Raw genomic sequence first — 288,358 nt, forward strand, 5'->3', positions numbered from 1 at the left:
AAGGAGGAATGAGATACCCCATCGGTAGGAAATGGAGCTTTCTGGGTTTTCTTAAAGAGTCTGAAAGGAAGCTTGGGTCATGGCTATATTTTACCATATGTGTTTATCTCAGAATGGTATTTCCCTGCTAGGAGATGCATTTCATGAAGGCATATTCTAGAAGCTTGCTGGTGGGATCCCAGTAGGATAGACACAGTGTGACCAAAGGGGACTGGTCACACTCTTCAATTACTGCAGAAATGAAGGCTATTGTCAAGGCCCATCTTTTCATGGAGTACCTCTGGGGTGCTGGGTGGGGCCACCTATCCTGAGAGTCCATAAAAGACCTCAGCAGGTCTTTGGTTTTCCTTGATAGGCCAAAGAGGAGAGTAAATGAGAAAAAACCCTGGTTTGTTTCCTTGGGTGTATCTGCTTCCCCTCCCCACCCACCCTGCATCTCACTATCCTTGAGAATAGCCCAGAATGGTCTCTTTTAAAGGGAAAGCAGCATGCTGATACCCCAGTGGCTGGGGATTCTTGCACCTTGGTCCCTGGCTCATTGGTTCACTTGTTCCCTTACTCACTAACTCGCTCAGCCACTCCCAGGTTCAGCTGAGTGATCGCCACGTGCAGCCTCCCAGAGCGCAGCCTCCTCGGGCACCACAGTGCTGATCTCCCTGCCTCCACCTGTGTGGCCAGCCTCTGACCCAGCTCAGCTTCTGTTTAGGGCCCCGTCTACCCCTCCACCTTGGCGGCTCCAGCAGCCAGACCAGTTGCCCGGGTTGCAGTGACATTCCTGGTGGTACCGCAGAGGACTCCACCTCAGCTGCTTTTGCCAGTTCCTGGGAGGGCCCGTGGCTTCCCAGTGTCCCAGACCCATTAGTCACCCATCCCTGGAGCATCAGGTCATTCCAAGCAACACCTACAAGTGCATGCAGGGAGAGCTACATGGGGACTCTATTTCCTTGGTAACGCCTTCTGGCCTCCAAACTCTGAGGGTCTCTCCCTCACTCTTCATTTCTGTACCCTTAATACCTGGATCTGGGGACCTACCATAGGCACTAGTTGACCCTGTGAACCAGGGCATTTGGGAAAGCACCTCGAGGAACATCCGGTTGAGCCTGGTCTTAAGGAGAGGTGGGAGTTTCCTAGGTGAATAAAGGTCTGTGCTGAGCCAAGCCAGGGGAAGTAGCTGAGAACTGGGGAGCAGTGGGGTATCCCACGTGACCACAGGTAAGACGAGGACAGTAAGTCAGAGAATCTAGGGATGGAGCCTGATTGGGGTCACGGGGCATTTTTAGAGAGGAAATGGGACCATTTTATTTAGGTCAGTTGCCATGGAGGTAAATAGAACATGGACTCAACTGGAGGGAGAACAGTAAACTAGGAGGATTTTAAGAGTGTCTAGAAGGCTGGCACAATCACCCCTTTAAAAATATGAATTTAATAAATCCCCAGATGGTGATGGAGGACCACCAAATCTATAGAGGTCATGTTGGAGAAAACAGTGGACTTTCAAATTATCCTGTGATTGACACAAAATCCAAGAGGCCACCTTCCCAGAGGACTGGTTTGAAATTCTTGTGGCAATACTCCTGTGTATTAAGCTCCACTTTTTTTTTTCTGTATCAAAATCATTTGATTTCTTCATGGTGTGTCCACAGAGCCATCAGAAGATAATTATTCAGAAAAAAATAGTTAGTCTCCTGGCCTTGCTTATTAGATTGGCACATCGGCTTTCCTGGGTACAGGAGACACGTGATTTTTTTGTAAGGTGAAGCTGTATAGGATATTTGTCACACAATGATGTGCACACGTTTAGCATACCTTAGGGGCTCCAATGTTCACCAGGCATTTTTATGCATGTTAGACATGTCACGCTTTCCCCCGGAGCTCTGATCTGCTCTGAAGGCAGTGAATACCGGAGTGACGTCTCTATGGTCTATATGTATTGTTGGCATCTGATGTGAGACATTATCAATCAAGTTAAGGACACTGCAAACACATGCGCTCTCTCTCCCCTCCCCCCCCCTCTCTCTCTCCCTCTCTCATACACACACACACACACACACACACACCCCACAGGGAATGAAACTGGCTGATAATTTGACCTGTAACATATTATTGCTGGGAAAGGTTTTGAAGTCACCTAGGCCACCCCTCATGTTCAAGATAAGGTGACTCATGAGGACCCAGACACGGGGAGGAACTTGCCTACTATTACTCAGCAAAGAAGAGGCCATGGGGGGCCTTGGACACACAGAGGCTCAATCCTATTCCAACAAGCACACAGCCAGAAAATCCCCTTGTAGTGAATGTGCCGCTAGGCTGTGCACGTCAGGAGGGCTGGGTTCTCTTCTGCAGGGTCCCAAGCTTAGCTGGGACCCTGGTGATGCTGGTGATGCTGCCTCTGCCACAATTCTTGTGTCATGAAAGGAGTGGGGCACATCCTCAGAATCATCTTTTATTTAGGCTGGCTTTCCTTCCGGTTCCTTTATTCCTAGTAGTTGGCAAAACGTGTGGAATGAAAGCAATCCTCGAGAGTCTCTGAACCTGAAGTTTCTGCTGGTTTAACACCCCTGTGGGTCTGATGGGTGCGATTTCCTGAAGTTTGGGTCTTTGAAATCTGTTCTCATTGAACTCCTAAACATAAGCCTCTCATCTTTCTCCTTCCTCCTGCTCAGGAGAGAAATTATCATTCTCTGTTGGTGTTTAACCAACAGGACATCACAGAACACCTGCCGCTCAGGTCCACCTGGGGTGAACAGCCGCTGGGAGGCCGAGAAACATAGGGTGGGCTTGACATGTGGTCAGCACTTGCTGACAAATGCCGTCAGTTCCTGGAAATCAAGAACTGCCTCTCACCATCCATTCATTTTCTAAACTACCAAGATGGCAGACAGTGCCATATCTCACATTGAAAGGCCACATTTTGTTTGCTTATGTCACAAGGTCACACTTTAACGCCTTTATGTGTAATAATTACATTAAGGTCTTTTTTGAGCATCCATGGAACTCTTATTATATAACAGACAAATGGTCCCACAGATACCTTCTTCTGAGTCCTGTCCTTGACTGTGTTCCTACATGTTCTGGCATGTTCTTTGTTTTGAGTTAGCCCAGGCAGCAATGACCGAGGTGAAGTCAAATAAACGGGCATCTGTACAGTCACCAGTGTCCTGGGTGTGTGTGTGACCTCATCCTTGATGCATTTGAGGGGCCACCCAAGGAGTAATATCAGTGGACTGGCCCTAGGGGGTGTGTGGGGAGGCCAGAGGCTAGGGCCACAGAGACCCCAGCAGAGCGTGTACACAGTGGTTAAAGTCGGGGAAATTTTGCCCCAGGGCACACTTGGGAAAGCCTCTAGATATTTCTAATTGTCATGACTGGTGGGCGCTGTTGGCATCTAGTGGGTAGAAAACAGGGATGCTACTCAACATTGTTCCAGGTACAGAACAGCCCTCACAACAAGGATTTGTCCAGCTCCTGATATGAACTGTGTCCAGCTTGAGAGACCCTGATGCAGAGAAGAGAGGAGATCCCCAAAGATGGAGCTCAGAGAAACAACGACATTTAGGGGAGCAGGAAGTTTAAATATCCCCTGTTCCAGGGCACTCTTCTGCTGTCCTGGAGAGGTCCTTTGATCCCGTGCTGAGAAAATTACAAACAGCGCTGTGAGGTATGGCAGCCCTCATTGTGTACACAGAAGGAGGCAATTGAGTGTGTTCTCTTGAAGGATTCAGGAAGCGAGGAACGTGCTTTGGATGGTTTACATGTGCATGTGTTCCTTCTTTGGGTAGTGATGCAGGGTGTCTGGGCCACCTGAACCCTGAGGTCACTGCCAGCCCCTTTGTACCCCTGAGCTCTCCTCCCACTTCCCATCGCCTCACTTCCCTGTCCCCTCGGGGCTGTGAGGGCTCATCCTGATTCCGGTGACCTTTGGTGCCTTTTCTCAGAACACACCCCAATTTATTGCCTATCTCATAAAAAGCAAAACTTGGGAGAGAGAAGATTGAGTTTGCTTCTCACAGAAGAATTTGATTTAGGGCCAAGAAGGTGGCAATTGCTGCAGAGTGGAGATCGGCTATTTTGGGAGTGCTGTGAATGATTTTTTCCCATCTCCAAATGACCTTACATATATTCTGTCTCTTGCCCGCCTCCCGGTCGGGATTGATGGGGGCTGCTGAGCCTGGGCTCTAGTGGGCCCTGATGCTGCTCCTAATAAATCCATCTGATGGACAGAGGAGCACAGTACTCGGCCATGGGAGCTGGAGGGGTGGCGGGAACCACATGGGGTTTGGGTGGGTTTCCAGCCCCCCAGTAGCCTCTGTGGTCACCAGTGCAATGCTAACGTGGTCAGATGGAGAATGTCCACTGTCCCAAAGGCTCTGCCTGATGGAGCAGGTAATGGGGTACCTTTGTCTGAGTGCATCAAGAGGCTGGCTCCTTCACTCTCCTAGCTCTTTGAATTCTTTTTCCCTACAGATGTCAACTCCTCAACTGTTCCCGAGGGCCACTGTCATCCCTGCCCCAGGACACTTGAAAGTGTCCCTGCTGGGGTTATCCAGATGCCCGGATAACCCATCCAAGAACTTGGGTTTGGATCTTGCAAAGTGGACCTCCCTAGGCAGATTTTTTTGCACCAAGTCTCAACTTTTTAATCTGTAAAAAGAGGGTGACGCTAGTATAATCCACCTTCTAGGATTAGTAAGAGACCTCTTATCTTCCTGCCTGGGTTAATGGGCTACAGCTCTGCCTGCAATCACAATCTCCCAGAATGGAGGACCAGGGGGTTTTGATAAGGGGAACATTTTGATTTGGCTATATCCAAGTCCCTACGCTACAATTAAAGTCGTTGAGCTTTATTTCCAGGTAGTGCGCCCATCTGACATCCCCACCCCCACCCCGGACTCTCCTGCACCCCTGTGTCTTCCCTCCTATTCTGATCTCATCCCTGAATTCTGTTCTCACCCTCTACTTGTCCCCACCCCAAGAGTAGGGCTCTGTGACTGCTGTAGCATAGGTGACAGAAGGAGGGGATTAGCAATGGTCATTCCATGCCTTACGTGGTGACTATGGCTCAGTGGTGGAGCACTTGCCTGCTATGTGTGAGGCACTGGGTTTGATTCTCAGCACCACATAAAAATTAAATAAATAAAATAAAGTTATTGTGCCTATCTGCAACTAAAATATTTTTAAAAAGAGAAATAGATGAATATCTCATGTTGGGTTTTTAGACTTTGCCAGAACATCTCCGCATCCACGTTTACATTGCAATATGGAATCGAAAGCGGTCACCAGTGACTGGGGTCTGCAGGGCTCCTGGGGATGAGGATGGTGCTGTAATGGAGGGAGGTTCTGTCTTTAGGCCTAGAAGCTGCTTCTGAGAGAGTCCTGCAGGCCTGGGGATCTTGCAGGCTAACCCTGGACCACAGTGGACAAGGAGGCTGTGGGGCAGGAGCTGGCTGGGGGACAGGAGAAGTTCAGCCTCTTGAATCAGCTCATTGCCCTCTACTCCCAGGATTGAATGGGAGTCCGAACCTAGGGGGGACAGGGACTTTCCTTGGGACCCTTCCCTAAAGCAAGTGGGCTGCAAGGCCCTCTTCCCTAAAACTGCTGGGCAGGAATTGAGGACAGACACTGAGAGAGCCACTGGGCTGGGAACAGTGGAGACAGATGGAGCCCAGACCCCTTCCTTACTCAACAACTCCCGCTTCTCACCACAGCACCCCTCCACCCACTGGGCAGAGCGTCTCTCTTGTCACACACAATATGTCAATGTTCACATTTAAAAAAAATCTTCATGCTGTGGCTCTTACGGGGAAAATGAAGGCCTTTCATATTAAGGAAGAGGGAGGAGGATGCAGCATTTATGGTGCACCTGCTGCATACCTGGGACCATGGAGAGTGTTTCCCATGATTTCTGATACAATTCTAATAACAAGCACATCTTCCCTGGATTCTACTAACAGATGCCGAAACCATGACTTTTAAAAAGCGAGTAGCTTGTCCAGGATCCCTCAGGAAGTGAGACAAATGGGATGGAAGATCCCTGTCCTCTGGGACAGTCCATGTTTTGGAAGGGAGACTACACAGGAGCCCCCTGCACAGTCCCTCCCTGGCCATTCCTTAGTTCATTCATTCAATCTGCAAATACTGGTTGAGCAGGTGTCTTAGCAGGCTGGGGCTCTAACAATGAACAATATAGGCTCAAATCTTCTTCATGATACTTAAATTTTAATGGAAGGTGGGCAGGGAGGTAGGGATGAGCAATATAAAAAAAAAAGGCTGAACTATATGAGCTTTCTAATACCCCACCATTCTGACATATAAAAATGGCCATTTCATACAATTGAATGTAATAAGTAAAGTATACAGACAGCGATGTTATGGAGAAAAAAATAGCTGGAAAGGAGTGGAATAGGGATTCGTGGGTTAGAAGGGTCTTTCTTGCATAATCATCTGACTGTACCACCTTTTCCTCCATCAAAAAGTCCTTGTGTTAATTTGGATGTAGTCATGCACATCTGTCATCCCAGTTACTCAGGAGGCTGAGGCAGGAGGATCTCAAGTTTGAGGGCAGCCTGAACAACTTAGTGAGACTCTGTCCAATAAATAAATAAATAAATAAATAAATAAGTAAATAAATAAATGTCAGTGTTGGGAAAGGAGCCCCACCTCCTTTCTGGGTCCTCAAGACTGCTCAGTATCTGGTCAGCTCCACCTCCGTCCCTCGGTCAGACCCAGAGCTCCAGGAACACAGCTGACTCCACTGACTCGGGCCTGATGCCATTGTCTGTGGCCCTTCAGGCCCAGCTGGAGTGGCCAACGCTCAGAAGGCCCGCCCGCCCTCTTGCAGACAGCTTTAATTGCTCCCTCCTCTGCACTCACCCGCCACTTCACTCCAGCACTCAGTGCGGCTCTGCTCTTCAGAAGATGCCGTGATTTATTCATGTGCCTTATTAGTGGCCCTATTCCCAGTGGCTGGTGCAGACCCTGGCAGGCACCAAGGCTCCAGGCAGGTTGAGAGGCTGAACAGAAGGCAGGAAGAGAGGCTGTACGGAAGGCCCAGGGAGTGAGTGGTCCAGAAGGTGGGGACATCAGGAGGAGGTGAGCAGAGGCAGGCCTTGAGGAGGGAGAATTGCCCCAGGGAGGGAGCCAGTGAGGCCCACACCCATCCTGCCTTACCTGCGCACACCTGCTCACACCTGCTCCTGCCTGCTCATGCCAGTCTATGCTCAGCCAGCCCTCACCTGCCCACACCTGCCCATGCTTGCCTAGGCCCATCCTGCTTCCACCTGTCTACACCTTCCTATGCCCACACCTGTCTGTGCCTGCCCATGCCTGCCTATGTCTGTCCTGCCCCCCTCTGCTCACACTTGCCCTCACCTGCCCAGGCCCACACCTGTCCATACCTGCACACACCTGCCTATGCTCCACCTCCTCCTACCCCTTTGGCACCACTTCCTGTCCTCCAGCCGCATGGGGCTTACTTTTCCTAATGCCTCAAAGAATTTTGTCTTCATTTCACTCCCTGCTTCCTCCCAGAGCTACCCTTCAGCCTCTTTGGGGAGGTGTGCCCTGGTGTCCTGATGGAGGAGCTTGCCCTGCAGCGAGCACCCTCGATGTCCAGATCTTCTCTTGCACTGCTCTTTACAGGTGTGAGGCTTGCGGGGCTGCTGTGAGCCGTGGATGAGTGAATGGATCGGACAGATCAGCTGGCAGTGACCTTGGGCAGGCTTCTCTCTCATCCTCAGTCATCTCCCCTGTAAAATGGGAATGGTAATTATCCTGGCCTCTTACAGGAACAGCACACGTGGTGGGTCAGCACAGAGTGGGGTAGCAATTGCTCAGTTAGGCTGGGCTCATTGCCATGGGTGTTCTTCCCTCCAGGGGGCTCCAGGAGCACAGCCCCCCCCCCCCCAGGGTCTGGTTCTCTGCCTGGCACACAGAGGAAGCCCAACGGCAGCTGTCAGCAAGCAGTTCCAGGAGGAAGCGGGGTGGGCAGAGACTTGCCGCAGGGGAAAGTGCAGAGAGGAGCCCGGTGTGACAGCAGCACGTGGGACAATGCAGATCTTGCCGGCTCGAGGGGCAGGGTGAGGCCTCTGTGAGCTGAAGACCAATCTCTACTCTGGACACGTTGATGAGCGACTCTCCGCCCATCAGGGAGCAAGGTTGCCGGAGAAACCAGAGAGGCCCGAGCCCACATTTGGCCTCTTGCCGAAGTGCTTTTCTCTGTGAGATTATATATTCTGGGCCACGTCCCTCCCATCGACACTTCCTCCCTCACTTTACTCCTTTTCTTACTCCTCCATCATAAAAGTCTCTAGAAACAGGTTTTGTTCAAAGTGAATGAGGCAATAAATTCTCTGTTTCTGACAGGCCGACAAGAGAGATAAATTCTGCAAAGGGAGCCGCAGCACTGCTCTCTTGCCCTGTGGAGTTTCAGCTGATGTTAAGGTCTGTCCAGGGAAGAGGGGACTCTGTGAGGGAGGAAGAAGAGGAGACAACGTGGAGATCCTGAGGCCACCTGGGGAACTTTCTTTCAGGTGGCCAGTTACCACGCCCAGGGGACCTCAGGTCTATCTATTGCTACAGCTTTGGCTGGGTGATATGGCTCCTTAACTAACTGAGAGGCTGGGTGGGATGGGCTTCATTCATTCATTCATTCATTCATTCATTCGATCACCCATCCTCAGCAGTTTCCTAGCATGCGGGAGAGGAATCTAAATCCCCTCAAGTATTACCTTCTTTAAGAGGCCTTCTCACAAAGGGCCGAGAACACTTGCAATTCGAGTCATAGCAAAAGATTGATTTCCCTGGTAAATCAAGAGCTCCTACAAATCATTAGGAAAAATAAACAACCTAATAGGAAATCCGACCAAAGGATGTGGACAAGCAGCTCACAAAAGGGAATACCAATGGCACAACGGCCAGGTACCTGGAAAGGAAGACTCCTGCTTACACCTGATGAGTGCTGAGGGTGGAAATGTCACGATTTGCAGTCCCCCACTCCACCCCCAGAAAATCCAAGACTTCTGGGGAAGGTGGGACACATGCACCTTGCTAGAGATGTGCAGAGGAACAAACGCTATGGACAGCAATCCGAACCAGTGCCCCAGCAGGTGCTTTGGCAATATCTCAGCACTATGTGTGTACCCGGCCTGCACCCAGCAGACCCACCTCTGGAAATTATTCTCACCTCTGTGTGTACCAGATTATTGCACATGTACAAGACTTTTCAGTGAAGCATTTTCTATATCACTGAAGGAAGGAATTAAGGCTAAATGTCTATAACTAGGGAGTTGGTTAAATTATTTACTGTATTTGGCTAAATAATTCACATAGTACTCAGTACACTACAATTTTTTTTTTTTTTGAGAATTTCAATATTTATTTTTTACTTCTTGGCGGACACAACATCTTTGTTTGTATGTGGTGCTGAGGATCGAACCTGGGCCGCACGCATGTCATGCGAGCGCGCTACCGCTTGAGCCACATCCCCAGCCCCCACTACAATTTTTTTTTAAAGAGTAGCAGGATGTATCTTTAGGCACCAAGATGGGCTGAGCTTCAAGATGCACTTTTTTTGTGTGTGCAAACAGCAAGACACAGAACAGAAAGGAATGTGAACGATGCTGCTATTTGTACAAAGGTGAAGAAAGTGAATCCGTGCACACTCACAGGCATAGATGTGCATTGGCTTCTCTAACTTTCCCTCTGGAAGGACAAAGATCTGTAGACAATGGCTGCTTGGGGAGCCGCGCCAAGACCTGGAGCTGGAGGCGTGAGTAGGGAGGGGGACTTTTTACTCTATATAGCCCTTTGTGCATCTTGGATTTTGGCTTGTGTGAATGTGTTTATTACCGATTCAAAAAAATAAATATCATTCACATTTTTTTAAGAGAGAGAATCCAAGGAGGGTGACTGAGAACTGGGGAATGAGGAGGTGAGGGATAGAAGAAAAGCAAGTATCTGCAGGGGCCAGCACCCTGAGAGATTGGGGCACAATCTGGGGACCCTGGATGAGGTACAGTTGGAGTGTAGCTTTGGGGAGTCTTGGGAAGATGGCTGGTGAGGAACAAGGGGAGGGGTGAAGATGGATTTGTGTATGTTAAAGACTTTGGATTTCACTACAGGGACCAGGGAGGGCTTTAAGTACAAACAGCACAGGGTAGGGCTATACTTTAGGAAAACCCCTGGAAGTGATATGGGAATGCTCTGGGGAGAGCAAATGTAATGCGTGCCTGTTGTCTGTCCTGCTTTCTTGTCATATGCTCATGTCATCTTTAGTAATTCCAAAAGAAAGCCGAAACTAACTCTATAACACAAGGGAAACTAAGGCTCGGGAAAGTTAAGTAACCGGTCTAAGCTCTTGCAACCTGGGGACTAGGCTTCAAACTCAAGTCTGTGTGTCTTCAGAACCTGGGCTCTGAAGATAGCCCCATGGTGGACGGACTTTTAGTTACAGGGCTGTGTGCCCCGTGTGTGCTTATAGTCTGGGAATCTTAACTGATGTGGCCAAGCACCGAGTCATCCCTCCAATAGCAAGAGTATGGTCTGTAGGTTGATGGGTGCAAGTGCATCTGGTCTTGGCAACTAGCTTCCACCAACTTCTGCCCTTCTGCCCTCTGCAAACTTCTGCCCTCCCCCTCCGCCCCGGTGGGCTAGCGTCATGGGATACATAAGCCCCTGATCTTAGCCTTTGGGGAAAAAAAAACAGCCAACTTTTTTATGGCCCCGTTTTCCTCTTTAAGGACATATGGAAGGTCAGAGGCAGGCTTCCTACAGGAGGTGACAGGAAGGGTCAGAGGAGGTTTCCTCTGGAAAGGGTCTGGGGGAGATACATTTGGCTCTAATTACACCAGGGCTTCTAAATTTCCTGGTCATTTGGTTTACATTTTCCTGCCGTCTCTTTGCATGCATTTTTCTACAACTCTCATTTTTAAACTGTGCTATGGGAGAGACTCCAACAGGCCCCGATTCACCTCAGGCCACCTGGATTGTCAAAGACAGAATCAGCTCTCACACCCTTGCCTTGGATTCCAGATATTTCCACGACAGCATGCTCTCTTCCTTACCATGTCAGTATGGGTGTATCTGATTTCTCATGAACACCCATACATGGCTTCTGATTTCTCCACAGTCATTTAACAATCTGGCTCTGCGTGTTACGATTCTGGCCCTCCCTGCTTGTGTACTGGTGTTGGACCTTCAGATACTGGCCCTGGAGTCATGGGGGACTTCTACGGGTTGGACCCCAATAGCCAGGGCATGATTCGGCCACTGCTGTGAAGGATGATCACAGGCTAGTTTAATGAAGAACTGGCGGCGGGTGACCGAGAGAAGAGGGGTGCAGAGTCTATGGGACGCTGATGAGGTTGGTTGAGGAATCTGGGCCTCTGGGGAAGACTCAGGCTCTCAGTATGAGTGGTCTGTGCAGGACACTGGTAGGGGACTTGGTGAGGCGGGACTGAGTTCCAGATTGGCTGTCTCCTCAAATGATCATGGGACTATCCTTGGCAAGGGATAGAAGGGTTTAAGTCTCCCTCTAGACTCCTGGGGCTCATTCCTGACTTTTCCTAGTGTGTCACCATGGATCACAGCTCAGTTCTGCCACTAACTTATTCTGTGACCTTGGGCAAGTCACATGAACTTTGTGGGCCTGAAGTTTTTCACGTGCACAATGGAAATAAATAATGGTTGTTTTCCCCAACTTCATAGCATTTTGGGGAGGAGCAAATTGATAAATGGATGAGATACAGTTTGGAAATTGTAAAGCACCCTACAAGGACTGGAAATGACACTGATGATCAGAGCCACCCCTGTGATGGACACCACCTTCAACAGCATGGCTGCACCCAACCACTCTCTGCCTCCCTTTTTTAATGATAATAGTAAGGTCCTCTCCCATGTTTTAAACCCTTTAGCTGAAAATCCCTTATTGCTCCTCAAATTCTAGTTAATTGTTTGGTAATTAATTTGCAGTGCTGGGTGTTGAGCTCAGGGTCTCCTGTCTGCCAGGCCAACCCTCTACCATTGAGCTACACCCCAGCTATTTTTTTCTAATTCTAAAAGTTCTTTGTAAAATGTTCAAGAAATATTTTACTTAAAAGAAAAAAAATATTAAATATTTCTGGCTTTGACATTGTTATCATATGATTTTGGGAAGTTCCATTTTTCATCTCTGTGTTCTCTGACCCCCCAACCCCGTAGCATCTAGGTCAAGGCCAGTGAATGTCTAAGAGAGACTACCTCTGTTCCACCTGGTGGGCCTCACTGGGGGAATCCAACAATCCTTCCTGCTGAGCTCCCTTTAGAATCCTTCTCAACACAGCCTCCAGAAGACTCTTTGTATTTGGGACAGGACAGGGTGAGTACCGACGGACATTCTCTGGCTCCTCAGAGGAGAGGTGCCAAGGGCTCAGGAGAGCTTGGAGAGCCCCTCAACCCATCCCAGTGCCTAGGGAATTCCCTTTCTTCTCCTCCTAGGATCTCAAGTCCTGTAAGGCAGATGTGGCTTCCACGGGGAGTTCTCAGAACATTTCGAGAAATTAAAAAAAAAAAAAATTAAAAGGAATGAATCTTGCAAAGTCAATGGAATGTGAGCAAGTGACTTAATAAAATCACACCCACACAAATGCTTGTGCTCCTTTTTCATCTCAACATGAAACTGGGTGGGGCTGAATATTTCCGAGGCTCCGGCTTCCAAAGAACATACAGGGAGCCGACTGGGTCAGCGACCCACTCTACTTTCTCATGTCCCCGGAATGCGAATTAGCATGGTTCTCCATTTTACCGATGAGAAAACTGAGACCTAGAGGAAGGAAGTCAGCTGTCTGAGGTCATTTGGCCTGTGACAAAGCAAGGACCTCGGTTTGGTTCTGAGGTTCCCACTTTCCTGGTCAACTTACATGACATGTCAATTGAAGGTCCCCACAATTTGGAATCTTTCTATGAAGTGAAGAAGGGATTTGAGGTTGGGAAAAGGTCTCAGTGCTGTTGCGCTTGCCACCATCCCTGTGTCCCTTTCTGGGTTAGACACGAGAACTTTTCCTCGGCTGTGAAAGGAAGAGCCGGGCAGGGAGCCAGGAGATCGGATTCTGGTCCAGCTAGGAACTTCTGCCCCCTGAACTTAGGTTCCTTCATAGAGCTTTGAGAGGACCCTGTTGGCAGCCCAATCACAGAGATCAGAGTTTGGCTTGGGGGGCTGGGGAGGTGGCTCAGTGGTACAGCGCTTGCATAGCATGGCTCAGGTCCTGGGTTCAATGCCCAGCACTGGAAAAAAAAAAGACAAACCAGAGGGTGGCTTCTAGAGCCATCTGCCTGGGTTCTTTCCCTAACATTGCCACCTATAGCTGTGAAGCCTTTAACTTCTCTGTGCCTCCTGGTTAACGGAGGTAATAATACTTCATATTTCATAGAGTTGCTTTGAGCATTGAATGAAGAACCACAGGAGTGCCAGTTTGAATGCTCAGTAAGTTTGAGTTGATGGTGGAATTGACCCTGAATCTCAGGGTTTGGGGCTATGCCGTGAGAAGTTAGGGGGTGATGGGCATGATGGCCTCTGTAGATTTCATTGTGATGCACCTAGCTGGGGTTTACGCTGGGTCCTCTTCTTTGAAGAAGTGGCTCACCTTCCAATGTCTAGTCCAAGTTCAGCAACTTCAACTCCTCTTCCAGGAAGCCCTCCTGGATGGGTGGACAGGCCAGCATGCTCCTGGCTGCCGGCTCCCAGCCCCCACTGCCATGCCACCCTTTGGCCTCAGACAAAGCGGGCACCAGCAGCGGCAGCAGCCGGGCCAGCTCGGTGGCTTTCACGAGGCTGGGGCTCCCGGGAGCCTGGGCTGGGCTGGTCTGCTTTGAATGCTATTTGCATTGCAATAGGCGAGCCTGGCCTTCAATACAGGCCCCTTCTCTTTTGACAGAACAGCCTCACAATCGCCTATTGACCGGGCACCTGTTCCTGCCCCAGACATTATGCAAATGCCGGCCAGGAGCGAAGCCGCCAGCCCCCCGGGCCATTGTGCATTGAACCCTGATGGCGCCCTGCCAGCTCCCAGCCGGCCTTTGTTCCCGGCTGCACTGCGCCACCCCCCGCCACTGCCTCCCGCCCGCCCGCCCGAGGTGCCCCGCCGAGGAGCCACCCGCTCCCAGCTACTTGGGTCCTTGCACCTGAAGAAAGGCCTGGCGAGCCGGAGGCTGGGCCCAGCTGAGGCAGAGCTGGGGGCCTGGAGGAGGCAGCCAGCACCGGCCTGTGCCCTGCACGGCCCGTCCCGGGGGACCAATGAGAGGGGCCTGGCAGGCGGAGGAGGGGGCAGCCGAACCACCGTGCCACCTGGGGGAGGGGAGATTATAATAATCACTCTCACATCTGCTGAGGGCCTTCCAGCGCAAAGCCCTCTCATGGCGGGTCTCCCTGCGAGCCACACCTGCCCCTCGAGGAGGTGGGCCGGCTGGATTGTCGCCTTTCACACAGGGGGGATTTTGGCCTCCTGGGGGGAGCTGGCTGATGGGGGGGGAGTCAGGGCCACTCCAACCCAGGGCTGTGGACATCTCTGCCTCCCCGCTTTTTGCGCACAGAGCTTCCTATAGCCCACCTGTCCTTCCGTGTGGCTGTGACTCCTCTGAGTCACCATATCATGCCCTGCACTGGGTGGCTCCGCCCTGCCAGGTTTTCAGAACCTGATCCCAGCATCGGCTGCATCAACATCACCTGGCACCTGTCCAAGTGCCAGCCCCTGGGCCCCAGGCAGACCTGTCCAACCAGCAGGTCCAGGATGGCCCCCTCTCCCTAACTGGACCAGCTTCCAGGTGTTCTGAGGCTCAGTCCAGGGTGAGGACCACCAGTCCTGGCCTCCATTTCCACTCCCCCACCCAATGCCTGGCTGACACTGTTTCAGCCCCCATAGCTGGGTTCCTCCTCCCATTGGACCCCTGTCCCCACCCTGCTTTTGTTGAGGGTAGTAAACTTTATTAAGCACCTGCCTGGTTCTAGGCTTAGGGCATCCAATAAATGAGACCCACTTTGGAGCAACTCGGTGTAGGTAATTTTTCATTTGACTATTTCAAAGCAGGATGCTAAGGCTTGGACAGAGCTGAGTGAGGATGGTGTGGGGAAGATGCACCAAGAAGGGGTACTTAAGACAGTTTGGGGGACTCCAGGATGGGGCCTGCCTCGGGTGTGAAAGAAGAGCATGAACAGACATTGAGGAGAAACTCAAATAATTTCAGAATAAAAGGCTATCGCCACTGTGGGCTCAGGAACCCAGAGAAGGCCCCTGCTCTATGTGTTATAGGCAAGTTTAGGTCCGGTGGTAAAGAAGGAAGGAGGAGAAGTGACATCGAGGTCACCAGCGTGGTCCAGAGGGCTTGTCATGATTTTTACTCCAACTGGTTAAATGTAGAATCCACTGGCTGCTTTGGATCAAGAAGAAAGCAAGTGGGAGGCTGAGGCAGGAAGACTGAGGGTTCAAAAACCTGCCTTGGCTGCTTAGTGAGGCCCTAAGTAACTTAGTGAGATCCTAACTCTAAATAATAATAAAAAACCCATATAATCAATATATATATGGGCTGGGGATGTGGCCCAATGGTCAAGTGTCCCTGGATTCAATCCTTGGTACCACCCCCCCCAAAAAAAAACAAAAAAATAAGGAAGGCAAAACTAGGAGGGACCATCCGGTTTCCCTCTGTGTGGCTGGTAGAGCAGCCCAAGGCCAGCTGGAGGGTGCTGTTAAGACATCTGTGAAGTCTGCTTTGGCAGGGGCACAGTTCAGAGGCTCCCTAAGAAGGAGCCTTCTTGCTCCTGTGGCCCCAACCTGCAGCTGTCACCCCTTGAACCTAGCCCAGGCACCTCTGCCTCACGGTCTTGCTACAAAGCAGCCACCAGGATGGGGCATCAGAGAAAGAGTAAAGCAAGTCCCCGGCATGACCCTGGGCGCCATCCAAGGTGCCCCTCGCCAGGCCTTTGGCCCTGGCAATCTTTCACCCGTTGCCAAAGTGCTTTAAAGAGTTTGGCCCAAAGCAGGGAAATCTGATCTCATGAGGGGCCAGGGCGAGGTTTCCCGAGCCAAGTGTTGTCTGTCTCACGATTTGTCTTCCTCAAGGGCTGTCAGGGTGCCGTTCGCCTAAAAGACAAAACGGAAAGAAAAGTCAATAAAGTCAGTCGCCTCCCCAGCCACACTCCTTAGCGTGGCATTCAAGGCCCTCTGGGGTCTGGCCTCAGAGGCCTCTCCTGCATGCCCTGTCCTGGTCTCACCACTTTGTCCTCCTGCCACACCTTTGAGGTTCTGTGGGGCAGGTCCCTCTGCCTGGAGGACATTACCATTTGAACTCTCCTTCCCTCTGGGCTCATTGGATGAACTTCTCCTCAAGCTCATAGACTCCCCCTGTGTGTCCCTTCCACTGCGGTGACTACTTTTTTTTTTTTTTTGGCGGGGGGACTATTGGTGATTGGACTCAGGGGCACTCGACCCCTGAGCCACATCCCCAGCCCTATTTTGTATTTTTATTAGAAAAGGGTCTCCCTGAGTTGCTTAGTGCATTGCTTTTCCTGAGGCTGCCTTTGAACTTGCAATCTTCCTGCCTCAGCCTCCTGAATGGCTGGGATGACAGGTGTGCGCCACTGCGCCCTGCTCTGGTGACTTCTTATTCTACTCTAGTAGAGAAGTATGTAGTGAGTACCTGCCTGGGACCAGTGTCAGGCTCTGGGGGTCAGGTGATGTGCCCCTCTCCCAACGAACTTCCAGTCCAGGGACCGAAACAGTAATATGTAATGGGCCTGCATGAGGGTCCAGGTGGGTGTGGGGTGGAGGATGGAATTTAGGGTGTAGAGTGGACACCACTGGCAGGTGGTTCAGCTGGGAGGGGCATAAAGGAGGGAGGAACTAGGAGGGACCATCAGGTTTCCCCTGTGTGGCTGGTAGAGTAGCTCCTGAGAAGGGGGACGTAGAGAATCGTGATGGGACCATATGGTAAGAGGAGGAGTCAGGTGCTGGCTGGAGGTCACATTGTCCTGTTGCCCTGGCTCAGGTAGAAAGTGGTGCCCACCAGAAGATCTGAGAGGTCTGTGTTCAGGGAGGGTCTGAGCTGACACCTCCAATGAGCGCCTGTGTCCTGAGTTGGGGTCTCCTGCGCCCTGGATGGAGGCATGGGCAGCACTGCTCTGCCTCTGATGTCACCATCACCCCTCCTCTCTGTCCTCATGGCACTGGTCTGACAGCTCCACCAGCATCAGGAACAATGGAGGCGGGGGAGGAGGTGGCCACCTCCTAGTTCCTGGGTGTGGTGACTTAAGACTCCTCTGCAGCCTCAGCTTGTGTGGCTCACGTCTCTGCTGGTGTCTCTGACGAAATGTCTAAGCAGCACCTTTGGGGACATAAATGGCCTGTGAAGGAGCCACCAGCTGCCAGCACCGAGATCTCCAGTGAATCCAGAACTGCCCTGGCAGGAGGCATTGCTGACCCCCTTCCTCAATTTCAGAGGAGGAAACCGAGGCTCAGGAAGGAGCAGTGGTGTGTTCTGATCATGTCTTGATGTTGTCACTGGCGAAGAGGTGACTCTGTAAGAGGGTGCCTAGGAGTCCCCAAGAAAGGGGCTAACTTCACTCAGGAGTTTTTGACGTATATGATGGAAAAGAATTTCAGCACATGTCAGTAGTGGCACCGACAGAGATTTATTTACAAAAGCAGATGCACACGTCGGCCATCTCAAGAGAGGCACATTTTGGGGTTCCGGGCTCCTCCTTTAAAGGACACTTGATGAGGAGTAGGCATGGGAACATATGTAGGAATGATGTCAGTCTGGTGATCTCAAGATGGTTTATGGTGGTCTGGTCATTCTCAGGATCCCTAGGTTGACATGGTCTTCATTATCTGATCAATAGATAGCTCTGGAAAATGCCCTACATTATAGGTTCCTTCAAATATGCTGTCTCTTTTTGCTGAATCTGTTTATTGTTGGGCTAACTAATAGTGCACAGGGTAATTATCATGCGAGTGAATTTATAGTTAACTTTAAGATTTACAAATTTCCCAGAAACCTGAGAGTGATAGCCTTGGAAAAGGTGGACCCTTAAAGTAAGAGTGCATTTCCTTCTCTCGGTGTCTCCTTTCTACCTATTTCTCTTTTTTCTTCTTTCCTTTCTCAATATTAGAGCATCAGGGACACATTAAGAGGGTGAAAGACAAAGACCTAATGTAGTCGAGAGGGGAAGGGGATGCATCCCAGGTAGGAAGTAACTCACCTGGGCTTGCACAGTGGACACCTGGGTCAGTGCCTGTTCTGTTGCTTGGTCCTTTCCTCTGGGAGCACGTAGGTCCCTGGCGTGCACAGACTTCTGACCATCAGGAGAAAGGGCTCAGTCGGGCCTTGGCAGATGCCAGGCCCAGACATCCCATCTGCCTGAGCACTTGAGAGAATGTTCTAGTCTCTCCAGTTTGTTGACCCACATGGCCAAGTGCCTGCTGGAGGCCAGTTTGGAATGTGCTCTGGGGCAAGTTATCCTGGTGAATTCTCCTCCACTTTATTTCTCTACCACTGAGCCTAGTTCCTAATATACCCACCAAATAGAGAGTGGCCCTGGCTTTGATGCCTCAGGGGCTCAGGGTGCTCTCCTGCCACACCTAGCTTTGGGAAGCAGGGTGCTAGGATCTCCTCCATCCTCAGATTTGCTTCCCCTGCCCCCCTGCGGGGTCTCCCTGTTGAATTTACTTCCACCTGGCCTAGTGAGTGGGCCAAGCCAGCCCTAGGTTGGTTGACCTCCAACTAAGACTTGGTCCTACCACCATGTCACCAAGAGACCCTGCCCAGTGGCGTGACATTATATATATTCTCAACAGTTGCTGTTAGCTGTAGACGCCCCTCCTCCTGCCTCCCGCCGTCCACGGCTGTAGAAAACGACTTTCTCTTCGTGGCTTTGTGAAAGGTTCCTTGGGAATTGTGATCCAGGCTTTCCTGTCCCGGGTCATCAGCCCCTGATTTACAATCTAGAGAAATTGTGTTTTCTTTGTGAATCAAGAGTGGGTTGAGGATAATGCAGCTGGAGCCCCTTCCTCAGCTGTCACAGGATAAAACCACAGGGCTGAATGGGCTCTCCTAAGACTCTTGGAAGGTGGCTTACAGCCAACAGGGAACCTGTGGGCCCGCAGCCTCGCTGGCCTTTGTCCCTCGAGGGCTTCTCCCCTCCTCTTCCAAGGCTCTCGGTTTTCTAAGGGCCCCTGCTGCTTTCCTCCCCTCTGGATGGCTGGTCCGCCCTCCTGCCTGCTCTGAAGCCTCCAAGGACCCTCAGGGTATCTTTGCTTTCTCACCCAGACTAAGCTCTTTAATGAAGGGCCACTCTGTGCTGGGCCAAGGCATTTTAATGCTTTTCTCTCTCTCTCTCCCTCTTTTGAATTTTTTTTTCTACCCCCGTCTTAACCTCTTGGTTTTATCATCCCATTTTACGAAAGAACAAACTGAGGCGCTGTTGTGAAGTGACCAGTCCGGGGCTATGAGTCGGTGACGATGGAGCTGCAGCCAGGACCAGGTCTTCTGCTCTCTGATCTTGTCTCTCTTTAATCTCCTCAAAATCTTTTATTCCATTCTACAGTCTCAAACAAGGGCCCCAGAATGGCTGGCACAGCTGTGTCTGATGCACTTCTATTTCTTTTCCGCCACGAGTGTCTGAAATGTTTTCTCTCAGTTCTCAGCACGGAAGAAGGGGGTGGAGGCACGGGGGGCTGGTGGGGAAAGCCATTCCTGCTGAGCACAAACTGGACAGATTGTCCCATGTAACGGACTCCACATTGGGTGGTGCCCTCTAGTCTGGCTGCAGTGCTCAGGGAATATTCTGGAAGCAGTAAAGTCTGAGTGCAGCCCGGGTTTGAATTCTGGCCCTACATATATAGCTTTGGCGCTCTGGGCAAATTTCAAAATCTCTCTGTGCCTCGGTTTTCTCATCTATCGGATAGCAATACTTCTAGAAGCTCTGCCGTTGCGGACTGAGTCAGTTTACCCATGTCGAAGGCACGGACCTGGTTCTGGAGAGGCTTTGATTAGTGGCAGTAGCATGGCATGCACTGGGCCTGAGGAGGGGACGGGGTGGTCCTTCTGGCCTTCTTTGTATTGCTCCTACCATGAGGCTCAGGGCCTGGGACCCAGATGGGCAGCTGTGGCCTTGGGAATCCCGTCTCTCCCATCCTGCCCTGCCCTGCATGGCTGCCACAGTGGGTACACGGGAGCCTCTTTCTGTGCCTTTGATTCCTGGGAACCAGATGAGGAATACACACGAGGCTCTGAAAATTCTGAGATAATGTTAGCCAGACCCAGGCTCGAGGCTGTCCTTGCTGCAATGGATTCCAAGTGGGACGCAGAGCCCAGTGCTTAGGAGTAGCCAAGCCGTGTGTGTGGAAATGTGACTGGAGCCAACATGAAACACGGCCTGAGATGCTCAAGACGCAGGGTCCAGGTTGGTGCTTGAGGGGAGGAGGAGGAAGAGGAGGAGGAGGAGGGGGATGGGAGGCCGGGGAGGATGGGAATGGGGAGTCAGTAGCAGGTACTTCTGCCTACCTGGATGTCCCCCGCAGGTGTGGGTGGTTTAGGTACCCTGGAGGCCATCAGGCCCAGGTAGGAAGGGACTTTGCAGCCACAGCCGGGAGCGGGTTTGTGGTAGGTGCTGGAGTGAACTTCTTCCTGTTCTGGGAGCTCATTCTAGCTTTCTTTCAGGAAGCCATGGGGGGGAGGAGGAAGACTAGGGGCAGGAAGCATCCCCAAGCTGCTGTCACCACCCAGGCAGGAGGGGACAGCAGCTTGGGCCAGGGTGTTGGCTGTGTGGATGGAAGGGGACAGACACATTTAAGAATCATTTTGCGCTTTGTGATGGAGTGAACATGTCAGCGATGGAAAGGAAGAGAGAGGGCTCGAGGGTAACACCTTTCTCTAATGTTCTTGCCCAGGGGTGCGCAAGCCCTTCTCATACACCTCCCTGATGGGGAGCTCACCACTGGGTTGTTTAGGAAGGGGACAAAATGGACATCCCCATTCTCAGAGTCCAAAGTCTGAGATGTTCCAAAACCTGACACATTTTGAGTGCTGATGTGGCATCTCAGAGGAATATTCCACACCCGACCTCGTAAAAGCTCACAGTGAGAACACTCGTGCAGGCCGGGCAGGGTGGCAACCAGGCCTGTGATCTGCCTCTTGGGAGGCTGGGGCAGAGGTTTGAAAGTTTGAGGCCAGCCTCAGTGACTTAGCAAGAGCCTGCCTCAAAATGACATTCAAAGAAAGAGAGGGAAGGAAGGAGGGAAGGAAGGAAGGGAGGGAGGAAGGGAGGGAGGAAAGGCTGGGATGTAGCTCAGTGGTGGAGCACTTACCTAACACGTGCGAGGCCCTGATTCAGTCTCTAGTGCCACACAAACAAACACACACCCCCAACCCCCCAAACAAACAAACAGAACACAGGTGCACTAAAAATATTGTATAAAATCACCTCCAGATTGTGTGTTTAAAGAATGTTTGAGAAACCTAAATGAACTTCATGTATAGACTTGGGTCTCGTCCCCAAGACATCTCAATATTTATACGCAAACATTCCCAAATCTGAAAAAAAAAATCGGTAACCTGGAACATGTCTGGGCGCAAGGGTTTTGGGTACGGGCTACTGAGCTTGTACTTACTGTGGTTTCAGTCTGTCTGCATGTGGTCCATGGGTGCACACGCCACCACAGACCTCACCCAGGAGCAGCCACCCAGCTCAGAGGCAGTGTGGCCTTCTATGCTCTCTTTTCACTGTCTCCACACTTTGTTGTCTTGGTGTCACGTGGGGGTCCTCGGACTTCTCCGTCTACTTTGGACATTCCATCCCCCTGTATTCTATCTTTGGTGAATAAGAATACCCGATAATGCATTTGCAAAAGAGAGTCACAACCGTCGCATTGAGTGCGGTAGCCCCATGGCCCTGCACAGCCTATTGTCCTCTGGGAGAGAGTAAGAGGAAGTCAAGTTATAATTTAGAAAGTCTCTAAGCTCACCAGTGTCAAGATGCTCAGGAAGGGAGTCATTTGTCCATGGTGGCACATTCATAGAAATGTGCCCGCGGAGACTGAGCTGCTCCTAAGCACCAGTGGACAGAGGAGGCGGCCAGTGTGGCAATCCAGAGCCTGTAGGTCACGATTGAGGAGATGAGGGTCAGGTCAGGGCTGGGGAAAGTGGCTTTCCTGGGATTTGGTCCAGAGCCTGGTTGAGGGGTGAGGGGTCTTGAGGAGACATTGATGTGCCCAGGTTGCTGGCGGCAGGGGCTGGTGGGCAGGGTACTTTGTTCTTGAGGGGCATCCAGGAGGGAGAGTGGGTTACAGGTGGGTGGCAGGAGCAGATGCTGATCTCAGGTGGGACATGGGGTGCTGGAAGTGCCTGTGGGACCTCTGAGGAGCCACCCAGCAGGCAGCACTGCCTCCCTGTGATCTTGGCACGCAGATCCCTCCTGGTGCTCGGCAGCTGGCTGTGCTCCAGGCCCAGGACAAAGGCTCCGCCTCGCACTCTGGCCCAGGAGGCTCTGCAGAGGGAGTGGGGCACTTCTCAGTACAGCTGAGCTGCTGAGGTCCTCATGCAGCACCCTGAGCCACTGTGCAGGGCCAGGAGACATTCCCTAGAGATTTGCTTCCAGGAACCAGCACTCCTTGGCTGACTGGCACATCTGGGAACTGCAGTGTCGTCTCTCTGTAGTCAGGTTGGCTGATTTGGAAGAGTCTGGGTCAGACCAAGCCCAGAGAAGTTCAGGGTTGAGACAGCTCAGTGCAGGGACACAAGGAGGCCATTGAGCAGCCCTGGCACTGTGTGAACTGGGGACCCATGGGCACAGAAGTCCATGGAATCGGTATCTACTGATGCATCCGATGCCTGCAGGCTGTGTGACCTTAGGCAGTCTCATGAGCTCTCTGAACCTCTCTCTTTCCCCTGTGCAGAGAGAATAACACTTCTTGCCATTTTTCTCCACCACCTTCTTCCCAGAGTTGTCAATAATACACAAAGTCATGGATGAAAGTGAGCTCTCAAGGGCACTGGCAACAGTGTGAGAGGTGAACACACCCAGAGGTGAACAAAAACACTGAGGGACAAGGTGGGCAGCTGGGGGGGGCCCCTCCTTCTCCAGGCTCTGTATTTGAGGCTCCCACACCGGAGCTGGCTGGGGTCAGCTGGGGCAGGAGAGGGACAGGACTTGGAGGAAGAGAGAGAAAGGGGAAGTCTAGAGAGAGAGAGAGAGCACACACCCACAACAAATACACACACACACCGCACAACGCACAACACACACACAACACCCACCATACACATTACACACACCCAGAAGGAGAGCTACAGGCACAGAGAGGGAGAGAGACACAGAGCCACACACCCAGCAGGATAGAGAAAGAGGCAGAGAGATGGAGGTAGAGATGGACGACAGAGAGAGACAAAGAGGTAGAGTGAGAAGGAAGTGGAGGGAGACAGAGACATGGAGGAGAGAGCGACAGACCCAGGTCAGGCAGGCAGCCAACACAGAGGACAGGGTGCTAAGGAGACAGGGAAGCTGAGACTGAGAGAAGAGATTTGGGGACAGGAGGGAGAGGGAGAGGGGAAGTCAGCAGGTGAGGGGGCACCAGGGTGTGTGAGCAGAGTGGGGTGGAGGGGGTGCTGCAGACAGGTGGGGCGCCGTGAGGGAGGATGGGGCCCGACAGAGCACCCTGCCCCTGTGGGCAAGGCCCTAGACCCACCTGCTGGGAGTTCTCTGCCTGCAGAGCCAGGTGACCATGCCACGTCCAGGTGATGAGGTCTACTGGAGCCCCTCAGCCTGCTGTGGTTGGTGTGGACACGCCCAGGCCTGCCCTCCAGAGAGGCGAGGGGAGGATCAGGGGTTCACAGTAGAAAGCCGGGCACTGGTCGGCCCTGCTCAGAGTGCATTTGAGAGCAGCCTGCCTGGGTCTTGTCACTCCTGAGGTCCCCGAGGGGCAGTACTCTGTTGTAAGGGTCTGGATTCCAGGCCCCAACACAGTTAAATGTTTGTTGTCTAGGATCCAAAGTTCTGGAAAGAGGAGTTTTTTTATGTTTAAAGAAGAGGCCTCTGCTTAATAGAGAATCCACGTCAACCCCCAGTGGGCTGGCACTCTGCAGGGGAGGGCATGGAACCATGGGCCAGGTGAAAGTCACAGGGCCCTGTCCTCCCCAACTGGAGCACCCTCCCTGCTCAGGACTGTGGCAGATCCCTGTAAGCAACTGCAGAGATGGGTTACTCTTTCTCCAGGGCCCCTGGAACATGGCAGTCAGTAGCATCTCTGGATGGAGGGATCTGGGCCCCTCGGGGTAGGATCGGAGCTACCTGTTCAGCTTTGGAGGAGGGACGGTGTCCAATGCCACCCTTCTTTGATGGAGAGGACAAGGGTTACAGGGGTTAGCATCCCACGATCATGTTGCAAAGTGGTGTCTTCTCTAGCCAGGGCAAACCTGTTGGTCTTCTGATTTGAGAAGGCTGGGGACAGTGGCTCCAAGCTCTGCTTCAGCTCCGGAGGAGTAAGTTCTTAGAGCAGAGTGGAGGCGGCGGGAGGGGGGGGGTGTCCAGGTGGGAAATGGTGACCCTGTTCTTCACCCCAAATCCAGCTTTAGAGAGCAAGATGAGCCTGAGTAGGAAAGGAGCCCAGTACTTAGTAGCTACACAGTAAGTGTCTGTGAGGAAGGGAGTGGAAGAAGTCACCCTCTGTCCCGAGAGTCTGGACATGGTGCCAAAGGTTGGAGCTCAGACAAGCTGAACAATGACTTGGGCCTCAGGTCCCAAGACTTCTCCGCTATCTCCCCAGCATGGCCTGGGGGGGGGGCGCGGTGGGTTGAGTAGGAGTCCAGGGGATGAGAGATCTTCCTTCTTCATGGAATGAGCTCCAAGGTTTCTCTCATCCTCTGGAGTTGGCCTATGTGGATGTGGGCTGGGCTCTGGGTAGAGGATTCGGGGCCTCTTACTGATGCAGTTAGAGAAGAATTCCTTCCTTACTTCCTGTGCCTCCATTCTTGCCAATTTCCTTACCATTCCTTATTTATCCAACTCTCTTTAGGCTTCTTTCCTGTGCCAGGGATGGTGATAAGGTGGATATCAAGGACAGAAGGGCCACCAGGGCTCACCATCCAGTGGGGGATTAACGGGATCATTGGATTGTCACGTGGACATGACTGGGTACCCGGGTGGGAGTAGGGAACCCATGTAGGGAGACTGTCACTTTCTTTGCAGAGGCAGAACATGGCCCTGGGCCTGGAGGGATTATCAGTAGGATTCAGGAGTTCAGACAAGGGGATGGAGATCTCAGGCTGAGGGAAGAGCATGGACTGAGACAGGCAGACGGATGTGATCCATTCATGAGAGTGGGGGGACTGTGCTGTTGGGTCCCAGGCAGGTCTGGGAGGGAGCTGGAGCTGGAACACTGCCCTGGACTCAGGTTGCAGGTGGTCAAGGGCTACGCCATCATTAGAACGTCATTCTGCGAGCCCTGGGACTGTAAAGCATGATGATCACGGTCGAATCTGTGATTCAGGTCCAGCGTCTATTCTAGAGGACTGGTCACCAAGGGCACATCTAGAGGATGGGAGGCCTGGGAAGGCCCAGGGGTAACGATGGAATTGACCATACTAGTGAGGATGGGGGTGATGCTGACGCTGCCGGCTTAAAGGAATTTGATGACAGGACAGATCTGGGTGGGGGAGGGGGGAGAGAGCGGGATGACCAGAGTTTCTGCTTTGGATGTTACAGTGGCCGATGAGGTGCCTGGGGTCTTCTATGGGAGGTGACAGGTGGACAGTGGGCACTCAGGTGTGGAACTCTGCAAGACAGAGATCTGAAAGTCCTTGGCACAACATGGAGTCTCTGTGACATGAGGCAAAGACCCTAGGAGGGTGGAAGGAGGAGCCAGGGTCCTCTGTCCCCACGGTCCTAGTGACTGCTGGTACCAAAAGGAAACAGAACAGGAACTCGGAAGCCAACCGTCCAAGGAAGTCCCCAAGGGATGCCTGGGGCTGGGATGGGCCTTGGGATGAGGCTTCTGTTTGTCATCTTGTCTCTGCAGAAGAGTCAGCCTGGGTTTGTGCCACCTGCCAGGTTCTAAGCCCAGTGACATTGGAAAATAGACATCTGTACTCAGAAATCCCTTCCTGATAGGAATGGAGGAACTGAGGCCCAGCGAGGAGGAGAAGGGACTTGCATCTGTGACCCATCCTCAGGTGGATTCAGGCCCTGGCACCGGCCGGCCCTGTGTTCTGCTAGCGAATCAGGCTGCATCCTATATTCTTAGGGAGAGGGACTGGGGGTTAGGGAAACCTTGCCTTAGGGGCTTCCTTCCCTCCTCTCCTTCAACAAGCCCCACATGGCTCCCAGGACTGTCCAGAGCCAGGCCTGGGGTGAGGGTACCCCAAGGTGTGTATGCAGAAGGGGGCATGGGGCAGAGCCCTGACACCCACCATTGCTTAGACCTCGGCAGCTGCCCAGCCCAGATGTGGACCCAGTGATCACACGGCTGCATCACGGGGCCTGGACTTGGCTGCAAACAGCAGACTGGCCTTTCCTGCCCTCTCCCGCTGCAGGCCCGCACACCAGGCTGGAATGTCCTCAGGAAGCTGGTTACCTCTCTCCAGGGGGTGCTTCTGAATTCCCATCTGTAGCTGCAGCCAGAATGTTTTGCAATAAGTGTAGAGAAAGCATTCATTCCGGGAAGAACTGGGGAGTGGAGCGTTCCTCGCCAGCAGGGGTCTGGGTGAGAGGGCGCAGGACTGCCTGCTGCCCTACCAGCCCATTCCTCAGCCCCTCGGGGACTTTGGCCTCTAAGCTGTTTATCTGTCTGTCTGCCTGTCCATCTGGATTAGAGAAGCCCGCTGGCTCACACCAGTTCCCCACACCGTCTGCCCACTGCAAGGCAGCTTGGGCTTTGTTTTGTGCTTTATTTTTGAATGTGACTCAAAAGTGATTATTACACAAAAAGGTCCACCCACCCACAGCCCCGCTTCTTCTGCCCATGCCCCCTTGGCACCATGGGTCCACCGTTTTTTGTTTATTCATCTAGTGTCATAAGTGGAAATATAAGCAGCGACACGTCTACATTTGGGTGTCCTCATTCTTACTTGGAGAAAACATTCTCTACGCACTGCCCTCACCTCGATATTTTCCCACTGGGCAATTTTACATGGGGATCTCCATGCTGGCCACATGGTGGTCTGCAGTCCTCTCTGCTGGAAGGCTCTGCCATGGTTATATTAGGTGTTTGAGTTTTTAAACCCAGGCACCTGCAGATACCATGCAGATTTCCCCAAAGGTTTGCTTTTAGGGACCCCAACCACAGGAGCAAGACCCTTCCTGTCTTTTGTACAGACTCCTGCAGGCCATTTCCTTCCCATGGCCTGATCCACTCCTTCCCCTTCCTATGTGGTTGGCATCACGGTGCACATTTCCCAGGGAAGAAAATGTGGCATTGAGAAATCAAGAAGCACATCTAAAAGGATAAAACCATGGTGAGTGATGAAGTCCAGGTACTTGAACCCAGGAAGTCTGGGTCTAAAAGTCTTCCTCCTTGCATCTGTCACATTGCTGGGGAATATAGACCAACTTAGTCCTATGTTTTCAGAAGCCAGATGGAGCTTCTAAGCCCTCAGAGGGCTGGTGACTTGGTCAAGGTCACACAGCCACACAGCAGCAGCAGCTCCCAGAGGGAAAGCATCACTTCTCCTTCAGGCCTGACACTAGAGCTGTCCTGTATGCACAAGGGGGCTGACTGGGTCCCTGAACTCCTGGACAGAGGGCTTGGAGCCCACTGTGACTCCTCTGCTCACAGGCCAGACACACTCACCGAGGAGAGCCACTAAACGATAGAACACATGCGTTTTACAGATAGACACAGTGAGACGGACACAAAGGGGAGACCCACCCAGGGCAGCTGCCGCAGAAGCGGGGGCAGACTGAGCGCCCGGCCCAGGCCCCGGCACACCCCACCCAGCATCCACCCCCTGGCAGCTCCTGGGCTTCCCCGTGTCCTCACTTTGTATTCCTCGCCCGCAGTCTTCCTCCTGCCTTCTAACAAGAGGGCCACTTCTAGGATCCTCTCAGCCTTGTCCATGAGCCAGGGCCCTATTTCCGTAGTGTTAATTGACTACGGCTGGGCTCCGCCAGCGGGGGGAGCGAGGCGGCTTGTGTACGGAATCCTGGCAAAGTCTGCAGCTGCAATAACACTCTGGTCAGTGTGCAGCACAAGGGCCGCGTGTGTGTGTGTGTGTGTGTGTGTGTGTGTGTGGCTCAGGCACAGGAGCCACGGCCCTCACTCCTGGATCTCTTGATGGTCACTTACCTGCCTGCCTCGAGCTTTCATTCTAGAAGCCACGTGTCCTGGGTGGGCTGAGATTTTCTCGGGGCATAAAGGCAGGGGATGGCCTGAGGTGGTCCAGCCGACTCTGCCGACGGCCCAGTAAAGACCTAGGCCCCATAAGACTCGTATCACACCCATGCTAAGCCACCTGTGTGAGGGTGAGGTCTTGGAGACATCACTTCCTCTCCCTGGCCTCAGTTTTTCTCTCCCACAAAGTGGGGATGGGTGTCTCTGCAGTTTTACTCTCCGGAGTGTGGTGAGGACACAGTGGGTTGTTCCCTGGAAAATATAAGGAGCTTTTCCCAATTCTGAGATTTCTCAGATTTTTGTTTGTGTTTGGTACCGGGGATGGAGCCCAGGGGCGTTTTACCACTGACTGACGTCCCCAGTCCTTTTTATTTTTTGAGACAGTGCCTTTGAACTTGCCATCCTTCTGCCTCAATCTCCCAAGTAGTTGGTATTACGGATGTGTACAGCACCCAGCCCCAGCATCAAGTTTGGCAGACAAATCAATCTCACTAGATATTGTCATGTGCATGAATATATAGATACACACACACACATATATACTTATGTACATGTGTGAACCTGGAGTTAGTTTGTCCTAAGAGTGTTTGGGGACTAGGATCAACTGCTTGAGAACGTGGGTGCTGATGCATGCTAATTAGAACTTAAACATAATGGCGTCCCCTCAACACCTGGCATCAGTCCTCCTGTGTGACTCCATTCCACTGCTCTCGCGCTCTGGGTCGACAGGAACAAGCTGCATAATGTCGTGACTCACTGTCTTCATCTGAGAACAGGGCTGACGGGGTGTGCCCGCCCCCGGGCACTTGTGGAGATTGGACGCATCCAGCACATGGGCTCTGGGCCCAGCCTGAGCCTCCCGAGTCGCACTTGAGCGGTTCTTAGCCCTTATGTCATCGCGTTCACTTCCAGCAGAGCTGGAATGAGATGGTGTGAATGCCGCCACCTCTAATGGGGATTAGGATGAGAAAGTGAGCCCCCACCACCCGCCTCCTACCTCCCGATCCTTTTCCTGTGCCAGGTGCCTGGCTCCGGTGGTCTTAGTTAGCGACTTGGTGCTTCCGTGGGTCTTTCAGTAGAAGACAAGAGTCCTTGGAGAAAGTGGTGGGGGAGAGATTTTTTTCGGAGGGACTCAGATGTATGTTTTGTAGAGGACACTCCTTCAGAGGCTGCGACCAGACAATTGCCTCTGTCCTAAGGTCTCACCCACTGTCTGTCGTAGCACTCTCTAAACTGCCCATTGATTTGATGGGAGTCTGCAGTGGAACATCAATAGGCGTTCCTTCATCCCGTGAGTTTGGGAAAACCTCAGACTGTACCTCCCTCACGGACATCAAAAATGCTTATTATTATTATTATTAATATTAAAGATGCTGTCAAAGCTGCAGTAAACAGATAATATTAATTTTGTTTAACCCAGTGTTTCCCGAACGTCCTCTTCTTCTGCATAACCCCCGCTACAAGGCTCTGTGGAATGCACCGTGACAAGCACAGATCTGCAGAATCAATAGTAGGGACATCAGCAAAACCGTGTGTCTCCGGTCACCCTCAGGGACAGGAAAATGATGTCATAAAGCAGTGCTGCTCAAACGCAGTGCACATACACATTCCCTGGGGAGCTTGTGCGAATGCAGGTTCTGCATGGGCAGGTCTGGGTGGGGCCAGCTCCTGGGGATGCCACGGCTGCTGTCCAGGAGCATATTTTGCATAGTAAGATTATAAAGAACCCTCCGCTACAACGTGATGTCTCCTGTGCCCGCGTTTGCAACAGCATTTGGAAATCAGTGGCCACCTACGGTCATGTCTGATCAGGCCATCAGACCCAGCAGCAGGGAGGTGATCCTGTGTCTCCAAGCTGGGCAAGTAGCTCTGGCGGGGGGGAGGAGCCAGGCTGGGTTAGCAGCTGCAGCTCATGTGAACATTGTGGTTTGGGCTCTGCAAGGTCCTTCAGGGCTCTGCCATGTTGGCGGAGTCCGCCTGAGAAGATGACAATCCCTCGTACTTCTGTCACCTTCCTTGTCTCTGCAAATAAGGTTTGGGTTGTTAGTGTTCTAATTTATTTATTTATTAATTTTTAAAGAGACATTTCCCCTTTCTTTCCTCGGGTCTGGAGTCATTAAACAGGGATTAGCTGGATAAATAGAGGAAGTGATTTTTAAACTGTTTGCAAACTTAATGTGAAGAGCCCAGCCTTGCAAATTATCACGTCTAATCAGAGGCCCTCGCTCCACTGCTCCAGTAATTGTACTGGTATTAGTCAAATTCTTGTTGTCTCCTCATTAGCCGTGAAAAGGAGACTCAAGACGTACTTCATTAGAGTGTCCTGGAAATATATTGCTAATGTGGAGATGGAGGCGGAGGCATGGAGGGAGGGTGGTGTGTGGGGACGGGACAAGGGCATGTGGCATCTACCTCAACCCTGTCGACTTCCTGTCTCTCTCAGCTCTGTCTCACGGGAGCCTCCACTTACCTAAGGAGCAGCAGGTGGCCCGAGAAGACCCAGAGACCAATGCTCCCAGGCTCTCTCCTTTGTGGCCTCCCGGGACCACCCTTTCCTTCTCTGGGCTCAGTGTGATTGATGGGGCGAGAAGGCTGGGCACCCTGGGATCTGAGGCCCTCTGTCTGAGGTTCTTGGCATGTGACTCTAAGCTTTGAGGTTTTGGAGGATGATGACCACTTGCTCTTCTCTCAGTTCCTTGAGCTGAGACTCTCCTGGGGACTTTGCTTGAATGTCAGCCAATGCCCATCTGTGGCTGTCCTTGCTCTTGTTGGATAGACAAAGTACTATGTGGGCTCACTCTGTGGAGTCCAACAGGGTTGAGCTGAGAGGACAGCAGTGGTTACCAGAGGCTGGGAGCGGGAGGGGAGGATGGGGAGAGGGTGGCCAAAGGGTACAGTGCCATGGTTAGATAGGAGGAATAAGTTCTGCTGTTCTATTGCATGGCAGGGTGAGTAGTTATCAGTTATGATAAATGTTTAAGGTGATGGATGTGCGAATTACCCTGATTTGACCATTTTGGAATGTGTGCCTGGATCAAAACATCACACTGTATCCCATAACGTACGGTGTTTTCAGTGCCAGGTATGGAACCCAGGGCCTCGTGCTTGCTAGACAAGTGTTCTACCACTGAGCTACACCCCCAGCCTGATAGTGTACAACTCCTGTCAATCAAAAAGGAAGGAGTCATTATAACAACTTCTTCTCCCTACTTCCCCCCACTCCCTTCTTTATTTCCTTCCTTCCTATTTATGAAGTATCAAGTACTAAAGTTATTGAAGCTTAAATTAATTGAAATCAAATTAAAAGTCAGTTTCTCCATGGCACCAACCACATTTCAAGTGGTTGAAAATAGTGACAGGTGGGCTAGAGGATCCTGAATTGAATGGAGAGTGCAGGAAATTCCACTGACCGCTCTGGCCTAGCCCCCTTCTGCTCCACCCTGTGCTAATCAGCAGGAGTGAGAGAGATTCAGGCTGAGAAGGAGAACCCTCGCCTACAGATGCTCACAGTCAGGTGGGGAGGAGATCACAGTCCCCCGATCCAGGTAGTTAAAACTAGGGCCAAGCAACAGACAACAGGTGCACCCCTGAACTTCCTGGAGGGTAAACTTGAACCTCTTGAGCCAGCCTGCTGAGCTGGAGAGATCCAGCAATGCTTCCTGATCAGCAGGGACTTTTTCAAGATTGAGGCCTGTCTATGCTTATTTTGAGGCAAGACTGGCATATCAGTGCCAGTGAGCTGCTGCGCTCACTGCTGAGCTCCGGGGAACCTTACCACCTATGGGTGAGCACACACACTAATACCCTTCACTCCCAGCCACTGGAGAGATCCATCAAAGGCATGCACTTGACCACGTCACCCCTGCTGGAAGATGGTAACCCCCACTCTCAGCCTGTGTTCCGCATCCCTGCCTGCCTCTGCCTCCTCTCCTTGTCCTTCATCCCAGAGAGCTCTACACAGCCAGGGCTTGCTTTATCCCCTGAAAGCTTTGGTGTGGTCTACACTGGGTTGCACATACAGTTCCCTGCCCAGACACTCTTTCCCTCCTGCATCTGCCATCCAGAGAAGCCCTCTGCATCCCTGACACCAGTGCACACAGCAGTCCCTCCTGACCTCTGGGTCAGATCTGGCCTCCCTGCCTGCTGCTCCCGAGCCCAGGCAGCAGCCTGTGACTTTTTCTCTGTCCCCTTCTAGGCTGTGAGTGCCAGGAAGACACAACCCTGGGGTCTTTTTTTTTTTTTTTAAAGAGAGAGTCCAGAGAGAGAGAGAGAGAATTTTTAATATTCATCTTTTTTAGTCTTCGGCGGACACAACATCCCTGTCTGTATGTGGTGCTGAGGATCGAACCCGGGCCGCACGCATGCCAGGCAAGCGCCCTACCACCTGAGCCACATACCCCACCCAACCCTGGGGTCTTGACTGAGTGTATTGTGAGTACAGAAGGACACATTTGGGGCAAAAGAGCTAATTCCATGTGGGGAGAGGGGTCAGCAGGCAGGTGGGAGGGACCTAAGACCTGTTCGTGCTTATTGGCCAGGGTATGGGGTGGCATATTCCAAGGGGATAGACCAGCAGGGAGTAGGGACTGGACACCAGCCCCTGGGGAACAGCAGAAAGGCTGACAGCAATGTTGTCTCAGAGAAGCCCAGAGACTACATGCAGAGGGCAAGGATATAGACTTGGACTTAATGGACAGGATTTTGAAGTCCATCTCTGGCACTTTCTAGCAGTGTGGACTTGTGCTGGCCTTGGTTTATAAGAATAACACCTACTTCAAAAAGACGCACTGAGGATTGAGCGAGATGGGGTATGTTAGCTGCACAGCTCAGTGGCCGAGGCGGGGCAAAACTCATCATGTGGAGTCATCACAGGTGATGATGATTTTAGGAGTGAGACCCAGGAGATGTTGACCTCTACCTACAGAGGATCGATTTTGGAGATTATTTTGAGCTGAGAATCAGGTGTCACTGGGGGTGGAATGAGCAGTTCCACCCACCCGGAGTTCCCTGGTCTCAGAAGTGTGCAAATTGGTCTGGTATTCCCACACCTCTTTGTGTAATTTTAAATCCCAGATCTTTCTCAACTGCTGATATATATATCTTCTAGATTTGAATTAAGACAAATGTCCACAAATAAATCATTCCTCACCTAAACTGTCCCAAACAAGGGTCCGTTGCTTACATTCTCTGCAGGGACCAGGTGTTCCTGGGCTCAGGGTCTGGGCAGTCTTAGCTGGATGTCTGGGATCCATCCCCAACCATGGCACTGCCAGGTGGGACCAGGCAATGGTCCCGGGGGCTCACCATGGCACCCCTCTTTCCTCCTTGCAGGCTTTTCTTGGTAGCACACCCCGAGGCACGGCAGGGGCAGAGGGAGTGAATTACCTTTATGTCAGATACACCCAAATCTGAATTTGCCTAAGTGTTCCTTGCTACTGAAGCCATTCATGGCCTGAGCCTCAGTTATGACAACTGTAAAATGGGGACAATAATGGCCACCTTGAAACTTGCTGCTGGGATAAATGACATGAAGCTGAGAACAATCAATCCTCCCTCTCTCCCTCCCTCTTTGTGTCCTTTTCCTGGGTCCTTCCCTGCTCTAGAAGGTACCTGGATTGCCTACCACTTCTACAGCAGCCCTGTATCTCTCAGGCCTCCGAATGCAGATCTGCCATGCTCTGAGCCTTGGAATCCAATTTCTCTACCTCCTCGAGGACAGTGGCTGAGTCAGCTCCCTGGGGATTCACTCTTGAGGTTCCACGGAGTCTGGGTGCCACAGCGCCAGCACTCAGGCTGCTAATGGAGTCTGAATGGATTCTGGGCTGACGACACAGTCCTGAAGTGTGGAGTTCACTGGAGAAGCCACAATATATATATATATTTTAAATAACTTCCATACAATAGGTTTCCTTTTAATCAGGAACTGGTTGTGTGCATTTCTAGCTTCTGGTAACTTCCTCTCTGGCCCTATAAAGCCCATAAGAGGATCAATTAGATGTCCCTGGTGCTGAGGGTTGGAAAGGGGCCAAAGAGGTGGCCATGTGTCCCCTCCCCACTGTCCTGAGTGGCATGGAAGGCATCAACCCTGGAGGAAAATCCTCCTGATTGGGCTTCCAGATGCTCTGGCATATGGGAGGGTCCTGGCTCTCTGGATGCAGGTACAGAATCAGAGGTGGAAACGAGGGTGAGAGCTTTGGGCCAGATGACCTGGTGGCCCCGGGAGGTTAATTGACCTGCCAAGGGTCATGTAAGCTGGTCAAGGCACTTAGGCCAGGCTTTGCTTCCCTGAGTCCTTTTCACACTTGACCCTCAATCAATCAATTCACCCACCGTTGCCACCACCCACCACTTGTGAGACACGGGGGAGCTCACACACTGTGTATTTCATCATATCAGCTACGGTTTCTGGGAGAAGCACTTTGTTCCCACCAGGCAGCTGCGTTTCCAACCAGATTGGAAGCACAGGGTAAACGGGCAAGATCTGAACTCCCGAGGCCTCAGTAAAGCTGTACCTTCTTCTTCTAAAAATGGAGTGTGCCTATGGCACCATCTTTGGTACGTGGCAGAAAGGAGGTGCCACCTCATGGTCAGTGAACTCCTTCCTGGAAATTACTGTCCTCTGGGGGAAAAGTTTCTCATTCCCTGTAAGTTCTGCAGAATCTGATGGGCTAGACTCTAGGTTGTCAAACTACTGTCCTCAGGGCAGCAACAACAGCAGCTGAGAACTTGTGAAAAATTAAATTTCATTTTAATTTTTTGGTACTGGGTACTGAACCCAGGGCCACTTAATCACTGAGCCACATCCTACGTCCTTTTAAAATATTTTATTTAGAGACAGGATCTCTTAGGGCCTCACAAAATTGCTGAGGCTGGCTTTGAACTCCTGATCCTCCTGCCTCAGCCTCCTGAGCCACTGGGATTACAGGTGTTACCACCATGCCAAGCCACAATCTATTTTTTGATAAGCCCTTCAGATGTCCCTCAGGCCTCTTAAGTTTGAGAATCCCTGGGCTAGACATTCCCTTTCTATGGGCCCAGAGTGTGGGAGAACCATCGTGGACTGAGATGTGTGGCTAGGGAAGGTTTCTCCCGGTTGGTGGTAACAGAAATGGGCATTTGGAGGCCAAGTAGGAATTTGGTCCTGGAGTCATTTGAGTGTGTGAGGAATGATCCATGGGAGAAGGCATGCTGAAGACACTTTTGCCAAAGCCTGTCCTGCTCCCGCCAACACACAATACCCAGAATGACCAACAATGGCTAGGTTAGAATTTAGATTTGAACTCGATTGTGTTATCACAAATGCTATACCTTTATTGAGTCGCAGTGGAAAATCAGGGTCAGATGCCCATCCATCCATCCATCCATCCATCCATCCATCCATCCATTCTTCCGTCCATCCATCTCTCCATTCTTTCTTTCAACCAAAATTTATTGAGCCTTTACTTAGTGCCAAACACTTAGCTATGTTCCTTGTTTGTAGAGATGATACAACTAGAGATATCAATTGTGTGCTTTGATAAACTATATATTTGAGTGATTGAAAATCTACTGTAAATAAAACAGCTTTCCACCAAGCATCACCATCTAAAATATTAAATTAAATATTTCTATGTGGCATGAAATAGGAACAATATTTAACTTCAGGGTCTGATTCTGTCTTATGATGCTCACAAGTCTGAGTAGAGGAATTATATGTGTTTAGAGTAGAACTTCAACTAGGGAGGGCTCACGAATAACTGCACTCATTTGTTTGACTCTTAGATATTCTGGCCTTTCCTTCTTATCCATTTTCTGGTTTAATTCTGCCAACAATACTGTGAAGTCTGAGGAAATCCAAACTCAGAATTTAAATGACTTGCCCCAAGACACAAAGGAAATGAGCTACAGGACCCTGAAGAAATCTGAATCTTTGGATTCCCCCAAGTCCTGAGCTCAGCCATGCTGACTTCCATTCATAACAGAGAAATATCAGGCATGGGATAGTTGTTCCTCTTTTGGGATGTCCAGGATGCCCACTTTACTCATGTGAAAGGATAAAGGTGAAGCCATGTCTAACCTAGGAGGCTACTCAAGAAACTCCAAGATCCATTTCCAAAAAACATCATCCAATTTTTAGCATGGGCCATTGGAGGGAACTCAGAGACATTGGCCTCACCACCAAGTATGGCTACTCTGCAACAGAATAAGAAATCACCCAGCCTCCTAATATCAGGTGATTTCATGAATTTAGCATCTCACTCATGCCACCAGGTCACTATGGGGAAAAAAAATCAAAACATATACTGGTAGTAGGTACGGGGCTCTTTGAACAATATTAAAACGGCAGCAGCGACCTTTCATATAGAATTAATTAACATAAAACCCAGCATCCTCATTGCTGCAGAACCCTAAAGTGGTTGCCAGAATTTAATTAGACTTAACCTTTTTTCCTACACCAGTACCACTTTATAATAACTGCAAATCATTATTAATTCCTTTGGTGTTCACTGTAATAACATTAATCATGATGAACTTCTTTCTGTAGTAATGTGTATGTAATATGTAATTCTATAGCAATTTAGTATTAGTTAAGGCTAAATTGAAATTAATTTCACAAAAAGATACTATTTGTTATCGGATTCTGTGTATTCATAAAACAATATTTTAGGGCAATTTATATGAAGGTGGTCAGATTAGGAGGCATTTGGTAAACTGCTAAAAGTTCACAGACAGAACTATTTGCTGCTGATTACTGGAGCATACCTGATTGCCAGCATCTCATATCCCAAGGTACTTGAAATATCAAACCAGAAAATGGGGAGGCTATTATGGGATGGTCCTTGGAGATACAGCACTTTATCGATCTGATGGTGCCGCCTTGGACAAACTTTGGAGCAGTTTCCAGAGCCCAGGCCTTGGATTGATTAGACCAAATCTCAGGGTTCAAGGTCGCTCTCCTGACTCTCCCAGGCTCAGTCTTCTCTTCTGTAAAATGGTTCCATTATTCCCTTATTGCGCTCTTCAGGCATACCCCAAATTTGATGGCTTAGAGAGAGATTTGCACCATAGGAATAGCTGAGAACACACAGGATACCGGGAAGAAGAGAAGCCGTGGTATGCATTTTCTATTGTCATGTGTATTACTGTGATGGATGTTTGGAAGTGGAGGCAATTTTTAGATATTTAGGTGTACATGACTCTGATTTTTAGAAGTCACTGAAGGCCGTGTCCTTTACCAGGACTCTCTGGACACCCAGAACTGTAGGGGACACAGTATTCACCCATCTATTTAGCTCCCAGTGCAGGATTGGGACGCAGGAAGATCTAATTCTGTCTGCTGGAAGTTAGAGGTCTAGGAGACAATGGCTGTGAGTAGAGGATTAAGGTGTATTCCAATAAGGGTAATAGAAGTGGGCTCGGATCGGGAGGAATAAGGAAAGTAAGTGATGGCCTATCAGGCACAGGCCTGGCCAGTCGGCGTGTCGGAGGGCATGTGGGTGTGCGTTGGCTGGAGGCCAGCTGGCTCAGAGCATAATGGGATCCCTGAAGAGAGTCCTCTAACCTGGTGTGCAGGAAGGCAGTATTCAGGGAGGCCTTCCTAGAAAAGGAGAGAGTCTTTGGCCAAGAGCAGGAAATAGTGAGGCAAAGCTCAGAGACGACAGGATGTGTATGCGATGGGAGGTACCAGCAGTTTGCCATGGAGGACTGAGGGTCCCCGGGAGTGGGGTACCACATGCACCAGGGCCTAGTACCATAGGGAGGGCTCCCAGCACTGGGAACATGGACTTCAAAGGCTGAGCATGGCGCGGGCAGTGCAGTGGAGCAAGAGCGTTGCTCCTGTCTCGTCTTGATGGTCTTGAGCATTTTCTTTTTTTTCTTTTTAAATGACCTCACTGATATATAAAAAGTGATACATGTCAGAAAAAAATTAAGCTTTTATGCATTTATGTCTGGAAATAGATACCATAAACAAAGTCCAAAGACATATGATAGATGTTACAAGAAAAGAGTTAGAACATATATTACAAAAATTGATATCCCTTATCTAGAAGGAGCTTTTTACAAATTGATAAGAAAAAGACAAATAACCTAAGAGATAAATGGACCAGGGAAAGCCTCAAAGCTCCAATAACTTAGGGGAAGCACAAGCTCATCCTAACAAGGAGTTAAGGAAAAGAAAATTAAAAGAATAACAAAATATCAGTTATTTAATCAAACTGGCAACATCTAAAAATGTAGCTAGAATTCATTATTGGAGGAGGAAATGGGACTCTCACACTTAAAGGTGGAAGGAAAATTAAGGCATGTTCTTTTGACTCTTTAAGGTTTAAAATGTGCACATTATTTTAATTAGAAATCACATTTTTGGAAATCAAGGCCACACACACAAAAATCATGATGCAAGAAGGTGATATTTTTAAAAATGGAATGCTGATGTATGAGGAAATGTTTAAATAAAGGACATTCATGCTATAGAAGACCAGTGAGTAACTTAGAGGGATTTCCTGGGTAATTATTTAGGTGAATATGGCAAAATATATATTATAAATACAGTGATGTTAAGAACCTAATATATACTCATCATAAAGCATTCAAGAAACTAAGAAAACATCTGAAAAAATGATGATCACTCCCCAGAAATGTAATCCCCAATGATCAACACATATGGGTTTCTTGGTAGAAGTCTGTTTAGACAGGAATATAACATGGAGTCATAAGACCCAAGCCACTTGTCTCCAAAACAGGGTTAAATTAAATTTTAGTTTGGTTTAAAAGAAGAAAAAGAAACTAAAGTAAAATGGAAGAAATTGCTTTATTTAGATAAACATTTCTTCAGCCCAAGGAGTTATTATTTTCTAACAGCCTCCCTCTGAGAAATTATAGAACACGTTGGGAGGCTGGAGACAGTTTTAAATGACGTATTTTAAATTTACACTCTATTGATTGACTTTCTGCTCCAATAGATGAGGAGATCAGCATGCTTATACGTCTCCTCCTCTCACTACCTGATGTTGTTGTTGGGTACATCATTATTTTCATATTTTAAACTGCATAACATCTCTTTCTATTTCTTAGGCATAAGGACGTCAGTTTTTAAGTCTTAGGGATAATTTCAATGTGTTCTGTATAAAATTTGTATTTTTACCTACAGCTTTGCCAGACTCAAATCCTCTATTTTGATTGTTCTGTTAGTTGACAGACGTATTGGTCAGAATTTGGTTCCATTGCATAAAACAACAAAAAAATGGTGGCTTACACAAAATGAAAGTTTTACTTCTTTTTCATGTAAACTAAGTCTGGAGCCAGCAAGCTGGGGAAGGTTTGGAAGATCTGCAAAGTTATCACTCAGGTCAGCCCCTCCTAGTTGACATCCGAATCACCATTCCGGTTCCTTTTGTCCTCAGGGGTTAAGATGGGGAGTGCTCCAGACTTCACCCCTCCCATCTCCCTTTCAGGCAGCATGGATGAAGGCTGAAGACACACATCTTCCTTCTGTTTAACTAGACTTCGGAGAAGTTGCACAAACTCAGGGCTTGACCTGGTGGAAACTCAGGGCTTGACTGTAGCTAGCTGTGACGGAGGCTGAGGAAGATGGAGCCGTGGGTGAGTGACAATGTCCCTGAGAAAATTAGAATTCTTTATAACTTGTAAATTATACTGAAGGAGGAGGAAACAGACATTGGAAGGTAATAGTCTCCACACTGCATTTCCACCACTGCCTGCTCAATGCCATTATCAAATAGCTTTTCAACAACGGGTCACGGTTACCGCAATGACTTCAATTCTTTCACATTTGGAGATGTGTTCTAAGGATCTTCATTCTTGAATGACATTCTTGACTGGATGTCACAATCTTGTCTTACATTTTTTTCCATCAAAATTTGGAATGTGTTTCTCTATTGTCTATTCTAGAGTTAATATACATGGTTCCAAAGACTCAGGCTAGCCTGGTTTAGGGTAACTTATTAATAACTTTTCTACCTTGACTCCTTAAGAATTCTTCCTTGCCTTGAACGTTAACATTGCCACATTGTCTGGATGTTGATTTTTCTGTCATCTCCCTACTTTTTTACCCCAATATCCTTGATAATAATGTGTGTGTGTGTGTGTGTGTGTGTGTGTGTTCAGCAAATTCCATTATTTCTCTTGTCAGAGGTTTGTGGTATTTCTACTTCATTTCTTAGGCTTTCTACTATGGGAGCGTCAGTTATTCTAGTGGAATATCCACTTTGTTTTCTGAACCCATGAAACTTCCCCCTGCATCCTGCGATTCTGTGCTTTTCCTCTGTTCTCTCTGTGGCTGTCTCTAGCGGGTGTGGATGGGCCACAGAGCAGCGAGCTGCAGAGCTCTGGCGTGTGCCCCAGGTACCTCCTGGGCTCTGGGGTGTGCAGGGGGACCCCTGGGCTTGTACAGCTGTGAGGCACATTGCGCTTACCTGGTATCAGGCATTGACTTCTCATCTTCCCATCTGCATTTGTTCTGTTCTTAATTTTCATAACTGACTGGTTCCTGAATATTTTTATGTTCTGTTGGCTTTGACGTCGTTTCATTGGCTCTGCGGCTCCCTTGACATGTTATTCTATTGCTTCTTTAAACAGCCGAGTAGAGGTACCCTTGATGTACAGTGAACTGTGCACATTGAAAGTGACAATTGGATAAGCTTCGACACATGAAAGTACATGAAAATGAGGACATAATTAACACAGTGAGCATGTACCACACCCCCAAAGTCTCCTGGTGCCTCTTGGTAACCCCTCCTTCTTGATCTGTCCTGCCAGGGGCCCTGCCTTCAGGCAAACATTGATCTGATTTATTTACTTGTAGAATTGAATGTTAGGCTGGGGATGTAGCTCAGTGATAGAAAACTTGACTAGAATTGAATGTTATAGAAATGAAATCATAATCTCTCTCTTGCGCTCTCTCTCTCTCTCTATATATATACACACACACACACACACATACATATATATACATATATATACACAAATATATAAGATTCATACTTTATATGTACATATGTATGCATGTGTGTGTGTGTGTATATATATATATATATATATATATATATATATATATTTATGAAATACAGAAACTATACAGTATATAGGGGCAGGAGGCCTGACTTCTTTCACTAAGAATAATTACTTTGAGATTCATCTCTTTTGTTGATGGTTTCAATAGTATACCCCTTTTTATTGTTAAGTAGTATTCCATTGTAAGGATATACCACAATGTTTGTGCATTCACCTGTTGATAGACTTTTGGACTGCTTCTACGATTGCTTTATTACAAATAAGCTACTATGAACAGTCACATACAAATATTTTTATGGGCGTAAACTTTGGCTTTGTTTGGGTAAATACCTAGGAAGTGGAATGGCTGGATCATATAGTAGATGTATTTTTAACTTTCTTAAGAAACTACTAACACTCACTACTAACTACTAACTAACTACTGGCTGGATCATATAGTAGATATATTTTTAACTTTCTTAAGAAACTACTAACACTCACTACTAACTACTAACACTCATTCTGGTTCCTTTTGAGATTTCCAGTTAGTGCTTAGTCTTGTCAATGTTGGTATAGTCAATCTTTTAAGTTCTAATTTTTAGTTCTAATAGGTGTGGAGCTATAACTCATTCTGGTTTTTATTTGAGTTTCCCTAAATACTAATGATGCTAAGAATCTTTTCATGTGTATATTAGCCCCTCATATATATTCTTTGGTAAAGGGTCTTTCTCCATATATTTTTTTCTTTTGATTTCTCTTAGCAGTGCTTTGTAGCTTTTAGTTTTTATGCTCAGAACATGTTTTGTAAGATTTTTCTGTAAATATTGAATCCTTTTGTTACTATCTTTTCAAATTTCAATTTTTATGTTCATTGCTAATAAACAGAAATACCAATGATTTTTTAAAATATTAAGTAATATCTTATAACTTGACTAACCCTACTTACTATTTATAGTAGTTATTTTGTAGATTTTAACATATTTTCTACATAGGCCATTAATCATCTGCAAATACAGGCAGTTTTTTTCTTACTTTCCAATCTAGATATCTTCTGTTATTTTTTCTTGCCTTATTATCTTGACAAGAATCTCTAGGACAATGTGGTATCAGTGATATCACATAAAAGTGATATCAGAAAACTTTGACTTATTTCTATTTTGAAGGGAAAGTATTAATTTTTCACTGCTAAGTATAATGTTAGCAGTAAGTTTTTGGTTGATGCTCTTTGTTAGATTGAAGAAATTCCCTTCTATTCCTTATTTGCTAAATTTTTTTTGAATCAAGTATTGATCTTGCACTTAGTCAAATCCCTTTTCTGCATCTACTTTTTAATTATATTTATTTTTTAATTTGTTCTGCTTAGTTGTACATGACAGCAGAATGCATTTCAATTCATCATACACAAATGGAGTGCAACTTTTCGATTCTCGGGTCATACATGGTGTAGAAACATACTATTCATGCAATCATACATGTACCTAGGGTAATGATGTCCATCTCATTCCACCATCTTTCCTATCCTCATAATCTCTCCCCACCCTACCCTTTGCCCAATCAAAAGATTCTCCATTCTTACCATGTTTTTTCTTTTTTAATCCGTCAGACTGGTGATTTTTTTTTTTTTTAATATGAAACCAACTTTTCATTCCTGGGATAAACCCATGATATGGAATCTTTTTTGCATATTGTTGGAGTCAATTTTCAGATTTTTTGCACACATGTTCACAAGGTATAGATTTATGTATAATGATGTATAGATTTCTTTTCTAATAATATTTATTTTGGGTTCTTGACCTCATAGAATGAGTTAAGAAGGACTATCTCTTCAACTTTCTAGAAAAGTTTGTGCAGAATGGTATAATATTTTTCCTTAAATGTTGAATTCACCCATGAAGCGATTTTGATTTGGAGTTTTTCTTCTGGGAAAATTTAAATATAAATTTGAAAATCAATAGGGGATACTCAAGCTATTGATTTCTTTCTGAGTGGGGTTTGATGATTTTGTCCAAATCATCTAAGACATAGAAATGACCATCATACAGTGCTTTTATAAACCTTTAACGTCTGTTGAATCTGTAGTGATGTCATATCTCTCTGTCCTGATATGGATAATGTGTTCTCTCTTGTTTTTCCTAATTAATTTTGATAGATGTTCATTCACTTTATTAATCTTCTTTTTTGCTTGGTTGATTTTTAATCTATATTTTTCTATTTAATTTTTTTTTCTGTTCTGTATTATTCTGTTCTGATGATTCCCTTCTCATATTTTCACTTTAATTTGTTCTTCTTTTTTTGATTTTTTTAGTCTGAAAGTAGAAGTAATTGACTTGCAGCTCCTCTTTTTTTTTATTTTTTATTATAGACATGCAGGGCTATAAGTGTTCCCCTAAATACTGCATTAGTTGCATCCCATACCTTTTTACAGGTTATATTTTTAGTCTCATTTCACTCAAGATATTTTTAATATTACTTCTGAATTGTTATTTGCCAATGAGTCAGTTAACAGTGTATTATTTAATTTCTACATATTGGGGGATTTTTCAGCTCTTTCTTATTTACTGACTCATTTAATTCCAGTGTTAGCAGAAAACACAATTTAAGTTCTTTAAAATATATATGTAGATTTGTTTTTTAATCCTAAATAGGTTCTATCTTGATAAATGTTTTATAGGCACTTGAAAAAGATGGGTATTCTACCTTTGGTGGTGAAGTATTTTATAAATGTCAATTAAATCAAAATGGTTAATGCTGTTAACAATATTTTCCCCATGCTTTTTTTCTCACTTTTCTGTATTGAAAGGTAATATTATTTATAACTATAATTGTAGATTTGTTCATGTCTCCTTGAAGTTCTATCAGTCTGTTTCATAAATTTTAAGTTCTGTTATTATTTGTATAACTTGAGATATTTGTATCATTTTAATTAACTGTTCTTGTTGTCTTAATAACATGACCCTCTTTTTCTCTGATTTTTTAATATAGTCACTTCTGATTTTTTAATATAGTCATAATATAGTCACTTCAACTTTCTTACAGTTATGTTTATGTGATATATCTTTTCCTACCCTTTTATTTTTACTCTATTTGTCTTTATATTTAAGTGAATTTTTTTTGTAGGTAGCCATACAGTTGAATCTTACTTTTTCCCTCTCAAATATGATGATCTCTGTTTTTATTTAGAGAGTTTAGACCATTTATCCTTAATATGATTATGGATAAGGTTAGGTTTGAATTAACCATCTTGATGTTTATATTTTCCTCATCCATCTATTAATTGTTCCTCTTTTCTTCTTTTTTAATAATTTCCATTTTGAAATCACTATAGGTACACAGAATAGTTGCCAAGAATAACCAGTGCTCCTCAATGTTAATATCTTCAATAATAGTAGGATAATATTAAAACCAGGAAACTGATATTGCTGTAACCCATACAGCTGATTCACATTTACAATTTATACATACACTCATTTGTGGCATGCATAGCTCCATGTAAACATCACCATGATCAACAATCAAGATGTGTAACTGTGTCATGACTACAAATCTCCCTTATGCTGCTTCCCTAAAACTATGCATTCTCCTTGTGATTTCCCCACATTCTCATTAACATTTGGTGTTATCACTAGTTGTTTCTTAAATTTTATCCTTTGGAATGAGTGGTATATTTTATGGTTTTAATTTACATTTACACTGTTGAATATTTTTAATATATACTGTAACTATTTGTATATCATATTCAACAAAATGTCTGATCATGCTCCTTGGTAATTAGGTTTTCCAAAAATATTGAATTCTGAGGTTTCTTTATATATTATAGATTAAAATTCTTTGTTGTCTAATTTGTGATATGCAAATATTTATCTCAGTCTTTAATTTGTATTCTCATCATCTTTACAGTGCCTTTCACCAAGTTTTGAAATTTTGGTAAAGTCCAACTTTATCAATATATTCTTTGTATGAATTGTGATTGTGGTGTCAAGTCTAAGGACACATTGCTTAATACTATGGCCTGTGTATGTCCTCCTGTTTTGTATATTTTCCCTAAAATTTTACTCTTTTATGTTTTACATTTAAATCTATCACCCACTTTGTGTTAATTTTTGTATGAGATGTGAGATTCAAGTTCAGGTTTTTAAAAATTATTATTATTTGGGGTCTGGTCTCCTAATGGCCAGCAGCATTTGTTGAAAAGGCTGTTTCCCCTCCTTTGCACCTTGATTTTGCACCTTTGTCAAAAATTAATTGGACATCTCCGTGTGGGTCAGTTTCTGGTTTCTCTAATATACTCTTTCTATTTATGTGCACCTCTCCCTGCTAACACGTTGTCTTAATTAGCGTAACTATAACAAACTACAAGATATGAATATATTCTTTCTCAAATTTTCATCTGCCCCTTTTGGAATTGAGTATTTTTATGATTTCATTTTATCTCTGCTTGCTCATTAACTGTACCTGTTCTTTTTATTTTCTGTTTTTTAGTCCAGATTTATTCTTTCTTTTTAGGTTTTGTAATAAACATCTGTAACTTCACTTGATAAGCTATAAGAAACATTAAACAATATAATTCCATTTTACTCTCCAGGCCTTGGTGCTATTACCGTTATGTATTTTACTTCTCCCTCTGTGATAAGTCTTGCAATACTTTGTGAGCAGTTTTATTTTAAATAGCCAATCCTCTCTTAAGTGGATTTAAATAGGGAGATAACACCTTTGGTACTTGATTATCATTTCCAGTGCTTCTTATTTCTTTGTGCAGATCCCAATTTCCTCCTGGTATCATTTGCCTTGCACTTGGATGATTTTCTTTCTTATTTCACTGTAGGATATGTCCAGTTGTGATGGATCCCTTCAGTTTTCATCTGTCTGAAACCGTCCTTACTTTGACCTCAGTTTTGAAGGGTATTTTGGTTGGGTATAGAATGATAGGTTGGCAGTTCTTTCACTACTTTGAAGATGTTGCTACATCTCTTCTTACTCTCTGAATTTCTGATAAGAAATCTTTTGTTACAATTTTTCCTCTATACATAATGTGCTGTTGCCTTTGGCTGCTTTTTGAATCTATTTTTGTCATTGATTTTCAGCAATTTTACTATCATCTGGCTTAGTGTACTAAAGATTGAACCCAGAGGTGCTTTACTGCCGAGCTGTATGCCCATATACCCATTCCTCTTTATTTTTAAATTTTGAAATAGGGTCTCATTAAGTTGCCAAGGTTGTCTTCAAACTTGTGATCCTCCTGCCTCTGCCTCCTTAGTATTTGGGCTTATGCGGTGTGCCATCATGCCCAGTAAATTTTAAAAGGTTTTTAGCCATTATTCAATCTTCAAATATTCCTTCCCATTTATGTATCAGATTTCACTTACACATATATGGGTTGCTTGAGCTTGTTTCACAGCTTAGTCATGCTTGCGTTATTTTTCAGTTTTTCTTATTAACATTTCAGTTTGGATAGTTTCCGTTGCTATGCCTTAAGGTTTATGAAACTTTCTTCCCTGTGTGATGAATTATCTGCCATTCATCTCATCTCTAGAAGTTTGACTTACATCTTTCTGAAATCTCTTTGTTTCCTTTTCTTGAACACATGGAATACAGTTATAACTAAGGCTTTAGTGTTCTTGTGTATGAATTCTTTTATCGGTATCATTTTTAGTCAATTTGATTAGTCAGACTGATTAAAATTTATCCTGGTTATGGATTGCTTTTTCCTTCTTCATATATGTGTGTGTGTGTATACATATATATATATATATATATATATATATATATAGAGAGAGAGAGAGAGAGAGAGAGAGAGAGAGATATCAGCAATCCAGCAATCCACTATCAGGATAAACTTTACTGTGTAAGGATAAATACTAAACTATGTATAGTATATAATATACATACATTATATATATATATATATATATATATATATATATATATAATTTTACTAATTTCTATACATTTTGAATTTCATTTTATTGGGTGTTGGCTAATTTTATATTCACATATACATTATTGGGTGCTATTTTGGGACTCAGATAAGTTTCTTAGAAGTATAAATCTTTCGTGTCTTGCTTCTAAGACTTGTTAAGCATGACCAGAGCAACATTTAGTCTTAAGCTAATTTTTCCCAATCACTGAAGCAAAACCACTTAAAATGCAGTAGTCTTCCTTTATTTACAGATTTGATTTCCATTGTTTCAGTTCCCCATCAAATGTGGCCCAAAATTATTAAATGGAGTATTCTAGAAATGAGCAATTTGAAATTTTCGAATATCGCACTGCTTTGAGTAGATGATGAAATCTCATGCTGTCTTCCTCTGCCCTTCCTGAGATGTGAATCATCCCTTCTTCCAGTGTACTCATGTTGTATATGCTACCCTCCTGTGGGTAACCTAGTAGTTCTTTTTATCAAAAAATATGGTTTCAACATTGTAGTGTTTTTGGTCAACTAACCCCACATAGTAACCTAATGTTACATCACAGTGCTTGTATCCTTCACCTTACTTGATCTTATCACATAAGGCATTGTGTCCTCTCATATCATTACCCAAAAGGGCAAGTATACTATCTTAAAATATTTTGAGAGAGAAACAACATTCACATGACTTTTATTGGAGCATGTAATTAAAATTGTTCTATCTTATTAGTGACTGCTATTAATCTCTTACTATGTCTCATTTATAAATTAAACTTTATCATAGGTATGTATTATAAGAAAAAAATGGTATATTTAGGGTTCAGGGTTCTCCATAATTTTGGCATCCACTGAGGGCCTTGGACCCCTGTGGATGAGGTGAACCTCTGTACTGTTTCTAATGCCTTGAGAAGTCCATCCTGGTGACAGGGGCTGCTCCCAGGCCTGCAAGAGCACTTGAAGGTGCCCCAGGCTAGTCCCCCCCAGGCAGGGTGTGGGGGTGACAGGGCTCTTTAGTCTCCCTTCCTTTAGGACTCCTTGTCCTTAGTTGTCTGTCCTGTGACTTGAAAACTATTGTTTCATGTATTTTGCCTGGTTACTTGGGCAAAGTTTTCTGTCTTACTTTATTTTGGTTGAAAGTAGAGACTTTTTTTTTTTTTAATTGCTTTATCATCTGTTCTTTAGACTCTTATTTTGATAAATTTATTTTTATTAAGTTTTATCATAACAGAGAAGTGTTCCCTATTATTTGGATTTTATTTGTTTTTCCAGACTGAGTTCTTTATCTGATTCATTCGTTACTTTTGTTCCCGAACAATATTTGCATAGTTGCCATGCCAGTTATTTTAATCTTGTTTATACCTTGCATAGAGACTGTTGTTCAGTTTTTGGCTGTGAAATAGTCAGTGGATTGTCTTAACAATTTTCCCACTTTGTCTGAAACATATTTATCTTTCCCTCTGAACTGCATTTTAAGGGTTAGGTGTTTTATTGTATCAACCATGCTCTACTTGGGAGTGCAAAGGGAGGAGGGCCGATTTAAGGAAGAAAAATCTTTATATCTCTGGCCCTTAAAAATGTGGTGGGCACATAGGAGAGTCTGCAGAAGAAGGATTTGAAGAAATGAGTGCATTGCACACTTTGACTCTCTGTTCCACTCCATCTTCCCGCCTCCAGAAGGTTCAACCCTCTTGAGCAATAAGGGGGCAGATGGGCCATGTCAGCACCAAACTAATGGGAGAAATCAGTCAGACTGATACTGGTTCTTTGGACCAAGTTCTTCTGGGCAGTGACACCAATCAACAGAACAGGCAGGACAGTGTGAAAGCAAGACCTTATGACTTGTGATTTAGGCTGATTTCAATGCAAGATAGTGGGAGAAACCATGGTGAAGATTCCATTTGAGCTATGTAGCTCGCCAATGCTTTCCCTTCAACATCTTTTCTTTGTCCACAGCACAACCATTTTCCAAACTCCTTCTTACACCTTCTTCTAAGTAAGACTAATTAGGTCACAATTTGGACCACAGCTCAGTTTTTTTTTTCCATACTGAGGAGTGAATGCAGTTAAACCCCACCATGGTAGGCAAGTGCTCTATCCCTGAGTTACACCCCAGTCCTTTTTATTTTATTTTGAGCCGTGATCTAAGTTGCCCAAGCAGGCACTGAACTTGTTCTCCTCCTATCTCAGCCTCTTGAGTGGATGGGATTACAGACATGCACCATCTCACCTGGCTCATATCCTGGTTTTAATAACTGCATTTATGGGTAGCTGTTCTCATCCGATAGATTATTATAAATGGGGAAATCAGGGGGTGCATGTACAGACCAGTGTCTATTGGAATTCCTGCTTCCAAAGGGTTCTCAACTCATTTAAGTCTTAAGATGACAAGAATGTATACTGCGCAGAGCGATTCCCTCCTCATGGTCCTAGGAACCTGGTCTATTTTTCTTAAGGTTCATGGACTTCTTTGAGCAGCCTGAGTTTATTAACTATTGTCATGTTTGACCCACACCCCAACATATTTCATTTCCTTTTGATCACTTTGCCCATGAACCAACTTTTCTTTGAACCATAAATATTACAAAGCCTCATGACTCCAGGGCAGTGTTTGCTCCAACATATTGAAGTCCCTTAGCCTCTTGCAGGGGTGAGGGCAGAGAGTGGCCATCGGTGCCATTTTTCAGTCATGGCTCTGAGGCTCCTGGAGATCTCCTGGCAATGGGAAAGACGATGAAGAAGGAAGGGCTGGAGTGGCAGTGTCCTAGGAGACTCCCAGTTAATCACATGGATTCGATCCTGACTGCTTTCTTGGGGTGCCTGCCAAAAGTCATGAGGGGGTCAAGATAATTGGCTGGGGAGGCCTCAGTGTGAAGGCAGAAGGCAATAGGCAGGTCTCTAATGAGACGTATCCGGGAAAAGTGCTGTGAGTTCCAAGCCTGCCAATATCTGAAACCCGGGGAGAGTGACAGGATGTTCACAGAGAGCAATAAAAATGATTGAGCCTCCAGAGAGACTGATTTATGACAAAGGCTCTCAGAGCTCAGTACATTTTACTGTGGCCCAGCAGAGCAGGGAGGGAAGGAGCAGGTGGGGATTCTCTATAGGGGACAGAGCAGGGATAGAGGTGGACCTTGAAGAGTGGGAAAGGATTGGGGAAATGTGGAGAAGAAACCTGGAGGACAGGGAAGACATAGAAAAGAAGAAGAATTTTGGGGGAAATCTATGAGAATGTATCTGCAAGGGCCCTTGGAATTGAGGGGCAGCTGGGGAAGACTTGAGGTTGCCAGGGTTGCTTATGCCATTCAAATGCTCATCCTCCTCCATCAGACTTGGAGTCTTTTCCGTAGTTCCTTCCCGATTGCCTATCCTGGGGATTTCAGTGTCTCTCTCCACTTCCAGGGACCACCACTGGCTGGAGGCACCAACTCCCCCAGACAGTGAGCATCCTGGGAATCCAGTACCCAGCACAGGACTGTGCATTGAGCTAGGTACTCCAGGAAGACTATTATTTCAAATCACTAGGTTTGGGCTAGAAAGGGCCATTACAGAAGAGGGTCATTTAGAAATGGTTAAATGCTCCTCAGGAAGCCCCTGCCTTAGACCTCCCTTTATTCCCATCCAAGAAGGCCTCTGGCTGCAGAAAGCTCTTTATGTTGCATTTAATAGAAGCAATATGCCCGTGGGGAATGCTGCTCTGAGATCCAGGACTGAGCCTTAGAGTAGTATGAGGTTGAACTGTTGGAGAGGTGTCTCCAATTCCACTTCCAAAATTACAGTGTAAAGCTCTTCAAAGAAGAGATGAAATAAGGATAATCATAATAGTCATGGTGAGGTCCCACATTTCTGTACCACTTACAGGTCACAGAAAGCTTTCACAGCCATTAACCATTTGCCCTCGTAGCATCCTTGCCTATCTCAGTGGGTTGTCAGGAAAATCAAAGGTTTCCCCCAGGAACTGAGACTACAGGCATGCCCCACTTTAAGCAAATCCTGCTGTGAGCATTTAGGTAAAGAAAGACTACTTCACAGAGGAATTTAACGGGGTTATTTGAAATGGCAGGGTTCCCCCAGCATGCAAAGTAATAAGAGGCAATTTACTAGAATGCTTGATTGATTGACACATATCTTGTTCATGACCAGCTGTATGCCTGTAGCATCTAATGTGTGCTGATCATGGCTATTTGTGCTTGGAAAATGAATCAGATGTGGTCTATGCCTAAGGGAGTAGGACTCTTTGCACCTCTTTGTTCATTTTCCAATCCCCGCCCCCCACTTCACATCCGGTTATCACAGGAAATGGCTTATGTACCTAGGATGGCCAGGATTGCATTAGATCATCCCTTAACCCCTAAACTGAATGGAGTGCTTCTCTGACACCTTGGTTTAAGAGCTAACAGAGAGAAGCCATTCCTTTGCAGGGAACAGTGCTGCAAGATCGAACACTCAGGAGAGGCCAGTGGCCACACTTACTGCCCTGTGGAGAGGGCTGGTCTTCACTGTGGTAGCATGACCCATGCACAGAGACACCTAGTATGATCTGGGACCCTACTCCCACTTTCTGTGGTCTTCCTGATCCAGTCACTGAGCCCCCACCCCCACCGCCTTTACCTTAAGCAGATTCAAGTCAGGTGTCCTTCACTTGCAGTCAAAAGAATTGTTAACAGAATTTTTGCTAAAGAGACACAAGGTACATATGCATAACTCCTTTGGTATTTGCAAAGGCAGTTCAATGTGGTGGTTGAGAGTTGGACTTCAAATATCTGAAACAACAAAGATTTGAAATACTCAAACGTTGATCCAAAGGAGATCAGTTAAATAAATATTGGTATGTATCCATACAAGGAAATACGATTCAACTGCCAAAAAAAACGAGTAGCTTTCTATTCTGATAACGCTCCAAGCTGTTTTGCTGAGTTGAAAAGATAAAGTGCTCGTTGAGCTATGTGACTGCAACTACTAGCATGGGTTAAAATGTTTCTGACTAAGCCACTTGCTGGTGAAGATATAGAGCAACAGGAACTGTCATGCTTTTCTGGTGGAATGAAACATAGAACATTCTGGAACATAACCTGACAGTTTCTTATAAAAGTTAAACATGCATGTACCATGTGACCTATGCATTGTACTCCAGGGCACTCCAAGGTAAATGAAAAGTGATGCTCATATAAAATCCTGTACACAAATATTCTGTACACAAATATATAATAGCTTACTTTTAATAGTCAAAACATGAAAACAACTCAGAGATCTTCCAACAGAAGAATGGACAAGCTGTTCTGCACTCCTACAAAGGATAGGACTCAGCAATAAAAGATCTATTTATTTCTATTTTTTTTTTAGTTGTTGATGGACAACTTTACTTTATTCATTTATTTATATGCAGTGCTGAGAATCAAACCCAGTGCCTCATACATTCTAGGGAAGCACTCTACCACTGAGCTACAACTCCAGTTCTGGAAAGAACTACAGATACACACAACATATTGGGTGGATCTCAAGAGCATGGTGCTGATTGAGAAAAGCTTTTCTCAAAATTGCATATGATTCCTCTTATATGACATTTAAAAAATTTTTTTTGTGGCACTAGGGATTGAACCCAGGGGTGCTTTATCACTGAGGTACATCCCCAGCCCTTTTTACTTTTTATTTTGAGACCGGGTCCTGCTAAGTTGCTGAGGCTGACCTCAAACTTTCAATCCTCCTGCCTCAGCCTCCTAGTAGCTGGGATTATAGGCACATGCCACCATGTATTTTATAATATTCTTGAAGTGAAAAAAATTATGATGATGTAGAATAGAATATTGGTGGATTAAGGTTGGGAAAAGGGTATGACTAAAGGGTGGTATGTCAGATTTCCTCTGTGGCAATAAGACAGTTCTATATCTTGATGGAGGTGGTGATGACACAAGTTTATACATGTCAATAACTTCCTAGAGCGATTTACCAAACCCCCTCAAATTAGTGCAATTAAAACCTTGTAAAATCTGAGTAAGGTTCATTGTTAATTGCACCATACTTTGTCAATTTCCTGGTTTTGGTCACTCTGCTATGCTTGTTAAAGATACAATCCTTGGCGCGTTCCCAGGGGCTCACAGGAATTCTCTATACTGTTTTTGTAACTTCAGAGTCTAAAATCATGTTAAAATTAAAAATAAATGTAGTGCAGGACAATATATATAATATCTGAACTTTTGAATAAGAAATAGTGAAATAAAGCATGTTTACTTATGCAGAATGCAGGATGACATTGAGGAGGACCCTTGGCTCCCTGTTCTTTCCGGGTTTTGAATCATGTTTATTGTGTCTTAATTTTCTTGAAAAATTCTGAAGATGAGCATGCACTCTGGAGTTCTATGTAGCTCTTCTGAACCTCTGCTTCAGTGTTTTCCAGCTGTTTTACTTTGTAGAAGCCAATTCACCCATCTGTGCCTGTTTCCTATCTGTAAAATGGAGCCTCTAATAATCGTACGTATCTCACAGGGTTGTTAGGAGGATTAAGCAATCCAAATGAAGGTGCTCAGCACTCTTTCTACCTGGAAATAGAACAGTTCATATTCTTTGCACATCTCTTGGAAGAATGGAAATGGAAACAGGGACGGCTGGGCCAGTAGAAGGTCACTCATTAGAAACATGGGAACTTGAACTCGAATCTGTCTTATGCCAAAGCCTGTGCTCTTGACCTCTACCTTCCCCTGCCTCCATTTCCCACCTGGAGGCCCCTTTCCCATTTCCAGCTTGGACCTGAAAGGAGGAAAGGAAGGCGTCAACACTCAGTACAAATGTCCTATTCCCTTCAGTCTCTTCTTTGTGTCCAGATAAAGGGCCAAATGGGAAGGCATGGGCCATGGCCCTGGCCTTGGTCAGGGACTGGGCTGCATGGGTCAGTGTGCCCAGGGTGGGCCCCACCGCCAGGACTCAGTAACTGAGACCGAGCAGCCACAGGGCCTGCTGCCAGAACATGTTTTAATAAAACAAATTCATTTCACATTCTAAATCGTAATTTCTGTTAAACTAATAGCTTTCTTAGGACATCTTGAACCGTGGGCTAGTTGGGGTGATGGTGGCTCTCAGGCCTCCTTCTGGAGAAATAGGACGTGGAGAGTTCGTGTGGCTGGAGCCTTCTTCCTGGGATGGGGCTGGTGAGAGACTGGGCCCCCAGAGAGTGGGCCAGTTCTCTGAGAGTGGGAAGGACGTGGGGCAAGCGTGGTCCCATGGAGGAGTGAGGGCTTCTGCCTGGTGCAGGTTCATGGTTTGAGCCTGTGGAATTGATTTTTCCTTCTAGTCTCTGGATTCCTGGTTGGAACAATGGCTAGCACAGACTCTCTCTCCCTGCTTCCAGCCCTCCATGGCTCTGACAGTTTTAACACCTGGAAATATGGTAAAAGGAATAGAGAGGACACTGGCTTGGTCCGGACGCCTTTCTGTTCAGATTTTGTGGGTTGAATCTCCCTGGTTTTTTTTTTTTTGAGGCACTGGAGATTGAACCCAAAGACTCACAAAGGTTAGGTGAGTACTGACCACTAAGCTATATCTCCAGGACTGGATGCAGGATTTGCTTGTTTGTTGGTTGGCTGGTACTGGTGGATTGAAACCAGGGGTGCTCAACCAGAGTCACATCCCCAGCCCTTTTTCATATTTTATTTAGAGACAGGGTCTCGCTGAGTGCTAAGGGCATCACAGTTGCTGAGGCTAGCTTTGAACTCACAATCCTCCTGCCTCAGCCTCCCAAGCTGCTGGGTTCAATGGCATGCATCCCTGTGCCCAGAGGATCCATGATTTAAGGATAGACAAAGTAGAAGGAAGAATGAGTGACGGCAGAGCGGTTTAAATGTGTAAAGATTTTTGTTCCTTCAACAGCCAGTGTATAAGATTCTCTTTCTTAGTAGACATTTTCTCAGTTGCTTCAGACACAAGGGCATGCAATCCCGGCCTGTCGAGGGTCTCGAAGTTTACTAAGGGAACAGATGGAAAGATACGGAAAATACCTGTGGCCAGAATGCAGAGGGATCGAGTGTGGGAGTGAAGAACCCCACCATCCATCTGAGGGAAGAAACACTTTGTTTTCTAATGTAAGGGTTTCAAAAAATTCCTGCACAAATGCATTTTATTTGGCTTATATAGTATGTTAAAAATCATATGCATCCAATTATAAAAATAGAGGGATTTTAGGCAAAACCTGGAATCCTGCTCTTGATGATGGAGAAGTGTGGGCCACATTCCCACAGGGACAGGCTGGAGCTTAGTAGAGCCTGTGCTCCCCAGGTCCCTCGTCCCCACCGTGCCCTCTCCATGATTCCTCCTGAAAGTCCCATGTGTTTTCTTCACCTTTTTGACCCCACTGATATCTGAGTTTGTTGTCGAGGGTCTTGTTGGTCCTGCGATGGGTCACCTGCATGGTGACTGGGCCCATTCTGAACTGGGTGGGTGAAGGTCTGCTGCACACCTGCAGACCCCTGGGGACCACTGGTGCTTCTGAGCATCATGAACAGAGAGATGGGAAGCATCTTCCAAGCCCCAGGGGCCCCTTGGCAGGTGCAGATTCCAATTCGAATAGTTTTCCTTTTTGCATTTACTCATCTGAAAAGTCCTCCCAGACCCTCCTGCTTATTAACAACCTGCACACCACGCTGTGCTTAAAGTTCAGAGCGCCATAGGATACGGAGTCGTAATTAATCTCAGTCCCTGAGTTCTAGAACACTGAGAGCAATTATAATTTACTGTCGGAAAACCAATTTGGGGAAGCGGTGGTGTTCGCGCCCCTGATCAGGGCGCCACCAAATGCCACTTCCCGTCCACGTGCTGCCTGCTGGGAGAGCAAGACCTTTAGTTTCTACACCTCTGGGAGGTGTCAGATGGAGAAGGCAGGCAGAGAGAAGAGAGGGCGGGTGTGGGTCTGCAGGACACTGCTGGGTGTGGCCTCTGAGACCTGTCAACATCCTGCTGTAGCCACATCTAATCTTTCCGTCCAATCCAGTTTCACAACCACCCTCCATGCCTCTTCCGGGTCCCCAAAATTCCCTGACTCCAGCAGATGTCAGGCAGTTTCTTGTTCTCTGCCCCCGCCCCTTGCCCAGTCATACCCTGCATCCTGGGGCCAGGCTCGAGTGTCCAGCTCTGCCCACAGCAGTCCTCTTTTCACCCTTTATTTCTATTCTGGTCAAGTTCTAATTGTCCAAATATCCAACTGACTCTGAGAGGACGGTCCTGGGGCCTTTCCAGTTATGGTTCAGGGGGACAGGAGCGAAACGCCATAGCTCAAATGAACATGCTCCCAGCCACGTGGTCAGGGACAGAGACCAGCTTCCGGCTGTCACAATGGGGTCACAAGCTGCTGGATGTCTGTGGGCCATCTTCTCTGCTGCCCTGTGCTGTTCCCTGGTCCAGCAGGACGGTGGGCAGGTGATGAGTGCCTGCAGGATGACAAACCTGACAAAAACACATATGCACACCAGTGGGCACAAATACCAACCCCCACAGAGGAACACGCTGATGATGGAGTCCATTCATTCATTCATTCATTCATTCACTCATCCCATGTTGACAGGTACCTGTACCTGTCCTGTTCCCATTCTTAGAGAGACTGGAATAAATATATCTTTGTTTCTGATCCCAGCTTAAAAGTACCCATAATCCAGTGTGATCAGAGCTCCGTTAGAGCCATTTAGGGCTCATGGAGCACACAGGAGGGGCCCTCTACTCTAGTGCTGGGAAAGCACCTGGGAGAGGTGATCTTTGAGCAAGGCCTGGATGTCTCTGATCTCCAGCATTGCACTTCAGAGTGGTTCTAAGTTTATACAAGTGTGTGTGTGTGTGTTTTCTTTTAAAAAGGAGATCCTGTCATCGTAGCCACCCTTGGATATCTTGCCTTGGGCAGTGCCCAACATGTAGGGAAACGTGTCTGGTACCTGTACATTGGATGAAGAAATGAACAAATGAGGGTTTTCCAGACAAGGACTGTGGACAAGGCAGGTTAGGTGGGGGCAGCCTGGACAGGCGGAGGAATGCAGGGTCTGGGGAGGCCTCCGTGGTGCCTGGAGAGCGGGGAGAGGAAATGTGGGGGGTACCAGGGGCGAACAAAGACCAGCTCCCGGCCGTCACAGTGGGGTCACAAACTCTGCCACCTCCAGGGAGGACACAGACAATGGAACTTAGGGAAGGAGACAGGAGTGGGGCCACAGGAATTGGGGGGACCCATTGAGAACTGTAGACTACCAGATCCACCAACACCACTGGAATGTGACTTTGAAATGGTGCTCTGAGCCAAACCAAATCCCTGGGCCCCAGGTCACAAGAGTGCGCAACCTCCTGTTCCCTCTGCCCAGTCCTATGCCATGGGCTGTGTGGCACTTGGGAAAAGCCCTGCCTTGGGTTTCCAGGGGAACAGGAGCAACCCCCAGCTCTGCCACGGCTTCGCCAGCTTGCCAAGAGTGTGCCCGGAGCTCCTCCCCCTCCAGCCTCTGTTTGTCATCTGCCCTTCCACCCGCCCTGCCCACCTGCTGGTGTGCCTCCAGTGTGCTGGGTGCTCTACAGAGGTGAAAGCAGAGGTCCTGAGGGGGCAGAGGTTTGGGGCTCCCCTGGAATGAGGGGCGTGGTAGAAGGCAGCCTCAGGCAGTCTGACTACCTCGGAGGAGGCCGGATTCTGGGCATTGCCCCGTCAGGTGAGCCGGCTATGGAGGCACTGCCAGGATTGGAGGGAGGGGCGACTACAGGACAAGCTAACCCTTGGGATGCGGCACAGCAGCCTGGGTGCGGCGCCCCCTGGAGCCCGGCCCACCCACACTCTCCAGCTGCGGAGATGAAGATGGATCGAGGGGACTGCAAAGAAAGAATCTGGACTTGCACTTTTATAATCTGTTTTTAAAATAATAAACTTTTAAACCTAAAAAGAAAAGAAGCAGCCCAGGCCCTGGCTGGCCTCAGAGGAAGGGAGGCCTCAGGAGGACACTGAGGCATGTGCTGGGCACAACGGGAATAGCACGTGGGGTCCACTGTGACCCAGTCCTTGAGGCGGGACCAGAGGAGCCACCGGGAGTGGAACAGTCCGGGAAGCTCTCTGCATCTCCCCAGGACCTGGGAAGGACCCCGGGGGCCCAGGCAGGGCCTCAGTTAGCTTGGAGTGGGATGGGGGCTTGGTCTGACCGGTGGTGGGGATGGGCCTCTGGGTCCTTGGATGCCACATCTGTGAGTGGAAACAAGATGTGTTCTGCAGGAGGACAGTGAGGACAATGGGCGTCTCTCTGAGCACGCTGTGTTGAGACCTCCTGACGGGGGTGTTGGACAGCCTGGCTGGGCTTATGGGGAGGTGGTGACAGCTGATTTTGTGGCATTGGCTCCATACTCACCTCCATGAATGAAAAAGGCAGAAGGCAAGGGAAGGGGTCTTTGAGAGCAGTGGGGGGCACTGGGCTTCCTGCCTCATCCAAGAGGGCTTGACAAGAGTGCCCTACGTTTTGGGAGACAGTGACAGGTGTCTGCTCCATGCCCAGGAAGTCGGAGTTGGAATAGCTGAGGTGGCAGAGGGCCCAATGAGAGATGCAGGGAGGGTGGGCACCTTTCCTTACCAGCAAGGGGGCAGGTGAGGCCTGTGTCCTGCAGGCCAGCTAAGGGACTCCCCGGAGGGAGCAGCCCCCAGAGGCGGCGTGGAGACAGTTGGGCCCCTGGATGCTCAGAAATTGTGACGAGTCTGGAGGCCAGCAGCTGGAGCTGAGATGAGGGACACAGAGTCACCAAAGGACCTGAGAAGGAGCCGACCGTGTCCACCAGCGGCAGAGAGGACAGAGACAGGTCCTGCTGCCCTGCCAACGGAGGCTCCCCCTCCTGGCCTTCAGAATCCAGAGTATGGAAGGAGGAGGTCAGAAGTCAGGAGAGGGGGGCCGGGCTGCTCCTCTCCCTCGAGGCCAGCGGCATCCTGACCCAACGTGGTGGAGGGACAGGCTGGAAAGAGGACGGGAGTGTGTGTCAACTGGACTGGGCATTTTACTGGGTGAAATGAGATTATTTTCAGTTACTCAAGTAGACAGGTGACTTTTCATTACACAAAAGTCACAGGAGAAAGGTCCGGGAAGCGTGGAGGTTTCATTCAGCTCAGGGAAAGACCCAGACCCACCAGCAGGTTGAAATTTGGCCATTGTGCATCATGGACTTTTGGCATGACATTAAAATGTTACTCGTTTTGATTCATGAGATTTTTGAGTAGTTTCTTAACTTTTGCTCGCAAGGCAAGGAACTTCCTTGCCTCACCCCAGTCCCTGTCCTGGTGGGAGGGAGATTGCTGGTCCTCTCCAGTGTGTACCCTGTCCAGTTGAGCACATTAAACGCTTCACTTACCAAGGGCAAAGTCTGATCTGCTGTGTGGTGATGTCGTGGTAGTAATGACGACGATGGCTTGGTCGGCACCGGGTACTGTTCTGTTAACATCACGTGGTCCTCATGCGGACCCTAGGTGGAAGATGTCACCATCATCTCCATTTCCCAGAAATGAAACGTGAGGCTGAGAGAAGCTGCGCAACCTGTCCGTGTCACAGAGCAGGCAAGTGACAGAGCTGGGATTTGAACCGGGGCAGTCTGGCTCCAGCGTCCATGTGCTTTCCTATCTGCTACACGCAGTGGCGGGACACAGGCCTCACCTGCCTCCTTGCTGCCAAGGGAAGGCACCCACCCTCCCTGCATCCCAGACAGTGACACTATGACATCCTCCAGATTGTGTCTGTGCTTGAAGTCTGAGCTGATGGCTCTGGCGTGGCTGTTTCCTCCATGTGTTCTCTTTGGAAGTCAGTGGGGGGCCTAGAGCTGAGCAGGGCCCTGCACCTTCTGTGTGCATGCCGTGTGACTTGGAGGCACATGGTGCCCCTGGTCTGGGTTCTCCCTCCTCAGCATGCAGAGGCTCAACCCGGGAGCTGGGGACCCGGGCAGCGGCGCCGGCGGGAGAGAGTGATGTCCGAGGCGTGCTGATTTGCAGATGGAAATTTACATACATAATGTAATTTGGGCCAATTGAATTGTCGATTAAGACGGAGTCACTTGACAAGCCACACACACTCTGGCGGGTGACCGAGGAGACGAGAGGCTCTTGAGATGCCTGTAGTGAAAACACACTTTTGTTTTTGAAGGAGATGGCCATTTCCAAATTCCTCGTTTGAACAACCTCCTCTCCTCAGTTCCCTTCCCTCCAGGTCACAGCTGGGAACTGTTGAGATGAAAAAGCTGGATGGGCAATTAGCATATAAATCCAAGGTGATGTGAGCATGCTCAGGGTGCAGCTGGAGAGGCCAGGCCAGGACACCTCCTCCAACCGGACAGGCAGCTGGGAGTGCGGGCCTGGGCTTTGGTAGGTAGCCATATAACCCCACACCTACAGCAACGAAGGCAGTGACCATGGGCATGTCAGGGCCAGACAGAGGAGAGCAAGAGACTTCCTTGGGGCCAAATCCAGACACACTTACTTCCCGGCGGCATGACCTATGCATGAGGTCTTTGAGCCTCAATTTTTTTCATTCATAAAATGGATAGAATGTTCCACCCTTCCTTCCCTGTGGTGACTGTGGTGGGGAAGAAATGGGCTAAACTAAGGGTCTCTAAACTGCTCATGCAGTTAATGCCAGCCATGAGGAGTAACTGAAGCACAGCTTCTATGCCCAGGATTCTTCATCTTACTCAATATTTTCAGAACTGAAAGTACTAAACTTCTCGCTGCCCCAGGACAGTTGAAGAGGTTGTGTACTCTGAAATTTGATCTCTTCTCTTTGTACTTCCTTTGCATAGGGGAGCCCTCCTCTTTTCTCAAACATCAGCCTGAATTCACCCTCCCAGGATTCCTCTCTCTCCATCCACAGCCCCACCCAAGATGCCTAGTTTGTGTTCTCAACGTCCTGGACCTTTCCTTCCTAGAGTTTGAATTCAAAGCTGCTGTAATTATTCATATCACGTCAGCCTCCATGCCCTGCTCTAAGCTCTGTTGAGGTAAGAACTGCGTTTGCCTTGCTGGCTGCTGACCTCGGGTACCTGGAGCAAAGTAGGCATTCAACGGTAGGCATTGTGTATTTGCACTCTCCCCGTCTCTTCACCTGGCTAGTTCCCATAGTCCTTTAGGCTTCAGAGTACACGTCTCTCCTCCAGGAAGCCTTCTTGCTGTGTCTGGCCGTGGCCCCTGGATGGTGGCTGTTCATTTACTGCTCTCTGTCCCTCACTAGACAGACCTTTCCAAGGTCAGGCTGGTGTCTTGTTCACTGAGGCGTCCCCAGTGCTAGCCAGAGCCTGCCTGCAGCTGCTCATGGAATAAATAAATAATAGAGCATCTAGTCTGGGCATAGAGAGCAGAGTGTGGAGGGAGATCTGACCGAGGGGCTGAGAGAAAGGCAGGGTGATGCTGCCCAGAGGTGGGCCAGGCCCTCCGAGCTTGCGTGGGGCCTCTCGGCCTGGTGGCTAAGCATGGGAAAGACCCGTGCCAGAGGAGTCAGGCTGCCCAGGACCAGAGCGGGCAGGGGGCTGGGGTCCATGCAGCTTGCTGGTGGAGGCTGAGGTGTGGGCTGGGGTGGGTGGCACTTTGGGGGCCCATCTGTAAGCTGCAGAGTGGGTCTTGGCACCTACAGGTTAGGGAGGCTTTTGGGGTGTTGCTGGGAGTCCTTCATACCACGCTGAAGATTGGTGGTCCTGGGTATACATCTGGGGTCCTTGTCTCGGGGTCACTAGGCCGGCATACTTTTGGGTTGTCTTTAAGGTGAGGGGCGGTGACTGGAGATGGTGGCAGCCCCCCTCCCTTTCTTGTTTCCCAGGCTGGCAGCTCAGCCGGCTCAGTTCCTGGATCAGCTCTCAGCAGCTGGCACCTGGAGTCACTCCACCATGTTGGGTTAACAGGGCTCACAGGAAACGAATGCACCAGCTTAATGCAGCAAGCTTCACATCCCGTCTTGCTTCTTTTGCTCCTGCACTGGGTCCCAAGCGCGGCTGTGTGGAGCCCTGTGTCCCATCAGGCCTGGCTGGCTCTAGAATTCTTTGGTCTCCAGCTGTAGTTCCTGGTCGGGGCTTGCCTCAGTGGCCCCGGGGCACGTTCTCCTCCTTGAGCAAAAGAGTCTCCACGATCCCAGATCCCAGTGGATGGGAGAGTCTTGCTCCTAGTAGGAACTTAACGAATGCTTCTTAAGCTCTGTTGGGAAGCCTGAAGCAGACATTTCTTCCTCTTGCTTCTCCCTCTCCATCAAATTGGATCAGCATAGACCTATGAACCCTGGGCGAACCTAATAAAAGATGTCAGTGGCCAACGATAGAAAAGAGCGCCCTGTGACACTCCTTACAAGTTCCCACGAGTCAAGGTTCTGCAGAGTTTGGGAGCTTCGAACATTATTGGATAATCAATTTTGCCCAACTATGTCTCCACAGAGCCCATATATTTCTGCCGTTTCCAGAATCAAGTGTGGGGAAGTGTGACAACAGTTCTTAGGAAATCGTTGGGTCCTGTTGATTTTTTTTTTTTCCTCTCTGGGAGCCACCTGCTGCCTTCTAAGCGCCCCTGTGAAGGGCTTTCCTGGAGCAAATCTTAAGTGCTGCTGACCTCCATGGAGACAGGGTGCGTACAGGTGTGAGGCAGACCCTCACCTGTTTCCAGAGGTGCAGTGGGTGGAGGGAAGGCCGCTAGTTGTTCTGGCCCGGCTGCCTCTCACGCTGTTCCTGCTGCCCACCCCATGCTGGCTCCCCTTCTTCCCGTCCCCCCAGGCTCCTCTCCCGAGGCTGCAGGTTCTCCCCATCCAACAGGGCAATCTGTGGATTAGCCATCTACCAACCTGCATTTCCAAGAGAGCAGCCACATGGCTCCCTGTGGACCTGGAGGAGAAATGTCCCTTCTACTCTCTGGGCCTCAGTCCTATGATATAAAACAAAATGCTCTAGAGGGGCTGACACCTAAAGGGGTGTGCAGGTTTTACGTCTCTGAGCCTCAGCCCAGCTCAGTCACAAGCAGCGGGGACCTCAGGAAAGTCCCCTGTTCTCTGGACTGGAAGGTCCTCCACTCTCAAATCGTGGGTGGGAGGGAGGGGGATCGGGTGTAATAAGCTCCAAGGACTCTTCCTACTGTTCTTCTTTATGGTTCTATGAATTCTAATACCCATGACTTGAAAAAAAAAAAAAGAACTATTTAAAGAAAAATCCCTGAAAATCACTGAGCTGCAAGCTTTGATTTCTCAGAACTGATCAGGGAGGGAGAGAACAGGACGCCTCAAGGTGGTGGGTGTGTGTTCTTCTTCTTTTTTTTTTCTTTTTTTACACTCCAGTGAATCAATCTTTCCAGAGAGTATGAAATGAGAATCTGCCACCTTGCAGTAAAATTAGAGCTGGCATCGCGGTCTTTAAAAGAAAGAAAGAAAGAAAAGGCAGTCCTGGAAAAATTATGACCAGCTGCCTGCTGGATTCGCCCTGCTGAGGAGGCGCCTTGTGACACAGTTTACGACCCCGAGGATTACTGTGGTCTCGATGCTATCATCTTAATTGCAAGAGCAGGGCTGCAGCCAGCGGGTCCCCGGGTCTCTGCGCTGGCGACTTGACGTGCCTAGCTCTCAACCTGACAAATTCCTTTCTCTCGCTCGACCTGTTCCAAATTACTTTGTGGAGGCTGCCGGCTTCCTGGGGACTACTGACTGGCTTTTCCTTTCCCTTCCTTCCTAAGATGGGGTTGTGGAAGTCCACAAAGGAGGTGGCAGGAGGGGAGCAGGACAATGGGTTCTCTGCTTCAGTCCTCTTCCCAGGTGGCAGGGGAGGCTGGGAGAGGAGGCCCTGTCTTTCTGGGCCAGGAGCTGATGAAAAACCACACTGGGGTCTGAGCACACATTGTTGGCAGAGCTGGGTTTGGACCTCAGGTTTGGGACGAAGGAGCTCCAGCATCTCAAGAGCCCAGCATCCCTGGGCTGGGGGTAGTGTATGCTGGAGGGCTTGGCTTGGAGAGGAATTGTAGAGAACGGGAAGCCGGGCAATGTGGGTCTTGAACCAGACTTCTAAGTCCCATCCCCATCACCACAACTTACTTGTGCTGCAACCGTCTGTGGGAAAGTAACCTTCCCGTTTGGGGCCTCAGTTTCCCAGTTGTAAAAAAAATCTGGATTTGGGGTTAGAACTGAAGTTGCAAACTAGTAGCCCCTGAGGTCTGGCTTATCCAAGATGTCTTGTTTGGCCCGAATGGTGCTTTCTAACCAGGACATTTCATAGTGAAACAGAAAAAAGAAAAGAAAAGAAAAAAATTGTCTTTTTTTCTTGAAAAAATCAGGAGACATGAAAAATAGGTCCATTTGACAAAAGGTGGCCATTGGAAATTGATCACTGATCCTATAATTCACCTGGTTCAAGAGACTCTGAATAGACAAGGCAGTCTTGAAGGGAAATGGTGTCAGAGAATGCACACTTCCTGGTTTCAAAAGTTGCTACAAAGGTACAGCCATTAGAACAGGGTGGCACTGTCAAGGAGGGACATCAGTCAATGTCAGTAGTTTCATTGACATATAATTCACATACCATAGAACTTGAGGGTCCACAAATAACCTTCACTTACATGATCAAGGGCACCATTTTCAACCAGGATGCCAGCAAAACAAAATGGGGGCAAAATCTCTATTTAACAAATAGAGATGGGCAACTTCAATGGGTACCTAACTTACACCACATACCACGTTAACACAAAGTCCACCAAAGACCTAAGTGTAAGAGCTAAAACCTTAACACTCTTAGAAAAAAACATACATGTTTTCCTTGTAAGCTTAAATCTGGCAAAATTTCTTAGATATGACAGAACACCAAAGTAACAAAAGTAAAACTGGACTTAATTAAAATGAAACACTTATTTTTTGTGTGTGTTGGGAATGATACCATTAAGAAAGAAAAGCGACCACAAGAGAATGGTAAAGAATATTCGTAAATCTCATGTTTGATAAGGGGCTCATCTTTAGAATATATAAAGAAGTCTTTTAGTTCAATAATAAAAGAATAACCTAGTGGAAAAATAAGCAAAAGATCCAAGTGGATATTTCACCAAAGAAGACACACCAATGGCCAATAGACACGGTAAAGGTCTCTCCACATCTTTGGTCGTTAAGAAAATGCAAATCGGAACCACAATGAGATGCCACTTCTTGCCCCCTGGGATGGCTAAAATAAAAATGACAGGTGTTAACAGAAGCGGAGAAACTAGAACTCTCCACCTCATCACTTTGGAAAACAGGCAATTCCTCAAAGAGTTCCATGCAGAGCTACGCCTGGGTATATCAGCAAGAGAAACGAAGCCAGGTCCACACAACACCTGACGCACAAATGACCAGGGCAGCCTTTCACAAGAGGCAGGAAGAGAAAACAAGGCAAAGAATCCACCAACTAATGAGTGCAAGAATAAGATGTAGGATGTCCACCCCATCGAATGTTATCTGATGATAAATGTGAATGATGTTCTGACTCCTGCTACCATGTGGATGAAACTTCAAAACATTATGGGAAGTCCAAGGAGCCAGCCACCATTTATTCAGTGATCTTACTGAAGTGAAGTGAGCAGAACAGGCAAATGTACAGAGACAGAAGATGGTTTGGGGTTGCCTTTGGCTGGCGACTGTGGTTGGAGGGAATGCAGAGTGACTGCTAACGAGCATAAGGTTTCTTTTTGGGGCGACAAATATGTTCTAAAATTAGATTGTGGTGATTACTACACACATCTGTTAATTTGCTAAAAAAAAATTCAATTGAAAGCTTTAGATGGGTGAGTTCTATGGTCTGTGAATTATATGTCAATAAAACTACTGCCAAAAAATAGTACTAATAAGTGGACTGAATGAAGCAGGGGCATCTTTCTTTAGGTGGGACAAGTGCTCCTGGGGGTCATGGAAGTCTTCCCCCTGGCGGTTCACCTACTTCAGTTACCTGCCCGGCCCTTGTCCGCATCTGAGGACACTGCCTGGTCCTCTTTCCCTGAGATCTATAGGAGTTGTTTTCCTTCCTAGACGCACTCTCCTGGCTGCTGCGACCCTGCTGGATGGCCCTGGACTCCCTTCTCTGAGCTTCAGTTTCCCTATGGGTGTGGGGAGATGCTTGGACGTGCCGGTCACTCAGAGACTGTGGCCCTGGCCTTCTGCCCCGGGTACTCACCACCTCCTCTACCCCTTCTTAACTGACAGCCCCCGTGGGCTCTGGAGGGTACCCAGGGGTGGGAAGGGCCTGGGTGTGGGGGATAGCATGCTGCCTGCAAAGCCAGCTGGGTGACTGCAGGCCATCCTGAGGGTGCCACCAGCACACACACAGAGCAGAGCCTGCTGGGGAGCTGACCAGTTTCTCCCTGGCCACATGGCCAGGCTGGCCCTGCTCCCCAGGCAGGCCTCGTCACAAGATGGGACACAGATGCGAGGCCACTGCAGTGGCCAGCTGGGGCTTCTTGGAGCAGAGACACAGGAGGGGCTTCAGGGAGCTGAGCCCTCACCGTGCAGGGAAGGGAGGGTGGCCTCTCCCCCACCACGTTTCCCAGGAAAGTGAGAATCCAGTGGGGGTGAAGGGAACAGGGGTGAGGTAGGGAGGTGGGGGGACCTTGCAGTGCCTGAAGAAGCCCTCCCTGTCCTCCCTGCCGGCAGCCACCATTTGGACCCCTTCCCCTGTTCCCTAACCACACGAGGGGACGGACTGTCAGGGTGGCTGCTGCTTTGTTGTCTTCCCCACTTTAGAGGGGGGCAGAGAAGTCACTCACCATGGCCCAGGGCCTTCGGCTGAGAGCAGCCGCCCTGGATCTAGAGCCACGGGCTTCACGGCGCCATAGACGGAGGGGTCTGTATGAAATCGTCAAACTCCCTTTTCACTATCCGCTGCTCTCAGAGGCCCGGACAGTGGACAGCCAGGGGTGGGTTCATCTTCCAGTGGACCTCCCCCAGGAGGTTGGTGCGTGACGGAGACCCTCCGAAGGCTTTGTTTCCTAGTGACGCTGAGCCCCTGTCCCCTCGGCTCCATGGGTGTGCCCACTCTTGGGGAGTGTCCCGGAGGCTGGACCCAGGTGGTGCCAGCCTTGGGCAGGCTGCTTTGCCCTTCTGACCTGGGGCTTCCTTGTTGTGGCACTGAGTGTTCAACACAACACCTGCAAACCCCACCCCACCCTGGGCCCAGTGGACAGAAAGTCCTCGAGGAAGGCAGGAACGAGGGCTGCAGTTGACAGTTCCCTGGGTGGAGCCGTCACCGTGCCTGTGCTCGGGGTGGCACAGGAGCAGGGGGAGGAGGCCGAGTGGACTGGCCTGCTGCTCAAGTTCAGCCGGAGCAGGGGATCTGCCCACCCCACCTCGTCCCGTCCCCCGCTGCCTCTTGGCTCCTGCAGCATGGGTGTGTTCCTGGGTTGCACGCTCCTTCCCGTCTCCACACCCATGTTTATGTGGTCATCCCCTCCTTCCCCAGACTCTTCCAATGCGTGTGTGGTGGGGGAGGGGTAAATGAGAGGCGCAGCCATGGGACAGAGGACTGATCTGATTGAGGAACAAAGAAAGTCTCTCAAGGCTTTCTCTAGGCTCCAACCCCAAATACATGAAGGGGCCAGGCAAGGCTTTGTCATCGGTGAGGCTGGGAGAATGTGGTACACATTAGGGTAGAGTGGGGTCTGTGGCAAACCAGAAGACACAGGCCCTGTTTTATGGGGGCAGATGCTACTATTCCTCCCAAATGATCCCTTGTGAAAAAGTGCCTCCAGAAGATTTGATATTTTAATTAATGTTTTAATTTGAAGTTATTTTTTTTTTCCGGGAGAAACTGGAAATCTGTATTTGTGCATAAAGGGTACGGATTTTTTTTTTTTTCGTAATTTCATAGGTCAAATAGAGCTGATAGTGCTTTTAAAATTTTTACACGCAGGTCTAGGCGGTGGAGCACCAGGTTGAGGCCTCTTTTCCAGGTGGGAGCCACTGGGCCCAGGAAGCTCTAAGAGGAAGTGGTCAAACCCACAAGCATCAGGTGCCAGTCTGGGCACCATCTGGGCTTCCCTTTTGTATCTTCTCTGAGGAGGAGTGGAGGGTGACCAGGGAGGGTGAGTAGGAGGGAGACGAGGAGAAAATGCTAGATGTCGTATGTTTTGAGAGAGAGAAAGAGAAGGAGATGGAGGAAACATTAACATGGAGTGGAATGAAGTGATGTTGATCCTGGTAGGAAGAGCATGGAACGAGGAATCAAGGGCCCAGAGCCCTCCCACGGGTTGAAACCAAGGTTTGGGGGCAGGTGGGTCAGCCACACTTCCTGTCCTACACAAGTGTGAGAGAAGCAGCCTTGGAAAAAACACCCCTGCCTTGATACCTCTGCAGCGTCCCAGGTACCACGCTGCGTTCCAGAGACGCCCACCATCCTTGGGGGCCCCTGGTTTGCCTGCAGCCTGGACAGGGAGAAGTCTCCCCAGGGAGGAAGGAGGGGGGATGTTGAGCTGGGTATAAAATAACTGCCAGGAGGCCGTCATCTAGATGAAGGGGAGTAGGGAGGTATTTAGGCCTCCAGCTGTTGAGGCATGAGAGCAGGGTCTTCTGGAGTGGGGGTGGGCTTTGTCCAGAGCTCGTGTAGTCCGTGGCATGGTGGCAAGAGTGGAGTGAATATTGGTGGGAAAGGAGTCTAGAAAGAGGCATGGATCCCATCATGACTGGCTTCGATTCTGAGTGAGGGGCTTGCCAATAAGATCATGGTGGGTGGGTGAAGGGAAGCTGTCACAGGCTCTGAAGGCAGAAAAGGCCATGACATATTTGTTCACCCACTCATTCATTCATTCATTTATTCATTCATTCATTCATTCATAGAGTACATATCAAATGCTTAGCCCCCAGCAGTGAGCAAGACACATCCACTCCTGCACCTATGTGCTACCGTCTGGGGCAGGGAGGGCAGAATTAATGAAGGAATCATGCCAGCCCCCTGCTGTGAGCACAGTAGTGACAAAAGAGGCCCGTGTGCTGGCCGAGAGGAGGACAGCGACTCGGAGGAGACTGGAGGAGACTTGGGGACCCTGATGTGCGAGCGAGCGTGGATTTCATCCCAGGTATCCCCGGGCCTTTGCACTGCTTCCGTCAGGCCCCACCAGCCACTGCTCTGCTGCCCACTGTGAGTACAGCCTGCTGCCTTCTTAGGACTGGGTTTCCCCTCCATACAGTGAATAGGCAGGCCAAGGCCCCCCCCACCCCAAGACCCTGTGCAGCTCGTCTTCCTGACACCTCAAGCCCCCTCTGGCCTCCTAGCCGCCTTTGCCCTTCACCAGTCAAGGCTGGAGGGGGTGGAAGGCCAACTCTGAGGCGCTATCCCTGAGGAAGACCCCCTTGTGGGTTGAGGGGAGCCTGAGGATTTGGGTGCTCTAATTTGGATCTTGAATGTCTCCCAAAGACTCACAGGCTCAGGGCTTGGCCCCCACCCTGTGGCACTATCAGGAGGTGGAGGAACTTTTTGGAGGTTTGGTTTAGTGGAAGGAAGTTAGGTCACTGGGCATGTGCACTTAAAGGGATATTGGGACCCCACCCCTTCCTCTCTCCCTTTGTTTCTTGGCCCCCACGAGGCGGACAGACCTCCTTTGTCATGTGCTCTACCACTTTGTACTGTGCTACCACAGGCCTAAAACTCAAGGCAACCATGAACAGAAACCTCTGAAATTGTGAACCAACATAAACCTTTCCTTCAAGTTGATTATCTCAGGTATTCGGTCTCAGTAACAGAAAGCTGATTAGCACAGGGGCTTAGGGAAGCTTGATCCTGGGACCCTTGCCCAGGATCAAGGGTCAAAGTGCTGAAACTGACAAATGTGGGCCGCCCAGTGACCTCTCACGTGGACATTCCATCCTTAACTTGCCATGTGGCAGCAGGCAAGAAGTCACACCCATCTCATCTGGGCCTCAGTTTCCTCACTTGTAAGATGGAATCATTCCAGAGAAGTCTTTTCATTAATACTATGGAGCTCTCTTTTTTCCAAAGGAAATCTTATATGTGATCCTGATGTACAACCCAGATAAAATCAGCGTGGCTCAGCTCATTGCGGTGGGCAAGGGGTCGGGATGCACCTGCTCCATGGGTCTGCCCCCCGGGAGCCCAGGAGTGGATGAACTGGACGGATGATCTCAAGGTCCCAGGACAAACTGCAACACTGGTGCTGGGAGACATTTCTATGACTGTTTCAGGGCTGGGAATGATGGGACCCCACACCCCAGCTGGATGGGGGGGCCTGGAGACCCAGGGAAGGGAACAGTCTGTCCTGGTACCCACTGGCAGCTGCCTCTCCTGCTCGCAGTGCAGAGGACGCAGGCTGGAGGGGCCTCTGGGAATAAAAAAATAGAAGGCTCTATTCACCCACATGTCCCTGCGGCTCTGGGGGGAACGTTCTGTCCTGTTTGGACTCAGTGCTCCTCACTGATCGTCCATGGAGGGGTGTTTTGGTGCTCAGAGGCCTCAAGACGCTGCTACCCACCCCACTCTCCATGGAATGCAGGAGGGGAGGGGACGGCCGAGGAGCCCAGAGCAGGCCTGACCGAGGCAACATCTTGAATTATTTTGCAAACATGCTGGGTCCACCCAAGCCCAGCACACATCTTGTCCCCAGCACCGTCTCCCGGGCTGTGTGGGCCCCTGTGTTCCCGGGCAAACGCGCTCCGTCTGCGCGGGCTGCATTTGCAATTAGCTCATCAGGATGCTGTTCTCTAACAGCCCTTTGATGTCACGAGCCTCCTAAGCCGTCCCTTTGAAGCAGGACACCGTGTTTTGCCAGAAGTCAATGAGACGCCCTGGTAGAACAGAACGGTTTAATTCCCCCTCAGATACAGGCTGAGGAAGTTCCAACAGGCGGCCTCCCACGCCTGCTGTCCCAACCGGCCTGGGAGATGCCCGCCGCAGAGGCCTGGTCAGGGACCGGCCTGGGGGCTGGGACTGCGGTGGGAGCTCTGACCCCCTCCATCAGGCACTGCCTCTGCCCACCCCTGCATCCTTGGCCTCCTTTGCTGACTGCATTTCGATTGGCCTGTGACCCTGATTCCTGGGCTGGCTCTCACCCTGCCTGGCCGTGCCCTCTGTCTGGGACCTGGCGTCAGGCTCCAGCCCAGCCCAGCTTCCCCCTCCACCTCTGTGGCTTGGACAGCTGGGTTTGGCTCACTGTGGACAGCCTGGTGGCCTTGCCAGCTCATGGCAACTCCATCCCTTATATGTCCAGGAACCATTGCCCCAAGGCTGACCGGCGCCCCTACAGTGAGCCGACCCTCCCTGGGCTCCTGTCCGGCTGCTGAGTCTCCCCGCAGGTCAGCTCCTGCACCTGCCTGCTGATGCGGCTGCCTCTAGAGCCTGGCACACTCCCCTGCCCTTGGGGACTTGGAAAGAGGGTGGCTCCCTCATGTGTCCTCAGGACAGCTGTCTTTGTGGTTCACCAGGGCTGCTCCCCAAGGTGACACTGGGGAGTCCTGGTGGCACCAGCATCCGCTACCTGGGGTCAGACCAGTCCAAGCGCTGCCCTCACTGACCTGCCCTCACTGCTGCTGGGAGCTGACCTTGGAGTCCTGGCTGACAGCCAGTCGTCCCATCATGCATGTGAGGACCAGAGCAGAGTGGTTTAGACCCAGCCTCGGACCCCGAGAGAAACCTCTGATAGTCCTCGTGCTATCGGGTGGCACGTGCTCCTTGAATCCAAGTCACGTTGCCCTGCAGGTGGAGACGTCCACAGCGCGGTTCTCTGGGTCCCCTGAATTCTGCATCCGTTGGTTCGTGCACCCAGCGAGACTTCAGGAGCCCCCAGGAAGTGCTGGGCGTGCGGAGACCAGCGGGCCCAGCTCCCCACTCTCCGCTCGGGTGGAAGGGACACCATTGGATATGAACCACAGGGAACCACCCAGGAGAGACCAGAGCTAGCATGAAGACAGAACAGGGTGACAGGACAGGAAGCCACCTGGGGCCAGTGTAGGTGAGTGGTCCAGTACAGCTTTTCTGAGGATGTGGCATTTAAGCTGAGGCTTGGGAGAGGAGGAAGAGCCAGCCACGGAGAGCTGTGGAGGGAGAGCATTCCAGCAGCAGAGAGCAGCAACGTGGAGGCTGGGGCTGAGGAGGCGACTGGAGGTCAATGACCAGGAAAGGGTCTGGTGGGCTGGAGTGAGGTGAGGGAGGAGGGAGCGAGGCAGGAGATGCTGGGGAAGCAGAGGTCGGAGGAGGGCCTCCTGCGCCAAGCCCACAGGTTGGGATTTATCCTGTGTGGGAAGGAATCCAACGTGGGGCTCAGGAAGTGGGGGGACATGGTGTGGCCTATGCTTTTAGAAGGTCACACCAGTTGCCATGAGGCAGGGGCAATATAGGGGGTGGCGAGGGAGGGCATTGTGACAGGAGAGACTGGGGTCAGATACAAGCTGGACAAGTCACCTGACTTCTCATCAGGTCAACAGAGACACCAGCACCTGGGCTGGAGTCACAGCAAGAGAGAACAGAAGCAGTAAACTAGATGGTGCGGGTGGGGTGTGGCCAGGGGCAGCGCTTGCTTGGCAGATGCAGGGCCCTGGGCTCAATGCTCAGCGTGGCCAAAAACTCAGACAAAATAAAAACGGAACAAAACAAGAAAACCCCCAAGCAAACCCAAACCCAAACCCAAAGCCAAACCAACTATATGTGAACCATGTGCTGAGAAGAGCGGGGGCACGGAGGCAGCCCGGCTTTGACAGCTGCCAGGAAGCCAGGGTGCACGCAGCAGGGGGCCTGCCCGGGGAACCACTGTCCTGCCGGGCGACTGTTTCCAAGCTCCAGACTCGGGAAGGCGCTGCCCAGGAAGGCTCGGGTGCTCTGTCCCCTGTTTAGCTCCTCATTCTGAGGCTCATGAGAGATCCTGGCCACTGGCCAAGACGGGCAAGCCTTGAGGACTGGCAGACTCTGGAGGGGACAGAAAGGACTCGGGCTTAGTGCAGTTGGTGACTCCGGCTTTACTGTAAACTGCAGTGACATTTTTTTTGGGCGGGGCCGGGTTACCAGGGATTGAACTCAGGGACCCTTGACCACTGAGCCACATCCCCAGCCCTAGTTTGCATTTTATTTAGAGACAGGGTCTCACTGAGTTGCTTAGTGCCTCACTTTTGCTGAAGCTGGCTTTGAACTCACAATCCTCCTGCCTCAGCCTGGGATTACAGGTGTGCACCATGGATCCCAGCTTTTAAACTGCAGTTTTACCTGTAGATCTGGAAGACCTGCCAGTCAGCTGCTCCCCCACCCCACAGCTTCATCCGCCTGGTGAGGCTTGGCAAAAGGGCCCAGTGGTGATTTGGGGTGGCTGGACTGAACCTGCACCTAGGGACAGGCACTGACTACAATTTTCTTCCTTTGGATTTTCTTATTGTCACTCATGCATTGCAAACAATTCACACACTGCTTATAGGGACAGATTGTCTGATAATGTCAGAGGGGCCCTGGGGTAGGAGCCTCACTCCCACTTTGGTTTTCCTGATGGTGAGGGTACGATCGGGGGCAAGTCTCGCTCTCCTCTGAGCCGCAAAGGGCTCAGCACGTCCTTCTTCTGACTCAGGAGTGTGGCTGCAGCAGCAGAACCACAGCCAAACTCTGAGCTAGGGATGTAGCGCCTGTGGGCTCCATGGATCATCGATGGTGGATTCAGCCTGGGGCTTGGGGAGGCAGGTGACTTTCGAGCACGTTGGCCAGCCACTTGTAAAAGTTAATGGCTTCCAGGGAGCTCTGGGCACAGCGTTCCTGTCCTCCCAGGGGAAACTGAGGCTTCCAATGCAGGGAGGTTATGTGGCCGGGGCTGAGATCCCACTGAGGCAGACAGGCAATTGACTTCTCCCCAGCCCTGGACAGAGAGCACCGTGCCTGGTGCACAGCACCTGCTTGAGGGAGCTGAACATTCAGAATCAAGTGCATTTACCTCTGGGCCACAATGGTGTAGTCCAGGCCTGGCTTGGCCCTCCAAAAACAAACAAGTCAAGTGCACAGATACACCTGGACAATTGCAGATTCATGCTGATTGCTCGGTCCACTTTTTACTGAATCCACTGCTTAGATTTTGTCTTTAGCCTTCACAGTCCCTCAACACACTTGCCACACAAGATCAGACAGCAGTATGACAATGATGAAGAGCCCTATTGAGGTGCCCAGGGTCTGATCCTAGCTCTAGCACTTGATGGGCTGTGTGACCCTGGGCGATTTACCTAACCTCTCTAATCACCATCTGAAAAATAGATATAAACATAACACAAAAAACTATCATTGCTGAGTAGCGTGTAAAACACTCCATGCAGCACCTGGCACATGGAAAGTCTTCAATTAACGTTGGCTATTTATTCCACAAGGTTCCACACATGTATTTCTACAACAGCACTCAAAGTAAAGCAATTCAACATGCAACTAAGTACTTGGGGTCTTTTTTCTTGGTGAGACCCTGAGACTGGGAACAAGCAGGGTCCTGGGACTGGCGTTTGGGAGGCTGAGCTGGCTGGCGTTGGGTCTTTGTCTGAGGCGGGGGTGGTTAAGGGTGTGGCCTCAGGGGACAGGGCTGGCAAGGTACAGTGAAAGGTCCCTGGGTGTCAAGAACTGGCTCAGCGCCCACAGCAGACCCTTACCCTCTTGTCAGGCTGCAGAGGGACCAGAGCGGCTGGCTTTTGTCTCTCTCCAGTGGTCTTTTATATGGAGAGATAACGAAGGACAATTAACAGAGCAATTGGGAGCAACCTTTGATGCCCCTGGTAATTTCTTTGCCTTATAATTATGGCACAATCAGGGTTTTTCAAGCTCCCAATTATATCACGGTCAGACCCGGACACAGTCGGAAAGTGGACACTGTCACCAAGGCCAAGGGGACCCAAGGAAGGCAACAATCTGTGACCCCATGGAAACCCGGGGTGGGGTAGGGCAGAAGGAAAGGTCCTGGTTGGAGGGTGAGCCCCACGCTGGGCAGCAGCCGGGCCAGCCTCAGAGCACGCCAGATGCCACTGCTGGTAGAGGTGCCTGGGATGAGCATCTGGCCCAGCGCCGGCCCCTCCTGGAGGAGCAGGCTTGGCAGGCCTGCCCTCCCCACTTGGCACTCCCTGGACCAGAGCCCGCCCTGAGCTCCATCTGGGGGACCAGCGTCAGCCGGGCTGCTCCCTGCCTGCACCATCGCTAAGTCACCAAGGACCAGAGACAAAGCCTGGCTCCTCCGGGGCCTCTGCCCCCCGTGGACCAGCCCCCCCCACCTCAGGATCCTATGAGATCAAACTCGCCATGATTCATACTTGAGTAGCGTTAGGGAGGGAGAGCCAGTGCCCCTTGAAGGTCAGGCCCTGGCCCACAGTGGCCAGCATGATGGTCCTCTCCAGGGGCTGTGCTGTGTAAGCAGCCAGCCGCGCAGGTTCTGGGCTCATCGGCCCTGGGTCCAGGCCCCGCCTTGCAAGTCTCCTGCTCCTCCACCACTGGCCTGGCCGTCACCACGGGCCCTGCGGAGGGCATGAATGTTCATGCTTGGGTTTCTGAATTCTTCCCTCTTGAAACAGTCCCAGGTGTATTCTTTGCAAATTGGGGGTGAGTGACATTCATTGCTGTGGGGGTTAAGGGCACTGGGCCACCGCTGGGGGTGGGGTGCATGTCGCAGGTCCACGGGTGGCCGTCGAAGGTGCTTTATTCCCATGTATGACTCTCCGTCACCGCCTTGCGCAGGGGGAAGGAAGGTAATAAGCAAGTCGCTCTATTTGGCCCCCGAGGGCGCCTCCCGACGAGGGGAGCCATTGATTTTTAACACCAGACACATAAACTCGAAGCTATTCCCTGTGTTCTTCCATTCCCGCAGTGCGCTGGCGGGAAAGCCAGCCATTTCGGTCACCAGACGCGCATGCAGACAAACTAGGTGGTAATAAAGTGGCCTCCACGGGCCGCACACCCTCTGCCCTCCCTGCGTGGTGACCACGGCCACGGCCCTCCCACCTAGTGGGAAGGAGGCTGCTGAGCAATGGAGGAGTGAGGACCAGGTTGGGGCAGAGGGCTCTGGTTGGGGAGCCTGAGTGCGGGGCGCAGCAGCCCAAGGGCCGGGGTCCAGCACCCGCCCTCCTGTGTGAGCCTGGCCGTCCTTGATTGGAGGGATCTGTCCAGGGGGGCCCCTCACCCTGAGCACCCCTGATCCGCCCGGCCAGTGGGGCCCCCCTCGGGTGCAATCTGACCGGCTCATTTTACAGTTGGGAAAGCTGAGGCCCAGGGAAGGCCGCTGGCTAGGACCCTTCCGTTCCCTGACCACGTTCCCACCAGCCCACCCCACTTCCGCTTCCTTCTTCAAAACCTCAGCCCTCAGATCAAACACCCTGAATGTTTTCTTCTATTTTATTATCTGTGCTTTCTAAGTAATCTAAAGATATTTTTCATTTTAGAAATAGAAAAAGACAAAATTGTTACAATTACGCCAATTGCATGCTTGAAGGAATTCTCTGATTCCTTGAATTCATGGAATGAAAAAAGGAAAATCCATTGCCACTCTTCTTCCTTTTAAGAAGGTGCAGAAGGCTAGATGTCCCGAGGACATTTGAAGAACATGAATTTCAGAAATATCACCCGCATCATTTTAAAGTCACTTTAGCGACCTGTCCTCTTGCCTGCGGAAGAAACACAGACTCCTCCACAAGTCTCCGGCCTGCTCCTGCCTGTCCCTGGCCTCCCATCTCCCCAGCCCCCTGTACTTACTGCGGCTCTGCTCATGGCAGCCCCTGCCCATGCCCTCCCCAGTGGCCTGATGCCCACACCTCTTCACTCTGTCTCTTTCCTCCTTCACTTAAAAGTCCTTTTTGGATAGAAACCCAGTTGTTCTCAGCAGTGCAACCATTTCCTCCCTTCACTGCAGAGGTCTGTAGGTGAGCAGGGCTCTGAGGATGGTGTGGACAGCCAGCCTCTTTCTGCTCCAACATCCTCAGCTAGGAGCCGCCTATGACCTCCTACTTGTTCCTTCATGGTCACCTAACGGCTGCCACAGCCCCATGCATCTGGCTCTGTGTTCAAGCAAGAAGATGAGGGGGCAGCACCAGGAAATATCTCTCATTAGAAAAGGAAAGCGTGCCCTTTCTGAGACATCTCATTGGCCAGAACACATCAGGTGACCACTTTTAGTGGAAAGGCAAGTTGGGAAAATAACTATCACCAGAAGCAAATAAGACACTTGATGGACCTGGGCAAATCATTTCAGTCCTAGGGGTGGGTCACCCTGTCATACCAAATACCGCTGAGGTTTTGTCAAAAAAGAAGGGGAAAGTGGTTTGGGGAAGGTATGTTCTGGGGACTTCCTGGGTGCTGTGGTTTGTGACAGAGAGTGTCTCTGTTCTTGATTACACCCACGTCCATGTGGGTAATCCTGTCCATTAACTCCATCAACGGACCACGACACACCAGTGCCTCTTACCTCTTCCCAGCTCCAACAGCCTGCACCCAGCCCCTGCCCCTGCTGCTGTGGCCTTGGCCTGCAGCACAGGTGACCTGCAGACCCCTCCTCTCCACTCCTCTAGCTTTGATTCTAACTGTCCACCCTCCAGGCCCAGCACCCCCCTCTGGGTGTCCTTTGCTGTTTGTTGGTTTTTGCCCTGTCCAACCCTCCCGTCATCTAGTTTCACTGGTACACATATCATAAGCAGTGGCAGGATTTGTGGCTATGTGGTCGTACGCGATGGGAGGTGACAGTATGATTTTGTCAGTCTCACCGCCCAGCACCCCTCCCTTCTCCCCCAGGTCCCTTTCTCTCCTCTCCTGGTCTCCTTTGATTTTCCCCTTTAGCTTCCACACACGGGAGCCCAGGGTCATACACTTCTCAAAGGGCCACACAGTGAATGTGTCGGGCACTGCCAGCCACATGCCCTCTGCTGCAGTGGCTCACGGCTGCCCTTCCCACACAGGGGCAGGCGCGGATGATACGGGGGGCGGGACATGGTGTGCCGAAGGAAACGACTTACCAAGCAAGCATCGGGCTGGATTTGGCCTAAGGCCCTGCCTTGCTGACCCCTGCCCACCGCTCCCTGCCTTCTCGTGGCTAGCCCAGGCAGATCCTCAGACCACACCACCGCAGCCCCATGCCAGGATGGAGGTGCCACCAGCCTTCAGCCAGAACATCCCGAACGAGGGCCAGAGCTAAAAGGTGGTGATCCCATTTTGCAGATGGTATCCAGAAGGGTTAAGTAAATCTCACTGAGGGCCTCCCCCAGGCTCTTTCTGACAGAGCCCACCCCAGCCAGACACTCCCTGCACCTGTCCCCCCAGGGTGCTCCCCCGCTGCCAGACCAGAACCCGCTTGGCTTCTTCCTTTCTCCTTTTCTTTCTTCTGAATAAATTTAGCTGTATGTATATATGTACCTATGTACATATGAATGGTTGGGATTTTTTTTTTAGACCCAGATTGACTAAGTAAAGCAGATTTGACATTCTGGGGAGACACGGCCATCTCAGAGGGACACACAGCAGCCCCTGGGTGTGGGGCGTTCATATTTATGGAGGGCAGTGGCTGGCTTTCCTGCTCTCTGCCTCCTCCTTTTCTGTGCAGGTCCCCCTTCCTCAGAGGAGGCTTCCCGGCCAGTCTCACGCCCCCCCATGTCAGGAGCCCACCTTGGCCTGCTTCCTTGGGGGTCTTGCTTCATTAATCGTCTCTCATTTTTCTGGAGACCCTTTGCCACTGTCTAGAGCCCTGTCCCATCTCTCTCCCTTAAGCCACAAAACAGACATCAAGCAGCTTCCCTCCGGACACTCTCCCTCCTCTCTGCCTTTCATAGCTGAGCGTCAGGCCAGGAGCCAGAGCCGACCGCCGGCCTCCACTCTGGCCTCCACTAAACCTCAGCCCAGTGAAGTCATGTGCTGGTCCTCACCGCGGCCCTGGAACTGCTCTCCCTGAGGTCACAGAATGACCTCCTAATTGCTGAGTGCCAGGGGCTTTTCAGTGCTCCAGTGCCTGGCCTTTCTGTGGCATTTGACCTTGCAGACCATTTCCTGCTCCTTGAAGCGGCCTCCTCTCTGCCCTCCCCCAGCCCCCGCTCCCTCCCGTCCCTCTGAGCTCATCTCTGTGTCCTGAGGTTCTGGCCACGCCTCCTCATGGCTGGCACCTGAGTTACCTTGGCATCCAGCATCGCCCACCGCTGGCTCTCTCCCAGATGGATCTCTCCAGGTAGGTCTCCCTGGTGAGTGCCAGACCTAGCTGTCTAGAAACTTCTAGAAATTTCCACCCGGACCTGGATGGCCAATGCTGAACTTGGGATCCTCTCCCCGCAACTCTTAGGAATCTCATTTCCTCAGGGTCCCCAACCTCCACTAGTCACGTAGCTGAGGACTGAGAGTCCTCTGAAACCTGTCGCTTACCCAGTCCCCACGCACATGGACCACCAGATTCCACACATTCCACCTTTTCACCTCTCCTATCCGGCCCTTCTTCAGTTCTTCATTTTGGTCTTTGGAGAATAAACTTGTTATCCTTATACCCAGGCTGATGGCAAATATCCTCCATCCCTCGACCGTGCTGGGCACAGGCTGCAACAGGATGTCGGTCAGGACTTCCTCCTTCGTGGGTAGTCCACCAGCTCCTCCCTTTTCCCCAAACCTCTGACCCCAACACCAGATTCTCTCCGGGAGGCCGATCTGCCTGGAGCCCTGGAGGCTCTTCCACTACGGGTCTCCAATCCCATGGGAAAACCCAAGGCTCCCTCCAGACCAGCCCCCACTTTCCTTTTGGGGCCTTAATTATTCTGATATTGAATATATCATCTCACACGGTGAATGACTCAAAAATTATGATGTAAGTGGACACATGCTCTTCTCACCGGAGACCTCTCATATTCCACTTTCCCTTGGCAGGGCAATGGCTGTCACCAGTTTCTCTGTTCTGTTCAGAATGCCACTTGTACGTAGGCACAAACGTATTTTCCTTCCTGTATTACCTGACACTGTAGCCACGGGTGGCTGTTTACCTTTAAATTGATGTTAGTTAAAATCAAAATTAGAAATTTTATTCTTCACTCAGACTAGCCACACTTTCAACCCAACAACCACCCATGGCTGGGGGCTACCATATTGGGCAGTGGAGACCCAGAACATGATAGTCATCACAGATCTAATGGTCAGGGTCTAGTTGAGAGTGTTCAGTACCTCGAGCTTTTAAACAACTGCTTTCTATTAGAGATAATTCCTCAGGACTGGGTCTCCCTGGTTTTTAACCAACCCCCCACTGATGAGCACTGGCTATCCCCATGAACAATTATCTACAGGATAAATTTCTAGAAGTTCTAGTTCAACTGGTATATGAATTTTTACAATATTAACTGGAAAATTTTCCTCACACACCTATTGTTCCACTAACAGTGACACACCCACTTTCCTAGGATCTCTTCAACCCGTCACCAGACTTTTCATTCTTTATCACATTGAAACATGATACCACACTGTTTGTCTTATTTTTCATATTTGAAAGTGTGAGGGATGCCAAGTCACGTCTGTTTTTGCAAAATGTTATTTGATGTCCTTGCTCTTTCTTTATGTTGGATTTTGGTTTTCGTGTTCGTTTATAAAACCTTGCATGCTTCGGCCCATTGCCATCTGGGTTTGCAGTTACGTCCTCCTGGTTTGCCTTCTCTCCCTTTGTTCACCAGGATGAGAGGTTTCCTGTCAGCATAATCAACTCTGTACTCATTAGAGTGGCTTCTGAACATTGTTTCTTACTCTGAAGAGCCTCCTCAATTCCATTAGTGCTCAATGTTCCCTTGCATTTTCTTTTAGATCTTTCATTATTTATTTTTTTTCTTTCCAATATTATCTATGTGGAATTGACTCCAGTGTAAGGAGTGAGGCAGAGATCCACATTATTTTCCCAAATGGCTACCTAGCTTCAAGTTATTGAATGATGCTTCTTTCTCAAATGTCAACTTAATTACATATGAATTGCAGAAAACTCTTTGTACCTTGGTTTCCACATCTGTAAAATGGGAAGGGTAACTTAGGACTGTTGTAAGGACTAATGAGATAATTGTAAGTCTGCAGAACTGTGCCTGGCACATAGTACGAGCTCAATAAACGTTAACTATCATTACTATTATTGCTTCCAGATGTACATAATCTATTCGTGGTCCTTCTAGCCCATTCACTTAGCAGGTGTATCAGTCAGCACTTGAAGTTGCAAATGAGAAAAGCGACTCTGCCAAATGAAGCAGAAAAGGAATTTAGCAAAGTTAATGGGGTGGCCCAGGGGATCGTGAGGAATGCCTGAGAACCAGATGCAGCTGGGGAGGCTGCAGTCACCTTCCTGGCGACTCTGGAGAGGACTCCACAGCTGCTCTCCCTGCTGTCCCTGGGGAGTGGGCACCAGAGCTCCATCACCAAGAGCCTGATGTCCCTGCCACTTCCCTCGTTAAGCTCATATCATGACCAGCACCTACTGTCCCTATTACCCTTTCCTGAATCTCATGGGGGAAGGGGTGGTGGGAGGGCTGGTTGGCAGAGCCCAGGTCACATGCCTGTTGCAGTAGCGACTGACAAAGCAAGTCCTGGCCTCTGTTTGGGGAGGTAGATTCATGGTGACCAAAAAACTCTAAATATAGCAAGCGTTCAAAGGACACAAACGTGACAAACATCTATTATAAACTCTGTCTATTCACACGCACGACTTTCCAACTAGTAAAATGACACTGTTTGAATATCGAGATATAATTGGCTTCTTCTTTTCAGAAATCTCTCCTTTCCTCTTATATATAGGATCAACAGGCTTAGTCAAAAAATCCTGCTTGTATTTTTGGATCACACTAATATAGATTAACGTAGAGAGAATTGGAATCTGTACAACATGACTCTTCCAATCCAAGAACAGGGTGTTTCTTTTTATTTATTGAAGTCTTATTTTATGCCCTCTGGCAGAGTTGGATTTTTTTTTTCCTGTAGATCTGGCACATTTTATGTTAAATATATTTCTAGGTATTTTATCTTTTTTATTATTACTGTAAGTGGAATTTTTTCTTTTAATTGGTTATTGTTTTATGTAGGAAACTATTGATTTTGATATAAATTAATTTTTACTAAACTCTTCTAGTGTTTTTAGATTGGGGTTTTCTCTTGTGTTCTCCAAGTGTGCAATCAGATGATGAATACGTGATATTTTCCCATTCTGGTTTTAATGTCACACCTCCCAATGTGTTCTCTTGTTTAGTTGCATTGGTGAGTAGGTCAAACCCAATGTTTAATAATATTCCTTACACTGGGTATTATTGTCATAGAGGGCTGCACAACAATCGCCCAAAGTTGTGATCACAGCTATCCTTTGTCTTGGTTTGTGTGTCTGCAGGTCATCGAGGGCTGGCTGACTGGGCTGGCTCTGACTGGCCTTGGCTCCAAGCCCTCGGTGGGCTCCAGGTCTACTTCTGCCTGGATGATGTGTCAGGGCCTCTCGTGCTCATGCAGTGGTGGAAATTCAAGAGCAGTGGCCAGAAACACGGGATTCTTCTCAGATCTCGGCTCCGATTGGCACTCTGTCACTTCTGCCCACTTTCCACCTGCTACGAGTCACAGGGCCCAGCTTAACACCAGCAGGGTTGGAAAGATACTCTGGCTTGAGGAGAGAGACCGCCCTCACAAGAGGATTGACAAGGACATGGGGAGGGGCGACGGCTTGCGTGATGACGCAGATTCCAAGCGTGAGCATCCTCAGCTTGGCCCTGATTCTCAGGGTTTGCCATTAGAAATGACTCCGAGAGCTTTGGCTTGAGCGACGGAGCTGCGAATTTCAATGGACACGGTCGTATTTCATGAAAAGTTTTTAATCAGGAAGCAAAGTTGGATCTTCATCAACTAATCTTTTAGTCTTTATGGAGAATCGTATGGCTTTCTTTAATATGATGGATTTTATTAATTGATTCCTTCATAAAGAACTCTCCTCCATTTCTGGACTAAACTCCCTGCGGCCAGCATGTTACCCCTTTAAAATATATTGTGTTCTACTTGCTCGTGTTTGACTTAGGATGTTTGCATTTATATTATCTTTAGAGGGGTTGGAGGGCAAGGGAGGGGCATGGGGTCATTAATGATGGTGGAATGTTATGGTCATTATTATCCAAAGTACAGGTATGAAGACACGAATCGGTGTGAATATACTGTGTATACAACCAGAGATCTGAAAAATTGTGCTGTATATATGTAATAAGAATTTTAATGCATTCTGCTGTCATATATAAATAAAAAAGATAATACCATCTCTAACTTCCAGTGGTTAGTTGGTGATTTTTTGACTTCACGATGTTGTGAAAGTGATCTGCATTTAGTAGAAACAGTAGTGTGTGTTCTGGATATTTGTCTTTTTCCTGGACTAGTGATATGCTGTACCTTTCTCTCTGCAGATGATGGACAGTGTCAGCAGGCTGAGTCCCCAGCTGGCCCTAGGATCACTAGGGGCAAGATATGGGAGACAGTGACCCTCTCCAGTGTGCTGTGCTGATAAACCAGGAGGCTCAGTTGGTGAGGTGTATTCCGCGTGCTTTCCACTGACAGTATCTCCAACCTGTGATGGACGGATCGCGACACAGCCCCATTGTAAGGAGAGGAGCACACCTGTACCCTTGTCTTTTCTTTTGAGTTTCCTCTTCTCGGTTTTGCTGTGTTCTTAGACACAGGCTCTCCACCCATGCCCTCCCACCTTCAGGGTCAGTTTAAACAACACTAAAGTCACCTGCTTCCTAAAAAAACGGGACGGATTGTCACCTGTGAGCCCGTGTTCTTTCATGGAGTGTGGCTCTTCGACGACGTTCTCCGTTTCTTCCCTGGTAATTGGACGGCTTAGATTCCCCATCTTTTCTGGGGTTTGTTTGCATCACTGATGTTTTTCCTTGAAAATCACCCATCTTGTCCATGTGTTCAGATTTATTTCAAAGCATTGAGCTGAGTAATCTATTATAATTCTTTCAATTTCCTCTATATGTGGATATTTCCCCATTCTCATTTCTAATTATGTGTGTTTGTGCTTTTTCTGTCTTGATGAGTTTAGTGAGTGGCGCATCTATTTTATTTCTTGAATTTTCGCCCTGCTCCTAAAAGCCTTCATCCGTGAACACCCACCCCACTCCTCTCCTCCCAGCCGTCCCAAGAAATCTGCTCCAGGCTCCACCTTATCTTGTCCAGTCCTCCCCGTGCTTCTTGCCATCAGCTTCTTGGCATTTCTCAGCTGCTTTGCCTTGCAGACCTCCTGCAGGTGGCCGGGAGCTTTGTTTCCCAGCGTGTCCTGGGAGTGCTTTCCCAGGATCCACTCCCCAGAGTCATCTTCTCTCACCTTCCAGACTCCACTGGGAGGTGCTGTGATCTGCCTTTCTAAGTCCTAGGTGCTCCCCTGTGCTCACCTCTCCTGACTTCCCAGGACATTTGCAATGTCACTCATCGATCCTTCCTGAGATTCCCTCTGCCCTCATCTCCCTAACACCTCCATTCCCCAACCCAAATCTCCCAAGCTGCTGCTTCTTCCCAGGTCCTTTGAAGAAGGGTCCCTTCTGCTCACCCGATGCACATCCCACTTTGAGCCATCCTTGGTGATCTCCTCCACATGTGGCTTCTGTGACCTTCCATATGCTGATGGCTCCCAAAGCTTCATTGCATGTCCTCCAGGCACCTAAGTTATGGGCTTTACTACCCCTCCCTTGACACCTGAATACCCCTCTCCCAAGTCTCCCTGCTCTGAGGCAGCCTGTTCCAGTGCCTCCTCCCAGGGAACATTCTGGACCACAGGCGGCTGTCCCACCTCTCTGCTCAACAACTTCAACGGCGTTTAGGGTCAAGATCGACCACCCTGGCTTTCCCCGTGACCTCTATGCCTGGATCTTGCTAGCCTCTCCAAGCATCCTCTCCCAGATGTCCTGAATCTGTGCTCATATAGGTCACACTGAGAAGTGACTTAACCCTTGAAGATTCAGAACACATCAGCTTGGACACTCAGGAAACAGGTTGTGAGAATTTGAAATTTGTTTTTACTGGGCAAGAAGGAAGGGTCCAGAGTTCAGCCTTCAGGCTTATCTCTTTCCCTCCAGGGTCTATTGTACTGTCCCTGGGAAAGGATTTATTTGGGGAAGGATCAATGTTTTGACTTCTTCCCAGAGACTGTCATTTTAGGCTTGATGGATATCTCCTTCTCAGGGGTTGTCTTGTCACTGGGAAAGGATGCATTGGGAAAGGATCAATGTTATCAATGTTTCACTTGCTTCCTCACTCTCTCTTCCCAGGCCACTGTTTGGGGGTGGTCATTTCTATATCCTTCAGTTTCCATTTGTTAGAATTGCTTTTCCAACCTTCCTCCCTGCTTTTTGAACAATCAGCTTAACACTATCCCACTTTGGGAAGACATTTTACCCTCAACCCCAGGTCTGGTTTTGATGCCTGTCTTGAGGGAAGTTCCAATCCCAGGACACACTCGGGGTCAGTGGTAGAGACCGCTGTCCTTAGCATGCACGAGGCCCTGGGTTTGATTCCCAGCACTAAAACAGAACACAAACCCATAAAATAAAGGTCCCTGTTGCCTTCCAGAAGAATGTCATCTCTGGGGATAAGAGAGTGGGCTCAAGTCAGAGAGAGACGAGAAAAGGCAGGGGCTTTGGGGTCGCACAGACCAGCCAGGGCTTTGCTTGCCACATGATCCCAGACCTTCCTGAGCCAATTTCCTCAATTGTAAGGCAGGGCAAAGAGAGCAATCATCGTGCACTGTTGCTAGGAATAAATGAGGCTTTGCACAGCGATATGTCTTGCACACAAAATTAACGTCTCACAATGAATCTGTTTCTTTCACTGTCCTGAGTGTTTTCACTCCACTGGGGAACAGAGGATTTCTTCAAAGGTGGCCTAGACCACAGTTCTTGAGGGAATTGAGAAGCCAAGAAGTAACCACCACACCAAGTGGTGGTGAGAGGGTGGAGAAGTGGGGACTCCTACACACTGGTGGTGGGGACCTCCAGGGGCCCAACCACAGTGGGAAACAGTCTGGCAACTTAAAAGAAAAAGTTAGACATGCCTGTCATAGGATCTTCTAGTTAACTTCCAAATCACCCAAGGGGAAAGAAAGCACACTTCCATGTGGAGACTGGTGGTCATAGCAGCTTTATTTGAAATAGGTGCCAATGCAAGTGTCAATCAACGGGTGCATGCGTACACAAATTGGGGTGCAGCCATACAATGAAGTACTATTCAGCAATGAAAAAGAATTAGTGCTGGAGATTACACACCAAGACACGGATGAGTCTCCACATAATTGTACTAAATGAGAAAAGCCACACAGAGCAGCTCCTGCCACGTGATTCTGTGGTTGATCTGCTATAGAAAGGGAAGCCGATCTTCTGTGATGGAAAGCATGCCATTGATTTCTTGGGGCTGGGGTTGAAGGGCAAGAGGGAAGAATTAAAAAGGGTCACCAGGAAGGACTGCTTTTTTCTTGATTGACATCATGGGTTATGTATATATTAAAGCATATCAAACTGTATGATATATATTTTATTGTGTGCTGATTAAACTCAATAAAAAAGAGTTTGTTATTGATAAGATGGACTGCAGTCGGCTTTTCCAATATTTCTTCCCCCTTTTTTTAGCTAAAGTGAACACCAGATTTGTTTGGGGTGGATCCTAGTTAGGACAGACCACTCATGATAATTTCATGACGACTCTCTGTGCTTCATTGGGAGTAGCTGTATAAGCCAGGTTTGAAGAGACAAAGCTGAGTTGAGTCTGCTGGTGAAGGATCTGGAAAAACTTTTCCTCTCCCGTATATAAGGGGCTTAATGTGACTGGTGAAACTTTTCTCCTCTGCTTGGAATTAGAAAATGACGTCTGGGGCTGCAACCGCTATCTTGGCACCTTTAGGAAAAAGCCAAGGGAACTTCAAATATGCTGGCCTTGACTTCATGGTGCCTTGAGCATCCTCCTCTTGTTGTGCAAGAAAATCAACCCCTTTCTGCTTGCTTAATCCACCATTGTTGGGTTTTCCATTATTTGTAGCTGAATACGTTCCAGCTGTTGGACTGGCTGGTGTTTCCCTTGCTCATGGTGGTGTAATAAACTGTGACATGAAACCACAGCCATTTTTAAATTTTCATGGTGCCTTGGGTCAGGAGTGCTGCCTGGGCACAGCAGGGACACCCTATCTCTCCTCCATGACGTCTGAGATGGCTGCAAGGACGTGACTCAAGCCAGGTGTCTGGGGCCTCTGTGAGGTTGGCAGGGGTTGGGGTGTCCAAGGTGGCTCTTTCATTTGCAGGTTTGGTGCTTGGTTTGAGGCTGCTGGGGCTCTGCCTGCAGGAAGCCTCTGGGTGGCCAACTTGGCTTCCTCATAGCAGGGCCATCTCAGCTGATTATAGGGCTGGACGGTTGTCCCCAGAGCAAGTGCCCCAAGAAGATGAGCCAAAGCCTCCAGGTCTCTTACAGGCTCAGCCTAGATCGGCATAGCTTCACTTCCATTGAACGCCATTGGTCACTGAAGCCACAGGCTGCCCAGATTCAATGGCTGGAAGGATGCCACCTCTGTCCAGGGATGGCCTGCATACTAATGGCACAGAGATGTGATGGCTGCCATCTCAGAGACTAGACGAGAGGCAGTCATCAAGCAGATGTGTAGGTTCAAGTTTTCCTTCTGGCTTTGACTTCCTTTGTGACCAACTGTGCCCACTACCCACATGAAATTTTGGGGGCAACGTCCAGACTCCTGACCTCAGCACATAGAACCCTTCTTCTGGCCTCAACTCGGGCCTACTTAATCCCCTACAAAGCCCTCAGTACCCCAATGCTCTTTTCAGCCCACAGATTGTTGGAAACACTGTTTCTGCTGCCTGATATACCTTCCAGTCCCTTCCTCAGCCTCCGCAAACTCCTACTCATCCCTCAACACCCATCTGCACCACCCCTTTTCCTACTGACTTCCCTGACCAGCCCAGTCTTGGTTGGGTGCCCCTCGCCGACTCCGAGTTCTCACACCAGCCTGGCCAACTTCTCCCGATTCCTCTGCACAGGTCTGCTGGCCAGTCTGACTAAATGTAGAAACTTTGAGAGGTGAGGCCCACAGCTTCCACCTTTGTACCCCTGTTCCCAGCACAGGGTCCAGAGCGGGCGGGCAGGTGGTGTTTGTGGAAGAAAGGCGAGCAGGCTCTCACACTCTGGGGCAGACTCCAGGGGCTTCTCAGAGGGGCTTTTCCCTGAGAACGTCCTTCCTGCTTCCAGCCTCCCAGGCTGAACCCCGGGCTGTGAGACTTAGACTGGAGTTGTACTGAAATGCCCCGTGGCACTGGAACAGCAGGCTCAGCGCGGGCCGGGAGCTGTCAGCAGCCCTGCCTTCCTCTGCCCTGGTGCCGGGGCGCGCCTGTCAGATCCAGCTCTCCTGCTGGGCCCCGACAAGCAGAGCCCTGCTGGAGGCTGTGCTGCTCTTCCCTGATGGACCCCTGGAGCTGTTGCATTTCCTGATTGTCCATGAAATCTAACACATATTTTTAAAACACCTGTTTTGAGCCCAGCTCTCTGCAGGGTAGTGAGGGGACAGTAGGGAAGCAGATAGTGAGCAATGCAAGGGGCGGGGGGGGGGGGAAGTTGGCGAGAGACTGGGCTGGCAGGCAGGCAGGACGCAGCTGGCCTGGGACCCTTGCTCCAGCTGGGCTGCGCATAGCCTGGCCTTTGAGATAGTCTCCCTGGCATCCCGTAAGCTGAGTGGGTGCCCAGGCCTCCCTGATGGCTTGATATCGTGAATGCTGCTCCTTCCCTCCAAACCACAGAAGGGAAATTGGGTTCTTAGCCTAAAAGCATTGGGTGCAGCGGTGCAAACCACTAACCCCAGTGACTTGGGAAACAGAGGCAGGAGGATCGAATATTGGAGGCCAGGCTCAGCAGGGGAGAAACAAAGTTGGGTCCTTTGCAGGGAGTGAGATAATCCTGTTGGGTTTGAACAAGTCATCCAGGAGGCTGATGGGAGGGGTTAGGGGAGGAGGGAGGCTGCTCAAGACCCCAGGGTTGGAGGATGGTGGCCTGCAGTGGGGGTCAGAGTGGGCTGCATGTGTGTGGGAAGAAGTGGAGGGGCTCCAGAGGGTCAGGGAAGTGCACTTCCCTGGACTGCTCCTGGGGTTGGGGGTGGGGGAGGAGAGGGAGGGGGCTGGAGACTCAGGTGTGCTGCTGACCCGCACAGGATGCCACAGTAAAGATGAGGCCATCTCCACAGAAACTTGCTTGCCTTGCTTTCTCCAAAATCTACAGCGACTGAACCCATGGTTGTGTCCCTTGGCACCGAGGCAAGTAAAGGGGAATCTCTCCAGTGTCTGTGATGTGAATGACCTTTCCTCTACACGGGTCCCCTGTGAGCACACAACCTGAATTCACTTTGTGCTGGGACCTGATATGCAGGCACAGGCCTGGGTTAGGGAGCATCCTCCCTCCCAATGACCTCATTAGCAAACACCCTGGGCATCATGCTTGGTACTATATATATATAATATATATATATATATATATATTGGGGTGGGATGGGGAAGGGTTAGAGGGGGTAGCATACTGAGGGCAGAAAGGCCTATAGAGGACTGCGTGGAATGGGGCTGGAGAACCAGGAGAGGTGGAAGGGGGACAGTTGGGAATGAGGACAGAAAAGAAGTTGCACTTGGGTCATTAAGGGCTGAAAGTGTCATGCTGCAGAGGTAGAGCTCTCTACCTTATAGCACAGAGGTGACTGATAGTTTTCACTTTCAAAGTTATCTTTGTTGTGCTGATGGTGGTTGCCCAGGGTGTGTGTTAAGAAGGTTCTGAGGTGGAGTTGGGGCAAAAGCGACCTGATTACTTAGTGATGTCTGTTGTGATCGCAGGGATGGAGCTTGGCAGTCCTGGCACTGGGGACTTGCTGTCTCTGCTATGACAGAAGAAGAACCACCCATAGGCAGTTGAGAATGGGGGTGCTCAAGGATCCCTGTTTTAAAAGATCAACTGGAAGCTCTGAGAATCGGAGGCAGGCAAGACTCAGGCCATGTTGCCCACGAGCCAGGACTGAGTTTAAAAACATCCGAGGCAGGAATGAGCTACTGAGGGGGTCGCCAAGGAGAAGGTAGATGTTTCTGAAAGCGCTTCTGTAATGAGGATGCGCAGGAGAAAGAAAGAATTTCAGTGCGGGTCTCCCTCTTCCCTTTAGCAAAAACAACAAGGGTCAGAAAAATAGCACAGCACACGCATGCCTGTGTGCACGCATACACGCGCACGCACGCACACGCATGCGCTTCCACACGGCCGTGACCCCACGGAGGGCACGCCTCCCTTCTCTGCTCCTGGTGAAGTCAGTGCGTAATTACCGGAAAGCATTTTTGACTGAATTTTAGATGAGCATTTTGACAAAATATAATATTGGAAACAATCTTTATCAAACATTCATGTGTAGTGTGAGAGATAAAGCCTGGAATCCATAATTCATACGGCGTGTGTGTCACCAAGTGTGCACGACAAGCTGCATTTCAATGAGGCCGCTCGAACAATATTTCCTGGCAGACACGGGCTTTCATCATCTACATTATTCACTAGGTTTTCCAGAACAGTAAATCTTAAATATATATTTGTGTTGGGAAAAGCTCGCGTGCGTGTCTGTATACACACAGAGGGACGCGCACCCGTTTGGGCGCAGCACAGGCGGATGCGCGTTCCAGCTGGAGGGGCAGGCGGTGACAGCAGGAAACCTTGGCGGAGGACGCACAGGGCTCCTTCTGGAGGACAGCCCACGTCACTATGGACGCCACAGCTCGACGCACAGGCGTTAAATCCACCCACCCTGCGGTCTCTGTCTTCATCCACCAGCGTGGCGCTTGGAACCCTAAGACGAAATAGGACCCAGAGTAAGGCTATGGCCACAGATGCTTCAGAGCACAGCTGCTCAAAGTTCATCCTTTGAGCTGTCCAGGCAGGAATCGCCCAGAATCTCCAAAGGTCCAGATTGAAAGGAGACATTCATGAAGATCCCTGAAGCTAGTCTCATCCTGGTAACAGCCCCGGCAGCGGGTGGGGTAGTCTCTGCTGTTGTCTATCACAACAGGTGCTCAGCCCCTCCTAAGAGCCCGTCTGCTCAATGGTGTCTTGGGACTGAGGTGAGATTTGTCTTCAGTTTTCACCCGTGAGGTTCCCCGGGGCCAGCCTTCCTGGAGCCCAGGGCCTGAGTGACATGATTACTTAGTGATGTCTGTTGTGACCGCAGGGATAGAGCTCCAAGCACTGTATCACAGCCCGCCAGTCTTCCTTCCTTCCAGGGCTTTCTTCCTCCAGCTTCTCCTCCCATGCCTATGCAGTGGGTGCTGAGGGTCACCACTCTGACTCTCTTTAGGACCCAGGAGCGCCTTCTGCTGCCCAGGGTCTTTCATGCTGCCACTCAAGACTGAGTCCTGCTTTAGTCACTTCCCTGAGCAGAAGGCATGGGGCTCTCCTGCCCAGGGTCTGCTGTTCCCCATGTATAGGTGGACAAGCCCGAGTCAGTGAGGCAGATGCACCTCTGAAGTCAAGTTCAATCTGGCCCTCTGCCCAGCCCTGCAGCTCTCCCTCCCATGGGCACTGATGCCCTTGACTCTGCAACAAGCTTTCTGCAGCAAGATCTCACTGTGGTCTCAGGGAACATGAACCAAAGTGATCGGGTCCAGGAGTGGCCCAAGGAAGCTGATTCTAAGTGGGAGTATGGAGCCAGCTCATCTGCTGACCAGTGAGTCCTGGAGATACCGTCCCTGGTGGTGGGGAGGGCTGAGAGCCAGAGCCCGAGGAGACAGGAGGGTACCATTGTTAAGACTTTGTCCTGGTGGGGAAACTGGGATGGAAGGGAAAGTAGGGCAGTCTGCATATTTCAGGAGTTAGGGAGGACCAGGTAAATTAGTAATTATAAGGACAATGAAATCGTAGGGCTCTTGCTGAATGCAATCGATGGATCGGGAAAAACAATAAAAGGCTGTAGGTGATTAATTGCCAATTTAAGGCAAAGTGTGAAGTCACAGACTTCTCAGGCTACATATGTAGAGTTTCTTCCCCCCAGCAGCTGGAGAGAGGAGAAAGCCCAGGTTCAGAAGCCAGACTTAGTAAAAAGAAGGGAGTTCCAGAGAACATGGTGTTCTGTATTCTTGACTTGGGGGAGTCTCCTAAGCCAAGGTCATGGCCCTTCGAGACTTGGCAGGGGGATATCTGGGTCAGTGACCTTGAGCACTTTGAAGTCCAGGTCCCTAAATCCCCCTGGGCCTGATGAAGCGGGCTGTTCTTTGTTGTGAAAGGTCAGCACTGTGCCTCGGCCTGGATGGTGCAGGACCCCTCAGGCATGCACCCCAGGAGCTACCCCAAGCTCCCTTCCTGGACACTATGACTCATGCCAGCCAGGCAAGTGCATGGCCTGTGGGGGAAGGAGAAGAAATGGGTATGAGGGAGCCATCAGAACCATCACTGTAGGTGCCAGGAGAGGATGCCTGGCACACCCAGTTGTTGAATCGGGGTGATGGATTCCAACCAGCATGAGGGAGCTTCTCCATGGATAGAGGGTTTCACACTCTGACAAGGACCCTGGGAGAGGATGCTGACACACTACTCAGGTGGTTCTCAGAAGCTTTGAAGAGTACATGGCCTACACTGTGAATGCCAGAATTACCACGGCAGATGGCACAAGGAACCTGAACATCTCAAAGCAGTGGGCATGCTGGAGAGGATGACCTATGGAAAGCCAGAAATCCTAGTCACTGACTATATTCCACAGCAGGGTCCCCAACACATGCCATTCATCAAAGCAGCCCAAGTTCCAGAACCAAGGAAGAGTGTGGTGGCAGGAGCCTTTGTGGACCAGGCTGGGTTGGGGGAGGCAACACTATGGAGATGGCCTCCCTGATAGCAGTCGTGATCCCAAGAAAGAACAGGAGCCAGGGCTGGGCTTGCCTGTCAAAGTTGGTGGATTCAGTGACTGTAATGAGCAGGAAGAAGAGGGCAGTGGGCAGTGGGCAGCAGGCCTGGCCTGCAGATGGATGGCTATGGCTCCTAGAGCATGACGTCCCTAGAGCAGGGTGGCTGCTGTGTCAGGGTATCCAGGACTTGGGACTCAGTGCTAAAACCAAGAAAGTCCTGAGCAAACTGGGCGGAGTCAGTCCCACTATCCTTGGAGCAGCTGGTAAGGAAATTGTTTTGAGTTCTTTAAAAAAAAAAATGTCAAAGGTGGATGATCAAGGGACTTGGGGGATGGAGAAGAGGAAAAAACACAATCCCTTGCCCAGTTTCTGGATCCGAGCCAGCCCACTGACAGAAGGACCCCCAGTCACCACGGCGACTGTGGACAGCGATGAGTCCCCCAGTCCCCTCAGGGCTCGCAGAGTGAAGAGTGGCAAACACTCAGAGATGACATGGGTCAACAGGGACCAGTGCTGCCAAGGCCGGGGCTGTTACGGGCACATGTGAGTCAGGTAATGCCACAATCCTGGCACCGCCCTGACTTCCGTGGTCTTTGGCATCCACGGAGCCACTCCAGGGTCACTCCTGCACACCTGAGTGTGAACTGTCATGGACGTGCCTGTTCTCCCTCACATTGGTTCCTTGGACGGTGATGAATGAGATATCCTAATGGAAAAGGCCAAGTGGGAGCCTCTGAAACCCCCTTGTTCCCTCCCCAAACAAGAAGGAACCTGAAAACCGGTCCTGTATTCCAAGTGGGAAATGGCAGAGCTCTGGGCCACCTTTAAAGTCCTGAAGAATGCAGGGGTAGGCGTCCTTGTCCTTTTCCCCTTAATTCACTAGATGGAGCCTCCCAGAAGGTGATGGACCCAGGAGGGTGAGAGGGGGTGTCCACGATGCCACTGCATGGTGGCCCTGCTGAACGCTGGGCTTTTGCTAGTGCAGATCCTCAGAGCTTCAGCCACAGCGTTTGATGATTGTTCTCTGTTGGGAAGGCATGTTGGAGCAGGGCTCGTCCTCACGGGGAGGAAAACTGAATACCTTCCAGGGCCCTCAGTGGTACTAGTAGCACTCCAGTGTCCTGTGTCTATATAGTCTAAAAAATCTAGAACTGTCCAGACAATTGACAAGACAGTGGTCTGTGGAGTTGGTGACATTGTGTCAATAAAAGAGGACGAGCAAGAAGAGGCCAGTATGTTGGAGGTCACCAGCAGGGATGCGTGTGCTCTGGGAGTGGGAGATAAACCTCCAGAGATTTAGTGGGGCCACCAAATTGGTGAAGTCTTTACAGGTTAGGCATGTCAGGATGTCCCCTCCAAAGAAGGGACAAATGATTGCATTTCCGGCCTCCCACCACCAAGAAGGAGGTGCAGCGTGGGTCTCGTGTTAGTTTGCTTGTGATGTATAGCACAGACAGGCCAGTTAATAATGAACCAAATGTGTTTCTCACAGCTCAGGAGGCTGGGAAGTCCAAGACCGAGGGACCAGCATCTGGGCAAAGCCTTCTTGCTGTGTCAGCACAGGGTGGAAGGCTGAGAGAAACAAAGAGAGAAAGAGGGAAGAAGAAGGAGGAGGAGGAAGAGGAGGAAAAGGAGGTGAAGGGGAAAAAGAGGAAGAGGAGAAGGAGAAGGAAGAGGAGGGGAGAAAGAGGAGGAGGAGGAGGAGAGAGGTGAATCCTGTCTTTATAAATAACTCACTTCTGTGATAACTGGATTAATCCATCCTGAAGGCAGAACCCCATGGCCTCATGGCCTCTCAGCAGGCTCCACCTCCCAACAGTATTCCATTAGGGATTAGGTTTTCAACATAGGCTTTTGGGGGACATATTTAAGCTGCTGAAGGACCCCTTTGGGTTCTAGAAGCAGGTACTCAGGACTTGGGAAGACTGTTCTAAGCCATTTATCGAGTAACACGGAGCCTGCTCTCTGTGCAAGAAGGAGCCCAGCAGCAGGCGCAGGTTGATATGCAAAGGGTCCTGCTGTGTGGGCACATGTCCAGGAAGACTCCATGGGATTGTAGATGTCTGTGGTAGGAATAGAGACGATGTGGAGTTTGCAGCAAGCTCTAAAAGAAAATCACTGCATAGAGCTAGAGTTCCAGAACAAACCACGCCATTTGCAGCAGATGTTTACACACTATTAAAACATAGATCTTAGCATGGTCCTGGACCCCAAGGAGGCAGAGCCATTGGCTGCAAGACATCAAGTGACCTCAGTGACATCCAAACTGTCCAGCATGAGCTGGATTCATACAGAACCACCAAGTTGTAAAATGGGGGTGATCCCAGGAGTAACTCAGAAGAAGTACACTTGAGATCAGCCATCACCTGAGCAGATGGCACTAGGAAGATGTCTTAAGAAGGAGGCCTGAAGCCCCTGTCATCTGCCACAGTGTCATGGGTGGAGTCCCTTAAGATTAGCCGACAGAGTAGTGAAAATCCATGCTCTGGTCATGAGTATGTTCACCTGGTTCTAGGGAAGAGTTGGAAATGAGCTTCAGCTATACATAGTCCCCTTCAGGGGTGGCCTGACACCAGCAGAGGAGGGACAAACCCCAGTGCATGGCAGGCAGTACAGCTGGTCATCAGTTATGTGGACAAGGAGAGAGTCCACATGTGGGCCCAACAGCATGGGTCCCCTACTCATCAAAGTTAACCCAGCTACTGCCATTTCTGAATGCCACCTTGCCCACAAGAGACTAATGCTAAGACACCAATATTACCATCCTTCAAGGACACCTGATGACCACTTGGTGGCAATTGATGACATTGAACTCCCTTTTCTCTGAAAGAGGAATTAATTAATTTTGATTGTAATGGCCGCAGATTCTATGTATGGGTTTACCTCTCCTGCCTGCTGGGCCAAAACCTGTCGGAAGACAGTGGAATACTTGATCCAGCCATCCTGGCCCCCAGAGGACGCTGCGTCAGACCAAGCGAGTCACTTCACAGCACAGGAGGCAGGGCAGTGGGCGTCCGATCTTAGGATTCTGTGCCACCAGACACTGCTGACCTGAGAGTGACAACACGGTGTCCAGGGCCACGCCTCCTCTCTGGGAGCAGCCTGAGAGGATGGGACATCTTCGAGCAGGATGTAGCATGTGCCTGGAATCAATGACCATAATATGGTGCCAGGTCCCCAGTAGGTAGAATGCATGATCCTGGGGAACGTGGGGTACAAGCAGGAGTACAGGATTGCCCTGAGCAGCATGGCTCCCAGGAACCCACTTTGGGACTCGGTGCTTCCTGTCTCCACGACACCAGCTGTGCGGCGTTGAGGTCCTGTTTTCTGGGTGGGGTGTGAGCTTCCACCAGGAGACACAGGGTCTGTCCCATTAAACTCTAGGCTGTGGTACCCCTTTGTCTCTCTAGGCTGCTTGTGTTGAGAGGTCAGTAAGCAAGGAATCAAGGTGACTACCCTGGCAGTGTTAAGGGGCCTTGGTTGTCAGGATAAAGTAGGGCTGTTGCTACAAAGAAAAGAGCAGGGGGTGGGGGGGGTATGTTTGGCACGAAATCATACACTGGAAAGACTCCTTCCTCTCTCTCTCTCTCTCTCTCTCTTTCTTTGGTGCTGGGGGTTGAACCCAGGGCCTTGTGCATTTGAGGCAAGCACTCTACCCACTGAGATCTGTCCCAGCCCCCTTTCGTTTCTTTTTTGATGATAATTTGAGCAGCACAGACACCTGTGAAGTAAAGCACTGGGACATAGAGAAGCTTAAGGAGGGGATAATAGCAGGGATTCAGAGCAACCTGGGATGAGGGTCTGCTCCTGATGGTAGATGAGCCTCGGACATCAGCCTGCACTCAGTGCCACTGAAGAGCGTCTAGAACAGGCAGCAGAGGAGAGAGAGGAGTGTCACCTGCAGCAGTGGTGGCTGTAGTTTGTTGTAAGGTTCCTCTTTTCCCCAGGGAAGGAGATGATCAGGATCCTGAAGACAGAACAAGCTGCTCCCAGAGCCGACTTAGAACAAGAGCATGTGACCGGGAGAGGCGTGGACAGTGGTAGACACTGAGAGGCACTATCCTGACCGTCCCTCAGGACTGAACACTCATCCCTGCAAGGTAAGTCCCTCCCCAGGAACTGTACTTGGCCAAAGGAGCTGCCTTGTCCAAGGCCACTCCTCCTCTCTGGGAGCACTGACTGGGTGATACGAGGCACAGAGGTCCGTCCCTCTCACCTGGAACGACTTGGAGGGGCCAGGCCAGCTTCAGACCTCCCTGAGTGGGGTGAGGCCTCTGGGGCAGCTGCAGCAGAGTCCCACGTCTTCCTGTGTCCCCACCTGCCTCCTTCACTGTTCCCTGGGGGTCGCTCCTGAGAGCGCCCCCTAATGTCCTCCCAGAGCAGAACTCGCCCCCTCACAGTCTGTTTCCTGAGGAGCCACCCTGCAACCCACAGTTCTGAGGTCCCTGGCACCTGTTTCCTGCTACTATTTCGTTGAGTCAGTTTTCTGTACCCCTCCCTCTTTCTTCTCCTCAGGTATTCCCCGACTTTCAGTACTTATGTGTTTAATGGTGTCCCAAAGGTCTCAGAGACGGTCTTCATTCAATATTTCCACCACCCCTGGATTTGACTGGGATATTTCAAAGGACCTGTCTTCCAGTTCGGATATGTTTTCTTCTGCTTGATTTAGCTGTATTTTTTGTTCCACTTTTGAGCTCTTCCTTTCCGAGATTCCCATTGGATTCCTTTTCAAGATGGCTGTCTCCTTGCTGACTCTCTCATTCAGGTTATCCATCGCTTTCCTAATTCCATTCAGCGGCCTGTCGGTATCCTCCTGAATCGCGTTGAGGTTCCTTGTAATCATTCCTTGAAATTCTGTATCAGGCATTCCGTCAACATCATTTCCTGTGGGTTCTGTTGCTGGAGAGTCACGGTGTTCTTTGGGGGTGTCGTGTTACCTTGTGTTTCCATGTTTCTTGTGCTTCTACATTGAGATGTGTGCATCTGATAGATCAATAGATCTCTACTACTTTTATAGGGCGGCTTCCATGGTAGATGGTTTCTTCCTGGAGATGTGTCTTGGGGTGTTAGTTTGCTACACAGTGTTGTCTTGTTTCCACCTGGGTAGCATCCTGTAGTCTCTTTGGCTGTAACTAATGCTTTGGGCACAATATGTGTCATGGTGGGGTGAAGAGTCCCACCATCCCTGGGGACCATGCAGGGGTGGGGGGATTCTAGAAGCCCAGGAAGCTGTGGGACGTGCCTCAGTGGATGCGGTGTTTACTGTGTGACCTCTCCCCAAACAGCAATGGGTGTCTTTCCCCGGGAACCCTAAGGATTCCTCTGCTGCTGGTGAGGACCCATGGCATCGGCAGCCCCCTGCAGCAGTGGGGTCTGAAGCACCTTCCCTTAGTCCCGTGCCATTGCCTGGGGGGGAGGTGGCAGCAGGAATGGTGTGGGTGCTGCCTGCTTGTGTCCTCTGTGTTAGCTGAGTCTGTCCTGGCCGCATGGCTGGGTCCCCCGAGGACCAGTGCCTGACCTCCGTTCTTGACCACGGCACCCTCTGTTATTTTCAGCACTGACAATACCCGTGTCCTATATCGCCGGGCACCAAGTGGGCTTGGGTGCTGAGCACCCCGTTGCTCTGCTGGGTTAAGCTGGCTTCCTAGGGTCCACCCTGCTGTTCGGGTGGGTGGATCTCAACAGGGACAACATGAGATCCTTCTCCAGGGACAAGTTACTGTGCGAACTCCAGGCTTCTTCCCTCACTGGGCTGAAACCGGTGATGTGCGTGGAACTCCCCCGTTGTCAGACTCACTGGCGTGCGGAGTTTGCTGGTGTCTCCTCTTCAGCCTCTCCCTGGAGTGGAGAGGTTTCCCACCCCCAGCTGGGACACCAGAATGGCGGCCGTCAGAGAGCTCTGTTTCTCTGGCCATTCTGCCATCCCAGGCCTCCTAGTCTTGCAAGTCTCTGGTGTCTTCCTTGATGAACTTTCATGTCCACTGACCTCCAAATGCAGCTCTCCACCTGTTACCCTCGTTCTTCTTTGTGGAGGAAGAGATGAGTCCTGAGTATCTCTACGTGGCCCTCTTGGAATCCCCTATTTCTCCTGGCATCTGTCTCCTGATCATGTTCTAGGATATCCACATCTCTTTTGACAAATGATTTCCAAAAATAGAGAGAGAGCTCTGATTTTTCACCTTCATTTTTGTAGACCCAATGCATTTATTAATGTGACCCCAGAGAGCAGTAATTCTTTTGAGCCCATGCTATACAACTGACTTTTCTAAGCTCACTCTTGAAGAGAGGTGGGAGGGAAAAGGAGGGAGCAGGGGAATTGCACGGAAGATGGAAGGAGACCCTCATCGTTATACAGAATACATGTATGATGATGTGAGGAGAAAAAAAAAGTGTGTCACATTAGATTGGATAGAGAGAAGTGATGGGAGGGGAGGGGAGGGGAAGGGGGATAGGAAGGGCAGCAGAATAGAATAGACATTATTATGGCTGTATGTATATAGGTGACTGTATGACCAATGTGATTCTGCAACCTGTACAATCAGAAAAATGAGAAGTTATACCCCATCTGATTCAAATGTATGAATCGTCAAGATCATTGTACTGTCATGTGTAGCTAATAAAAAAAAAACTTTCCAAGTCTTGCTTGCTGTTAAACCATGTGTGCCTTATCAAGCACGCTGCAGTCAGTGTTGAGGGATCGAGCTCAGGACTTAGATTCTTCTGTTCAGTGTCATCTGCTTGGCTACCATTTGTCACCCCGCCTTGTTGAAAGATTTTTGGGTCAGACTTTCAATTCATTTATCTTTCCATTCAAATTCATATCTGCCTCAGATTTGAGAAGCCCGCCTTGCCTGTCCTTATTCAGGTCATTGGTGAAGATGCTCATTGGAGTGCTCCAGGCCTTTCCAGGCATGGAATGTCCCCTTCCTGGAGTAGGACAGAGAGCTTGATGGTGTGCAAAGACACTCACCTCCTGTCCTCTCCTGTGGTCTCCTTAGGAGCTTATGATCATCACCTTTTCTGTGAGCCACATCCTACGCACTCAAGTTCATTCTTTGCTTAGTCCTCCCAACAGCCCTGTGCAGCACCCCAGAGTGGTTAATAACTGACCTCCGGCCACACAGCAATTAAGTGGCAGACCCTGGACCCGCCTCTGTCTTGGTTGACGGCAGAGCAAGCTGATCGGCACCTCTTCCAGGAAGTGACTCCGGAGGCTGGCTCCTTCCTGCTGCAGAGTGTCAACGGCGTGCAGAGATGGGCAACCTGGGTCAGGTCGGAAAACAAGGTAGAGAGGTGGGCCCTGGAGAGGCAAAGACCTGTGGTACTTCCACTCCTTGGGGAGAAGAAAGGCTCTGGAGGATGAGAGCCGAGGGAGGAGTTCAGTGCCTTTGGTGCATACAACACTGAGCAAAACCACCGATTTCTCCAAACTCAAATTGTCTCCCCAACACCCCTAAGAATGATCTGTGGCACAGAGAAGTTAGGACACTTGTCCTGAGTCACAGAGCTGGTTGGAGTATGAACCAGTGTCCTCTTGAGAAAGCTCTAGTCTCTTTGCCTGTTTGCCCATGAGTCAGTTGAAGTCCAGAAGAGGGACAAAGACACCTGCAAGTCACATGGTAAGCTGGTGGCCAAGTCCTCACAACAATTCTATTGATTCTGCACACTGTGTTCTGACTTTCAACCAACATTTTAAAAAAATAAGCCCCATGAAGGCAGGAGCAATTGGCTCTTCTGTCTCCTGAGGTAGGTTGTGTCCCCAACTCCATTGACAGTGCCTGGCAGAGAGCGGGTGGGAGCTTGATGTGTTATTTAAAAAAATAAGACGGTGATCTCTTAATATCTACCAGGCACCCAACAGCCATGTGACACGGTGGAACTGGTTGTGCCCATGCACCCAGGGTGACCGAGGGCAAGTGCGTTGCCCGGGTCTCCTCCAATGGTGAGGGCACTGATGGGTCCTGGGCTGCTGTCCACTCTCAGCTGCTCTTTGCTGAAGTGAGGTCTGGGTGAGGCTCAGGAAGGAGTATGGGAGGCCACGATGTTCTGGGGCAGGTCTTGAGCTCACCGCCAGCTCCTCCACTCCCACCGGGCCCAGGCCCCAGACGACAGCCCACTGAGGAGGGCCCTGCAGCCCTGTGCCAGGGACAGCTGGCATTTTTGCTAGATAGGATATATTATTACTAAGATTGATTTTTGTTTTCTTTTTTCTCCTTTTTTATTCCCACAGAATAAAAATAGGAAACATGACGCTCCTCACACAGCACCAAGGATCTGTCTTAACAAGTCCTTCTGTGCATTAATAGTAAATATTGCAAGAAACCCAGCGCGGGTTTAATCATGCACGGCTTCCAGCCTGCAGGGAGGGACAGGAGGGGGCCGGCTCCCCCAAAACCTCCTCCCTGGGCCATGGAGAAGGGGGGACGCCTGTGGACTCTCAGGGCTCGCCGTCTGAGCCACCGCTCGGTTGAGGACAGATGCGGAATATACTGAAGACAACTAAATGCTGATTCTGAGTTCTCCCTCAATAACAAAGATGACGTTGGCCGGAAGATGTTCTGAATCATCCTGTCGCCGTTTGCTTTCCTCTGCCTCCAGGTGCAGAGACGGTGGCCTTGCCCCTCACCAAGTGGCCCGTGGAGAGGCAGCAGTCACTGGCTCCATGGCACCCACGGTGGCAGTGAGCTCCTCCTGGCTCCCCTGCCCCGGCCTTCCCATCTCACAAAGGGCCCAGGGATCCCAGGGGGCCACCATCCACAGGTCTCCCGGCTCCACCTATCACATCCCTTCATTTAGTATGCTCTGCACGGAAGCCCTTTATGTTCCTAGTCGGGTTAGGGGGGCCCTAGTACCTTGCAAATGACCCCCTCCTGCTAAATGCTCCATGTCCTTTTAAAGGGACCTGTGGGCTGAAGGCCACTAAGAGGCAAGTCGTCTTTACATAGGGAGGAAACGGAAGTACAGAGATTTCCAAGATCACGCGCATAGGAGGTGGCAGAGGGTTCCTGGGCCCTCACCCACTGAGTTGTGCTGAATTGCTCTTCTGAGGCTGCCCCAGCAAAGTGCCATAAACCTGCGGCTTTGACAATGGAATTTAGCTCTGGAGGCTACAAGTCCAAATCAAGGTGTTGGCAGGGGTGGTTCCATTCAAGGGTTGTGACGAAGAATCCATTTCATGCCTTTCTGCCAGTCTCTGATGGCTGGCGGGCCTTTGGGGACATTTCTTGGCTTGTAGTCTGTGACCTCACCTTCACACGGCGGGCACCCTTTCGCCCTGTCTGTGTCCAAATGTCTCCTTTCAATAAAGACACCAGGCATTCGTTAGATGCCACCCTACTCCAGCAGGTGCCCACTATAACCAGCCACATGTACCATGACCCTTTTTCCAAATAAGGTCACATTCTCGGGGCCAGGAGTTAGAACTTCTGTGTATAAATTTGGGGGTGGGGGGTGTACAATTCAGCCCACCACCAACCTCTGCCTTCGAACTCACACATCATCCTCTTCTTTCCAGAACAACTTTTCATTGAACAAATGAGAATCAAGTGGAATAAAAGATGGGGTTCTCAACTGCCCAGAAGGAATTAATAGGGCTTTAAATAAATTGAAGAATGCGACACCGTGACTCTGAGACACCTCTGTGCAGATTGGTGTGACCAGCTGTGCTCAGTGGTGTAGAGGGATGGTGGCAGAAGGGTCCAGAGAGGGCAAGGGAGGGTGGGCACCTAGAGCCCTGTGCTGACTTTATGTAGGAGGGGGTTTATTTCCATTGTCCTCCTCCATGGTAGGGTGTCAGTTCCGTGAGGGCAGAATCGGAGATGCTTGATGGACACCAGAGGGGACTGTGAAGTGGGGTTCAGAGAGGCCCCTCCTTAGCGGTGGAGATGAGGCTGGAACCCTGGTCAATGCCGATGTCCACTGAAAGCATCCACACTTGTCCCTCACCTTGACTGTTAGCCTGAGGAAGGCAGAGGTCCCCTGCCCCTCTGTCCCCACTTGGAAGCCCCTGGGTGCTGGGTTTGCTCTCATCACACCCATGGATTCAGCCTTGGAGAACAGGCACCTCAGGGACACCCTCCTGCGTCCCCTCTGCTCCGTGCCTTTGCTTTGGGAACTCCAGGCTTCAGTGTGGCCTCTCACCCCTGGTCCCTCTGTTCCCTGCACCTGCAGCTCCCCCACGTCTCCTTGTGTAATTAAAGGGAAAATGTTCTGCATTCATTTACCTTATACTTTATCAAATAGCAGAGAGATGAATTAAGAGGTCCATATTCCTATTTCAAGGTTCATGTGCTTTCACAAACTGCGCAAGTTGTGCTCTTAAAACCTGCCGCATCAGCAGGAAGTCTCTGCTCCAAACATGGCCACCTCTCCCCCTTCCTCTTTTCATTCCCCAGCGCAATTTCTAAATAGATGCGATGGCTGGGAATTCTGCAGAGATGATTGTGAAATAATGCTCAGAGCCACCGGGGTTCTCTATCTCCCTCCCCCCTCCTGTTTTCCTCCTCTTCTTCTTCTCTTCTTCCCTCCCTCCCCACTCCACCCTTTCCTCCCCCCTTCTCCCTCCCCCTCCCCCACTTACTTACTGCTGCCTAAGGATCCTTCTTGCTGGAGGGATGCCAGGCTCTGGGCTTAACCAGCTTGGTTGTCACAGACATTTATTCAGCACCTACCAGGTACGGAGCAGTCTGGTGAGGGCCACTGGGCACAGAAAGTGTTAATACTTTCCATCTCTGTAGTTGTGTCTAGTTAACAAAACACTTCCACGTTCATGACTCCTTTGAATCCTGGCAAGAGCCCTCTGACATGGATGACTGTATTGTTAGCTATTGTTTTCCTCTGAAGCGAGGAAAGTGACGCTCAGGTAGATGTGATCACCAGGGCTACTCTGCCTTGGGTGGGTCAAGGACTTCCATAGTAGACCAGTGAAACCTATGGACACCATCTAAGAAAATAGTGGCTTTAAATGCACAGAATGAAATACACAGGGTCACAGAGGCAACTAATATATGGAAATGCAAAAAAAAAAAAAAAAAGCCTGACATAGTAATATATGTGCTTCTATATTAATGCATTAAATAACATTCTAAAAACCACTAGAATACTGAAGTAATGACTTGCTCTGTCAAGAATCAGCAAACTAGGATCTGGATTGCTGCCTGTTTTTGTAAATAAAGTTCTATTGGATCACATGTACATAGACCTAGATTTGGTGGTAGAGCAGAGAAGTTCCAGAGACCCAGTGCCTCAAATCCGGACTATCTGGACCTTTGTAGAAAAAAGTTTGCGGACCTCTGTTGTAGTCAATATTTTGAGATATCTACAAAAATGTTGATGGGATAGGAAAATGATTGTGATTCTATGGGTATCATAAATCTTGAGTATTGCCAATCTGCTGTGGTTTGTTGATTGAAGAATGAAGTTCCATCCAAGTGCGTGAACACCATGGCATTGGTGGACGTGGAATTTGAACCCAGGTGGGTCTGGTGGGTCAGCAGTGTTTGTTCTGACCCCTTGGTCTCCACTGTTTAGAATCTCACAGTTCAGCGCACCACACAGGGACATGCACACATGTGCACACACATAGCAGTCCCTGCCTCGTTCCACCACAAGGAGAAAGAGTGACTCAGAGGAGGGGATGGTGCCCAGTCGCTTGACTTTCTGGACTCTGAAAAGCCTGGGGTCACCAGGAGCAGTTGTACAGGGCACTGAGCCTGTTTATGTTGAGAGGATTCAGTAGCTTTCTCAAGTTGTCACAAAGATGCTACGTGGGCTGGAGACCACTGGGAAAACCTTCCCTTGAGTCGCCCAGATGGCCGTATGTCTGGGCTTAGATTCAGTGGGTTCTCCTCCCTGTGTGGTCAGCTCTTTCAGAAGTTAACAATTACAGGACCACTGAAGAATGGGCCCTTGGCTGGATGGTAACGAAGAAGCAATGTCTTCATCCTATTGAGGGTTTTTAAAGGCCTCATTCTGTAAATTTCTCACTCGCTCCTCCATATATTCCCTTCTTCTTTTCTTCGTCTTTAAACAATGTTCAGTAATTACCTGTTATAAGCCAACCCTTTGGCCGGGTACTTCGCTGATGCCCCCAAGACCAGAGAACTTTAGAGCCGGCCCTGTGATCTTCTGGCTCTGTGACTTTGGGGAGCTTCTACTCTCTGATCTCCATTAACCCACCCATAAAGTGGGAGCCATAAATACACCTGTCACCCACCTTACTGATTGGAGGCCAGTCCGAGGAGATAATAGATGGAAAAGAGTGATGGGGAAGACTCATTTCAGAAACGGAAAGAAGAGATCTCTGTAGTGCAGGTCGTTCCGACAGATTTATAGCAGAAACGGCCTTGAGGGAGGCCGGGAAAGATGAGCAGGATTTGAGGAGGCCATCAGTTAGCCGGACCCACTAGAGACATCAGCGCGGCAGTAGGGGTGAGGGCTGGCAGGGCGAGGAGGGCCTGGGCGGCTGTGCTGTTTCCCAGAGGATCCTCGACACTCAGCGCACTCCCCGCTGAGATTTCAGAGCCAGCCGGGAGCCATTGTTAGGAGAATATGTTTATTATTATCATCCTCATCAACATTATTATCATTATTAATAACACGATATTTGGAGCATTTATGCACATTAATTTTAAACAAGCATGGTGCTGTGGCAAGATTTGATGCTGCTACCAATAAACAGCCATCGTGTGGATCTTTAATTTACATGAAATCATTTATGCTAATTTAATTAGTCCTTTGTTTACAACTGAGGCTCGCTCACCACTGGATTAGGAGATGTGCTCCAAGGCAGGCAGGCAGCGCACTGCAGAGCCGGTAGCCAGGGGCTCAGTGCTGCCGGCTCCACCTCCCACCAAGAGGGATGCTCCTCCCACCCAGAAGGAAGCCTCACCTGTTCTTTTGTGGGAGGACACATACAGATTCAGGAAGTTCTGATGTCCAACTTGCTCCCTTTAAGGGGCCGTGCCAGGGGCTGGCCTGTCACTAACTCAGAGAAGCTTCACACCTGACCCAATGTCAGAGAGCCATCAAGCAGCAAGGCTAGAGATGTTTCCAGTTCTCGGCCTTTCTGTACCTTTCAGCAACCCTTAAATAGGAAGACCTAACTTGTCTTGGCCCATAGCATGCCAGCAACAACCACTGAATGAATGAACGGCACCCTTCAGTTAAAGGCACTTCCTGGTGGGCTGTCTCCCTGTTCCCTGACAGTAGCCCTGAGAGATGGGTCTGCAGAGAAAGCTGAACAGGTGGGATAATGGGAGAGCCTTGTACTGTGAGCTTGGAGTTTGTCCTGTGACCGTGTCACTGATTTGCAGCATGACCTTGGCCCAACCTTGACCTTGGTCTGAGTGCTTCTCCCACGCCTGTTTCTCCATTTCCACATTGGTGAGACAGAAAGAAGAATCCCTTGTCCTTCTAATCTGATGGGCAGAAATAAAAAAAAAAAATGAGATTGTGGAGGGAACGTGCAGGGTGCCGGGGAATTATAAGGTGGTATTTGTCAGACTTGCCTTGGGAAACCTTGAAAAATTGAATGGAAACCACTGGGCTCATTCATCTCCTTTTAACAGCCCCATGTCATCCAGCCTGGTCTTTTCCATTCCTGCTCTGTCCAATCCTGACAACATAATTTAGTTCCAGGGAACTTGAATAGAACACAGTGGACTGATATTTCCACATGCTCGGGTCTTGATTAATGCCGTCAGGGCAGCCGCTGCGAGGACAGGGAGCCAGGAGCACTCCACCTCCTGAGCTCAGGTCTCTCTCCCTACGTGGGGGCGCTTTGCTCCCTGGGCCCTGCAGGGCCCTGTGCACCCCTTCTCTGCTCCAGCCCAGACTCTGCTCCTAGCCTCTTCCCTGGAGTGTGTATTCTTCCAGCTGTCCAGCCATCCATCGAGCAAATAGAGCGAGTGTTGGCCGGGAATGGGGCCACAGGGCTAAGTAAGGCCAGCTCCTGCCCTTGACAAACTCAGTCCCAGGAAAATGAAATCCAGGGGCCATGCCAGCAGAAACTGTCCAAGGAATGAAGCCGCAGGACGGAGGCTGAGTGGAGTGGAAGGAGGGTGGAGAGGGCTTTACAAAGGAGACACGTTGACTGGGTGTCTCAGGAGGTGCACTGGAGATTGAAGAGCCTTGGGCTCCCGCTGTGTGCCGTGCAGGGGGGTGGCAAGGGCTCTGGGCAGCTGGGCGTGTGGGGGTGATGAGGTGGGATTGGAAAGGCAGAAGAACCAAACAGCCTCTCTCCGAGGCAGGTAACTGCGAGTTTGCCTCAGCTCTGGTTTCAGAGGCAAGCGTCTCCAGGAGAGAGAGAGAACAAGACCGTGAAGGCTTGGTGAGTGGAGAGTTGGAAGGCAGATCAGGGGAAATTCCATCCACATCCTAGCTCCGGCAGAGCGAAGGCAAATCTCAAATAGCAGCAGACTGAGGGGAGCAGGTCAAGGGGAAGGGTGGAAGGCAGGAAGTGTCCTTGCATTTATGTGAAGAGGAGAGCAGAAATGGCACATTCTGGCACTTCTCTGAAGACAGGATTTTCTTCTCTCTCTCTCTTTTTTTTATTCCCCTGGGCTTTTTATTTTTCCTCCTAAACATTCACCCTCCCAGAACTTTCCAGAAATAGCCAGACACATTTGGTCCCCCTTCTCCATTTTCCACACAAGAATGCCTTTAATAGGTCACAGAGGAGGCACCATTCCCTTGTCATGAAGTCGCCCCCAGCCCTGCCTAACAACCCCTGCATCGATGGCTTCTTTCCATGGATATCAGGATTTATTGTTCCTCCGAATCAAATATTGACCTTGGCTTTTTGTTCATCGATATACGACCTTTCAAGTCAATGAACCTGGATATGCTAGTCAATGGTTACTTATTATTTCTCCTGCCCTGAACTGGAAATCTCAGACCCCAGGGTGTGGGTTTGGACCACAGAGATGATCTGTTTATCACCCCCTGCACTTGGCACTTGTGACTGATGTGTTCCTGGGTGACAGGCATCGTCTCTGAGGAGCGCTTTCCCTCTTGTGGCTTGAGAAACCACACAGGATGGGTTTTGCCCTCCCCTGGCATCAAGTGTTCCTCATGGGGAAACACTTCAGTCTGTTGAGTTCTCATTCTAAAGCTCTGGGATGGTCCCAGGCCCCTGGGAAGCACGGTGCTCCTCTCCCCACCCACCTTGTGCCAAGAGGCTGAGAATGCCTTTCTGGGGTTGGTCAAGCACAATTGCAATGGGCTGTCCATCTATGAAGTTCAGCTTCACCAATGACCTCTATGGGTCTGGGAGGAGATGGAGGGAGGGTAAGCTCCCAGACCTTCAGGGTTGAAATGGTTGCTCTTCTAGCACTGACTGTGTGACTTTGGGTAGCCTCTTTCTGCTCGTTCTCTCTATGCCTCAGTTTCCTTATTTGTAACATAGATTGTTGTAGAGTCAGTGAAATAAAACACATGAAGTGCATAGTCAATACCTGGCAGAAGGTCAGTGCTCGGGTACATGTGACAAGTGTTCTCACCATCCAGCCACAGGGGAAGCAGCACTTCCAGTCCCGTCCCCTCCCTGAGTTCAGGCTGGTGAAATTTGAGCAGAAGGGACAAGTGTCACTTCTGAGGTGAAAAGAAATGATGAACTTGAGTGGCCGAAGGGAGGCCTGGATAGCTGGTAAAACATCTCTCCTGGATGTGTCGGTGAGGGTGTTTCCAGAAGAGATTGGCATTTGAATCAGTTGACTGAGTAAAAGATCTGCCCTCACCAATGTGGGTGGGCATCATTCAACCCACTGAGGTTCCAGATAGAACAGAAACGCTGAAGAACAGGACGTTTCTTCTCTCTTCTTGAGCTGGATCATTGTCTTCTGCCCTTAGACACTAGAGTTCCTGGTTCCCAGAATCATAGCACTGTCTTCTCTAGTTCTCCAGCTCGCAGACAGCAGATCTTGGACACATATTCTCAGTCTCCATAATTGCATGAGTCAATTCCCATAATAAATCTCTTTTTATATGCCTCTCTAGCTAAATCCTAATGGCTCTGTTTCTCTGACTACGGCAGGTAGTGAAAAGCCTGTGCATCATTCTCCCGTCTCTCTTTCCTGCTGCAACCACTGAGAAGCTTTGCATATGTTGCAGCTTTGGCTGACAGAGGAGAGGCTGAGTCACTGTATGGTTGAACACTCATCTAGAGACGGGGCAGGATCTGCAATGGATATTGAATGAGCAAGAAACAAATCTTCATTGTGTTAAGCCACTGAGGTTTGGGAACTGCTTATTTCTGCAGCAGAGCTGGGACTCTCCTGACTAATGTGGTGCCCAATAAACATTAGTGATTTTTACTGGCAGTATGGTTACTATTGCAGATAAGCAGAATGTTCTGGTGAAACTGCCTCTTTCAGATCCTTGACCTCTTGACCATGACCATGAGCAGCTCTTACTTGATAGCTCTAAGGATTCCAGTTTAGCTTAACTATGGATTCTGTCCTGATCTTCTATCTTATTGGGTCTGATGACCTGACTTCTGCCTTCCTATGTGATGTGTCTTGGTCTCTACAGGTCTTCCAACCCTGTGGGACTCTACTTAGATATTTTCACTTTATAAAATGGCCATTTTCTTGATTTTCAAGTCCAATTACCTGGTGTAGTTCAGATGCCACAGTGTGCCACGAATCCAAGGTTCAGATGCCACCTTGGTCTCTTCCTGAGCTCTTGTTGTGTCTGGGAAGAGGCCCATGGCAATGGTCACCCTGGGAAGTGGCCTGGGCACTTTCCTCCCCTGGCCTGGAAGGCCTCTGGGCAGAGGCCTCTCTGGTTCCTCCATGCCTGGCTCCTACTGTGATGTAGAATAACTCAGAAAGGGGACAATCATGGAAAGAAGAGCTCTTGGTGATCACACCCTCCAACCCAGCCCTGATTTGGGGTAGTTTCGTGTCATCAAAGTCAGCTCTCTTGTAGGTGACATTCCATTCTCTTTCATCCCTGTCTGCAGAGAAAAGGTGACTCTGAGTAGGCTCTGAGGACAGTGACAGAGTCAGGGTGCAGGGCCTTAGCCTATGGCATGAGTATTCACATCGCCCAAGCTTGGATCCTGAGTCGACCATGAATTAGCTCTGTAACCTCACTTAGGTGACAAGTTACTGACCCATTTGAGCCTTAGCTTCCTTCATCTGTGAAATGTGACTGATGATGGACTCAGAGGCAGGCCTCCTGTTGGTATATGACATAACACATAGATGGCACCAAGTGCCCTGTGGGGACCACAGGCAGGCCTCAGGGATGCCACAAGCCAGTTTCCCACCCTCTGCAAACCCATGGGGCTCATGTGAATTCTGTGAAGAGCAGCTGTCAAATCAATCATCTTTACTTACTTCCGGAAAGATCTATCACAGGGAGATGAGCAAGCCCTGGCATGCAGAACCCAGACCAGGAAGTGCTCATGGTCTTTCTTTTAACCTGGCAGGTCCTGCCACAACTCCAGGTTCCAGGAGAATGGTCACCTCCTCTGAGAAGCCCTCCCTGACTCTTTGCATGATTATAGAAACATTTTCCCTGTTCCTCAGGCCATACTGCAGTGAAACAAACAATTACAAGGAGTTACATTTGTCTGTTTAACATTGATCTTTTCTTATGAAGACAAAGGACTGAGTCTGTCTGGTGTCACCAGCATTGAACACACAGTGCCCGGAACACAGTAGAAGCTCAGTATTTGTTGACTGAATTAATAAATAACATCAGGAATTATTACTTTTTGGACAACACAGGCCAGATATGATTCTAAGTGAGTCACAGGCATGTCCTACGATTACATGTGAAAGATTTGCAGGTTGCCTTTCTCCAGAGAGGACTCCTAGAGTATCATAAAGCAAAACTATGAGCATAGAGTGAGCTCTAGGGAGGGTTAGTAACTAGCTAACCATCATCCAGCTGGCTAGCTGTGAAGCCCAGCTCCATCCCAGTTCTGCGGAACTGTAAAATCTGAACTCTTTCCCTTTTATACCACTACATTTCCAGTAGACTCCAAGCTTGCTGGACTCCATGCTCAATGCTTCTGTTTTAGCAGGTCTGGAGGCAGGGCTACCCCCAGGGTGTCCACAGCCTCAAGCCTAGTACATTTTATTTTATATTTTGGCAGGGAAGGCTGTCTATATAAACAGTTTGAGCAACTCAAAATCACGTGAGCCTCATTCTGCTGGCTCAGTCGCATGTGATCCTGTGACAGGAATACTTTCCTGCCCAGTGGGAGCCATCTACTCACAGGGCTGCCTGTTACAGGGCCACCGTGAGGCCCTGCCACGATCCCCATGGAGAAGTCTGTGGAGCTTTCTGGGTGTCCCGTCCACTGTGGAAAGCACTGGACAGGGGGAGAGGGCATAGACAGTCTCTGAGGAAGAGAAATAAATGGACACTCGTGCTCACACAGGACCAGGTCTAGGTGTGGGGTTGGGGGATGGCAGAAGGACACAAGGAATTCCCTCAGGGGAGCCCCCTGAGGTGTGGGCACCACAGCAGGAGTCTCCTTCACCTGGCTCTCAGGGCAGCACTCAGGGAGATGCTGGGCAATCTGAATGTACACCTGGGGTCCCGGATGAAGGGGTGCCGCAGCTCTCACTTTGAGAAACGCTGCTCTAGGAGCCTAGGATCCCCGTAAGGTAGGAGAGCTTTGTGAGAGCAGAAACTGGTCAGGGACGGAGGGCTGCCTGGGTCTGCCCAGCCCGGAGGCTGTCACCCCTTCAGGTCTCTGAACAGAGGGGTGGCAGGCGGTGGATGACAGCGTGAGCCCCGTGGGCTTTCTGATCAGATGGGCCCTTGGCAGCCTCCTCCTTCGCCTCCCCTTGCAGTGCCAGTACCAGCGTTCTGATGCAGAGGGACCCCGGTAATGAGTTTCTATTAAAAGAGCTGAGTCCCGACTCTCGGAACTCAATGTTCAGAATAAACAATGGGGCAGAATCCTATTAAAAAAGGCTTCCAACACGGACAAATTAAGCCCTTGGGAATGCTGTACAAAGAATACATTTTTCCAGTGTCGAACCAAGATCAATAGAGAAAAACAAATAATTTCAAGTGGGAGTCATCATAATGACACCCAGGTACAGGCAGGGGTTGGGCACGTCATTTTGGCCCGAGGACACCCCGACAAAGATAATGAGGGAGCAGAGGTGGAGCTCGTCATGGGCGGGAGAGGTGTCTGGGGCTCCCAGGCGGCTGAGCCAGGGCGATGTCATGTCTCATTTGTCTCTGTCGATGCTCCCTGCTTCTCAGAGGGATGGGTAAACCCACAGAGCTGTGTGCAGGTGCAGCCCGCTGCGGACTCGGCAAGCCTGGGGCGGGGGGCAGAAGCCCTGGGCTTTGTTCAGAGAACTGGATCTCCTTCCTGCTCAGGGTGGGCAGGGCAGCGTTCTCTGCTCATCCCCAAGCCGAGGTGAGATCTGGACACCTGCACAGGTGCCTCGTCTCACACCGGAGCTTCGCCCCTCCCCTGCTCGCTCTACATGAGACTGTGAATCTCTCTCTTGCAGGGCCCAATTTTTTCCTCTGGAGCTGAGTAAAATCTTACCTGTCATTTCAGGTAGATCTCGAGTCCCTTTTTCTTCTGAAACCTTTTCTAAGTCCCATTCCCCCACCCTGCTCAGCTTTCTCAGATTCCCAGTGGTCTGAGGACGTTCTGAGGATGTCCCCAAGTGTTTCCCAAGTGCCAGGTAGACTTCTCACCTAGCATATTCCCTTCCTCGCCTTCTAGGAGCCTGCCCCAGTGCTGCTAAGTCCTGTTGATTCATTAACTGGGGTCCCTCCTTCCAGGGACCCCCTTCACCAGCCCAGCTCCTCCCACACCTGCTGAGCACGTGCCCCTCTGAGCAGGCCACTTCTATGCTGAGCCCTGTGAGGGCCAATGGACCCAGGGTCAGGCTGAGGTTCCTTGAAGGCAGGAACTCGCCTAACCCTCCAGTTTGGTCATCTGTCCCCATTAACAGATGCAGAGGACAAGAGTAAGGAGGTGTGATGCCATACAGAGAGGGAGCCATGGAGTCAGGACACTCTGCTGCCTTCTGCCGTGCAGGTGTCTTGAGGTCTTGCTCCATGCAGAGCTCGTTCTTCTTGCTGTAGATGTACTCATGTTTTAAGCTGCACCTTAGCATCCCAAGTAGGTCCTGTACTTTCCCATTTTACAGATAGAGGAAACTGGCTGGGAGAGGTGAAGGAACTGGCCCAAGGCCTTCCACCTCGAGGGTGAGGCCAAGTCTTCCGCCTCTCAGCCAGTTCTTACCCCTCTGGTGCAGCCAGGGGGCTATGGACGTGGGCCGCAGTGCAGGTCAGCCTGGGAGGGGGGAAGGGGTGCATGAAGGGCCTGGGAGATGGGAGGAGAAGCAGCTGGAGCTTCTCGCATCCCTGGCTGGCCGGGAGCACACACCTGCTGCAAAGATTTGAATGTGGTTGGTCCCCTCAATCAACTTGTTGAGTTAACCCCCACGTGAGATAGTAGAGGGTGGAGACTCAGTGGTGCCACAGTGTTTGGAGGGGGAGGGCTTTGGGAGGTAATCAGGGTTAATGTCATTGGAGTAGAGCCCTGGGGCCTGATACTGTGATCTTATAAGCAGATGAAGAGAGCCCAGGACACACACACACACACACACACACACACCACACACACACGCGCGCGCACGCGTATGCACGTCTCGGTCTCTCACCCTATGATTCCCAGCATGGCCTTAAGATTCTGCCAGCAAGAGAGCCATCACTAGATGCAGCCCATAACCTTGGACCAGAACTGTGAGCTGAAAGAAACCTCTCTTCTTTATAATGCACCCAGGCTGTGGTACTGTGTTATCAGCAACAGAAACACATTGTCTGACATGGGAAACTAGTGGGGGTGCTCCCCTGCGGCTCCTCCTGCCTTCTTTGGAGGTTGCAGTTTTACCTTTGCTCTTTCATTAAAGGCCCTGAGAAGTCCTGAAGTAACTTGGCTTTGCCCAATGTCTGCCAGGCTTATCAGACAGTGGGTGCCCTTTCTTGTCACCTTCAGAATGCTTCTTAACATCTTGTGCCACTTCTCTTGGGAAAGTCACCTGGGGGCCTGACAGAGTAAGGAGTTTGTGACAGAGACATAAGCTGCGCAAGGGCAGAATCAACCGTGTGGGTTTTTCTGGATGCCAAGGGAGGGCAGGTTTGGAAGGTGTAGAGGAGATCTGCCTCAGAGGTGCCGAGGAGGGTGAGGTCTGAGACAGCCCTGGGTTTGCTGAGGAGGAGTCTGATGTATAAATCATAGACAGACACCCACATTGATTGTTGGTAGGCATGCGGATAAATGAAGTGGCTTTGGTGAGGTGGGGGTTGGCTTCACTATTAAAATTCCAAATGCACATACCTTACGCTGCAAGAATTTCACTCCTATTTACCTAAAAGAAACAGGCATTAGTCGGCTCATGGAGGTCTGTGAAAGGTTGTTATCGCAGCCTTGTTCGAAAGGGTCAAAAATAGACACGACCTTAATGGCCATCGGTAGGAAAATCTGAAAGCCCCATGGTGTGTCTGTCCCTCAGCAGGTAGAAAGAACGAGAAGATGCTAATGCACAGATACAGAAAGGTTTCCGGGAGAGCCCGGGATGCACAAAGCAAGGTGCAAATGACTTGCACACTATGATATCCCTCAGGGGAAATAAATGTGCTTGCCTGTAAACTTGCACCCATGCAAAAGCAGGCACACACCCCATATATGCAGACACACATGCACATGCTTCCTATGCCCCTACCCTGAACACTGACACATGGCAGTCAGGAAAATAAACTCTCAATCCAGAATTTCTTGGAATTCCAGCTCTCCCAGTTACTAGATTTGTAAGTTAGGGTAAATCGTCTTACCGATCACTCCTCAGTTGTTTCAACTGCAAAAATAGATAGATGCTTATATTTCAGCATCAAGAAATTATCAAGGGGATTAATGACGGATTGAGTTAACACGAGCTAAGTATTTGCCCTAGTGATGGGCCCGCTGTAGGGGCTGAATAAGTCAGTCGTTGCTGTGACCATATTTCCTCTCTTCCAATACATCTCTTTCACACCTCAAACCAGCCATCGAGATGTGGTTTACAATTGACAGGTCTCAATGTCGGGTCATGGTCTAACTGGCAACGCTTTTCCTTCCTGGGTAGCACACATGTAGTAATGGCGTGTCTTAAAAGGGAAGACTCTTAGGTCCAAGGGAATAAAATATGATTTCTAGATGATGCTTCCTAGGGCTCCATGCTTGGGCTGAAGCCTGACAAGTAGTCCTGGGACACACGTCCAGCTCATAGCAGGGAAGAATGCTGGGGGAGGGGACTCGGGCGTCCTGCAGCCTTATCGAGACTGTCTTAGTGTTTTACAAGCAGCATGTACCCGTGTTTACATGTGGTTTCACTTAGCGTTGCTTGGTTGCAGCCGGCAGACACTAACACTGGTTAACTTCAGCAAAAAGGAATTTATTGGCAGGATGTCGGGAGCTCACAGAAGTGACAGGAGCCCTGAGAAGCAGACCCCAGGAGGGCGGGAGTCCAGGCCTCTCCGAAAGGCCTGGATTGGGATTCACAGCCACCACCTTGTAGCAGAAAACATCTGCTGCCCGGCTGAGACGAGTGACCTCCAACTTTGTCCTCTGTCTTTGAGTCCAGTGCCTTTTGTCACTCTTCGTGCTTGTCTGTCATCGGATGACCCCTCCTTTCGAGGCTGGAAAAAATTCCCCTGCCTTAAATGTTGAGGGGAAAGCTGTAGAGTCCTGTTCCTCCCCTGGCCTGAGCAGCAGATCCACACAGTCCCAGCATCCTCTGGGGCTTGGGCACAGACACAGGCTCAGGTGGGTCCGTCACCATTTCCATCCCCGAACAATGAGTATGGAGCAGGCAGTGCCAAGCAACAGGGACAAGGCGCATCTGTCCTGGCAGCAGGAGGTTGGGAGACGCAGCTGCAGCAGCAGTAGTGCCCACTCCTGGGGGCAATGTTGTCAGGACCTCTGTGCCCGCACCCTCCTGCACAACAGCGTTCCCAGGGCTGGCTTCCCGGAGGACTCTCTGGCTGTGCTCCCAGGCCAAGGAGGCCCAGCCTGCCTTGCTCCTGCCCCTTTCCCAGTCCTCCCAGGGAATCTGGGATCTATCTCACCACCTATGGAATAAATCCCCCTTTCTGCTTTAATTGGACCAAGTTGGATCGCGTTGCTGGCAACCAAGAAACTTGGCTGACATCTTGTGTGACCTGCTGCAGATGTAAACTCTTAGAAGAGAGGTCGGGGCATGTGCCTGCTCCACGGGGGTTGGGGATGGGGTCAGGGGACATGGGGAGCTGGGCACAGCCTTTTAGTTTTTGTAATAGGAGGCAGAAGCCTAGAATTCCCCTCCACCAAGACCACACACCGTTGGGAAGAGGCAGGTTCCAGAAGGAAAACAGTCTGCTGGGAGGGAGGGGGTGTGGGAGTGGACATAGCAAGACGTGACCCATGTGCACCAGCCTTGTTTAATCAAAATACATAGAATTGGTGCCCCACCAGGAGGAAACGGACTCATTCATTCATTCAACAAACAGACTGCAGGTCCAGTGTGTACTGACATGGTCAAACACTGGAGGTATACCAATGACAGTCTTGCAGGAGCCCAAGCCTGATGCTGATGCCAGATAAGAAAAGGAACAAGAAAGGCAGTGGACCTAGGGCTTCAAAATCAGCTAGTCTGGGTGCTGTGGCCTAGGGAGGAGGCAATCAGGGAAGGCTCCACAGAGGAGGTGCCAATGAGCTGAACTTTGGAAGATTGCCAGGTGGAGGGGGTGGGGGTGCAGAGGACAGGAGCAAGGAGAAGGCATGACACTGGCTCAGGATCATGCAGGGCACCTGACGTGGTCTCTGGGAAAAGGTGGGGTGGGATGGGGTAGCAGAGCCCCCCAGAAGGTGGAAGCCATAGAAGATGAGCTTGAGGGTCCAGCTGGGGTTACAGGTATGGGCCCTGAGTCAGAACAAGTGTTTCAAATGGGAGAGACTCATCTTTAGATCAGTCTTCGAGAAGGACCTTTTGTGTGGATCACTGAGAGAGGTTAACAGTGGGTAGGAGACTAGAACATAGAGCACGGTGGGTACCGAGCAGGGCTGCAGCTGGGTAACCGTGGTGACGATCTGGGCTGGAGCCGGTGAAGCCTTCGTGAAGGGTTTGCTGGAGGGAGGAATGAGGGTCAGCATGGCTTCAATCTCAGGGCCTGTGGTTTAGGGGAGTCAGGAACCTTGAGCAACTGTACCCCGACTGTCACTCCCAGCTGCACGCCAGCTTACTGGCTGACTGGCATGCCACTTTCTTTCTGGGCCGCAGTGACTCCCAACAGGGTTCTGTGAAATCCCTGGGGCTTCTGCAGAGCAGTCCCACCAGGTCTGTCTGACACATAGGGGTCCCATCTAAGAGGTTTGCCCTAAAAAAAAAAAGGTTCTACTTCTAAAAGGCCCACCAAAACCCACCAAGTTCCTGGGTGGTTCTGACACCCTTGGGACTAACAGGTCCTGGTTTACCACAGATATTCCTGTTGTAACTAGGCCAATCCTGTGTTGAAACTCCTCAGTCCTAGGCAAACCTGAAGGTTGGCACCCTACATCCTGACACCCCGATCCTTAAAAGATGGACTTTCACCATGGATAGGATGTTGGATGTAGGGCCAAACTTTAGGGCTGGAGGCCACAGATGGGGTGGAGGAAAATTCAAGGTGGGCAGTGGCTAAATGAAGCCCATGGTCCTCCCATGGGTCAAGATGGCGGCCTCACATCCATGTTTCTGGAAGCCGTGGATATGGTAGGCAGGAAGGAGCAGGGTTCATAGAAGGAAAGCCAAGCTGTCAGACATCTTTCCAGATACCTGCTGCTTCTCGTTGGCCAGGCCCATGTAGCGCTTCCCTGGTTGAAAGGGAGGCTGGGAAATGGAGTGTCCCAGGTAATTTCAGCAAGACAGAAAAGGGGAGGGATCTTGTGACTACATCTTACTGAGTCGCAGAGGGACCTTATAGGTTTTGAAATACCTGGGGTTGTCCTGTTTCCCCACCACAGGATGCTAGTCCCTTCCCTCCTGCCAGGCTCAGCGTGATCTGCAGCACCTCTGGGGTAGAAGGAACTGGCTGCTCCTCTCTCCTCCTCCCAACAAAGCCAGATGGCAGGCGGTGTGGCTGGATCTCCTGGCAAGGTCCTGGGGACTTTGCCCCCTCCCTTCCTGGAAAGCTGTGTCCCCCTCCTGATGCTCTTCCTGTGGCCCGGAGCCCAGCCTCACTCCAAAATGTGATTTGTCCTTCCTCCTCCAGTGCTGGGCCCTGAGCGAGCCGGCCCATCTGGTCCTGTTTCACTCCATGTTACTCATCACGGTATGTTTGCCAGGAGTTATTTGATGTTCAGGAAGAATTCTGAAGCTCTCAGAAAGAGGTAAATACAATTTTAAAGGGTCATGATATTGAGTTTTGCTGAGGAGATGGCGGGTACCTGGGAGGATGGGTCTGAGTGCCATTCCTGGGGAGGCTTACCCATCTGCTGGGGCCTGAGGGTCACAAGACAGGGGATGCCACCTTTCCCTGAGCTACTTGAACAAATGGCAACAAAGACCACTGGGTGGGAGATGGCGGAGGGGCACTGGCCGCTCTCCCCAGGCCCTACCTTAGGGCAAGGGTCCTCTTCCACCCGGGACCATCCTCAGCCTGGAATCTTCCCACCTCCTCCCTTCCTGCCCTGAGGCAAGGCTGGAATTGTCCAGAATCTTAGAGGAAAGCCCAATGGACATTCCTTAGCAAGTGCTAGACGCTCAGGTTCTTTTGGCCCCTGGGGTCCTCTGCCCTCCACCGAGTGGGGTCCTGGCACCCAGTTTTCTTAGAGCCTTCTGCTGAAGGAATGCATGTCAGAGGATGGGGTTGCACTCTCTGTCTCCTGATGTGCCCCACCTCAGTGACCAGGCATTGGGGTGTGGGTTCACGCCCTGCACCCCTCCACCTACCTGTTCTCCCTGCTCACATGGGGCCTCCAGTGGGGTCTCCCCAGCTGTGGCAGAGCAAAGCCAGCAGCACACGTGGGAACCTCGAGCATCCCTCCTGACAGCTTACAACCCCGACTATTAAACATTGATCACTCAAAATTTAACATCCCGTTTTCCCTTTGATACCCTCAACTGCTCTCTGCATAAGACAACAAGGCGGCTTTCTGCAGCTCAGTGTGAGGGAAGACTTCAAAGTCGCCTTCCCCACTCCCATGCTCTCAGCAGCTCTGGTATCCTGCCAGCCAGGCTATCAAGTCGAGGGGGCGGGGAGCCCTCCTAGCCTTACTCTTTGGAACCCAAACCAGCAGAGAAACCTCCAGGATTTAAGCCCTAGAGGAAGATTCTGGGGTGACACAAAGCCCAGTCTGGACTCAAGGGCACCTTGACCTTCTCTAGAAGCAGCCACGGATAATTGGAAGGGATTCGGATGGAGAGGAAGTGGAACTGGTTCACCTCCCTGGGCTGCCTCCTTGACAGCTCCGGAGCCTTGGGAGAGGTGCTGGGTCCTCACCAGTTAGATGGGTGGAAGGCCCAGGGAGAGGCTCGACAGAGAGGCTGAGAGAGACAGGGGTTGGCCCACTGCAGGCAATCGGAAGATGTCATTCTGTGTCCCTCTGAAGATGAGCAGGTGCTGCCATACAGTGTGAGCACATTCCTAAGAAAGATGCTTGGGTGACCTGGGGAGGCAGGTGATTTTGAACTCTCCAGAATGTAGCCACTTGCATAGTGACTGTGGAGAGTCTGATCATAAATCACGGCAATTCCTTCACTCAATGGGTTCCCCGGGGGCCTGTATTTTATTTAAACTATATTAATTAGAACAGCTACCACTTATGAAACACACCCCATGGACCAGGCCCTGGGCAAAGTGATTTACCTGTGTCACCTCGCATCAGTCCCGCATCCACCTGTAAGGAAAGATGTCTCACAGGACCTATTTCTAAATGAGAGTCTTGGAGGGCACAGAGGGCACATCTCCAACAAACAGCAGCAGGGGACTTTAAACCAGGTCAACAGGACGCTGAAGTCCAAGGTCTCGTCTGTCTGCAAATCACACTGGCCTGGTCCTAAGGTGCTCCGAGCTGTGTGCACTTGATGTTAATGAACTGCTCGGATTCTGTCAGTGAGCCTGTGCATGTGTCTGTGCAGATGGGTGACAGCACAGACCCATACACACGTGTGAGGGCTGTGTGCTCCCTCCAGGCTAGAGAGCATGGCACCTGGCCTCCGGCAGGCTTCTCACGTGCGAGGGAAACTCACTGTAGGAGGTGGTCTTGGGTTTGCATTAGAAGTCCTCAGAGGCCTGGTGGGGAGAAGTTCAGCACCACTAAGGCAATCCTAGTCCATTTCAAACCACACTTTAAGACACCATTGGTTCAGTGTGGTGCCAGGCCTGAAATCACAAGGTCACCACACCTCCTCTCTTTTCCCCAACCCTTGGGAACAAGTCATGGCACGGCTTTACTCCAGAGCCTGCTGTGCCCTCCACCTTCCATAACAGCACGCTCCAGGCTGCTGGATCCCACAGGGGACCTATTACCACCCCTGTGCTGGGGACTTCCCTGGGGAGAAGGAGGCCAGCTGCAGTGGAGTCGTCTCCAAGCTGTGGGGGACAAAAAGCTCCTCCTTTCCTGCCACAGCCCCCCCCCCCACATTCCAGAATCTTGACCTGGTAGCACCAGGGCTGCCTTCCAGGTCACTCAGAACCTGTCTGGCCCTTAGTCAGAGATCCCATAGCAGTGCTATGCCCTGGGTCTTATGTTTTGTAGGGCAAATGTCTCTGTCCCTTCTTCAAAAATCTCCCATGCTGTGTGGCTTTTCATTCTGTAACTTTGCAGAGGAAAGTGGCAGAAAAGGAGGCTGGGAGAGAAGCAAGAGATGGCCTTGACCTTCCAGGAGGGATGCTGGAGGCCAGAACAAGGCATGTGCAGGGCTGAAGAGGACCGGGCTGGGGCAGCCAGAAACCATCGGCACAGCTTCCCCTCCCCAAGCCCGTTCCTACATGCTCAGGGACTCCTTTCCACGTCCCTTAGAGGGACACGGCAGCAGCATCCTTCCCAATCTGAACTAAGAATGGGTGGCCATTGCTTTGTTTGGGAGCTTACCCACTGCCATGGGGGACAAAGTCCCCCTAAAAGGGTAGGGCTGGGCTTAGGACTGTATAAATAACCTTTCCTAAGGTGTCATCTGCACTTGTCAAGGTTGACCGCCATGTTTTTTCCTGGAGAAGAGCTCTTTTATCAAGATGGTTCAGTCTTCTGAGCAACGGTCAAACTCCCCAACATGGCCAGTCCAGACAGGAGTGACCCCACAGTAGCACCCTCCCTGGGCTGGATAGCAGACAGTGTCGGACATGGCACCAGTCAGAACCTCCCAGGCCCTTCTACCATGCCCTTGACAAATATTTACTTTGTCACCCTGCAGCTCTTTCTTCCTTGGTGTACAATCAGGAAAGGGAGAGGAATGAGGTAGAAGGGGAATTGGTTTTGGAGTCCAGATTAGAATTTACGTCATCTTCCCTGTGATTTGGGGCAATTTAGTTATCATCTCCTAAATTCAATCCTTGGTTTGGGAAATGAGGTTAACAATGCATGACTCACAAGGTCTCTGGAAGGACTGAATGAAATGGTATTTGGAAAAGTGCCAAGGATCATCAGTATAAAGTAGGTGCTCAATAAATGTTAATGGCAACTGTATCAGCTTCCAGATGTGGAGAAGACTGAACATCTGGATGTTAAATTGATATCAACTTGTGAATGATCCGTTAGCCAGAGATAGGAGCTGGGAGCTAGGGAAGAAGGCTGAGTTTTTCTCAAAGGGAAGTGAGCATGTTCTCTGGGCTGGGAGGCCCCCGCATCTATTCTAGATTCTCCAGCCCTGCGCTCACTATCCAGCTATTCATGTTAACGTACCTAGGATAGCTGCATGGAGAGACAACAGAAAGAAGACAGCACCTGGTTCCCTCAGAGATGGATCACCACTGAGTACCCATCCTGCCCGCCAACGCCCACCCTTGTCAGAGTCTGAGCAAAGCCATTAAAGATCTGACTGCAGGTTCAACTCTAAATTTGACCCTAGGAGATGTAACAAATTAACCCACTCTCCCCCATTAAGGCTCTAGTGTGGGCCTTCATTTGTCATAACAAGCTGCTGTGTTGGAGAGGTGAGAACAGGAAATAGGACCCCCGCGAGGGCTCATGGTCTTGTTCCTGAGCCTGCGTCTTCACAAGAAGGGAGCAGTCACCTGCTGGCTGTGCCTGCCACAACTAGGTACTCTGTGCCATCTCATTTAACACCACAAACCTGCCTGGGAATCAGATGGCATCATGGCCATGTAGCAACAATGGAGCTTCACAGCAAAGGAGATAGCTGGCTTGAGGTCACATTGTTCATCACTGTCATTTTGGAACTGAAACTTGAGTGTGACTCCAAAGCCTTGTAACTCTCGTCTGGAGGTGGCTACACGGGGGTTCTAGGCAAACCACTACACAGCCATTGCTTCATTTAAGCCTCAACAACTTTACCAGTACATATTATGATGTTCTCCACTCCTGAGGACAACGAACCTCAGCTTTCTCAAAGGGGCTTGTTCAAGGTCGCACATGCAACACCTTATGGGATAGACTTTGAGCTTAAGCTTGCTCATCTTCAGAGCCCCCAATAGTCATCATTATGTTAGATTTCCTGCTTACAATTCACTCATCTGCAAAACTTTTCTTACAGCTGTCATGGGCAAGGGTTAGACACTAAAGGGTGACACAGACAGCTATGCCAGGTGACCTGGGAAGTCTCTGTTGGGAGAACACCCAGCTAGGATGTCTCTTATCTTTTTCTTTTCTGAGTTCACCTGTGTCCATCACTGACTGCTGTCCAAGGACAGCTGAGGAGACAGGAAGCACAGACACGTGGGAACTATGCCCACAGAGGGAATGGGGAGCCAGGACTCCTGTTCCTGCCTCGTGCATCTTCTCCTTGCTCCCTGCTCTGTCTGCCACTCCACTGGCATCTCCTGTCCCTCAGTGGAACTGAATCAGACAGAAGAGGCGAGGTTGTGCTGTGACAATAATCAGCTTCAAAATCTCAGTGGCTGACATCAAGGAGGGACCTCCCCCCCAACATACTCAATAGTGGTAGGGAAGGAGCTCAGGTCCCAGAGTGGCCCAGAAACTGGAGCCCCCTGGTAACTACTCCACCACCCAGAGGGTTGGGGAGGGGGCCGCGCTGTCCTAAACCACAGCTTGGCTTTTAGAGACATCTGCCTGGAAGTGACACATGTCACCTCTGCTCATCTTCCATTGGCCAGAGCAAATCACCTGGCTTGATTACATTCAAAGTGGGCTGGAGGTGTCCTCACCCTCCAAGCCCAGAAAAAAGTATTTGTGAATAGCCTCAGTGACCACCAGGACAGGTGACCACAAAAGGTACATTGAAACAAAAGCTGGGTTATTAAATTCTTGTCTTTGAGGATTCTAAGCCTGACACCTCCTCTCCTTGTTCACAAGGAAGAGTGGCACGTTTCAGAGGTGTGTTCAAGACCAATTGGCTCCGACTGAACCTTTTTACTTTGTTTATCACGTCTAACAAATACTTATTGAGAGTCTTTCAAGTCCCAGTCGCTCCTGAGGACTTAAGAGGTGACCAGGAACAGGACTGGCTCCTTGTTTTGGGCTTGTTGAATTAAATATTTCTCTACTTTTGAGTTTGCCATACTGTTTTCGAATTTGGAGTGTGTGTGTGTGTGTGTGTGTGTGAAGTGTGGACAAGACAGACCTCTATCACATGGGAAGCTGGTGTCCTCTGTTAGGGCTGGTGACAGAGTTAAGAAGGTGCTACCTCCAGGGACAGTGTGGAGAAGTGGGTCTCTAGGTTGAAACACACTCTTGAACTCAATTATTCGGCCTCTGGAAGGGATGAACTTTCGCATGTGCTCAAAGGCATGAGTACTGGGATGCAGTGTGGTTTATATTATAAATAGCATTAAAGGCTGAAACAATCAACTGCTCAATGTAGAAGATTGTTTCAATAAGTGATGGTCCCTTTGTGTGGTGGAATGCCACTCAAACATTGCAATGGGGACTTCAAGCTGTCCTGGAGCTCAGGATGGTTGTTGTGGAGCATTTTGTGGCATGTGTGGCCAGTTGTGCAAAAGCATGTGTGCCCGTGTATTACAAACAGGTGATTATCAGGTATAGACTATTCCCAGCGAAATAGATAAGAAGCTGTCGATGGCCCTTCCGGAGAAGAATGGTAGGGAACTAGGGGTTTCTCCCGCCTCTCTACATCTTCATGTCTGGCTTCAATATTTTTCCACATGCCTGTGTTATATTTACTGCTGGTAGTTGTCGGGACCCTTCCAGGGCTCTGCACACAAACCTATTTAGTCCACATGACCATGGAACAGTCTTTAGTACCATTTCCATTTTACAGATGGTAAACTGAGAAGTGCAGAGGTTCAGCAACTCGCCCCAGATCACAGAGCTGGTAAGTGGTGGACGGATTTTCCACATGACCATCTGGCTCCAGGACCTGAGCCCTTAACCTCCATCTATTGGAAACCTCCATCTATTTCCTCTTATAAGGAAAGCCAGCGAGCCCTGGAGATGGGCCCAGCCCTCCTCCCATCCTCCTGATCCTCCCCTCTTCAGCCAGAGCCCTTTCCCAGGCCTCCACCCTTCTCTTCTGGCTTCGTGCCTGCTTCTCTGCTATGTCCAGAGCTTCAGCCTGAAAATGAACCAAATCCTCCTAAAGTCTTGAAAGCTTGGTGTGGCCGAGACACTGCTGTGTGCTCAAGAAGCCACTTCTTGTACAGAAGGCCCAACAATGCGTGTCCCAGCCCTTGTGCCCCCAGGAGCAGTCCCATGCCTCAGGCTCATGGGTGGAAGGTGAGCAGGAGTGAGGTGTCCCTTCTGGCCCAAGGCAATGGGGGCAGGCAGGCCTTCTCCACACCTTGTCCTGTGTGTGCAGCTGGAGGCCAAGGTCGCTGGGATGAAGGCGTTGCTGGGTGCAGGCAGCCTGGGTCCCTGAGCCACCACTTGTAGGAGGACCATGCACAACAGCTGCAAGACCTTTGTCACTCCATGATGGCAGCCAGGTGGGCCTCTGCTGGGTGAAGCCGCTGAGACTTGGGGGCTCTCCGTTGCATCGTCCAGCACGCGCCACCCTCTCTTTGGAGCCGAGGCCTGGTTGCTCTCTGTTCTTTTTGCTGTTACATTCTTGAAGAAGATACACATCCCGGAAATGTCGACTTGGAAGCTGCTCTTCGTTCATTGCTACGGGTCCTGCCCACACCTCTCCGGCTCACTCATCCACCGTGACATGCCAGGCAATCGGGGGCCCTTCATTGTCAAGGTCCCTCCAATCTTCTTGACCTTTAGGACACTTAGTTTGGGAGGCCTTGGCCATTGCTAATCCTCTTCCCCCTTTGCAAGGACATGATCTCAGTGGCCTTCACTATCGAGAGGCATGGACGCAGCCTTGATGTGTGGACAAGTCACCGATTCCTTTACTGAGCCTCCGGATTCCATCCCCAGGGTCACTGAGGGCTGGGGCCGTGATTCAGAGGGCTGAGGTGAGCAATGGCTTGAGGTAGCATTCAGGGGGAAGCTTCTCTCTCTGAAGGTTTCAATGGTCAGATCTGGGACTTTTGCTAATGTTTTATGGGTAAAGAGGGGCTGGGAAGAATTTCAAATGGACTTTTAAGAACAGGCAGGTCTGTGTTTAAAAAAATGAAAAAACAAAATGGGAACAAACTTCCAAAGTGTCCCTCTATGGAGATTGAGTAAAAATAATGACCCATCATCAGCAGAACTTCAAATAGCCATTAAAAACAATGAGATGGTCTCTCTGTGCTCATGTGGGATTATTCCTAAGATCGGTTGTTAAGGTTAAGTAATCAAGGTACCATGTAGTGTTTGCACTATTGGAAAGATGTGTGTGACCGTGCATGGGCCTGTCCCTCCGCCTATCCCCAATTTCCACATAGTATGCAAAAAAAAAAAAAAAACTACTACCAATGCTTGATTCTAAGGACAATCAAGAGAATGTATTGAGAGGGAGATGAAGTTTTCACTATAAACTTTATATATTGATTGGATTTTTAAAAACATGTGCATGTATTATTTTCCCAATGTATTAAATAAATATGTATTAAAAATTGCATTCTGCTTGAAATGTCAATGATGGATTGGAGAGAGGGGAGATGCGGGCCAGAGTGAGCTCTTCCCCGCCTACATTCTCTTGATTAATAGCATCATCATCCATCCAGTTATTCAGTCTCAAACCCCGGAGTCCTCTTTAACTCCTCCCCATGTCTAATCGGTTATCAAGTCCTGCCTGCTCTACCCCAGAAATCTCTCTCCTTTCAGCCCAGAATAGACAGAGAGATAGATAGGGCTGAACTGCAAGCCAGAGACAGACTGGAGTATGTATAAATATTTAGTATGTGATAATGGTGACATTTCAAGTCCTTGTGGAAAGGATGGATTATTCGATAAATGATGTTGGAAAAAAAATTAACTCTGATTCTTAGCCCAGTTATCAACTAAAATAAATTCCTGGTGAATTCAAGGTATGTATATAAAAATAAAGTCACGAAGCTACTAGAAAGAAATGTAGGTCAGACTTTATAAAATGGGGAGGCTCTTTTCAAGGAAGCTGTTGAAAGAAGATATTATGAAGACAGATCTGATAAATGAGACTGTATAAAATTATTACTGATATATGCCTCAGCCCTCATAAAAAATCAAAACCCAGTGTAAAAGTGGGAAAAATACTTCCAAAAGATGTGGCATTTTAAAAAGCGTTAATAAGCTTAATTTATAAAGAGAGCTTACAAAACAATGAGAAAAAGATTAATACTCCAATAGGCAAATAGGAAGAAGTAATTAACAGAAGAGAAAAACAAACCGTCAGTAAATACATGAAAAAAATGTTCGATGTACTATGTTTTTTAAAGCACATTTAAATAGCAGTAAGATCTCATGTTTCACTACACATTTTTACTAAGAGTTAATGTCCTTGACTGGTCAGGGTTCTGGCAAACAGGTTCATACGTCACAGGAGGGTGACTAAACCGGGTTCAACTCCATGGGACAATTCACCAGCTTCTACTGAAAATCTCAACAATGTGCACATCCTTGACAGACTGATTTCACTTCTAAGAACTTAGCTTGAGGCAATTATTAAGGGCATCACAATGATGTTCATCACGGTGTGGTAAATAACTTCAAAAATCTAGAAAATGAAACCCCAAATTCCCTTTAATGAATGAAGGATAGAGCAAGCTATAGTATATTCAAATGATGTAGTAGTGGCAGGTGGCTGTGAAAGTATCTTGGTTTAAAATTACATTCGATGGTGCACGCCTGTAATCCCAATGACTGGGGAGACTGAGGCAGAAGGATTGTGAGTTCAGAGCCAGCCTCAGCAAAAAGTGAGATGCTAAGCAACTCAGTGAGACCCTGTCTCTAAATAAGTACAACATAGGGCTGGGGATGTGGCTCAGTGGCTGAGTGCCCCTGAGTTCAATCCTTGGTACAAGAAAAAAAATTATACTTGCATATTGTATGTATGTAGAAGAAACTATACACAATGTAACCACTGTTGTGTTTACATGAACATCCCCCATCCATGACTAAATACAGTGGAAAGTCTAATATTGTCAATAGTAGTTGTCTCTGGGTGGAAAAATTTGGGAAGATTTTTCATTTTCTTAAAAATCATTCTCTCTCCACATATATATTTTAAATTAATTAATACACTATAGATGTAGATAGATTGATTAGTGGAAAGACAATGAAAACAATTTTAAAAGCCTTCACTTGATTCCAGAAAGCATAAAAATGCATGATAAAGAAATAATTAAAGAAGGAAAAAGAATGATATCTTGAGGTATTCATCACAGCATTTCAAACAATGATGAAAATTGGGAACAACCTGATTGTCCAAAACGAGAGAGTATTTAAGTAAATGATGGATGGATACAGGGAGTGCTAGGTAATCATAAAAATTGAGTTAGAGCAGAACTCTTGTTAAAATGTAAAATATATTCACAGGAATAGGAGAAGACAAAACAAGCTATGAACCCACATGTACAAATATATGCCCTTCTTTGAGAGAAACAGAAAATACCAGAAAATGACACGGAAGTATTAGTGTGGTTATTTTAGAGTGGATAAGTTATGAGCAAGCGCTTTGGGTTGACATATATTTTTAAGTGTTCCGTATTCCACATGTACTCCACATTTTGCTTTTTAAAAAAAATTCAGGAAACTATTAAAATACTATAAATAAAATTAAAATACAAACAAGAAAATTAGGAAAATGCCACAACATATGTTACATTCAAAGTTTTTTCATATACTTAATCTTTAAGGGGCTTTTATAAGTCAAGGAGAAAAACATGAGCATCTTAATAGAAAGATTTGCGTGGGATCTATAAAGACCATTAAGAAAAGAAATACAGCCATTCAGTTAGCATATGAATAAAGATTGAATATTGCTAGTAATACTCAGAAAGAGATGGGAAAATTTTCTCTTTAAATTGGAATCCATTTTCCAACTCTGCTAATAGCCAGGTTGCTGTTTCTTGCAAGGTGGGGGGCTGGTATGGGGACGGGGATGCCCCCTTTTATCAGGGATGCTGGGAATTTAAAGTGTTCTGTTCTTCTGGAGAGCCTTTTGTCAGATAGATGGAAAACCTTGAAAATGTTAAATCTCTACAACCCAGGGGCTCAATTTCTAGGAATACCTTTGGAGGAATATGCCACAGATGTGCAAAAAAAAAAAAAAAAGTGGTGGTTAAGATCGGTCTTTGCAACCTTACCTTTAATGGCAAAAATTGGGAGTGATTCAAATAGACAGCAATGGAGGTTTGGTTGGGTTGGAAACCACAGCACAAGTCCCCAACATGAGGTGCACCATTCCAAAGTCTACAAAGCAATTATAGCTAACAAATTTGTGTGAAGTTTGCTGCAAAGTTATTGGCACTGGTCAGAAGGAAGGTTTTTTTTTGTTTCGTCTTATTTTGTTTTGGATTTTTTTGTACCAAAGATTGAACCCAGGGGCACTTAACCACTGAGCCACATTCCCAGCCTTTCTAGTTTTTTAAAAATTTGATTCAGGGTCTTTCTAAGTTGCCTAGGTCTTCGATCAGTTGCTGAGACTGACTTTGAACTTTTGATCCTCCTGCCTCAGCCTCCAGAGCCATGGCGCTTGGCTAGAAAGAAGGCTTTTTTAATAGCCATTGTTCATCTTAGGGTGAATATTCAAATATTTTCTTATCCAAATACTGTGTTTGATTCTAGGCTATTTTTGAGGTGCTATTGCGAGTGCTCTGTGATGTAGCATTTTTACCTAGTCTTATCTTTTCAAAACCCAGAGAATTCTGAACTCTCAAATATCTGGTACCAAAGCTTTCAGACACTACTCAAATAATGGAATCCTATGATGTCACATAAATTCATATTCTGAGGGAGTATTTTCAGATATTTTGGTTTGTTGTATCTTTTTTTCTAGTCGTTAAAAGCAAAAATAAGAGAATATAAAATCATGCATATTATATATTTTGTTTTTTTTAAAGAGTAATGTATCTGCACATTCTTTTAATAGACTGAAGAGACTTGAGTGATATGTTGAAATCTTAATAGTGGTTACTGATAGATGATAAAATTATGGGCGATTTAAATTTTCTTGTATACATTTTTATATCCTCCAATTTCACTCTAGTGAACTTACGTGATCTTTAACAAATATATGCATTTCAAAAACCAAGCTAAATCTAGGTGATTTTCCATCACATAGAAACAGAAGTGAAACCTGCTTAGAATGAAATGTGAAAGACGTATATTAGGGTGCAAACTCAGTTCTCTGACTCCAATTCCTTGTTCTTTTTCCTCTCATGTGTGCAGTGTTTTGGAAAAAGGTCCACCAGACTCTTCATGAATGCTGCTACAGTTTGAATCTCAAGTGTCCCTGCAAAGGGCATGTGTTCAAGGCTTGGTCCCCAGGGTGGTACTGTTAGAAGGTGGTGGAACTTTTAAGTGGTGGAACCTAGTGCAAGGTCTTTAGGTCATTGGGGATATGCTACATGATTGTGGATCCCCGGGCACTTTCCTTTTTTCTCTCTTTCCAACCAAGAGGTAAGTGGTTTTGCTCAGCCATGCACTTCTGCCGTGATGAGCTGCCTGGCCACAAGCCCAAGCAATGGGTCAATTGGTCATGGATTAAAACCGTCAAAATTGTGAACCACAAATAAACCTTTTCTCTCTTTAAGCTGTTCATATTGGGTATTTGTTTTAGTAACGAAAAGCTGACTAACACAAAAGCTGCATGCAAACAGGTTTCTAGGACAAACACATATTGCAGCTACAGAACACGGGTCTTTCAGCAGAACCTCTCAGGGCTTCCACATTTCTAAGACATGGTATGATTCCACAGGGGAGATATAATATTCTGAGTTCCTCTGATACATGTGATCATACATCTCTTCCAATTTATTTTATTTGTGTCTAAGTTCAGGTTATCTTGTGGAAAATCTAGAACATCTTGAGAATGTGTTTCACATAAAAACTCTTTGGAAATGGGAATCCAGTGGAAAATTTTATTCTTAAAACTGAGGAAAGCTGTTGAAGAACCATCTGCAGGGTGTTGACAGTTTCCTATGGGGATGCTGACCCTTCACAGTTCTGAGCCATTCTCTTTAAAGAGTGATCTCCATAAACATGTAAAAGGCCATGTTGCTGGGAGGGAGCCTTATGTCCTTCAGGGAGGCCCTTTGTGTCCTAATGTGATCTGTAGAGATCCACAGCCCGAAGCCCAAACGCTGCTGGGAAGTCCACAAGCTAGAAAACCTGAACTCCCCGATGCCATTCTCTGGATCCTTGCTGGGAGTTTGGGAACTGCAGAACATCTCACTTCCTTGATGCTCAGAACACAGGGACTTTAGAGAAACTCCCCAGCCTGTGCTTAGCAAGGCCGGGAGGGGACTTATTTGTGCAGATATTGTGGGCAACCTTTGTTAGCTGCCTCTTCTCTCTGAATTTCAGTGACTTCATACGTGAAATGAAGGGGTTGATTTGGGCAAAAGGTCAACTTTTTACATCTTACTTGCCACTTCTAGTCAATGGGTAGGAGCAGTGCGTAGCCTGGAGGCTGCATCCCTGCTCAGTGAGAAAGGGCACCATGACTGGTTGATGTCATCTGCCCACGTGGAGGTAGGCGGAGTGGTATCCTTTCTGCCCTTTCTTTGCCACCTCAGAGTTGAGGAGCATCTAAATACTCTCAAGGGGACACAGGGGAGTCAACCCTTCCATCTAGCTTTGTTTCCCAAACTCCAGTGACCTTTGACCTTACTCCCCCCACTTTTTTTTTTTTTAAAGTTAGCATTGTATTCTCTTTCATCTGTGCAGGTTCTAAACTCTTGGCTTTTGGTCTCTGTATTACCCAAGTAATGGTTTTCTATAGCAATCTTTTTATACTCCCTTTCTTTCACTCTCTTGCCAGGGATGAAACTGTTTCTACTAAAAGGGAAAAAAAGAAAAAAAAATACATATGTAAAAATCACACGTCTCCACCATGTGCAAAAATCATGTGTTTGGCAGCGAGAACATCTTTCTGAGGCCAAATGGCATTTTTCTTCTCTTGCAAAACGAGCAGGAAAGAAAAAAGAGGAAAAAAAAAAGCCCTACTTTTCCAGAAAGTGGTATTGAATTATTGGCCCTTGTCAGTGGCTGCCACTAAGGGGCCTCTTGTGCTGTAAACCTGTGAGGCCGGGAGACCCGAAGTCCTGGGGGAATCTGGCAGTGGCTGCCTCTCCTTCTGCATAGGTACAATAACATGCAAACCCGTGGCTGGCAGAGCCACCGTCCCGGACACTAGGGTGAGCTCGATATGGGAGACAGATCAGAGTGTCTGTAACTTCTCTATCACATGGCTTCACTTCTCTGAGCCTCAGGCTGCTCGTCATCAAAGGTGACCTAGTCCCGGGATCCCTGGGCTCACCCCATCACTGTGTGCCAGAAAACTCCAGAGAACCAAAGGGGCAAAAATCCCTGTACTTGGGAGCGGATAGTGTAGACGGGGAGGGCAGCCTGGGCCTGCGAGGTAGGAAAGACGGACGATAAACCTATTAATACACAAGCTAGTATCAGACGGTGCTAAAAACTTGACCGGGCAGGGGAGTATGAAAGGCCAGGGTTGGGATGCCCTTTCAGGTAAGATGTCCAGGGAAGGACCAAGAAGAGGGCAGACCAGGAGGAGGTGAAGGAATGGACCGTGTTTCTCCCTTTTGAGGGAGGGTGAAAACAGAACTCCAAACAGAGAAACTGCAAGTGCCAAGTCCTCAGGCAGAAACAAGTCAGATGCCTCGGAACAGGAAGGAAGCCACAGTCCTGCTGGGAGAGCATGAGTAAGGCAGAGAGGAGCAGGAAACCAGAGAGACAGGTGTGAGATGGCTGCCAGGGAGGACCTTGTTAAACAGTGGCTTTTGCTCCAGGGAGAAAGGCAGCCAAGGGTGATGTGATTTCATTTGCATTTGGGACATTTGACCCTGTGTTAAGACAGAGGGTCTGGGAGTATCTCTGCTCCAGGTGAGACAGTGATGGCTGAACCAAAGGAAGTCAGGAAGGCCATGGGAAGGGGGGAATCTGGGCACATTTTGAAAGCCCAGCTGACTAGGGCTTTGGGGGAACGTGTGGATCAATGGGAGAAAAGCCCCAGTTGGGTGCACAGAATGTGGCAGGTGCTCAGTTAGGGTTGGGTCACCCTCACCAATCATTCAGCCAGTTGTACTTGTCCTTAGGGAGAGGAAGAAGAGGACTGGGGGCGCCCCCGAGGGTGCCCCACTCATTGGAATATTTTGCCTGTGTCCCAGTTCCTTCATGCTACTATACCAAAATACTTGATTCTGGGTAATTTAGAAAGAAAAGACAAGTTTTCTCACAGTTCTGGGGGCTGGACTGTCCAAGGGCAAATCACCGGCAGATCTGGTTCCCGGTGAGAGCTGTTCTCTGCCTCCAAGGTGACACTGCTTACTGTGTCTCACATGTGGGAGGGGCAGAGAGCTCCCTTGCACCTCTTTTATATTATAATAATAATAACTATAATTTCATTCATTAATAATTCCACAGAATAACAGAGTTCCATTCATGAGGCTCGGCTCCTGTGACTTAATTCTCTCCTAAAGTCCCCACTTCTTCATGATGTCTCATTGGCTACTAAGTTTCACCATATGAATTTGAGGGGGGGGGACACACCATGGTGACCAGTACATTGCCCTTGCTCAGCAGCAGGATTGGAGAGGAGATGGTAGCACGATTCAACGGGTCAGGGACTCCCCCTGACTGGAGTGGGGTCTGGAAGACAGACGCAGTGGAAGGAGGGGGACAGTTGCTCAGGGAATTTTGTGTGGAGTGAGGAATGAAAGCTTGGTACGGGGACACAGAAGGAATCTAGTTGGTGGAGAGAATTCCAAAGTACCATTTCAGTCACTCTAGAGAATCCATCTGGAGTGGAACTACGGGGTGAAATGGGAGAGCTTGAGAGAGATTTTTGTAGAAGGCAAACTGTATGCCCATGCAGACTCAGGCTGGCACGGAACCACGGCAGGAAGAAACCCAGGGCTGCCTCCCACCGCCCAAAGGCTGTCCCCTGGCTCCCCACGTGGTGACCAATGGCGTGCCTCCCATGGTTGAACTTGGCTGGTGTCAAAGTCACTCCTGAGGAGGAGCAGTGGGCAGAGGGCTTGGCGAGGTGGTGGCCCAGAGAGGAGCAGGGCAGTGTTGAGCTGGACCTGGGCTCCCCAGGTGAGCAAGGTGATTTGAGCTACTCGGGAAGTGGTTTCCCACAGTGTAATAGATAACTATTTCAGGGTTCTAAAAAAAATGCTAGTTTCCCTTTTGTGACAGTGATATCAAATGCACTTTTAAAATACATTCATATACACTTAAAAAATCTGTCAACTTATGGATCAAGGGATGAGAAAATGTGGCATATATACATATGGCATATTGCTTAGCCATAAAGAAGCACGGAATCCTGTCGTTTGCAGGGAAATGGATGAAACCGGAAGACATCATGCTAAGAGAAATATGCCAGACGCAGAAAGACAAGCATCTTATGTTTTTTATCATATGTGGAAATAGAAGGAGGTGCAGGCAGAAGGGGGAGGACTTGGAAGGGGTTGGGGAGAGAACAGTGGAGGGGGTGTGCATGATCAGTGCGTGGTATGTCCATGGAGGGAAAACCACAGCAAAGCCCATCCACTTGGACAATTAATACGTGCTCATAATTATAATAAAAAGTGACATACACAAAAAAGTTGATGTAAGGAACATCCGTCTGTCCACAGTGGCGCAGGTGGTGAAAGGTCAGCCCTCGCCGGGGTCCGTGAAATGTGGTGCAGGCTGGCCCACAGTGGACTCCCTGGGAAACTTGTGGAAAACCATTTGCCACTGGATTCAGAAGAAATGTCAGCTGGGAAGGCCCTGGTGAGTCTGTTGTCACAGCTGGACACACAGGGTCCCACGTTTCTGCCCCTTTCCAGATACTTCAACTGGCAGGAGAGAAAGTCCCAGGACACCTGTCTACTCAAGAATGCCAGGCCCTCCTCTAGGATGTCCAGATGTGACTTCCTTTCAAAGTGTCCTTTCTGCCTGGGGTTAGGGAGAGAGGCCTTCACAGAGAGTGCAGCTGGCCCCACCCCAGCCTCTGCCCACTGGCAGGCCTGAGAAGCCAGAGTCCCCATGCTGGTGTGTCCCGGATGTCCCAGGCAGAGTGGGGACCTCAGAAACAAGTCCCTCCGTGGCTGCTTTTCTTTGCACTGCCTGATTTGGTCGTGCTCTGGGGCCCGTGACTGCTCCGTAGAACTGATGCTGCTCTCAGACACCTGTGACTATGGGGCCCTCACCTGCATAGCTGTGGCCTGGAGGACAGTCCCCAGAAGGTCACATCATATATTGCAAGGTTGAGTGCATGGAGTCCCAGCCGTCTCTGGACACCCCAGTCGATGTCCCCTGGCTCCCTGATGCCCGGCAGCCCAGAGCTCCCCACCCTGGCCTTGTGGGGGCCCAGGCTCCATTATGGGGAGGACATAATGAAGATCTATTGATATATGTATTGATCACCAGTTGGAAAAGTACTCAGACCGCAGTGCACAGGTCTGGCAGGGGCTGTGCTCCACGAGTCACCATCTGTGCCCACACGGCCAGCTATTGTCCCTTAAGGTGCCTCTGCTGCCTCAGCTGTGAGGGAGCCATGCCAGCCCCTCCCACACAGGGTTGCTAGGAGGACCGGAAGAGGTCAGCGTGTACCGGGTTTGGGACAGTGCCTGGCACATGATCAGACTCATGATGCTACCCTCGTCATTATCATTGTCACTTGTCTTGGTTCCTATAACAGCTGGCAGTGGTCCTTCCTGCCACTGAACAGGGTACACAGTGCCCTCTGGCTTGGGTGCAGCTGGCAGGACCAGCTTTGGAGCCCACACCCATCTCACTCCAAAGCTCAGACTCTGCTCCCAGTGCCACACACATCCCGGTGACCTCAAGAAACTCTCACAGGTCAAGCACCAACACCGTGAGTCCAGACCCAACAGCTGCCCTCATGGGGAACTCAGGATGGGGGCTTCCTGGTTTTTTATTTATTTATTTTTTCTGTCTTGGGACGTTTCTTGAAGGACGGAGCTTTGGCAGCCCTGCCCTACCCGGCATTCTGCAGGATCTTCTAGTGGAGGGCCCTGGGATGCGCTGATCTCTGCAGTCTCAGATCCTCTTCCTCAAACCCTGCCAAGCTCTTACAGGTGCCGGGCTCTGTGCTGAATGCTACATGCTGCATGCCAAGTGCTGAGTGCTGAGTACTGCTTGCTGCATGCTGTATACTGAGTGCTGAGTGTCAACTACTGTCTGCTGAATGCTACATTCTGAGTGCTGAGTGCCAAGACACACAGAGTGAGCTGTAGGTGCTGCCCTGACCTGGGATGAGGTGCCAGGGTGGGCAGGGCCAGCTCTCAGCCAGTGCTGCCTGATAGACGGATCCTTCCTACTCTCCTCAGGAGCATGCTGTGTGCTCGGGCATCTGGCGGTCTCTGTGCATTGTTTGGGGTCAGCTGTGTGACCTCAGGCTGGTTTCCTTCCCTCTCTGGGCCTCAGTGTCCTCTCTGAGCAGAGAATAGGTACTTTCTGAGACTTCCCACTTTGGACCGTCCAGGTTGCCTAGGTGCAGAGTCAAGGCAGCTCATCTGGACAGGAGCAGAAGGCTCTGGCTCTTTCCTGAGCTCTCCCTGGTTCAGGTGACTAGCCAGGTTGCTAATAGTCAGACTAGCAGGTGACCAAGGTCTGCAGGTCAGAAGTTAATCATTTCCTCCAAACGCCGGCAAGCCCACCCCCATTTCCACTTTCACCTGTGTCCCGTGGGATAATAAAATCACATGCCCAAGGCAAGGCTCAGGGGGCAGTTTTTTTGAACTTGATTGGCCCCAATTAGCTGGGTGACCTTAGCAGTTTTCCTTTCCCTGTGACCTCACTTGCTCATCTGTAAAATGAGTTTGGGGTTCAGAGGGGCAAGCATACCAGGGAGTCACGGAAGGCACTGTTCCTTGCTGGATCAGTGGTCTGGGGCCAGGCTCCCTCTTGTTCCATGTCCTCCCCTCTGACATCATCTTTTAACCCACTTTCTCAGGAAGTGCCCAGGGCTTTCCGCGCCCTGCTGTTTGCCCTGGTTAGGTGCTGTGTCTTGCAGCTCTGACTTGAAACCCACTGACCCTATCAGCTCACAGAGGGCTCACACTTCCTTCTCAGGGAGGGAAGACTTTGCTCCTTGTGCTGAAACCTCCACCCTCTGTCCTTGAACCATGGGTGACAGCGAAGGTCCGTCTGTTCCCAGCCTATGCAACTGAAGAGTGACGAGCCAGGCCGGGCCTGGAAGTTCCCTGCTTCCACAGGAGTTATGTGCTTCCTTAGGGCAGAGCCAGGTCCCAGCAGGGGACCAACACAGTCCCAGGTGTGCCTGAGTGGGCACAGGTTGCTCATCAGGGGCACACTTCAGGGGGGCTAGGCAGAGCCCGGTGTCCCGGGAGATCCCCAGCCTTACAGGCCGGTGCCAGATGGGTTTGCGAACACATGGAAACCTGATTCCAGAGGTAACTGAGCCCACGATTGCAAGGCGGCTGTGATTAGATACCAGACTCCTCATCGAGAGAAACATCCATCATCGATGAGCGCACACACGAGCCTCTGGTGGAGAGCGAGGGCCTAGCCCTGGCTCTGCCATGGGCCCTCGGGGTGAGCCGTGAGGCCACCTGAACGCCACCCCAAGGCCACATCCAATGCTCGCCTCTGGCACTGTGGCCAGCACCCTCCTAGCCGCCTCGGTGCTTGTTCGGAATGGACACATCGGCACCGGGCTGGTCTCTTCACCTGACCCTCAAGGTCCACCTTGGTTCTCTGAGGCTTGCTGGGTGGAGAGCCCCAGAGACTGCTGCTTCCCTGCCTGCCACAAGCCCAGCTGTCCTGCTTCCAGAAAATGAATCCGGAGCTCATTCCCACCAGCAGCTCTTCTTATTATTGTAGCCCCAGGGTGAGTGGCAGAAGGAGGGAATGTTCCATTTTACAAAGCAGGAGAAGAAAGCTTCTGGGGGAGGCCGGCCACCTTGGCCTTCCCTTTCCTCCGAGTGGGGCTGGGATGAGGGGAGGGAGGTGCGGTGCTGGCTAAGCCCACTGCTGCAGGCAGGGCCTGGCCTGGTGTCCGTCCCGGGGCTCTGCCTCTTTAAGAGAACCCCGGGGCCAAGATTTATTGGCTGCGGTGGCCCTGCAGCGTGTGTGGCTTCGGTGTTTACAGGCCTGGAGAAGGCTGAGGTCTCCTGTCCCAGGCTGCACAGCGGTGGCGAGCAGGAGAATAGCTGCCATTCATGGTGGAGTTTGCAAGGGGACGTGGTGTGCCGCCCCGGGGAGCGGGGCCTTGTATTTGTAAAAGCCCAGTCCCGGGTGGAAATCCCCCCCTGCTGGGTTCAGATGGGGCTGGGGAGGACTTCTCCTCCCTACTGTGCCTGGGCACCCATGCCAGGGCCAGCTGGCAGGCAAGTGGGAGCTGCTGACCGTCTGTGCTGGGTGTGCAGGCGCTAGATACGCTGCGGGAGTGGGGCAGGATCTGAGACGGGATGAGACACGGGATGCCCGAAGGCCACTGCGGCGCAATGAGGGTGTGGGAGGGGCGCTCAGAGGGGCTGCCTATGCATTCTGGGGACACCTCTGCCAAGGTGTTTCAGCTCGGGGTCTTCATTTGCTCATCTGGAAAGTGGGAACAAGGGTCCAGCTCGTGATATCATGGACATTCAGTGCTATCATGGAGGCAGAAGGCCTGACCCAGGAAATGCATACTCAGTCATGGCTCTTCCTTCTGCTCTTGCCCTTATTGCTGACTAATTGTCTTATAAAGCAAACTAACGCTGCTTTTCCAGCCCCGTGGTGGCAAGTGGGCTGAGCACTATGGAAACCTCACTTCAAATCTTGTCCTCGAGCCTCTGATATGAGGAACACAGGGCCGGCGTGTCGCTGCGGGATGGAGGACTCCACTGTGGGTGCCTGTCCTGCCAGCCACAGCTCATGATCAGATCCTGCTCCAAAGAACCCGAGTTACAGCTTAACGGGCACCGCCGACCACCCGGGAGCCGGGCCAGGTGGGCGTACTCCTGCTTCATCACGACTGCAATTTATTATTGTTAACCTTTTATTGTGGAAATGTTCAAATGTAGGTAAAAATAGAATAGGGATGGACCTCCTGTGTCCGTCCCCAATTTTAGTGTTGACGGACATTGCTGTGTTTTCACCATCCTCCCTTCTTTCTTTCGTCTTCTTCTTCCTCCTTCTCTGTCTTCTTCCCTCTCTCCCTCTCAGCTGGAATATCTAAAGCCAACCCCAGACACTGTGTCATTTCACCTGTAAATACTTCACTATGTCTTACTTCTGGTCAAAAAAATGATCTACTATCATACCTAAAAAATTAAACAATCCTTTTAATACCCCTACAACCAGTCTGCACATTATCTCATTTAATCCTCCTTTGGAATTAAAAATATCATCGCTCTCATCTTTCAGGTGAGAATCAGAGTGAAGGAGGTACTAAGTAACTTCTTGCATACACGCCCCCAGCTCAAACCATAGCCAGCCACGCCTGCCTCTAAGCCTCTTTCATTTCTTTACACCTTTGGCAAATATTTATTCTGAGGCTACTTGGCTCACGCACTGTTGGAGGTAGAAGCATCCAGCAATGAACCAAACAGCCTTCGCTGCCTTGGAGTTTATGGGCTACGCCCTTGCTCTTCAAAGTCTGGTTCAAGGGCAGGCAGATTGGGCATTGCCTGAGAACTGGTTAGAAAAGCAGAAGCACAGCCCTGCTGAATTGGAATGTATATTTTAATAAGATCCAAGAGATTGACTCCTAGGCACATGGAAGTTTGAGAAGCATTGCTTAAGTCCCCACTTCTCATCCCTGGCTGCTCATTCGAATGCCCTGGGGACATTTACGGAGTACTATGCCAGCGGCCCACCCAGAACAATGAAACCAGATCCCCTGACCATGTTTACAAGTTCTCTGTGCAGACTGGATTGGGAGCTGCTGTTTGATTGTCTAAAGGATAAAGGAGCTAACTGAGATGAAATCTCTACCTGGACACTGTAGGTGCTAAATTAATGTTACATATTTGTATCCCTTTGCTGTCTCTATCTTGTTCCTAGGACCCCCCAAGGAGTCGTGCACGTGGGTGGCTTATTGCCTTTCCCTGGTCCAAAGACATTCTTTGACCCGCAGGAGCTTCCAACTGCAGTGTTGCTCTGTGCTGGGAAACCCCAGAACTGGAAACCGGGGGTTTTTCCGTGAGAAGCTGGGCTGCGAGAGACAGGAGCTTCCTCCCCTCAAGACCTAGGTTTGCCGAGTTGGCCTGAGAGCTGCACATAAAAATAAATAAATAAGGGAAGAAGGCTCAGCCATGTGTGCACAAAGCTTTTTCTTTCACCACGGCCGGATCCCTGTCCAGACGTTATCTCATCTGGCTTTCTCCAGCCAGGTGACGCAGCATGGGCAGGTGCCACCAGTGAGGCTTATGGGGCAGGACTGCAGGTTGAGTCACCAGGCAGGTGGGGGAAGGCCCTGACCCTGAGCCCTGGGCAGAGCAGCCTGGACCCTGCCGACCGCAATCCTGTAGCCTCAGGGGCAGGAATGTTTTCCTGCTGGTTTGGGGGTTGGCCGGATCCCACGATGGTGGTGGTGGTCCTGGCAGTAGGGGAGGGCTGGTCTGAGGTCCAGCTCCCCTCCCGTTGGCAGGCCACCAGGATCCTCGGCATGGGGCTGTTTACAGGCCTCTAAATGAGCCACAGCCCATGGGGGATTCTGGAGAGGGGTCAGAGGCCCTTCTACAAGAACCAGCAGGGATCAGGCCTCTGGAGGCCAGCCCTTCATGTCCCTTTCCAGCTGGCTGTGGGTTCACTGGCAGGCAGCACTTGGTAAGTGGGGAGACGGAGGTCTGGAGGTGAGGAGGAACGTCCTCGGGTCACCCAGCTGCTCTGGAACTGGCAAGACCTGAGGTCTCACTGAGATCGGAGATGTGGGGTCCAAAAATGCTCTGGGAAATGTCCACGCATGGGAAGGGCTACCCCCGTGTCCCCAGCCCTGGCTATTCTCAGGGTGGGAGGATGAGGCCAGCAGTCAAAGCACAGGGAAGGGACCCAGGCAAAACTGGACCCCGGCTCTACCTTTGGTGCTGGCTGGGGACTGAAGGCAAGTCGTCTTCTGTCTGTGCCTCTGATCTTCTCACCTCTCATATGGTCATGCTCGGGAGTCTGGGTAAGACACTGGCTTATGAAGAGCTGCTACAAGAGACCTCTGCTCTCCTCATCTGTCTACTCACCCCTCCCTGCTGGGCCCGGGACAGACATCACTAATCCATCCCAGCACTGCCAACTGCTGACTGTGGACATTCCCAGGAACCTTCTGAGTTCAGGTGCTCCGGGCAGCCACTTCCCATCCAGCAGAACTTGAACCTGAGTGGCGATCTGCCTTCCATCCTCCACTGTGTACCGAGAAACGGCTGCTGTGGAACCCAGCGTCTCTGGGAAGATTGTGTGGAAATGAAGCGGGAAGGCTGGGGGGGGAGTGGTGGAGGGGACCTGGGCCAGGCAAAGGGGTCCTGGTTCTGAATGGAACACGCACAGTGTCTGCAGCACTTCAAATGCTCCAGCTGTGCACCGGGTGCCCAAAAGGATATTCAGGAGGAGCGGTGAGCAGGAGGGGAGCCCTTCCTGCCTGGGCCGCTGTCTGGCGTCAGGAATCTTCTCTGCATCTCACTCCATGCGCACAGCAGTTCTGAAGGGTCAGAGTCATTATTAGCTCTACGCTGGGAAAAGTTGGAGCTAAGAGGCTGCAGAGCTGGTTTGGGCACCCAGGTTTGCCAGATCTTAAAGCCTGCACTCCCCATTCAGGCTCCCAGACAGCATGGCCTGTGCCTTGGGCCCCTCTCCTGGACAGGGCTGGCAGTAGACCCTGACCTGTCCCAGTCCCAGCACTCAGGGGCAGGAGGGCCAGGCTCCTGTCACGGGCTGCATTTGAGGCAGCCTGGAGCAGAACCTGGCAGGAGGCAGAGGTGGGGGGATAGCCCTTCTGGCACTTCCAGGATGGGCAAAGATGGGGGCTTGCAGGGGTTCCCCAGGGCTCCCCAACTTGCTAATAGAGTCTATTTCACCAGCAGAGAATTTGCAACTTGTTTCAGAATAATCATCAAATTTTAAAAAACTTAGAGCTATGTAAAATGCTGTAAATTCAGCGTCTCTTGAGAAACCCAATGTGTGGCCACCCCTGGGCCTGTAGGTTCCTGTAGGGTCTGGGCACCAGCAGCAGGAGCTGACGTGGACTGCCCAGCCGCCTCCTTGGTCCTCTGCTTCTCTAGCATCTGGAACGTTTGTCTGAGGATTTCAGAACAGAGGAGGGAGCTGTGGGTGGGTGTGGCTCTCTGCCACTCCCTGACGCCCTCTCAGGATTGGACCTCTTGGAACTCCTGCCCCTTCCATTTACCTATGGATGCCTGGCACATGAACTCAGGGGACTTTGTGACTTGAGCTTGGATCTGCACAACACCCCACTGGCCTCACCTGGAGCTTGTTGGGAAGGCCCCTTCTCAGGCCCTGGATCATGGTCATCGAGGAGGCGGTACCCGGCAGGAGTACGGCCTGGATTGTCTGGACACTCCCGACAAGGGTGGTCTCTGATTCACCAAGTCAGCCCTTGAGGCCAAAGCCTGACCTTGAAACTCAGCCTGGTTGTTCCAGCCAAGAAGGACGCTCAGGGCCTGCCAGGCCACTGTCAGGGATGAAGGGGTCCTGGGTTGGCCAAGGGAGCACCTGCCAGCCTGGTGGAGCTCCCAGGCACACACACACACACAGTAGGTGTGGGTAGACGGGGGACAGAGTGGAGAGTCAGGGTGGGCCTGGGGGCAACTCCTTCCTCCCCAGGGCTGGGCTGGGGTTAGGCCAAGGTCTAGCCAATGTCGATGTGGTCTCTAGGTCCCATTCTGGGCAGGGTGGGGGGCACCATTAAGTTTAAGTGCTCCCCCATTCTCCCATAAGCACCAGCTTTTTCCATCCCCTTTATGGATTTCTGAGGAATGATAAAAAGCAGCTGTTTTGGTTCCAGAGCCAATGAAAGTATAAAAGGTGGCCCTCGTCTTCTCCAGGGGAGTCAGACGCCCATTTATTATTCTGCCTCCAGGATGTCTATCCAGGTCTGAGGATGTAGAAATAGCTCCCAGACCTGTCCCTCCATGGTCCCGGCCCTCACCTCAACTCATTTTTGATGACTTCTTTGAGGACACTCTGAAGTCTTCTAGCAACTTGCCCCTGGTCACTTTTGGGCTTCTCTTTCTCTTCTGAAAATAATGGGTGTCCCAACTCCCATGCCATGCAGGACCTGTGGCAGAGGGAAATGAGGCCCTGGAGACCACAGACCTGGCACGACACCTGGCACTCACCAGGGCCACTTGCCTGCCTTTCAGGTTTTCTGCAGGTTAAAGGCTTCATATAAAGCAAACTACCTGGCTGCTATCCTCCTCCTCCTCCTCCTCCTCCTCCTCCTCCTCCTCCTCCTCCTCCTCCTCCTCCTCCTTTTGGTATCGTGGATTGAACCCAGGGGTGTTTAACAACTGAGCCACATCCCCAGTCCCTTTTTATGTCTTATTTTGAGACAGGGTCTCACTAAATTGCTCAGGGCCTTGATAAGTTGTGGAGGCCGGCTTCGAATTCACAATCCTCCTGTCTCAGCCTCCAGACCTGCTGGATTATAGGCGTGTGCCACTGTGCCTGGCCTGGCTGCTGTCCTTGTGCTGTTTCCTTTAACATGAGATAGGCTTGGCCTTTTCAGGTTCAGGGATGCGAGGGCTTGGAGGTCCACGGAGATCTCACTGTAATCTTGATACAGGTAGCAACAGAGTCAGGGCATCACCATAGAGATGATGCCCAGAGACTGGAGGCTGTCCCTCAAGGCCACTCTTTAAGTGTAGGATAGTGTATGGTTTCGAAATCGGGATCTGGGACTCGGGTTGGGCCCTCGCCCCTGTGTTACCCATCTCCCGGAGAATTGTGCTTCCGAGGACCTGGATGGCCCTGCTCAGTTGCTTCCTGAGCCAGTGTTCGTTGCACCAGGATGTGTGCTTCCGTGTCAAACATTTCAGACAGTGTCCTCAGGGTCTCGGAGAGCGGAGGCAGCCTTGACCACACACCACACCCCCACTTCTCCCTGACAGCTTCGCCACTACCCCAGCTCCCTCAGAAGCCCCAACACACAGGGCGATTCCCTGCTGCAGTTCCAGCCCACCCGAGACCACAGGATGCCCCAGCACTAGGTGTACAAGGTGACCTTTAACCCAGGCCAACAAGCTGCTTTTGAGCTTTGAGTGTGTCTGGCACTGTAATTGCGCATAGCGGGCTGAATTGTGTTCCCTGGAAAGATCCATCTGAGTCCTGCCTCCTAGTACCTGTGCATGGGAAATAGTCCCTTCTTTGGAAATAGGACTCCTGCAGATGCACTGTAGTTAAGGATCTTGAGATGAGATCATCCTGCAGCTAGGATGGGCCCTAAATCCAACGACTGATGCCCTTATAAGGAAAGGGAACTTTGAGACACCAGAAAGATGCAGGGAAAAGATGGAGGAGGGATTGAAGGGATGCCGCTACAAGCCAAAGATGGCCAAGGGTGGCCAGTGATGACCGGAAGATGGAAGAGGAAAGCAGAGATGGTCCCCAGAGCCTCTGGAGGGAGTGCAGCCCACGCTGGATTTCAACACCTTGACTTTGACCTTCTGGTCTCCAGAACCATGAGAGTTTATGCCACTATGGTTTTGGCAATTTGTTTCAATAGACGTAGAAAACAAATATACGCATGAAGAAGTTTCAAATAAAGTTTCCTTGCGTTTGAGATGTTTGCAGTGTGTGGGGGTGAAGTGCCCCCCGACTGAGCAGGAGAGCCCCAGGGTGCCTTGTGGCACAATGGAGGGGTGGGACAGAGGCCAACAGGGTGCAGTTGGCAATGCAGCCCAGGGCATAGCTTGCTCTTGAGGTGGAGGATGCTGAGTGGGTGGAGGCCGGGGCTTCTCAGCCATGTTGGGGTTGGAAGTGGCTTCGGAGGCGCTCCCTGCGTGCGTGTGCGTGCTGGAGTCAAAGAGCAGAAAAGAGAGCAGCTGTCAGGGAGCCGTGGAAACCAAGTCACCCAGCTCACCTGTGAAACCAGAGGGCCTCTAGAGATCGGTTCCCATTCAAGGGCAGGTCCTACGGAGAGGACCGCTCCCACAGGGGCCTGGAGAGTTGGGAGCTGAGTTATGCCTGTTCCGGCCAAAGGGAGAGCAGAGTCAGGGTGTGGACACCTCCAGTCCAAGGAATACCAGTCAGGGCACCTCGTAGGCAGGACAGAAAGGACATCAAGGAAGGAGTTGGAAGTCAGCCAGGGAGACTTCCTGGCAGAGGTGGGTTGACTTGGCTTCACGGGGTCAGAAATAGGGAGCCCTAGATGGTCCCTGAGCCAGTGAGTGGTGAGAGATTTCATCAAAAGTGGTGTGAGCAGGGACCTGTGCAGAACTGGGGCAGTGGGGACCAGGAAGAGTGGTGGGATGGGAGGGCCAGGACGGAGCTGGGCTGGACACCATGGTGGCCAGGTGCCCTGGAGGAGGGAGATGGAGCTGTAGGGCCAGTCCCAGCTCGTGTGTAACTGACGGGAGGGAGGGTGGGCTACCGCTCATGCCAAGGAGCCGGAGGGGACCCACGTGTGGCTTGAGGGTAGTGACTCTCGTGGGGTTGAAGGCAAGGCTTGGCCTGCCAGGACTCTATTTTAGCCCAAATGATGCTCGGATGCCCCCACAACAGCCCACACACACACCAGCCACAAGTATATTGAGGAATGTGTACATCCAGGTCCAGAGGCCCACACAGACACCACAAGGAGGCCAATATAGCCAGGAGCACACACGTGTGTACCTACACACACACACTCACACACACGCCAGCCCCCCAGTCCTCTCCTTCCACCCCCACTGTCTTTTTTCCTACTCTAACATTTTCCCCGCAGTCAGCTCGTTCTAGTTCGCTCGGTTCCCTTCTAACAGGGAGGGCAGGACCCAGCCTGGCCAGGGCGGTAGGGAAGTCAAGACATAACTCAGAGACCTGGAGAGAGCGGTCCTTCCCAGGCAGAGCAGGGCTGGACCCAGACACTCAGCAACATGGGCCCAGGAGCCGGGAGACACCGAGCCCGGGAGGCTGCAAGGATCACAGGCTGCAGAGCCCCAGGGTGACAGAGAAAGCAGAGATACTCCCTGAGCACAGACACAGGCACACATGGACAGACCCACGGACACACTGATCCACCCCGTGCACACAGTGTGCACACACATGTGCAAGTCACACACGTCACAGACACAAAGAGACACCCACATCCACCTGGCATGCAGATAGACGCACGTACACACCCCAACAGAAAAGGGATCCGCACAACAGGAGATGCTGCGACAGGCAGACACACACACACAGGCACACAGATCCAGCCAGGTCGACGCGGAGGGACAGCCAGGGAGACAAAGAGGCTTTGAGCGCGGCCAGCTGCCCCCAGAACCCAGACATCCTGGCTTTGCAGTCCCCCAGGAGCCTCCAAAACGCCAGAAGAAATTCCTGGGATATTAGCTAAATTTCAGACACAAACATTCCCGTCTCCCTCTCCAGATGTGACGCTCGTGAAAGGCTGCACGGCCCTCCCTCAGCTGCCACTCAAGGCCCCCCAGCCCCCCGGCCCGGCTCCTAGGAATGTTGCCTGTCAGCTCAAGGAAGGGGGTGGTCCAGAGGAGCCGAGGGGGAGCACAAGCAGGGAACGTGGGGCCACGCTGAGGCTCGGGGGCTCTGCCCACTGGGGGGCTCCTGCAAGATGGGAAGGATCAGGCAGAGTGGGCTTCTTGTTGTAAGGTGGGGACACTGCCCAGAGTCAGGGCTGACCAGGCCCTGGGGTGAAACCTGTCTCTGCTCAACTCCATGCCAGAAGGGATGGTTTAGGGTAGGGGTCCTTGCAAAGGTGGGGTCCTTGCTCATCTCCCTGCAGCCACACTAGCCAGCACGAGGACTAGGACAGTGTGGTACCCTTCTGCCTCAGGGCCTTTGCACACTCTCTTCTTTTTGCTGGGAACCTCTTCCTGTGACTCTGCCACATTATGAGGGTAAATGCTACTTCCTTGGACCAGGTCCTCATCCACACAGGCCTTGGAGGATTTCCTCTACTGTTCCCCTTTATTGAGTTTGTATTTGCTTCTTTGGTTTTTATGGTTACTATCTTAATCTCTTCCTCCCTTGAGTTAGATCAGAAATTCCAGGAGGACAGAGATCTGTCTATTAGAGTCAAAGTCTGGTGTGTAGCAAGTACCCAGCAAGTGTGGTCCTATGTGGGCCAGATGTGCCATGTAAAAATCATCTAGACCTCAGTTTCCTAATCTATAAAATGGGTGGAAATGGTGTTTCTCTTGCAAGATTCCTATGAGAAGGAAACAGATGACAAATGTGTAAAGGACTTTGGCAAACCTCCTCTGGCCTCACATGAGGCTTCATGGTTTTTCTTTCTTCAACTCCTGATGAAGCCCCAGGACGACTCAGATCTAGATCAGAAAGGGTCCTGCCTGTGTGGGCCTGGAAATGCAGGGTTGTCAAAGGAGTCCATTTGGGGAGTGCTATGGAGTATCTGGACCCTGTGCTGAAATACCTGAGACCCCAGTAGTCATTTGAATCTGTGTCCTCTGCAGTCCTAGTAAAGAGGCGGCCTCCAGATCTTTCTCTGAGATGCAAACATCCCTGAAATCAGGGCGTCTTCAAATCCGATCAGCTAATGTCCATGTGCCTCAGCAAGCAGTTCACCAGGGGCACGGCGGGGGGCCAGCCCTGCGGAGACCCCAGGACAAGCCCACTCTCCTGCTCCTCACCCATGGAAACCCTCGGCCGCTGGTCACCTGTCCACGGGGAGAGTTGGCTTTCCGCTCTGTCCCCGTGGCCTAGCCTGTGGTGCAGGGGTCAGCTGCAGCAAGGGCTTTCCGTCTCTGAGCCCCTGCTTCCCCACCTGTCCCCCACCCACGCCTCTTCCTTGAGAAGAAAGGGCTTGGCCATCGTGTCAGCTCCTGAGGGTGTCCCTGGCCGTCGTAGGCACTGGGTCAACGCTGCCTTCGATGTGGATGGTCCCCGTGGTGCCTTGAAGCCCCAGGAGCTCCCTGGATGATGATGCGAAGGGACCTGGTTGCCCCCGGCAGGTCCGTGGGCCTGAGGCGCGGGCCGGCCTGCCTCCCGCCCGGACAGTGCCTGCCTGGCAAGAGGCAGCTCGTTAGGCTGAAGATCTATGTCCTGTCGTGAAGTGTTTAATATTTTAGCTCCTAATTGCATTACCAGAGACAGACAGCTGTTTATCCTCATCACTCTCCCGTCGCTGTCTCTGGCAGGACCCACCCGGCTGCTCCAGGTGTTCCCTTGCTCTCTCTCGGGGCTCCTCCAGGCTGTTTGGTGTGGCAAGGCTGCACCTCGGGGGTTCAAGGTGACCTGCATTCTGTCCCCTCCTCCCGGCCACCCACAGCAGCCCTCCTGTTCACAAAGCATGGTGCCAGCCATTGGCTCAGCTGATCTTGTCAGCCTGACAAGATGGGAACGGTTTTGATTGACACTGTGGAGGAAACCTGGTGATAGATTTGCATTTCATCCGTCTGTCTGTCCATCCGTCCATCCACCTATCCCTCCATGCTGCAGGTAGCAGCAGCACTATGGAAGCTACTTAGGGACATCGAAATGAACAAGACCCCCCTGTGTCCTCAGGGACCACGTAGTCCCACACAGATGAAAGAGATGGTGGCATGGCCACGCTCAGGGGTATCTGCCCAGCTTGTAGGGCTCGCTGCTGGCAGGGGACAGTTCTGAAGTGTAAATCAGCCTCAGGTCCAGAACTCAAGGGGGAACTGCCCTTATTTAAGCCCTAGACTCGATCGCTCTTCTCTGATCCTGCCTTGCCTCCTGCCATTCCTCACCCCATAGAGCCCCAGGGAACCTCACTTCCGGCACTCAACCCAATGTGTATGACAGTGCTCCTCTTTACCCACCCAGCAGTCACTCCCCTGCCTCCAACCACCTGCTGCTCTGCTGCTAGAACCCTGACATTTGGGTACTGCGTAGAAGACTCCAGTAACAGGATTCCCCCAGCCCCAGATAAACCAGTGGTGTTAATCCTAATCCCATTTGTTGGGCACCTCCCCAGCTTGCCTTACAATGGGAGTGACCAGGCCAAGGACTGAGTCAGTGAAAATCAGAGGACATTCTTGGGGATTTTGGAACAGAACTGGGAAGAGAGTTTCCATGAGTCCCCGGTATGCCCCTCTTCCTGCCTTGAATCAGGTGGTGCATGGATGGGATGTTTGGAGCTGCAGCAGCCATCTTTTGACCACATGGCAATAAACAAAGGGCAAAAAGTCAGAAGTTGGAGGGAGGCCGAGCAGAAACGTGAGTGCTTCGGGTCTCTGCAGGCACTGATGGGCCTCCCTGTGCTGCCCTGGTGTGCCTGTGAGGTAGGGAGGATGTGCCCTCTGGCTCATGCTGTTGCTGGCTCTGGTGGCATCCTCAGGGACACCAAGCCCCGTCCTTCATCTCCTTGCCTGCAATACCTGCTTCCCTGGTTCGTCTTTATAAAGGGCACCTCATTTTTAAAGACTGAACCAAGGGTCCTCTCTGAGACTTCTCCTTCGTCTCCTCCTCTCCCTGCCATGACCACAGGGTTGATCGCCCCTCACCACAGCGATCTATCATCCATTTTCCCTGCCTGTCTGTGGACAGAACTGGAGGCTCCTGCCCGGGAGGAGCCCATCAAGGTTCGAGCGGAAGCTGCAGCAGACAGAGTCAGGTGCCATCCTCAGTGGGCAAGGGCCCACTGTGGGCCCTCCCATCCTCGGGTCCGTCCAGCAAACTCCGAACCATGATGGAGTCTCTGAGTCAGAGAGGACAGGCGAGGCCCCACACGCGATCCGGCCATCTCAGAAGGAAGGCCCCTGTCCCACGGGTCTGATCCGGCCACTGCCCTGTCTGGCTGCTGGCCCCACGGGCTTCTTCCCGCTGTGACCGAGGCCACCCAACCTTGGGCGGTTCAGGGCCATGGGTGGCATGGCCAGGTGCTTAACCCGAGGCAGCAAACAGACCTTGCTTGTCCTGGCACAGCCACCCTGGGGACGGGTTCAGAGGCCATTTTCTCCATGCAGCTGGGGCCGGGGCCCTTTCAAAAAATATGACCCAAGCAGGGGCGGCTGGGGATGAAGTCATGTGGAAAAACACTCAAGTCAGAACAAAACTGTCTTTCTGCAGAAGACTTGGTTCTGTTGCCAGCAGCCCTGCATCACCCGCCGCCCGGCCCTCCAGCCCGCCCACACGACAGCAGCGGGGAAGACCAGGTCCTCGGCTCCGGTTACATCACTTAGGCAAAATAAGTGTTACAGAGACCCACCCGCGAGATGCTGGGAGCTGGTGCCCTGTCCCCCTGCTCGGCCCGAGCTTCCTGTGGCCTGCCGGGTTGGGCGGGCTTTGAGACGGTACCTGGACCTTCTCCAGCTCTGTGTGTCCAGGGTCCGGCTCCACTGGCCTCTGTCAGACACTGGAAAAAAGGATGAAATAAATAACATAAAATAGTGCAAAATAGAGTAGCATAAAATAAATCAAACTACCAGGGGAATGCAAGTGTCCATGCCTGTGATAAATGCCTAACTGAGCAGGGATTCTATCCTTCTAGGAGGTACTGGGCTGGTTTGGGGGTGATGCTTACAGGAAAAGAATACCAAAGAGGGAAGGAGGGAAGGAGTAGATGACAGGGCACAGTAGAGCAGGATAGTCCAGGGGAAGGGTTGAGAAAGCTGAGTTCTGCTTCCTATTCCAACAATCCGTTTCTTTTCTTTTCGGTACCGGGAATTGAACTCGGTGGCACTCGAACCCTGAGCCCCATCCCCAGCCCTGTGTTGTATTTTATTTAGAGACAGTGTCTCCCTGAGTGCTTAGCACCTCGTTGTTGCTGAGGCTGGCTTTGAACTCAGGATCCTCCTGCCTCAGCCTGCTCAGCTGCTGGGATTTCCGGCATGTGCCCCCGCACCCGGCTCCAGCAATGTACTTCCCCTGAGTGGTTTCCCCCCACAGAGGCTGCACTCCTGGCCACAGGGTGGGCACCTAGGATCCTGGAAACGGTCCCAGCACTCTGGCCTGGATGGTTCTGCATGGGAGACAGTCACCTCGGTGACTCAGGTTACCTGCCAGAATGGAGGTGTGGACAGGAGGGCTGGGGCAGGAAGGAGGGAGTGCCGGGCCGGCTGGCCACGGAGGTGGATCTTGAAGAACGAGCACACCAGCCGACCAAGGAGGTGGTGGGGAAGCTTTGGGGGCTGCAGGAGACTGGGAAAGAGCTTGGTGCCTGTAAAGCAAGCTGCGATAGAGAGCGGGGGCTGGGGCTGCAGGCAGGGCCAGACCACGGGGAGAGAACTTCACTTTGGAGGGGGAAAAAGCCATTGAGGGCAGGTGAGGCAGAGCGCTGAGCCAGGTGTGCCCATCAGAAAAGCTGCTCTGGACTCAAGGGCAGGAGGTCATAACAGGGATCTCCTGGGAGGCCCCTGGGTGGCTCCGAGACAAGGGGAAGAGAACAGGAGCAAAGGGCTGGGAAGAGGAGGAAGAATAGCCAGGAATGCTCATCCCTGACGGGCCCAGGAAACAGAAGGGATGGGGGAAAGTGGGGTTTATGGATGCTCTGTTCACCAAGGTGACTAGCTAAACTGGTTATTCTAAAGTAATGGGGGAAAAAACCCTCACAATAATAGTGGTCTAAAGACAGAAGTCCAGATACACAGTCCCAGGTGGGTGAGGGTGGCTCCTTAAATGCCAGAGACCCAGATTCCTTCCATCTTATTGTTCTGACATTTTCAACACCCAGCCTTGACTGCATGGTCCAAAATGGTTGCTCCAAGTCCCACCGTCACATCGGTATCCCAACTACTGGGAAAAGAAACAAGAATAAGGCGGGTAGCAGGTATATCTTTCCAAAGCTACGACTTAGATTTCCATACCTCCCATTGGCAGAACTTAGAGGCGTACTGGAAGGGAGTCCAGGCTCAGCGAACACGCCTTTCAGGGACGGGAGTGTAGCTCATGAGTAGAGCACTTGTCCACCAAGTGTTTTGTTTTCCATAGTGGAAGAAGGGGAGAATGGATCTTCGGAGGGAGAACTGGAGATTATACAAGCCCGTGGGCTTCTCTGAGCTTGGTGTTCCTCATTTGCAAACTATATTCTGTGAATGGTTATATTTATTTTTAACCAAATAAATGCTAAATATGATTAATTCCGGGCTGGGGATGTGGCTCAAGCGGTAGCGTGCTCGCCTGGCATGCACGGGGTGCTGGGTTCGATCCTCAGCACCACATAAAAATAAATTAAAGATGTTGTGTCCACCAAAAATTAAAAAATAAATATTAAAAAAATTCTCTCTCTCTCTCTCTCTCTTTAAAAAAATATATGAATAATTCCCTGCCAACAACACCCTGTGTTATCCTGGGCAAGCCTGAGCCCCCTGTTTGGACTTCGTTTTCCGAGCAATTGAAGATGTTGGAAACTAATCTTATCGGGACCCTCTGAGACCAGCTGCGTGGACTTCAGGGTTGGTGACTCCCCTGTACCTCTACGCTCAACATGGGCACCGGTTTTCTTGGGACAGGGTTTATGGCTTTCTGTTTCCAGGTTGAACATGTGGGTTCCTGAGTTAAGAGGTTGAGAAGCCACAAAGGCCCTGCTCAGGGCTCCAGCACCCAATTCTATGGTCCCTTTGTATCTGCTTTGCTGTGGACACTTGGGAAGGAGCACGAGGGAAAGAAAAAGGCAATTGAAGGACTTTGGGGCGGGGAGATGGTGTGGCTCCAGGTCGCCCTGCAGTGCCCCTGGGTGTGGGTGTGGCCCGCCATCGCTGGCTATCCCCTCTAGACCTGGCCCTGGCTGAGCTGGGATTTGGCCGGGCGCATGCCTGGCACGCTCTGCCCGATGTCTCCCCTGCAGCCCCTGAAGCTCCAGCCAGGAGCCAGTTAGGGTTTCAGAGCACAGGCGAGCGGCTGTGTCTGGGCTGCCAGGTGAGAACAGAGCCCGCTTTAACGGGCGCTGCTCCTGGTATCGCCTTTCCCTTCCCGGCGATGGCTCCGACCAGGAGCAAACCTGTCTGTCTCCGGAGCCAGGGATTTGATACTGTCGTGAATGGGGGTTTTCATCTCCGCGTCGTCTGCCCTCCATGGCGCCTGCGGCCGGTGCCAGGCTTGGCCGGCGAGGCCCCCGCTGTAGAGGGAGTGGGTGGCTGGGGGAGAACAGGGCTCAGAGGCTCCCCCACACCAGACTTAGCTGGGGGAAGCGGCTCCGGGGCTGGGAACGCTGGGAACGCTGCTGCCGGCCAGGCTGGTGGGGAGCCCCGAGGGGGAACTTCCCCAGCGCCCACTGAAGAGCCAGGGTCCTTGGGCAGACGCGCCATCTGCAGTCAAGATGGCACAGAACAGTGCTGGGAAGCAGGATTCGACCCAAGGGGAAGGGAGAAGAGAAACGCAGTATGGCCTTCGGGTCTCAGAGCACCGACAGGCACCTTGGAGCGGAGGGCGGGGAGGAAGGACCAGCCACCTTGGCTGCACCCGGGAGGGAGTCAGGAACAAAGGAGAAGAGCAGGCCTGGGCTCTGGTGGGGGAAGTGGCTAGGTGACAGGACGTGGGGTGCTGGGGGCCACGGAGCCAGACATAGGCCGTGTCTTGGTGACAGAGCTGGCCTGTCATGTCCTTACTGCAAGAGACCACCCTGCCTCATCAGCGCCCTCCCCTCTCCCTCTGCACAGGCAGGGCACCATGTTCTCACAGCCTTCACCTGTAGGTGTTCAACCAAGGACAGTGGCCAGCGGAACAAGGGGAAGAAGGGGACAGCTACAATTTCCAAGGACAGTGCACGGTCCTGAGTCCTGGCCACAAAGCACACGCTTGTGCCTTCTCTGATGGAGTCCCCACAGGCCAGCAAGTTGGAGCAAGCTCTTCAAAACTCCACAGGCCCAAGGACAGCTCCAAGCTGTGCTGGCCTGGTGCTGGGCAGGGTGGACACGGAGACAAGCGAACCTCTTTCCCTGCTCCCCAAGAGCTCACCGTGCGGTCAGGATGACATTGATATTTACTTGGAATTTCCTGAAGGGCCTGCTGTCCGCTGCTAGGGACCTAATGTTCATCTCTGAATCCTGTCCCACGGTATTCCTGGAGGGGGACTGAAGCACGATCGGAGGTCACAGACCCAGAGACGCTAAGGAACCTGCCCAGGACCACACAGCAGGGTGGTGTGGGAATGCAGTTTGAATCTCAGTCTGACTCCCTAGCCTGGGGCGAACCCACACTATTTTTCTCTGGGAGGGGTAGAGTAGAAGGCCCTTGGGGACGGCTTGAGGCTAGAAGGTGGACCTGGTCCAGGCCCTTGGAGTGGTTGTCAAGGCAACATCACTCAGTAACTCCAGGTTGAATACACAAGACAAAGGTGCCACTGCAGAACGGCCACGGATGGTGCACAGGAGCCAGGCCCTGTGGGGAGCTCCGAGGTGAAAGAGTCGGGCTGCTCCCCAGCAGAAAGCAGGTGACAGTGTGTGGAGACCCCCCTCCACAGGTGCCAAACCAGGCAAATCTCTGCTGCCACTTTGCAGGGTGACCTGATGCAAGGACCAGAACCTCTCAGAACCTCCATTTCTTTAGTTGCAGGACGGAGCTGGGAGCAGCCTGCTCACGGGCTGCCCCGGGTTACAGAAGATGGTCACACTGAGCACAGGGACCAGCAGGAAGCAGGAGCTCAACAGCAGCCAAACATCACCGGGGTCCTTTCTCCACCCAGGGCCCAGTGGGGAGGTGGCTGAGTTTATAAACCTAAGAGAGGCTCAAAGACACTGCGTGGGATTCCCCCGTGGAAAGGTTCAAGAAGGCTCCCGGATTTGCTTCTATCACCTTCATAATGATCTTGTGGGGCTTTAAGTCCTGTTCACTCTGAATTTCTGGACACACATTCTGCCTTCAGTGATATGGCATGAGTGAAGCAGGAATGTTCTGTCTGGCTCCAGCTCCAGAGCTGCGGTATGACCGTCGCTCTTCCCTAGCCTGGCAGCTCTGGCTCCCAGAATTTCCTTGGTGGACTCATAGCCAGTGGGGGCCCAGCAGCCCCTGCCCCACCTGGGCCCAGCTACCAGCCCCAAGGCTAGGACTTCCTGCTCCCCAAATACCTTCCTGAGAGAGGGCAGAAAGAGTAGCAGATAACCCAGAGAGCCTCTGCCACCCTCTGAGCCACTGGGGAGAACAGGAGAAATACCTGGAGTGGGCCCAAAGGCCTGAGTTGGCTCCATGGTTCTAGAGACGGGGAGGCTACTTGCCACCCTGGGTGCTGCTGCAGAACCCACAGCCCTGAGCCTTCTCTGCAGGTCGCCTTATGCCTAAAGCTTCCTGGGCTCATGGCCGAGGGTGCTGGTTTTGCCCATGTGGCAGCCAGCCTTCCACCAATGAGGTTCAAGTTGGTGAACCTCCACCGTGATTCTTTAGAGGGACAGTCTGAGGTATGTCCCTACCCACTGCTATCCATCTACTCATGAATGCAGCCTTTAGTGGCTAGTCTTTGTTCACTGTCTTGCTCCCCAAGTCCCCACGGTGCTTGTGGGCTGGGATCAACTCCTTGATAAACTGCTTGCACCCAAATCCTCATCTCAGGGTCAGCTTTGTGGAGCCCAGCTACAGTGCAGCACATGGCCTGGTCCCTCCTGTGCCAGGGGGCCAGGAGGCTTGTGGTTGACTGTGTTGCTGCTGCCTCTTGGCTCTGCCTTCCGGCTCCTCCCTCAACCTGGCTTCCTCATCCATAGCCCCAGCATCTGGGGAGAAGTTGGGGCTCTGTTGCTGCCCTGGGTTATACTCTGACCTTCTGCTCCCAAGCATGGAGCCTCTTGCTGCATGGGAGGACTGGGAAGTGGGGAGGAAACGCAACTGGCTTTGGGCTGGCTTCTCGAGGAGCCACAGGGAGCGGCTCCCTCCAACCTCCTGTGAAATGGGTGTGCTGGCTTTATACGGGGGACTCTGTGGGGGGAGTGGAAGAGAGAGTTGAGTCATCAGTTTCCCAAGACACCAACCACCAGCATCTGTGAGCCCTCCTGGGATTTGACGGGGTGATTTGCTTTCTGGGGCTCTGTCATCAGAGCCCTCGTCTCTGCCTGCTGGAGTTTGTCACGCTCTGGCTCTTCACAGGAAAACTGCCTAATGCCATGGCAAAAGCAAGGTAATAAAATATTCATCTGCTGCGACTGGAGGATGGAAGCTACGGTGTCTTCCAGGAGAAGTGGAGACCTAAATTAAAGACACGCACAGACACAGACAAAAGCACATGTCTGAGCAGCAGACCACCCCGGGCACTCAGCACGCGTGGGAGCCCCCCCAGCCTCCACTTGCACAAAAGCATATGCCCGTATGCACACAGAGCACCTGCACATGCATGTGATCACACACCTGTGCACCATGCCATCCTGCGCCACCCATGCATGCAGGCCACAGTGGGAATGCACCGTGCATGCTGCACACACCTGGGAGACACTAACACACACACACCCCTGTACCTATCCTCCATCACCATAATTAAAAGTGACATCTTCCTAGCTGGTGTACCCGAGGCAGAAGAGCCCATCATCACGACCCTGACTTCTGGACGAGAGCGGCCTGTCTGGTGTCCTGAGGAAGCTCTGCTCTGCCAGGCGGAAGGCAGCCACAGCACAGGGGGAGTCAGGGGAAGCGTGACTCGGAGGTGAGTTACACAACTGGGTTCTGCCCGTCTGTTCTGCCCAGGAGGGGGAGGATGAGGGAAGCTTGCAAATGTGAAAGCTGAAAGCTGCTGCACTTCTAGAAGCTTCCACGCTCTCCAACTAGTAGAGGCTGAGGCTCCCTGAGGGCAGCATGTGGAGGCTGCCGTGCTGTCACGAAGGCGTGCGCTTGAGTACACAGCCTTCCCTCAGAGGGAGGGGCTGCAGAGTGTCACCTCCTGCCAGTTAGAACCTTGCATGGACCCGCTCCTGCCAGGCTGGACTGTTAGCCCCTGCAGGTCCCTCCTGCACTGAGTGCAGGCTGGCCCTGGCTTGTGACATGACTCCTAGTTGGCCTGCGTCTGCAAAGGTGGTCCTTCTCTGATTATTCTAGAAGCTCTGACTGAGCAGCTTACAGTGGGAAGACAGATGCTCGGATGTAAGGTTTTTGAAACTGTCCCAGCCCCCGGTTTCCAAAGATGCTGTGTTTTATATATCCATACTGCTCATATCAACAGAGCTTTGAGCAAGGGCTAGGGACCGGGGTGACAGAGCTGCTGCCTGAAGCTTCTCACCATCTGTGAGGGAAGCTGACCAGGGCAGAGAGACCACCGTACCTCATGCCTGGAGGAAGGGACTCTAACTGGTCCAGAAGGTGAACTTGGCCAAAGAAAGAGGTCATGTGTGTATGTGGGTGGGTGGGTGGAGGTGGGAGGGTAGGAGAGTGTAGATGAGGAGGAGTGGAAATCTGAACAGAAGAGCATTTCTGCATAGCAACCGACATTGAGGTTGGCAAACTACAGCCCCAGGGCCAAAGCCAGCTCACTTCTTGTTTTTATAAATAAAGTTTTATTGAAACTCATCCATGTCAATTCAATTTTACGTGTGGTCTCTGGCAAAGGTGAGAGTCAGAGCAGACTATTTGCAGGACGGCCCTCAAAGCCTCATATATTTACTGAATCTCTACAAGGAAAACATTTGCCCACCGTCAGTGAATTCTGGGACTCACTGTAGAACTCCCAGACCAATCACAAAATATCTAGAGCCCTCTGTGTCCATCTAGGATCCAGTATGGTTTTCTAGAGCTCCCTGGAAGAGTGACATTTGTGTTGGGATTTAGAAGTTTACAGTGAGCTTTTGCATCAATTATCCCGTTTAATCCTCCAACAAGCCTGTGTGAGGTTAATGGTAATTTTATCCCAATTTTGCAGATGAAAAAAGCTAAGACAAAGGGAAACTAAGGGGCTTGCTGAGGACCACATGGCGGGGAGATAGCCGAGCCCTGGCAGCCAGGCGACATTCCACGCTCTTTCCACCACATTATCCCGCAGATGTTTCTCCGTCACACATTCCACTACTTAGCTGCCCCCGTCCGGTCCCCCCAGTCCACTTCTCCCTGCACCTTCCCAACATTCTCGCTGCTGCCACTGAGGAAGGCTTTTGTCCACTGTGCTCCAGAGGCGCCTCAGATTTCCTCCCTGCATCTGATTGCAGTGCCCGCGCTCCCTGGGATGCTAACCAACAGTGACAGATGATCTCAATTGGCTGGCGCATGTGAAGAGCCACTGGACCAGGTAATTCCAATCTACCTCCTCAGAACTCCATCCAGGAGGGAGCCTAGGGTGGCTGTGATGGCCCTGCTGGGGACTGCTGGGGTCTCTCCTCAGGACCTGTGAAAAGGACTGCTGTGCCTCCCCGGGCGGGGCAGGGGGAGGACCCTGAGTGACCCCTTCAGAACACAAAGCTTGCAAAGCCCTTGCTGGCCAATGTTCCCGGCAGCCACTCTTAATGGAATTACATCCCACTTATTAGATACAAGGGCCCGGGACGTGGCTGTTACATCAGGCTGATTCTGCAGGCCCCGCCCCCTGCTACACACGCATCCGCACACTCATTTCCTGCAGCTCTGTGTGCTGCTAACTGGAGCTCGGCACGCTGTGGGTAACACACTCAGCTCGATAAAATATAATATACGACGGGATCATATTTAACAAGGAAAACAGGGCCCGAATGGACAGAGGAGCAGTGTGGCTGGGTTGCCATGGAAACCCCTTGTTCGGAATTTCCTGACTCCTAGGAGATTACATTTTCAACCTTAATGCTGTATTAACATAAGCTTTGGCACTTAATGTCTCTGTTTTTCACCTCCCCTCTCTCCCTTGCTCACAGGCAAAAGAAAGCAGCAACGGAGATGAGCCAGGGAGGAGGAGAGAGGCTGCGTGCGCGCTCTCGCTCTCTCGTGATCCAGCTAAAACCAGCTGCCGCGCCAGGGCAAGGTGCTCTGCAGTTTTCAAAGCACATCACATCCATTATCTCCCATGACCCATAGACAGGCCTGCCATGGCGGCTGGTGCGAGGTCGCCAAGCCCTATGCACGCTGCCCCCAAATGCCTCTTGCATCTATTCCTTCCTCTTCCATGCCATGGCCCTTATCATCTCTCACGGGGATGTTGCAATAGCCCCTCGCCCGTCTCTCCACTCCCAGCCTCTGCCCTCGGTCCCCTCCTGCTGCCTGAGTGATCTTTCTGTACTGCGAATTCATTCACCCTACAGTTGGCTTCACAGCCTCCACCAGGGCCCCAGCAGAGGCAGAATGAAGGCCCAGGTCCTCTGCACTCCAGGACTGCGGCCTCGCTCTACAAACCCCGCCTCTGGTAGTTCCCACCAAACCCCACCTGCCCTGCAGGCCTGTGGAGTGATGATGAGCTTTCTGAATACATGGAACCCTTTCAGAGGCCTGACCTTGAGCTCTGCCTGGACCTCTGGTTCTCCTGTCCTCCTGTCAGCTTCCTCTAAGGCTCAGCATCATCTCATCTGGGGTGTGTATGGGGGGCTGCCTGCCTACCTTGCACCCGAGGCGTTTCTACCAGATGCAGTTGTGACTTTACATCCTCGACACACCAAGATCTTGCCCAATCTGGGGGCCGTGCCCTTCCCATGCTGTATCCCTGATGCCCAGTGAGATTCTGGAACCTAGTAGGTGGTCAGTTGGCATTTGTGAAATTGAGTTTCCAGGTGAGGACACCGAGGCTCAGTGAGGTCAAGTGAACTGAAGGCCCCTGCCAGGAAAGAAGTCCCATGAGGTGTCCTCCAGTCCCTGCCCCTCCACACCTCTCTGTATGCTTTGGGACCTCAGGGCCACCATAACCAACCTCTGTCTGTTTCCATCACTATGAAGGATTTTTTTTTTCTTCTCCAAACCTTTGCTTCTCTCATCCTCCGCCCCTGGTGCTCCCTGCCTTTGGACCAGCCAGGGATTTTGGGAAGCCTTGGTCTGGAAGAAGCCTTGGAGACAGTCAGAGACACCATGGGAGAACCCATGTTCTTCCTTCCCATCAGGTTTATAGCTTCTTTTTAAAATGATGTTCTCAAGGTCTCCAGGGATAGCCACCCCACTCATCGAAGCAAGCTCATGCTTTGGAATTGGATGGGGAAGACCCAGGGAGCCAGGGTGAAGGCCAGAATCCTCACTCTCACAACCAGCACACTGGGTTGGACACTTGGCAGCACACTGCCTCTGCCCACAGTTACGTCCCCCGCAGAACAGAGCATCACTTGACATAAGGCTCTTTGCAGATATAATGGATGCGAGTCTTGAGATGAGCTCATCCCAGAGCAGAGTGGGCCCGGATTCAGTGACAAGTGTCTTTACGAGAGGCAGAAAGGGGAAGGCCCACGGGCAGAGCAGATGAGCCCAGATGATTCGTGTGAGGACAGGCAGAGGCTGGAGTGAGGTACTCACGAGGCAAGTGGCCCCAAGGGAGACTGGAGTCACCAGAAGCTGGGAGGTGGCTGGTCTGGACTCTCCCCAGAGACTGCCAGAGCCCATGGCTGACACCTCAACTTCAGTCGGCTGCCCTCCAGGACTGTGTCTTAGGATAGCCAGCTCGTGATCACTTGTTACCTCGGCAGCTCTTGCAAACAAATAGAGCCAGGCATCATGAGAATCTGGGGAGGCCTGGCAGGGCTGCAGGACACCAGAGTATGAGGACAGGGTGACCATTCTCTTTACATCATGTGGGGCCCCCCCCTGCTCCCACCTCAGCACTCCATCTCCTTGCAGTCTCTGCATGGACCTCAAGCTGCCTGCCACCAGACTGCCCGCTCCCCTCTGCTCTGAGTGTCTCGGTCTCAGGCCCACCTGTGGCTCTGCAGCCTGAGCTCCCCATGTCCCTCACGGCTTTCCACATCAGTCCGTCAACTCTCACCACCTTGAGCCCCTCTAAGAGAGATGATGCAGTGTTTTAGGAACTGCCATTATTCCACATGGACATGGCCTTTACATCAGGCCATCTCCTGGGCAGCAGGCCCTGGCCCTGCTCCCTGGTCAGGTTCCTCACTGGTCCCGCTGGCTGTGTTGAGGTAGGTATAGGCCACATGTTCAGAATCACCAGGAAGGAAGCTCGGAGAGGTGGGACAGGTGATGGGGACACTCCCTGCCAGGACAGTGGGGTCTTCACTGTTAAAACTCAACTTCTTGCAGACTTAAGTAATATAAGTAGGACACAGAGAGGGAAAGGGAAGAAGCAATTTTTTTTCTAATGTAAGAAGGAAATTTCATACTTCAAAAAACTGCAGGACGCTGCCTTTACAGGCTGCTCCGAAGTGCTCATTGTTTTGGGTCAGTGTGACCCACTGTGTCCATTTAGGGACATGAAGAGTGGGCAGGGAGAGGCTGCCAGGGCTGTGGCAGAGAAGAGGTCAGTCTGTGCACCAGGGGTGAATGCAGAAGACCTGAGACAGTGGACCTGGGTTCAGTAGGCTGCTCACACCATAACCCCACTCCCTGGACGCCTCCTTTGGGCAGCTCTATGCTGGAGATACAGTACAGACCTCTCTTCATTCAGTTTTCCCCAGGCCCAGGGGTGAGGGTTGGGGTCATGCTTGTTGCAGGCATCAGGGACCAAAGGTGAAAGCCCAAGGTCACAGGACAAGTAAGTGTAGAGTCAGCACTTGAACTCAGGTCAATAGGGCCCAGAGATGTGAGCCAAATGTGCTTTGAGATCTTAGAGTGGATCCCGGAGTAAAGATACTTAAGAAGATGTGACAGGGACAACCGGTGACATTTGCATATGGAGTCCAGATGATATGATACTATTGTATCAATGTTAAATTTCCTGATTTTGATAACTATACTATGAAAAATAGAAAAGGGTCTTGTTTCCAAGAAATGAATCCCAAAGATGAATAGGGATAGCTGGGCACATGCACCTGTACTCCCAGCAACTCGGGAGACTGAGGCAGGAGGATTGCAAGTTCAAGGTCAATTTTGGCAACTTGAGGAGACTGTTTCAGAATAATATAAAAAGACCTGGGAATATAGCTTAGTGGTAGATTGGCCCTGGGTTCAATCTCTAGCACCAATAAACAAACAAACAAATAAATAGATAGGACCGATGTCTTCAGCTTTCAAAAGTTCAGTTAAAAAGATAGGGATTGATAAAACAAATGAGTCAAAAATTTAAGCAGTTGGTGAGCCTGGGTGAAGAGTAAGCAGGGGATCTTTAACTATTCTTGCCACTCGGTATACTTAAAACTGTATCAAAGTTAAAACTGCAAAATAAGAAAACCAAAGTCTTAGTTCTTTTTATCTTTTTAAAATCAGCTTTATAGAGAAATAATTGCCACACAATAAACTGAAAATGTATGCTTCGATAAGTTTTGACATCTGTCTACACCCATGAATCTGTCACCATAGTCAAGACAGTGAACGTATCTCTCATAACTAAATGTCTCCTTCTGCTCCTTTATGACACCTCCCTGTCATCACTTCCCACTCCCCATCCCCAGGCAACAGCATTCTCTTACTATAAATTAGGTTACATGTCCTAGATTTGCATATGACATTATTTAAGTGTCATAAAGTATGTACCCTTTTTGACTGGCTTCTTTCACTTAGGATTGCTAGTCTGAAATTCATTTACATTGTAACATGTATCGCTGGTTCATTCCTTCTTATTGCTTAATAGTATTCCACTGAATGGATATACCACAGTTTGCTTATCTATTCCTCTGCCAGTGGACACTCAGGTTGTTTCCACACTTTGGTAATTATGAATAAAGCATCTATGAAGAATAAAGAATATTCCTGTAACGAGTCATTGCATGGACATAGCATTTCATTTTTCTTCCCAGAAATAGAATGGCTCAGTTATGTAGTAGATTTGTGTTAATTTGTTAATAAACAGCATTAACTATCTTCCAAAGCACTTATACCACTAGTAGAATGTGAGCACTCTCGTGTTTGCATATTTCTGTGCCAGTGTGGACCGCCTTGACATTGCAATCATTTTTGACTTTCGTTATTCTAGTGGGTGCAGGTTCTATTGCATTTTCCTAGTGACTGACATTACTGATGTGAACATCATTCCATGCCCTCTCTTTTATTTCCCTGAAGCCCTGAGCCACTCTGGGAAAGAGACACATGGGGTAAGCCTGGGCAGCTCAGGGATTGTGGCCTTGCAGCTGCCCCAAAGTGAAGACTCATGTCCTCAACAGAGAACAGCAGAGTGAATGGGCCCAGGAGGAAACTGCGGCCTCAATCTGAGATCTCAGATACTTGCAGACCAAGGTGCAAGAACTCAGATGCAGAGACCACCCTTTGGATCGGGTGCCCAGCAGCTTGGTGGTCAACTCCAGGCATTTCTACAGGCAATGAGCACATAAGACACATCAGGTCCTGACCCTAGGCCTTCATCCATTTGCTTAACAAGCAGCAACTACCTCCTAGATGCCCATTTCTGTGACTGGCATGCATCTTTGATGGTCTTTGGTTGGTCCTTAGGTTGTAGGCAAACTGAAGAGTACAGCTAAATCTTCTAAGTGTGACGTTCAAGGTCTCTCTTGAGCAGGTTTCTTAACCTGGGTTTTCCCACTATACCCTTCCACCTGGTCTGTGCTCTAGCTATAGAAAATATCCAAGTGCCCCAGACCTGCCAGCTCCTTCCTGCCCCTTCACCTTGATCTTCCCACATGCTTCATCCTCTTTTGGATGATGGAGATCTTCTCACTAAGCCAAAGCACCAAGCCTACCTGGAGCCTTCTAGATCCCCACAGGAAGAGTGTATGGTACAAGGTCAGGCCTTGCACCCCACATGCGGTTCACAGAGGTAGTAGGTTGTAGGATCCTAGAGGCCAGGAGGTTATCACACACACACACACAGACACACACACACACACACACACACACTCCTATCCATCTTGCCACAATGACTGAATTAAGTTGAATTCACTGCCATGCCTCTGCCACTCCATTTGGGGACTAGGAACACCACATGTGGTCCACAAATCACTCCCAATGCTGGAGGTGGCACCTGGCACATTTGAGAAAGTTAAATACCTTTGCCACCCTGCCCATCATTACCTGCAAGAGTCATAATCGTTGTGTGAACACATGGCCCAGGAGATAAACACTATAACCAATTAGTTTCTCGGGGTGCGCCATCTTAACACGCCAAACTCCACAAGACACGAGCTGGCCCTAGAAGCTTCTGTTCTTTTCTTTCTTTGCTCTTTTTTTTCCCCCTGTTCCGACAGCACTTACCCATCTGTACTTTCACTGCAGAGCTATTCCCACTGGAAATGCCGTGAAACCTTTCAAATAAAATATTTAACGTGTGGATCCGGTAATTTTATGTTGTGAGTTATGAAACCTTTATTTGGGTCCCACGTTTTTATTAAACCTCAGGGTTCTGCTTTGGTCTCTAATGACATTATGTTCCATCAGAATTAGACTTTTTTTTTCCTTTTTCTTTTTTTTTTTTACAGGGGGCTGTATTATTTGTTGTGACTCGGTAATGCTAATGTTTAAATTTTGAGTCCTTTTACTGCTGATTAAACCTCTAAAGACTACAGCAGAATTTCCGCTTCACTGCTAGAAGAAAAGAAGACGGCGTGGCTTGTGTTGGGGAGATCACTTGAAGAATGTGCAGGGAAGGTTGCTGCATTTATGAATAAAGCGAGGCATTATCATTTTTAATAGGAATTAAACAGCTAGAGGGAGAAGTCGGCAATGCTGCGATCAGTGCAAAGGAAAACAATCTAACAATTTTAATTAACTGTATTTTAATAGCTTTAGTTATAATTGAATAATTTAAATACCAAGGGAAACAGTTAAATCTCCTAAAAGCCTTTTTTTATTTACATTTTAAATACAGTTCATGGTGAAGAGATGACAGTGTGTGTGCTGGGGGAGCTGCCGGGGTGAGTCCTGCAGCTGGGCAAGCTTGGGAGAGACAGGTCCGAACCCAGGCGAACACGGGGCAGGGCTCAAGGGCCCCGCCACCGCAGCTGGCAGAGACCAGGGGACAGCCCTGGCAGCCAGGAGGTCTCTGTCTGTCCAGAGCTGGCAGCACATCTGATATCACAGCCCCCCAAGCACGTGGGACCTGGAGGGAGACTCGATACTCAGCGTTCAAGCAATATTTACTGCAGGCCCTTGGAACCACCACCGGGACAGTAATAAACTAGCAGCAATAAGAGCGGACACTTGCTGAGGGCTCTGGAATGTCCAGGGCTGAAAGTTGGTGGTAAGTGAGAAGGGGAGGTGATCTCCACCCTCTGAGAGTTTTTCAACTGGAGGGAGAGACGGACAACAAAGAGAGGAACTGCCAAAGAAACTAAGTCCGTCTAAACCATGACACAGGCCTCAACGGAACCCAACACGATGCTGAGACAGAGGATGCCGGGCTAGGGGGATAAGCTCAGGGAAGATGGGCAGGGATGGTTCCTTTCTGGAGTTGCCACTTAGGTGGAAGCTTTTTTGAAGGGCAAGATGGGGCTGCTATGGAAGCCTTGGGAGGCAGCGCTTTCCTGCCAGACAGTGGCAGGAGCAAAGGCCCTAGGGTTGGTGAAGTCATGGCAGCCTTATAGGTCCCAAGAGGAGCTAATTGGAAAACAGGGAGGAGAGGAGGGCAGTACAGGCGAGGCGAGGAGCCCAACAAGGTATGCTGGGCTGGGGGCAGCCTATGGAAGATTTCAAATAATGGGTGATGCAATGGGATTAGTGATTTTAAAAGATCTTACTGCTGTTTTCCTAAGCCTTGGGCTGGCATGTGACCTCGGTCCTCATTTGACCCCTCTGGGCCTGTCCGGAACTACTTGGATCTATAGCCCCAACTACTTCTACTTCTCACCCCCACCCCACGCCTGCAGCCCCTGAGTCAGAGTTCCTAATACTCTGCACACACAGCCCTTCTGAGACAGGGCCTTTTGTTCCTCATCCCTGGGTGCTGATTAGGGCCTGGTTTGGAATTGGCCATCTCCCAGTCTCTGCCAACTCTCAAATCCTAGCCGAACCTGTTACCTCCCAAACTCCGAAGAACACCACTAGCCCAAGACTCTTGCTACTGCACATCTACCCCTTGGCCAGGGCCAGTAAAGCCCATGGGCCACTGTGTACCGACCAACAACAACCCACTGCCTCCCCTGCACCCCTTCTTCCCTTTCTCATTCACCTGCTGAGAAAACCCCCTGGGACCTTGCAGCCATGCCCTGCAGGGGCCTGAGAATCTCTAGCAGACTGTTTGGGAGAGCCAAACAGTCACCATGTGCAAAGACAGGACCCCGGGTGGTGAAGACTCACTCTGCAGGGAGCCATGGGGTCACAGCAGATGCTGCTAATGGACAGTGCTTTGGATTGCGTCCCTCTGCATTAGGACCTGGCCACTCCCCCATATCCGAGCTGTCCTATGAAGCCTCTGTCCTCTCCTGCTGGGGGAAGGCTGGGCTGTTTCACTAATGGGGACCCCGGCCAGCTAGGAGAACAGCAGGGGAAGCGGCAGGCTGAGCAGCTCATTTCTTCCCTTCAGGAACCTCTCAGGCTCTCTAAAGGGCTTCACGCAGGAGGGTGGAGCCGAGACTCCAGTCTGCCCCAGTGAATTTATTCTCCAAATCATGCTGACAATACCCATCTCAAGGCAGGCTGTGCAGGGTGAAGAAAACTTCCGTGGACAGAGTCGGGCAGAACTGTCTGTAGTTAGGAGTGAAAACGCCTGTGCACCGAGCGTGACCGTGTGCCCAGCACTCTGCTTTCCAGCCTGGGGACAGCCCTCTGGGAACAGAGAGCACCATCACCCCTGCTTCACAGAGAGGTGCACACTAGATGCAGGGCAGACCGGGTGCACTCTGTCTGGTTCTTAACCACTCTGCTTTGACACACTCTGGCCCAGTCCTTGCCTGACCCTGACCGGCTGGGGGTACCGAGCAGCCCTACACCATCTGCACTTGCTCTTTTCCCCACAAATGCTCACCCCTTGCCACCTCTGCCTGACATCAATCTTATTTTACAGATGATGAAATGGATACTCCATGACATGACATCCCATATATAACAAAAGCCTGCAATGGTTTATGTCCAGGACATTGGAGCCGGAGGTCCCCCAAAGCCCACTCTGTCCACAACCTACTTGATGCATGTCAGTGAGGAGCACAGGGATCCTGAGCCAAGTGCAGAGGACAAGGCAGGGGAGGCAGGCGGGCTGGAGGTTCACTAAGAATGAGGGTGAAGGGGTCACGGGATTGGAAGGAGAGTCCACAGCCTGGGGAAGTGGTACCTGGTTGAAGGAGAAACTCAAATGTCCCTTCCTGCAGGCAGAAGCCACAAAATCAGGAAAGTGTGGCCTGTCATGATCAGCCAGAACCCCCTCTCAGCTCCCTGTGTGTAGGGCACCATAGCTGGACAGAGAAGCTGATCACGTTCTGCTCCAGCCCCCTCAGCAAGGGTCACCCCTTCAGGAGTCTCTGGCCTACACTGAGGGAAATTGGAAGGAGGTGAGGGGGGAGCTGGCCAGGCAAGGGGAAATGGGAGAATGAAGGCCCGGATGAGGGGAGAGGCCCCAGTGTGGGCCTGCCAGGCCTGGGCTTGGCTCCCTGGGCTCCCCTGCAGATGGGAGGGATCTCTCCCTAGCTGCTGGAAGTCAGCTGAGCTCCTCACACTCAGCCCTCGTCAGGAATGCCTTCTGATAAAGAAAGCTGCGCTGCCAGGGTCATGCCCTGCCACAGGGCTGCAGGCACCCAGGGCCTGGCCAACTTGGATGTAGAGAGAGCCTAGTTTCTTTTTCTGAATTTGGGTTGGTTCTGAATGTCCATCCATTTCCGTGGTCTCTCTAGTGTCAGCTGAGGTCCTCCGGCACCCATTCCTGTTTTCTGCCCTTTTCCCATAGGCGTCGGTCCCACGAACAAACCCTCATTAATATCCCACACTCTCGTTGCCAGCTCGGAGTCGGCTCTCCTGCCAACCCCACCTACAAGAGCCACTGGCCCCAGCTGAATGCTTATTCAATAAATCTGCCTCCTGTTCCTCCATGGGCCGGGGGTATGCAGGGAACAGGCACATGGAGGAGACATATTTCTTGTACTTTCTCTTGGCTGGGAGCCAGACACGTATGCACTCCTGAGTGTGGAAGGCTGGGAGGTGCTGTTCTGAGATTTGCTTGTGGAGAGCCTAAGTACTCACTTTCCCTGTGAGTGTGGTCCCAGAGTTCTAGAAGAGAAAGGTGGGGACAGCGTCCTTTCTGAGGCTCTCCTCCCCAGCCTGGTGCACCTCCATGACACAGCCCCCGTGGTCCCATGCTGCACGCTGCTCTGTGTCTGTGGAACTCCCCCATTCTCCCTGTGGCGGTCCCTACACTGGTCTTCTCACATTTGGGGCTTGCAGGAAAAGTTCTTCCTGAAGCCACTGAGTCAGGGAATCCTTGGCAGGTCCAGGTAGCCACGGAGAGGACCCTGGAGAATGTTGAGCCAGGAAGGGACAGGGCTCCAGCTACACAAGTCTGCAGAGAAAGGGAGGGGTTCTGCTGCGGGATTTGTCACTCTCTGAGACTCAGTTTCCCACCTTGGAAAGCATTTGTGCATTTGGAACAGTGCCCCGAGGATCAAGGATTCTGGGGGAGAATGCTGTAGACATCCCCAGGCCTGCCTCCTGCGCAAGCCCCTTGGGAACCAAAAGGCAGGCCAGGCATCGGCTCAAGTCTTTGCACCATGGAACACTTTTTCCTCAGGATAGTTCACTGCCAATGTTTTAGAGAATGTGCTTTAGAAAATATGCTGCTTTTAAAAATTCCTGTTCTTGATCAAAAGGGAAAGAGGAATTTGACCCGGGTGGAAGCTTGGAGCAGGACAGGGGAGACTCAGGAGTGTGATGGAGAGGGGTACCAGGAGGGGTAGGAGGCAGGGTGCCCCACTCTCTCACCTTCTCCAGAACTGGGATCTTGCAGGGTGCTGGGGGCTCATCCTGGGGTGCATGATGTGAAGTCTGGGGAGGCATGGGAGGCGTTCCTGGGTCCTGCCTCTAACCAATACCATGCAGCAGTCTGACAAAGCAAATTCAGAGCACCAGGCTGTCCTTCCTTGGCCAGTTAGACTCTCAGGCTACAGGCCCTGGCTTCCATCCTCCCTGACATCTGAGTTACAGCAGGGCAGGAGGCAGGGCCTGGCGGCCGGGAGAGGGGGAAATGATGAACAGATGTGGAGGACGACAGGCAGGATGTGCTGGAAGGGCTGCGGCCTATCAGGCCTGCTTGCCACAGCCCTTCTCCCTGGGGAGCCAGGAGGGTGCTGAGGCCACAACAAAGAGTAGCCGGCAGCAGAGGGGTAAGAATGCAGGCTTTGAAGTCCCACTGGCCTGGATGTGAATCCTGGCTCTGCCCCTGGTAGCTGGGTGACTTTGGACAAGTTTGCTCACCTCATGTGTCAAGCAGCAAACTGAACAGTACTTCCCTTGGAGTGTGGCTTTGGAGGATTAAGTAAACTGAGGCACGGAAAGGCGTCGTCACACTGCCTGGTCCATGGCACTCAACAAATGTCCTTTGTTTACGCTGCTGCTCCTGGGGAAGAGTGCCTGCAAATCCAAATGTTTATTTGTTCAGCAAACAGTCTGCCCTGTTCTGTGCCAGGTGCCAGGGCACAAACAGACAGGCCCTGACCTTGGCCTTGAGGAGCTTATAGGCAGGGAAGGCCTAGGCCAGGAAGCCACCACTTTGCTGCAGAGTGACTTCTAAACCCAGAACCCTGGGGGCCTTTTTTTCAGATGAGAAGGCTGTGGAAAGTGGGGTGACAGGGAGGATAGCCCAGGATAGCACTCTCATCAGTGAGGGACAATGCATACTATCTGTGAAGTCCCTTCTGACTACAGATGCTGGCTTGACCTTCAAAGTCAAGTCCCTTTCTCTGGGCAAAAAATTTGACCATGTGGCCAGGGCTTACACTTGGTACAGGCCTGTGTGTGTGTGTGTGTGTGTGGACCACTTGCCAAATTCTCCTAGTGTAAATATTAGTTCTTTCCTTGATTTGTGTTGTTTTTCTGGACTAGAAGTTGGGTGAAGGCAGGAATTATTCAGGGAACAGTCTAGAGTGATATTTAAGGGTGTAGGTTCCTGACTCAAACACACATGGGGTGGGATTCCTGGGTACACCAGATTTTGTGAGTTTTTTTTTTTTTTTAAGCCATTACCATCTCCAAACTTCAGTCTCTTTGTCTATAAACCTCAGAAAAATCAATAGGACTCCTGAAGTTGCTGAGGCTTATAAGGGATGCTGACCACAGGGGCCTGGCAAAATGACCTTCACCAAAGAATCACCTGGGGAGATTCCCTGGCACAGTTCTCCTCCCATGTTGGTGCCAATCTCGTCCTACCCAGTACCTGGGCCTTGGTAGGCCAAGGCTCTCTCATCTATCAATGGAACAAAATTAGTTCTCCATTCTAGGATTCAGACTTCAGATCTGTAAAATAAAGAAACTGAAGTCTCCAAGTCTTCTTCAGATCAATTTTCTGCACCAGAAGGAACTCCGAGGTTCATCTCCTCACATCACAGAGGGTAGACGGAGGCCCTAGCAGCTGGGGCAGGGCAGTGCATGCCACATAGGTGCCCTCAGAGTCTGCATGGTGGAGGCTGTGCTGTTTTGGTTGGTTCTGCAGTACACAGGTCCTCAATAGCCAGTTTCTTTCCCATCTGAATGTTTTTGTGTAGAGGAAATGTCAAGGTGTGTGATGTCAATGCAGTTAAGTAATCCAGGCAGCTGTGCAAACATCTGGAGACAGCAAAGACACAGCCCCAAAGCCAAAGCAGATATCAGCACATCCAAATGTCTCAGGGAGGTTCTAAGCCATAACTTGCAAGGAATCAGCCAGGAAAAGCAGCGTTCTGAGCCGAAACTAGAGCATGCATTCTTTCCTCTGCAGACAGAGTTCTGGAAGGCTGAGGAAGGGGACAAGAAAGCCACTGTGCTCAGTGTGGGTGACTTTGGAAAACAGATGTGAGGTTCAGGAAAATCCTGCTAAGGACATGTTAGCCGTGTCTGGAAACAGCTTGTCAGATACACAGGGACCTGCTTCTCCTCACTCTTTTCCTGTGGCAGGAGAGGGTGGCCCCAGCTGTAACCCGGATCCTCCAGGGGGAAGGGGTGGGCCTGACTTGTGGGGTCTGGAGCTTCAGCTGCTCTTTCCTTAGACGTGACTCTTCACAACCTACAGAGGCCAGTGGGGAAAGGACCAGAAGGAGCTTCCATCCCAAAGCTTGAGCTAGGGACAGGGAGTTGATGTCCAGAGAGGGAAACCACATTGCTAAGGCTGCACAGTAGGTCAGAGAGAGATTCAGGGTTGCAGTTCAGAATCCCTGCCTCCAAATCCATGCCGGCTTTCCCTGCGCCTCTGGCCCTGCCCTGCCCCATAACCCAGCTGCCTGAGCTAATTTAAATTTATAGACATTTATAAAGAAACATTGTTTCTTTCTATCTAATTACAGAAATAACATTGTAAGAAAAGAGGAAAACACACACAAGCATGAAACAGATTTGGTAACAAAACCTCTAGCTGGAGCTAATCACTAATTTTCTCTCTTTTACCAGATACCCATGCGCACGCGCGCGCGCACACACACACGTTGTGACCTCCTTTAGTAAACTATTTCTCTTTTCTTCTCCATTATCCCTCAATCCCTTGGTCTGTGGTTTCCTGGGACCTGGGACCCAAGATTATATTTTTGCACTTATAGATCAAAAGACTGAATGTGGTACATCCATCAAAAACTATGGGATCTACCCAGGATCTTATTTTCCACATCTGCAAAATGGGTTATAATATGTAATTTAAAGTAAATCAAAATCATCAAAGATGTGAAAATGCTCTCAAAATATTTTGTAAACACATCATTCAAAGAATGAATAAATTATATGGGAGGAGAGTATTGGTGGAGAGATGGGTGGGGGCAGCAAGTGGGCCCTGGAGCTGGCAAGGGGTGGGATGTCCTCTAGGGAAGACTGGCAGCTCTCCCATCCTAGAGGTCTCCCCCACCCAACCCCAGAAGCGGCTATACTTATCTCTTGGTTTTATGATCCTGAATATTCCAGGATTCTAGGCTCTGTCCCGGCCTGTGTGCTGGGAATTTCTCAAAGCTCTTCACCTATATAATTTTTATACCTATTTTATAGATGAGGAATTTGGGGCCTCAGGTGCTCCAGGTGACCTGCTGAGAGAGGTATTTGCAGCTGAATAGGCTCTTGAGGAGGACACTTCTGGTGCATGGTCTGGGGCTGCTGGTGGGGGGGGGGGTGCAGGTGCCTGGGGAGGTTCTGCCTCATCCACCCAGTTGTAGGCTGTTGGGGGCTGAAAGGGACCATCACTGCCTCTAACTCTGCTCCTCATGTGCCCAGGCAGGACAGAGGTGGGGCATCCAGTCACCTCCCCGTAACCTGGCAGAGAGGCTGGGACAGAAGCTGATTCTGATTCACACCAGATGAGCACAAAGTAAGTAACCTTGATTTACAGGATGCACCCCTGGGCATCTTCAGTCCTGAGTCATAGGCTGGAAAGTTGGGGAGACTGGAGAAAAAGATTGGGGAGTCATGGCCTCCCAGGGGAGAGTCTAAGGAGGACATATTATTCTTCTCCATTGGGCTTAAAGCTTAAGAGACAGAGGTGATGGGTGTGTGCTCTACTGGGAGAGGGGCCCTCCTCCCATGCCAGCTTGTCCTAGTGACAGCCTTGGATAGTAAACTCGTGGCTCCTAGGTTCAGCTTTGCCCTCATGCTCTGGTGAGCCTGGCAATGCCTTACCCCTCTCTAAGGCCCAATTGGCTCATCTGAAAAATGGGCACAATAGTAAGCCTTGCTTTATCTCCCCATTGGGAAAAAATGAAACTGTTCAAAATTCCATTTAAGTGTCCAGGAGTTTACTGCTAGGGAGCCAGAGGACCTCAGATCAAAGTGTCAGGTGACCCAAAGGCCCAGGGAAAAAAATACAATAGTGAGTCCCCTCCTCAGGTGGCTTTCTTGGCATCTCCCTACAGACCTGCATAGTGGGTGAGGATCCAGGTCTGAGCCTCTCTGTCCCTTTCAGAGCATAACTGACTAGGTCACATACTCTCTGTCTTCCATGGGGGACAGCAGCCTAGAACCCCCTCCAGTGTTAGGCAGAGGCTCATGTGGGATTCAACCAGCTTTAGGTTTAAGGGAAGGGGCGTCATTCCTCTGTAACAATCTCTCGATCCCACTGTGGAAGGTGCTTTGGACCTGGCTGTCCTGAGTGCCCAGGGTTCAGGAGTTCTGCAGGTGACAGAGGTTTCACTCTCCAGGGGTGCAGGGTCACCCCACCCGGGAGGACTCCTCTGGCCTGGGCCTTGCTATTTTCTCTGTTGGAGGGCAGGCGGTTCTGAATGCCAGCTCCAGGGTGCCCGTGGAATCCCAGCCAAGTTCTTTAATGGGTCTTGTCAAGCAGGCCGTGATCTAGTGGTGATAAGGAGGCCCCTCCACTGGGGACGGCAGCCCGGAACCCGACAAGAGTGCCTATCTTCTGCTCTCACGAGCAATTGCTGGAGTTCAGTGGCTTCTATTTATCAGGCAGATGTAATCACCTCAAATAGCTGCCAAGTCCCCCTCCTCCCAGGGTTCCCCAAGATAACTGCTTCCCGGGAGGTGAAGGGCCACTTCCTTCACCAGGAAGAGATGCCATCTGCACACAGGTTTGCACAAGGTGCCTGACTTCTGGTGGCAGAGGCTACAGGGTGCTTTCTACAACATTCATCCTCCTGACTAGACATGCATGCAGGGGCAGTGATGTCCCCAGTGAAGGGACTATTGTTCCTAGCTTTCTCAGGGTCAGGAGGGGATTATGTCACTAGGTTCTGGCTAATGAGATACATTCAGAAGTTTGGGGAGTTTTTAGAAAAGGGATGTTTCAGACTCTTGTTTCGGCTTCTTCCTACTTGGCCTGGCGATTTAGTGGCTGGTGATTTGGTAGCTATTTGGGATCCTTAAGTGTCCTCTGTAATAGCAGCCAGGTGCTAGAATAGTTGGGAAGAGAGATAGAAGATTGCCTCTGACCCTTTGGAAATGCTACCCCAACCCTCGGATACCTGCCTGTGGACTTCCATGTGGAAAAGCAAATCAACTCTCCTCTCATTTAAGCCACTTTTATAGGTTTTCTGTCACATACTGTTAAATCTAATCCTAACAGATATTCTTTGACTCCAAAGTCCAACAACACCATATTGCTTTCTTCATTCGTGAAATGTCTGATTTTTTTCAGTCTTGCAAGCAAGCATTCTCTGTGCTGGGCAGTGTAATGGGATTTGGTGACCTAAAGACAAATGTCCCCCAGCCTCACCTATTAAGAGCTACTTAGAGTCAGGTGTGGATTTTCCCTGCCTAACACTCTCAGTGGCTCCCCTTTGCCTCGGGCATGGTGCACTGCCAGGTCTCTTCTCTCCCTCAATCCTGTCTCCTCCCTAATGTGACAGCTACCTGAGATACTGCCCTGCCTTTCTCTAGTTATGTGGTGCCCACACATTTCTAGAAAGTGCTGCACTGTCTCCTCATCTGTAAAGATAACAGATGCCCTCTCAGACTGCCAGAGGGATTGGTGAGATAACATATGAAAGGTCCTTATTACACAGTGCCTGGCTTACACATTCCCGATCATCTGTAAGGTCATTATTGCTACTCTGTGTTGAACTCACCCTGTCCTTCAGTGGCAACTGTTTATGAAGCCATCGCTTTGTGCCACACACTGCGACCTTTCTGGTGTTCACTCCTGACCCTCTCTTGCTAGCAGGCTCATTTCCTCTCCTTGCCTGAGGGCCGGGCTGCTAGAACCCTGAGTTCAGCTGCCTCTGGGATCTTCCCAATGCATGAGGAACAGTGAGGTCAGTGTCCCCTTGGTGAGCCTATTGTGCTTACCTTCATGTGCCCCACTTAGTAGACATCGCCTTTTATCTGGGTGTCCATGGGCATTAGTAATGTGCCCTTGGTTGCTTCTGTCTCCCTAATAGTAGTATCTGGTGTTCAGTGAGTGCTTGCTGATTGAATGGGTGGTTGGATGGTTGGATGGTGAATAAATGGATGGATGGATGGATGGATGGACAGATGCATGGTTGGTTGGATGAATGAGTGGATAGGGGACTAAAGAGTTAGTCACAGTCAGTAAGACAAGAGCTGTGATAATTGAATGCACAAAGCTCCATGGGAGGAAGAGGGGTCAAGGAAGAAGGGGAGGGAGAGGACATCCGTGTTGAATGTTCATGGGTCTCTAAGGAGGTAGTTAGCTGTACAAGGTGATAAAATGAGTGGGTGACTGGTGTGCTGGGCACTTTCCACAGGCCTAACACTCAGCCTCTTTCCTTGAAGTGGGAAGGAGAAGGCGGTCCCAATGTCCCTGCTTGCGACTCCAGGCTGTAGGACTAGAACATTAAACTCTATCATGATGAGGCCAAAGGCTAGTCTCAAGGCCATTGAGAAGGAGCAGGGAACTAATATGAACGTGCCACCCTGTCCTGAACAGACCCGCACAACCTCCGAGCTCCCCACAACCAGGAGAAGACAGCAGTTTGCTCCTTCACTGCGGATACGCAAGCCAGGATAGAAGCAGTGGACTCTCTTCCTCCCTAGCTGGTGGGTGGGGGAGCAGAACCTGGAACCTCAGGTTCCTCCAAGTTCTCCAGGCTGCTTGGGGCCTGGAGGGGCAGCCAGGGAGCCCCAGACTCACTCTGGAGCCCAGCTGGTGAGAGAGGGTCCCAGTAATGCAGTGGGAGGGGTGGCATGCCACAGCAGGGAAAACCTGGGTGTACGTATCCGCTAGTGTAGGGGGAAGGGTGAATGGTTCCATTTATCCATCCACTCACCCCTTCACGCATTCATCCATCATCCATGCATTCCAACATATGTATCGATCATCTTCTAGGCACTATTTTAGGTGCCACAAGAAACAAAATAGATGGGGTTTGTACTTCCCAGAGTTCTTGTTACCGAGTGGGGGAGGGGAAACAAACAAGATGATCCAAATGGCTGCAGGTGGAGCCAGTTCAATGAAGAAGACACAATGGGGTGTGGACAGGGTGGCTGAATGGGGATGGGGAAGCCCAGTGAGGAGGTGATAATGCTGAGATGAGGTCTGAATAACAGGAAATTGGTAGCAAGAAGGTTTAGGGGGTCCATTCCAGGCAGATACAGAGCACTGAGGGGCACTGAGTCAAGTTCTCGGAATCTTCTAGGGATTGCCAGGGATGGCCACGTTGGGGAGGGTGTAGAAGAGGATGGGAGTCAGAGAGCTGTGTTAGCAATAGCTGGAGAGAAAGCACCACCACCCCAGCACTGAGCTCTGGGGAGAGGCTGTTGGGAGCAGGTGGCTTAGACTTAGAAGGACCTCCTCCTTCCCTTACCCTGGAAACTGCATTTTGGTATTAATATTTGCTCAGCTGTGCACAAAGAGAAAGGTGGCATTTCTGCTGGGACAGACCCTGGCTCAAATCCTCCACTGAAGAAGGGCTATCCCCTAATTCCCATTCTCCCTCCTTTCCTTGCTAACAGGATCCCTGGTTTATATCTGGGCACCTGGATGCACAAAAAAAAAATCACATTTCTCAGAATCCTTTGATGCTTGACTAAGTTCTTATCAACAAGATGCAAATGGAAGTATTTAATAAAAGGATGGTCCCTAGAACCTTCTTGTAGGATTGTGCCCTTTGCTTCCTCTTTGGGCCTCTCCCCTTGCTGAGAGCTGGGGCTTGGACATGATGGCTGGTGCAAGAACCATCACCTAGGACCTTGAGTGTTCATCGGAGAATGGAAGCCAAGATAGAAAAGGATTTGATGGGGAAAAAAAAAAACAAAAAACTGCTGTAAGACTTTCCACATCCTAAGAGCTATACAAAACAAAAATAAACTTCCATTGTGTGAAAGGGCTGTTATTTTGTGTGCCTTCTGCTTGGCTAGCCAGCACTCTGACATTGCTAAATGTGGAGGAGAGATGGCCACAGGATGAGGGCCATATGCAAATTCAGGCAGCCTTGAGGGCATAAGAAAGGGATGCCTAAGATAAAGGGGCAGCCAGTCCCAGGGATCACAGCCTCCTTCCCTCTGCAGCAAGGGGGGCCAGAGAGAGGCAGGCAGAGATGTGGCTCCTTTATCACGAAAGCATGGCCAAGTCTGTTTTGGATATCATCAGTCTGATGGGCAAGTGTCTCCCTGAGCAGGTCTGGGGAGGAGGGCAGAGGTGGGCCTGGCATGGAAGGGAGGTGGGAGCTCCTCAGGCCCAGGGTAGAGCTGGAGTGAGCAGTTTGACCCTAGGATGACTCCACCAGGGCTCAGGATGCTTCTGGCATAGACAGGCTTTTCATTTAGCACCCTCCCCACAGTCTTGGGAGCCCTGGGCCAGATTCCACAATTGTTCCAGATGGATTCTCAGCTCAGGGTGGCTAGGCTCCATGATCAGAGAGACTCATGACAATTTGGTAACAAAACAGCATGTGTGGTCTGACTTGCAGCCACTTCCGGGAATAGAGGAAGTCTGAGAGATAATGCTGCCGTGGTGGGAAGTTCAGCATATTTGTGTAGCCGACATGTGGCTGGGTATCCTGTTACCAGAGGAGGGACCTGGGGAGTCTGGAGGAGAAACAACAGAGTCCGGACAGCTTTCTTCACCTTTCTCCTTCCTTCCTTCCTCGAGCTTGCTCTGCCTGCTCCAGTGCTCTGAAGCCCCCTCCCCAGCCTCTTGTCTTTTCCTTGCTATAAATGCCAAAAATGTCAGTCTCATAAAAAGTCGATTGAAGGCCCCCTTAACCTGTGGAGCTGGAAAGTTGCACTAGGATCTGACCCACTGGACCTGGGCTTATAGCTCAAATGGGCCCTGGTGGAATTTCCACTGCAGCTCTAGTTCCAAAACTACAAAATGCCCTGCTCCCCTCGGTGTCTGGAGTCCTAGAGTGGGCTGCCACCTGCACAGGGTGGGCACAGGACCCTTTTGTCCATGAACCCATTCTTCGTGTGAATTCATTATATGAAGCTGACTCATTAACAGGGACATACCTGCGGTGACCATCACCAGTATCGTGAAAGCTTCAGATGCCACAACTGGCCAGTCTGCTTATTCCTGCCTGCCCTCCGCCTCCTGGTGGCCCTCGCCTCCCATCTCCCAGTTCAGGAAGAGACAAGCAGGGAGAGGTGCTTCCTGTGGATGGTGAAAGCAGGTTCAGCCTTGGCATGACTGGCCATTTGGGCTGCATGAGTCTTGGTTGTGGGGCTTTCCTGTGCAATGCAGGGCAGCAGTCTTCTTGGCCACTGTCTCCTCCAGATGCTAGCAGCATTTCTTCCAGTTGTGACCAAAAATGTCTCCAGACTCTGCCAAGTGTCCTCTGGAGGCAAAAATGCTCTCAGTGAGAACTGCTGATCTAGGAGAAGGGACAAAGTGAGAGGAGGGGGCACAACCTGCTGAGTGATCGAGTGCACAGGTGAAGAGCATGGCTCTGGAAGCTTCCCTTTCATTCATGATCCATCTCCACCATTTATTAGCCATGTGCCTCCATTTCTTCACCTAGATATGGGGAAGGTGTAAGTATATATGCTTGGTTTATTTAAGGTTGGACGTGGGCCAGGATCTCCTATATGGAGGCTATGGTTCATATTCTATGCACACTTCCTTTTACCTGTGGAATCGAGTCTACGGCATGGTATTCGAGGTCTTCCTATCTACTCTTGCCCATCTTTCCAGCTTCACCTGGTTCTCTCTTGCAGCCTCAGCTTCGCTCTTGGTGTCTGACCCTCAGCAGGAACTGGGGAGCCCTGTGCCTCCTCCTTCATTTAGCCTAGCCTTCTTCCAGAAATTCTGCCTATCTCTCTAAGCAGATTTAATTACCTCTCTTAGCTTGTGCCTCCTAGATCCTCCCCAGCCCCTCCTAGATCCCAGGGCAAGGGCTTGCATGCAGGTACTTTACTGGGGGATGTGACCCCATAGTGGGCAAATGGGAAGGAATGAAAAGGAGGAAAGGTCAGGTCCAGATCATGTCATTGAACTGGTTTCATCTCTAAGCAAATGGGAATGCTCCCAGGAACTTCCTGGAACATGTCTGAGACTTTTACACCTAGAAAATGGACACAGGAATGTTTTCCAGCAGCCCATGCCCCCATAGGCCGGGGTAGTTCTGGAGTGTTGCCCTCTCATATGCACCAGTGTGGCTAAACACACTCCTTAGATGTCCATCCCACTCCACAGGCCCTGGGACAGAGGAGAATATGGTGCAGGTGGGACTGGTGCTATTGGGCCTTGTCTATGGGCCCCTGATGGTGGTAGCAGTGGCTGAGCACATGGTGGGCCAGGGAGATGGGGGGAGACTTTACCTCTTCAGGCCTCCTCTGCCTGTCTCTCCTCACCTCTCCCCTCCACTACGCTCTCTAGCCTGCTACCATTGCCCATTGGTCTGCCTTGTGCCCCAGAAAACTGTGACTTCTTGTGAACAGAATCAGTTTTTCTTTGCTATATCCCTAGATCCCACTGGCATCCAGAGTGACTGGAAAAGATTAGGTTTTTAAACAAATGTTAGTTGAACAAATGAATGACTGAGGCAGACAGGCCTGGAATCCATTGCGCCTATGATCTCTGGGGCCACGATAAAGTCAGTCTCTCATGGGCTCCATTCTAGCATTATCAGCCCCTTAACCTGGACTGTTCAAAGACCTGAGATCAAAGGTAGACGGGGGAGGGGAGGGGCGGGGAATGGATGTAGACCCCTGAGATTTTCTGCATGCCTATGATCATGGCCCCCATAGGTTTTTTTACCTAGGCATTTTCTCTTAGACCCAGTAAATCTGGGTTCCTTACTTAAACCTCATCAGTCTTGAGTCATATCCACCCAGGGCTGCATCATGGGAGGGCTGCCAGCTGTGCCATGTCACCTTCTAATCAAAGCTGCCCACAAACTCTGAGTCTGGGAAGAGTCATCAGACCAGGTGCTTTGGAAGCAAGCAATATAAAACATCTCTGGCTAATCTAGCTGACGAAGAACTTGCTAGAAGGATCTCAAAGACTCAGAATCAATGGAGACAGACTTGGAAATGGGCCAGAACCAAGAAATGTAGATTTTTGTTTGGATTGTTACCTGTCTTATGGTTGTGTGACCTAAGCCCTAATTACTGTCCCGTAATAGTAAGTCCTATCCAGTAGTAAATAATTAGTTCCTCAAAAGGAAATTGGCTTAAACTTAAGCGTAGTGGCCATCTGACCCAGCAACCCCACTCCTGCGTATATTCCCAGGGGAAATGAAGACCTAGGTCCACACAGAAACTGGTACTCAAATATTTGTGGCAGTATTATTGACAGCAGCTAAAAAGTAGAACCAACCCAATTTCCCACTAACTGGTAAATGGGTAAAGAAAAGGTGGTCTGTCTGTGCCAGGGACTACTGTTGTGCCACAAAAAGGAATGAAATGCAGATTCGCACCACCACCTGGATAAATCTGGAAGACGTGATGTGCAAGAAGCCACACACAAAGGCTCGCAGGCTCTGGTTCCACCTGTAGAAGTGGCAAGTAGGGGTCCAGGGGTACTTTTGGGGTGATGGAAATATTATGATATTGTGGTCATGTTTGCACAACTCTGAATATTCAGAAGACCTTTGACTTATGCACCTCACAAGACGGAATTACCTGGTTGTAACTATCTCACTAACACTGTTTTGTAAAATATTGAGGACCGAGTGGTGTTGACATGCTTGTGACAGTTTGTGCTCATCCATGGTTTTGCTCACCAAATAAAAGGAAACCTGGATGTGGCTAGGGAAGAGAAGGGGCCGCTGGAGCCAAAGACCACAAATGTCATTCTCTCTTAATTCATGATTTGTACAATTCATACAATTCTAGATATTTCTACATGGTCAGTCTTGGACATGGGATAAAGACTCAGAGCTCAGTCCTGTAATAAAACCCACCTCCATTGGTCCTTATGAGCTGAAGTTGCAAGGGGCCAAGACCCATGAGAAGGCACCCTGTGTCCCAAGATGATGGACCCCAGTATCCTATGCCATTTATTCCTCTTGGGACCCAAGTGTGGATGGCAGTATTAAGAAGGTCTATCTTTGGGGGCCAGTGTCATGTGGCCCAAGACAAAGGGTTGGAAGTCCTGACTAACAGATCCAGGAAGGCTGACAGGTAGGAGACAATGACATGTTTGGTCCCCTGTGTCATTCAAGGACATGAGCATCTTAGTCTTCCCAGTTACTGATCACCTCAGAACCTTTCTCTCTTTCTACTTCATCAGAAGAGAAATCCAAGGCATGGTGATTTTCAATGCCTTGTCTAAAGTTGCCCAGGTGCAAGGCCCTCTTGCCTTGCACATTCCCATCAGGGTGTTTAGAGTAGCTTTGCCAGGCTACGGAAGGTCCACCCCATGGTTGGTCCACCCCAGGGCTCCTCATCTCTGCTCCCACCCTCCATGGGGATGGGGCAGCAGCCCACGCCCTGGACATGGCTCCACAGCCCATGCTTCCGACTCTGGAAATTTCTTTCTCCTCCCTGCACTCCCCCTGCCTTTCTCAACATCTATGTCAAGGGAGATGCATTTCCACTTCATGAGAGCCAGTAGGGACCGGAAACTCACCAGAGTGACGGAGCCACTCAGGCAGGTAGTGTCTGGCTGGGACGCTTCCCCTTGAGCCTTCTCTGCAGACCTTCCCACCTGTGGATCCAGGGATTAACTGGACCTCTGAGCTCCGGGCCCTGGAGTCAGCTTTGGTTTAGGAGACCATCCAGCCTCTTACAGGCACACTGTGATTTTCCTTCTTCACAAAGTGGACACTTCTTTTCCCTGTGCTCCAAGGGTCACAGTGGGCACTCTGAAAACTGGCTGGTTTAATTGGGCACCAGGGCAGGGGTCGTGCATGGAAACAGAGAAGGGCAGTGGGCAGGAGGAAGTCAATCACAGCTTCAGTAGCTCCAGAAACACCCGATGAGAAAACGGGTTTGGTTTGTGTTGTCCTCTGCCAATCTACAGAGTTTTAGTTATTCATCCCTTTTGAGTTCCACAGTCCCAGTGTAGGTGGCCTTGTGGAAGGCCTGTCAGAGGGGCCACAGTGGAGAGAAGAAGGAGCACTGAGAGCCACTTACACTACACTAAAACTAGCTGGAGAGATACACGGGGGTCTCCCTGCAAAGAGGAAGGCGGAGGAAGCAGGGAGCAGGAGCTGTCCCTCTGTTCTGCCCAGAGGCTGCACCTGGTGCTCAAAAGACATGGATTCATTTTGCTGCCATCACACATTTGTGTGATGACTTTGGTCATCCTTGTTTGATAAGTGGCCCAGAGAGGCAAAGAAAGATCTGTAATAAGTGACAAGACCAGTATTGAAGTTCAGGTGCTGGCCCCAAGGCCAGGCTGTTCTGGAGGGAAATCAGGCTCTAGAATGTTCCATGGGTTCCTTGTACTCACCCCTTATTCTTACCATTTTGCATAGGGCATCACCGGGTCTCCTCACAGGTACTCTGTGAGGTGGGTGCCACAATCTGGTTATGGGGGCTAAGAAAGCTGGGCTCCAAAGCTGGGTGTTAGGCAGCCAGCCAGCACCTCCCGGGTGTCACCCTCTCTTCCTCAGCACAGTGTGATCCGCTGGCTCTGATGTTCAGAGACAGTCCTCTCCCTCGCCCCCCTTCCAGGAAACCACTTGAAAGCTTCGCTGCCCTTGACACACAGTGTTCCAGGTCAGCTCACATTCTAGAAGCATCTATGACTGAGGGTATTTTAAGAGACAGGCAGATTTGGAAAGCTGCCCCAATACTTTCCTATTAGGAAGATGGAAGCCGACCTGAGGATAGAGGGTTTTTGTTGTGGTTTGCTGTCTTTAGAGAAAGTGTCGCTGCTTCTGAAAATACAGACGGGGGTGAGATCTTGAAGAGACCTATCAACAAAATACCTACCTGGCTGCGTCTTGCCCTGGTGATTCCACGTGTGGTCACTCAAACATCCACATTGTCGTGGGAGCTCTTTTGACATCCAGATTCTTGGACCCTGGAAGAGACCTATTCATCAGAGTTGGTTTTTCTAACAAGGTTTCCAAATGATGGGGTGAGGGGTACACCCTTCCACCGGGGGAGCCCTGGTTTCCGCCACTGTAGCAGAGTACACACTATTAGGTGGGGAGGCCCGAAAATCGTGATGTTGTTTTTTTCCCTCAGCCCACTCCTCCCTTTGTCCCTATCTCCAAGGTGCTGCCTCCCTCTACTGCCAGGACCTCAAACAGTCACTGCTTCCTCCTGTCCTTGTCTTCCACCCCAAGTCCAGGTGACCTGAAGTCCTACATCCTCTTGGTTGGTGCACATGTACCTGTCCCCATTGTCGCTGCCCCATTGCATCAATGCCCTACATAGACTGTGACATTTCTCCACACAGGGGCCCGATCTTCCCTCCACAGGGACCTGAGGGTGTCCTTCCCCATCTAATGCCTCCGTGTCCTCTGCACCCTTTGATGGAGGCCCAGACATCTGGGTGCCTACACCGAGTTTTGCTCATCTTACGGGCAGGCCTCTCTCCACTCACTCCTGGGAAGAACGCCCCGGGCCTTCCAGAGTGATGTCAAGTGTTTATTCCTCTCTGTATAAATTGTCTCCCCTCCACACACACACACACACACACATATACACACTCTGTCTGCTTTGCGATTCTTTCTCTTCAGCATTGGTTTCAGCAATTTGTCTATGATATACTGTGGTTTGGTTTGCTTTGTGTTTATCCTGCCTGGGATTTGTTGAACTTTTTAGGTCTGTGAGTTTACAAATTTCATCAAACTTGGAAATGTTTAGCCACGATTTTGTCAAGTATTTCTTGCCTCCCTTCTTTCTATGCTCACGATTGGCAGTTTGGTACTGTCCCACAGATCTCGGAGGCTCTGTGGATTGTCAATATCTGAGCTTCCCATCAGATAAATTCATTCTCTAAGTGTTCAAGTTCATGGATCTTCTTTCCCTACAGTATCTAATCCCTTGTTACTTTCATCCATGAAATATTCATTTCAGATAGATTATTTTTATCTGTAGAAGTCCCATTTGCTTATTCCCTGTGGCTCCTATATTTCTCCTCATTGGGTTCGTTCTCTCTCTCTCTCTCTCTCTCTCTCTCTCTCTCTCTCTCTTCCTTCCTTCCTTCCTTTCTGGTGATACCGGGGATTGAACCCAAGGTGCTCTGCCACTCAACCTCATTCCCAGCCCTGTTCTTTTTTTTATTTTGAGAGAGTGTCTTGCTAAGTTGCTCAGCCTGGCCTCAAACTCTCAACAGTCCTGCCTCAGCCAACCAAGTACCTAGGATGAGAGGCGTGGGCCCCAGTGTGGGGTGCATTCAGCTCCTTCATCTCTATCTCATCTTCCTTTTGACAGAACTTTTGAGGTAAATATATTTTAATGTGATTGTAAAGGTACCGTCATGTTTTCTCTTACTATTTTTAACTTGATCAATTATCTTAATGGACTTTGAACCTAGTATTCCCAGACTACATCCTTACCTAATCATAGTTCATTACTCTTTCAGTATTTGAAAATGGATATGTCTAGATATATCTTTAGAATGTTTACATGTAAATTCACAAGTGATACTATCTCATAGACTTCATTTCTGCAAATTATATTTGTCAGACATAGATATTAATAATATTCCAACTTATAGAATGAATTCGGAATCATTTCATCTTTTTGTAAAACATCATGGAATGGTTTACATAACTTGTTAAAAATTATTCCTTGAAATTAATTTTTGAATTTTTTGAGGAAAAGAGCACTCTATAAAACTATTTGAGGCTCTTGCTGTTTTTAAACAATGTCATGTTTAGTAACTAATTCACTGACTTATTCCCCCAATTTCTTTCACAGTTTTGTCTACAGAAACTTTCATTTTTAAAAGTCAATTTTAGCAAGTTATATTTTCATGGAAAAGTCATGTGTTTGATCTTTACTTGACTCTGCAGGTACATATATTCTTAACATTTGTCCCACAGTGTCTTCCATAGACTACAAATGCGTATATTCCCTTTCCCGGTCCTAATTTTGAGTACTGTTTTATATCTTCTATTTTCTTGATTGAATTAATGCATTATTTTCCTATTTGGTTGTTTTTCGTGTTCTCTGTTTCCCTTGCCCTCACCCTTGGTTTTGATCATCTCATTTAGTTCTTAAGACAGACTATTTGACAGATTTTTTTTATTGACAATACTTTCAAGGAGTTATTATTTTCCAGATGAAGATACTGAAGTTCAGGGTAGTCACACAATAAGGAATGTGGCAGAGCCGGGGTTGGAGGCCACACCAGCACATCCAGCAGACCACAGCTCACCTGGAGGAGCCATGGGGCTGCAGAGGGAAGTGCACAAATACTGATCCCCAGGAAATATGTCCCCTGGTCTCTGGGACACAAGCAATCCCCAAACCCTGAGCCCTGTGGAAGGCCAGCCTTTCTCTTCAGGGCAGTGGGGCAGGGACTACCAGGTCCCCAAAGCCACGAATGTTCACGAGGAGACGCAGAAGCATAGCAGCCCCTTTCCCTTGCTGTCGGATGTGACGGGGGTGTTGTGTGGGTGGTGTATATAAAAGGGGGGCAAAAGGCCAAGTGTGTGTTGGCTCCCACCAACACCCAGGGAAAAGAGGTTGACTAAATACTTGGCACCCTCCACACCCTGCCCTGGCTTGTGCCCACCAGTCCCCCAAAACCTCCTCGCAACAAACATGTGCCAATTCTACGTCCAAATGGAAATGTGGGTAATGTATACAAATACAATGGCATTTGTGGAATTCTGTCCGTTACTGTGGATTAATACGCAATCTTTGAACTTCTAAAGGAGAAAGGAGGATGTCCTGCAGTTCACAGCTGGAGAGTCCTCCGAGCTCACGTCCTGCCTCCTCCAGGCCTTTCCAGGTGGCCCGGGTTCCATCGGTGCTCTGGTCTCAGTGCTCCTGGGGTTGCTTAGCTCTCCCCTTCCATCGCCTCTGCTCAGGGTCCGCCTCGCTTCACTCATTTGTAATTTCATTCCGTGTCTCTCGAAGTCCACCTGTGTTGGGGCTCTAATGGTGTGACCTGTGCTCTCATGGAACCTGCACTCCAGTGGCAGAGAATGTAAGCAGTGAGGACAAATCACAATAGGTGTCCTAGAGGAGGCAGGACCCAGCTGCCTGGGGAGTGGTGGGGAGACGCCGCCCAGTGAGGAGCCTCAGGGAGGGAGGTGAAGCACAGAAGGATGTGTGCAGAATGAGGGACAAGATGGTGAGGAGTGGGGCGACACAGAGGCCAGCCTGTAGCACGGCTGCCCCAGCTCCTCAAGGTGCCTTGTTCATCCCTCCATAGAGCCCAGTCACCACTGAAACTGGATGGGGTGTCCTCCCCTCACTTGAGAGTGAGGTTTGCACCCCCACATGCCCAGATCTGAGCATGCGTCTATCTCTGAACTGGATTATAGTCTAGTCCATGAGCAGAGCTGGTGGGCATCCACCTGTCTTGGTGACATAGTAGATGCAGGAATCATTCACCAATCAGATTAGAGACCATTTCAAGCCTAGCCAGATCCTGCCAGGCACACGTACCCACTGCCTGTGCTTTGTCTAGATCTAGATCTCCCCTCTGCCCCATCAGAGCAGTTGTGCTCACCTTTCTGCATCCTGGGATCCTCAGAAAGCTCCTGGTCCAAGAGAGAACACGTGTGTGCAGGCAGCCTGTTGAATCCGAGTCACGTGGACAAACAGAGGATGGCCTGTGTCCCTGGAGGCCCCCGGGGGGAAAAGGAGCCAAGCCTCCATTGACCAGCTCAGCCTGCTCCTTGTCCCACTGGGCCTTTGTGCTCTGGCTCGATGGAGTTTTCAGATGACAGTGTCCCATCTCTTCCCTCTTCCCGGGGATTGGTGTAGGATGCACCTGTTCAGAGAGGACCGTCTTGAGGAGTGTTGGAATCCGCAGAATTGACGGGTTGTCCCTTGGAGGCCCTCCTGAAGGACCGAAATGTAATCATCAGCCCCGCACTTGATCAAGACAGAAATTCCTTTCATATCCTGATGTGTCCACAGTCCTGCCCAGCAAGTCCCCCTGGTCATTAAGAAGCACCGTGACTTCGGCAGGTCGCAGTGGGTCACTGCAGCTGCATGCATTCTGGCTGCTGAATTGGAAGTAGGCACGAGGCTCCGATCAGGGCTCTGGCATCCCCGAGGTGTGAGTGGCTGAGCACCTGATCCCTTACAAGTTTGGGCCTGTCGGCAGGGGAGATCCATCCTTCCCAAGGCAAGGAGGCGAGAGGGCGTGGGCTACAAATGTAAAGTGTGACACGGCTACTTTCTCAATGAATTATTCACATCATGATAAAAGAAAACTCCACATTTTGAATTAATTTTATTGGATTTCCAAAAATGTGAGCATTCCAGAGTCAGGCAGGGGGCAACGAGACCCCCACCCCAATCTCTAGGGGTGCAAATACACAGGGTCTCCCAGGACAAGCCAATCAGGTTGCCTTTTTATTTTTTCAGTTGAAAGGTGACTCTTGGTCTCTATCTGCTATTTCTTTTTGACCTTACTAATAAATTATAATAGGACTAATTGCCCCAGAATCTACCCCTAGGGAAGAAGAATTTCAAATTACATGATGTAGCTCCTTTTCCTGGGGTTGGTGAAGATGGTCTTATAGACTCAACCCTTCACACTCCCACATGGAAAATGGAGTGCAGGTGGATGTCCTTGCCCTGCCCCCTCCCCCTGCTGCACACCTGCTCCCGCACCCCTCCCACTCCCGGCTGGTTCATTCACAAGTTCATTGCTGCATTCGCCAGGAAATGGTCAGCACAGTGTTGCTTCTGGGGAAGCTAAGCAAGGGCCAGCAGATCCTCGGCACCTCAGTGGATGGAAAGCTGCACAAAAGGGTTTGGACACACTTCACAGAGAGCACCCACATCTGCACACATGTCCGAAGAAGTCTCATTCGGGGAAATGGCATTGCACTGGAGGCTCAGGGAAGCGCAGAGTGGTTTTGCAAGAATTCAAAGAAGTCAACAGGACATATAATGCGCAGTCACCATTTCCTGAGCATGTGCTATGGGGTGGACTTCCTGCTAGGTTCTTCTAAGTCATTCATTCACGGAGTCCTTGGAATTCTAGTGGACTGGAAGCTCTCCGGAACTTGCAAAGATTGAGTAATTCTCCCAAGATCACCTCACCCGTGGGACAGCGGAAAGTCACTCTCAGGCCTGTTTGGGCCTCAGAGCTTATGACTATATCCATCTATGTGCAGGTCCCAAGAATTTGTAGAGAGAAGAATGCAGATACGCATGTGCACACGCCCACAGGACCAACGACACGGAATGCTAAAGTCAGGTTCCCTGGGTTCACATCTCGACCCTCTCACCAGCCAGCTCCTGGGGACTCCCTTTGCAGCTCGGGGCCCTCATAGAATTTCCTGCACACAGTATCCCTTGCTGCTCTAGGCCTTGGTGTCCTCCTGGATGAAATGGCAAGTCAATGGATAAGATCACTTGGGCCCAAGTCTGTCAATTTCTCCCAGTTCCCTGTTCAGGAACAGGGCCTTGGGATTTCACAGCCAATGTGGTCCAACTGTCACAGGGTCTTGAAGTCCCTCAACAACGTGCCTGGGAAGTCCAATCTGGCTGTCAAGGTCCCTCAGCGTGGAAATGGACAAAGCCCAGGCCTGCTCACGTGCCTCAGAGAGGTTGAAACAAGCCTGCTCCCTGCTGGCCTCAAGCTCAGGCACAGGCACAGCCCTGAACTCCTGGTCTACACCGGGTTTTCTCTGCTGGAGTCCTCTTTGACAACTACACTTGACTACCCCTATGCAGGAGGTGGGGGCTTCCAGGAGGCATTGACCCGGTTTGATGGGTAGAAGCTTACTTCCAGCAGTACAAAGCTGGAGGGGAGGTGTCCAGTGGATTCAACTGCATGTGGCATCGTGTCCGTGGTTTGAAATGTTTCTGGCACTTTCTGGCTCAGAGATGCTAGGCAGAAACCCTAACATCTTTATAGTTCCCCTTCTTCTCTAAATAACAGAGATGTAGAAATCTAGCCTGTTGAACCAAAGCACTGGAAAGTGCGTTCAGGGGTGCTTTAGCACTGCTATCTGGGCAGGTGACTGCCCAGCAGGAGGGGAGAATATACAGAATATACAGAATGCTGTATAGGGATTCAAAAAGCAGATGAGTTGACCCCAAGGGGCTTCTAATGCAGAGAAGAATGTAAAATATGATCCCATTGTATAAGATCAAGAGTTTCAGAAATTGTATTTATATAGGATTATGTGAGCATTGAGGGCAGCTGGTGAGAGACGCATACAGATTTTTCGACTTGGTGGCCTGGGACTTGCCAGGTGGATTACAAGGCAAGGGCAGGAGGCAGAAGAAAAGGAGAAAAGTGGGGAAGGGGAGCCAGTGAAGGGGAAGCAGTGAACAGAGGCGTCCATAATCAACACGGCATGTCTGTTCACGGGATTTGCATATAAATATGCCCAAAGAGATGGATGAGGGAGTGTTTGATAAAATGTGAGTCTCCTACACAGGATGCTAATAATTTCTGTCTTAGAGAGTTGTCATGAGGGTCAGATGATGTCATCGTGTGTCAGGATGAGCGAATGGTCCAAAGTCCCATCTTCCGGGGAGACACAAGAGTTGAATCCCAGCCTCCTGACATCCAGGCTGGCGCCTTTCCTACGCACCGTGAACCGCGTGGGGAATAATCATGAACCAGACAGAGGCGGGTGATTGACTTGTTGAACATGGGACATTGATTATTAGTCATTCTCTCAGGCTAAGAGCGTGAATCACAACAGATGACAATCCCCTCACTTTAGGTGGGAGTTTTGCCCAGTCAGCCACCAGCTCTGGGATCACCATGTCCAAGTAACAATCACATTTCAGTTTAAAAATAACTGAGATGCCCGCTTGAAGTGCACATGTGTCAGACGTAAGGCTAACGGGTGGGACCAGTCAGATGCTTTGGGACATTAAGCTGTGGTTAGACCTACCCACCCACGCCTGGGAGAGTGGGGAGTCGGGGTGCCCTGTGGGAGACACTTAATCTGTGCAAAGCATCCCACATGCACTCTCTGAATGATTTCCTGCCAGAAACCCTGGTCAGCTCCCATTTTACAGATCTGGAAACTGAGGCTCCGTGAGATTAGGTAGTTTGCTCATAGTTATAAGGAAGGACCAAGAGTAAAATTCAGGGCAGCTTGACCCCCAACCCACAACTGCCATCCCACATGACAGTAGCACAGATTTTCCGGGTGTTGTTTATCTCGGTTGCTGTGTATGTCCACGGAGGTTCCAATGCAGCCTCTCGAGCCACCAGTGGGAGTTTGACAGTGGTGTACCTCTCGAGGTCCTTGGAGCACCATGATACTTGGTGTGTTCATCTGCAATTCAAGGACTTGGCGGTGTAATTTATGTGTCCTTTGGTGCATCATTAATGTGACTTCTCGATGGATGCTTAATTTTGGAAGTGCTTTTTAATATTGTGGAAGAGACCTCAGAGTCAGAATGGCACTTGTTGAAATCAGACCAATGTCTGCTGCTCCCTCAAAGGTCACCGGTGACCACCAAGACCCTGGATCAGGGTATGGGTCTCTTTCCTCTCTTCCTCCACTTGGATGCAATATGGGACACTGTGAGGGTCCCTTCCTTGTTGTTATCTCAGTCTCTCCACCTTGGGTCTTTTGCGAACATGCTTGTCCTGGGGACCTGGATGTGCGGACACAGATGGGATCCTGGGAGTTACCACTGACATAGGTCTCTCAGCCAGTGCTCAGACACCTGCTGGTACCCCTCCCCAGCGGGGGAACTCACTCCCTCACTCCTTTCCAATACAGTGGGCCAACTTGGGGCGGATGTACTTTGGCTCAAAGTACAGAAGGACCCCAGCAAGGCGGGCTTCTACTTCTCCATCTTAATCCTAACCCTTCAACAGCAGACGTTATATTTTGTCCCTTTTGCATGACAGTCCTCTGGAGTTGAACACAGGGATTACCTAACTCCTGAATTTTCTTCACACTGAACGGCAACCTTCTCTCTCCCCGTCTTGCGCTGATGTTTGAGCGTCTTCAAAACTGTCGGTTTTCCTCCTCAATCTTAGAGCTGGGAACTGAATGGAAGATTCGCATGGAGCCTGCCTAGGAAATCCTTGAAGGGAACTTTGATCTTCTTTGTTCTGTACTCTCTATTCCTGCTAATGCAACCCCAAGTTGCTAGCCCTCCAGGGAGAAGAGGGAACAATGCTGCCGCATGTCGATCAGCTGACAACCAAAACCACTCTCTTCTTTGGCTCAAGACTCTCCCAAGTCGCTTTCTCACCTGTGGTTGTGTAGTAGAAAGGTTTGGGACACAGACAGCTTCAGAAACCTGCTTTTCCCCATGGTGGGATTTTTTTTTTTTTCTAGTAAGTTTTGTGCGTCCCCAGAGCCTATTAAGAGCTCCGTGGGCTAGAATTCTCCTAGGCTCATTTGTCATCCCCTCTCAGTTCAGTGGAGTCCACGGATTTGATAAGGAGCTTTCTATGCCTTCATTCAAGTATTCACAAAATTTGTTTTAACAGGACAGAGTCAAGGACAAAGCCTTATCTCCCGCCTCTGGAGAGCTCCTGAACAGACATGCCGAACAGGAATGAATTAATCAGCACACCCTGAGCCTGGTTCTCCAAGTCCTTAAAAGTCCACCTTCCTGATTGTAGCCGTACCTTGGCCAGAGTTCTTCACGTTATTCAAGAGGAAATCATGAAACTATCCTAGAGGATGTGGAAGCATAAATTGTCTGTGCCCAGCTGCATTTTCCTATCCTAAATAATAATAATCACAGCACGCACAGAAAAGGAAGGAAGGAAAAACAAAAGGAGGAAGGAAGAAAGGAAATAAGAACAGAAGAGGAAAGGCTGAGAAACTCAGACTGCTGTGCAGGACTCGGTGTAAACGGGCCCTCGATGGCTAGGAACGATGCAGAACCATCCCTAAAACCTTGCTCCAGAGCAACATCAGGCATGGGACTTTGAAGGTCACTTTCATTTTGAAAGCTAGAACAGCTTTTCTTATTTTCATTCATCTCTCAAGCTTTCTCGGGGATCTGCTTTCTGCCTGACCCTGGGCCAGTGGCCAGGACTCCCAGGGCGGGGACCCATGGACCTGCATCAAGATAGTGCATGTCTTTGCTTCCCCAATTTCCCAGCTTCTTCAACATTTCCAGCCAAAGAGGAGTGACCTCATGTTCAAGCTCCCTTCTGCCCTGTGGCCAGAGGTCCTGAGTTAACTTAAACCTCCCATGTGGGTTCCTCTTTCCTCTCCAGAGTCCTGAGCTCTCACTTCAGTGCAAAGAGCATCATGCCAGGCTGGAAAGACAAGCGTCACTTCCATCATCAGAACTGCGGCACTGCCTTGGTCCTGAGCAGTAGGTTGATTTCTTCCTTACCCTTTTTGCTCTGAGTATGAATTTACATTGATTTCATTTTCCCCAGGTCTCAACCTACTGTGGGCGGTGGCCCTTTGGACACTGGTGTATCAGGACTCTGTTATTTGCAATGATAGAACACCAAATGCAAACCAGCTAACACAAAACAGGTAATTTATTGGCTCATATAATGAAAAGTCTGAGGGCAGACTATGCTTCAGGGACCGTCCCGTCCAGGGGTGCAGACAATATCATCACTGCCCATCTCTCTTTCTCTCGATGTCTCTGCTCTCCTTGGCTCTGTGTTCAGAGGTCGACTTGGCCTCTCAGCAGCTCTAGGCTTATCCCGTCAGACCTTGTTTATTGCACTTCATTTTATTTTATTGTCCTTTGCAGATACTGCATTTCTTAAAACTGGAAGGTTTTGGACAACCGTGCATCAAGCAAGTCTACGGGTGCCATTTCCCAACAGTTCAGATAATCATTAGTGTTTCTTAGCAATAAAACATTTTGTAAATTACAGTAAGTTATTTTGGCAGGGGTGAGGTGAGGGGTGGGGATGCTACTGGGGATTGAACTCAGGGGCACTCAACCACTGAGCCGCATCCCAGCCCTATTTTGTATTATATTTAGAGACAGGGTCTCACTGAGTTGCTTAGTGCCGCGCCATTGCTGAGGCTGGCTTTGAATTGCAATCCTCCTGTCTTAGCCTCCTAAGCCATTGGAATTACAGGCATATGCCACTGTACTTGGCTGTACATTTTTTTTTTTTTTAGGCCTAATGATACTGCATGCTTAATGGACTATGGTATGAGGTAAACATAACTCTTGTATGCACTAGTAAATCCAAAAATTAGTGTGACTTTCCTTCTTGCAATATTTGCTTTATTGTCGTGGCCTGAAACAAAAGCCAGAGTATCCCCAAAGTATGCCTTTATTCTTCACTGCGTGTAGAGCAGGAGAAGAAAAGTTTCCTTCTGGATCTTGTAAGTGAAAGTACCAGAGTTTTCTGATTGGAGCCTTGAGTTGGGGTCACATGCATAGCCCAGAACCAATCACCACTGCGAAGTAATGCTATGCTCTGATTGGCTAGGAAGAGTCACGTGCCCACTCCTCCAACAGCAAGCTCCACCTGACCCCAGAACTGAATGTGGTGGGCAGGTTTCCAGAGGAGAATTTGAAATGCTGAATTGCCAAACAAAATAAATAAATGAAACTCTTCCCCAAACCTGGAAGAACTCATCAGTACTTACAGGTCCCAGGTACAGAGTAGATACTCAATAAATCCTTGGAGGAGGGTCAATATTCTATAGGCAAGGAGGTTAGACTTGCAGGGCAATAGCTATGAAGGCTTGGAAAGGAAACAGGTGATCCCCAAATATGGACCTCCAGTGAAAGACAGTGGAGGAGTTCACTGAGGTAGAGAAGAGCAAGGGGAGAGGAATCCCTCCAGGAGCGAGCTCAGCTCTGTGTGGGCAGAATGGGAGGTGCTGGCAGTCCCCCTGCCTTGGAGTGGTCCCTCAGGTGCATGCCTTCGTGGAGGGGAGAGGCCCCAGGTCAGAGGTAGATGTAGTTCCAGAAGCCTGCAAATGGCCATGGAGAAGCAGGGCTGTCTGAGAGGCCAGAAATGGGGTGAAAGAAAAAAAAAGAGTTGACCCATAAAAAAGTACCAATGTTTAAATAGCAAGAAAACACACCACAAAGTGTATTGCATCCGTGAGGATGGCTGCAGTCATGAGCTGCAGAAAGCACAGTCTGAGTGGCCTTGAAGCATAAAGTGCAATCATGGCCCCACACCCAAGTCCATGGGCTGAGGGTTCCAGGTTGGCTAATTCCATAGTTGAATGACACCATCAGGGACCCAGGTGCTTCCCATCTTTGCGCTCACTGAGCCGACTTGGTCCCCAAACAGCTGTAGGCTGCCTTTAACAGTTCTGGGCATCACATGGAACACGAAAATCTCCAGAGGAGGAAGGCCCCAGCCCTTCTTGGGGGCTCTTCTTTAACAACCGGGGATCCTCCAGACACCCGCAGCAGACCCTTAACCCCATCACTGATGAGGGGCATGGGCTTCATGTTAGTCCAAGTGTTCTCCAGGAGTGGCCTCAGACCAGCAGTGCCTGGGGACTTGTTGGGCCTGATCATTCCCCAGCCCACCCCAGACCTACTGAATCAGATCTCCTGGAGTCGGGGCCCACTCTTTGTGTTATATAAGTCTTCCAGGTGATCTAATGCAGGCTCAAGTTTGCAGGCTCCAGACAAAAAAGAAAAAGAAAGAAAGGATCAAATAATTCAAAAGGCAAAAAGTGTGGGTTGGGTGGTGGGTGGTAAGATGTTTTGGCTTAAAAAAAGAAATCAGCCAAGCCCCTGCATGACAAAGCCCAGCCCTTCTCTTTCCTGGACACAGTGTCCCTCAGCCCCAGCCTCCTCTTCTCCTTGGGGTACCTTCCTCCCTGGCCATGTAGAACTAGGAGCTCCCAAGGATTTATATCTTTGCTAAGTTCTTGCTCATCATGCCCATCCACTTATCTTCCACCCTGACCCCACAGGTGTCCATCTCTCTTGGAAAGCACTGACCTTGGCCAGCCATCCCCTGTTGCCACACAGTGTCTCTCTATCCTGGAGTGGGCTTCTGGGAGCAGATGCCTGCCCTTCTCCTGGTAATCCAGTTTCCAGAGCAGTGCCCAGCACTAACCTGGCCCCTGTTGAAGATGAGTTGAATAAACGGAGTTCCCTAAGGATGGGAACCCCATCTTTCATCTTCAACCTCCTGGGTGTAGGAAGCTCTGTAGAAACCATGGTTAAAGAATCATGCATCTGAGTGGCCACCAGGCACCAAAAGTCATGGCAGGAAGCACCAAGAGCTTCAATATGAACTTCAGACAAAGCAATGTTTGATCCCGCCTGCTCTCTGGCTGGGTGAACTTGGGCAAATTCCTTCAGCTTGCTAAGCAACGCTGCTTATCTGCAAAAGAGAGTTGTCATAGAACCACAGTGAATTTTGTGACAATTGGAGCTGAATCACCCAGCGCACTGGCCTCATGCTTGTCACAAGGTGAGGCTCCATACCTGCCAGCTCTTATGATTTTATGAACATCATCAAGTATTGCAAATGAACAGGTGTACCAATTCCAAGAGCTCTGGTTTGAGAGGGTCTTGTTTTCAGGAGGGAGTCAGTACAGGGGGATAAAGGGTTCACATAACTTGGCCTGAGACTGTTGAAGCTGCCTGATGGCCAGTTGGACCCAAATGGCCCAGAAGCATTATGTGGGACTCAGTGTTATTCAAGGCCATTTCCTTGTGCAGGGGAGGGAGGAAACCAGGCACCAGGCCACCAGGCAGTTCTATGGATACACTTTCAGCCTGCTTGACAAGAACTTCTTCTTCCCTTAAGATGTAACCCAGACATCCCTTCTCTGGAAGCTGTCCCCATGCCTCAAGCGGTCAGTCTCCTTCAATGTCCACTCTGTCCTTCATTCCTAGACCTGCTGTAGCCTCCTTCCTACCGTGTGATGCTCAGGGGTTGACACGTCTGTCTCTAGCCGTGGGCAGGGAGCTGTCCGAGCCTTTCTCAGGGCCTGGCACCCAGGAGGATGCAAAGTTGGCAGCCTTCCTCCTTCTCTGGGAAACTTTCCGAGTGTCTCCTAGGAGGAGTCTCTTTCAACCCCACAAAATGACCCCAGGGAGCTGTAAGTGGTGTGGTGCTTATGATTCTGCCTGGGACTCAGGGCCCGTCAATCTTGTCATCTGTGCTCTGTGAATGATGGGAGGTCTGGGGGTCAGAGGAATTGGAAAGGATGGATGGATTTATGAAGGGCAGAAGCTGGGAAGATGGCCAGGCAGAGAGGACAGCCCAAGAGAGAGCAGGGAAGAGACCCACAGGACAGTGAGCAGCCTCGGCTTCTGCCCCTGGTGGGGCTGCCCCTGGCTCTGTCCCAACCCCAGAGTAAAATCCAGGCATCTGGTCCTGTGATGCCCCTCCTCATCCCAGGTCATGATTGGAACCCAAGTCCTGTTGAAATCGCCAGGGGACTTTATTTACTGGGTTCAAGCCCTGGATCTGGCATCCACTAACCAGATGGCCTGGAGCACTGGTTTGCCATCTTGGAGGCCGGTTTTCTCATGATTCCTGTCCTATGTCAGAAACATAGACAGAGTGGCCAGCCCTGTGGGAGGCAGAGTCTGAAGGCAACCAGGGCTTGGTGGGGGGGCATGTCAGCTCTCCATTCTACAAGTCTGGGGCCCACTGAGTGGAAACCTCAGGAGAGACTGTGTCATCATGGCAATCAACACATCCCCTCCCGATTCCTGCCCTAACCCTGCACACCCGACCTTTCCCTCTATTGTAACCCTCTGTTACTCAAAAGGTCGGAAGTTCACGCCACCGTCAAGACCAAGAAAGGGAAACAGAACGCTATTTCTTCTTTCTTGTTAATTCAAAAATCTCCTGGTCCACTCTACAGGATTTTAGAGAAGACACCGCCAAAGCCAGCCCAGGCTTCCGCGATCCTGATGTTTCCAGCAAGGGAACCATTTGAAAGGAGAGGCTCAGTTAATTCGAGCAAAACCACATCTGTGCTGTTCACAGTGAGCGGGGTCCACACCGTGTTGTTCGGCTTAGTGGGAATCGGCTTTCCCTGCAAAGGGAGTGTTATGGTTTAGATGTGGTGTCCCCCCAAAAGCTCACAGGTGAGATAATGCAAGAAGATCCAGAGGAGAAATGAGTGGGTTGTGAGAGTCTTAACCCAATCAGTGAATTAATCTCCTGATTAATGAACTAAGGGGTAACTGACATGGTAGGGTGTGGCTGGAGGAGGTGGGCATGGGGGGATGGCTTTGGGGTATATATTTGTTTCTGGCCAGTGGAGACCTCTCTCTCTGCTTCCTGATCATCGTGTGAGCTGCTTTCCTCTGCCACACTCTTCCACCATGATGTCCTGCCTCACCTGAAGCCCCGAGGAGTAGAGTTGGCTATCTATGAACTTAGACCTCTGAAACCGCAAGCCCTAAAATAAACTTTCTTCGCCTAAAGTTGTTCTGGTTGAGTCTTTTAGTCAGAGCAGTGAAAAAGCTGACTAAAACAGGGAGAGAACTAGGGTTAGCAAAACTTAATAGAGAAGGAGGGGAGCCCAGTCCAGTGCCCGGGGGCCTAAGGCAATGACACAACACCCCAGACTGGGGGAAAACGAGCCTCACTTGCCTCTTCTGTCTTTTATTCTTTTTTCTTTTTCCACCCACCTTTCTTTCCCCCACACGAGGGTGGTTAAAGACACAGTGTCATTTGTACAGATCAAGCTCTCTTGTAAGTTTCCAGTTAAACATTCTTTTGTAGCTGACACCTATTAATAATTTAAAGTGGCTGCTCTTTTGAACAATGATCAAAATTAAGCTATTACCCACAGGGGGATATTTACATACAGCGAGTCGGCAGCCATTTAACAGCCTTTTCCACTCAAGATTTCTTGTGACCCTCACATATCATTAGTAAGCAGAAGAATATTTGGTTATGGCATGATTTTTCCCCCTTCTGTGTATTTGATAAATGTCCACTGGGAATTACTTAGGAAGTAAATAAGGTAATTCTTTCTGATTTCTGCAGGCTGCTGAAGTTAGAGGAGAAGGGCAATTACTTTAGATCCCTCTACATGCAATTTACTAATAAGCCACAGAATGCAGAAACATGTAATTAGTGATTGCTGTAGTATATAGTGATTCGGGGCTTACCCAGTCAGTCTACGGGCCTATGATCTAGTGCCAGAAAATGAAATGAATTTGGTAGACACAAGCAAGTCCCGGTATATCTGAAAAGAGTGGCTGGTGATTAATTCACTGATGTTTATAGATCTGCCTGACGCCTACCCCAGCACTGAGGGGAATTTGCCTCCTGGCCTCCATTGTGTAAAAACATTTTTTATTTGTTCTTTTAGTCATACATGACAGTAGAGTGTATTTTGACATTTCATACATACGTGGAGTAGAACTTCCCATTCTTGTGGTTGGACGTGATGTGGAGTTGCACTGGTGGTGTATTCACATATGTACATGTTATGTTGGAGTCATTCTATGGTAGCACTATAGTGTGCTGATTTGAAGTCCTTTGGGTATAGACTGAGGAGTGGGATAACTGGGTCAAATGGTGGTTCCATTCCATGTTTTCTGAGGGATCTCCATACTGCTTTCCATAGTGGTTGCACCAATTTGTAGTCCCACGAGCAATGCGTGATATACCTTTTTCCCCACACCTCACCAACATTTATTGTTACTTGTATTCTTGACAATTCTGGCCTCTATTTTTAATGGAAGGATGGGAAAAAAAAGAAAAAACAAGTGCTGTTGACCTGGGCCCAAATCCTGAGCTTCAGGCTCCAGGCCACCCCTGTCAATGACACCATGACATGGCTTAACCACACAGCAGGGAAGTGCCTCCACATAGGACTCAGATGTCCACAGGACTCACAGGACTCAGAACCCAAAGAGCCACACCCACAATGGAGGGGGGACTTCGAGGAGAAAGAAGAAGAAACATCAGACCTGAAGCCAGTGCCTCGGGTTGAGGGGTGAGTTCTGAACGTTTTAGGGAAGTTGTCTTGTTTACAAGAGCTAGGTAGTGTGGTGTGGTGCCTTTTTCTTCTTTTCGTTTTTGCCATGCTGGGTATTGAGTCCAGGCCTTGAGCCTGCTAGGCCAGGACTCTACCACTGAGCCACGTCCCCAGCCCTGTGTCCACCTTTACAGGAGAGTAAATGAAGGTTCAGGGGGTCATGTCACTTGGGATCATGCAGAGTGTTATAACAAGTGGCGAGGCTGGAATACGACCCTGGGCAGGTCTGACTTCAAGGACCGGGATCCAGACTTAAGGACTCTTCCTCACAGCAAGAAGTTATTCTGGTGGGTGTGACTCTTTATTCCAGAAAACTAAATGTGTCTGCAGCATTAAGCATCTATAAAAGGGTAATACGGAGATTAACGGGGCCGTTCGCAAGCCGCAGATTCCTAAAGCCGACTACTTTCCCCCAGTAATCTCAAGTTTTAGGAATTAAATCCTAAAAAAAGAGTAATCCAAAAAAATGCAGAAAAAGAGTTTATACACAGAAAATAGTATTTATAATAGCAAAACCTGGAGAAAGAATTCACCATCCAATGATATAATACTAGAGAAGAAAGTTACAGTTGTGGCCACAGGAAATAGTAGCCGTGAAGCATAATACTAATAAAGTTTTGAATGGCATAGAGGAGCCTTAAATCCTAATAAAGAGTGAGGCAAGATTCCTCATTGCATATACAGTAAGAATCCACCTATGTAAAATAACATTTATGAAAAGAGAGCTAAAGACCAAAATCGTGTGTAGTAGGTTCATGGGTAAGGATATTTTTTAAGTAACAGCTTAACTGAGATACAATTTGCATACCAAAAAAATTCATCTTTAATATTTATGACTTTCGGTATATTCAAAGAATTGTACAATGTTCATTGCTATCTAATTAAAATTTCATATTCTTTTAGCCAATCACATTTGTTCCCATTCCTCCACTCCCCTGGTGAACATGAATATATTTCTGCTTCTATAAATTTGCCTATTATAGCAGTTCATATAAGTGGAATCATATGATATGTGTTTTCTGAGACTGGCCTTTTTTGACTGTGAATAATATTGTAAAGTTTCTTCCGGGTCGTAGCATGCATCAGCTCTTCATTCCTTTTTAAGACAAAAGTACGATTCCATTGTATGGTTATGTCACAGTATCTTCATTCATTCATAAGTTAATAGGCATTTGGATCGTTTCTGCTTTTTAGCTATTCTTAGCATGGTTCATGTGAACATCAATGCACAGTATATTTTCAGTTCTCTTGGGGAATACTGAGAAGGAGAATTGTTGGTAGCTCCAAGTTGAACAACTGCCGAGCTGTTTTCCAAACTGTCTGCACCCTTCTTCTTTCCCACTAGCAATGATTGGCTTTCCAATAGTGGTCTGCATCCTTGTCAACACTTGTTATTATCATTCTTTTTATTTGAACCATACTATCAAATATAAAGTGGTGTCTCATTATGGTTTTCCTTTGCCTTTCCTAATAACTAACCATAGTGACCATCTTTTCATTGTTTCTTGGCCATTTATGTATCTTTTCAACACCTGTTGAAACTTTTTGCCCATTTAAAAATCGTTATTCATTTCTTTGTTACTGAATCGTAAGTTATATATGTGTATATATGTGTACACATATACATCATATACATGCTTTACAAATATTTTTCTTTATTCTATAGGTGGTCTTTTCACTTTCTTGGTGACAGTATGAAAGTCTTTAAGTTTTGAGGATGTCTAATTTATTTACTTTTGTTGTCGTTGCTTGTGCTTTAGGTGTCAGATATGAGAGAGCATCTCCAAATCCAAGGCCAAGGAGACTTACTGTTATGTTTTCTTCTAGGGGTTTTTATGGGTTTAGCTCTTGCATCAAGGTCTCTGATGACTAGGGTGAGGTAGGGGTCCAACTTCATTCTTCTGCCTGTGGACACTCAGTTGTCCCAGCAACTTTTGTTCAGGTGACCATCCCCCACCACCACTTGAGTCATCTTGGCAAACTTGTCAAAAGCCAATTGCCCATACATGCAAGGGTCTTATTTATGGGTGCTGAACTCTGTCTTATTGATGTGCATGTCTATCTCTGTGTCTTGAACCCCGAACCTTTGGATTGTAAGCATTGGCTTAGGGAGTGAGAATTCTCCACCTGAGTTATTTTTTAAATATCGTTCTGGCTCTTTTGAGTCACTTGTGATGCTGTGTGAATTTTCAGATTGGCTTGTCCATTTGCAGCACAAAGGCGTCTGGGATTTGATGGAGATAGTACTGAATCTACAGATCTGTTCGGGGGAGGGGGGGGCATCCTGCTAGCAGAACGATGCCTAGGTGAAGCCCTGTGGCCTTCTCCGAGCTGTAAGCGAACGCCTTCTTGGCCTGGCAGGAAGCACTGAGGCTCCTTGGAACATCCAGGCGGGCTCGGAAATCGCTTCTATGTGGAGGCGACCTATTAGGGCACAGCAGCTGCTCCCCCGAGGCCAGTTCTCGGCCACTCCACACACCACACGGCTTCTATTACTTAGTCGAGCAAGGCTTTAAATACCTCTGGGCACCCCCTCCGCCACTTCCTGTGGAATACTATTTCACAGCCTAATAGATCACCCTGGGGGAATGTGCTCTCTTACTTAGCCCACATTTCCTTCTGTGTTTAAGTCCACAGCTTCCGCTGGACCACAGCATTCCAAACCCATTTGCCTACTTGGGATTCCCATGCTTCACTGCCTCCGAAGCCATATTCTTCCCGGCGGACTCCGGGTTTCACAGATGAAGGCTTTGCAAAGGAGGCCCTGGTGAGGGCTGACTCCGGCCCCTTGGGCTCATGGAGCCAGAAGCAGACATGGCCAGTGCCAGGAAACCACACAGCCAAGGGCCTCCTGGCCAAGAACCCAGTGGGCCCTGTCTGTGGTTTGGGACAGGATGAATTGTCCCTGCTTTTGTTGTGTGGAGGTGGACTTCCGGTTCTCTCCCGGCTTCAGCAGGAAGAGCAAGGTGTCAGGTGCAGCCCACGGCCTGCTTGGAGGTTCAGAGCCTAGCTGGCCCCAGGGCCAAGGGAAACTCATTCATCACTCTGGAGAGAGAGCAGGTGTGTGTGTGTGTGTAGGGAACTCCAGGGCACTCAGAGGAGATGCATGGAGGCAGTCCAGGTGCCTCCTGTGCCTGGGGTCAGTAGCAGCACCTCACTTATGTTACCATTTCCAGGATGCATGGGCTGGTCTGTTGGGGTCCTGCCTGGGAACTGCAGTGTGGAGAGGAGAAGAACCCACCAGCCTGAGCCACGCAGCAAGTGGAGGAGCCAGGCAGAGGTCCAGACCCTCGTTGGTTCCTTCACCGTTGAGTCTCAGTCTCTCCATCTATGAAATGGAGCCGATGCAACACTGCAGAGCTGCCGGGAGAACTGAGTGGGAGACTCTAGTGGGAGACATGGGGCTCCATCAGTGTGATGTTTCTTCCTTCCTCCCTTGCCCCTGGATGGCTGATTGGTGCCATTTTTCCAAGTAATTTAGCAAGGCGAGTGTCTGCGGTCCCTCTTCTCCCAGCCTCCTGCCCCGCACTGATAAGTTTTATTAGCAAAGAGGGAAGGGATTTTCTACCACCAAATTTCTTCTGAGCTTTTCAGAAGAAATTGATGGAGCTTCTTGGTTCTGTGGCCGGCACTTCATCCTGATGGGCTTGGCTGGGCAGCGCTAGGTCCGGGTGCTACGGAAACCTTTCTAGCCTGGGGAGGGACGGCTGACGATGCTGTTCTTCTGAAGGGGAAAATCATGGTTTGGCTTCTTGGGTTTATGGGAAGCAGCTGGAATCTGCCTGGAAACCACAGTGCTGTCTGCTGGGTTCTCAAAGGTTCTGAATAGGCAGCAGGGGATAAGATGGCCTTTGACTGTCCCTCACCTGCTTTCCTGTTCTGCATTAAAGAACCAGTTCTCAGGGCATCTCAGGGGCTGCTGATGGGTTTCACGATGAGGTGTGTACGAGTGTGCAGCAGGGCATGCAGGCCTGTATACTCTGGTGTGCACGCACATGTGCTATTTGGGATGAATGTGTGTATGTGTGTGTGCATGTCTGTGCATGTGTGTGGGAGGTACGTATAGATGTGAACAGGCTTGTATGTGAAAATGTATAGATAGATGTGTGTGTGCATGGTAGTGTGTCGCCATGTTTGTGTGTTGGGGCACTAGTGTGTGTGCGCTCACGAGTGTGTTCACCCTAATGTGTTTCTGTGTGTGCTGTTTCTTTCTGCTTCCACTGGGGGCTCTTTAGCGTCCCATGGATGACCTGTGGAGTTAAAGCTTTGAGAATTGGAGGGACACACATGAGGATGCCCACTCAACCTCGACCTTGAGAAGCGGTGGGTACTCTGGAATTTACCCATTCAGAGGCCTGTTCTGCCTCATGCAAGTCATGGATCTCAGGAAGGACTTCCTGTCCCTTCGTCCCTGGTCATGACAAGTCCACTCTTACTCATTCTTCAAGGTTCAACTCTGTCCCTTCTCTATCTCTCCCGACACCCTCTGATTCTCACTCCCACTGTGTCCCTGGGTAGAACTTTCTCCAGGCTTCCATCTAAGTCCACTGCAGGTCCATCCTGGATTGGCACAGGGCTCTGCTTAGACCCCTATTTCCCACACTGGGCTGTGAGCTCCCTGGGGAGGGGATTGAGATTTGTTCCTCTCTGTCTCCCAGAGCCCAGGACTGCAGGCACCTCAACCCAAGCAAAAGAATGAGCAAACATGTTGACGTTCTCATCTGTAAATTTCAGATGAAATGCCTCACCTGGTTCCTGGGAAGATTATATGGAGCATGCTTTAAAATGTCAAGAACATGGCAGGGCAGCCCTGTTGGGTCTGGGGCGTCCGGCCACTGATGGGGACAACAGGCAGTGGGGGCACAACTGAAGGAGAGCAACCTTTCGGGGTGCAGATAATGCTTCAAATTCTATTTGCACTGATTGGCATCTGATAGACTCTGGGTGAGCCCCTCGCTGTTTAGCCTTCACCCCCACTCCTGGGGGAGACAGCGATTCACTCTTAGGTTACAGAGTGAGGGACAGTCTTCACAGTGTGCACGGCACACCAAGGACCCAATGGAAATCGGTCAAACAGAGGACACATGAGTGGACATGGGCACTGACAACAGAGTTGTGTGTGCTCCCAGGACCCTCAGTTGGGGATGATGAGCAGGCCCAGGAGGGGAACCTGGAGCTGGCTTTGAGTAGGGAAGCCAGAGCGAGCCATGGGTGGACATGAACGTGGCCTTGTGAGTCTGGGGGAGCATTAGTTTTCTGTTGCTTCCAGAAGCTGGGTGGCTTCAAACAACCCTCATTTGTTATCTCGCACTTTCTATGGTGTGGGCTTAACTGGAGTCTCCACATGGGGCCTCTCAGAGGCTGGGATCAAGACATCAGCCGGGTCATGTTCTCATCCGGAAGTTCAGCGAGGGAGAGCTGGCTTCCAATGTCCCCCAGGTGGTTGGGAAAAATCTCCTTGCAACTCTGGAGCTGAGGAATCCATTTTCTGGTTGGCCCTTAGCCAGTCTTTCTTGGTTCCTAGAAGCTGACTGTGGATTCCAGTCACGTGTACCTCTCCCAACACAGAAGCTTACTCATTCCATACACCTTGCTCGCTTCCTCCATGGGAAGGACCTGGTCCTTCTAATGAGCATTTTTACCTGATTAGGCCAGGCCCGCCCAGGTTAAACTCTCCTTTGATTAGCTTACAGTCAACTGGTTTGGACTTTAATCACATCTATACAATCCCTTCACCTTTACCAAATGTCGCATAATCCTGGGAGTGATCGCCCATCTATCAGGGTTTCGATGTGAGGTGTCTCCCAAAAGTTAAAGTGTGAGACAATGCAAGAAAGTTTAGAGGGGAAAAGATTGGGTTATGAGTCTTACACCTAAGCAATGCATTAATCCCCTGATAGCGATTGACTGGGTGATAACTCTAGGCTGGTAGGGTGTAGCTGGAGAAGGTGGGTCATTGGGGGAGTGCCTTTGGGGTATATATTTTGTCTATGGTGTGGGGTGCTCTCTCTCTCTCTCTCTCTCTCTCTCTCTCTCTCTCTCTCTCTCTCTCTTTCTCTCTCCAGCTGCTTCCCTCTACCATACACTTCCACCATATTGTTCTGCCTCACCTTGAGCTCCAAAAAATGGAGTCAGCCCTCTAAGGACTCTGAAACCCTGAGTCCCCAAATAAACTTTTCCTCTTCCAGTCGTTCTTGTCAGGTCTTTTGGTCACATAGTGAACAATCTGACTGAAACACTGTCACTTGCCAGGTTTCACTCACACTCAGGCAGAGCTGGTGTGCGCTTGTGCGCTGGGTCGGGCTGCTCCCTTATTACCACGTGCCTGGAAGGGTGATGGACTGCCCTGTCTGGTGGTGCCATGAGGTCAGGCTTCTGAGAAGTGGCTGTCCTGTCTCTTCTGTCCCTGCTCCTGCAGTGGACAAGACCCGCAGTGTGGTGGCTGCTCAGCCTGATGGAGCAGTGCTGGCTTCTGCCTGTTTGAGGGCGTGATCATTCACAGTCCCTCCTTTTCCTTTCAAACTTGGTCCAAATTGGAGGCAAAAAACGCACTGGGACTCGGGTTAAAGGTAGGCGCTTCTCTTCAGAGTGCCCCAGGCTCTCCTGGAAGAAGGGGTCACACCACCATGAAGTGGGAGATTTCATCCCTGTCCCCCACCGCCTCCCCCTCTGTGGCTAATCCAGCACGTTGCTCTCGACACCTCCTCTTGCTGCCATCATCCATTTCTGATGGCAGTGACTTTCCCCCATTGAGAAACACCCAGTGACGAGGCTGAACACTGGGAGGTATTACGCTCATCTCAGGTGCGGAATCTGTTCTCCTGTGAGGAAGATCAGCCACTGCCCAAGCACTGGATTCCCTCCTGAGAGAGAGGTAAACAGACTCTTTAGACCCCAAGAAGGGAGCCCAAATGTCAGCTTGGCGGGAGCCTGAGCTACATCTTCTTCACGGCCCCTCCGCCCTGTCTAGCGATGCCCTAGCGTAGAACATGGTCCTCACTAAATATTTGTTCAAAGGATGAGGGAATAAACCCTTGACTCGAGGGAAACTTAACTTTAATATCAAAGCCAACTTATCTCTTTGGAAATGCATTCCGACAAAGAATCAGCAGTGCCCAGTGATTGCTCTACCTGCCTGGCTAGATCTTCCTTGCCAGAGCCCCAGAGCCGTGAGATGGAAGTAGCAGACATTTTAAAATGACCGCCAAGTCCATCCATTTACACCAGTCTTCCCTGCCTGTGAGTGAATTAGTCAAGGAACGACTGCTTCGATGACCCACAGGAGGGGAGGGCCCGACATGCCCTGCTCTTCTGAGCTGCACACGTGGATACGCCAGGTCTGAACTGAACCCGGATGGAGCTGGCCCATCAGAAAACCTGAGGGGAGGCATTTTACCCAGGATGAAGTGACAATGCTGATTACTCGCCTCACCTTGTGTTCACAGGGGTCGTCCTGATTGCAGGATGAGGCCAAGGAGCGCCAGGCTTCCTCCCCCGCAGAGAGGGGATGGTGGGGCCACTGAGGGCATTTGCCACCAACTCCCTTCTGATTAATCAGGCTGCTCCAATCTGTGAGTCACCATGTGTCTCCGGGAAGAAAACTGCCTTGGGTGGTGTTATCCTGAACTGTGACGCCAATGCAGGTGACTCTTGAAACAGCAGAGGCGGCTCCAAGGGAGCCAAGGTTTTTTTTTTTTGTTTTGTTTTTTTGTGCAAGGACACAAACTTCCTGAGAGAGAAATGGCTGCAGCACAGAGACGAGAGAAGAGAAAGGCAAGCCGAGGGAAGGATGTTTGCCAGCTAGTTCTCTGGAGCCTGAGGAGCCCTGAGAAAGGCCATTGCATTTTTCTCTTTAAGGCCATTTGATGTAAGGACAAATACATAGCCTGGGGGCTGTGCTGAATTTGTGTTTGACACCAGTTCTAGCATTGATTAGCTGTGTGATCTTGGGTGAGCTCTACATGCTTTGATCTTTCCTTTCCTCATTTGTTAGGAGGAAATAGCTCCCCCAACTCCATTTTGGAGGCTGATATACTATATCAATCTTCCTGGGCCTTGTGGTGGGCTTGGAATGGGTGTTAAAGTCTCTCCCGACAGGCAAACCCAGACCCCAGGCAGACGAAAGGTATATGCAGCCTCGTTGGATTTGGATGTAACATCAAAATTTACTTGTTGGAAATGTAAATCCCCGTGCTGCAGTGTTGGGACCTGGCGCCTCGTGGGGGATGTCCAGGCCACCGTCAGCTCAGGGCAGCTCTCTTGGCTGGGATCCCAGCCTCTGGGGTGAAGCCTTCTCCCTACTTCTTCCTACTTCTTGACCAATTGCTGATCTCTCCCACAGGGGCCCTCCGCCTTCCCACCTTGAATTTGACTTTCCTTCCTTATATTTGCTCTTGGTCCAGCACCTTGGACAATCACTGCCTCTGATCCTTTGGGGACTTCTGTCTAATTCCATTCAAGGAGAAGAATCAAATCATCAAGGAGTCGTGTTTCTGTGAAAAAAAACTATAAAATTTTAGAAAGAATGTTTCTTTTTGCAGCCATCACAGTTCAGCAGCTTCTCTTTCTTTAGAATGTGAAGCACAGATCCCGAACCAGGGGAGGGCGAGAGGCAGCCGCTCTGGGGAAGGCAGGCTCCATCCTGGCCTCAGAATATTCACAGTTAAGCCACCCAGAAGCCTGCCAAGCGACTGAGTATTTTTTAATCATTATTTCTCTCTTCTAGGGGGGAAAAAGAGTCATTTGTAGCCTGGCAACAGAGATCTGCATGTTCTTCCTTCGTGCCAAGCCATAAACATAGCCTTCTCTCTGCTCAGCCTAATGATGCTCAAAGGCCAGCAACCAGGAGAGACGGGGGTGGCAGGCCAAGGCTGAAGGCACGGGCCTTGCTAACAGGCCAGCGGTGGGTGTTGCAGAGATTGGCACCATGACCGATGGGCTTCCAGTAGAAACCCAAGGGCTCATGGGAAGAGTCCCACGTTAGAGGCAAGGACTTCCTACGCCACCCAAGGCTCTGTTCCTGGCCCAAGTCAGCAGTGAGGCTATGGAGCCCATGTGGGGTGAGTGTGCTGTGGAGAAAGACTTCAGGGACAGGTGGGTTTGGAGGGAGGCTCCGTAGCCTCACCCAGGCCCACTTCTGCTAGAGCCTTTCCTTCTCCCTCCCGAGCATCCCACGGCTTGCTGCTGAGACCATCTCCCTCCTGACCCCTGGGTATCTCTCCTCTGCTTTGTTCTCCAGTCAAGGGAAACGCCCTCTCCTCACTGCACCACAACAGGCTTTGATGGTTCTAAGGAAAATATTTTTGCAGCAAAGGAAGAAGTAGGCCAGAAACATGAGGGGAGTGGATGGATCCTCACCATTTAGCATCACCTAAGAAAGGTTATAGGAAGGACAGGTTGAGAACGTGGCCTTGGAGCTAGACTAGCTGGATGCAAATCCCAATTACCCACTCGGTGGCCATGGCAAGCTATGGATCTCTCTGAGCCTCATTTTTCTCCTCTATGAACTAGAGATAGAAATAATTCCTATAAAATGCTTGTTTCCTATTGCCAGGCCCTGCCCTGAGTACTCTAAGGATGTAATCCACCATCGTCATCATCATTATTACAATCTCTGAAATATTTATCTGTGGGCAAGAAACAAGTTCATTCAGCTCTGTCCTTTCAGAGTTGTTATGAGATTGGGCAGATGATGCATTTAGACTCTCTTAAAGTTCCTGCTCCATGGGGGGGGGGGGTCTGTAATCAATGCAACCTAGTGGGACCAGGGAATATCTCAGTGGCAGAGCACATGCCTAGGATGTGCAAGGCCCTGGATTCATCCTTGGTGCCACAAAATAAATAAAATAATAGGAATGTTACCTTTGGATTTTGCCTGTGGACTAAGCTTGCAGAGGGTGCAAGTGTGCCTACCTTGTAAGCTGTTGGGCTCTGTCCCTCACAGAACAGACATACAGTGGGCTCTGCAGAGGAACTAACTCCACATAGTCTAGGAGCTGCTCACCACAAATCACTCACTCATTGCAAAAGGAGGAATAGAAATTCTGTAGTGGAGAGATCAAGCAGGTGCCACTTTGACAGGTGTCGGAACAAACAGGACCAACATCAGGACAAGCCAACATCACCAGCCCCTGGATAGGATGAGCTGAGAAGGACACATGGCATGGCAATGGGATTCCTGCCAGCCTGTGCAGCCTGAGTCTGACCTTGGAAAACAGCAGATGACCCCAGTAGAGGGACCTTCTGAGATCACCTGGCCTGTGCACAGAAGTACCCAAGTCAAGGGAAGACCAGACAAAGAAAGGTTGAGGAAGTGACCACATCAGAGTAGACTAAAGGGAGAGGGCACCTGTGCACCATGTGGACCTGGGTTAAGCCTGGGCTGGACCCAGGACTGCAGAAAATGGCCTAACTGACATTGCAGGGTCAGTGAATGAAATCAAAATATGAAATGGGGTAGTATTATTACATTAAGAATTTTACAATTTCTGATGTAGATCACTGAACTGCCATTATCTGAGACAGCCCTGCATCTTAGAAAATATACATTGATACACACACACACACAAACACACACATACATACATATATATAGATAAATTCAAATATATAAGAGTAAAAGGGCAGCCAAAAGGTTCAGAAAAAAATGTATACTCTATATACATAACTTTTTTCCTGAACCATATGAAATTCAGTATATTTTATATTGTTTCTACATAATTTTTATGAACCATATACACATAATTTTTTTCTGAAGTGTGTGTGTGTGTGTGTGTGTGTGTGTGTGTGTAAGAGAGAGGCTATCCCAGCCAGTTATTAAGGACTCAAGGGTGTTTTCATTCTTCTGATCTTTTTCCGTTTTGCCTCTTTGGGGGCTTTATTTAAATGAAATCATATAGTATATATTTCTCAGCTCACATTATGATTCTGAGACTCATCTCTGTTGCTGTGCAGAAGAGTGGTTTGTTCATTTTGACTGCGACGTAGAATTGCATTTTCTTCTGGGTCTGTTCTCCCCCTTGCGTGCATTTCAGTTGCTTCCTCTTTGTAGCTATTTTGAGTGGCGTGGCTCTGGACATTCTTGCACGTGACTTCTGGTGAACATGTGTTTACATTTGTGTGCATGGATTCACAGGAGTGGAGTTGTTGACGCACACATCGCACATTAGTAGATACGGACGATTTTCCAAGTTGGGGGACCATTTTTCTCTTCCCAGCAGCATAGGAGCATTCCAGTTGCTCCACATCCTCATCAATATTAGGTATCGTCAGCCCTTGGAACCCATTCTGTAGGGTGTAGGGCAATACCTTATGGGTTTAGTTTTCATTTTTCTAATGACTGTTGAAGTCGAGCCCCTTTATTCACTGGGACATACTGTTTTGTGAGGAGTTCATTCAAGTCTTTTGAGAATTTTCCCATGGGCTCTCATGTCTATTGCTTTGGAGGAGTTCTTTATGTATTCTGAACTGAAGTCCTTTGTCAAACACAATGTTCTCTCTGTGGCTTGTCTTTTTATCCCCTCCATAATATCTTTCAGTATGTAGAAGTTTTAATTTTAAACAAGTCCAAATTATCAGAAATTTCCAGAAACCCATACACTAACTTTTATAAATCAGGTCGATCCCAATCCTAGGTCCCCACTGGAAGGGTTCATCCTAGAAGGTCCCAGTTTAAACTAGATGGCTTCTCCCTCCTTGGGATTCCAGGCAAGCTGGCAGTGCTGAGGATGGAGGTTTGGGGAGATGGAATGTGGAGAGGCACATTTCCTCCTGCAAACAGTGCAGAAAGCCCAGATGCAGAAGTCTAGCCTCCTCCTCTCAGGGCAGCAGGAGAAATGTGTGTGTGAAAGCCTCAGGCACAGTACTACTACCCAGAGGCTGTGTTCACTATGGACAGAGACACAGGCATGGGAACAGTATTGCAGGGTTTTTTGGTTTGGGGTTTTTTTGTTTTTTGTTTTTGTTTTGTTTTGTTTTGTTTTTGGTCAGCTTTTGCATCACTGTGACCAATAAACCTGACAAGAACATTGTAGAGGAGGAAAAATTTATTTTGCCTCACAGTTTCAGAGGTTCAGTCCATGGTCAGTGGACTCCATAGCTCTGGGCCTGCAGTGAGGCCAAACACCACAGTGGAAGGGCATGGAGGAGGAAAGCAGTTCAGAACATGTCAACCCATAAGCAGAGAGGGGAGGGCAAGGTTCTGCCCACCAAGGACAAAATATAAACCCCAAAGGCACACCCCCAGGGACCTACTCCTTTCAGTCGCACCACACCCGCCTACAGTTACTGCCCAGTTAATCCATATCAGTGGATCACACCACTGATATCCTGTTCACTTCACCTCTGAACATTCTTGCATTGTCTCACACATGAAATTTTGGGGGGACACTTCATATCTGAACCATAATATTCCACTCTGGTCCCCCCAAATGCATGCCCATCTCAATGCAAAAGTCATTGAGTCCATTTTCAAGATCTCATAAGTCTTAACATTTCCAACATTACCCAAAAGCCCAAGTCCAGAATCTCAGTTGAAACTCAAGGCCAGTTAGATAAAGCCAACATACAATGGCTCAGAGCAAACATCTCCATTCCACAGGGGAGAAGTAGGAGCAGAGAAAGAAGGGTTGGGACCAAAGCAAGACCCAAATCCATTCTGGCCAACAAGTCCTGGGGCTCCATGTCCAGCATCTAGAGCACATGGCATGGTGATGTTCTCTCCAAAGGGCTTGCATAGCTCTGTTCCTGTGACCTTGCTGGTTGAAGCCCACATGGCCTCTCTCTTGGTTTGTTTCTGCTTGATTTCTGCAGGTTTCCTTGTCAGATATCCCATGTTACTGGCCTCTTTTAATCTTGGAGGTTTTCATGGACACTTTAGCTTCCTTCTCACATCACCTTCTCAGGGGCTGCCTGTAGGGATTCCAACCCTGCTACACTTTGCCAGGTCTCCCAGGGCTTCCTTTGAAGCCTCCTTGACCCTCTAACTCCAGCATCTTGTATTCCTGAAGAACGAGAATGATGTAGTTGATGACAAGGTCTATTGCCATAGCAAGCATTAGCCAAGCCTCCTGGGACCATGACCGTGACAGCCTCTGAGTGCCTGGGTGGCTGAACATGGTTAAAAAACTTCCTAGGTCCTTAGATCTAGTCTCAAAGGAATCTTTATTTTTACACTCTCGAGTCTGTGATGAATGTCACCTTATTGATTTCTGAGATGCCCTCAAGCCATCTTTCCTATTGTCTCTGTGAAAAGTACTTATCCTCTCTTTAGTGGCTATGATCTCTGTAACAACCACAACTTTCCAGGCCTCAGTTTTACATTCACGTTTCTGGCCAAATTGCAAGTTTTTCAGATCTTTTTGCTCTGCTTTCTGTTCCTCATTATCAAATTAAACTTGGCTAAAAATTGCCAGCAATATCTATGGCACTGCTTGAATGCTGTACTGCTTTGACATTTCTTCCTTCAAATTAATTAGTCCATCATCTTTAAATTTAGCCTCATATAAAGTCTCAGGGCCTGGGCAAAAGTGTACAGCTTCTTTGCCAGAACATAACACAAATGGCTTCTGGTCCAATTCTAATAAGGAGTCCTTATTTGAAACCTCATGAGCCCAGTCTTTTTTTTTTATTAATATTTATTTTTTAGTTTTTTTTTTTTAGGTGAACACGATATCTTTATTTTACATTTAGGTGGTGCTGAGGATCGAACCCAGTGCCTCATGCATGGTAGGTGAGCGCTCTACCACTGAGCCACATGGGCCCAGTCTCTAATGTCTGCAGTCCTATGGGTTTTGTGAGTGCCTACCAGAATCGCTCATTAAGCGCTGCTTGTGACATTTTAAGTTTTCTCCAGCCCGCATCTCCAAACTTTTCCAATCTACCTTCACAAACCAGTTCCCAGTGCTTCTGAACCACATGGTCAGGTTGATCACAGCAATGACCCTACTTCTTGGAGCTGATTTTGGTTTTTGTCATCTTTTGCATTGCTGTGACTAATATCCCTGACAAGAACAATGGAGAGGAAGAAAATTTATTTTGCCTTGTAGTTCAGAGGTTCAGTCCGTGGTCCGTGGACTCCATAACTCTGGGCCCAAGGTGAGGCAGAGTATCATGGCAAAAGAGCATGATGGAGGAGAGCAGCTCAGAACATGGGAACCAGGAAGCAGAAAGAGAGCTCTGCTTACTGGGTACAAGATGTGAACTCCAGTGACATACTTCCTATAGGAACATCCTTCCTGCCTACAGTTGTCACCAATTAATTCGTATTAGTAGGTAACTCCATTGATTAGGTTAAGGCTCTCATAACCTAATCATTTTACCTTTGAACATTCTTGCATTGTCTCACCCGTGAGCTTTTGGGGGAACAACTCATATATCGACTACGACACAGGTCATGTCACAGGATCTGCTGCCAAGGTGGGCACTGAACAGCTCAGGGGTCCAGAGAGTGAGAAGTCACTCTGCTGCTGGGAAGAATAAGAAGAAGTCAGTGAAGGCTTCACAGAGGAGGGGACAATCAGCATGGGTTTTATTGGTTTCATAAGAGCCTGCCAGACAGACAAGGAGAAGAAAAGTGTTCCAGGTTGATAAGAACTCAGGGAGCAGAAGGAGCTAGAACGCTTGGAATATAGAATGGGATATAAGAAAAGGGACTGCCATGGCTCCCAATTTCCCCATCCCTCAAATGGGAAGTTTGAATCAGACAATCTCCCCTCTGCCACGCTGTTCCTTCTGCGTTGGTTAGTGTGAAGGATGTGAAGAGGATCCAGATATAGGCTCTGACTTTGAAGAGGAGAAAGGGAAGGACACCTCAGAGCTCTGAGAGTTGGGGAGGTCAAGTACTGGAAGTTTCCCCAAAGGGGTGGCCCTGGAGTCCAGCCCTAAGGACTCCATTACCCTTCAGCTGATACTTCAGGTGAGTGCAGTCCTGTGTGACACTCTTGGTAACCCTAGATCTCTCACATGCAGAGGAGAGAGTCTGGAGTGATGACCTGGAGGACCTTGTCCCTCAAATGCCCCTGAGCCAGTTGGGAGCTTTAGACAGGGCATGATACAGTGTTATTTCACAACAATTTTTCAAATATTGATGTGCTGGGAATTTGGAGGCAATGCACACCTCTGGGGGGTCAGAGGGACGCAGAGTGAGCAAGACAGAGGCTCCCTTACTTTCTGGAACTCCCTTGTCACAGGCTGTCAGCTCCAACCCAAACTCCCATTCCATGCAGTTGTCAGAGGTTCTGCAGTCGATGCTGCGTGTGCCCTCGTAGGAGGCAGATGGTGAGGGTAAGTGGACATCCAGGCCCACCTGGGACCTCGTGGCTCCAAACCCTGGGGGTTCTCAGAAGTTCCAACTTGTCTTCTTAAACCATAGGCTCTAGCCCCAGAGAGGAGTCCAGTGAATAGGACTTCCTCCATCTTGTTGCAATCCCAGGGATGTCTTAGGGACCTCACAGTTGGCCTCCTGTGCTGTGGTCCAGTGGGCCTGGTCCTCAAACCATCCCTGCACACGTGGCCCAGCTGGAGTAGCAAGGCCCTCTCTGGCTGGGCCTCGAAGCGGACCTGCTGGCCTCAGCCTGCCACCTCTCACTTCTCACTCCCGCTCCATCCTTCTCCCACCATGGCCGCCCTGGACAAAGCTGGAGAGAGCTCTGGGAAGCCTGGTGCTGACCAGGTCCTCTGGCTGGGCTGTTTGCCAAATGTCCTGAGCTACATTCCCTCACCCCTGTGTCACCCTGGTGTCAGCAAAACAACCCAGTGTGAGAACTCCCATGGGACTGGTAGAAATGTAGGGGTCACTATGACTTGGATTCATACCCCAGGGGCTGACTGTACAATCATGGATAAGAAAGTTAACTGCCCTGAGATTTAGTTTTCCCATTTGCAAAGTGGGGCTGATAATACCCCTCTTAGGTTTATGAAGAGTCTCCAATGAGATGAAGGCTAAAGGCATCTACTTTGGCATCTAAAGGCAACTTAGCCTGTCTCTGTGTGTCAGGCCCAGAGTCAGGAGCACAGTAGGTACTTAATTGATACTTGGGTGGCCCAAGCCTCTAGTCTGAGCAGCCTCCACTGGGAAGCAATCAGGCAAGGGAAACCACCACAAATGCCTTGAAAGTCTAACCCTTAGCCAGCATTTCACAAGTAGGTTACAGTTTGGCTCAAGTTCAGAATGGCTAGCCCAAGCAGGTTGCAGGGCTTTCAGGCTGGGCCACTGGGGTGGATCATGTGTGTGCCAGGTGGGGTCTGGCAGGGCAGAAGATAGGTGAGCAAGACTGCAGCCCACAGAACACACAGTACCAGTCAGGGATTTCTGACCAGTGCTGGGGCCCAGGCTTCAAAGGTTGGGACATTTACTGTGCTCTGCACTTCCTGTGGCTATTTTTATCTAATCCTCAAGGAACCTATTGTACAGATTAGGATGCCAAGGATCAACCAAAGTCAGAAACTCATCTGGTAGTACCTTAGGTGGCAGAGAAGTATCCAGAACTCAAGCTGGCCATTTCTTCTTCTACTCAATGCTGACCCAGACCACCAAGTATTTTCTTAACACCTTAATAAAAACTGGGCTCTGAGGCCAAACCTAGAACAATCAGGGTCTAGGAAACAATGTGTGTCCCTCCCTATAACACCTCCCTCCCTTTGTATGGAGAGGAACCACACCCACACCTTTTACTATTTTGCAGAAGTATATTATTAAAGTGCCCAGTTGCATGCGGTAGGCAATCAAGGTCTCTGCTCCCCCAAGGCACACAGGTTGGTAAGGTAGCAGGAGCAAGAGAACCATCAGGGGGTCTGACTGGTGAAAAGGGAATCAGAGAAGGGCACCGGAGAGGAGGCAGTGTCCAGGGAGGGAGGGCTGAGATCGGAACCAGCCAGCTCTGGGTTCCAATGGGCACATCCTTCTCAGCATGTTGAAATTCCCATGGCCCAGGCTTTACGCACCAAGCTGGGCACCAGCCTGGGCTGCTCACCAAACCTATCCTCTAATGCACACGTGGTCTCATCGGGAATCAGCCCAGGGGCCCCGGGACACCCAGGCCGCACAGCTTTCCTGGTCCCATTTGCCCGCCAGCAATCGCCGCCACCAGCAGTGACTCTGGAACTGGAAATCCCAGGTGGTTCCGGGATCCGCAGCGTGGAGACAAAACGTTCTCAGGACCGTTCCCTAGCAACCCAAGCTGCTCACAGCCCGCAGGTCCGCAGATGACGCCCTTCCATCCATTTGCACCGAGGCGTCCCCTTTTAGGTGCTCCGGGACCCTTCCTAATGTCCCTTCAATGATCCACGAAGCCATTTGCTTAGAAAATCTCCTTCCCTCCCTCCTCCCGCCCCCGCCCCCGCCCTTACGCCGGCGTTTAGTGCAGTGAACCCTCTGCGGCAGGCGCAGCGAGCGGAACCCTGGGTGGCTTGTCGAACAAAGCCCTCGTTCCACGGTGGCGGCGGCGGTGTGGGGTGACTTCCCTTGCGGTGATGCTGCCCGCCGTGGGCTGTGCCGGGAGGGGGCGGGATGGATGGGATCCAGAGGACAAGAAGCAAAACAAGCCCAGCGCCAGGCAGAGGGGGAGGCGGGGAGGAGGGGAGGCGAGGGGAAGGAGGGAGAGGAGGAGGAGGGAGGGGAGGAGGGGGAGGAGGAGGAGGAGAGGCCACTTCATTTATTTATTATGATGCCAGTTGTAGTGTCGGTCTCATGTGTGGGGAGCAGACTGTATTTTATGTTTTAATCCTCCAAGCTGTGTGTGTGGGCTGGGGATAATTACATTGAAAAATGTGTCTAATATGCGGAAGGTTCTTTTTGTGGGGAACGGGAATGCTCCAGTGGAATATCTTCCTCATGGCAACCGATGCCTTTTCCATAAGCCGCTCAGAAGGTGCCAGTAATTGGGAGTGCTGCGGAAGCCTGCCCGCCCCCCCAGTTGGGCCAAGGCCTTCTCTCTTGTAGGGAGGCCTCGGGATCCAAGGAACAGGGCCTGCACCTTCCCCTCACCCCCACCTGCCCGCCAGCCTGGTGGGTGACAGGCAGGATACAAATGGGAGGCCTGATTGCTTTCTTGGCCACAGCCTAGGGGCCGGAGCTAGAGGATTTGGGGCGGGGGGGGGATGACAAGCAGGCTGCTGAGAGACAGAGTGTTGCTATGTGTGCTGTCTGTGAGCAGCATGCACACACACACACATGCATGTGCATAATGGAGGGGCACAGGCATCCAGCCCCACCCTCACACACGCCCCCAGCCACACAGAGACACATGCACACACACGCTCGCACATCCACACATCCTGCACGCACACGGGCACATTCACACCCATTCATACACAAGTGCACATGTGCACACGCTTTCAGGCACCATGCACACGTGCACAACACATTTGCATGTTCACACGCACGTTTACTTCTAGAGACAGACACACACTCACGCACTTTCACATGTGTGTTCGTTTACTCTTTGTGCGTGAACACTCCTTTCCATTTTCTCTCACACGCACCTTTGTGCTTACATAGGCACACACACTAGGGCTCGTGTGATCTGACAATTGCAAAGTGGTATCAGAAATATTGCCAGTGACATTTTTACTTGGAATTAAAAATAATTGACATCTGCCTTCCTTAAAAGGCCACCAAAAAAAAAAAAAATCCACAGCCCCGCTCTCCTCAGTGTTTGTTTTTCGGGACACATGCCTTAGTGCCTGCACTGCTCACTTAATTCAAGCCACATGGCAAGTGTGCAAACTTTCCTTTGGCTCATGGGGACTGCTGATTTGATGCCTGTTTACTCAGAAACTGCAGATCCAGTGGAAAAATACCCCAGCCTACTGTGATGCCAATTAGTCTCTTCCCGCGGTGGGCTGGGATCCCCACAGGAGATCCACAGGGCGGACAGCGCAGTCCTCGAAAAGCCCGGCGGTGATGAATAGGGCCTCTGGCTCCCTTGGGACCTGGCCAGTTATTTTGTAGGAAATTGAATTTCTTGGTGAGTTAGAAGATGTGCTAATGAGTGCTAATGTGGGGCTGGGAGGGCTGAGGGTGGGCTCTGGCCTGGGCATCTTCCGGGTCAGCTTCCACGGTACCTCTGTGATCCCTGGATGATCCTTTCCTCCTGCTCCTTCTTCTGGGTCCAGCACAATTCCACCCCACAACATGCTATTATCCACCCCCGCCCCCAGCACTGCCCTGGCTCCTTCCTAGGCCCTCCTGTCTCTCTCCTGCATCTGTGTTGACCAAAGACCCTCCCTCCGTGTGACACACCCAAACTCTCCATGGGAAGAAGCCTCTGGGACAATGTGCAGCCTACAGAATTCGGCCAGAATTCCTCAGCCTGGGCTTGCAGGCCGTTCTCTGAGGTCAGCCCACCTGTCTGGCTTCAACTCTTCTTAGTTCTCCTCTCTGTACTTTGTTGGCCAGAGTAGCACTGGCTAATGTTCCCTGAGCTCATCTGGTCCTGCCCCTGAGCCAGCCTGCTGGTCTATTATAGAAGGTCCCCTACCCTCCGTCATCGCCTCCTGCAGGGAAAGGAGTGGTCAAACTGGAGGGCAGCTCTGCAAGGCCCAGGGTTCCTTGGCTTCCTGCAGCTGCCCTGAGTTGTCTCCAGCTGTGTTCCCCTTTGTCCATGCTGCATCAGCCACCCTGTCCCTCTTCAGATGAGGCGGAGATGCCCCAAGGCAAGGCCTATGCAATGCCTTCTATGGCTGCCTGGAAAGTTCTCCACGCAGACACCTACCCACTCGATGGGTCATTTCTGAAACATCTCCTCTGTGAGTTTGTGCTGGGCCACCCCCAAGTCCCTGGCTCTCTCTGTAGTCCTTAATGCCATGTGACCCCTATACATGTGCCTGAAAAGTGTGCTTTAGAAAGACACATACTGAGGCTGTTTGGTCGCTGCTGTTTCTCCTGCACCCAACACAAGGCCACACAGTGGGGACACTGCTCCACAGTTGTTGAAAACATATTTGAGAATATCAATACCTAGCCTCCAGCTCTCACCTGACCCTCTCAGCCTGTCCCCAGGATGGCCTATTGTGGATCCATCTCGGGCTGGCACAAAGAGCTAAACTTTTCTATTATTATTGTTTTCAATTGATACTTTCTAGTTGTACATGTGTATGGGGTGTAATGTGACGTTTCCATGTTTGTATACATTAGGGAATGATCAAATCGGGGTAATAGGGTCTCTATCACCTCATCCACTCACCATTTCTCTGTGGTTAGAGCCTTCAGAAACCTCTCTTCTAGCTATTTTGAAATATAAAACACATTACTGTTAACTCTGTTCACCCTACTGGACAATAAAACACTAGTGCTTCTTTCTCCCATCTATGAACTTCACTGTCTTCAAAGTCTAAGCATGTGTCGAGTTCTTGGTACGTGTTGTCTCAGAAGACACAGCCAGAGTTTAAAAACTGAACATACATTGAGAATTTGTCATATATTTTAAAGTATTTCACAGGCACTCTCTGACCTGTTATTCACTAAAACACAAGGAATTAGGCAGTACTGTTATCCCCCATTGCCAGATGAGCACACTGAGACTCAGAGAGGTGAAGTGACTCATCTGGGTCACACAGGGGGTGGGGTAGTGATCAATTCCTAACAGGAGGAGAAGGATCAGGACCCTTCATGGGCCTGGGCTCCAGGAGCAAGGTAGCAAACGGGTTCCCCCAGAGAGGGACCCTACCCTACTCACCTGCAGGGAGAGGGTGCAGGATCCCCAAGGATATAAGCTAGGGGAAAAGTGCACTCTTTCTAGGCCTGTTCCTGGAGCCCAGGGGCACAGGACGGTTTCCGCTCCCCAGCAGCCTCCAGAGCTCAGCCTGGATCTGGGGACGTTTCCACTCGGTGTCCTCCCAGACACTGTGGAGCAAACAAAGCCGAGGTGCTGCTACAGACACGGGGCGGCGGCTGGAAACAGGGCCGTCTGTACCTTTCAATGCTGTCGTCTCATTAATCTTGTACCTCTGCAGTCCTTCTGAAGAGCGCACTCACAGCGGCTCATTCATTAGGCCTCTAATAACAGCGGCAGGCCCGAAAGCACCAGGCTGCGGAGGAGCTGGCCTCTGCAGCTGCAGAAAGCCAATACCTTTTAAAATACATTTACACAGCAATAAATAAAAGCGGTCTCAGTTTACCTCTTTATTAAACTCTATTTGTGCGTCGGAGTTAAGGGCCGCATTTGTGTCTTGCTATTCAAATTTATTCGTGCGCCTCTCCTAGGCTGGCCGCATTTATTCCATCAGGCAGTCACGGTGGCGGGAGTGTAAGGGGGCCTTTCATCACCAAACTGCCCTCATGAAGGGCTGCTCCAGGCTCCTGGGCTCAATTTGGCCACCATGAAGACCACCCCCATTATCCAGAGGGGAAAACGAAGGCAGAGAACCATCAAGACGTCACTAGTCTCACCCAGCAACCAGCAGATGGATGACGAGAGGCTGTAGGATCAATGCTCCCCAAACTCTGGTGCACAGAGATGGCCCCCTAAAGGTGTTACCTCATCTTACATGTAGTTCCGGTTCCCCATCCACGACACTGGAGAGTCACAGGCCAGCCAGCCCAGGAAGTGCCCTGAGACAGCACGGAATCCCTTCAAACTGATTTTGACCTTGGACATTCACTCTCTCAGTACCGATCTGTTTGGAGGAACCAGCATCCTGTGAATCAGTTTGCGGGCAGCTCAGGATGAGCAATCTGGAAGGGTTTTTTTTTTTTTTTTCCTATTTGAGGAGCTTATGATTCCACCAAGGACAATTTCTTGCCTCCCCAGGTGGTTCAGAGTTACATAAGATGCCTCCTGCCTGACCCTCAGGGGTCTCTCTTATTTGAGAACCCCAGAATCTCTGGGAAAAGACTCGAGGGGATGTGCAAGCAGCCGGGTTGGCAATACACCTGATCCTGAAGCTCGGGGGATGCCTCTGCCCTTCAGATCTGAGTGCAGATGTGGTGGGAAGAGGCCTCAGGGCCCAGGACACAGTCCTTTACTCAGGCTGGAGCAGGGTGCAGCAGAGTGCTGGCTGGTGGTGAGCAGAAGACCCAGGTTGGTGGGCTGGGACTCCCTGGGCAGGGGCGGAGGGTTTTGCAGCAGCAGAGTGGGCAGAGTGCCAGGAGGTTCACCTGAGGGTTCCAGAGTATATGGTCCTGGCGACCTGTGGAGATGAGGAGTGTCTTACCTCCCAGCAAGATCTAGCCACAAGGGAACTGCTCCCCAACTCACCTGGGGAGTTCTTACCCGTGGTCACCACAGTGGCTTCCCTACATGGAGAATGAGGATGGCAGGAAATACCTCCAATGGAACAGCCAAGTGCCAAGGCAGCAGAATGATCCTCCCCGTTTCACGAATAGAAAAAGTAGACACAGAGAGGTGGTGTACCTTGCCAGAGGCCACACAGCTACCCAGGATTCCAACTTTGGAATCCCTTCTGATTCATCACCTCTGCACTGGCTGTCCCTCCAGAAGAGGTGTCAGGAATTATCTGAGCACTAATGGCCTCCAGGAGCTTCTGAGGGATTCCTGCCTTAGGGAGTGAGGGTGCAGCATCTGTGTGGGCAGACTGTGGAGGGGCCCCCAGGGTCCTACAACCAGTTCATACTTCCAAATGATGCTGAATATTGTGTTCCTTTCCCCCCAAGATTTTCTACTACACCCTGCCCTTATCCTTCCATTCTCCCACATCATATTCCCAAGAGGGATCTGCCCTGGGTATAGTGGAATGGAAAGTGGCAAGAGACCAGTAGTTGAGGATTCTAGCTCAGGATTTGTGGATTCTCTGGCTGCAAGATCTTGGGCAGGTCACTTCACCTCTCCAAGCCTGCTGAAGTCAAAGCATGAATCTAGGTCTCCTGTCTTACTCCAAGCCTGGAGCTGTGACTTCTTTGGAAGGAAGAGCTTTAGTGTTGGTCTCAGGCTGGCCTAGAGTCCTGGCTTGCTGATAGACAAGCAGTGTCTTTTCAGGGAAACTGCTTCACCTCTGTGGCTTTCCACACTGGAATAAGGCTGGAGAAATGCACACTTCACCCACAACACAGGGTCATTGTAAGGACTGAACACACAAGAAGCACCCAGCGCCCTCAAAGAGCAAGTGCACAAATAAATGCAGTGATCTAGCTCCCTTCTTTCCTTTTAGCTTCTGGGTATCTGGGCAGTGTGTTAGTCTGCTTTCTATCACTGTAACAAAATACCTGACATAATTGACTCATAAAGAGAAAAGGTTTGATTTGGCTCACAGTTTTAGAGGTTTCAGTTCATGATTGATTGGCCCTGTTGCTTTAGGCAGCACATCGTGGCAAACTGTTCACCCAAAGGCAAGGAAGCAAAAAAGAGGAAAGAGAGGACTGAGGCCCCGTGGTACCCTGAAGATGCATCCCCAATGACCTAATGTCTGTCTCCCACTAGATTCGTCTCTCAAGGATTCCCCATCACTCTGGGGACCAATCATTTATCACCTGGGCCTTTGGTGAGGGAGTCAGTTCTTTTTAAGTTCAGAGTCAAAAGCGCACAACCTGTCCACTGGCTGGTAGAACTGATGTGCCCAGGTCATGCCAATGGAGTGGCCTAGAGTGCTGATCACCAGCCGTGTGGCAAGGGGCTGGGCTGTCCTGGACACTCTTCTCTCCCCACCACAAGAGCAGTAGATGGAGCCCAGTCCTCACCAAATGGCTCAACATTCATTCTCAATCCGCTTTTCCCTGTGGGTGGATCCACGTACTGGATCTCCAGTTGTCCCTGCAGTTACAAGTGGCCATGGAATCAAGTTTTGGACAGTAAAACATATATTTGGTTTTTTTTTTAATGCCTTGATCTCTAGGGTGGGTTTCTGGAACCCACCAGAAAGGACTGGGAGTGAAGGCCATGCTGTCTGACTCAGCTGTGTGTGTGTGTGTGGGGGGGGGGGGGTTGTGTGTGTGTATGTAGGTCAAAAATGATCAAATTGTGCCCTTGAAATAGCCTGATTTGTCAGATGTCAGTTACACCTCAAAGCTGTTTTTAAACTCTGGTGGGTGTGGTGGGAAAGACAGACTTTCCTGACGAAACCAAAGTTCTCTCCAGTCTTCATGAAACATGTCTTCCTTTTTTCTTCTCCTGCCTCAAATGCAGGTGAATGTCTGAAGCCCACATGGGCATCTAACAACAGAAATAGCAAATGAGTTAGAAAGACCAAGAGAGTCCTTGAGATGTGAATCCGAAACCCATCTAGAAGTCACCTTCTTGTTAGAGGAGGAAAATAAAAACCTGTTTGTTTACATCTCTGTGAGTGTCCCGGTTCCTTGCAGCCCAAAGCCTTCCTACCTGGACTGGGCATGTCCTCACTATGTGCTGAATAAACACAGGAAGGGTTGGGAAAAGCCATGAGTGGGAGGAAGGATGGGTCTCTACGGGCTGGAGTGACCAGGGTCTGGAATTAGAAATGATCTTGGAAAGGGGGGCAGGCTTTTGCTAGGAAGAGAAGGCACAGTTGGTGGGTCCCAGCAGGGAGAACCACAGGAGCCAAGGGCGGAGAGAGAGGAATGAGCAAGGCATAGAAGTTCTGCCAGATCTACCCACCCTCCAGAGCAGAGGCAGGCTCCACACCCTCCCCGCATCTTGGCTAATAAGCCATCCCATATTTTCCTTTCCTCCCCATGTTATTTTTTTTCCTAGTGGCAGAAAATTACAGCTGACAAGTGGCAATTGATCTCTTCACATTATTTTGAAGCAATTATATTGAAATGGGAAACAATGCTTCTAGGACAGAGCCCGATAACAGACTCGAACACAAAGCTCCCTCCAAGATAGATAGGGAAGGCCAATTTGCACTGCATAGAAACTGACCAGATTTCCTTCCCCTGAAATTACAGTTAATTATTGCCTGGCAATCTTTAAAGATAACTTCTGCTTCAACCCAAGGGACAGAGAACAGCCCCGAGTCCACAGTTGCCCTCAAGAGGGGCTGGGAGCCTTGGGAGCCAATAGACAGCCCTCAAACCTCTATATACCAACCGGGGCTCTGTGGACCTAGCGTGGACACACAAAACCAGCTTCTGCATGAAGTAAGATAATTTCCCAAACTTAGGACCCTTAAAAAAGAAAAAAAAAAACCCAGCTTTCCATAGGCCCCTAATAATGACTTAAATGATTGTATGAAATGTTAATAAAATGTTAATTAAACCTATACAAAGTCAGGAATAAACCTCTGCTTATGGCTTATTCATGATGGAAAACTAAAACATCATTGCAGATTTCAAAGCACGTGCATCAGTGATGTCCATTTAATAAAAAGGTGTCCTGCTGCCTTTTCTACAGCTGAATTTGTACCTGTGACCTGCATGTGATGACACTGGTGTAGCCAAAGTGAATTTTCCTTGCCCTATTCCCCTGGTGGTGGGATGCGACCATCTCCTCCACTTCTCTCTATTGGAGCCTGCAGTGTCCAGTCACAGGGCATGCCACGGTGCCACTGGGGGGTGAGGAAGGCTTGGATGGCTTTGCCCTTATTCATTAACCCACAGCAGTCAATATGGTGGCAGTGTGACTGTCAACCCAACAGGACATGTGATAGTGCAAAGGGCACTTTGGAGTAAGGCGTCATTTAAAGTCATGGTTCTCAACCTTGGTTGCATGCTAGAATCTCTTAGGGAGATGATAAGATGCTGTGCTCAGGCCACACCTCAGACTGGTTCATTCAGAACCTTTATAATGCTCCTGGGTAATCCAATGTGGTCAAGTCAAGAACCAATGATCTAACCAGCTTCTCAAACTTTAGCTTGCATGAGAAGCATGTGGAGGACTTTGAAAACCCACAGGGCCAGCCCCATCCCCAGAGTTCCTGTTCTGTGGGATCTCGGGTGGGTAGACTGAGCAGCCAGCGTTTCTCACAGGTTCCCAGGTGCTGCTGAGCTGCTGGTCAGGGGACTGTGTTTTGAGAATCAACCATTTCAATAACCTGAATAAGCTTCTATTCACTTGTTGCAGATTACCATAGAATTAAAAGGTTTACATAAGAACCTACGAATCTCAGAGAATGCATCTGAGAACCTCAAACTTCAGTTTGAGAAATTCCCATGGGATAGACCCATGTTTGGATTTGGAGTCCAAACAAGCAGGACTTGGATCCCACCTCTACTCACGTACCACCTATGTGGTCTCTGGTAAGTCATTCACCTCTCCATACCCATCTGTGACTTGGTGGGATCATGGAGTCCATCTCAGAGAGCTCGCTGCACACAGTCAGGCTTGGTTAGGTGGTGAGAAGGTGTGGGTTTCAGTCCCAGCTCCCTGTTTGCAGGCTGTGCCTCTCAGCCAAAATGCTTATCAGTACTATAAAGATGAGCCAAAGGCTGAGAACGTCTGGTGACTTGTTCCGAGGCTCAAATACATGCAACCTCGCTTTCTAAACTGTAAAGCACCAGATGGCTTATTTTGTAAGTTGAAAGGTATTCTGAAGGTAGTAGAGACCCTTGTAGAAAAGTTTACAAAGGACCCAGCCTCCCTAATCGCATTCTTCTTTCCACATTTGGGGTGGGTCTTCCTAAAGGTAAACCCCACTCACCATTTGTCAAGAAACCCCTGAATCTGCAAAACTAAAAAAAATGACCCAAAGCTCCAAAAACATCTGCTAGTGGATGGACCAAAGATCTCTCCAGTCTCCAGCATTTGCCCCAAGGGAAACAGCTGGAATGAGCCTCTCTTCTTTATCTGGCTCTCAGAAGATACACAACTTTTAGTGGACGTTCCAGATGTCAGGGAGAAAGAAGATTTCTTTAAAATGAGAAAAAAATAGAAGTTCAGCAAAGGAAGAGAAAGGAGACCTCTTGAACTTCAGAGGACAGGCTACTAGCCATCCCTTCTCAGTGACCCCACTCGGCCACATCCCTCAGCCAGCATGGGAACAACGGCAATTTTGATGCTGCTGTCCCCAAACCAGAAGCTCCTCGAAGGCGGCTCTGGTTCTTGGCACATTTGCCGCCTAGCCTGCATCTTGTGCCTGACACACAGCTGATACTGCAGACCGCAGAATGAATGCTTAAATGACTGAAAGATAAAGGGTGCTGCAGACAAGCCGGCAGAGCACAGCGAACTCGCAGCTCAGATACATGCTGACGTTTCAACATCGGCGAGAGAGAGGAGGGGAAGGTATTTTACGAGGAAACCAAGAGGGAGCTAGGAAAATCCTGTAATTGAGTAACATGACAGCAGATGAATTTCAGTTTAAGGGAACAATTTAAAGTGTTCGCATGAGCTGATGAGTTTTGAATTAGTCGTAACCTTTGAGGGAGAAGGGAAAATTAAAATGAGAAAGAGAAAGAGAGATAGAAAAGATCTTGATGTTGCTTTAGACGAGTCTGAAGAAGGCAGAATGCAGTGGCCAGTGTTGCAAAGAAGATGTTCAGCAGTGGCGCACACCTGTAATCCCAGCTGCTCTGGAGGCTGAGGCAGGAGGATCGAAAGTTCAAGGCCAGCTTCGGCAGCTGAGCAAGCCCCTAAGCAGCTTAGCAGGACTCTGTCTCCATATAAAAAATAAAAAAAAAGTTGGGTAAACCATAACAACAACAAAATAGTTCAGTCTAAATGAGCAGGCAAGAAAGGAGAAGGGGATTATTTTAATATCTACAAGAGAAGTCTACCAAGAGGGAGGCTGGGATCATCCTCTTCCAGAAGGGAAGAAGGTCAAGCCCCAGGTTGTGAACAGCAATGCATTCAAAGACCCTTTTATGGAAAACTGAAAAACAGCAGCTGGGAACACAGGAAGGGGAGTACAAACCAGGAAATCCCATTTTCCTTATTTCATTTGTCAGAAGACAACAGTCACCCAGAATGCAGAATCCCCAAACCAAAGCCAGAAAGAAGGAAATCTCTCTGTCTGGGTGGTGTGTGATTAACCCTTGGAGCTACACAGCAATTTCATTTTACTGTGACTTCCCACTTAAGAAGATTCAAAAGTGAAAATTAAAGATGGGGTGTTCATGAGTGGTTATTCTCCCCAGGACGTAACTAGCAGGGGCCATCAATTCTCAAACCTGAAGGAGCCCACTGGGGCCAAGCAGAACATCTCAGCTCCTTGGAATGTCCAGCACATAGAATTAGATGCTTTTAAGGGAACAAGTCTGCTTTCTGAAGCTGTTGCCTTTGGTTATAGAGGGAAAGATGATATGAAAAATCAACTGTGAACTTATTCCTGCTTGTTCTCCAAGGCAAATAAAAGTTTCCTTTTTCTGGTTTATCCTGATCATGACCTTGACTCTCACAAAACATGCACACTTTCTTAAGATATTCTCTCTCTCTTTTTCTTTCTCAGTTTGGGAAGCATTTCTTAAAATTGTTGGAAAAGCCATTTGAAGAAATAAAAAAGAAAGAAAGAAATCCTTAGCTCACAGGTGATCAATTACCCTGGGCAAAAACCCATTTGAAAGTCATCTCAAAAAAGCAGAGGAGCTGGCTTGAATGCTTAAACAGACATGACAGGCCAACTTGCAGGTGAAAGATCTGCTTTGGCTCCTAATATAAATAGCTGCACTAGCACCACAGGCTGAGGATAACACACTCTCCACCTTGAATATGCTAAATGTCCTCATTATTCACCACACATGCAGACTGGCCAGGCCCTCTGTTTAAATGAGAGATGGGGCACAAGGCAGTTGACTAGAGTCAGTGACAAGCATGCTTCAGTTTAAACAGACTAGCTCACAGAACATCCAATTCCCAAATAGGAGAAAGCAGGGACTGTATTGGAGTCCCATTTGATCACAGTGGTCATTGAGACCTCTTTTTCCCTGAGTGTGATACCACAGCGGGTTGTGACCTCAGGTTGCCTGCAGCCTTCATCAGACAGTGGCCTCTACTGGTAAGATTTAACATTGCAGCCCAGCTTGAGTAGACCTGGTCATTAAAGTAGACATGTTAAGGCAGGGTTTTATAGGGCATCAAAATGTTTCTGTGGAAATTCTTGGTTGAATATGAAGAGAAATGGAAAGACACCAATGGCCATGCTAAAACAACCCTCAAAAGAGAGGTATGCCAAGGACTGTGGAGTTCCAAAAGGGTGGCAACACATAAACAGGAGTCTGTAACACAACTATTCATGCCAGAGAGAGCAGATGTTGGCACAAACCCTTATTTAAAAAAAAAAAAATTCTTTGCATCAGTATTTTGAGATATGCAACCTAACTTTGACACAGAAGCCAGTGAGAAAATGATTTATTTTGTTATCCTCTCATGACCAACTTAATATTTTTCTGTTGCATATGGCTGTCACACTAGGGGGTACCTTTGATTGTTAAGGTACAAAGAACAAGTCAAGAAAACAAAGGCTCACCTGTCAAGATGGTTCAAAACTGCAAGCCAGAAGGATGAGGTGTGGTGCACAGAAATGACGTATTAAGCAGGGAAGGTCTGGGAAAGCCATCGCACCCATGTTTCTCACTGCTCGGGAGCAACTGAGGGTCATAGGACGGTGACACTTCTTCAAGGGCCTTTGAGCAGGATACCAACCTAGTCATGGATAGATGCAAGGCTACCAGTCCAGATCCTTAAAACTTGATAGGCTGGCTCCTGGCTTTTCCAGTGACCTTTCCATTTAAAAAGCTCTCCTCTAATCCCTTCAAGAGATGATTTCATGTTGGAATATTCCCTCAATCCTGCACCAAAGTCTATTTCCCAAACTATCTGTCCCCCCAAGAATTGGCAGGGACTTTGATTCAGGAATTAGGGTTATGGTAACCTTATGCCCTTCTAGTGGCACTAACCCAGATAACTGAGTCAGTGTGTCAAGGTGGAAGGTTGAGCACACGAGAGCGGGAAGCCCCCCAGCCCACTCTGAGCCCTCTTCCAGCAGGAGTCCCCGTCCTGCTGCCCCACCCCCAGCCCCTCTTGTTAGAGAGAACTTCAGTGCCCTTCAGGAGACAATTAGAGTCATCTTAAGGAAAGCTGAATGCGAGGGAACGAGCCTCCACGGACTCAAGAGCTTCTTCCCTCCCAACATGCCTTATGTTCCTCATAATGGATCCTTTCTTTAAACATTACACCCCTCAATTAGCTCATAATTGCTGTCCGTGCCATATGAATAATGCATTGTGCAATGCAAATCCAGGTTCCCTGGCACTGGACAAATCACAAGCTGTTGAAGAAGCTGGCGTAATTACCAAAACAATCCCAGGAACCCTGGGGGAAATGAGCATCCTCTGTCTGTCCTTCCACCCGGCCTTCCCAGTGCAGCCTGGGGTCACCCCCACCCCACCTGGCTTCGCTCAATAGTTTCTGCATTTGGAGCGTGTACCGTGTGCCAAGCAAGGTGCTCACGTACATCACACTTTACCATTTTAATTCCTCACCAGTGCATGAGGCAGATCTACATTTCTATAAAGACCTGTTTCTTCTGGAGGTTGTGGGTCTCACAGTGGAGGGTTTGGTGAGGTTCACTTTTGTGGTATAAATGGAAAAGAGGGTTTGTTTTAGCCAGTGACAAATGTCATGCCAAAGGATGGCTTAGAGCTGCGAAAAAGAACAGAGAGGGCACTTCAGAAGCCCTCAATGTGTTAATGACCAGGCAAATTACATATATAGAAACTACTTCTTTAAACCTCTAAGGTAGGGTTAAGAAATATATTCATAAGCATTACGATTGCACTTACCTCACATATTCAAATTCACGTATGCCGATTCGCCACTGTCTATCCTTTCATATGGTCCTTTGACATCACTTGGTTAATGCGTGTACATACACGTGTGCATGTGGTCATATCTGTTTGTTCATAACGGTCATTTTGAACCCAGTAGTTCTTACCTTCCTTCTACCACCATTTATATATTTTCCATAAAACAAATTCTTCTCTAAAAGTTCAGCCAGCTTTGAGGAGGTGTTTATCTTCAGACTCTGTGCATGTTTGAAATAAACTGAGGCGTCTTCTTTATCCTACTTCTTTCAGGAAATCACGTTGAGCTAAAGCTTTTAATTATCCACTCAATTCCTCATTCATCTATTCTCTCTTCAAAGGTTTATTTAGGCCCTATTATGTGCCCCCATTTTGAGCAAGGAGATAGTGTTGCTAAAGATAAATAGGGTGTGATCCCTATCCCTGCTTTCTAAGTAATTTGTGGTCTGCCAGAGGAGACAGAGGGCCCCTGTAGCTCAAACTGACTACTTGCACTTGGGGTTTAATAAAGGGAGCAGAGGACAAGGGCTTTGAAGCAGACAGGCTTGATTTCAAATCCCCACAGCACCACTCACTAATTTTATGGTTATTATGGAGCTCAGTTTCCTCATCTGCAAAATAGGAGTAAGTAATAGTACAAACTTATAGTGTTAGGAGCACTCTTGACAGAGCATTTTAGAATTAATTTATATTTTTCAAATATCAAGCATATATCAGTTTGAATTTTAACTTTAAAAAAATTAAGTTTATGTAGAACAGATCCTTGAAGGACACTCAGAGATTTATTCATCCTGCTCTCTGCCCAAGGATGATTCACTGATCTCATCTGACTCTTACTTTCTTCATTGGACAAAAGAAGAATAGAGAGCCCTTAAGATAGCTTTGATATTGAAAAGTCAATTATTTTTGAAGGTAACAAATTATAAACCTCCCTGGTAGTCTTCCCATTGGAAGGAAATAGGATTTGGTTCAGGCCCAATGGGGTGGATGGAGAATGGGTGGGTGTTACCCAGTGGTTTGTGAGTGATGTGACCAAGAGACAGTGGGGAGACAAGGTCAGGCAACGGGAAAGGTCGAAAGATCCCATATCCAACTTGGAAGGTGAGACAGACTTCAAATAAAAGAGTTGGTGGCAAAAGAGATTGAGAGATTATTCAGAACACTTGGAATGGAACCACTATTTGACCCAGTTGTTCTACTTCTCTGCATATATACAAAGGACTTAAGATCAATAGTGATGCAGCCACATCAGTGTTTATGGCAGCTCAATTCACAATAGCCAAGCTATAGCACCAACCTAGGTGCCCTTCAACAGGTGAATGGATAAAGAAAATGTGGTTCATATACACAATGGAATATTATTTAGCCATAAGAAAAATGAAATTATGGTATTTGCTTGTAAATGGATGGAACTGGAGAGTATCACGCTAATTGAAATAAGGCAATCCCCCCCCAAACCAAAGGCAGAATGTTCTTTCTGATACATGGATGCTGACTCACAATAGGCAGGGATTGGGTAGGGAGGAGAGGAGGTTCATCTGATCAAACAGGGAGGCGTGGGGGAAGGGAAGAGGTATGGGAATGGGAAAGACAGTAGAATGAATCAGACATAACTTTCCTTTGTTCATATGTGAATATACAACCAGTGAAACTTCACATCATGTTCAACTATAAGAAAGGAATCCTCATTAGACTCAGTTATACTCTGTGTATATGTAATATGTCAAAATACATTCTACTGTCACACATATCTTTAAAAAACCAAGTAAAAAAATAAAAGCACCCAAAGAGAGAGAGAGAGAGAGAGAGAGATATTAATGTGGGTTTCAGGTAGACGAGGCCATCTCTCCACATGGCAATTCCTTCATTCATTCCACTCATGAAATAAATATTTCTTTAGTGCCGACTGACTACTCTCCAGGCTGCGCTGGATGTTGGCATACAACATGACTAAATAGGCCTGGTCCCTGTCCTCATAAGGTTTACAGTCTAATGGGAGAATCAGGGATGGGAATTAACCAGTGAGGCTGGGGGAAGAGCTGCCATGAGTGACGGGCACTGTGAGATGCCCTTCTGAATAAATGCTGCTGTTCCCTGCTCAGAGTGGGGGAGGGGAGACATTCCTTAAAAGGGCTGATCAAGACACAGAAGCAATCGCATTATGTCTTCATTTAAACATGGGTTTAGATGCAAATGTATGGGGAGTATCAAAAGATTTCCTGCTCCAAGGTTCTAGAAACTGCTGCTGTAATACCTGTGTCTTGTGGATGGACTCAGATTCGAGTCCAGATTCCTGCTTTTCCTAAATCAGCTCTTCCAGGACTTTAAAAGCCAGGAATTGTTCTTTCCAGCAGAAGCTGGACATGAGCCCTGGTTCGTCTTACATGGACTCTCTTCCTCAGGTCCCCGCACCCTGCCCATGACCTTCCTGAGGACCCCTGCTTCTCTGCTCACAGAGAAAAGGGGGAAGGCAAAGAATGGAGGAAGTGAGAATCCTGAACTTCGCTATTATTCTTGTGCCTTTCAAAATGTGCTAAATAGCAAAATAGTTCCACCAAATGTCAATAAGCATGATGTAGAGAGAAAAAGGGGTTCAGAACTCCATGAGTCTGGGAAATTGAGTTAACAGTTTTTGCAGGCTTTTATTATAGGATTTATCTTGAGACTTTGTTATCATGTTATGCTTTGTCAGTCTCTAAGATATCATTTGTAATATTTTCCAAACGTGTTTGATCATAAAACATGGTTTTCCTGGAATAGTTCTTGGGATGGATTGTTTCAGAATTTGTTTTGGTAAGTGTTTTTTTTTTTTTATGTAAGCTTAAAGTAAGGATTTAAAAATGGAATGAATTTCAGAGATGACTTTGTCCTCACCTCTGACGCTAGAGGAATCTAGATAAAAGCCAGTGATCTTAATCTACTCCTCTGGCCTGACAGTAAGTTTGTCTCTTCCACTGTGAATGCTGTGGATTATAGGAGAGAGAAGCACTGAAAAGGAATAAGGAGATCCCTGCACTTGTTGAGGATTCAATGCTGTATGAAAGGCATCTGGTGCTGAAGCAGTGTTCAGTAACTTATTAGCCTCCCCCTTCTCACCCCAAGGAATAAACATCAAACTGTATATAAATATTCTATATGCAAATATTCAAGGCTTTTTAAAATGTGAGGTTTTGTCCTCATTTCTAAGGGAACATATTAATCCAAGTGAGACACTGTGTTCAATCCTGCTGAACCGAGTTTCGGCAATGCTAGTTCTCCCAGGAAGTTGTTCTATTTTATAACCTGCTGTTAAACATCATGAAATAAAACCACTCTGGAGTTTATCATCCTTTATAGGAAGGTAGGCTTCAAAATCAGAGCATTTCAAAGTTTGGGCTCCCTTACATTTTAGTCAAGCAGAAATAGACTCCATGGGACGGGGCTGGGCTGGGGGTGACTTGCTTTAAGTTACTGCCTGGGCTCAGCAGCCCCCGGGAGCTCCTCCCTGTCTACTGTGGCCCCTTCCTCCCAGTTAACATCTCCTCTCTTCTTCTCTTGGAAACTTAACCCTATCGTGCCAAAGTGCTTGTTAGTAAATTCTCTGTGATTCTGCAAACCCAGGAAACTCCCAGGGATTTTGGCCTTCTTGTTGATTTGGTAAGATATTGATTGTTGCAAAGAAAAAAAAAAAAACGTCTAGCCTCAAAGTTGAATGTTTGGTGTCAAGCAGAGAACTCAGCCTGTGTTGAGCAAGGCTGGAGCTGGAGTCCATGCTGGGCACTGACACTGTCTCTCTGCAACCAGTCCAAAGGGAAGAGAAAATGCTCAAGTTCAAGAACAAGCCTCCTTTGTGGGGTGCACTTGGAGACCAGTTCCCCAGAAGCAGCCCTGTCCCCTATGGCAAATAAGTTGCTCAGAGTTTAAAAACAAAACCAAAGGCCAATTGAACATTTCTGAATGTACATTTTATGCACTGTCCGGGTCAATGATAAAACTTCATTCTCTGGTACTCACCCAGGTGACAGCCTGGGCAGCACTGTAGATGGGACAATAACAGGCTGGGGCCGAGGGTCTAGATTCTGATGTTTCTTCTTCCACTCACTGGAACAACCTTGGCTGGGCTACCTTGGACGAGAATGGTCTCTGCTGTTGATGCTGCATCCATCCTGTGGGCATGAGAGCTGCTTGCCTTTTTATAAAAATGACGTGGGAGGCAGGAATGGAAATTTCATCCTAGTATCTGTCTGCCCCTCCAGGGAAGAAGCCACACTTAGTGCTCCAAGAGGAGCCAGACACCCTTCACCCTCCAGGGTTCCCCTCCAACAAGTAAAAAGTCAAGGCCTCTGTGATTCACAGAGGTGAGGGCTGGCTTGTTTCTGGCCCACATCAGCAACTTAGATTTTGCAGACCTTGAACCCTTGAGCCCAGGAGGTTATGAAAGTGTCCTGTGAGGAACAATCTGGTCTGCTTGCATGGAGATCTGAGATCTACCCAGTAAGGAGGTTTCAAATGGATATCTAAAACTGATTTTAGAAAGGAGCCACCCTGGCAGCTAATGCTAAGTGGATGTGTCTCCCAAGTGATAGAGCCTGGGTTCTGCCTCCAAAAGGGACCTGAGGGTTTTAGGCAGCGGTCAGGGGACACTGGGCTATGTTATTAGCACAGGGGATGCTGAGGAGGGTCTCCAGTGCATGAGAGGATCCTGAGAAGGCCCTGACTTCCTCACTTCTGTGCTTGCACCTTAGAAGCCAACCATAGTCTTCTCAGAGCACAAATGTTTCTATAGTCACCCAAAGACCACTTCTAGAAGGTTCTATAAAATTCTAAATCCAGGGAAGACCTTCATCTGAGGCAGCAGAGCAGGCTTGGGATGGGTCATAGAAAGATGAGGACACTGAGGCAGGAGGACTTGTGAGAGGACACACAATGAATTAGCAGCAGGGCTGGTTCTGAAACCCAACCTCCTGGTGGGGGCAACCCCCGGGGAGGCTCATCCCTGCACTGAGCTCCCTGAGCACCCACCAGCAGGGGGAGCTCTGTCTCAGGGCAGCGCTCAGCATCTCCTGGCAGGAGGCACATCTTCCCCTGTTGAGGAAGTGACTTGAAAGAGCCATCCCTAAAGGCCCAGGCTGGCAGGCGAGGCCACACTGTCATGTATCTCTGCTCTGCAACAACTCCCACCCATCCACCCACTGCTAGCTCCTCCTGGGTCCTTGGGACCTCTGAAAATGATTCCATCCAATAGAAGGGTATGAGTTCCTCCCAAAACATGTACATAAGTTTGGCCGTCTTAGTTGGGACAATGACAGGGACAATGACCTGTTCTAATACCTCTCAGGGACTGCGCTGGCAGAGTGGCTCCCAGTAGGGAGGGGTGGAACCGGAGTGCAGGTGGGTGGGCTTTTTAACCAGAGAAATGTGTCTATTGACCTTTGCAGACAGTTATTGAGCACCTACTAAGTGCCAGAGGATGGACAGTCATGATCCCAGATATCTAATCGGGCACACGGAGTCCAACTTTCCTTCTGAATGTCAGCTGCCCAATCCTGGGCTTTGTGCTGCTTCTCTTTCTTCCTCACTCTTTTTTCTTTCTTCCTTAAGCCACCAACAAAACTCTGACCTCTCCCCGCACACACAATGCAGGCAGTCACTCATGCATTAACAACCACTGGGCCCCAAAGGTCGTTTCTATGACAACCCCGGGGTCCTTAATGACCCTGGCAGGCCAATGATTTTGTTTTGTTTGAGAGTGAAGGAATAATAAGTCAGGCCGGCTTGCTCAGGCGCTGGCCCCTCTCCCCCTCGCCCCCTCCTCTCTGCACTGATATACTGTTCATTATCTGCTGTTGCATCAGCCCCAGAGACGGGGTGGCAGCCAGCTCTGAAAGACAAGAGCCTGGCTGCAGACAAAGAGCCGCAAAGGACCAGAGTGTGCCCTGCATCCAGGGCTGCCTGGGCTTCATCAATGCCTTCGCGGGTAGGAAAGTGCGAGCAAGGACCCTGAGGTCCCCAGCTCCTGGGGTCCTGTGGCACCTAGATGAACCCCAAATCACTATGCAGCTCTTTAGAAAAGCATCATGTGACGAGCCCTGTTGGGGGACCTCCCTACCCAGGATGTGTGCCCGACTGGCAGCCAGGCAGCACGGCTCCCGAAGGCAAGACCTATCATTTTAATGATGGGATGAACAAGCAATTAATGTGAGCCCACCAGCCTCCATATGGATCATCAGTAACTGGGGAGGCCGGGCCGATGGCGCAGACAAAGGCAGGAGCAGGGCGGCCCAGCTGATTCCCGTCCTGGCCTCCGGTGGAGCCCTGCCCTTTCCGTTCTCCAGTTTGGTTCTCTGGTTCTATGCGGAGAAACGTCCTGGGGAGGAAGCTTTCATTGTCTTCTGATCTTGGGGCCAACGGGCCTCTAGCTTGTCACATTAATTTTCAAACGTGGCGTTTGGCAGCCTGGGATTTTACTAGCAGACACTTGGAATTATTTTTGTTGTGTGTGCACGGCTAAAATCCCCTAGAATAAGTCATTATCCTAAAAAAAAAAAAAAAATCAGCTCCTACTGGCTGCCTGGTGGCCCAATCAGCAGACTCATTCTCCATGCTTTCCCTGAAGTAATTAGCGTTTTCATTTTTCCCAACCTGCCTATTAGATAAACTCCAGGATCCCCTTCGGTTGAAGCACATTTTTGTGAGTTGACTCGCCTCAGCCTCTCCCCAGGAAACAAAAGGAGAAATCTGGAGACGGGCACAAAGAAACGCATGATCTAAGCTGATGTTCTCCTGTGTGGACTACTTATTAGTCACCAAGAAAGGGCAGTGGGCTGTGGCCAGGGAAGCCAGGGTAGGGTACTGAGGGTGGGCGCAGGCCTGGAGCCCGCCGTGATACCCGGCAAGGGCATCCAAGGGTGCAGAGACATGCAGACAACAGCACCCTTCATCCAAGGCCCCTCTAGTATCATATGTCCTTTGTCCAATGAGGCCGACTGTTGATCAGGGATGGTAAACTTGGGGTCACACAGGTCCGCAGCAGCATTGGAGAGGAGGTGAAGTCGGGGTGGGGGGATATCTCCCCTGTATGAAACAGGCAGCTGCAGTTCTAGAAGGTTTCCAGGGAAGACATTCTGCTGGTCAAAGAAAATATATTTGCATAAAGCCAGTGGTTCCAGGGCCAGCAGTAGGTACCCTGTGCTCTATACTTTGGTGACTTTAAGTCAGTTGGGTGACCAGGCACACTGATGCTACCAGGGAGCTCCTGGAAATGAAGACCCTTGGGCCTGCAGTGTCTCCTAGATGCTCCTCCTAGACAGACCCACTGGATCTCCTGCATCATAAACTGGATGATCCCTGTGAACAGTAAGGAAGTGATGGGGTACATCTCCGAAGTCTTTGAAGTTGGCTGGAACATTCCCTAGCATTTTCCCTGTGCAGGTTGCTCTTTGAACCTTCTTACGCACCTTCCTTAGGACGTCTCAGGGTAGAACAAAAGTCCATTCAGAACATAAAAAAGGATCTGAGGCTTCTCTGGTCCAAATCTCTCCCTCAAGCAGAGAAAGAATGAAATTGTCCAGGGCAGATGGATTGCTGTTTTTTCTCTTCTCCAGGGCTGACGCTGCTCAATCTCATAATTAATGCATTTTTTTTTCCATTCTCATTTTCTAGAATTTATTCTAGCTTTTGACACAATTGACCACTGTTCTTCTCTGAAATTCCCACCTCCAGAGGTCCCTAATCTGGCACCACCCTGGTACATATCCCCATCTTTCTGTAGCCTTCCAACTTTCTTTGCATTTCTTTCTTCTCCTCTTAACATTCTAGATGTGGCAGGGACTGTCCCCAGGGCTATGTCTTCTGCTATCTTCACTCCAGAGTTCCTCAAAGCACTTGGACCTTCAAACCCGCTTCTTAACTTCTACATCTCTGAGAGACCTAGAAGGTGTTTTCCAACTTCTTGGTGCCACTTCAGGGTCAAACGATCTGAAAGAACACTGTCACCCTTGTCCCAAAGCTCATTCTACTTCTGGTTACATACTTACTGTTAGTGACCTCCTCACTTGGGCTTCAACTGGGCAGTGCTTGGAAGAGTAGAGAGGCTAACTTTGGTGTGGGATGTTCAACCCTGAAGGTGGGACTGCTTTTAAGTAAATGATCTAGACATGGACAAGTCAGCAGAAAGATGTTATGGACAAGTCAGGGTTGTAATGAACGTCTATTTCCCACTCTCGCCCATAATCAACAATTGCAAAATCTGGCTGCTCTGACCTCCTAGATCTCTCTTGCCACCACACCACCTCTGGTAGCTCCAACCATGAGTGACCCCATTAACATTTGTTCACCTGCACTGCAGGAAGCCTCTCTGAGAAGCTCCAGGTATCTGCCCAAGGCATGAGACTCAAGGAAACACCTTTATCAAAAACTGGCCATGTGCCATATGCCTCCTAGAGGAATCCCAGAATCCCCATGGTGGCTTTGAAAGCTCTTCATACCATGATCCCTGTGTGTCCCACACTCTTCCACATCATGCACTCTAGGCCCCAGGTGAATGAAAGGTGTGTGTTTTCCTACTGCTGACCAGCCAATAATGCTCCCTTCAGCTGGAAGGGTCTTCCATGATCAATTTTACCTGAATCTAGGTGCTTCCGGGTGTTTAAGGCTCAGCCAGGGCCACTGCCTTCTGCAACTCAGTTCTGGCCTTCCTGGTCAGCAGACGCCTCTCAGTTCAGGTCTTCTCTGAACTTCCCCCAGTGGCACTGAGTGGGTGTTGTAGGTGAGTGAGGGCTCTCTCCCTGGTCACCTTCTTACTCTGTCTTCACGTGACCTCTCCTTGGCACATGCTGGGGGTGGGGGTCATGCAGGGGCTCTCTGGTGCATCTTATAAGGACACTAATCCTGTAGGATTGGGGCCCCGTTCTTGTGTCCTCATCTACTCTTAATTACTTCCTTAGAGACCCCATCTCCAAATACAGCACACTGGAGGTTAGGGCTTCAACATATGAGTTTGGCAGAGGCTCAGGGCCCCTGAACTCACTCGCCATTAGAGGTCGCTCACTTTGGCTGTTAATGTGCACATCTTATTCTTCTTTCAAAGTCCTAAGTTTTTCAAGGATGGAGCCTGTGTCTTGTCTATTTAATGGTACCACCTGTGTAAGAGATGCTTAGTAAATATTCATTGGATGATCATACACGAGGTCTCCTTCCTTCTCTGAGTCATCAGAACCCTGTGAATCACCTCAGTGGCTGTGACCTTTTACGTCAGTACCTGGGCCCTCCTGCTACCCTCCTTCATCTGATCTTCTCCATCCACCTGGGATACAGGAAGGAGCTCATCCATGCTTCTTAGAAACTCTTGCTGAGGCCCCCAAGTAACCTGGGTAGCTACCTTTGGCTTGGCGAGGACCTCATCTGACTACTGCCCGTATGCAGCAGCACAGTCATGCTGTAGCTGCCCGTTTGCCTTCCCAGGACCCCTCTAGTGAGAAATCCTCTTCTTGCTTCTCCTGCTCTGGGTGCCAGGAACTTAACTGCAATTGCCTGTTTGCTTGCAGTCTCCCTAAGCGAGTCACCCGAAGGCAGATACTGGGGCTTTTTATTCCCATGTACCTAACACCTGGCATGTTGTTTGACAACTAATAATATTGCAATTAAATATTTGTTGAAAAAAAAGAATGAATAAAAACAGGAACTTTAAAAAAAATTCCTATCATTCCTCTAACCTGCCTGAAATTGCCTTTTAAAAGAAATTTCTTGTAACGTTTCAGGCAATTACTTTACATGACTGTTCACAGGATAGTCTCATTTCAGGCTCTGTGACAATGGGGGAAAAGATTAGTATACAGAGAAGATGAAAGAAGGGAAATTGGAGATCTACATTAAATTTGAAAAGAAAATTCCCCAAGAACAGTGGTGTCTTGACATTCATGAGAAATATGTTAAAAAAAAAACCATCCCAAAGACTCAGCTGCAGTCATTGTGGTACCGCTTGTAGTTTCCATCCAGGGGGACATGATCCAAAACCAACTCTGATGACAGGAAGAAGAGAGGATGATATGAACGTGCATGGGGCCAGGTCGCTGCTGAGCGCTATACGCATATTCTCATTTAATGTTCTCAGCAATTACAAAAGGTCAGAATTATCATTTCCATTTTACAGTTGAGGAAAGTTGAGACCCAAAGTGGGCAAGTCACTTATTCAAGAACCTGTGTATGTAGCTAGGATGACCAACATCCTGGTTTGCCCAGGAAGTGGGGCTTTCTGTTCTAAAATGGGGAAATCATCATATAAGTGACAGAGGATGTGTCTGAAGCCAGTGATGTATGCCAGAAGCTATTGAACACTACTGAACATCTGTTTGGCAAAGACTGGCTACAGTGTTCACCAACTAAGGCAAAATTTTTGAAGTGGTCAGTTCAATAGAGTTATCTAGCATTGTAAGGGGAACAAGTTCACATTCTACAACCAGAGATCCCCAAGAGCTGGGAACACTGTCTCATTTCTGTTCCTTCATGGTATGCTCCCTACATCAGACCTTATACAGGGAAGGTATTCAGGAAGAGCTTGGTCCAGGTGAAATCTTTTCCCTCCACCCAAAATGAGAATCCAACCCATCATTCATTGATAACTTGGCTCTTCACGTGCTAATACTCCATTTCAGTTGTTCTTCTCCCTTGTCTCTTCCTTCCCCCATGCATACCCACAAACTGCTAGCTTTCTCCTCATTATTCTCCATGGTTCCCAACTTGTCATTGCACTGGGGGATATGTGTCTCCAAATGCCATTATTCATTTGGTTTGCTCCCCCCACCCCCATTTTTTTCCTTAAATATATTTTTTTAGTTGTAGATGGACACAGTACCTTTATTTATTATTTTTATGTGGCGCTGCGGATTGAACTCAGGGCCTCGCACATGCTAGGCGAGCGCTCTACCACTGAGCCACAACCTCAGCCTGGCTCTTTCCCTTTTAATACTGTCCCATGTAACTCCAGCCAAAGTTGCCCATTTGCCTATCCAGGTCCATCTGATGGGGAATTATTTATTTGCTGTGCCCACTCTGGAAACTTAGCCACAATTGCCAATTCACATGCAGTTATAAGCATGACAATATTTTTATGCTTTCCTTCATTGGGGACTTGGTGAAGGATTAGTGAATATGGCAGGGGCCTTGTTCTCTTACAACAACTGCTTCCCCTTCTCCCTTAGGAATGAATTGTTTCCCAGTGGGCATGGCTGCCCTCCCTCAAGACCACATTTCCCAACCTGCCTTGCTCCATCATGTGACTCAGTCCTGGCCAATGAGAGGAGGGTGGAAATACCTGGCCTAGAATACATTCCAGGCCTTTCCTAAGGGGACCTGGTGTGCACCCTTCACCCCTTCTTTTCCATCATTTTCTTTCCCTGAGGACATGAATGCCACTTTGGACTCCAAGGTCAAGGGTTTCACTGCAGGGATGGCAAGATGGTGCTCTAGGAGCTTCCTGGGTTCAGACCCCATGAGGGATTCCATATTGGCCCTTTATCTGTCTGCTCAGACTTTTAATAAAAAAAATAAATAAGATTCTATTGTGTTGGAGCAACTGTTGGGTTGTCACGTAGTCACAGTTCTAAGCCTAAATAAAATGGGAAGAATGATCGCTGCTGTTGCGTAGTGTGACATATGCGTTACTTTGTGTCAGTCTTGCCCAGACACCGCTCAACTCGCTTTAGCAGCGTAGAGACAGGAAACTGCGGGATGGCCGTGGGGCTGCCTGCTTGTCGGCCTTGGTTTGGCATCATCTCTCGTCAGCCGGCCCCTGGCTGGCCCACTGTCCCTGCTGCTCAGAGTTGGCATGGACTTTTGTCCTGACTACAGATGGAGTCCTCTCTGTGATCACTCCCCGTTGCCAGAGTGTGGAGATTCTCACCCGTTCTCTGACTCCTACTCTGGCTTCCCCATTCACTAGACCAAGGAGACGGAACTCTCCTGAGCGAGCGTTGCTCTCCCTGGGCCCCTCTCTGTGCCTGTGCCTGTGCTCTCTTGTCCTGCTTTACAGGAGGAGGAAAGATTTTGTGTCTCCTGACATGAACGAGTGTCCACAGGTGCTGCGGGAAGACTCCTGCCCTCCATCCCCCAAATCAGAGTGGGCTGGAGGTTCTGTTCCAAGTCCATCTAAGTGACAAAGTTCCAGATGGCAGCAGCCTGGCCTAGTACAGCATTGGCCCCCAGCAAAGCCAGCTGCAGGAGCCCTGGCCGGGGTCCTGGGCAGCATCTCTTCCCTCACTTCTCTCTTGGGCACATGCTGTCTCTTACCCTTCATAATATAAAGCTTATATTAGCTTTAGCCAGCAGTTTGTTATATAAAATGTTCCACATGACAGCTCAGCTTTGCCCTGATTCTCCCATTTCCTGTCACCCCTTAAAGATCTTTCTTAATGTCCTTGCTCTGTAATCCATTAATTTCTATTTTATGAGTAGAGGCTTCCCTTGGTATTTCTGTGCTACTCATCTTTTTTTTTTCTTCCTTATTTCTTATTCTTTGCATCCTCATTTTCCTTCTTTTTGACACCATTTCTCAGTGAAACTCTTCTCTATATTTGAGCTGAACCTCTTGTTTTCAGTGAGGTCTGTTGTCCCAACACTTCATCCTCCACACAAAGGGGAAACCAAGCACTAGGATGGCCTCTTGTCTTGGTCAGCTGTGCATCACTGTGACAAAATACCTGAGACAAACAACTTGGAGAAAAGGTTGATGGTGGCTCATGGTTTCAGAGGTGTCAGTGCCTGGTCTCTTGGCCTTGTTGCTTTGGGCCTGTGGCAGCGCCGGACAACATGGAGAAGCACATGGTGGAGGAGGCCTGTTCACTTTGTGGCAGCTGGAAAGGGAAAAAGAGAAAGACAGTGGAGGAACGGGGTTGGAGTCCATAATTCCCTTCCAGGGCACGCCCCCAGTGACCTCACTGCCTCCCACCAGGCCCCGCCTCCTGAATGTTCCTCTACCTCCCAACAGTACCACATGCTGGGGACCAAGTATCCAACACAAGGCCTTGGGAGACATTTAAGATTCAAGCCACAACCATCTGCTAGAAACAAAACAACCCCTCAATGTCAACTGTATCTCCAAAAGGTGCTAAGTAACTGGGTTGATAAGGAAAGCAATGAATAAATGCCTGTGTTTATATTCTTTCAATTATTTTGTTTTTTCTTGGAGGCTTCTCTAATCTGTCCAGTTTCCCCACCCCCCATAAAAATAAAGATTCTACTCACAGAACTAGAGTTGAGGCGCTGATCTGGCCTTTTGTGAAACTGAGAAAAGGGGGCTGCTTGCCTCTGCCATTAAAACCATATGTGTCTGGTGGTCCCTGGGGTCCAGCTCAGTGGTGGAGCATGCACTGAGCATGCATGAGGTCCTGGGTTCCATCCCCAGCACCAAAAAAAAAAAAAAAAAGAAAAAGAAAAAGATGTCTTGACAAACTCGTGGCTACAGACAAGTATTTCTCCTGTGTTTCTCAATCTCCTGGCCTCTAGCCATGGTTAGAAACAGGAAAGTGAGAGAGGCCTTCAGCAGGGGGTCATTGTAACACTACAAGTCAGCAGTACATGTGCAGAAGGCTCCTGTAAGCAACAGCCTGGGGTGACTTCACATCAATGTCCAAAGCGAGGGAGCTCCCTGTGGTCTTGGTCTTGGTGAAGGCCTTCTGGGGTCGGGATCCAGGCAGGAGCTGGGTGTGGCCAACCTCCCACGGGGGCACAGTAGGCCAGGTGCTGCGACCCAGCCAGATGTGAAGGGGTGAAGGAGAGGCAGGCCTGGTCAGCACCCCTGGCGGTGGACATGGTGTCATAAGTGGGCGTGGAGGGTGAGCAGGGTGCTTGAAGAGGAGAGGGAAGGTGCACCATGCAGCAGTGACTGTCCAACAGTGGCCTCTGGGGAGGCACGTGGCAGTGGCTGGAGAGGGAATGGGGTGCAGAGGGGAGGGGCCTTCCGGGGACCGTTGTGCCTCCTCTACGTACCCACGGGTCCCATGCTGGAGCCCTTCCCACTGGGCCACACTGTCTGGGCCACTCAAGACTACGTGGGATTTCTTTTCTTGTCACTGGTGTTTGACCAGGAGACTGCACCAACAGAGAGCGGCAGCAAGCTTGGGAGGCAGAAGGAACTCTCCATGGAAGGGAGAGGGCTCACCAAGGGCACAGTGTGGAAGGCTCCCAACTGGGATTCGTGTCCAGGGACCTGTGGTCCCAGTACCCCTGGGGACATCCAGGGATAGGATGGGTCCATTCAATGGGTCTGCCATTGACTTGCTTGGTGGATTTTGGTGAGTCAAGGAAACACAGACCCTCCACTTCCTCATGGGTGAAGCTGGGATAGCAGGAAGGACTTGAGAGCAAAGGCCAGCTATGACCGTGCTTTGGAACGCTGCTGGTGGCAGGGCCTGGCCTCCTGGCCATCCCTCAGCCCACACCCAGGCAGACATGGAGAATAGCCCCGGTGCTGATTCCAGCGAGCTGACAGGCAGCGCGTGCCTGGTGAGTGTCTTAGAGGAGGCTCTGCAGAGGCCACCCGAAGGCACGCGTCAGTGAGTTACCAACAAGCCAAGCCAAGAACGCCCATCACTGGAGTTCCCCAAAGATGGCACTGAGTGGCACGGCGGCCCCTAGAGAGGCCCACCAGAGTCTGTGACTGTGACCTCCTTGGGAAAAGGGTCTCTGCAGATGTAATGAAGGCAAGGATCTCAAGATGAGATCATTCCAGCTTGTCCAGCCGGGCTCTCGATTCAATGGCAAATGTCCTTATCAGGGAAAAGAAAGGGGGAAGACAAAGGCACAGAGAAGAAGCGCATGTTGAAGATGGAGGCAGAGAGGGGAGTTAGAAGCCACAGCGAAGATTGCCAGCAGCCAGCAGAAGCAAGGGAGGCAGCAAATGGATTCCTCGGGCCCCCAGGAGAAGCTGACCCGGCTAGCACCTTGACTTCAGACTTAGGGCCTGCAGAACTCTACGAGAATACATTTCTGTTATTGTAAGCCCATTACTTAGTGGTGATGTTTATTACAGCAGCATCCAGAAACTAATACAGATACCACGGCAGGCAGTCGAGATGTACTTTGCAGAAAGCAGGGAGCCATTGAAGGCATTTGAGCTCCAGGCTAACAGAAGCGTATCCTGAGAGCATATGTGGGAGGGACTGCTGGAGGATCGGAATGAGCTGGAAATCAAAGGCTCAAAGCCTCCTGTCAGACCCATGAACTCTGATGACCTCCAGCCTGACCCTTCCTCATCTCTCCAGGCCTGATCTGCAGGTTTTCATGCCAAAGCTGAAAAAATAGCACAAGAATTGCAGAGGCAGGTGGAAAGGGGTTGGGGAAGGCTTTTCTTTTCCTTTCTCCTCTCTGCCTGTATTGCTAAAGCCACGTTACTGGCAGCAAGCCCAGCTCTCAGGCAACAGGTGTGCAGGAGGCCCTGTGACTGGTGAACTGAGGGGACCAGACCTGGATGAGACCCAGGCCCAGCAAGAGGAGGATCCTGCAGCCCCGTCACCTCCGGGTCCACTGTGTCTTCCTCAGGCGTTGGGAATGCCCTGCAGACAAGTCTACTTCTCCCCCCACCACCCTCCCATGTTTTTTTTTTTTTTTCCTAGAGCCTTCTCTCTCTTTTCTTTACTGATTTGGCCTATCTCAGGACAAAGCCCTTATGAGTTGGTGGCCCAGAGCAGCATGGATCTATGCAAGAGAGCACCAAGCTGCATTCTAGAGAGTGCTCAGGATGGTCCGGGAGACCCACACGAGCCAGGCCTTTCTGTCCCTTGGATGCTTATCTGAATATTTTTTTCTCTCTCTCTGTTATTCTGTTAAGTGCATCCTTGACATACAGCAGTGATTCTCAACCAGGGGGGATTCTGTTCCTGAAGGGACTATTGGCAACATCCGGAAAGGTGCTTAGTGGCCACTGTTTGGAGTTTGCTGCTGGTAAAGGCCAGAGATGGAGCTGGGCATCCTACAGGAGTGCAGGATGCCCCCAGAATCCCCAGCTCCGTGTCCACAGCACAGCAGCTGAGGAACCTTGACCCCCAGTGAGACCTACTGACCAGAGGGGAGACAGAGCAGGTGACTCCAGATAGCAGAGGAGAGGTTTCTGCCCTGGGACACACAGCTACTGTGAAAAACAAAACACAGAGCCCTGGAAGTTCAGCGGAAGTGACAGCTAAGGGTAGAAGAAGCCTGGGTTGTTTGTAAACATGACAGAGGAGGAATTAATTATGGCCAGTGCTATAATTATGATTTTCCCCTCCGGAAATTTGTATGTTAAAACTTAATCACCATGTGATGCTGTGAGACGTGGGGCCTTCAATAGGTGATTAAGTCGGGAGGGCAGATTCCCCGTGAATGAGATTAATGACCACATAAAAAAGGTCAAGGAGGCCATCCAGCCTTCGTCCCCTTGTGTCTTCCATACTGTGAGGACATAGCATTGGATCTCTTTGGAAGACACAGCAGCAGGTCCCCATCTTGAAGCAGAGAGCTACTAGACACCCCACCTGCTGGAGCCTGGATCTGCACTTGCCGGCCTTTACAGCTGTACGCAAGTTTTTGTTTTTGTTCTTTATAATTTTCCCAGTCTGTGGTATTTTGTTATAGCAGCAAGAACGGACTAAGACAATCAGTGTCTATGGATGAAGCATCTTCCAGAAATAATCTATTATGTGCATAGTACTTAATAGTGTTTACAAAGTGCTTTTTAAAATCGGATCCAAAACATCAAAAACACTTTTGAACCCAGATAGTCACATCCACAACAAAACCCCTAAGCTCTGGCATGTAAAAGTTTAGTTGAATTTAGCTAGAATATAACTCAGATAAATGCCATATATACTTGAGAATTTTATGCATTTGTAGATGACAGAAATGATGATATAAAAATCATTCTGTCTACTTGAAAAACTTTTACTTATTTATTACTTTCGTTAGCAAGCAGCAGAGGATCTTAATGGAGATGTTACGTGATGCATACAAGAGAAACAAAAGAAAAGACTCAAAATTCCAATATCTAGAGAGAAATGCTCTTGACACCTATATCTTTACTGTACAGAAGTAGTTATCAGGTTGCACATACTTTATTGAGACTTCATATATCCATATTCACATGTTTATTTGTATGTACATATTATATATATCTGTATGTATTCATACACACACACACACACACTGTAAATATCTTCACACCTGACTAAGGATTCCGACACATAGCGTGAGTGAGTTTTGATTGGCTGTGCTGTTCTGCTTTGTGACCATTTTTATTGAAGTCCGTGGTGTGGTGAACATCAGTCATTGTCTCAGGTAATGTAAATTTGAGTAACTCCCTGAATTTGAAGCAGGTTTTGGGTGGTGTTTTGCTGTTTGGTTTTGTCCTTTGGAAACACATCCCAAGTCTGACTGCATCCCAAATACCTCCTATGTCCTGCTCTGTCACTGGATGGAATGTGACAGATACGCTGTAGGATGTTTATCTTCATCTCTGGCTTTTACCCCCTAGATTCCAGGCTCAGTGGAGGTGATGGTGGATTTTATGTGTCAGCCTGGCTGGACCCTGATATGTGCACATACATTATTTTGGATGCTTCTGTGAGGGTGCTGTTGGATGGCATCATTACATTTAAACGGGTGGGCTTTGAATAAACCAGATTATCTTTTGTATGGTGAGTGGGCCTCGTCTAATCAGTCAAAGGTCTGGATAGAACAAAAGACTGACCTCTTCTGAATGAGAGGGGATTTTACTAGCAGACTTCTTTCCTGCAGCATCCCACCCTTCCTGGTCCTTCTAGACACTGCCTTTGGACTTGAACTGCAACCCTCACCTCAAGCTCCAGCCTGCTGGCCTCCTCCTCCAGATTTGGATTTGCAACCACACTTGTTGATTTCTCAAAATAAATTCCTTTCTACATTTACACACCTGCTATGGGCTGTTTGTCTGGGAAGCCCTGCCTGAGACCCTGGGCACTGTCCTTCCTGTTGGTCTTATCTCTCTCTACTGCGTCAAGACTCTGAGGAACAGCGTATCTACCAGAAGGACCAGGCCTGTGCTCCTGGCTGTGTTTTCAAAAGGACAGCCCTTCTTTGGCAGTGGTAGTCGTGGAAAGCTGGTATCCACAGCCCCGGGTGTGGTCACTCTCTCCCGCATTGGCAGTCTGGCTTGAGATCCACATGCACGCCGCCCACAGCGGGAGGGTCTTCTGTTTTCCAGGAAGATGAAAAGGCTCAAGGGGCGAGTGGCTTAAGAGAGATCACGGGTGCCAATGCCCATATGCCCACTCCTCGTGCTGGGGTCTGCCTCCCCCCTCTAAGCCCAGTGGTGTCTTTCAGAGAGATCCTTGACTCCACAGACGGGAGTCCAGGCTGAGATGGACCAGAAACTTGGCCATGTGAGGCCAGTTGGAGGGACGGGGGCTATTTGGCTTGGAGAAGAGGAACAGAGGACTGTGGTAGGTGTCTCCTCCGTCGTCGTCTTTGTGGAAGAGGGCCTGGGTATGCATTCGCTGGAGGCAGAGCCAGGGTCAGAGGGTGGAGGCCGCGCAGAGGCCGACTTCAAATCAGAGCTGTTCAGAGCAGGCGGTGAGCTTCCTTCCACAGGAGGATGGGACAGTGACAGCTGCAGGGAGAAGACTTTAGTCTGTGTGGACAGGAACGTCTTCCACGTCCCTTTCTGTCCTGAATGCTGTGACATCTCCGAGATAGCCCTGGTGCAGCAGAAGCCACCCCTCCCTGCCTGCACTGGACAAGGGATCGTGAAACAGCCACCGTAGAAAGGCCTGGGATTACCTGGGACCTGTTCCTAAGACGGGCAGGTTCATTTGGGCCAGGCAGCCACCAGGAACGCTGGTGCCGGGCCACTGGGACACGTGCCCCGCCCCCACCCTCAGGCAGGGAGAGCAGCTTCTGTAAACAGCTCCGCTGTGCCTGGCCACCCGTGGCCCTCCAGGCGCTAGGAGTCTGTATGTGGTTCCAGTGCTGCTGTGCTCTGGCCAAATGGACACGTAGTTGATAACGAGGCCATGAACATCAGGATGGCGCTGAGAAAACCTCTTCCCAAAACTAGTGCCAGCTTCACGCCCAAGTTGCAGTTAGGCCTGAAGGCTCCTTCTCCCCCAGTTCAGGAGCATGTGGCTCCAAATCAGAGGTCTAAACTGACCTGAGAGATCCTGGCCCAGGCATCTATTCCCAAGACCCAGGAGCTCCTGAGAACTTCGAGCCGCTGCTGCCTGCTGCACAGTGACTTGCAGATGTCCCTGTCCTGGGAATACTGGCAGGCAGGAGTGTCCAGAAGGAGCACTGGCTTCATTCAGTCTCAGTTTTCTGTTGCTATAACAAAATATCTGAGACTGGGTAATTTAAAATTACTAGAGGTTTGCTAGAGACTGGGAAATCCAAGAGTACGGCACTGCCTTGGACAAGGCCCTCATGCTTCATTGTGACATGGTGGAGGGCATCGCACGGTGAGAGAGAGCAGGTGTGCCGGCTCATCTCTCTTCATTTTCTTAAGCCACAAAGGCCTTCAAGGGGCCCCACCCTCCTGACTTTACCCAAACCTAATTATCTCCCAAAAGCCCAACCCCCAAATACCTCCACGTGAGCATGTGGATTGAGGGTTTTATTTCCAACATATGAGTTCCAAGGGGCGCACCCAAATCATCAAAGCAACTTCATTGTTTCCAAGTGCCTCGCGGGACACAGGGATCTGGATGTCAGGAAGGCAGGGACTTGGGGTCACAGCAGCAGGCATGATAATGGCTTGGGGTTCTTGTCCAGGGCAAGTTCAGGATTGATGTTCCGTGACTACTGGAAGAGGTCCCTGTCCTCAGGGGGCGTCAGGGTGGTGACAGCCCCGTGTTGCTGGCCTCTGACCGGCTCACCTTGGCCAGCGCGGTGCCCTCTGGGCCGACCCAGTTGCTGGGACTGCAGGAAGACAGAGAGCAGGGCTCTTTAACAGGGTCAGAGATGGAGAAGGCAAGCGGGGTGCTAGATGGAAGAAACAAAACCTGGGGGGATGCGCGAGCACGCTCCCCACCTGTGAACAGCGGCCAGGAGGAAATGGGGTGTATGTAATTCCATGGGTCCCTCCCTGAGGGCCAATGGGTGGAAGTTAAAAGACAGGGAGCGACTTCTTATAAAGAAGTTGAGCAGTTGTGTTTCTAAATGTGACAGGAGCTGCCTTGGGAAAGAGGGAGCACCCGCCCCTGGAGTGGAGGCAGACTGGGTGGCGTGTTGGGCTGGGGAGGCCCGAGGTATTGCCCGGATCATGGCCGACATTCATCTGGACATGAGACTCTGGATTGTACGGACCTTTCCAAGTGTCGGTATTGGCTAACTGTGACCCCAGAAAGACCGAGGGACAATAAAAATCTGATCAGCATGTAACAAAGCTCTGACTTAGCTTATGCATCTGCAGCGTGGCTGGGAGTCGTTCTGTGCCACATGATCCTCCCTCTCCCCCTGGGACCAGTGGGCTAGCCTGGGTATGTATGGTCACCTCATTGTGAAGGCAGGGGGACAAGGATGCAAGCAGAAGAACACAAGGAAGGCCCAGGCCAGGCATCTGTCCCCTGGGCCTGCTGCCCAAAGCAAGTCACATGGCTGAACCCAAAGAGACAAGGACATATGCTCCACCTGTGGGTACAGGGTGGAGCGGAGAACTGGGGCCAACAGAGGGGTCCACCACGGTCATCATGACAGTTTTGCTGCACTGGTTGAGACGGCCACCCAGCTTGGGCTCCTCGTGCCCCTTTAGTCAACAGGAGATAGCGGAGTTGCCTGTAGGCAGGGTGGTGATCTGGAGCACTACTCCACAGCAGAAGTAAGGAAGGGTGTATCTGGAATTCTGGGCATTCCTAGGATGTCTCTTAGTGTGATCAAAGTCAATGGAAAAATACAACAACCCAATTTGAGCAGGATTTCTCATGGCCCAGGCCCTTTAGGTAGGAATGAAGATCCACCTCACAGGCAAGGAGCCTCGGCCAGCTGAAGTGCTTGCTCAAGGGCAAAGGGGACATGGAAGGAGTACACGAAGCAGCTAGTTATAAATTCCAACTATAACCGGGTGAACAACTGCAGAAGTAGGTATTATAAAGTTACCAGTTGCCTTTATTTTGTTGCAAATATGCTCTTGTAGGTGTAGTTAAATATTTTCTGTTTTCTTCTCTTACTTGTTGTCTTCTCATTTAGCATAAGATGCTTTCATAAAAGGTGAGTCTATGTCACCATGTTTAACTTACAGTGTATCCAAAGAGAAGAGTGACAGTCCCCCAAACATATTGCACAGTCTTCTGCCGCAAGTTAATGTTTGCAACTGTGTTAGTCAGCTTCGCATAACTGTGACCAAAATACTGGAGAAGAACAACTTGGAGGAGGGAAAGTTTATTTGGGGTTCATGGTTTGAGAAGCTCAGCCCATGGTTGGCTGACGCCGTTGCTCTGGACCCAAGGTGGGGTAGAACGTGATGGCAGAGGGGTGTGGCGGAGGCAGCTGCTGAGCTCCTGGTAGCTGGAAAGCAGAGACACAGGAGGAAGCCAGGGACAAGACCTAGTCCAGGTCACACCCACAGTGACTCACTTCTTCCAGGTATGTCCCACCTACCTACAGTCGCCCCCCCATAGTCCTTTCAAATTATTAATCTATCAAATGGGTGAATCACTGAGGAGGTTACAGCTCTCAAGATCTAATCATTCCATCAGAGAACTCCCTCATCGCTTAACATATGAGACATGAAAAATCCAAACCATAACAGCAGCTGGGCGCAGGACATTTGCATTGCATTAGACAGAAGGACCGGCTTGCTTTTTCCTTTCCTTGGGGACTAAGGGCAGTTTCAAGAGATGGGTTTGGATGCCACATTGTCAAGGGGTGGGCTGTTTGGGGTGATGGCTGGTTTTCTGTGCCAACGTAGCCAGGCTAGCATCCCCCGTTGTCTAGTCCAGGAGTTGCGGTGAACGGGTTCTTGCATGTGGTTAAAGTGAGTGGACTTCAGGGAAGGGGATTGTCCTGGAAAGTCCGGGTGGGTCTCGTTGAATCAGTTCAGTGGCCTTCAGAACAGAGCTGAGGCTCCCCAGAAGGTGAGCTTCCGTCTGTGAGCTACAGCTTCCTCCTGTGCCTGATGTCTCCAGCCAGCCTTCCTGACAGCCTGCCCTCCAGAGGGGGGACGTCTCTGGCCAGCCCCCAGAACAGAGTTAGCCACTTCTCTGTGATGCATTTCTTAATATGTTTTTTTTTAATTGGTTTTATTTCTTTGCATGAGTTTTACTGATGCAGAATATATGGAGCTCAGTCAATGGAAGCAGCAAGGGAATAGCATAAAATATTATGGGATAGGTCACAGACCAGAAGTGCAGGCAGAGGAAGGGCACTTGGCCCAGTGAAGCCAGGACAGTGGGTGAGAGTTGACTGAGGGGTGTGAGGCTTTAGGACGGGAATGCCGGGCTGAGGGGTTAAAGCTCAACGTGTGGGTCATGAAGGCCATTAAGGCTCCACGGTGAGACAAACAGATAAAAATCTAGAGCTCAAAAAGATTCATGTGACTCCTTGGCCCTGATGGGCTGGAACCAGGAGAAACGGAAAGCAGGGAAAAGCCCTTTCACTGGTTCTGTTCTGGAAGGAGGGCGAAATGCCAGCTAGGAGTTGAACCGAGACCCACTCACAAGAAGCAATTTGTGCATCTGTGGTGAAGGGTGGTGGGAATGGAGATGGGACGGGGGGGGGGGAAACTGACACTGTCCATGGGAGATGAGATCATTCCCCCACTCTTTGCAGCCCTCCCTGTGTTAGAATCGTGCATTCCCACAGTTCATCCTGCTAGAGGTGGAGTATGTTTCTCTCGTCCATTGACATTGGGATGACTTTCTGTGGCCAACGGAGATAAGGCAGAAGTGATAACAGGCTGACTCTGAGTCCAGACTTCAAATAACATCTATTTCTACTCATTCTTGTGCTTTTTGATTTCCTTGAGGAAGAGCTTCCAACCAATAGCTGCTGCCCACTGAGCCTGAGTCCTGGATTGAATTGAGCTTCTTGGAGTCCTACCTTCAGCCAGGTTCTGCTAACCTTCATCTCAGGGTAAGCCTGTTCAATCAAGGCTAGCATCTCCCATTGTCTAGTCCAGAAGTCTCTGTGAATGGGTTCTTGGATGTGGTTAAAGTGAGTTGACTTCAGGGAAGTCAACTTCTGGCTTGGACCAGCCAATTCTCACATCAATTGCAGATGCATAAACTTAAGAATATCTCCTTGTTATTGAAGGCCCTGAGTTCTGGGGTGCTTTGTTACATGGCACTATTGTGGCAATTGCTGCCTAATACACTTTATCCTTCGTATTAAGATTGCATAGCTGCCTCCAGCAAGGTGGTGTGTTCTCCCACGTCTCTGATGGTTCCTTTTAACTCAAGAATTCCTGGATCCAGAGGAAGAATCAGCCCAGCTACAGACCAGTTCTGGGTGTGAGGCTTGAGAAACTGAGGGGAAGTGGAACAAATACTCTACTAAAAACAAGGAGACCCAAACTCTAGACCCAGGTCTGCACTAATTCCCTGAATCGTGTTTAGCTGATCACTTTCCTTCTCTGAAACTTGGTTTTCTAATCGGTGAAATATGGTAGTTACACAAATCACCTCCTTCAACTCCCTCCCCAGTGCAAACAGCGGAGGCTGTAGTTTATTGAGGAGTGGTCTTAGACACTCTGGTATATCTAACCAGAATTCCTTTTTAATAGCTATCAAAAACATTGGGCCTCACTCTTATGGTAGGAGCTGCTCAGAGCTGCTTTGAGAAAGAGCCAGTGCTGTATCCAAGCTTGTCAAGAATGAGTCCTATGGTTGAGCCCCCTTCTCCCAGGAGGGAGGAAGTGGTGGCACTGTGGTTTGGCCCTGAAGTGACAGCTCCCCACTGGGAAAGGTGCATGCAGAGTTGGGTGACAGTGTTGGGTGACAGTGATGCTAGTGGGCTGTCTGGTCACTGTATACACCTGTGGGGCCAAAGCTGGTGCCACTGAGTGTTCCTGGCACTGAGAGCTGCCTGCCTCTGAGAACTTCCTGCCTGGGCAATGCATGCTGGGTACTTGGGAGCCAATTCTCTGACATTTTGAAGCAATCACAAAAACAATGAATGTGGTTCCCTAGGGCTTTGTGGAAGGCCAGTGGGAAGCATTAACCATGGTTTTCCTGAGTCGTGCAGCCAGGAGGAGCAAGGGTGTGTACCCGTGGTCCTCTCTGGAGACTCAGGAGAGCAGTGCAACTCTACCCCAGGAGACACTGGGTTGCAGATCCATTGGCAGCTCTCTGTGAGGTCTTGGGAGAATTGCGGGGCTTCTCTAAATCGTGGGTTCCTCACCTCTAAATTGTGATCATACGGCAGAGGTAAGCATGGGGCGGGGGGGGGGGGGGGGGATGGCCTTGAGCTCCAGGGTTCCTTGCAGCTCTAATGTGCTCAGTGTTTAAAGAAAAGGAGTTTGAATAGGAGAAGTTTTAGCAGTTTTAGAGGGGATGGAAGCATTCAAGTCTAGAGTCTTGGAATTATAAGTGATAGAAACCCATGCCGAATGGGCTTTTGGAGAAAAAAAATATATATATTTTGGTTCATTGTCTGTTTTAAGTTGCTATAACAAATATCTCAGTCTAAGTACTTCCTAAAGAAAAACAATTTATTTTGCTCACGGTTTTGAAGGCCGAAAGTCCAAGATTGGTGGATCCATCTGCTTGGCCTCTGCTGAAGGCCTTGTGGTAGATGACGTCACAATGATGGCAGCAAACTTCAAAAGATCATATGGTAAGTCAGAAAGCCAGAGGGACTGGGGGCCAGGCTGGCACTCTTTACAATAGCGCACTGCTGTGAGAACTCACCCGGGGCTCACAATAACAACCCTAACCCCTCCCAAAGGCAGTGCCCTCACTAACCTAACCACCTCCCCCAGGTCCCTCCCTTAATGGCCCCACCACTTCTCAACACCACTACACTGGGGACCAGGATTCCAGCACATAAACCTCTGGGGATAAACCACATCCAAGACCAAAAATCACAGGGGCAGGATTGCAGGTGTGGACCCAGGGTCAACTCCATTGTGTACAGCAGCACATCCAACACCCCCTCCATACCTGACCACTCTCCTAGGTAATGAGCCCACCCTCACGCAGGATTTCTCCCTGTGCTGCCTGTCAGTGGCCCCAGAATTCACCTCCCCAAACCAGAAGAGCAGCAGGATCAGAGCAATGCTCCCTCCGGCCTTTGGCTTTTCTGCCTAGCCAAAGTTCCATGGGTCTATTTTATTGAATGTCTTAGGTCCTCTGTTCATCTCACTATGACCTGGGATGCATCCAGCTTCCTAGACAGGGTTGATGCCACCTCTAAACACAAGGACAGAGAAGGGGAAGGGAAAGGGTTCTGAAGGGAACGGGGTGTAGATGCTGGAAAAACAGACCGCAGATACCCATGCCTCGGAACAAGGTCTCTGTGTTTGTTAGCTGACAGCTGACCCAGCCTGGAGACATTCCTGAGGCTGGGAAAACCAACAAATAGAAAAACACCCCGCCGCTCATGAGCTGGCCTGAAAACTCAGGTCAACTTGTGCACAGGGCGGTTTCCCATTTTCCGCAAGGCCAGGGAACTTTTTTTTTTTTTTTTTGAAGTTTATTAAAGGACAGCAGAAAAGACTTCTCCCAGAGGAAGAAGGGGACCCAAGAGGTGGAATCCGTGGAAGGGATGTTGTCTCCCCTTTTTATAGTTCTTTCAGTGATGGAATATAGGTGGGAAGGCCCGAGGGGTGGGACACAGGTGGGCCAAAGAAGTAATCTGGTCAGGAAGGACTTCTGAGTCAGCACCTTTTTGCTGGGGGCTGTTCATTAACATTTCTTTGAGGTGGACTTTGGCCTAGGGCCTTTTAGGGACTTCATTAACATTCCATGAGTTGTCCTGTGTTTTCCCTGAGTCATTCTCCGCATGGTCTCCATTTTAGATTTCACTCGATACTAGACCCGATTTACCTAACTACACTGACTACCTAACTTTAAATCTGGCTTCATTCCCCCCTCTAATTTGGGAACTCCTTACTGCTGTAAGGAAGGGGGGCGAAGAAGATCTTTCTGGCTTCTTCAGGCTGAAAAGGGACGGTGTGGGGCAAGCAGTTTGGAGTCCCCCTTTAAAAATCGGGTCTATCGCGTGGTCCATGATAGAAGTCTGATTGAGAAGTAATAGGCTGGAGGGCCATTTGAGTGATGGATGGTCTATAAGAGAAACAAGAATTCATTAGTACTGGAACCATATTGATGCAGCAATAAATGCCATAGCACAGGAATATGCCAATGAGTATGATGGCAAAGACAAAGACTAACAATGTTTTCCACCAGGAAGTACCAAGAACTAGGAGCTAAGATATTGTTTCCATGACAAAGTTGCTGAGGACATGGCTTCTATCTGAGCATGTAAATCTTTAAGGACATTTGTCACATTGCCAGAAATGTCAGGGATGTAAACACAACATTTAACTTTTAGGGTTACAGATGTCCTTTTCCTTAAGATACAGTTTAATAATTTAATGTCATCTGGCCTTGTAAAATCCTTTTACTAGTATGACCTCTGTGTCTAATAGAGAAATCTTTAATTCTGTTACTTAGTGTTTGCTAGTATGGTTATCCAGCCCTAAGCCTACCTGTGTAGGATAGAAATAAAGGCCTTAAACTAAAAACTACTCTGGCAGTTCCTTTTGATAGTTATCAGGCATTCCTGTCTGAGAATCTCTTTTTCAGCCTCCAGTTTACTTATTTATGGAATAGCTATTATTATCATTTAAAATGCCCAGGAATAGCTGTGTTTTGGCTTTGACTGTCTTTGCTAAGTGTTTAAGATGAAGCAAGTCAAACTGACTTTTGTTTCTATTGTTAACAGTCAGCTGAGCTTCCCTGGGAGTCCTCGGGGAACTTCACAGCAGCTTCTCAGTTCTGCTAGTGCCATTGCGCTAGGATGGGTCCAGGCCTTGCTTGACCATGTGGCTTCCCTTGGAAGCATCAGGGATGTCTCCCTTTTGTGATGACCCTCCTCTTCACAGCAAATGCACTGATTGGCTTTCTGTCCTCCACTGGTCTCATTAATCTCCCTGATCGGGAGGTTATGTGGCCTAGAGTTGCAAAGCTCTTTGGAGAAGTCCCCTATTCCCTGATTCAGACTGACTTAGAGGGCAAGAGCCAAATATTGGTTTTCTTGGCCCTTTTAATTTAACTTTAATTTTAAAACTTAATCTTAAACATCCAGCAAATAAGTTTCAACAGCCTTATACTAAGAGTACTGGGCTTTAATGTCTATCTCTCTCTCCTGTAGGTGATAACTCCTTATCTTAAATTAACCCAGGTTGTGTGTTCTTAAAGCAGTACCTCTGCAAAACATTAACAGGCAATCTTAAATCATTTATAAGAAAACTACAAAATAAAATTATCAAGAGTAAAAACATATTTAGTTCATGTAATAGCTACCTTGAATTCTGGCAGGGTTATACATCATAATTCCCTGTTTGATATCCTAGTAATCTTGGCAAAAACCTACTTTTGGACACAACTTTAACTGTACTGAAATCTGGCCTACTTCTTTCATAGTCACTTTCACATGTAGTGAGATGGGACAGAGCCTTATCTCAAGTAAGGCAGGGCTCTTCATAAATCTTAAGTACTGTAGTTCTGAAACTGATCTTTGCTTTTTAAACATCATTTTACAAAGCCTACATAAATTGTTGCTCAAGTTCACATGAATATTAGCTAACACAATATAATATCACACCTAAAACATGAATTAAAGAAAAGCTGAAAGCTTTTAACCTTTTGTAGAAAAGTAGTAATGTACTTTTGTGTTTTGCAATAAAACCTTCACACAGATTAGGCTCTCATTAACTTAAAAATACATTTAAATTGTATCTCAGTGTAAAAAGTAACATAGAACTTTACATATCTTATGGATAACAAGTCCAGTTATAGAACACAAATGATAAATAAATTTCCAACATGTTTTTCTTTTAAGCCTAAAATTACCATACAACTTTAGAACACAGCTTGATATAATGCTCTTTCTAAAGCTTCTACCTAACAGACTTGTATACCTGGAAGATATGGACACATTAACACCACAATTACATTGATGTTTTTATATTAACCAAGTTTAGCTTTTAAAGAAATAACATAGCACAATTCTCTAAAACAACAGCACTTGTTTGACCAGCTGTTTAATTTCTTTAAGATTACTTGCTCAAAAACTTACACTTATAAGCAACTTACACAGACCTTCTTTATATCATTTACTTAAACCCTCTTAATTACTTAATCATATAGACTTATCCAGAAACACATTTTCCCTCTATTAAATCCATACCTAGAACCTTCTAGTTTTTCTTTTTCATCTGTTTCACCTCCTTCTGTTCACATTTTGAAACAATACTTGTAAATTTTATAGACATATTTTTTCATCTATTTACCAAATTTAAATTGAACCATTTGAATCACGTGAATCAAAGATATTTGGATCCATTTTTAAAAAATTTTTCATGAGCGCTCCTCATCTGTCAATTGTCATATCCCTGCATGATATATGGACATACACACAGACATACCGACATACAACACGTAACACAAGTGTAACACAACACAATAGTAAAGGCCTTGTAGCTTTCTCAGGTGAAATCTCATTGCAATGTTTAAAAAAAAAAAAAACTCCAGTTGATCAAAAATAGAACTTATCAGAAAAACATTAACTTGTCTGTAGGATCAAAATCACGAGCTCAAGAAAAATACAGAATCTAAGAAAAAAGCAAAAGTCCTAGAAAAAATTGATCGGCCAGTAATTAGTAAATGCCATACAACTTACTCTTTGGTTTAATCTAGTTTGAGTGCCCATAAAAAGACACCTTTACTCTTTTTTTTTCTTGGGTCTCAGATCTGTCTCCTACTGATTGCTCCAGGCTTCTTCTATTTGCATATCAACTTAAGTCCTGGCTGAGGTCTGGAAGGAACTGGGAAAACTGGAATTCTGAGCAGAAACCTCATGCCTAAGGCATTTTAACCATAAGTCACAATTTTCAGGTTTGGATGTTGAAAATTATGATACAAGTTTAAGATACAATTTACAAAATTTCATACCTTTACATTTTCCTACACTAGAAAAACTTGCTCACACAAAACTGAAATAGGATCTTTCTTGATAATATAAAAGCCACCATCAGAAGAAATTCCTTCAGGATCATTAAGCTACTTCCTTTGTTCTGAAGTTCCTAAAGTAGTATTAAGTTACATTAAATCACCTGAAAAAAAAATCTTAAAAGAGAACCACACACTACCATGTATATCCAAAATTAAGCTTTAAAAATTTCCAAGACTGTTGTTATTCAATGTTATTTCAATAAGCCAGACCAACGTTCCAATTCAACATTTTTTTCCTAAATCTTACACACTGAGGGGAACAGATACCATATCATAATTTACTATCCTTGCCCAAGTTAATGCACTGGTACACCTAGTGAAATCTTCTCAGGCTACCCAGTTCAAAATAAAACTAAATGATTGGGAGTTACTTGCCAACTTGGAAGTAGAATTCTTTTAATTTTCTATCCTAAGTATTTAAGTTCTCTGGCATGAATTATCTGAAATCACAAACTAAACAATTACCTAACCGCAACTTTTAACTGCAAGATTATGCAATGCTTCAAACTCATTTAGATACCAGGTTGTTACAATAAAAAATCATCTTTTAGACACACATTTAGCCAAGATCATCCCCAAGAAACAATCTATAATAACCTTTAAAATAGAGAGACCAGATAAGATAAAAATCTCTCCAGGTTTTTAACTTCCATTTAATTATGACTCCTATCAGTGGCACCATAGATTTCCCCATGAGTAGACCAGATGTTTTCACAGAGGGTCAACTATAGGTGTAAAATCAAGGGTCTCAGTGTGACTGACTTTACTGCATTCAGTGTCCCTTCTTTTTAAGTGGACAGAGATGGAGCAATCCTTACAGTGCAGGGAAGAATGAGGAAATTCCCCAAAGCGAAAATGGCTCTGGCAGCTGCTGGGAGTCCCTCAGTTTCCCTTTTACTTACAGGATTAGCTCCTTTGGATAGATCCAATCCCAGGCAATCTGGCATATCTCCTAACTTTCCAGTAGAGTCAGTTTTTATCTGCCTTAGGTCTTGAAGGGGGAAGGGGGTATGTACTTTGATCGGCCCAAATTTTTCTCTTGATTCTTTTTTCCTCAGTGAGTCCCAGATTTTCTCTCTTCATGGCAGATATCATAAGGGATATCTACTGGTTGTAAGGTAGCAGATTACCGGAGGAGTTGATTCTAAAAATGCCTCTCTAGTAGCTTAAAGAGAACACAGCTCATTTTAAACATTGGGGCGGTAAAACAGACTAGTGAAAGTTACCTATGCATCTTAGGGAACCTGGGCAGATTTTGCTAATTTTCCCATGCCTTTCTCTCAGTCCTACAACCTGAATTGCTAACATTTCTGACCTGCAAAGGAAGGGGAGCATCCAGGAGAAATGGATGCGGGGTTGGGAGTGTTGCATGGCCCATACGGAGGCAAATGTGATTGGGGCTTTCCCTCAGTGCCATTCATCTACCGATCACCCTAGATACCCCTGAGGGCTGTCGGGAGGGGGCCCAAGAGAAAGGAACCTTAGGAATCGTCTGAGTGTAGCCCAGACCGGAATTCCGCAGTTGTTCCAAACTCCTTCCTCCACCTCCACGCATCCGAGGCAGATCGGGATTTGGGACACTGTGTACTCACGCCAATTGCTCTCCAGGCCCAGACAGAAAAGTTGGAAGCGGCTTTGGCAGAACCCAACATGCCTGCTCTGTATTGAACAGGTGATTGAGAGCTGCCTAGGCCGGGAAACCTCTCACCCGAGTCTTGAAGAGTGGCAGCTGCACTAATTGCGTTTAAGTAGCCGTCGGGTGCCCACCTTACCCTCCAGAAAGAAAGAGAGAGAAAGATGCACCTCAAACAGACATGGGGTGCGTGCACTTACCTCGGTGTAGAATCTCGGTCTGGGACCTCCAATATGTTACCGCTGTTGACTGGTGACGAGTCCTTGCTTCCCCAATGTTGAAGAATAACACCAAAGAAGCACGTCGAGGCAAGGTCAGAGTAGAAATTAGAAGTTTATTAAAGGACAGCAGAAAAGACTTCTCCCGGAGGAAGAAGGGGACCCAAGAGGTGGAATCCAAGGCCAGGGAACTTTAGAATAGGAATTTTCAGCACATCACAAGACCCCAGTTCTCCTGGATGGGGGATGGAGTTGGGGAGTTTAGGTGAGCACCAACACTGAGCGAGGTAGGCCGGCTCAAGTCTGAAGTGATCGTCTCCCACCCGTCACCCGGCAGGTGAGAGCAAGGGGGTTATTGTGTCCTGAGCAGGGACCACAAAAGCCTCTATGGAGAGACTGTGCCTGCACCAGGAGAAAGGCAGGGCACCCTGGCTCAGGGCTGGCAGGCGATGAGTTGCCGGCAGCCACCATGGACTCAGTCTGGAGCCAGCTAAGCAGATGGAGACAAGGCAGGGTGGCCAGAGGAGGGCCCGACTCTGAGGAACCCAGACTCCAAGTAAAAGAGCAGATTTCCTCTGGAAACAGTAGGGAGACATGGAAGGCTGCAGAGCAGGGGCAGGATTTGTAAGTGAGCTTGCTCATACACCAGCTGTGCAGGTTGGCCTAACACAGCACCTTCTGTATCCCCAAGGACTTGACAGGGACTATATTAAAAGTATGCATGTGGTGGTGCACGCCTGTCATCCCAGTGGCTCGGGAGGCTGAGGCAGGTAAAACATGAGTTCAGAGCCAGCTTCAACAGAAGCAAGGCATTAAGGAACTCAGTGAGACCCTGTTTCCAAAAACAAAAAAAAAATACTGGGGATGTAGCTCAGTGGTCGAGTCCCCCTGAATTCAAGTTTCTTACCCCCCAAGAAAAATAGTGTGCATGTAAAAAATATCAAAGAGTAAAAATGCAGCACCATAAAATGTGCATGATGTCAATATGGTGGAAACGTGTGTTCACACACACACACACATACACTACACAGTGAGGACACACATGTAGTGAGCTCTCTGCACAGGCCATGGAGCTCCCCTGGTTAATTAGCCTTGACCCTGCCATAAGCCTCCCTCTTCCAGCTCAAAAACTAAGTTTGACATGGCACGAGCCAGTGGCAGAGGCGGCTGTGACCCCAGGCGTGTCTAAGTCCACATTAGCCCCTGTGTTGAAATGTTAACCACAATTATGATTGTGCACAGATTACAAGGATTTTCATTTTCCTTTTTATACTTTTCTGTAGTTTGCAAATTGACTTCGGTGAATATATGTTACTTTTGTCAGTGAAAAGCAAATACATAGCTTTAAAAAATTTCCTCTAGCACCCATGCTGTGGGACCCTTGCTCTCCAAAGACGTTCCCACCCAAACTACCATTTAATGTTGCCAGCACTTGAGCAAAAACAGCCTGCTTGAGGCTGAGAGAAAGAGGCTTTACCCCCAGGTTGGCAGTCACTAACCTCGTCACATCATTTATTTCATTTTTTCTCCATTTCCTTCCCCTGCAAAATTAATTTTAATTGCATAAATAATGTCAGGATCCCTGCTCCCCATAAAAAATTTAAATGTTCCAGATAAGACTAAAATATCCTCTGACCACCAATCCTCCCATCCAGTGGCCACCAGGAGATAAGAGTACTTATTGTTTGGACTGTGTTCTTCTAGACCTTTCTCTATGCATTTACATATATAAATATGCATTCAGGAAAAGAACATGCGGCGTTTTTGTAAGTGTGCTTAACATCATTACGTTCTATTTTACATACGGTTCCGTGACTTGATTTTTTCATTTGCCCGTATGCCTTCCCTGTCCAGTGGGGTTGAGAGGAACCAAGAAATGTCATTCAAACACTGAATGGGGGTGGGGCCAGGCAGGAGAAGGCCCTCCCACCGTGAGGTCTCTGGTCATATCTGAGCTTCTGGGCACTTCTGGAAGGTGGAGTAGCATCTGCCCAGGAGACAGAATGTGGTGACCACCCAGCGGGTAGTACTTCTAATCAAGGGTCATCTTAGCAGTGGCATCTTTGGCGAGCTGAGGAAGGGAGTCCGGTACACCCTGAAGACCGCAGCAACATCTTTTCAACTTTTCAGCGACTAGAGGCCCCATTGCAAGGATTTGGCCTAGAAATGGAGATGGAGCTGAAGGAAGGCCTTCACTATCCACTCCCCAAGGAAGTCTACCCACATAGGTGGGCTGGAGGGGCTAAGGGAAGACTGGCCTCCTCTGATAGGACCATGCTGACATGGAAAACAGTCCACAGCGGAGTCAACCCTCTCCCAAGGAAGATGAGGAACTAGGACCACCTAGTTTTTAAAATTGCAAAAGCAGGCAGGTTTCACGCCTGTGAATCAGGGAACTGGGAAAGGGGTCCCTGAGAAACAGACGTGGACTCCTCAAGGGCCCCAGGAAGTGGGATTCAGAATACAGATCCACCAGGGGCTGGGGTTGTAGCTCAGTGGTAGAGTGCTCTCCTAGCGCATGTAGGGCCCTGGGTTGGATCCTCAGCATCACATAAAAATAAACAAATGAAAGCAAAGGTATTGTGTCTAACTACAACTAAAAACTAAATATTAAAAAAATACAGACCCACCAGCTGGGTCAGTTGGAGAAAAAAAAAATGCAGTTGAATTGTCTTGTGTTCTCGGTGCCAGGGTCACGTTCTTTAGAGTCAGTAACAGCCGAAGGATGAAAGGAGAACAGGTAGGTAAGGCCAGAGCAGAGGGAGGCCTGGAGTGGCTTCCAGGGTGCTGCAAGGGGAGACCAAGGGGACTGTTTGCCAGGCCTTGCTCTGAAGTATAGACCCTGAAATTGCAGGACCCTCAGAGTGAGCACTGACTCAACGTCTGCACTTGGCTGGCCCTCCCTGGCTTGGGCCATATCCCTCTCCTCAGATGCATGAACCACAGCCAGGAAGTGTAGACAGGTGTGGAAGAGGCCCGTCTAGGGTTCAAAGGCATCCAGGTTCAGTTTGCGTCTCTGATTCCTCACTCCCCACTGAGCCTCAGTTTCCTCTTATGTAAATGGGGAACAGCACCCACCTGAAGCCCAATGCACATGGACAAAGTCCAGTGATGCAAATGCTCAAACAACGTTGGCTTTCCTTTGCTTAGTGACCTTACAACCCCTGGGATCTCAGCCTCATGTCTAGAGTCTGGCACAGGCTCTGCATCAGCCTGGGGCTGCCTGCTGTCTCTGGGCATGTACTGGGGCAACCCTCAGTAGGTGGAAGAAGCTTCCAGAATGGAGGAAACCCCTCTTCCTTAGCAACCATTTTCCCTGATAAGTCGGTCCCCACCCTGCCTGGGGCTGGAGGTGGAGGTTGTTTATTGCAAGATGGCCCTGAGAATGCGTGCCTGGAGGGGGTCACGTGGGGTGATCCTGTTTGTGGGGTTGATATTGTTGCTGAGCAATGGGTCCTACAGGAGCCCAAGTGCTGTCCTGAGAGGCTCCCAGGGGTCCACTGTCACTCGAGGTGATCCACGCCATTCAGATGCAGGAGCATGCCCTTTGTGGGCTGTGCAGCACTGAGTCCAAATAATTTCCAAACCCAGTCACTGCAACCAAATGTTTGTACAGCTGGGAAGAGGAGAGTAAGATCAGAAACCGCAGTAATTGTGAGAAACACTTGGGGAAAGAGACGGGGAGTCTCTCTCGGAAAGCCAAGTGCTCTCACCCCACCCCGGCCTGTGGTCAGAGAGGCACATTGTCCTGGGTCCGGGAGATACTGTCGATCCCAAACCCTTCCCTGACTTCACCCTGCCCAGAGTGAGCCACCCACTTTAGGGGTCCCACAACATGGCCCCTGGTCCCTCCCTCCTATCAATCTCTCTCTCCTTCCTCTCTCTCTCTCCCCCCCTGACTTTATTCCCAGGGCTCAAGCTCTCTCAGGGTCCCCAGGCCTGAGTCTGATTCATCTCCCTACCCCAGGTGCCAACTCATGGCCTGAAGCAGGGTTAATGTCAGTAACAGGTAGCTGAATTTTTAAGATTATTTTTTAAAATTATTGTCATTGAAAGAGAAGGGGCCTAAAGGGGAATGGCCTGCACTCCCAGGGCAGCCCACTGGCTTTGGTCAGCATTGTGACAATGGCCAGAAGCCTGACGGAGGCTCCCAGGATTCCCTTGGCTTTGGTCATTGACTTCTGCTGACCTGGATGAGTTGCCCCACTGTCCACCCCAGCCCATGGCTACCACCACTGTTCGAGCTGTAGCCACCCAGTTTTGAAACATGGGTCTCCCCTTGGCCTCTAAACCAACACGCCTTCTCCCAAGGCCCAGGCACAAGGGCCCCATGTGGCTCACATCCTGGAGGCCTGGGATGTGCGGACAACCTCAGCTGCTGGTTCCATGAAGACACAACCTTCCATGGCTGCTCTTGCTCAAGTCAGCCTCACGTCCCGATCCTGTTGCCTTCAGGCTCCAATGCTCCACTGCATCTGCCTTCCCTCATAGGGACTAACTGTTTTGGTAGGCCTCTCCCTTCAGATTCAACAGTCTTCTTTGGGGCTGGAGAAGTCCACCATTGTGCTCTGAAACATCAAAATTTTAAAAATAAAAAACTCTCTGGATACAAGGCTTCCCAGGCTTAAAAAGAAAAAAAAAACAAAAAAAAAACTGTGCTGTTTCCTTTTTGGTGGGAATGGAGATGCTTCCAGGGTTCTCTGACACGGCTGCACCGTGGCTGTCACCACCACCAAAAAGAGACACCAATGATATAAATTCCATTCTGCAGGGAATTTTCTATCCGCCTTTTCCCTCTGAGGCCCTGGCAAAGCCAAGCATGGCCATAGAGGTTGGACTCTGGATAGTGGTCAATAGCAGGAAAGCCCAGGTCTCGGGATATTGGGCCGGGGGTTCAGACTAAGCGCATCATACACCAAGAAGCCCATCAGAAGGGCACCCATTATGAGTATAATGAGAAGAACTCTCTAGGCCAATGACTCTAAAAAGGTTTGGCCATGCTGACAGACCTCTTGGCTTCAACTTGAATAAATACAAGATCATGGGAAGAAGTGGAGAGAGAAGCACTGAGTACATTTGGCAGAAGTCAATAGAGACTCCAGCTGCCTTCAGCCTGCTTTGCTCATAAGCAGAGCAAACGTGCCTCCTATCCTGGGCTTGCAGGACAGCACCTGTGCCAGCCATGCTGCTGCAGCTGGACCCCGTGATGAAGCAAGTGGCACTCCCTGGACCAGAGGAAGTCATCCTGTGGTTCTAGCAGGGGGGAAGGGTGGCCAGCACCCCCACTGTTGGCCACACAGGCTTCTGAAGGGTGGTGACATTGGGAGGTGTCCTGGCCCTCTTCTCTACCCTACATGGCCAGTGTGGTGGAAGGAAACAGGGAAGTTAACACACGTGTTGAACTTGAACTTTGGATGTGGCTGCACTTCTTGTTCAGCAGAACTCCAAAAGAACCAGGGAGAAGCCGGGAGTGGTGGTGCACACCTGTAATCCCAGTGGTTTGGGAAGCTGAGGCAGGAGGATCACAAGTTCAAAGCCAGCCTCAGCAACTTAGCAAGGCCCTAGGCAACTTAGCAAGACCTTGTCTCAAAAAAAAAAAAAAAAAAAATTAAAAGGGCTGGGGATGAGGCTCAGTGGTTAAGTACCCCTGGGTTCAATCCCTGGTACCAAAAAAAAAAAAAAGGGCGGGGTGAGGAGAAATGACCACATTGAAACCCGGGAACTATGCCACACTTCACCAACAGCCACTGCTGTAGGGGTAGCAGGTGCTTTGGAGGACGGGGAGAGCCAGGCCAGTCCAGAGGGACATGGGGGCAGACCTGAGAGGGCCCAGGTGCACAGAGCAAGGGAGAGCAGAGGCAGAGTGCAACGGGGCTTCATAGGCTCAGTGGTGAGTGCAAACGCAGTCCCAGAGTGTCTCCGTTTGATGGCCTCATGAACAGAGAGAGGCCAGGATGCCAGGATGCAGCGGGCTACAGACAGGATGGGCACCCACTCCTTGGCTGATCTTGGGATAGTGAACAAGTCTCCTCTCTTCCCTCAGCCTCAGTTTCTCCATCTCCTTTATGGTCTTAGAGATATTAGGGGTTTGCCTCTGGCTATTGTCCTAGATAGAAAGGAAGCCCGAGGGAAGCCAGTTGCAGGGGAGAAGTAGGCACTGCTCACCGCCACGCTCAGCCTCCTGCTCTCTGTCAGCACAGCTTGACAGCTGACTGGAAGGCCCCGCATGGGTCTCATCACCCAGCCCTACACAGAACCCTGGGCCCCCAGGGCTGTGGATACTGGAGACAATAACAGACAGCGAGAGGGGAGGAGGCCAGCAGATAGGTGACCTGCAGATGAGTAGTTCAGGCAAAGAGGACCATCCCCACCTCAGGCTCCCACTGGGAGACCCCAAGCCTGGCCGATGACCCAGAGAATGAGGTCACCTCCCAGTTCTCGGCTCACCTGGGTGCAGCCGTCCCCTTCTAGGGAACCATTAGGGTCCTGTCTTTTGAGCAGAAGAGCCCCACAGCCTGCAGATCCAGGAGGACCAGAGCCAGGGTCCTTCCCTGGAAGTCCAGCTTCCCTCTCCACACCCCAAATTCAGTCTCCAGCAAGCGGAGCAGTCCAGAGCCTCATGGGGGTGGCTGTCACAGACCCCATTAAGACAGGAATCAGCTGGGTGGGATGTCGCAGGCCTGTAATCCCAGTGGCTCAGTATCATGAGTTCAAAGCCAGCCTCAGCAACTTAGCGAGGCCCTAAGCAATTCAGTGAGACTCTGTCTCTAAATAAAAAATAAAAGGTCTGGCAATATATGTCAGTGGTAAAGTGCACCCCTGCGTTCCATCCCTGGTACCAAATAAATAAATAAAGGACAGGAAACAAGGACCGCAACAGCAAAGAGCCCACACCTGATGATCTTGAGCCAGCCTTGCATCTTAGCGTCTCCTCCCGGCTGTGTGAGGCAGCTGTCCATCACTGAGACAACACCTGAGAAAATCAACTTAAAGGAGGGAAGGTTTATTTTGGTTCATGGTTGTAGAGGTTTCAGAGCAGGGTTGCTCCTGTTGCTTCTGGGCCTGTGGAAGCACTGTACCTTACGGTGGGAGGGCTTAGTAGCCAGAAAGTGAAAAAAGAGAGGAGGGCACACCCCTCCCTCCCTCCCTCTAGCTCTGCCTCCTGAGGGTTCCACCACCTCCCAATAACATCACAGGCTGGGCTAGCACATGGGCCTCTAGGACATTTATGATCCAAACAATAGTATAATCCATGCTCCTGGTCATGGATGCTTTTGGTGACTGATGCCCATGTGACCTGTGGATACAGCCAAGGGGTTTGGGAAATTGCCTTGCTGATTCAGAACGTTCTCATATCAGCCTGAAATTACTTCTTCTTCCTCCCAAATCTGAAATCCTACTCATCCTTAGGTTAGTTAGCTGTATCTCCTCCAGGAAGCCTTCCCAACTCTCACTTGCTCACCGAGGGTGTCTCACATTTATCATATTCCTGCTGTAACATCTGACACTCAGCTTTTCACCCATCAATTCCCATCATCCTAGTTTTCTCTGCACCACGCGTGGGATAGAGCCACAACCTAACCTGTTCATGGTCCACTGTAGAGGGGGTCAGTTGAAGGTCACCATGTTCAGGAGGACCTAGCCCGTTTACTTCACATGAGCAAAGGGCTCCAGGATTGGCCACCTGAAAACCAATGCTTTCATTGAAAACAGGGGGAAACAGGTTGGAAGACAGGAGGTACTCTCTCTAGGTCATACAGTGAGTCAGAGATGGGGCTGGGCCCAGAGCTCTGCTCTGCAACTTCGATCTCAGCCAATTCTGAGTCTTTTCTGGAACCTCTCTGACAGATGGCTTCCCTCCGCGTGGATGCCTCGAGCTGCTGGGAGCGCAGCCCTGAGGAAGGCAGCTTCCGCGGTTCCGGGCAGAGCCCCAGCTCTTTCTACCCAGAGAAACTTTACTTCATTGCAACCACCTCCCTAGGACCCACCTTTGCCACTCATTCATCTCTTTGATCTCTCATTCACTCACTCATTCATTCACTCATTCATTCATGCATTCATTTGTGCAACCAGTTTTTGTGCCTGGTGAATTTAATGAGTGCATCTTGCTTCTCAGAATTGAGATGGCTGCATATGTATTAAATGCTTCATGTGGAACTCTGAGCTTAAGAGGGCAGCAACCACATCTGTGATCTCTCCCTCTATCTTCAGGTCCAGCCAATGAGTGGCATTGCAAAGGTGCCAATCAGAATGGAATGGAATGAACACGGAATCATGAGTGAAGCCGACAGGAAGCAGGCAAAGGATAGTCAGGGTATGGAGGAAACAGAGAGGCCAGTGCTTCAGGAATCAAGGTAGGCTTTCCTGAGGAGGTGGCCTTTGAATTTAGTGCCAGAAAGCATGATATTCCAGAAGCCCGGGGAGGTGGAGAGGCACAACAGGGACAGAGACAGTATCACAATAAACGCAGTGCAGCTAGACGTTACTAAAGCCTTTTGGGTGCAGTGGTAAGGCAGGAACAGGAAGCAGGAAGAAATGAGGCAACTAGAGACCAAAGGGCCTTGAAACCTAAGCTAAGTCATCTGGACATGGCCCTAAGGCAAGGGTGGCTGCAGTGGCTTTGTATGACTTAGTAACAGAATCTGAACCACACTTTAAAAGATCACAGTGACTGTATGCAGACTGCATCCCCCAGCTCCTGTGGGGACCTGTCAGGAAGCTGGCGCAATCGTCCAGGTGAGAGGTGGTTACAAGCAGCCAAAAGACCAATCATTTCCCAGGTGAATGGTAATTGGACATTCTAAACGCAACTCCAGGGTCATCAGTGTCCCCGGCCATCATTTCCTCCCTGTGTCTGCTCACTCTGCACGAGCAGCTTAAGCTGCTTATAGCTAATCCTGCACCGGCTCCTGGGCCCCTCCTCACGCAGCACAGTGGACGGCCCTCGGTGGGCTGCGCAGCAGTTCTATGTGCAGACTTGAGGTCTTATTTCTCGCCCTGTCCCTGGGTTGCCACCACCTCCATACAGGCCCAAAGCTGTGCCATGGGACCCAGAGCTTCCTCAATCCTTCTTCTGGAAGGGAAGGACGGGGTGGCAACATTCTCGCCAAGATGGCCTCCCTGGCTCTCAGGCCCAAATTGATTAATCATCACTTGATTCCAGCTATCAGCTCGGCTGCAATTGGCATATATATTTCTAATCAGCTCTTAAAAATGGCATCATTCAAAGGTGCTTAACCACATTACTTAATTCTCAGCCTGTATTGCTATTGATTTCAAATATTCTCCTCAAGATATGGCTCATCATTCAATGCAGAAGTCTGTTTATATAATAATCTTATCTGGTTACTAAAATCTGTGAAATCTTTTCAATTGCCTCTAATGCAAGATCGGAGGCTGGTTGCTAAATGAGTCAATTTTACTTTAATTTGGTTTATTTACAGTACATGTTTTAATGCTCCACATTCCCGTCTTTTGCAGCGAAACTGAAAATAAAGGCAAATACAGGCACAGAGAGAGGCCTGCGCTTTTCTCAGTCTGCAGGAGTCGAGGAGGGCTGGGTGAGCTCCCAAAAGACATGGAGCTTCCTGCCTCTGGTGGCCGGGGGAGCAAGTGGCTCACAAAGCTGGCAGCAATGGTGCAGTGCCATCAAGAGTACCTGAGAAAAGCCACACTGTCACTGCCCTGGCTCTCATTATAGATAAGCAGATTTCTACATATCAGAGACTCACTTTCCCCATCTTGGAAATGAGGACAGTTAATGTGCTTCCAGGTGTCTTGGGAAGACCCCTGGAGACTCTGAGGTGGAAGTGCATACACAGTAGGTGTTCCATACATAAGACTTCCCTGCTCCTTCCACTTTAATCTTAAAACCACAGCAATTGCTTATCCCAACTGTTCTTCTCATGGCTGATCTTGACTGAGGCCTCTTGGGAGTAGTTTCTCTACACACAGAGGAGCCTGTGGAGAACAAAGGTTAACCCTCTCTAGAATAAGACTAAGGACAGCATCCGAGCCAGGCTGTCCTGTGGCTCCCATCCCTATGGACCAGGTCCCTCCTGCTGGTGGCTTCTGGCCCACAGAGCCACCCCTACCCCCTCTTTCTATGCCCTGTTCTTTGCACCACTATTGTGACCACCTCTTGGTGTCTCTTTGAGGACATGTCTATGGAGAAACGCAGTTGACTTTTCTGTGTGTCACTGGTTGTTGATGACCTGTAGATAAAGTCCCTCGGATCAGCTGTCCATTCCTGGTTCAGTCACCTGTGTCCAGCAGGCAGAGGCCACAGCTGGTGGTAAGGAAGCTGTTCCTCCATTGCAGAGCCTGAAATGTTTCAGCTGCTGGAGGAGGCTCTGGGTGTGGTGGCCTGGGTGCTATGGGGCCGGGGGAGGAGATGGTGATGCTAAATGCACCTGACCCTCTTCCCCGTGTCCTCTGCTTGCTAAGTCCATGAGAGAGATGGGCCCTCCATGCTGCTGTGTCTCTCACCCAGCCAGAGCTAAGGAGCCCCCTGCTTGCAGCAGGCAATGCCCATCTTGCCCTCTAATTCCACAGCCCTCTCTTGGTCAGGTGTGAAAGCTGCTATTTCATGCTCATCTTCCCCAATTAACAACAGCTGGTCCCCTATAAAACCAACTGGCGAGATGGTTTGTTATTGGAAGACAACGCAACATCATTAGGCATTAATGGCTCCTGGGCTCATTGACTGGGGCCGGGTTCTCAGGGTTAATGTGGCAAGATGTTGGGTCTCACCCTCCTGAGCTCCTGCGCTCTTCTATTTTTAGGCACCTTCTTCAAGCTTCCTTTTCTGAATCATGGAACTGGGAGGTGGAGGGGAGATGGAGGAGGGGCTTGATTTCCTGGAAGGGAAGTTGTCCAGGGGGGAAAAGATCATTAAATGAAATCATTGTTAATTCAAAATTTTTTTTAAAAAAAAAACCTATTGTGTCTCCTTGAGTCTGTCTGTTTCCATCAGTAACTAGATAAGCACTCTTTTTCCATCTACCACCAGGTCACCTCCTCAGCTCCCTTGAGACCCCTGAGGCTCCTCGCTTGCAAGCTGAGGTGAGTCATGGTCTATGTCCAAGGAAGGGCATTTTCCCTGGCTATCAAAGACTTGTCTGGGAGAGAAGATCTTGGACAGGCTGTGACCTGTAAGTCACACTGAGTAGATCTGGCATTGACAATAAGTGTGTTACATGTAGTTCAAAATTGCCTCCTAACGGGAAGTTTTCATTATGTGCTTGTACATGTCCCTGTGACTTAAAACCAGAGCCTTAGAGGAGCGTGGTGGCACATGCCTGTAATCCTAGTGGCTGGGGAGGCTGAGGCGAGAGGATCACGAGTTCAAAGCCAGCCTCAGCAACTTAGAGAGGCCGTAAGCAACTCAGTGAGACCCTGTCTCTAAATAAAATATAAAAACGGGCTGGGGATGTGGCTCAGTGGTCAAGTGTCCCTGAGTTCAATCCCTGGTACCAAAAAAATAAAAAATAAAACAAAACAAAACAAAACAAAGCTTTACTCTGTGTATTGATCTTGCTAACAGTGACTGCTATGGTTCTATAAGGAGACCTCCTCTGAAGTAAGCAAGTCAGAAATCTCCATTCCATTCATTCATTCACTCGGCAAACAGTAAAAGACCACCTGGTATCTATGTCAGCTTTCCTGACAAGAAGACCTCCACCCCCACATCTGCAGGAAGGCCAGATGAGCCTCTCGGGTTTTGTTAACAGGAAGCTTTCTATTCATTCTTCTGTTTTCCCTCTTTCCCTCCATCCTTTCCTCCCTCCCTTCCTCCATTCCTTCCTTTCTTCCTCACTCCCCTCTTCCATAAAAACTTCCCAAGCATTTATCCTTGATATAGAGTTGATTAACTTTTGGTGTCTGTGTTAAAGGAACAAGGAATTTATTGTCTGTGCAGCGCAGCCAAATGTCACCTCCCACCAAGAGGAAACCCCTGCATCAGGAGGCCCAGAGTCCAGCTGAGGAATTCCAGGGGCAGTCCACAGGCCCTTCTCCCAGCCTGAGGCCTGGGCAGAGCGTGGGTGTGGTGAGGTCCTTGGCCTGAGATACTGCTTCTAGCTCTTTCTGTGTTGCTGTCCTGTTTCCCTGCCTAGGATCCTCCCTCGGCTCTGTTAGGGAATCAACAAGTAGGGGTGATTTGGGCTGTGCTTTATCAGGAGCAGAGCGTCATGCAGCCAAGCAAGTGTGCAGTCACCCCAAAGAGATGGTGAAACTGGGGGACCGACGCCAGGGTCCAGCCTTGATCCAGTCCCTAAGAAGGGCCTGGAGTGAATTCACAGCCCTTCTGGGCTTTGCATTAATGAAGAGGGACAATCGGTGCTCTTACATCTTGGGTGGGAGTAGATTAAAAGGACTCACTGTCGGGCCCACTCACGAAGCATTTAATCAAATAGTGCTAGGAACACTCACTAGTATTTCCCATCACTCACTTTCCCTGGGAGGGTTCACCTCTACTGACTTGTGCCCAGAAGAAAGGACCATTGCACCCTTTCTGTCCATGGGAAGCAACCTGACCGTACAGAAGCTTCGCCACCGACCCTGTTAGTGTATAGGAGGTAAAGTGACTTCATGCCCGGCTGGGATTCCTTCCTGGATCCTCCACCCACATGATGCTGTGTGAACTTGGGCAAGGTTTTGGCTTCTCTAGGTGTCAAGATCCTGGCTGAAGGTGGACGTTATTCTGGAAAACAGACAGGGAATGATTTCCAAAATCCAAATTCACTGCCCCTCTCTACCCTCAGTGTTCCACCCACAAGCCCAAGACCTGCACACAGCCAGGTGCCCAGGAGTCCCTCTGCAAGTATGTCATGAATGAATGGAGGACAGTTGCATTTTACAAGCAGGAGACATACTCCAAATGGCCACCCCCACCTTTAGGCTCTTTGCTGTAGGACTTTTGGAAAATCTCTCCACATGCAGTTTTGTTCTGACGCTGATTTCCTGCAAACCAGCTGACCTGTATTTACAGTATCCACATTTGTTTTGGAAAAAATCCAAATGTCCACTTAACTGGGCTGGAAGCCAGCATAATCTTCCTATATTGTTTGTAACCACGAGATTAATGGTGGGCCTTGCTCCGAACCTCGTGGTGACATCATTCACCTTGGGGTGTCTCTTCAGCGCAGATTACAATAATGGATGGGTCTTCACTGGAGCTGTCCTGCTCTGATTTAGGAGGCCTGGCTTCTGCAGGGAGGCAGCACAGGGCAGGAGGTGGCATCACACTGGAGAGTCTACCGTGTCGCTGAGATAAGGCCCCAACCTGGCTCTCATGTGTTCCAGATGCATGACCTCAGGAGACATGCTGAAACTCTCCAACCCTCAGCTTTCTCGTGCACGAGGGTCTCAGCACCCATGTTGCGCCCTTGTCATGAGGATGGGATAGCAGCAGGGCTTCATAAATGCTGTGTTCCACCCACCCATGGCACATGCACTCTCAAATTCTATTCCCCCTAGGAAGACAGTAGGACAGCTTGTTTGATGTTAAGATAAGGCACAGGTGACGACCCAACAATGAAGAAGAAATAAGGCCCCTAGAAAGTGGATGAGGGATTTGAAAAGCATTTTTTCCAAAGACACACAAATGGACAATGAAGCACACAAAGGTGCTCAACAGCATGAATCATTGGGGAAAACCAAATGAAGCCACAAGGAGATAGCACCCCGCACCTGGTAAGATGGCAAGCAAATGGAAAATTATGTTTTTCAGTGACTCAGGAGGCTGAGGCAGGAGGTTCGCAAGTTCCAGGCCAGCTTGGGCAATTTAGCAAGACCCTGTCTCAAAAGAAAAAATAAAAAGGACTCGGGAGGCAGAGCATCTCTAGGTTTAATCCCAAGTGTAAGGGCCAGAGGGGTAGAGAGAGAGATGGGTTAGGGAAGGAAGGGAGGGGGGGGAGAGAGAGAGAGAGAGAGAAAGAAGAAGAAGAAGAAGAAGAAGAAGAAGAAGAAGAAGAAGAAGAAGAAGAAGAAGAAGAAGAAGAAGAAGAAGAAGAAGAGAAGGGAGGGAGGAGGGGAAGGAGGGAGAGAGGGAGGAAGGAAGGAAGGAGGAAAAGTCTAAGTTTGGAGAGGTGGGAGCCCTGTGTTGTGATGCATGGTGGCACAGCTGTGTCAAATACTATGTTTATTCCTTACAACTTCAACAGAGAATAGTCATATGATCCAGCAATTCCAATTCTGGTGACATGTCAAAATAAAATGACAGCGAGGACCACATTCATCGCAGGACTGGTCACGATAATCTCAAAGTGGAAGCAAAGAGAGTGACCATTGATAGATGAATGGATAAAGAAAATGTGGATTCTCCAGATAATGGAGTATTATTCAGCCTTGGAAAGGACAGAAGCTCCAACGTGTGCTACAATGTGAGTGAGCCCTGAGGACATTTGCCTGGTAAGATAGACCTGTTATGAATGAACAAGCATTGTATAGTTCCTTTTATATGATGCACCTAGAGAAGTCAAAGTCAGAGACAGACCATGGCAGGGGGTTGCAGAGGCCTGGGAAAGGAAGGATGGCAAGTTAGTTTTAAGTGGATAATGATATTTCCAGAGCTGCTTCCTGAAGCTTCTTCAAATCAAGGGCTGTATTTCTCCATTGTCACATGCAGCACCTGGTGTCTGTCAGTGGCATGAACTACAGGTTCCAGGGAGGAAGCAGGATTCAGCAGATGACTGGGTTCTGTGTGTACACATGCACGGACACACATGTGTGTGCACACACAGATGCACACACGTGCACACACTGAGGAGAAGCATGGGCTGCAGCATTCACTGGGTGGGGTGCTGGTGGGCAGGACTTCCAGGACACTAGCCCTGAGGTGACTGAAGTCATTTGGCAAGAGCTGAAGGCCCCTGAACTCAGCCTGCTGTGAACATGCCCCTGAGCTCTCAGCCCAGCCCAGGCTGAAGGACAGGTCCCCAGGGGTCCTCTGCCATGCGGGCTTCTGCCAGCCATCACACTTGCCAGCTGTGCAGCCTGGGGTGAGTGATTTCATCTTTCTGTGCCTTGAATTCTTCTGTGTCAAACAGAGATGCTTCTGTCTTCTCCTGGGGGGAGCTATAGGGAGCAATGGTGAAGGAATGAGCCCACTGCCTGGTGTCTCAGTGGCAGCTCTGCAAGGGCATGTGGCCCGCGCCCTGGCCAGAGAGTCTCTTATGGTGGTTGCACAGGCTCCGCCCCTTCTGCGCCCCTCCCCACCCAAGGCTCAAAGCAGGGGGTGGGTGGTTTGGTATTAAATGGCCTGGATGAAATGCTTTCTGCTAGCAATTGCCTTCATTGCCTGCCGTAAAAATACATCTATATTTAAATATGCTGAGATAATTCTTAAGTTTTATTAGTACTTAAATATTTTGGCATGTTTATTTCTCCTGGAACAATTATGGAGGTTTCATTGTTTTACTTGCAAAAAAGAGACTAAATCTCCTTTTACAATAAACCCCTGACAGGTTGAATATGGTGCTTCCCCAATGTGGGACCCATTATTGTCTAGTCAGCTCCCGGGGTGCAGAAGCAGAACTGGGGAGGGAGCAGCCGGTCCTCGGGGAGGCCCTTTGCCCACACTCATCTCCTGCTCCTCTCGCCATCAACCCGCCTCCTCCTCCCGAGGCTCCTGTCCTGGTGGATCGCGCCTTCTCCCGCTTCCCATGGAGTCTGGCCAATGGGCAGCTCAGGCAGGAGGTCTGGGGAGAAAGAGTAGTTAGGGTGTCGGCCCTCTGGCTTCCTCCCTTTGGGGTCACTAAGGACTGGCCTGCCCCTGGACCAAAGGGCACGGCTTCTGTCCAGACAGCCTTTTGCACTGTCCAGCCCATGCCTTCACCGCCCTCTGAGTAGCCTTAGCACCCTGGGGGAGTGGGGGTGGCACCCTCTCCTGTTGGCTCCTACTTGGTCTCCAGGGTTTCCCCCCCACCCTGACCCTACCTTTGAAAACTGTCCCTTATTAACTCCTCCCGAGTGACCGATCTGAGCAGGCCCACTGTCTCCTGCAGGGCCCATGATGGACCCAGAGCCTCCCTAGGCCTGGCTTCCATGAGCCTTGGCCTCCAAGGAGGCACTTCTGAGTGTGCTCTGCAAGAGGCGTGGGCAGGGCTGTCTTCCCTTATTTTACTGGTGGAGACACAAAGGCCCAGAAAGGTTGCCTACCCTGCCCAAAGTCACACAGCTGGCTAGCAAAGAAGCAAGTACTGAAGCCCCAGGGTGCAGAGCAGAAGGTCCGGATTCTCCCACCTCTAACAGCTGGCCATGGGGGACTTCAGGGATGGAGTAGATGTGGAGAGGACCTGTTCTCACCATTAGCTTCCTCCCTGGGGTAGGTGGGGTATGGGAAAAGGGAAGTGCAGCTCAGTGACACCAGGGAGACAGAGTTCAGGCCCAGTCCCTGGGTTAGCTGTGTGACCTTGAACAAGTTAGTTTAACTTTCTGGATCCTAATTTCTCTTTTGCATCATGGAGGTGGCACCAGCTGGGCTTGGAGAGTGAGCGGCCACTCCAGCCTTAGGGAGCCATAACAAAGAATGCTGAGCACACACCGCAAGACGGACAGTTCCAACCGCTGTGCATGTGGTGTCCTGTCAAGACAGCTCAGGGCTCCCCGTGGACAGGCACAGAAACCAAAGCACAGAGGTGATGGACACTCCCCTCCACCTCCCACAGCTGTCATTTGAACATTAGGTCCCAGAGCCCACCTGACCATAGCAGAGTATGGAACTGGAGGGGCACTGGGGTGCATCCAGCCTGGGGGGCTTCACAGGTGTGTGGTGGGTGGGGTAAGGCCAGGACATAGCTGACCCCCTGGTCAATAATGGCAGCCAGGCCTTTTGTCCTCAAGTTCACGGTTTATCCCTGAGGAGTTCCTCAAGTATAAGTGACCAGAGATCAGCCCTTGTAATCCACTTCTGGTCTGGGCTTCACTCCTCTCATTGTCCAGGTGAACACCAGGACCATTGGCCTCCCTGGGCTCTGGCCTCCGGGAGGCCTTGGGCTCTTCTGCACCTGTAGCACCCATGCCTCCTGCCCTCCCGAGGCAGGGCCAGCATCTGGCAGGAGCATTTTTCTTGTGAACTATTGGCTGCATAGCCTGGAGGAAAGGTTTGTGGAGTGAGCCAGTCCCTCACGTACCCCTGAGGGGACATTGACCACAGTCCTGTGGTTGGGTGAAGACCTGGCCCAGCTGGGACAGGGTGGGTGAAGGCCAGGCGGTGAGGCTGAGGCCTGCACTGGTGGAGTGCAGCAGGCGGAGGTCTTGGAGCCCAGCTGTGTGGTGCTGAGTAACTCACTTGTCCCTCCTGAGCGGGGATCCCTCTTCTGTGAGGTGGGTGAGCATTCAACAGCACATGGCATAAAGGCAAGTGGGGTGTTCAAGCATCTAACAAAGGGTGCACAGGGGGGCCTATCAGTCAGAACCAGTCCCAACCATGAACATCAGTGTGGCTGTCCTGGTGCCAGTAGAATATGCCACCAGTCCTAGGTGACCGTCAAGAGCCAGAGAGAAATGCTCGCCAGGGGTCACACGGCCGAGGCTCCATAAACAGCAGCCATTGTTTTATTTGTAAATTTCAAGAGCTCTGGTTTCCTCCGGGTTGTGACATTTTCAACATTTCAATCCTTTACAGCATATGGTGGAAATTTCATTACTGCAACTCTAGGTGCGGGGGAAATGCCAACCACTGTGTGGTGAGATTTAATTCAATCCTTCAGACACTGGCTAAGCAGGCCCTCTGCGCACGGCTCCGGAGGGAGGTGGGAGGGATACAGCAGCCCCTGTTCTCAGGAGGAGACCCCAGATCTGTAGAAGCCACACAAACAATCCAGGGTAAATAAGTCAGAAGGAGAGCAGGGCTCAGTGTGGGAGCAGGAGGCTGGCAGAGCAGTTTCCAACAGTTAATGCCCTTCCCCTACCCCACCCGCACGGACCCCATCCCCTATCTGTTCAATGGGAATATTAATGTTCATGTCCAGAGGTGGCCACCATGTCTAACCCAAGCACTGTCCTGTTGAGGCTGTGACCGTGGGCTTGCTACCGCATGCCCCTCCCCTGAAGACACCCAGCTGGCCTGCAGGAAGGAGGAGAAGCTCCCTCAGGTTGGGATGGTCTGGAGAGGCTTCCTATAGGAGAGGCTGTGGAGTGGTCTTGAGGGGACAGGGATTTGAGGAGTGGAGAGGCCCAGGGAAGAGCCCCAGGCAGGAGGAGGTGAGGGTCACAGGAAGAAGTGCAGGAGCGGGGCGGGCTGTAGGGTTGAGACACAGCCTCTGCTCCACGGGGTTTGCTGATCATTCGTATGAATCCGTCACAATTTGGGAAAGCATGAGTGGCTTCCATTTGGAGAATGTCACATGGCCATGTGATCAGGAGCAACCCCGACAGGGCCACTCTGGCCCCTACAGAACCCGGGAAGGAGCCCAAAGGCAGTGGAGAAAGGGACCATGAGGACAGTAGAAAGAGGCCCCAGGGAGCATTGAGTGCAGGAGCCCACCAGGTAGAGGTCCCCAGGGGACAGGGCAAGCTCTGCCCCTTAGGGTCAGTCTCATCATCTCTGGGCCCTTTCAGTGCAGCTCCTGAGCTAAAGGCCCCTTCCGTCTTGGCCTAGAGGCTACTAAGAGGAGACAGGTGGGGGGGGGGAGAGGGGGGAAGCAGGTAGGGATGAGGGAGGCGGTGTAGGGGTGCACCTGAACTGTCTGCACAGGCAGGGGACTCTGGCCTCACTCCTGGCCAGGTGAATTTGAGGCAAGTCACAGGTGTCTGGGATTCACCTCTTGAAATTTTGCCCACAAACCCACTGTAGCTCTCTGTAAGGTCTACTTTGGGAAGACTGTAGGGAGACTTTAGGGAGGCTCCATTAGGAAAGCCTCCATTGCCAAAGGAGACCCCAACTCCCATAATTCCCCCAATTAGACAGAGCTAGGGGGAAAGAATTAGAAACAAAACTCTTCTCATCTTCAAACAAGAGAGCCATGTCAGTCTTGATCCAGCAAGGTCCCTTCACCAGAATGAGGTCGGGTTGGGACACTGGAGAAAAAGAAGTTGCTTCTGAAGGCCTGAGAACCCCGTTCCTGGAGAATGCCCCCACCCCGCCCACACCCATGCCTTCTCCAGGCCCCACGCACGTTGCTGACATGCAGTTAGGAGAGCAGCCCACAGGCACAGCAGGGGCACCCAGTGTGTGGGGCTCTCCCTCAGATCTCTCAGCTCTAGGTTTAGAGTAGGAGGTGCTGCTTGACCCCCTGTGCTCAGAAATGGACGTCAGGGCTCCATCAGCCTCCTTTACATCAGATGCAAATGTCAGGTCTCTGCGTTTTTCTGGAGAGAAGCTCCACAGCTTTCACTGAGTTTCATAATAGCTGGGTCCTCATGCTGTAAAATGTCTTACGAAAAAAAAAAAAAAAAAAAAAAACAAGACAAGACAAGCAGGAACTGCACTGTGTCCTCTTCTGGGTCCCCAGAGTGGAGTCAGGGCCTGCTTCCCTGCAACCAGGAGGCAGGGCTTATGTCCGCCTGGAAGGCAGCTGTCTTCACAGTCTGGGGAGGGGCTGGCAGAGCGACGACAGGGCCCCCTCCTGTCTCTGACACGTGTTTCAGGGCCGGAACAGGGGTGCTAACTGGGTTGCTCACATCTCCTCCTCAAAGCTCAGCCCACACACGCCCCTCAGTCCCCCAGAGCTCTAGGAAATTCTGGTGGATTGCAGTGGGAAGGCACCAAAGGCCATCGCCACACCCGCCCTCTCTTCACTTTTTTGCTTAAGATGCAAGGAGAGCTTGGGGACCCTGTGGGGCAGCTTTCTCGTATTATAGAAGGGAAGAAGAGAGCCAGGTCAGGCCAGGAGCACTCTCACCATTTACACCTGTCTTAAAGGTAGAATATGACCAGCAAGACTGTGCAGGCTGTTGGATGGGGCAAGGGTCTTTCCTCCACCATGGCCCCACATGGCCTGACTGTGGGGTTGAGAGTTTCGGACAGGAGCCTGCGTGCTGGCGAGGCTGCAGGTCTGAGCTTCTCTGAGGCTGCAGAGCATTGGTTCAGGGCGCCCAGGGAACAACATGCACTAACCCCCTACAGACGGGTCTTCATGAGTAACAGCAAAGGATCCAGGCATTTACTCACTCGCTCATTTATCAATTCTATCAAAATTTATTAAGTTAGAGTAAGTTATATTCCAGAGCCTGGTGGCATAGAGGTGACCAGAGCAGGCTGTGAAGTGATGGGACCTAGAGCCTCACAGAACAGCTACATGACGGAGCCCCCTACTGTGGGAGGAGGACTATGCCTGGTCCCTCCTCTCTCCTTCTGGAAGCTCAGAAGAGGCCCTCAACGCACCAGGGCATCTCGGTCAGCTGCTGCGTGGAGGTGATGCTGGGGCCACTTCTCCCACCTTGATGAACACCTGCTGTGGTCTAGATGCCAGGCTGGGGATGGCCTGGTACCGGCCTTTCTGCCTGGGCCCAGCAGGAGGTCTGCCCAGGCATTGGGCAGCTCCTGACCAGTCCTTCATTGCCACAGCCTCTCCGGCCTTTCTGGGCTGGGCTGGCTCAGCCCCTCCTGTTCTTCTTACCAAGAGCTCCTTGGAACTGCTCGGAATCCAGTGTGAGTTGTAGTTTTCCTGTCCCGCTGCACCCCAATATCAGAGAGCTGAGGAGGACTGTCCACCTGTCTCTGCACACCCCACATAAGGGAACCCACAAGGACCCCCTGTCCCTCTTGGAACCCCTTCTGTGTACTCGTATTGCAAGAGCAGTTGGAAACTAGGTTCAAAGAGGAAAAGTACTATAATGATTAATTTGAATTGTCAACTTGATTGGATTAAAAGATGCTGATAATTAAGGGGCTTCTGGGTGTGTCAGTGAGGGTGTGTCTAGGAATGATTGACATGTGGGATAGCCAACTGAAATGGAGACCCTCCCTAAGTGTGAGCAGCACCATCCAATAGGATGATGGCTTGGATGGAATAAAAAAAAAAATGGAAGAACAAGGAAGTGGCTGCAGATGCAGGCTGGATTCTTCTTGAGTGGTTCTTGATTGCTGCTTCAGTCATCTGAGAATATTGGACTTTCACTTCTTCACTCTTCCAAAGTGGACTCTGCCAGTGATTCTCCAGGGAGTTTCCAGAAGCCTTCATCTCAGACTAGGGTAGTGCTGTTGATCCCTCTTGTTCTGGGGCTTCTGCACAACTTCTGGTTCTCCCAGCTCTCCAGCCTGCAGACTGCCATTGTGGACTCCCCAGCTTCTGGGCGCCTAAGCCAACTGATAAATCCCCTGTTTATAATCATACTTCCTGTTGATTCTGTTTCTCTAGAGAACCCTAATACAAGTACCTTCCAGTGAAATCTAAGGGAAACATCTCCTTCTCTGTATGGATCTCTGTTCTGCACCCTTCCCCATGTCACCCTGTTGTTAAAGTGTCCTGAGGTGGGCGGTGCTGGGTTCTCAGATCCTATGGGCTCTCATTGCAACTCAGGAATGAGATCAGCTGTACCTATGGATCAAATAAGATCCAGGCATGGAGTGGTTTTGATAAAGAAGCAATATGGTCACTGCAGTAAGCGTAGTATTTGACAATATTAAATAAAACTTTATTATTCCAAACCATGTCAATGGAAAAAAAATTACTGCAAAATGACCAATTTCCTGTTTATCAGTCTCTCTGCTATTCAAATAGAGCAACAGAACCAAAGTTAAAAGGTTTATACCCAGGTTCTAGTGGTTGAGGTACAAATATTATTCACAGCCAATTTGCTGTGTGACCCTAAGCAAGTCTCTCCACCTTTCTACTTTAGTCCCCTCCTCTACATAATAGGGGTGATATCACAACATGTGGGATATGGCACATGAATTGATAAAAGAGGTTTTCCCATGGTATCATTTGATCACTTGCTTGATTTTTTTTTCTTTTTTTTTTTCCTTTATGCAAACTTCTTCGAGCCAGTCAGAATTGGAGCTCCAATAAAGCAGAATGTGGCATAGATAGGAAGGGTCACTTCCTGTTGCCCAGGACCCACAGGGACATCCAGTTTCAAAGACCTGAGAAATGATCTCCACAAGGGGCCCAAAGGGAGGCAGAGGAAGTTTCTACCCTTCAGGTACAAGGTTTCTATACACGAGGCTCAGCACAATTTTTGTCTGGAGTTCGTTCCTGGGTTTGGGATGAAAGGAACAATGGGGAGGGTTCCCTTCAAAGGCCAGCCCCGGCCGGTCAGCAGCCGCACTCTGTTCCGAGCCATTGCTTTGCATTATGCATGAGGCTCTGGTGGGAGCTGTGATGCTTTTTCAAATATTTCTCTAATTGATGAGAGGGCCTTTGATAAATTGCTGTAGAATGAGGAGCATCCGATCACAAGGAATCTGTCTTGTTCCTTCTTGACAGATGTTTATTTGACTTTAAGGGGAGGCAAAGGTCCAAAGAACTACCTCGTCTCCCTCCCTCCCTCCAGGAACATTCATTGTAAACAGAAATTCTATGGTTTTGTTTTCAAACCCAAACAAGGACAGTTGTGTAAGGTCTGAAGTCTGGTGCCTGCCATCCGTCAGAGGAAGCGGGGCGGGGAGGGCATGGGCAGGAAGCTCCAGCCCATGGGCACTGTCTGAACAGAGCCTTGAATTTCCCTCAGTTGTTGAAGAGTGCTTCCTAAACCTCTTCCACGGGGAGAGACGGATCCATCAAAACCAGGATACAGAGGCACCAACCAACCAGAATATCATACCAGGCACTAGCTACAGAGGCTGTTGGACCAGGCATTCTTCTTATATCTCTAGATTATGGTGGGATCCTCGACTGCAAGGAGGATGTCAAAGTGCTGGAGCATGCAGGCAAGACGGGCAGTGACTTCGGGGGCTTTGAAGGGGACAGGGTCCTAATGGTAAGAAAACATTTAAATATTTTCAAAACCCGTGTGCCTATTCAGTGTGGTTCTTAATGGACATTTCCCTAAATTACTGTCCTACAAGGATCTACACATCTCAGGGTGACATTTGAAACCCTTTTTCAACATATTCCAACCCATCTCTTCCTCCACATCTTTCCCCATCCTCCCAGTCCCAGGCCCCTGAGTCCAGTCACTGTAATGACCCATCTCCAAGTCAAGAATGTTCCATTACCACACTCTACCAAACATTTTAAAAAATAACACCAATCCTATAGGATCACTTCCACAAAATAAAGAACACTTTTCAACTCATTTTATAAAGTCACCATTATCCTGAAATCAAAAGTGTACAAAAACAATACATGAAAAACTAAAAGCAAATATCCCTCATGAACACAAAAAATATCCTCAACAAAATGTAAGTAAATCAAATAAAAGGAATTTTTATACATTGCAATAAGATGATTGGGTTTATCTCAGGAATTCAAGGCTGGTTCAATATTTGAAAATATTGAACGGATGAAAGAACCAGAGCCATGCAATCATACAAACTGATTCAGGAAAAGAATCTGACAATTCCATATACATTCATGATGAGAATTTTTCTAAAGTATAGTTAGAACTTGATAATATAGTGAAGGATGTCAATGATAATTCCACAGCTAACATCCAACTTCATAGTGAGAGACTGACTCCTTTCTCCTGATGATAGAAAACAAGACAAAGTTGTCTACCTTTACCAATGCTAGGCATCATCACTCTGGAAGTCCCAGTGCAGTAGAACAAGAAAAAGAAAGAGAAGGCATACAGATTGTAAAGGAATAGAATACAACTGTCTCTGACTGCAGACAGCATGGCCATAGAAAGTCCCAAAAAGTCTACATAGAGTCTTCCTAGAACTAAAAGCCACGTGTAGTGAGGTTGCAAGGTATAAGTCAACATAAAAAACATCAACCATATTTTTATATACTAGCAAGTCTCAAATGGAAAGTAGAAATTTGAAAGCCATTTAAATACCATTTGCAAGTTTTCCAAAATAAATACTTAGCTATAAATGTAAGAAAACATGTAAGGACCAAGACAATAATGGAAGAAATGATACCTCAATAAAAGCAGAGACAAACCATATTCTTGGGCTGAGCAACTTAACATAGTAAAGAGGCCAATGTGTCCAGAAGAATTTTCTATATATAGACAAAGTGATTCTAAAATTTGTAAGAAAAGGAAACAGAACTAGAATAGACATAGAAAAATTGGGGGGGGGGATGAATTTGAGGGACTCACACTACCTGATTTCAAGACTTATTATAAACTACAGTAACCAAGGCTACAGGGTCTTGTGAATGGACAGAGACTTAGATCAGTGGAACAGAACAGATAACTCAGAAGTAGATGAATAAATATGGCCAAATATTTTTTTGGCAAATTCGATGAAGACAGAATTATCTTTTCAACAAATAACAGTTCGGAACAATTGGACATTCACTGCAAAAATAAACAAGCAAAAATACTCATATCTTATGCAAAATAGATTGTAGATCTAAATGTAAAATTTAACATGATAAAACTTTTAGAATAAATGAGAAAACCTTCATGACCTAAGTGAGGCGAAGAGATCTTAGATATGACAACCGATGGCATAATTCATAAAGGAAAAGTTTGATAAACTGAACTTCCTCAAGACTGAAAACTTTTCCTCTGCAAAAAACACCATTAAAAAAGCAAAAAGACATGTTACCAGTACGGAAAAAAATGTTTGTAAACAACATATCCAATAAAAAACTTGAATCCAGAATATATAAAACAACTCTCAAAAGTCAACAAAAGGAACACATTCACACAATTTAATAAAAAATTAGGCAAAAGATTTGAACTGATACTTCCCTGAAGAAGATATACAGGTGGAAAGTAAGTTTGTAAAATCCAAATTAAAATGAAACCACAATAAGATGCTATTAGAATCTATTAAAGTAGGGAAAAAAAAGTTTTCTGGTGATTGTGTGGAGTACCTGGAACTCTTGTGCATTCCTGCAGAGAATGCCAAAGGAACTGCCCACTGAAAAACAATCTGGCAGCTTCTTATAAAGTTAAACATATATGAACCATACAACCCAACAGTTCCATGCCTAGCTCTTTACTCAAAATGGGGGTAAAAAACTCATGTTCACACTAATAGCAGCTCGATTTGCCCAATCTGGAAACACCCTCAATGTCCCTCAGTGGGCAAGAGAATAAACCAACATTCGAATGCAGAATTTCTACTGGGTAAATTACACAGAAGGAGCTATTGCTGCACATCACCATGTGATTGAACCTCAAAGGTCTTATGCTGAGTGGAAAAGTCACCTCATAAGGTTATGTGTTGTCGGCCCCCATTTCTATGACATTCTGAAACAAACTTGGATGGTGACAGATCAGTGGTTGCATGCAATTACGAATTGGGGGAAGGTTTCACGACAAGGGAACAGCATGAGGAATGTGGGGGCGAGGATAATGGGAACTGTCCTGCATCCTGATCTCAGGGGTTGGGTAAATCTGTACTCCCATAACTATGCAGACACCCATCCTTGAGTTGCACACACTGGAAGCAAAACCAGTAGTCCTCTCCTCCAGTCCACGATGACCACATTCATTTCGTCTTTGTCCAGCTCTCCAGTAAGATCTCCTTCAAAGGGACTCTTTATCCCAGGGGATCCACAAAGACCTCAGCCCAGTCACTGTTTGCAGGACCCATTCCAGCTGCCAAGGGGACACTCTTCCATGCACCCCCAGGATCCCACACCATCTCCTGCCCTTGGTGCTGAAAGAACTGCCACCTAGCACCTGTGCAATGGGCAAATCCACTGGTACGCCATTCGGCTGGGCCCCCTTTTAAGCCCTTGCACACCAAAGCCATGGGACAATCTGTGTGCCAGAGGACAACATATCTGTCCCCTGCTCTGTATTCTCCTTTCTTGGAGATGTCGCAAAACACTCTTGTGTCTTGGCTTAAGAAAATTTTTGTGAAAACAGTTCATGCAGTTTTATTTTCGCTTGCAGCTGAGTGTATCCCCATTCCCCCCACATCCCTGTACCCCCACATCCAGAGGCACAGGGCTGAGATGGAAGACAGACCTGAGAGGGAGACCCCATGTGGTACCCATACTCAGCCACACCTCCAGCCAGGAAGCCCCTCTTCAGTTAGGGTGAGTGGGCTCCGAGGGGCACAGGGCCACAGTTATGGGAAAATTACACAGAAGGAGCTATTGCTGCACATCACCATGTGATTGAACCTCAAAGGTCTTATGCTGAGTGGAAAAGCCACCTCATAAGGTTATGTGTTGTCGGCCCCCATTTCTATGACATTCTGAAACAAACTTGGATGGTGACAGATCAGTGGTTGCATGCCCAATCCCTGGCATCTATGAATTTGTTTTGTTACATGATAAAAGGGACATTGCAGATGGACCTTAAAATAGGGAAATCCCCTGAATTAGCGAGGTGGGCCTGATCTAATCAACAAAGCCCTTAAGGGCAGAGAACTTTCTCCAAGAGGAGATGGAGGAGTTGAAGCAGAAACAGAAGCCACAGAGATTCAGAATGAGAAGGACTCACTGTGCTATTTTCTGGCTTTGAGGATGAAGGGGACTGTAGGATGAGGTATCCAGGTGGCCTTAAAAGGTTGAGAGAGGCTCCTGCCCAGTAGCCAGCAAGGAGACAAGGAAGGAGATCGGCCTTGTAGCCCCAGAGGTCTGAATCCTTCTAGCAACCTGAGTGAGCAGGGATGTAAAAGCTCTCCTGAGCCTCCAGATGAGAGCTCTGGCCAGCCCTGGGTCGTAAGACCTGGATTCCAGCCTGTGAGACCCAGAGCAGAGAATCAGCCATGCTAGCTGAGACTTCTGACCTACAAGACTGTGCACTCATCAACTTGTGTTATTTGGAGCACCAAAGCTCACGGCAAATTTTATGGCAGGAAACTGATGCAGTCACCAGGCTAATCATTTCCTGGCAGGCCCATCCAGCACAGCCAGACATGCCAAGCCCAGGGCCCCAGGGTGGGTCTGGAGCCCCTCTGTAAGGTGTGCCGACTCCTCTTACCCTCCCAGCTTCTTACCCTATCAGTCACCAACACATGAAGACTCCATGCATAGATGCCCCAGGGAGTCAGCCATGAAAGGACTCTCCTGAAGCCCAAGAATGGTCTAATTGGAACAATTACACTCTAGTGTCTCCTTCACAGCTCCCCATGGACACAGCATGATCCATTGGGCAAAGATACAAGTTCCTCATCGGCCTCCTTGAAGAACTTTCTGGAATCTAGGAGGAAAAGAAATGGAACCAGAAGTGGGCAGATCCTGTGTTCTTCCTCTGAGACCAAGTACCAATTCCTTCCCTTCCCTGGCTCAGTCTCCTCCTGCTGTAACAGGAAGGACCAGATGGTCCCCAAGTTCCCTCCAGCCGTAAGGATCTAGAAATAGAAGATTCTTCTCCTCCCTCCACCATCACCACTGCCAGGCTGTGTTGGCTCTGGAAAAGAGAATGAGAGCTATGCCTAAAAATGACAAGGATCCCATTCTATCCTGGATCCTTGGAAATAGAAGTTGGGAATAAAATATCCTAAAGGCATTTTGGACACTTATTCAGTGTTACGGATTGAAGCATGTCTCCCCCAAAGATATGTTAGAATCTCAACCCCCCAGTGCCTGTGAGGGTGCCCTCATTTGTAAAAAGGCTCTTTGGAGATGTCATGAGGGGTCAGATGAGGTCATAAAAGTAGGTCATAATCCAGTATGGTCAAGTATGACTGGTGTCCTTATGAGAAAGATAACGGAGACCCAGGGATGTGGTCATGTGATGGTGGAGACAGAGATTGGAACAGTGCGTGCGGGAGACATCCAACAGCAAGAATGGAAGCCACCACCAAGCTAGAGACAAGAAGATGCTCCCCTACCATTTTTGGAGGGAGCATGGCCCTGCTGACTTCTGGAGTTCCAACCTCTGGACCCTTGGAACAATAAATCTCTGCTGACCAAAGCCACCCAGTCTGTGGCTCTTGTTACATTAGCCCTAGGGAGCAGACGCATCCATACACAGGTAACGTACAGCTACTAAGGGTCGGGCACTAGCTGGTCTCTGGGGACAGACCAGTCAACCAGAATGGATCCATCTCTACCCTTGTGGAACTTTCGCTGGATTGTTGTTCTGAAAGAGAAAGGGATCTGTCCAAAAACAGTTCTGGTTGGGTTCTCAGGTAGCGTTTGTAGCCTTCCTGATTTATTTGGAAAGTGATGTTTGTGTGTTTGTTT

The sequence above is a fragment of the Marmota monax genome, unplaced genomic scaffold (assembly GCF_021218885.2).
Source record: "Marmota monax isolate L192 unplaced genomic scaffold, Marmota_monax_Labrador192_F-V1.1 WCK01_AAM20220418_F8-fsc00019, whole genome shotgun sequence".
Taxonomy (NCBI): domain Eukaryota; kingdom Metazoa; phylum Chordata; class Mammalia; order Rodentia; family Sciuridae; genus Marmota; species Marmota monax.